General features: G+C 36.4%; 5 protein-coding genes across 14 annotated transcripts; 2 read left to right on the top strand and 3 right to left on the bottom strand.

The window, feature by feature from the left end:
- Positions 1-3,560: 3,560 nt before the first annotated feature.
- Positions 3,561-60,724, bottom strand: LOC106062769 (uncharacterized). Of its 3 annotated transcripts, XR_008780113.1 has the most exons (11): positions 60,360-60,724; positions 53,686-53,740; positions 46,175-46,355; positions 42,836-43,041; positions 36,301-36,441; positions 29,239-29,364; positions 20,452-20,535; positions 15,272-15,360; positions 12,109-12,244; positions 11,205-11,318; positions 3,561-3,664 (listed from the first exon to the last, which is right to left on the bottom strand). XR_008780113.1 is itself a non-coding variant. In XM_056043724.1 (10 exons), the coding sequence occupies exons 1-10, from the start codon at positions 60,381-60,383 to the stop codon at positions 3,567-3,569; spliced, it is 1,140 nt and encodes a 379-aa protein (XP_055899699.1). In that variant the 5' UTR covers positions 60,384-60,715; the 3' UTR covers positions 3,561-3,566. The 3 variants fall into 3 exon arrangements, 2 of the variants coding, with proteins under 2 accessions (XP_055899699.1, XP_055899700.1); XM_056043724.1 differs by lacking the exon at positions 11,205-11,318 and having other exon boundaries at positions 60,360-60,715; XM_056043725.1 differs by lacking the exons at positions 3,561-3,664; positions 11,205-11,318 and adding an exon at positions 11,678-11,859.
- Positions 60,725-79,171: 18,447 nt separating this feature from the next.
- On the top strand, positions 79,172-129,969 carry LOC106062621 (uncharacterized). 3 transcript variants are annotated; one of them, XM_056043728.1, is made up of 4 exons: positions 79,172-79,513; positions 116,766-116,863; positions 120,827-120,970; positions 127,883-129,969. In XM_056043728.1, exons 2-4 carry the CDS (start codon positions 116,812-116,814, stop codon positions 128,152-128,154), a joined length of 468 nt encoding a protein of 155 aa, XP_055899703.1. In that variant the 5' UTR covers positions 79,172-79,513; positions 116,766-116,811; the 3' UTR covers positions 128,155-129,969. The 3 variants fall into 3 exon arrangements, with proteins under 3 accessions (XP_055899703.1, XP_055899702.1, XP_055899701.1); XM_056043727.1 differs by having other exon boundaries at positions 79,172-79,518; XM_056043726.1 differs by having other exon boundaries at positions 79,172-79,604.
- A 14,192-nt stretch (positions 129,970-144,161) lies between these two features.
- Positions 144,162-183,735, top strand: LOC106063714 (leucine-rich repeat protein SHOC-2-like). Of its 5 annotated transcripts, none has more exons than XM_056044699.1 (17): positions 144,163-144,329; positions 155,076-155,315; positions 158,761-158,892; positions 159,188-159,256; positions 159,492-159,707; positions 160,579-160,674; positions 160,959-161,079; positions 162,244-162,352; positions 166,170-166,263; positions 167,508-167,612; positions 167,698-167,812; positions 167,930-168,054; positions 168,999-169,086; positions 170,845-170,914; positions 175,887-175,954; positions 176,081-176,250; positions 176,337-183,735. In XM_056044699.1, the coding sequence occupies exons 2-17, from the start codon at positions 155,109-155,111 to the stop codon at positions 176,367-176,369; spliced, it is 1,818 nt and encodes a 605-aa protein (XP_055900674.1). In that variant the 5' UTR covers positions 144,163-144,329; positions 155,076-155,108; the 3' UTR covers positions 176,370-183,735. The 5 variants fall into 5 exon arrangements, with proteins under 5 accessions (XP_055900675.1, XP_055900674.1, XP_055900670.1 ...); XM_056044695.1 differs by having other exon boundaries at positions 158,755-158,892; XM_056044698.1 differs by lacking the exon at positions 144,163-144,329 and adding an exon at positions 144,476-144,575 and having other exon boundaries at positions 158,755-158,892.
- A 338-nt stretch (positions 183,736-184,073) lies between these two features.
- Positions 184,074-203,207, bottom strand: LOC106063712 (uncharacterized). The gene is made up of 6 exons (XM_013222152.2): positions 202,918-203,207; positions 193,967-194,124; positions 189,351-189,503; positions 188,840-188,958; positions 187,022-187,200; positions 184,074-186,566 (listed from the first exon to the last, which is right to left on the bottom strand). The coding sequence occupies exons 1-6, from the start codon at positions 203,043-203,045 to the stop codon at positions 186,440-186,442; spliced, it is 864 nt and encodes a 287-aa protein (XP_013077606.2). The 5' UTR covers positions 203,046-203,207; the 3' UTR covers positions 184,074-186,439.
- A 4,645-nt stretch (positions 203,208-207,852) lies between these two features.
- Positions 207,853-211,686, bottom strand: LOC106063716 (uncharacterized). 2 transcript variants are annotated; one of them, XM_056045037.1, is made up of 2 exons: positions 210,123-211,686; positions 207,853-209,727 (listed from the first exon to the last, which is right to left on the bottom strand). In XM_056045037.1, the coding sequence occupies exon 2, from the start codon at positions 208,984-208,986 to the stop codon at positions 208,078-208,080; it is 909 nt and encodes a 302-aa protein (XP_055901012.1). In that variant the 5' UTR covers positions 208,987-209,727; positions 210,123-211,686; the 3' UTR covers positions 207,853-208,077. The 2 variants fall into 2 exon arrangements, with proteins under 2 accessions (XP_055901012.1, XP_013077611.2); XM_013222157.2 differs by having other exon boundaries at positions 210,132-211,686.
- Positions 211,687-216,386: the final 4,700 nt, after the last annotated feature.

Here is a 216,386-nt window from a genome sequence, read left to right as displayed (position 1 = left end):
CCACTGTGCCAGAGATGTACACACACAACATACTAACCACTGTACCAGAGATGTACACACACAACATACTAACCACTCTACCAGAGATGTACACACACAACATACTAACCACTGTACCATAGATGTACACACACAACATACTAACCACTGTACCAGAGATGTACACACACAACATACTAACCACTGTACCAGAGATGTACACACACAACATACTAACCACTGTAACAGAGATGTACACACACAACATACTAACCACTCTACCAGAGATGTACACACACAACATACTAACCACTGTACCAGCGATGTACACACACAACATACTAACCACTCTACCAGAGATGTACACACACAACATACTAACCACTCTACCAGAGATGTACACACACAACATACTAACCACTGTACCAGCGATGTACACACACAACATACTAACCACTGTACCAGAGAAGTACACACACAACATACTAACCACTGTACCAGAGAAGTACACACACAACATACTAACCACTGTACCAGAGATGTACACACACAACATACTAACCACTGTACCAGAGATGTACACACACACACAAAATAGGTTTTACAATTATCTATTTTTAGTTTCAAACTTAAAAAGCTAAGTATAAAGAGGACTAATTCAACTGATACTACCACACCAAAGTACAGTTCGATACCAAATAAAATAATGTTTGTTTAAAACTTTAAATCTATCATTCATTAGATTTTGGAAAATAATCGCGGAGATCATAAAGGAGGAATAGTGTTTAAAAACAACACTTTGTGCATGAGTGTGTGTGCTTCTATGGTAACGGTAGGAAGAAGTTGGCGTGTGGTTCTAAATGTTGCACGATAGGTGGCCAGCGGTCTTAGCCACTCCAGAACGTGAGAAGTGTTATTCTAGAGAGTTAGAGTTTCTATAGAATACCATTTTATATTAGTACTGAAGTCAACTCTATTTATTGCATTTCATCCCATTTTGATTTAGTCTCTATTATAATCAAAGTTCTATTTAATACTGTTCACAAAAGAAAGTATTTCAAGTTGTACAAGTGAAGATCTATTACGTCTACAGCGCGGTGTTAGTTGTCTACCAACAGTTTGGTGCTACTAAGATCTATTACGTCTACAGCGCGGTGTTAGTTGTCTACCAACAGTTTGGTGCTACTAAGATCTATTACGTCTACAGCGCGGTGTTAGTTGTCTACCAACAGTTTGGTGCTACTAAGATGTATTACGTCTACAGCGTGGTGTTAGTTGTCTACCAACAGTTTGGTGCTACTAAGATCTATTACGTCTACAGCGCGGTGTTAGTTGTCTACCAACAGTTTGGTGCTACTAAGATCTATTACGTCTACAGCGCGGTGTTAGTTGTCTACCAACAGTTTGGTGCTACTAAGATGTATTACGTCTACAGCGCGGTGTTAGTTGTCTACCAACAGTTTGGTGCTACTAAGATGTATTACGTCTACAGCGCGGTGTTAGTTGTCTACCAACAGTCTACAGCGTGGTGTTAGTTGTCTACCAACAGTCTACAGCGTGGTGTTAGTTGTCTACCAACAGTCTACAGCGTGGTGTTAGTTGTCTACCAACAGTCTACAGCGTGGTGTTAGTTGTCTACCAACAGTCTACAGCGTGGTGTTAGTTGTCTACCAACAGTCTACAGCGTGGTGTTAGTTGTCTACCAACAGTCTACAGCGCGGTGTTAGTTGTCTACCAACAGTCTACAGCGTGGTGTTAGTTGTCTACCAACAGTTTGGTGCTACTAAGATGTATTACGTCTACAGCGCGGTGTTAGTTGTCTACCAACAGTTTGGTGCTACTAAGATGTATTACGTCTACAGCGCGGTGTTAGTTGTCTACCAACAGTTTGGTGCTACTAAGATCTATTACGTCTACAGCGCGGTGTTAGTTGTCTACCAACAGTTTGGTGCTACTAAGATCTATTACGTCTACAGCGCGGTGTTAGTTGTCTACCAACAGTTTGGTGCTCCAAATTAACCCCATTCAATAACACACTTGGGTATGCATTGACTTTGCCGGTGGGGGTGGAGGGTTCGGAATTTAGTGACTGATTTTTTGCTTTGATTTTGTTTATTTTAGGTGAGATTTTAATACTAAACCATAACTTGCCCCAGCACAGTCAAGGGGTTTTGAGTTTAAAATCCCCTACCAGGGTTTTTTTGCAGTTATTTCCACCTCTTCTATAATACAAAAAATGCAAACGACAATCCCCAAATTCCAAGAGCACAGTTAAGGAAGATTTTGATTTAAAGACCCCTGCAAAAATTACAATAAACCCCCTCTTCAATATAAAAAATGCAAATTACACACTCAAAATTATATGAGCGTAGCCAAAGGGGGTTTTAAGTTTAACCCCTTCCCCTTTCAGTAATCGCACAGATTTATTATTGTTAGTCAAGTTCTATTACAAATCTATTTATATGACTGATCCAAAGTAATTGATAAACTAGCGTTTTTTAAAATATATTTTCTTGTTTTTTTAAATTGTAAACTTTCGTTAAACTTGCTAGTCTAGTTCTCGCCTATTTCAGTGTGAACAGATCTCATTGCAGCTTTCACATTTTACTGGGTTTTTTTCAACATAAAAATTACCGTAGGTTTTTTCATTATTTTTTCTTTATTAATTTGAATTTGTTAAACTTGTAGATAAAGTTTTACTTACGAACTAGGAGTCGACCCCTTAGTAAGATTGTGACAGAGCGTCGCATGAGGTTTGCGGGACATGTTCTCCGACAAAATGAATTACACATAAGAAGAGTTGCGATGACATCCTAGTACAACTTGACGCCACACTTTCATTGAGGTCTTTAGAGCAGGTGGGAAGAGGCTTCAGACATAACCAGTGACAGATTTATGTGGAAACAGCCTGACGGCCAATGCGCCGAACAGCGCGGGAGGGTCTAAGTCAGTAAGAATAACACATTAGGTTTTTGAAATAAAACATTTTAATAGCAGGAAAATGCACTGTAGATACCTCAGAATATGCATTTTGTTGGCATTCAATACCAGAAATAGTGCTAGGGGGCGGGGCTGAGCCCCCGCGCTGGGGGAACTCTTAGCGCTCTTACTGGCAATGGCGGGGAGTCTACATTTTTTCCCACTAACTCCAGGAAGAACCTATTCTAGGGCACAATAAACGTCTTCCGAAAGAATGAAGAATCCCTAATAAAGATTATGTACACACACACACACATACATCTAAATATATATTTTTTCGCGAGGGGTGGGGTGGGGGCGGAAAAAAATTCCCCCCACCCCGAAAAAAAAATCCTGGCTACGCCCATGTGGGTATGTACTTGTTTTTAGTATATTTAGTCACTGCATGAAACATTAAAATAGTTATATTAATAGTAGGCCGTATCTAGGCTGGGAAAAAGCTATCTTTTGATGCCTATTTCATTCGAATGTACTTGAATACAATGTGAATGTGGAAGTACAATTACACGTACTCCTCTCTCTCTCTCTCTCTCTCTCTTGCAGTGTTTAGACTCAAACAAACCAAAAAGAACCAAAAAAAAAGCGAGGAAGTAAGAGGAGCGTTTGATTCATTTTTTATTAGAGTTGCTGTCCTTTGATGTACCAATCAGTGCTGAAATATGCGAGACCAAGACGTTCAGATCCAACAGTACAATGCCTCCAAATACTGTTAAAAAAAAAGGCATAATACAGTTACTATGTAAACATTGATGCTCTCCCTTCTGGCTCAAATTTAGTTTTTATTGAACAATGCTTAAAAAAACAATTCTTCTCGAATTGATATAAATAGCAGCCCTAAAATCTACACAATGACCTCAAATTCTTCAATTATGGTCTCCTTCAGTCGCGAAAAGGTAATGAATCATAACATAGATTTATGAGATCACTTGCGTAATGAATCATAACATAGATTTATGAGATCACTTGCGTACCGTCCCCCCCCCCCCCCCTTCTGAAGAAATCACACAATTTGTAGGTGAATTCTTTACTTACGTTAATAAAATGTACTAATTATTTATATTATAAAAATTTTTAGATAATGTCGCCTCCCCCCCCCCCTCTCTCTAATATGTTGGCCAATTCAGTGAAGAGGGGGGAAATTACATCCATCACCCTCCCCACCTAAACCCTTGGAGTGGGAGGTGCATTTTTTATGCAGAAATGATAGTTTGTGAACAAAATAAGTTGAATATCTATATGCCATTTTTAGCGGCCCCCGTAAGGGGAAAAAGCCGCTATTAGGTTTGTGCAAAATGTCCGTCTGTCCGTCTGTCCGTCTGTCACACTCAGATCTCGAAAACTAGAAGAGATATGAAAAATATTATTTCATCATTAAATCCGGCTTGAAAAGTTTAGGTGCAACGGCTACTTTTGGTTTTCTAAAAGCAAACCGTTTAATTTATAAAATTAATTATGCAAGCGATTTTTTCATAACAATACACCAATTCTAAAACAATTACGTAAATGTAAGGGAGGCAATGTTACTATATGCTAACAAAGATGGACAATTTTTGTGTATTTTCAGTATCACTAAGTCAAATATATTTTTAAAATGTACAGGAAATGTTTACAACAAATACAAATAATAGTTAAAGACGTTTTTTCTGGTCAACTAGCTGCTAAAATTAAAAGAAAACATTTCTGTTTGTTTATAAAGGCTAATAATGCACTTTGTATGTAAATATCACGCACATTTTTTTAAATGGACTTTTTATGCAGCGATTTTCGTGCAGTAGCGTAACGTCGCAACATGATCAGGTGCTAAACCAATTCCTTAAACTTTTTTTAAAAATCAGATTTTATTTATTTTTTGTTTAGTGCCCCCATCCGAATAAAAGAAGCTTTTTTTTGTGCGTTTTGTCTGTTGGTCGGTCTGTCCGTCACGATTAGATTTAAAAAACTAGAACTCTAAAAGCTATTGAAAATCTGATTTACCCTTTAATGTTCCTCCCATAACATCTCAATAGTTTTAAGTATCTAAAATTGATTGTTCCGGATTTTTGTGTGCAAAACTAATCAACGCCAACAAATGTTTGTTTGCTCTTCTAACTTATATTACATTCAATTTCCATGCTTAAACGTTGCAAAAACACATTATCAATAATATGTTGTTCCGTTTTTTATGTAAATAGCATATTAATGCTAAATCATAATCTCTATACTGACTTATATTTCATTAATTGTAAAAATGTTCCGGATATTGTTTTATAAAACATGAATTATGCCTAATGATTGTTTGAAATCGCATAAGGTTTTTAAAAAAAGTAATTTACTAGAATTGATTACTGAAAATTACTTTTTAGACATTTAATTTTCTTGTAAAACATAACATAGAAGTTTTGTAATCGATAAAGAAAGTTCCGGATTTTGTTTCTTACAAATCGTCGCCAGAAATTTCCGAATTTATTTAAAAATCTACTAACGCCAAATAATTGTTTGAACTCCCTCTTCTAATTAATAAACAAATAATCTTCTCATTTACGAAATAATGTTTTTACGGATTTTTATAAAAAAATATTTTAACTCACTACTCTCTTACAGTACATTTAACTTTCTACCTAAAACATTAAAAAATCTAATTATCGTTAATATTATGTTTCGATTTTTAAGGAAAACAGAATCCAAACACCAAAGTAAGGTATGAAAATCTCTCCACGTGGCTGTAGTACATCTAATTTTTATACGAGACCATCCAAAAAATTTAATTAACGGTATTAGATTTATCTGAAATTCTCTTTTTCTTTTACTATTTATACAAACATCCGGAACAATCTATTATATAAACCAGTGGTTCCCAAACTTTTTTGTCTCGTAGACCCCCTGCCATGTTTTCTGGTTTTCGGTAGACCCCCTACTCAACTTGCAAATTTTTGCAAATTCATCAACATTATTTTTAAACAAATTTCTAACTGTAGTGCGTTGAAGAGTGAAATAGTAATTTAAAACTACACAACTACGGATATAATGTTTTATATACAAATCTGTTTTTCTATGAATTAGTCTTTCTAACATTAAATATTAATTAATTAATTACTGAATATGCCTTAAGTATCATTGTAAAAGGTTTCGCAAAGAGCAGTTTCTCGTGTATTTCTTGATCTCTCACGTGTGGCTCAAATATTAAATCTGCGGAACTGTTTTATTAACAGGAGAGGGGCAAAGGCGAGTAACTGGAGCCTAAACCAGGTCTCGTCGGTCAACCTTAAAGAAATATAAGGAGACGGTGACCATTACCGCCATGTATCCCTGGGCCGTCCCCTCTTCTTCTTTCCTTGTGGGTTCCAGGCTAGGGCTTGCCATGTTATGCTGGATGCAGGCTGGCAAAGGGTGTGACCTATCCATTTCCCGCGTCTCTGAAGGATATCTACTTCAATGGGCTGCTGCTTTGTTTTTTGCCACTGTTCCTCATTCGAGATCTTGTCTGGCCAGCTGACTATAAGAATCTTTCTCAGGCAGCTATTGATGAATACCTGGATTTTTTTCATGGTGGTGATGGTGGTTCTCCAGGTCTCTTCTCCATAAAGTAGAATCGGCTTAACAATGGTGTTAAAAAGCTTAATCTTGGTGGTGGTGCCTTTTTCCCTAGATCCCCAGGTGTTCTTCAGCTGATGGAAGGCTGCTTAAGCTTTACCATGGCACCGCGATTTGGAAGCAGATGGGCAAGACGTGGAGACAGTTGGAGTGTCTCGCCCACAACCGATATGCTTGGAGAAAGCTGGTTGGTGGGCGGTGGTCTATGCCCAGAAAGGACCACAGGCATAGATGAGATGAGATGAGATAAGATGGTGACCATTAGAAAGTTTGTAGCACACAGCGCTACACCTTGTCTGGCCAAACTGTATTTATATCTTTTGCAAAGATTTACATAAGAAGGTTTTAATTTTATAACTCATGCCACCGAAGCGACCTTAAACTGTATTGTCGCTTAAAGAAATTCTTTTAATAGTAACAGATGTAGGATTTTGTAAAAAAGTAATAACAATGTTTGACCTTTGCTGTTTTCCGTATTTTGCTATAAGTAAAGAAATCTTGAAAGACGCTCACAAACCATCATCTTCTCTATATGATGTCGAACAGAGATTTTGTGAGTCTATTCTGAACTTTAAGTGTTCGAAAGTTTTTCAAATCTTAATTTTTGTCAGGGTGGCATTGTCTCAGATGATCATCCAGCGTAACTGGTCTCATATCGTCATAAAAGAGTCACTTAGGCAACTGCGTGTTTGACAAGGAAGGATTGAATCCCAATTTTAAATAATTAACGCTGTACAGTCTACATTTCTTTTTTTTTTTAAATATTAGTTACATGTAGACAAAATTAAGATATTTAAATAAGTATTGAAATTGAATACAAGAATGTTTCGTTTCAATAGCAGGATAAATATTGAAAGGATTAACTCTGGTACAAATCATATATTAGTGTATGAAATAATTACATTAATGGAATGTGAAAATTAAGTTACGACCTGCTTAAATGAAATCTATTACCGTAGACCCCCGTGGACATCTCATAGACCCCCAATTTATTTTTTTACTTTCGTAGACCCCTTGGAGGTCTTCGTAGACCCCTGGGGGTCTATATGGACCACTTTGGGAATCACTGATATAAACTTTTCAATTGTGTTCATACCTAAAAATTATTGCGATGTTTTGAAACGTAAAATAAAGGTTAATCAATTTTTAATAACTTTTAGTTGTTTTTTTTATATCAAGATAACGGACAGACCGACTGACAGACAAAACGCAAAAACAATGTGGCTTTGATCCTTTTTAAATAATATCTATTAGAACTCAGTGCACCAATGTCTATGAACCCTCGTTAAATATCTCGTGTAAATAAAGACATTTTTTTTTTATGGTACCGGTACTAGCCTATTGTGAGGTAATGGAATTTTTTTTCTTTGACGTCATATGAATGGACTCTTTAAATGTAATGTTAAAAGAACGCACTCGGTGCACAAATGTCTATTAACCCTCGAAAAAATTGCTTGTATTAATGAAAACATATTTTAGTCTAACTAAGCCTTGTGACGTAGTGTTTTTTTTCCTTTGACGTCACATGGAATGAATTCTTTAAATGAAATGCTAAAAGAACGCACTCGGTGCACCAATGTCTATGAACACTCGAGAAATGGCTCGTGTTGATAAAGGTGATTTTTAGTCTAGCTAGGCCTTGTGACGTAGTTTTTTTTTTTCCTTTGACGTCATATGGAATGAATTCTTTAAATGAAATGCTAAAAGAACGCACTCGGTGCACCAATGTCTATGAACACTCGATAAAAGGCTCGTAATGATGAAGGCGATTTTTATTCTAGCTAGGCCGTGTGACGTAGTGTTTTTTTTTCCTTTGACGTCATATGGAATGAATTCTTTAAATGAAATGCTTAAAGAACGCACTCGGTGCACCAAAGTCTATGAACACTCGATAAATGGCTCTTATAGATGAAGGCGATTTTTAGTCTAGCTAGGCCGTGTGACGTAGTGTTTTTTTTTCCCTCTGACGTTATATGGAATTAATTCTTCAAATGAAATGAAAAAAGAACTCGGTATAGTAATGTTTATTAAGCCTCGTTATGTGACTCGCGTTTAAAAAAAGAATGATATCTTGATTTAGATCTAATCTAGATTTTTTAAACTAGATCTAGATTTTTATTACAGTATATCTAGACCTGGATTTATATTCTAATTAAAATTATTTTAGAGACTAGATTAAGATGTAGAATTTCAATTTCTAAACTTAAAGTGTAAAAAAAAAGTGTAGATTTTCATTTCCAAACGTTTTGATCAATATTGTAATGTTTTAATATACTAAAACTAATCTACTATTTTTTATTAAATTTAAATTTACGGCAAATGAATCTTTGAAACATTATTACTTTTGACCATCGGATGGCTGCCTGGTCGTGCGGTTTGCGCGCTGGACTGTCGTTTAGATTTATGGATGGCCCAGGGTTCAAACCCTGCCCGCTCACATCCCCCGTCGTCCTGCGGGAGGTTTGGACTAGGAAGTAATTATCTTCAACTCTGAAGGAACATCCGAAACGTGTAAAACATTTTACATCAAAATTAAATCACCTCTTGAATATTATTTGCGAATATGCAGATCCGACAGGGATCCGACTTCGACGGGGGCCGCCTCTGAGTTTGTGTAACACAAACTCTCTTTGTAATCTTGTTTTATATTATGTCGCTTCCCTTCTAGTATATCATATTTTGTGAACAAAAATAGTTTTATATCGATATACTATAAGCTACTTATATATATATATACCGGTATATATTATTTTGAAAACGGCTCAAACGATTTTCTTTAAAATTTCAACGTATATGTGTATAAATGAGAAAAAACATTCTCAACTCAGTGGCCACATCGGGAAAACTCGAGGTCGACCGTTATATCGCTTTGAAAATGTTCATAATCGAAAAATTAATTTTGGCTAGAACAGGGGTGGGCAACCTTTTTGGATCGAGGGCCGCATTTCTTTAAATTTGGGAATGGCGGGCCGCATATGTATATACAACTTAGAAAGATACTCTAGCTAACTTTTAATTCATAGTTACACTGTATTATATTCATGTTTCTTTTTTCCACACTCCACGTTAAGGAATTACAAGAAGAGTTAGCAATTTCTGAAATCAATTAATAATTTTTTTTAAGATTGCTGTTGTCTTTTTATATTACAATAACTACACTAATATACAGTTGTACTTAATGTGCAGTATTTTACCTTTTACACTCGTGCATAATGTTCCGGAACTATGGAACTAGCTTACTAGTTGTTACCCTTGTGACTGCTGTCAAATTACAGTCAGTCGAAATCGACCAGTTTAGTTTCCCCCCCACCCAAAATAAAATGCTTGTTCACTGAATGAGACAATATATGTTCCGAAAGTTAAATGTCGGGACGAGCGAAACCCGCCCTTGTGGAGCATCATCAGAGAATGCTGAGCATGTCCTTCAATGGTGCATACTAAATCAGAGACCCGAACAGGACTCTGGCCCCAAAGCCCTCCTATAGAAACAAAACTATTTGGAGAACTGCCTGTATCTGGAAAACATTGCGCGGTTCATCTTAGATATAGAATTACTGATCTGAACCTTCCAACATGTGAAATGAGAACAAAGTGTTGACATACAGATTCTGCCACCCAAAAGAGTCCTGTGGAAGTACTGACTGGAAATTCTCTTTGCTCGGAGTTATGTCCTCTGGAGCTGAATCAGCTTCTGTGCTAAATGGTCAGCTGATGATTTTGAAAACCGGTTATTGACGTCTTAAAATTTGCTTATATAAATTGCAAAATTAAAGAATCTAATTAAGTGTTGTACTTTTAATCATTTCAGTAGAAATAATTTCACCTTTCAGCAAAGAAAAATGAAAAAGCCTGTTTTCTTTTGCTTGCTTGTAGAAATGGGAAAGCCTTGTTTGAAAAGATTTAACATCCATTTACATTTCATATGCAAAAAACTCATTGCAATGGCAATTATGAAATCTGAAATCTGTCTTCCACTCTTCATTAGAAATATTGGTAACAAAGTCACAGTCAGTGTCTTTCAAGTAACAAAACAATGTCTTCCTTCAGATTTTATAGTGTTCTCGTTTACCTTGCCCATGCTCTGATATAGGAAATAATGGTTTATTTTGTTCATAATCGGAACTACCTGTGGTTTATACGCCCTAGCCCTAATAAGTAAGATTACTATTCGTATTACACTATCATGAAAGTGAAATTTTATGCAGCTTTGTGCAAACTTTCCTGTTTAAAGTTTATGGTTGAGGTATTAAAAAAAAAACACCATTTTACTCAGTCAAATATCGAGCTCCACCAGTTGTCACCCTTGCCATCTTCTTCCAAGCCTACCCAACATTCAACATAGTTCTTCATAGCATTGAATAAATACTGATCAGAGATTGTGTTTTGAATTGAGTGTATTAATGTATAGCCAATTAGCAGAGTCTTCGTTTGCTTGAAACTTTTTATAATGACAGTTTCAATAATTTATATTTATATTATTTTTAATATATTTGTATTTTTATAAGTATATACTATGGGCACACCTGACTTCTGTAGGTGTCGGCGGGCCGCATAAAACAGTCCGGCGGGCCGCATGTGGCCCGCGGGCCGTAATTTGCCCACCCCTGGGCTAGAATGTTTTGTGAATGAAAATTTTCCATGACGTCAAAATGAAAAAAAAACTTGACACCGCTTACGTCACTAGGCTCCCAGTAGTACACTAAGACATTTCTTAGCAAACAAGAACATGTTTGAATGAATCTATTGGCCTAATGAAACATTTGCGCACCATCTTATTGTAGATTGATTTACTATGAAAGAGAAAAATTGAAATTAAATTTGCCAATGTATGATTAATTATTGTTTAAAGTGCTTTTGAAATTGTTTACACTTTAATTGCGTAGAGACGTGTAGGTAGCGTATACGGGCTATTATAATATGAAGACATTAGTGAACTCGAAGTTGTCATGGTATAACTGTGCATGACATGAAATACAAGTTATCATTATAATCTTGTTTAAAAAAAAATGATTTATATATATATATATATATATATATATATATATATATATATATATATATATATATATATATATATATATATATATATATATATATATATATATATATATGTATGTATGCATATAATATGCTTACTTAATTTTTCAAAGCAAAAAGGTATACTTGCAGAAGATCAAAATTTGTCACTACATATTGTGCCTTTTCCTTTTGACAGTTAAATAATATTCTTAGCACCCTTCCGCATTGAGGGTCAGTGTAACAATTCATATATTGTTAGATAGGGGTCTACACTTATGGCTAATGTTGGACTAGACCACAAATACAAAGTGCCTGTAGGTTTATCATCAGTGAGACATTTCTTAAATAGGAATTTAATCATCGTGACAAGAAGAACATTTTGACTACAATTTATGAAATATTGAATTCATTATGCCAATGTTTATTGTTTGTTATCATGTAAAAAGGACAATAGTGAGTTACCTAAGCATATTAATATGAACACTAGTGAGTTACCTAAGCATATTAATATGAACACTAGTGAGTTACCTAAGCATATTAATATGAACACTAGTGAGTTACCTAAGCATATTAATATTATTCCCAGGGAGCCAATACTTCGTGCACTTGGTCTCTTGTCATCTATACTATTCAGTTTTCTAAAAGATGCTGATGTATTGGAGGCATCCACAAGTAGTTCACTGATGATCTTTTCAATCTAATCAGGAACAAAATATTTTGTAATAATGCTCTAAAATAGTGTCTTTTCTAAAAGTAATAACTTGATTCTATTTAAAAAAGTAATAACTTGATTCTATTTAAAAAGTGATAACTTGATTCTATTTAAAAAATAATAACTTGATTCTATTTAAAAAGTAATAACTTGATTCTATTTAAAAAGTGATAATTTGATTCTATTTAAAAAGTGATAACTTGATTCTATTTAAAAAATAATAACTTGATTCTATTTAAAAAATAATAACTTGATTCTATTTAAAAAGTGATAATTTGATTCTATTTAAAAAGTGATAACTTGATTCTATTTAAAAAATAATAACTTGATTCTATTTAAAAAGTAATAACTTGATTCTATTTAAAAAGTGATAATTTGATTCTATTTAAAAAATAATAATTTGATTCTATTTAAAAAGTGATAACTTGATTCTATTTAAAAAGTGATAACTTGATTCTATTTAAAAAGTGATAATTTGATTCTACCTTACATTCTTCCTTACACATTCTTCATGAATGACTTACTTCCTTACACACCTTCATGAATGACTTACCTTCTTCCTTACACACCTTCATGAATGACTTACTTCCTTGCACACCTTCATGAATGACTTACTTTCTTACACACCTTCATGAATGACTTACCTTCTTCCTTACACATTCTTCATGAATGACTTACCTTTTTCCTTACACATTCTTCGTAAATGAATGAATTTCTTCCTTACACACTTTCCTGAATGACTTACTTTCTTACACACCTTCATGAATGACTTACCTTTTTCTTCCTTACACACTTTCATGAATGACTTACTTTCTTCCTTACACATATTCATGAATGACTTACCTTCTTCTTCCTTACACACTTTCATGAATGACTTACTTTTTTCCTTACATAGCTTCATGAATGACTTACCTTCTTCTTCCTTACACATTTTCATGAATGACTTACTTTTTTCCTTACACATCTTCATGAATGACTTACCTTCTTCTTCCTTACAAACTTTCATGAATGACTTACTTTTTTCCTTACCTTACACATCTTCATGAATGACTTACCTTCTTTTTCCTTACACACTTTCATGAATTACTTACTTTTTTCCTTACACAGCTTCATAAATGACTTACCTTCTTCCTTACACACCATAATGAATGAATGAATTTCTTCCTTACACACCTTCATGAATGACTTACCTTCTTCCTTACACACCTTCATGAATGATTTTTTTTTCCTTACACACCTTCATGAATGACTTACTTTTTTCCTTACACACCTTCATGAATGACTTACCTTCTTCCTTACACACCTTCATGAATGGATGTATTTCTTCCTTACACACCTTCATGAATGACTTACTTTCTTCCTTACACATCTTCATGAATGAATGAATTTCTTCCTTACACACCTTCATGAATGACTTACCTTCTTCCTTACACATTCTTCATGAATGAATGAATTTCTTCCTTACACACCTTCATGAATAAATGAATTTCTTCCTTACACACCTTCATGAATGAATGAATTTCTTTCTTACACACCTTCATGAATGACTTACCTTCTTCCTTACACATTCTTCATGAATGAATGAATTTCTTCCTTACACACCTTCATGAATGACTTACTTTCTTCCTTACACACCTTCATGAATGAATGAATTTCTTCCTTACACACCTTCATGAATGACTTACTTTCTTCCTTACACATCTTCATGAATGAATGAATTTCTTCCTTACACACCTTCATGAATAAATGAATTTCTTCCTTACACACCTTCATGAATGAAGGAATTTCTTTCTTACACACCTTCATGAATGAATGAATTTCTTCCTTACACACCTTCATGAATGAATGAATTTCTTTCTTACACACCTTCATGAATGACTTACCTTCTTCCTTACACACCTTCATGAATGACTTACTTTCTTCCTTACACATCTTCATGAATGAATGAATTTCTTCCTTACACACCTTCATGAATGACTTACCTTCTTCCTTACACATTCTTCATGAATGAATGAATTTCTTCCTTACACACCTTCATGAATAAATGAATTTCTTCCTTACACACCTTCATGAATGAATGAATTTCTTTCTTACACACCTTCATGAATGACTTACCTTCTTCCTTACACATTCTTCATGAATGAATGAATTTCTTCCTTACACACCTTCATGAATGACTTACTTTCTTCCTTACACACCTTCATGAATGAATGAATTTCTTCCTTACACACCTTCATGAATGACTTACTTTCTTCCTTACACATCTTCATGAATGAATGAATTTCTTCCTTACACACCTTCATGAATAAATGAATTTCTTCCTTACACACCTTCATGAATGAAGGAATTTCTTTCTTACACACCTTCATGAATGAATGAATTTCTTCCTTACACACCTTCAGGAATGAATTAATTTCTTCCTTACACACCTTCATGAATGGATGAATTTCTTCCTTACACACCTTCATGAATGACTTAATTTCTTCCTTACACACCTTCATGAATGAATGAATTTCTTCCTTACACACCTTCATGAATGAATGAATTTCTTCCTTACACACCTTCAGGAATGAATGAATTTCTTCCTTACACACCTTCATGAATGACTTACTTTCTTCATTACACATCTTCATGAATGACTTACTTTCTTCCTTACACACCTTCATGAATAAATGCATTTCTTTTTTACACACCTTCATGAATGAATGAATTTCTTTCTTACACACCTTCATGAATGAATGAATTTCTTCCTTACACACCTTCATGAATGAATGAATTTCTTCCTTACACACCTTCATGAATGAATGAATTTCTTCCTTACACACCTTCATGAATGAATGAATTTCTTCCTTACACACCTTCAGGAATGAATGAATTTCTTCCTTACACACCTTCATGGATGAATGAATTTCTTTCTTACACATCCTGCTTGACTATTTTTTACACAATAAACCTTTCCATGCCTGATATTTAAAGTCAATCTAAGTTTAACAGTAGTAATTAGTCACCTACCTTTTCCTCAGGTGTTAGTACAAGGTATTCAGGTGAGAGTATGATAGGGGGTTGGTCACAATCGCAGTAGCAAACAGCCTCCAGCCAACCTGACATAAAATATTTTTCTTGTTTATTGGAAATTTACTAATAAGTTACCACTGTAGATACTCTGTTAATACATTATATATATATATATATATATATATATATATATATATATATATATATATATATATATATATATATATATATATATATATATATATATATATATATACTTATCTACCAATACATGTGTATATTATATTTTTAAAAATATAGATGGCATTGTCTCTGATTCTGATTGAGAGATGTAGTGACGTGACCACTCAAACCCAGTTGCGATCTCTATATTTTGCTACATCAGATGCATACCAATTCGTTGTCCTCAAGGAGTCTATTTCAAAAGCTCTTCTTTTAGTCTCAAATGTATGTCCCACGACTTTCGTGAAAGTTGCCCAGTTAGATCAAATACGTCTGCACATTTTGTCTACAAACACTTCCGTATGTTATACATGCAAATAACTATTTCTATTAGATTTGCATTATAAAGAGACTTTACTCAAAAGCCGACTACAAAATGCATTTATATATATATAAACACTTCTACAAATACAACTCTACATGATGTCTACGTGTAAATCCTGTCTACATACATTACAACTCTACATGATGTCTACGTGTAAATCCTGTCTACATACATTACAACTCTACATGATGTCTACGTGTAAATCATGTCTACAGAAGTGGTAGAGGCGACAAGCCGCGGCCCCTCAGGCGTATTTACACTTTCTCCTAGAGCTTGCAAACTCTTTAGGATTAAAAATGGAAACTGAACGGGTATTTCGAAAATGGCTGTAATGATTTTCCTAGAAATGTGTATGTCCCTAGGAAAAAAATAACTTCCTTATTCGCCAGTGAAGACTCTGGATTGATCATTAAAATTTTTCAAAATATATAAACATATTAAAGTAAATTTGACAGAGGCATAATATGGAAGCTGATGAATCATTACAGAGTTCCAACAAAGTTGGCCACTATCATTAAACAGTTATACAAATGGCTCATCATGCCAAGTACTACACAACGGAAAGTTGACCATGATTTTTCAAAGTTGAAACAGGAGTAAGACAGGGATGTTTGCTTTTTGGTGGTGATTGATTGGGTCATGAGACAGAGATGTTTGCTTTTTGGTGGTGATTGATTGGGTCATGAGACAGTCTTAGAAACAAAATCGAGATACAATGGACCCTAACAAAACATCTGGAGGACCTGGATTTCGCCGACATCTGCCTCCTCTCCCATACGCAACCAATTGCTCAGAAAAAGCTGCCCAAACTCTCAGAAGTAGCAAAAAAGACTGGACTTCTAATCAACAAAAAGAAGAGAATCAGTAACAGACAAGAGAGCCAGGCCAATCATACTCTATCCATACAATATGGGAAGAACAGCCATGGCAAGAAGCACTTCACTTATATGGGAAATAAAGACGGTAGAGCTGATGTCGATATACAAAATGGATGAGTCCGTTTGCCCTTTCCACTCTTCGATCAATCTGGCGCTCCAAGGCACTGTCTTTACAAATTAAGATACGAATCTATAGCACAAACGTTAAGTCTGTCCTTCTGTACGGTTCAGAGACAAAAAATGTCACAAAAACAAAATGTGAAAAACTTTGCTAACAGATGCCTACACCGGTTATCGGGAATTAATTGGCCCAAAAATAAATAACTAGTCTACTTGTGGAAGAGAGCCAGACAAAACCCATAGCTATCGAAAAGTGAAAGTGAAGCTGGATAGGAGACACTCTGCGAAAACCAGCTCCCAATGTTACGGGCACGACATGGCCTGAATTGTGCCAAAAACTCAAAAACTCAAACTTCCAATGTTGCAAGGCAGGCACTTGATTGGACTCCGCAAGGAAAGGAAGTGGGCAGGCCCAAGCAAACCTGGAAGAACCAAGTTCGGTGGAGAGGTGCGGCCCTTTGCTCAGCAGGGCGTTCACATGATTTAGTGTGTAAGTCAAGTCAAAGTCAAGTCAGTAAGTTAAGTCAAAGTCAATTTGGCTTACGTCTTTACACGGCTTCATTGGATTCAGAACAAAAAGTTGACTGAATAAAAGATGTACAGGAACTATTGGCGCACCGTCCTAGGTAGAAATTCTGAGCTGGGCTGTAGAACAACTTGATTGAGCCAAACTCAAGGGAAAGACTTCTTGCAACTATAAGTATAAAGCTTGTCTTCGAGTCCGAAGATTAATGAAGAATGCAGTTCCAGCTGTGACCTACATATTTTGCAAAATTCAGGGCAAGCAAAACCATTGTCCGCCGTTGGTCGATTAAGATTTTCATTTCTCCGTCTACACTACCAATCAAGCATGACTAGAAACAAGAAACATTTAGAGACGTTTTTAAAAATACAAGTTTTCCTTTTATGGAGCTTATTGCTTTGCTCTTAATAACTAATGAAAGATATTTGTATCCCACTCGCATAATTTTAGTTTTATCCAAGTGTATGCGGAGACCAATTTTGGGTGCAACTCTGTCTAGGCTCTCCGTCATTTCTTGAATGAGTAGTGCAACATCATCAGCAAAGTCCAAGTCCGTCAATCGGAGTTGTTCATGCCATGGAATACCAAAGGCAGTCTGGTTCATAGCTCTCCTCATTATATAGTCGATGGCTAGTAGGAAAAGGAAGGGAGATAAGATGCACCCCTGTCTGACGCCTGTCTCGATTGTAAAAAAATCTGTTGTTCCCTCTTCTGTTTTAATGCAGCAACTAGACAGACTGTAAAGGTGTCGTAGAATCTGGACGAATTTTTCATAGTGATTCTCCGTGGACACTATCGAGCGTTTTTTTTAAGTCTACGAAACTGATCGTTAGCCGTTGTTGGTAGTCAAGACTTTGTTCTTTGATATTTCGTAAAACGAAAATCTTCTCTGTACATGGTCTGCCTCTTCGGAAATCTGCTTGTTCTTCTCTGAGCCTTTCATCTACAGACAGAGATAGATCACTCATTCTGTTAACAATGCACTGTCCCCCATATTTTAGCATTTCAGCTGATATCATGTCTAGCCCTGGTGCTTTGTTATTCTTTAGCACTGCAATATATATATATATATATATATATATATATATATGTATATTCTACATCGACAAACAAGTTACACAGATTAGCAATTCCTGATAGTAAATGCCGATTAACTAATTAATTCATTCACGAGTGATAGAGTTTAAAACAAAAAGGTGAAAAAAAAATCAAGTGAAAATATAACATAGGAATGCTATTAAGAAGTTTTACAAAATTTTCAATTTATAGCTATTTGTTGTAAAATGTTTGACATGTTTCGAATAATCCTTTAGAGTTGAAGAGAATCTACTTCCTAGTCCAAACCTCCCGCAGGACGACGTGGGAACAACAGAAGGAAGGGACCATCGAGACCACCAAACGACAGTCCAGCGCGCTTACGCACGACTCGGTCGGATATCTTATTTTACTATCCGGTTCCGGCCATATATAAAAAATGCTATTCTGTGCACCCATAGTAATAACAAAACAAATTAAATCCAAAACCTAATGGACAAAAACAACTATTTTTCTTCACATTAAAAATACATCTGGACACAAATGACGCCTATAAAACCTAGATATTTAACATTCCTTAGACATAAGACATTAAAAATACATCTGGACACAAATGACGCCTATAAAACCTAGATATTTAGCATTCCTTAGACATAAGACATAAAAAAACAAACAAAAAAAAAAGGTTACAAAGAAAGTATGTGTGGAAACACAAATATTCTATCAAAAGCAAATTTCAGAGAAGAATGGAGAAAGAAAGTTGATAGATCCTGTGTGGTGCCCCAACGGTCCAGCAGACCAAGGGATAGGTGAAAGTGAATGTGAAGTTAAATGTGAACCTGGCCTAACTGATGTCTTTCAATGAGTATCTAATTGATCTAATTATTCAAAGCCTTAAGAAAAATATGATAATATGAAAAACTACTTATATGCATAGTAAATAGATTTTTTTCGCTTTTTAAAAAAAGTAAGTTTTTTTTGTAAATGTAGTAGTTAGTATAACAGAACTTACATATCTTAGCAATACAATTGTAAAAAAAAAAAATCTAAAACCATTTGCATAAATGTGTTCAAAAAATGGTAATTGCTATCCTCTCTGACTAAATAGCCTCCCGTGTTTATTAATAGTGAATAGTTCTAAACATGGGGTATTTGTATGAAACAAACTGCTGGCATAATTGATTTTAAAAATGAGATTTTTCGCTTTAAGAAAAGAAAAAAATAGCCGTTGCATCAGAAATATGAATGGTTTAATATATTATGATGTCGGATTTTCACTATCTTTTCTAGTTTACAAGATCTAAACAGGACGGGCGGACGGACGGACAGACATTCCACACAAAACTAATAGCGTCTTTTCCCCTTTCGGAGGGGCGCAAAAAAACATGTACAACGTGTTTCATATATTAAGAACCAAAACGTCCTGCTTTACCCCTTCTAAGAAACACTAGAGTAACACTAGAGTAACACTAGAGTAACACTAATGAATCAAGCGCTCGCCCCTCAACCAACTCGTGCGGGGGAGGGGGGGAGGGGAAAGAGTTAAATTTTGAGAAGAAATTCCATCATGTGAGTAAAACCTTTAAATATGTAAGTCATATGTACTCATCTCTGATCCTTAGGGTACTCAAATAGTGTGTCGCACCCTCCCCTCTACTACTATGCTTGACCCCTAAGTGGACAGATCCTATACGTTTTTCTTCCAATTGTTGGTACAAGTTATTTTTAACATCTGTTAAATAACAAAACAAAAAGTTTGTTGCCATAGTTTATAATATTCTATTCCTATTCAGGTAAACATAGGCAGCCGTGAAGTGGAAACGTTTAATGCAGGTAGCTGCCCTTCTTCATCTTTCCAGAGATGATCTAGTTAGTACTCTAGTCAAATACATCAACTTACTGTCTTCATCTTTCCAGAGTTGATCTAGTTAGTACTCTAGTCAAATACATCAACTTACTGTCTTCATCTTTCCAGAGTTGATCTAGTTAGTACTCTAGTCAAATACATCAACTTACTGTCTTCATCTTTCCAGAGTATATCTAGTTAGTACTCTAGTCAAATACATCAACTTACTGTCTTCATCTTTGTAATGAGTACAGTTTGCTAGAGCAGGATAACTTGCTGCACTGGATAGAGCCTTCATGCTAGATGTATCTCCTACAAATAGAGCGAAATGTGAACATGTACACATTTTTTGTTTCATTTTAATGTACTAGGTACACAAACGATGGCGTCACTAGGATTGGTGTACAAACAGTGGCGTCAATAGGATTGGTGTACAAACAGTGGTAACACTAGGATTGGTGTACAAACAGTGGCGTCACTAGGATTGGTGTACAAATAGTGGTGTCACTAGGATTGGTGTACAAACAGTGGTGTGACTAGGATTGGTGTACAAACAGTGGTGTAACAAGAATTGACGTACAAACAGTGGTGTCACTAAGATTGGTGTACAAACAGTGGTGTCATTAAGAATGGTGTACAAACAGTGGTGTCACTAAGATTGGTGTACAAACAGTGGTGTCACTAGGATTGGTGTACAAACAGTGGTGTCACTAGGATTGGTGTACAAACGGTGGTGTCACTAAGATTGGTGTACAAACAGTGGTGTCACTATGATTGGTGTACAGACCATGGCGACACTAGGATTGATGTACAAACAGTGGTGTCACTAAGATTGGTGTACAAACAGTAGTGTCACTAAGATTGGTGTACAAACAGTGGTGTCACTAAGATTGGTGTACAAACAGTGGTGTCACTAAGATTGGTGTACAAACGGTGGTGTCACTCGGATTGATGTACAAACAGTGGTGTCACTAGGATTGATGTACAAACAGTGGTGTCACTAAGATTGATGTACAAACAGTGGTGTCACTATGATTGGTGTACAGACCATGGCGACACTAGGATTGATGTACAAACAGTGGTGTCACTAAGATTGGTGTACAAACAGTGGTGTCACTAAGATTGGTGTACAAACAGTGGTGTCACTAAGATTGGTGTACAAACGGTGGTGTCACTAGGATTGGTGTACAAACGGTGGTGTTACTAGGATTGGTGTACAAACGGTGGTGTCGCTAAGATTGGTGTACAGACGTTGGCGTCACTAGGATTGGTGTACAAACAGTGGTGTCACTAAGATTGGTGTACAGACGTTGGCGTCACTAGGATTTGGTGTACAAAAAGTGGTGTCACTAAGATTGGTGTACAGACTGTGGCGTCACTAGGATTGGTGTACAGGCGGTGGCGTCACTAGGATTTGGTGTACAAAAAGTGGCGTCACTAGGATTGGTGTACAAACAGTGGTGTCGCGTCACTAGGATTGGTGTACAGACGGTGGCGTCACTAGGATTTGGTGTACAAAAAGTGGTGTCACTAAGATTGGTGTACAGACTGTGGCGTCACTAGGATTGGTGTACAAACAGTGGTGTCGCGTCACTAGGATTGGTGTACAGACGGTGGCGTCACTAGGATTTGGTGTACAAAAAGTGGTGTCACTAAGATTGGTGTACAGACGGTGGCGTCACTAGGATTGGTGTACAGACGGTGGCGTCACTAGGATTTGGTGTACAAAAAGTGGTGTCACTAAGATTGGTGTACAGACGGTGGCGTCACTAGGATTGGTGTACAGACGGTGGCGTCACTAAGATTGGTGTACAGACGGTGGCGTCACTAGGATTGGTGTACAAACTAAGACTAAGACTGCTTTATTGATCCTTACGGAAATTTGTTGTGATTACAAGGACTCTTTTCTCATATAAAGACAACACAACGGGAAAATTAAACATAAATAAACATAAAACTAAACATAAATAAAAACAGTGGCGTCACTAAATTAATGTTCAAATATTTTTTAGAGAGGGGGGCTAATTTTTTTAAAAATTTTAAATAAGCCTTGACACCTCAAAAATACGCTCTTCGTCCCAATAGTCCTGTAGGGGAACCTGGGGTGGGGGAGGAGAGGGCTGCATTTCTAAACTTCAGAAACTCATTCTCCTGGCGACTTCAGCCCTAGTATTTCTCTTTATAAAAACATTTAAGGGGTGAGATGGTTCGATACTGTTACTTGAGAGACCTTCGAGTCAGTAGAGGATAAGCTCTCATCCAAATCACAAGAAATATGATGCCTATTATAAGCTATCTCGACAAGATCAATGTCCAATCTTTCGACTCAGGACCGGACTACAACAGAATGAGACAACATATGTACCGGAAGTTCAAAATTGAAACCAGTGAAATCTGCCCATGTGGAGTATCACCAGAGAATGCCGATCACGTCCTCCAAAACTGCTCTCTTTACCAAGAGGCCCGTATAAGACATTGGCCCCAAATCACCCCAAAAGAAAGAAAACTATATGGAGAGCTCCCTGATTTGGAAACCACTGCGCAGTTAATCTCATATATTGGTCTAGTTATCTGAACGCTCCAACATAACAATGAGAAGGAAGAAGAAGAAGAAGTAGAGGATATACGTTTGTAATGGTCTTGATCGTCGTAAGTTTATCTTCGTCTTCACTGGCTCTGTTCTCTTCAAGCACAAAGACGTGAACAGACAGTTAGTGAGTTACTCCGAAGAAAGTAGTCCGTTCCGAGATGGTAGTTAGACTCTAGAATCGCGTTGAATCAATCTTGTTAGCAACATGCTATGTGACCCAATAGAACGGGTTCTAGAGCAGCAATCGGATGACATCTTGGTCCCCCAGCATATGAAGTCTACATGCGATCGCATAGTGTTAAAGTCATCAATTTAGACTGCATGGTCAGCAGGCGTCACCTAGCAATGCCACTGGATTTAGCAGACGAGGAGCAAGTGATGCTGATTCAGCGCTAATCTTCCTCAATTGAAAACAATTTTCATTGCGCAAGATTCATTCTTATAACCCATGTTCATAAAAAAAAAGCCCTGTGGCAATATGCTATTGGTGAATTGGCTGGTATAGATACAGCTATAGCTACAAACCTTCACGTTGGCCGCCCAGGCCTTATGGTTGCTTTTCACTGACCGAGACAGCAATGGAACTCTGCGTAAGCGTTTGAGCAACCCCTTAAAGAAATGCACTACTTACCTCCTAAGTACCATGAAGGCGCTAGAAAAGATGTATCTCTCCCCTGGCCGGTCTCCTGCGGCTGTAGGGGATCCCATTAATGCGGTTAAAGTAAAAATAAACTAAATCCCAAGATACAAATCAAACAAGAACATGAGCTCACGGCGTCTGGACTATCTCCACGACCAGAGAACAAACGTGCCTAAACATCTCTGGGTCTAAACATCTCTGGGCCTAAACATCTCTGGGCCTAAACATCTCTGGGTCTAAACATCTCTGGGCCTAAACATCTCTGGGTCTAAACATCTCTGGGCCTAAACATCTCTGGGTATTTGCTACTGCGACTTTTTTTTGTCGTCTCTCGTAATAATGGCTCATACCCACTGAAATGACTCTGGGCCAGAAGAATGTTTTTTTTTTGACATTCCGATGGTCTTAGAGGTTAAGTTCGCTTAGTGCGTTATCGCTAGGCGTTGTTGTCGTTTACAGGGACACTGTTTCGAGCTTTGGTCGGCGCAGTCCCTTATTTTCGTAGCATTTTAATTCACTACTTTCTCTCTTAAAAACTTGGTCCCTGATGCTGCTATTCATTTATGTTTAATATATGTATGTATCGTAAAAATGGACATTTGTTTGGTCAATCGGTTCGGCTCACACCCTTCTATTGACGCCTTGATAATATATAGTATCATTTGACCTTTTTTTTCTTTGAAGTTCTACACAGGGAATTGAATTTGCCATTCGAACAGTCTACATGTAAACTGTAAGCTATTATTAAAATGTATTTAAGTTGTGCATCTGATACTTCACATGAAACAGAATACATTTTGATCTTTATGAACACAAAGTTATGGAAATATTTTAGCTGCATAATAAGGTACATCTTTGTTTCATTTGTCTATTATATTTATTTTTCTTTACTACTGCCTGATGCTATTTAATAAGGCTTTAAATCCCTTTAAGGCTAAAAACTATAAAGAAGTTGCAAAGAGTCCTAACAAATTCTATAAATCTTAAGTATCTTAAAGTGACTGCAGCTATGAGACTACAGCCTTAAGGATATTAAAGTGATAACAGCTATGAGACTACAGCCTTAAGGATCTTAAAGTGATAGCAGCTATGAGACTACAGCCTTAAGGATCTTAAAGTGATAGCAGCTATGAGATACATCCTTAAGGATCTTAAAGTGATAGCAGCTATGAGACTAATGCCTTAAGGATCTTAAAGTGATAGCAGCTATGAGACTAATGCCTTAAGGATCTTAAAGTGATAGCAGCTATGAGACTAATGCCTTAAGGATCTTAAAGTGATAGCAGCTATGAGATACAGCCTTAAGGATCTTAAAGTGATAGCAGCTATGAGACTAGAGCCTTAATGATCTAAAGTGATAGCAGCTATGAGACTACAGCCTTAAGGATCTTAAAGTGATAGCAGCTATGAGACTACAGCCTTAAGGATCTTAAAGTGATAGCAGCTATGAGACTACAGCCTTAAGGATCTTAAAGTGATAGCAGCTATGAGACTACAGCCTTAATGATCTAAAGTGATAGCAGCTATGAGACTACAGCCTTAAGGATCTTAAAGTGATAGCAGCTATGAGACTAATGCCTTAATGATTTAAAGTGATAGCAGCTTTGAGACTAATGCTTTAGGGATCTTAAAGTGATAGCAGCTATGAGACTAATGCCTTAAGGATCTTAAAGTGATAGAAGCTATGAGACTACATCCTTAAGGATCTTAAAGTGATAGCAGCTATGAGACTACAGCCTTAAGGATCTAAAGTGATAACAGCTATGAGACTACAGCCTTAAGGATCTTAAAGTGATAGCAGCTATGAGACTACAGCCTTAAGGATCTTAAAGTGATAGACGCTATGAGACTACAGCCTTAATGATCTAAAGTGATAGCAGCTATGAGACTACAGCCTTAAGGATCTTAAAGTGATAGCAGCTATGAGACTACAGCCTTAAGGATCTTAAAGTGATAGAAGCTATGAGACTACAGACTTAATGATCTAAAGTGATAGCAGCTATGAGACTACAGCCTTAAGGAAAGTGATAGCAGCTATGAGACTACAGCCTTAATGATCGAAAGTGATAGCAGCTATGAGACTACAGCCTTAAGGATCTTAAAGTGATTGCAGCTATGAGACTACAGCCTTAAGGATCTTAAAGTGATAGCAGCTATGAGACTACAGCCTTAAGGATCTTAAAGTGATAGAAGCTATGAGACTACAGACTTAATGATCTAAAGTGATAGCAGCTATGAGACTACAGCCTTAAGGAAAGTGATAGCAGCTATGAGACTACAGCCTTAATGATCGAAAGTGATAGCAGCTATGAGACTACAGCCTTAAGGATCTTAAAGTGATAGCAGCTATGAGACTACAGCCTTAAGGATCTTAAAGTGATAGCAGCTATGAGACTACAGCCTTAATGATCTAAAGTGATAGCAGCTATGAGACTACAGCCTTAAGGATCTTAAAGTGATAGCAGCTATGAGACTACAGCCTTAAGGATCTTAAAGTGATAGCAGCTATGAGACTAATGCCTTAATGATCTAAAGTGATAGCAGCTATGAGACTACAGCCTTAAGGATCTTAAAGTGATAGCAGCTATGAGACTACAGCCTTAAGGATCTTAAAGTGATAGCAGCTATGAGACTACAGCCTTAAGGATCTAAAGTGATAGCAGCTATGAGACTACATGCTTAATGATCTAAAGTGATAGCAGCTATGAGACTAATGCCTTAATGATCTAAAGTGATAACAGCTATGAGACTACAGCCTTAATGATCTAAAGTAATAGCAGCTATGAGACTACATGCTTAATGATCTAAAGTGATAGCAGCTATGAGACTAATGCCTTAATGATCTAAAGTGATAGCAGCTATGAGACTACAGCCTTAAGGATCTTAAAGTGATAGCAGCTATGAGACTACAGCCTTAAGGATCTTAAAGTGATAGAAGCTATGAGACTACAGCCTTAATGATCTAAAGTGATAGCAGCTATGAGACTACAGCCTTAAGGATCTTAAAGTGATAGCAGCTATGAGACTACAGCCTTAAGGATCTTAAAGTGATAGCAGCTATGAGACTACAGCCTTAATGATCTAAAGTGATAGCAGCTATGAGACTACAGCCTTAAGGATCTTAAAGTGATAGCAGCTATGAGACTAATGCCTTAATGATTTAAAGTGATAGCAGCTTTGAGACTAATGCTTTAGGGATCTTAAAGTGATAGCAGCTATGAGACTAATGCCTTAAGGATCTTAAAGTGATAGAAGCTATGAGACTACATCCTTAAGGATCTTAAAGTGATAGCAGCTATGAGACTACAGCCTTAAGGATCTAAAGTGATAACAGCTATGAGACTACAGCCTTAAGGATCTTAAAGTGATAGCAGCTATGAGACTACAGCCTTAAGGATCTTAAAGTGATAGACGCTATGAGACTACAGCCTTAATGATCTAAAGTGATAGCAGCTATGAGACTACAGCCTTAAGGATCTTAAAGTGATAGCAGCTATGAGACTACAGCCTTAAGGATCTTAAAGTGATAGAAGCTATGAGACTACAGACTTAATGATCTAAAGTGATAGCAGCTATGAGACTACAGCCTTAAGGAAAGTGATAGCAGCTATGAGACTACAGCCTTAATGATCGAAAGTGATAGCAGCTATGAGACTACAGCCTTAAGGATCTTAAAGTGATTGCAGCTATGAGACTACAGCCTTAAGGATCTTAAAGTGATAGCAGCTATGAGACTACAGCCTTAAGGATCTTAAATTGATAGAAGCTATGAGACTACAGACTTAATGATCTAAAGTGATAGCAGCTATGAGACTACAGCCTTAAGGAAAGTGATAGCAGCTATGAGACTACAGCCTTAATGATCGAAAGTGATAGCAGCTATGAGACTACAGCCTTAAGGATCTTAAAGTGATAGCAGCTATGAGACTACAGCCTTAAGGATCTTAAAGTGATAGCAGCTATGAGACTACAGCCTTAATGATCTAAAGTGATAGCAGCTATGAGACTACAGCCTTAAGGATCTTAAAGTGATAGCAGCTATGAGACTACAGCCTTAAGGATCTTAAAGTGATAGCAGCTATGAGACTAATGCCTTAATGATCTAAAGTGATAGCAGCTATGAGACTACAGCCTTAAGGATCTTAAAGTGATAGCAGCTATGAGACTACAGCCTTAAGGATCTTAAAGTGATAGCAGCTATGAGACTACAGCCTTAAGGATCTAAAGTGATAGCAGCTATGAGACTACATGCTTAATGATCTAAAGTGATAGCAGCTATGAGACTAATGCCTTAATGATCTAAAGTGATAACAGCTATGAGACTACAGCCTTAATGATCTAAAGTAATAGCAGCTATGAGACTACATGCTTAATGATCTAAAGTGATAGCAGCTATGAGACTAATGCCTTAATGATCTAAAGTGATAGCAGCTATGAGACTACAGCCTTAAGGATCTTAAAGTGATAGCAGCTATGAGACTACAGCCTTAAGGATCTTAAAGTGATAGAAGCTATGAGACTACAGCCTTAATGATCTAAAGTGATAGCAGCTATGAGACTACAGCCTTAAGGATCTTAAAGTGATAGCAGCTATGAGACTACAGCCTTAAGGATCTTAAAGTGATAGAAGCTATGAGACTACAGCCTTAATGATCTAAAGTGATAGCAGCTATGAGACTACAGCCTTAAGGATCTTAAAGTGATAGCAGCTATGAGACTACAGCCTTAAGGATCTTAAAGTGATAGAAGCTATGAGACTACAGACTTAATGATCTAAAGTGATAGCAGCTATGAGACTACAGCCTTAAGGAAAGTGATAGCAGCTATGAGACTACAGCCTTAAGGATATTAAAGTGATAGCAGCTATGAGACTACAGCTTTAAGGATCTTAAAGTGATAGCAGCTATGAGACTACAGCCTTAATGATCTAAAGTGATAGCAGCTATGAGACTACAGCCTTAATGATCTAAAGTGATAGCAGCTATGAGACCACAGCCTTAATGATCTAAAGTGATAGCAGTAATGAGACTACAGCCTTAAGGATATTAAAGTGATAGCAGCTATGAGACTACAGCCTTAAGGATATTAAAGTGATAGCAGCTATGAGACTACAGCCTTAAATTGTGTGTGTGTGTGTGTGTGTTGACGACGTAAAAAAAAACATTCTACAAAAAGCAAAATGAAAAAAATCTCTAAAAGAAAAGGTTTATCTAATTGAAAGAAAAATCACAGCCATATATCTCAATACTGTAGTAAGAAGCTCCCTTTTCTCCATAAAACAAAATTAATTAATTACCATTAAATGATTAACTAATTAGTTTTTTTAAATTGATTCATGTATTGTAATCAACTAAGCAAAATATACAAAGTTTCAACTTGATCCGTGAATGGGAAGTGGGAGAAAAAAAAGTTTACAAAACATAAAAGGGGTATAACTCCACATATACAGCCACAAATCTCGATAAGAAGCATATATTTCCCTTTTTAATTAATTACCAATAATTAATTAACGAGATGGTCAATTTGTAAAATTAATTAATATCTTGTTAGGAACCAGAAATACTTGTGTAAAGATTCAAACATCATCTTCACTGGGAAGGGAGAGAAATATCGTGGACAAACAATTGGTATCAGACAGACAGAATGAGCTGATAAATACGATTTGTAAAAAATAGCTTTACATTCCTGTAGTCATGATTGATGAAGAGAGAGAGCGTTTAACTCAACTACTTTGAGAATGTATGTTTTGTCTGATCTATGAAATAAGTGAACTAAAGTGGCTCACCTCCGACACAAACTTTCAGATAAACAGTTGTATCAACTGAGGCCGTCAAGTAGGAACCACTATTTAATAGATAGGTATGTCTCTCTGAAGTCAGATATAAGTGACACGTGGCATTGGAGGAGTCAACTGAAACAAACAAACAAACAAAATAAGTGCATGATTGGTTTGCAACAACATCTCTCAAATCTCTCAACTGAGTAGTTCTAGCAGTCAGGGGCCATTTAGGTCAGGTGATATATTTATAGATCTTCTTACATATCTGATACTTATTGACTAAGAAGACATAATTAGCTAGTTTGACGAACAAGAGCCTATTTACTATTTAGACAAACAAGAGCCTATTTACTATTTAGACAAACAAGAGCCTATTTACTATTTAGACAAACTAGAGCCTATTTACTATTTAGACAAACTAGAGCCTATTTACTATTTAGACAAACTAGAGCCTATTTACTATTTAGACAAACAAGAGCCTATTTACTATTTAGACAAACTATTATTCTCTAATTCTGTTACACGCCGGCTACTCCAGTTGATTAGTTCTCATTGTAGGAACATCCCATTCTTTTTTTGTTTTGACCCTATCTGAATTGAACGTTTTCCTAAACCGACTTTTGACCAGTGGATCTGTTACAATGAAATCAAATTACCCGTTCTCTATATCCTCCTCTCTCTCTCTATCCTCCTCTCTCTCTATCCTCCTCTCTCTCTATCCTCCTTCCTCTCTCTATCCTCCTCTCTCTCTCTCTATCCTCCTCTCTCTCTCTATCCTCCGCCCTCTCTCTATCCTCCTTTCTCTCTCTATCCTCCTCTCTCTCTCTATCCTCCTCCCTCTCTCTATCCTCCTCCCTCTCTCTATCCTCCTCTCTCTCTCTATCCTCCTCTCTCTCTCTATCCTCCTCTCTCTCTCTATCCTCCTCCCTCTCTCTATCATCCTCTCTCTATCCTCCTCTCTCTCTCTCTATCCTCCTCTCTCTCTATATCCTCCTCTCTCTCTATCCTCCTCCCTCTCTAGAACCACCTTTTTTTTTCACTCCGATTTTTTATTTTTTTTCTGACAAACTTTTGAATTAATTTGGAACGACCTGCGTTATAACATCCCCCCTCGAGACACACACACACACACACACACACACACATGCTTTTGGAACGACTTGCTTTATAACATCCCCCCTCGAGACACACACACACACACACACACACACATGCTTTTGGAACGACCTGCTTTATAACATCCCCCCTTGAGACACACACACACACACACACACACACACATGCTTTTGGAACGACTTGCTTTATAACATCCCCCCTCGAGACACACACACACACACACACACACACATGCTTTTGGAACGACCTGCTTTATAACATCCCCCCTTGAGACACACACACACACACACACACACATACATGCTTTTGGAACGACTTGCTTTATAACATCCCCCCTTGAGACACACACACACACACACACATGCTTTTGGAACGACTTGCTTTATAACATCCCCCCTCGAGACACACACACACACACACACACACACACACATGCTTTTGGAACGACCTGCTTTATAACATCCCCCCTTGAGACACACACACACACACACACACATACATGCTTTTGGAACGACTTGCTTTATAACATCCCCCCTTGAGACACACACACACACACACATGCTTTTGGAACGACTTGCTTTATAACATCCCCCCTTGAGACACACACACACACACACACATACATGCTTTTGGAACGACCTGCTTTATAACATCCCCCCTTGAGACACACACACACACACACACACATGCTTTTGGAACGACCTGCTTTATAACATCCCCCCTTGAGACACACACACACACACACACACACACACATGCTTTTGGAACGACCTGCTTTATAACATCCCCCCTTGAGACACACACACACACACACACACATGCTTTTGGAACGACCTGCTTTATAACATCCCCCCTTGAGACACACACACACACACACACACACACATGCTTTTGGAACGACCTGCTTTATAACATCCCCCCTTGAGACACACACACACACACACACACACACACATGCTTTTGGAACGACCTGATTTATAACATCCCCCCTTGAGACACACACACACACACACACATGCTTTTGGAACGACCTGCTTTATAACATCCCCCCTTGAGACACACACACACACACACACACACATGCTTTTGGAACGACCTGCTTTATAACATCCCCCCCTTGAGACACACACACACACACATGCTTTTGGAACGACCTGCTTTATAACATCCCCCCTTGAGACACACACACACACATGCTTTTGGAACGACCTGCTTTATAACATCCCCCCCTTGAGACACACACACACACACACACACATGCTTTTGGAACGACCTGCTTAATAACATCCCCCCTTGAGACACACACACACACACACACATGCTTTTGGAACGACCTGCTTTATAACATCCCCCCTTGAGACACACACACACACACACACACATGCTTTTGGAACGACCTGCTTTATAACATCCCCCCTTGAGACACACACACACACATGCTTTTGGAACGACCTGCTTTATAACATCCCCCCCTTGAGACACACACACACACACACACATGCTTTTGGAACGACCTGCTTTATAACATCCCCCCTTGAGACACACACACACACACACATGCTTTTGGAACGACCTGCTTTATAACATCCCCCCTTGAGACACACACACACACACACACACACATGCTTTTGGAACGACCTGCTTTATAACATCCCCCCTTGAGACACACACACACACACACACATGCTTTTGGAACGACCTGCTTTATAACATCCCCCCTTGAGACACACACACACACACACACACACATGCTTTTGGAACGACCTGCTTTATAACATCCCCCCTTGAGACACACACACACACACACATGCTTTTGGAACGACCTGCTTTATAACATCCCCCCTTGAGACACACACACACACATGCTTTTGGAACGACCTGCTTTATAACATCCCCCCTTGAGACACACACACACACACACATGCTTTTGGAACGACCTGCTTTATAACATCCCCCCTTGAGACACACACACACACACACATGCTTTTGGAACGACCTGCTTTATAACATCCCCCCTTGAGACACACACACACACATGCTTTTGGAACGACCTGCTTTATAACATCCCCCCCTTGAGACACACACACACACACACACACATGCTTTTGGAACGACCTGCTTTATAACATCCCCCCTTGAGACACACACACACACACACACATGCTTTTGGAACGACCTGCTTTATAACATCTCCCTTGAGACACACACACACACACACACACATGCTTTTGGAACGACCTGCTTTATAACATCCCCCCTTGAGACACACACACACACACACACACATGCTTTTGGAACGACCTGCTTTATAACATCCCCCCTTGAGACACACACACACACACACACATGCTTTTGGAACGACCTGCTTTATAACATCCCCCCTTGAGACACACACACACACATGCTTTTGGAACGACCTGCTTTATAACATCCCCCTCTCGAGACACACACACACACACTTACACATGCTTTTGGAACGACCTGCTTTATAACATCCCCCCTTGAGACACACACACACACACACATGCTTTTGGAACGACCTGCTTTATAACATCCCCCCTCGAGACACACACACACACACACATGCTTTTGGAACGACCTGCTTTATAACATCCCCCCTCGAGACACACACACACACACACATGCTTTTGGAACGACCTGCTTTATAACATCCCCCTCGAGACACACACACACACACATGCTTTTGGAACGACCTGCTTTATAACATCCCCCTCGAGACACACACACACACACATGCTTTTGGAACGACCTGCTTTATAACATCCCCCTCGAGACACACACACACACACACATGCTTTTGGAACGACCTGCTTTATAACATCCCCCTCGAGACACACACACACACACACACATGCTTTTGGAACGACCTGCTTTATAACATCCCCCTCGAGACACACACACACACACACACACACACATGCTTTTGGAACGACCTGCTTTATAACATCCCCCTCGAGACACACACACACACACACATGCTTTTGGAACGACCTGCTTTATAACATCCCCCTCGAGACACACACACACACACACATGCTTTTGGAACGACCTGCTTTATAACATCCCCCTCGAGACACACACACACACACATGCTTTTGGAACGACCTGCTTTATAACATCCCCCTCGAGACACACACACACACACACACACACACACACATGCTTTTGGAACGACCTACTTTATAACATCCCCCCTCGAGACACACACACACACACACACACACACACACACACACACATGCTTTTGGAACGACCTGCTTTATAACATCCCCCCCTCGAGACACACACACACACACATGCTTTTGGAACGACCTGCTTTATAACATCCCCCTCGAGACACACACACACACACACACACACATGCTTTTGGAACGACCTGCTTTATAACATCCCCCCTCGAGACACACACACACACACACACACACACATGCTTTTGGAACGACCTGCTTTATAACATCCCCCCTCGAGACACACACACACACACACACATGCTTTTGGAACGACCTGCTTTATAACATCCCCCCTCGAGACACACACACACACATGCTTTTGGAACGACCTGCTTTATAACATCCCCCTCGACACACACACACACACACACACACACATGCTTTTGGAACGACCTGCTTTATAACATCCCCCCTCGAGACACACACACACACACACACACACACACACATGCTTTTGGAACGACCTGCTTTATAACATCCCCCTCGAGACACACACACACACACATGCTTTTGGAACGACCTGCTTTATAACATCCCCCCTCGAGACACACACACACACACACACACATGCTTTTGGAACGACCTGCTTTATAACATCCCCCCTCGAGACACACACACACACACACACATGCTTTTGGAACGACCTGCTTTATAACATCCCCCCTCGAGACACACACACACACATGCTTTTGGAACGACCTGCTTTATAACATCCCCCTCGAGACACACACACACACATGCTTTTGGAACGACCTGCTTTATAACATCCCTCCCTCGAGACACACACATGCTTTTGGAACGACTTGCTTTATAACATCCCCCCCTCGAGACACACACATGCTTTTGGAACGACCTGCTTTATAACATCCCCCCTCGAGACATACACATGCTTTTGGAACGACCTGCTTTATAACATCCCCCCTCGAGACACACACATGCTTTTGGAACGACCTGCTTTATAACATCCCCCCTCGACACACACATGCTTTTGGAACGACCTGCTTTATAACATCCCCCCTCGAGACACACACATGCTTTTGGAACGACCTGCTTTATAACATCCCCCCTCGACACACACATGCTTTTGGAACGACCTGCTTTATAACATCCCCCCTCGACACACACACACACACACACATGCTTTTGGAACGACCTGCTTTATAACATCCCCCCTCGAGACACACACATGCTTTTGGAACGACCTGCTTTATAACATCCCCCCTCGAGACACACACATGCTTTTGGAACGACCTGCTTTATAACATCCCCCCTCGAGACACACACATGCTTTTGGAACGACCTGCTTTATAACATCCCCCCTCGAGACACACACATGCTTTTGGAACGACCTGCTTTATAACATCCCCCCTCGAGACACACACATGCTTTTGGAACGACCTGCTTTATAACATCCCCCCTCGAGACACACACACACACATGCTTTTGGAACGACCTGCTTTATAACATCCCCCCCTCGAGACACACACATGCTTTTGGAACGACCTGCTTTATAACATCCCCCCCTCGAGACACACACATGCTTTTGGAACGACCTGCTTTATAACATCCCCCCCTCGAGACACACACATGCTTTTGGAACGACCTGCTTTATAACATCCCCCGACACACACAAAACTGATTTCACAAATTCCGGCCCTTACCATAAACCCTAACTTTTTTTTAGCAACACCAGACACTTTTCAGCTTTTGAATATTAGATCTAGCACTTTTGGTTAGTTTTACCTTTTTTTGTCTTGTTGAATCATTAGGCAATCAATTGAAGGAACTAGATATCGCAACCATTTCTTTGGACTTTCAGTTTCAGAGACGTGCACCACAGTGGGTTACATTGGCCAAAAACGATTTTTTATTCGCGATTCTGACTCAATATAGTTTTTAAAGCCCGACCTATCCAAAAGTACAAGATGAAACTTTCTACGGTATATAAACTCTTTTTGTGCGTAGATTTCAATGCTGTTTAGGAATTAGAAGCTTACGAGAAATATGCATACAAGCATCCTAGACAATTATTGTCATCACTAATATCAGTGTCAGGGCCCAAGGCAAAATAAACAATACAGAGCCTGGAACCAAATCAACGTTGGGTAATGCTATAATAAACATATAAAATTAATAAAAGAAAACATAGAAAAAAGTTGGCAAACTATTCGACCGAAAAGATGTGTACAAGTTAAAAAAATAATTCTGTATAATTAAGTGAAACTAATTCTGATACATTCATAGCAACAACAACAACAACAAAATCTGAAATCTGGAAAATTAAACATTTGAAGATCTAGATGCTTATGTGAAATTTATATGAGGTGTTATTAAACAGTAACAGTTATACTTATATTTTGCCACCGCTGAGTGCGGACACCGTACAATATTACGGTATAAGTTCAGACTGCTTGTTTGATAGTAACAGTTACCATAGATGTTTAAAAAAAAAACTACACCAAATGAATGGTTCAACAAAAGTTTTGTTCTACTCACAGCCAAGGTTTGTCTCTCTCTACTCACAACCACAGTTTTTCTCTCTCTCTCTCTACTCACAACCAAAGTTTCTCTCTCTCTCTACTCACAACCACAGTTTTTCTCTCTCTCTCTCTCTACTCACAACCAAAGTTTCTCTCTCTCTCTACTCACAACCAAAGTTTCTCTCTCTCTCTACTCACAACCACAGGTTGTCTCTACTCACCGTAAAATGCCCAACATTCAATGCTGTTGTTCCGATCACGATTTCTGCATTTTTTTGCACATTCATTTAAACCATCTGTTGACGTTTCATTGGATGCCATTTTAAATTGTTTATTTTCAACTGGAAGAAACCAGCACTGACCTAAGTAAGAAATTGTAACAACCCAAGAAGTTAAGACCCAGTCAAAAGAATCAATATATACAAAACCATTTTTACGCAGCGAAGGGCGGAGTTCTAGCCAAAGTACCGCTTTATGAGATTACTTCTAGAGTTCCGAATAAAGTCTTCTTACTTTCCTATAGAAAAACTTGTTCAGAAGAAGTAGGCTTTGAAACGTCAATAAAAGTAGGTTTATTTTATCATATCAGAATAGTTAGTTTCTAGAAACAATTTTTCAAGTAATCAGTTGAGTTGTCTTCTAGTGTTTGTCAGTTGTTGTCTTCTAGTGCTTGTCAGTTGTTGTCTTCTAGTTCTTGTCAGTTGTTGTCTTCTAGTTCTTGTCAGTTGTTGTCTTCTAGTGCTTGTCAGTTGTTGTCTTCTAGTGCTTGTCAGTTGTTGTCTTCTAGTGTTTGTCAGTTGTTGTCTTCTAGTTCTTGTCAGTTGTTGTCTTCTAGTGTTTGTCAGTTGTTGTCTTCTAGTGCTTGTCAGTTGTTGTCTTCTAGTGCTTGTCAGTTGTTGTCTTCTAGTGTTTGTCAGTTGTTGTCTTCTAGTGCTTGTCAGTTGTTGTCTTCTAGTGCTTGTCAGTTGTTGTCTTCTAGTTCTTGTCAGTTGTTGTCTTCTAGTTCTTGTCAGTTGTTGTCTTCTAGTGCTTGTCAGTTGTTGTCTTCTAGTTCTTGTCAGTTGTTGTCTTCTAGTGCTTGTCAGTTGTTGTCTTCTAGTGCTTGTCAGTTGTTGTCTTCTAGTGCTTGTCAGTTGTTGTCTTCTAGTTCTTGTCAGTTGAGTTGTCTTCTAGTTCTTGTCAGTTGTTGTCTTCTAGTTCTTGTCAGTTGTTGTCTTCTAGTGCTTGTCAGTTGTTGTCTTCTAGTGCTTGTCAGTTGTTGTCTTCTAGTTCTTGTCAGTTGTTGTCTTCTAGTTCTTGTCAGTTGTTGTCTTCTAGTGCTTTTCAGTTGTTGTCTTCTAGTGCTTGTCAGTTGTTGTCTTCTAGTTCTTGTCAGTTGTTGTCTTCTAGTGCTTGTCAGTTGTTGTCTTCTAGTTCTTGTCAGTTGTTGTCTTCTAGTTCTTGTCAGTTGTTGTCTTCTAGTTCTTGTCAGTTGTTGTCTTCTAGTGTTTGTCAGTTGTTGTCTTCTAGTGCTTGTCAGTTGTTGTCTTCTAGTGCTTGTCAGTTGTTGTCTTCTAGTTCTTGTCAGTTGTTGTCTTCTAGTTCTTGTCAGTTGTTGTCTTCTAGTGCTTTTCAGTTGTTGTCTTCTAGTTCTTGTCAGTTGTTGTCTTCTAGTTCTTGTCAGTTGTTGTCTTCTAGTGCTTGTCAGTTGAGATGTCTTCCAGTGCTTGTCAGTTGTTGTCTTCTAGTTCTTGTCAGTTGTTGTCTTCTAGTTCTTGTCAGTTGTTGTCTTCTAGTTCTTGTCAGTTGTTGTCTTCTAGTGCTTGTCAGTTGAGATGTCTTCAATTGCTTGTCAGTTGTTGTCTTCTAGTTCTTGTCAGTTGTTGTCTTCTAGTTCTTGTCAGTTGTTGTCTTCTAGTGCTTGTCAGTTGAGATGTTTTCCAGCGCTTGTCAGTTGTTGTCTTCTAGTGCTTGTCAGTTGTTGTCTTCTAGTGCTTGTCAGTTGTTGTCTTCTAGTTCTTGTCAGTTGTTGTCTTCTAGTTCTTTTCAGTTGTTGTCTTCTAGTTCTTGTCATTTGTTGTCTTCTAGTTCTTGTCAGTTGTTGTCTTCTAGTTCTTGTCAGTTGTTGTCTTCTAGTGCTTGTCAGTTGAGATGTCTTCCAGTGCTTGTCAGTTGTTGTCTTCTAGTGCTTGTCAGTTGAGATGTCTTCCAGTGCTTGTCAGTTGTTGTCTTCTAGTTCTTGTCAGTTGTTGTCTTCTAGTGCTTGTCAGTTGTTGTCTTCCAGTGCTTGTCAGTTGAGTTGTCTTCTAGTGCTTGACAGTTGTTGTCTTCTAGTGCTTGTCAGTTGTTGTCTTCTAGTGCTTGTCAGTTGAGTTGTCTTCCAGTGCTTGACAGTTGAGTTGTCTTCTAGTGCTTGTCAGTTGAGTTGTCTTCTAGTGCTTGTCAGTTGAGTTGTCTTCTAGTGCTTGTCAGTTGTTGTCTTCTAGTGCTTGTCAGTTGAGATGTCTTCTAGTGCTTGACAGTTTAGTTGTCTTCTAGTGCTTGTCAGTTGAGTTGTCTTCTAGTGCTTGTCAGTTGAGTTGTCTTCTAGTGCTTGTCAGTTGAGTTGTCTTCTAGTGCTTGACAGTTGTTTTCTTCTAGTGCTTGTCAGTTGAGATGTCTTCTAGTGCTTGACAGTTTAATTGTCTTCTAGTGCTTGTCAGTTGAGTTGTCTTCTAGTGCTTGTCAGTTGAGTTGTCTTCCAGTGCTTGACAGTTGAGTTGTCTTCTAGTGCTTGTCAGTTGAGATGTCTTCTAGTGCTTGACAGTTTAGTTGTCTTCTAGTGCTTGTCAGTTGAGTTGTCTTCTAGTGCTTGTCAGTTGAGTTGTCTTCTAGTGCTTGTCAGTTGAGTTGTCTTCTAGTGCTTGTCAGTTGAGTTGTCTTCTAGTGCTTGACAGTTGAGTTTTCTTCTAGTGCTTGACAGTTGAGTTGTCTTCTAGTGCTTGTCAGTTGTTGTCTTCTAGTGCTTGTCAGTTGTTGTCTTCTAGTGCTTGACAGTTGAGTTTTCTTCTAGTGCTTGACAGTTGAGTTGTCTTCTAGTGCTTGTCAGTTGAGTTGTTTTCTAGTGCTTGTCAGTTGTTGTCTTCTAGTTCTTGTCAGTTGTTGTCTTCTAGTGCTTGTCAGTTGTTGTCTTCTAGTGCTTGTCAGTTGTTGTCTTCTAGTTCTTGTCAGTTGTTGTCTTCTAGTTCTTGTCAGTTGTTGTCTTCTAGTGCTTGTCAGTTGTTGTCTTCTAGTTCTTGTCAGTTGTTGTCTTCTAGTTCTTGTCAGTTGTTGTCTTCTAGTTCTTGTCAGTTGTTGTCTTCTAGTTCTTGTCAGTTGTTGTCTTCTAGTGCTTGTCAGTTGTTGTCTTCTAGTACTTGTCAGTTGTTGTCTACCAGTGCTTGACAGTTGAGTTGTCTTCTAGTGCTTGTCAGTTGTTGTCTTCTAGTGCTTGTCAGTTGTTGCCTTCTAGTGCTTGTCAGTTGTTGTCTTCCAGTGCTTGTCAGTTGAGTTGTCTTCTAGTGCTTGACAGTTGTTGTCTTCTAGTGCTTGTCAGTTGTTGTCTTCTAGTGCTTGTCAGTTGAGTTGTCTTCTAGTGCTTGTCAGTTGTTGTCTTCTAGTGCTTGTCAGTTGTTGCCTTCTAGTGCTTGTCAGTTGTTGTCTTCCAGTGCTTGTCAGTTGAGTTGTCTTCTAGTGCTTGACAGTTGTTGTCTTCTAGTGCTTGTCAGTTGTTGTCTTCTAGTGCTTGTCAGTTGAGTTGTCTTCCAGTGCTTGACAGTTGAGTTGTCTTCTAGTGCTTGTCAGTTGAGTTGTCTTCTAGTGCTTGTCAGTTGAGTTGTCTTCTAGTGCTTGACAGTTGAGTTGTCTTCTAGTGCTTGTCAGTTGTTGTCTTCTAGTGCTTGTCAGTTGTTGCCTTCTAGTGCTTGTCAGTTGTTGTCTTCCAGTGCTTGTCAGTTGAGTTGTCTTCTAGTGCTTGACAGTTGTTGTCTTCTAGTGCTTGTCAGTTGTTGTCTTCTAGTGCTTGTCAGTTGAGTTGTCTTCCAGTGCTTGACAGTTGAGTTGTCTTCTAGTGCTTGTCAGTTGAGTTGTCTTCTAGTGCTTGTCAGTTGAGTTGTCTTCTAGTGCTTGTCAGTTGAGTTGTCTTCTAGTGCTTGTCAGTTGAGATGTCTTCTAGTGCTTGACAGTTTAGTTGTCTTCTAGTGCTTGTCAGTTGAGTTGTCTTCTAGTGCTTGTCAGTTGAGTTGTCTTCTAGTGCTTGTCAGTTGAGTTGTCTTCTAGTGCTTGTCAGTTGAGTTGTCTTCTAGTGCTTGACAGTTGAGTTTTCTTCTAGTGCTTGACAGTTGAGTTGTCTACTAGTGCTTGTCAGTTGAGTTGTCTTCTAGTGCTTGGGAATTTGTTGATACAGACGATTTTCCATAATGTGTTGTAAAAAAAAAGATTAGGATGTGACAAGGATATGACAAGGATGTGACAAGGATATGACAAAGATCTGACTAGGATGTGACAAGGATGTGACAAAGATGTGTCAAGGATGTGACAAGGATATGAATAGGATGTGACAAGGATGTGACAAGGATGTGACAAGGATGTGACTAGGATGTGACAAGGATGTGACTAGGATGTGACAAGCGTGTTACAAGGATGTGACAAGGGTGTGACAAGGATGTGACAAGGATGTGACAAGAATATATATGTATGTTCACCCTTCTTTCTACTACTGTTGTGTATGCCATCTTCAGTCCTTGACCATTCCATTATGCTCGCTTTCCATGTGGATGTATCCAGTTCCATTTTTTTTCAAACTGTGAATGTCAATTTCGAAGTGCTTCATGCCGCCTTTGCATACATCAGTACACCTTAGAAGTGGACGACCAGCGGCTCTCCTGCCTTCTGTTAGATCACCATATAGAATGTCTTGCGGAAGTCCACCAAGCCAGACAATGCGTCTGCTCCTGATAACACAGCGGATGTCCTGGCACCCTGCACCTCCTCATTGGTTATATTATCTTTTTTTAAAAAATTCGCATTAAAGCATCGGAGGTGGAAGATAATCAGCTTTTTTTCCTGCCATGAGTAGGTGACCATGTTTCCCTACCCTATAGCTGAGTGCACATCACACAGGGCCAGTAGATTTGAACTTTGGTTAGGTTGTCAGCAAGGTATTTGTCTCACACTACAGCCATGACATGGTGGCCATCACCTTGTGTCACCATGGGTTTGTGTTGATCAGACAATTCGTTTGTATAATTATTTAATTTTATTATTATTGTTAATTTTATGATGTTTCCCAATGACGCATTTGTTTCAAACTAACTAGTAAACAACTTTCATCGGCGACCTTACTAAGTAATTATTCTGTTCAAATATAAACCAGTGTAATAATAAGCTTATTTTCCAAATATGACCTTGAAGTGCTTTACTTCACAAGTGACAACCTTGACTATCCCAATATCCATCGGTTGGTCACTAATGGTCACGTGACGAGATGCAGTAGTTGTCTTCAAAAAACTAGTATTTTAGTTTTGCTGTGACTAATGTTTAAGTTAAACTTCTGGCATACAGCGGCAGAGTAGCAGTCAGCTACAATTTCTGCATCATCAGCATAGAAAAGTTCCTTGATTAGTAACGACCTAAGTTTGCCCTCAATCTGGATACATTGAAGAGTTTTCCGGAGGTTCTTGTATTGTGAAATAGACACCCTTCGTTGATGTCGCTGTAAGCGTAATGCAGGAGAAGAATATGCCAAACAGAGTTAAGTGCAAGCACGAATTTCTACTGGACACCACTGCTAACCTCAAAATGGGCTGTTTGGGCTCCTTTAAATTTCACTTTATATTTTGTTTCCTTATGAAAGCAATCAATGAACTTCAGTAGTATCGGAGGACATCCTATTTTTCTTAGGAGTTTGAAAAGGCCACTTCTGCTGTAGAGAAGATATCATGTCTATAGGTAAGAACTTTTTCCCCCCCCCCCTCGAGCCTTTTTGTGGGAAATTAGCAACGAATGCTTACTCTTGATTTCTTCCCCTCCCCCCCCCCCCGATAATGGTGTTTTTCTACCTTTACCTATCCCTTAGTCTGCTGGACCGTTGGGGCACCACGCAAGATTCGTCGACCGTCCTTCTCCATTCCTTTCTGTCCTTATAGCCTTAGTTAGAACCTCATTAAATGGCATGCCCGTCAATTCTTTTATGTTCATCGCTATCTCTGTCTGCCTCTTCTTCTTTTTCCTGGTACTGTTCCCTGAAGGAAGTTCTTAGCGAGCCCCGAATTAAAATTTATAAATCCAAAAACCAATTTAGTTTAATGGGAGTCAAATCAACGTTGGCATCGTCAATTAGAAGAGAAAGTTAATCCGAAAATGGGAAGTAAGATAAAAAAAACGCGTAAAAGAATCCTGCCAGACAGACAAACAGACAGACAATTAGACAGACAAACAGACAGACAAACAGACGGGGTGAGTAAATAGAAAAGCTGTGTAGAAATATTAGAATATGCAAAATAGAGCAATTACATTTATAACAAAGGCATTAGAAAGGCCAAATAAAGACTAAAATGTAAAACACACACACACAAACTGAATTGTAATTCAGGAAGACACACAGATAAAGGCACATTTCTTATTCCATATTCTAGAACAAATTTGTGCAAATGCTCCTTCTTCCCTAGTGACATTACAAGATGGAGTGGGTTGTTAATGTAACGGTGATAATAATGTACACACCAATGTATGAAGTATGTGTTCAAGAGGATGGAATACCTTCATCAACTTGACAGATGTAAGGCAGCTCCTCAGTACATTTGGTTGGACTAAGTTGGTAGTTTGTATCCATGCTGACACAAGATTCACTGCTGGACGACAGTTGACCATAGATATTGTCGACATTTGTCACATTGTGACATTTATGCCACATTAGTTCCTTACCTCCAGCTTTATACAGGCCAACCCAAACTTTGCTTGTTAAACTAAAAAAGGAGAAGGAAATATTTCATTGGTCTGATAGAATAGTAAAGTGGGAAGATCGAAATAATAGATCGCTTTTGTAAAATGTATTAGGTACAGTCATAGTCAGAAAATAAACTTTAGAATTACTCTCTATCATGGGCGTAGCCAGGAATTTTTTAATTAATCTTAATTTTGACCCTTCATTCTTTTGGAGTATGTTTATTGTACACCAGAATAGTTCTTCCTAAAGTTAGTGGAAAAATCATAGTCAAGGGGTCTGGGGGAGCACTGCGAGCTCCCGCAGCGCGGGACGAAGCCCCGCTTGCCAAGCACTATTGCCGGTATATGCATTATCCTGCTATCAAAAAGTTTTATTTCAAAAACCTGATGTGCTATTCTTACTGACTTAGATCCTCCCGCGTCGTTCGGTGCATTGGGCGGCAAGCTGTTTCCACAAAAAATCTGTCACTGGCAATGTCTGAAGTCTCTTCCCACCTGCTCTGAGGACGTCCATGAAAGTGTGGCGTGAAGTTGTACTAGGATGTCCCTGTTTGTGCTTTCCTCATAATTGCTTCCATCATCTCCATATCATCGCAACTCTTTGTATGCGTCATTCATTTTGTCGGAGAACATGTCCCGCAAACCTCATTTTATACGCTCTGTCACAAACTTACCAAGGAGTTGACTCCTAGTTCGCATAGGATTTCCTTGATTGAGACCCGATCTCTGTAACTGACTCCGAAAATCCGTCTTAGCCATCTTTGTTGAGCCCCATTTAGTCTTTTTCAATTTTGGCAGACTATTCACTGCACTTTATTAGAAGAGCCCAGTCACAGGTAGAAATTTGTAACATCTGTTGGCTACGCTCTTGGAATTAGGTGACTGTAGTTTGTTTTAGATTTTATAAAATAAAAGGAAAGTTTTATCGTCAAAATCATCTGTTGAGGGGTTTTAAACTAAAAAATTTCTGGAGTATTTTTTTTAACAAATTCAAAATCCCATTTAGCTACGCTCATAGAATTTGGTGAGAGTAGTTTGCTTTAGAATAATATTGAAGAGGGGGTTTTCAACCCCAAAACCCTCTGTAGCGGTATTTTAAATCTGGTGGGGTTTTAAACTCACAAACCCTCTTGGCTCAGCTACGCTCAAAGAAATGTGTAATTTACTTTATTTTTATATTGAAGAGGTATTTTTTAGCATCAAACCCCGCTGAAGGGGGGTTTAAACTCAAAACCCTCTTTGACTACGCTAATAGCATTTGGAGTGCGTAATTTGCTTTTTTTATATATATTAAAGAGGTATTTTTTAGCTTCAAACCCCGTTGAAAAAAGGGGGGGGGGTTAAACTCAAAACCCCTTTGGCTACTTTCATAGAATTTTGAATGTGTACTTTGCTTTTTTATATAGAAGAGATGGGTTTATCGTCAATTTTGGAGGGGGGTTTAAAATCTAAATCTTCATTAACTATGCTCTTGGAATTTGGGGATTGTCGTTTGTATAATATTTTTTTTTGTTCTATAGAAGAGGGGGTTTAATTGCGAAACCCCCTGGTAGGGGGTTTTAAACTTAAAACCCCCTTGGCCGCGCTGGGGCAAGTGATGGTTTAGTATTAAAATCTCACCTAAAATAAACAAAATCAAAGCAAAAAATCTGTCACTAAATTCCGGGGTGGGGGTGGGGGGTCCGGTTACGTCCATGCTCTATCTTTCTATATATATAAGCAAATAAAAAATCTTGACACAGCGACAACAATTGACCAGGCTTTTGTATTTTCTTATGATAGGGAGTTTTCTTTTCTGACCAACGAAACCGTTTACACATTGTCCAATACACGGATCTTTTCACACTTTTATTTAGTGACATTTTGTAACACAATCTGATTTAACTCTGATCAAATTTCAATCCGCTGTAACTCTCTGATCAACTTACAATCTGCTGTAACCCTCTGATCAACTTTCAATCCGCTGTAACTCTTTGATCAACTTTCAATCCGCCGTAACTCTCAGATCAACTTTCAATCCGCTGTAACTCTCAGATCAACTTTCAATCCGCTGTAACTCTCTGATCAACTTTCAAACCGACTTGCCATAATGTATTCAGATGTTTATTGTCCATGCTTGCATCACGGTATTATTGTCTTTGTTTTTTTATATGGTTAGCAGGAGGCTGACCTACACATCATAATGGTTCGAAAGTTTTCAAATCAAGAAAAATGCTGACTTGAAAACTAATAAATAAGCAATAAAAAGTAAGAAAGAGTCTTTTTTATAGGAAAGGAAAACTTCAAATTTTTTGGTACACAATTTCAATTCCCACTGCTATCTAATGTGTACATGATTCTATGTCCCACTGGTATCTAATGTTGTGTACATGATTCTATTTCCCACTGCTATCTAATGTTGTGTACATGATTCTATGTCCCACTGCTATCTAATGTGTACATGATTCTATGTCCCACTGCTATCTAATGTTGTGTACATGATTCTATTTCCCACAGCTATCTAATGTTGTGTACATGATTCTATTTCCCACAGCTATCTAATGTTGTGTACATGATTCTATTTCCCACAGCTATCTAATGTTGTGTACATGATTCTATTTCCCACAGCTATCTAATGTTGTGTACATGATTCTATTTCCCACAGCTATCTAATGTTGTGTACATGATTCTATTTCCCACAGCTATCTAATGTTGTGTACATGATTCTATTTCCCACAGCTATCTAATGTTGTGTACATGATTCTATTTCCCACAGCTATCTAATGTTGTGTACATGATTCTATTTCCCACAGCTATCTAATGTTGTGTACATGATTCTATTTCCCACAGCTATCTAATGTTGTGTACATGATTCTATTTCCCACAGCTATCTAATGTTGTGTACATGATTCTATTTCCCACAGCTATCTAATGTTGTGTACATGATTCTATTTCCCACAGCTATCTAATGTTGTGTACATGATTCTATTTCCCACAGCTATCTAATGTTGTGTACATGATTCTATTTCCCACAGCTATCTAATGTTGTGTACATGATTCTATTTCCCACTGCTATCTAATGTTGTGTACATGATTCTATTTCCCACTGCTATCTAATGTTGTGTACATGATTCTATGTCCCACTGCTATCTAATGTTACTAGAACGATCTTACTTTGAGAATTTATATTTCCTATTCAGCTGAATATCCAAAGTTTGAAAATCAGCTCTCAATGAAGTGACATTGTCAGCTTTGACCAAATGACCATCGTAACGTTCGCATGTTTCACTGGCTCCCATCCATGTAGTGGGTGAAGTGTGGAGATAGTACACAGTCCTAGTAGACGGGTACGAGCCTAATCAAACAAAGTAAACAAATGACTAGATTAACATTCAAACCAAATACAATTACAGACTAGAATACACTGGAGGGGGGGGGGAGTTCGAAATATGAAATAAAATCTAGATCTGTGTTCCGTTTAGATTGACTTCACGTGTAGTGTTTAGGTCCAAACAACACGATGCAAGAGTAATCCCTTGAAAGAACTTGCAACTAAAGTGAATGTTGTGTCCATTTTTTTATTTGAAAGTGTATTTTATTATTATGTCGTCCGCCTTCTGGTATATTGGCCGATTCATGTGTGTGTGTGTGGGGGGGGGGTAATTGCATCTATAACCCTCCAGACCTTAACTTGAGTTGAGGAGATGCAATTTTATGTAGAACTCATAGTTTTTGAACAAAATTAGTTGAATATCTTTATAATATAAGCTACGTATTGATATTTGAACCCATTCGTGTGGTGTCGTGACTTATCAAGATTCTATTACATACACTATCAGACATAGAAGGCTAGATGAAGACGTTTGGTTTACATTTTCCCTTTAATGACCCGGAAGTGATATTTATTAGTGACATGAATAAACATAAATTTATACATTCGCATAATAAAATAATAATAATAATATACCACAGCACCTCCCTCCTCCAAAAAAAAAAGATGACAACATTTAAATTGAACAACAAGATCGAGAAGAAAAAAAAACTGAACATATGACCGGACAGATAGTCAGCATATATCTAAATATAAAATAAGATAGAAGTCAGTTTATGTGATTGTTCTATTCGTTGTATCTGTGTGGTTTTCGAACTTCTCTGCCACTTCTGGTGATGTAACCATCTTGAGAGGTTGGGTTAGTGGGCTCAGAATGTATCACTCTGGGTGTAGGAAAAGTATGTGTTGCCATTCTAGTAGGTGAGCATGGGTACTCAACCTGAGGTTGGGAGAATTCTTCATTGTTTCCTACTGGGTCCGGTATTGTAGCTTGGTCACTAAGACTGTCTTGAGAAGGCATGAGAACAGCATCTGGTGTTGGAGTAGCACTAGCGAAATGTTCATTTCTTTCTGACACGGTAGGAATCATTTCTCTGGTAGATGTACCATTCTCTTGTCTTGGAGTGCTGACCAACTGATCGATGTGTCTTCTCCATATCATGCCTGGGTATAGTTCTACTGTATACATTAGAGGTCCTGTTTTGGACTTTATTACACCATAGTGCCATTTTTCTTGATTCGCTCTGTAATCACGTGCAAGAACACTGTTCCCAACTTGGAATTCTCTCAGTCTCACATTGGAGTAATTTTTCGTTAGTCTATTCTGAATCTATTCTGAATGTCCATGTTTGGCCTAAGTAAATCCAGACGAGATTGTAGTCTTCTTCCGAACATAAGAAATGCTGGACTCTCATGAGTTGTGGATTGTGGAGCATTTCTGTAAGCCAAAAGAAATCTAGAGATTATCTGACTTAATGTACCTTTATCATTTTTTTGCATGATTTTTTAAATGATTTCACAAATCTTTCTGCAAGTCCATTGGTAGCCGGGTGAAAAGGTGCAGTTGTGATGTGCTTGATTCCATTTCTTTTGGTAAAGTCTTTAAATTTATTTGAAGTGAACGTAGAGCCATTGTCACTTGCAATGATGTTGGGTATTCCCAATCTTGAGAACGTTTCTGTGAGACAGTCAATTGTTGAAGATAATTTTGTAGAACTGACAGGGAATACTTCTGCCCATTTTGTATGAGCATCTATCATTATTAAGAACATATTATTCATAAAAGGTCCAGCAAAGTCTATATGTACTCGTTCCCATGGCCGCTCTGGCCACTGCCATGGATGTAGTGGTGCTTTTTGAGGATCGGGCTGATGATAAGAACAACCCTCACATGACTTTGTGATCGATTCTATGTCCTTATCTAATCCTGGCCACCAAAAATACATTCGTGCGACATTTTATCTTGACAATGCCCAGATGGCCTATGTGTAAAGTGTCCAACAGTTGTGAGCGTAGCTTTTTAGGAATTATTATACGATAACCCCACAGTAAGCATCCTTGTTGGACCATTAGTTCATGGCGTCTTGAGAAAAATGGTTCGATGCCAGGTGATGTGAATCTGGGCCAATTGCCTTGTGAAATGAAACTTATTACTTGTGCTATTTGTGGATCATGGCGAGATTCTTTAGCAATGATTGTCGCATTTAGCGGTATTGTTTCCATTAGTTCACTGTAGAAGAGATTATCTGCTATGAAGTTGTCTCCATTTACTGGGGTTGTAATGGGTAGTGGTAATCTAGAGAGTCCATCAGCATTGGCATGTGACTTGGACTTTCTAAATTCAATTGAGTAGTTAAATCCAGATAAGAATACAGCATACCTTAGTTGTCTAGCAGCTGACATAGCTGGAATACCTTTGGTTGGATTGAAAATGTGTTTCAGTGGCTCATGATCGGTAATAAGAGTGAAGTGTCTCCCACACAAATAGATGAAGAATTTCTTTACAGCCCAAACTATTGCTAGAGCTTCTTTATCCAGTTGTGAATAATTTTCTTCTGCTTTATTTAATGTTCTAGATGCATAAGCAATTGGTCTTTCGTCACCTGATTTGGTCACATGAGACAAAACTGCCCCTATACTATATGGTGATGCATCACAAGCCAATTGAACTGGTAGATTTTGGTCATATCTTATGAGAACATTATCTGATGCGATCATTGTTTTTGTTGTTTCGAAGGCCTTGGTACAGCTTTCATCCCAAACGAATTTAACTTTGTCTTGTAGTAGATTGTAGAGTGGTTTAGCTATTTGTGCAATATTTTTGAGCCACTTATGGTAATAGTTAACCATACCTAGAAAAGACCTCACTTGTGACTTATTGTTTGGAGTAGGTGCGTTCATTACTGCTAATACTTTGTCATTGGTTTTATGTAATCCTTCTTTAGAAATTTTCATTCCACAGAAAATAATTTCATCTTTGAAGAAAGCACATTTTTCAAGATTTGCCTTGAGACCATATTCCTTCAGTCTGCTGAGTACACTTCTTAAATTTGCAAGATGTTCTGTGTTATCTTTCCCTGTGATGATCATGTCATCTTGATTGCATTGTACACCTGGCAGTCCATTTAAGATAATATCCATAGTTCTTTGCCATATCATAGGAGCTGATGTGATCCCAAAAACGAGTCTGTTGTACACATATAGGCCTTTGTGTGTATTGATGGTTGTTAAGTGTTTTGAAGCTTCATCTAGTTGAAGTGTAAGATATGCTTGTCGTATATCTATTTTTGAGAATTTATCTCCTTTTTCTAAGTTTGCAAGGATATCTTCAATTCTTGGTAGAGAATATTGTTCGACTTTTAACACTGGGTTGATGGTTATTTTGAAGTCACCACATATTCGAACGTCTCCAGATGGTTTCATTATTGGTACAATTGGTGTTGCCCAATTGCTGTAATTCACTTTAGACAGAATTCCTTCATTCTCTAGTTTGTTCAACTCCTTTTCTACTTTTGCCTTGATAGCATAAGGGATGGGCCTTACATTGCAGAATTTAGGTTTAGCATCATCTTTTATTGCTATGGTTGCCTGCATGTTTCTGACGGTGCCTATTCCTTCTGAGAAGACCTCCTCAAATTCCTTGATTAGACTATTGATATTTTCTTGTATACCAGATTCAGAGGATATTAACTGTTTGATGTCACTCCAGTTGATCTTCAAAGATCTTATCCATTCACGTCCTAGTATAGGATTGCTACCTTTACTCAATATGTACAGAGGAAGTTTCTTGGTTTCATGCTGATTGTATACTATTACAATTGCTTTTCCCAGAGGGAGTATTTCTTCTCCCGTATAGGTTCTCAAGCGGACATTAGTGCATTCGAGTTTTGGGTTTCTTTTAAAGATTTTCTTGTAATCTTCTATTGTCATTATTGATAGCCCAGAACCTGTGTCTATTTCCATTTCTGTGTCTATTCTGTCAATATTAATTTTTATGCACATTTTGTTTGTGTTTGTTAACAAGCTGAATATTTCTTCTTCTGTATCTTCTTGTACATTGTGTACCTTTCCTTCTCTTTTGCATGCTTTTTCTATATGACCTTGTTTGCCACACTTGAAACAAGTAGCACTGCGAAAGAAGCATCTTGCTCTTGTATGATTCGACTTGCCACAAGAGAGACACATAGTTCTGGTGTCCCCTTTATCTTCTTGTTTCGATGGGAATGCGTTGTAAGGTTTCTTTTGATCTCTCGTATAGAGATTATCGTTCATTCGTAGTTCAGCTTTTGCTGTGCTCTTTTTGGTTTGTATCCTGTGTAGAGATTGGGCTTGATTAGACTGAATCTGTTCTGCATCTCTTTTGGCCGTTCCATGGCTGTAGCTATGTTGATAGGTGTCGATAATGTTAGATTGGCCTCTTGAAGGAGTCTTTTCTGAATGTTTACATCTTTTAGACCACAAACAAATCTATCTCTAAGTGATTCTTGGAGAGCTGGGCCAAAATTACAGTATTCTGAGAGTGCTTTTATAGCAGTTATAAATTCGTTGATTGTTTCATTGTCTTCTTGAATTCTGTTGTGGAATTTAAATCTTTCCAAAATCTCCAATGGAGGAGGGCTGTAATGATTGCTAAGCAACTTGCAAAGCTCTACATATGATTTCGTGATGGGCAACTCTGGGGATGCCAATGACCTTAATGTAGCATAAGGTTTGGCCCCTATGGAGGCTAGTAGTATAGCGGCCTTTTTCTCCGATGGAGTACTGTTTGCAATAAAGTAGGCATCTAGCCTTTCTTTATAATTTATAAATGTTTCTGTACCTTCATTAAACGTGTCTGGCTTTCCCATTCTCGTCGCCAATTGTGGTGTCGTGACTTATCAAGATTCTATTACATACACTATCAGACATAGAAGGCTAGATGAAGACGTTTGGTTTACATTTTCCCTTTAATGACCCGGAAGTGATATTTATTAGTGACATGAATAAACATAAATTTATACATTCGCATAATAAAATAATAATAATAATATACCACAATTCGCATATTTTGTCGCCCCACAATCTAATCTCTGAAGCTGAAATCAAATAAAATGTAGAGAGCTTTTGAGAACATTTTCTAATATGAAAATAAATAATTAGTAAATGTAAATTGAAAGAGGTTGGTCGGTACCAGGTGAGTCCGTCTAAGGGGCGATAGATGCAATCCCCCCCACCCCACCCAACATCATTCAGACCAATAACTTTTCTTTTGTAATTATTGAATAAGTATGGCTTTAAAATATGACTTGCGACAGTGTCTATGTAATTGCGCATGAGAAACTTTTAAGTATAAGATTTACAATTGAGATGATTTTTGAGCCAAAATATTTTTTCCTGGTCGACCTTTCCCTTTTCTGAGATTTTTCTATTGTATAAATACTTTTGGACTAGAACTCACATTTTAGACTTGAAGACTATAACTCACAATTTAGACTTGAAGACTAGAACTCACAATTTAGACTTGAAGACTAGAACTCACAATTTAGACTTGAAGACTAGAACTCACATTTTAGACTTGAAGACTAGAACTCACAATTTAGACTTGAAGACTAGAACTCACAATTTAGACTTGAAGACTAGAACTCACAATTTAGACTTGAAGACTAGAACTCACAATTTAGACTTGAAGACTAGAACTCACAATTTAGACTTGAAGACTAGAACTCACAATTTAGACTTGAAGACTAAAAATACACAAAATTTGGAGGAAAATATATTTCGTCTGCTTCATTTCTGTGAATTTTGTTTCAGAGCTTTGAATTTTGTTTCAGAGCTTTGAATTTTGTTTCATTTCTGTGAATTTTGTTTCAGAGCTTTGAATTTTGTTTCAGAGCTTTGAATTTTGTTTCAGAGCTTTGAATTTTGTTTCAGAGCTTTGAATTGAAGTTCAGGACAAAACGAAGTACAAAACTACGTATTGAACAAAACTAAAATCTTGTTCAAATATTATTTCTCCCAGAACGCCTTACTTAATCTAAATCATTTTTATCACTATCTGGTGCATCTTTTCTTTTCAAGGAACAAAACGGTTGTATTGCAATGTAGTTAGAGCCTATACATTCCATTTAGAATATTGTTCAAGTCAATGTCATTAGAAATGCGCGCGCTTCAAAACGTTTGAATAGACAAAGTTGAACCATCGTTCTGTTGACGTCTTATTCTGATCAAAACAGGCCAACTACAAGAGGTCTGGCTTAGCATGAAGATAATAATAGGATAAATACGCCTACTAAAGATATACATATGCTACGGTTGCCTCGAATGTCGGTCAGTATTGGCTTTGCCTCCGCGTTACTTTATTTTACTTCATTTGACCTGAAACTGCTGAGCTGACTTGAATTGAGAGAACTGAGAGCTCCGTGAGGCAAGTGAGAACGAGGATATCTTACCAGCACGCGCCTCCGGGAAGATCTAGTGGAAGAAGAAGAGGATCCGGACACTTATCTGTTTGAAATCGAACCAGATATGGAAGAGCTCTTGTACGAGAAGAGATGTGTGCCACACGTACGACGTGGACCATGTCCAACGAACAGATCTGTTCCAGGCGAAGGTGAAGGAAGTGACGAGTCCCGTGCTGAAGTTGGAACGAGCTGATAGAAACCTCGTTTTGACAGAGTAACTTGAACATGTAGGAGCCGCACCTTCATTAAACATCGAGCTTCTACCCTTGCAAGGCTGTGATGAAATAAACAGCCGCAATGGCCATGCTGGTGACGCAGTTGAGAGACATTTGAAAATTGAGAGAAACCAGCAGGGTCTGCAACCAATAGACGCTTGTCCAGCTGCCAAGACTAGAAAGAGAAGTCCTGATGGTGGTCAGAGGAATCCAACAAAGCCTGATGACGCAGTTGATGGCCCCTTGCAAGTTGAAAATAATCGACCCAACAGACGAGTGGGTCCGCTGCCAAGACTAGAGAGAAAAGCCCTGATGGTGGTCAAGAAAGTCGAATAGAGCGATGTTTGAAAACAGAAACATTACTTCTAGAATCTAGATGAATTGCCTTACTAGTTGATTTGCCCCATATGCCCGAAGCTCCCAATTGTATCCTTCGTGCCTTTCACTAGAAGCCCCACGAGTTGTTTGACTGAACGTAAGCTCTTCTACCACAAATAAAGGGAGAGTATTTGATACACATGTCTCCCCACTGACAAGCATTGCTAGATATGCCATCCATCAAATCACATATAGGTTGCAAACCTACGTTCTATGCACTAGATCTATGGACTATGCATAGACTTATATACCGTATAGCACATCCACTTCAACTAATGATGATAAACGTGAATGACAGACGGGCTAAAGGCAAAGTCTTACCTGTACTACTAGGTACAAAACAATAGAGAATCACAAGCAACATTGTTAGGTGAAGCTGAAATCAAATAAAATGTTGAGAGCATTTGAGAGCATTTTCTAATCTGAAAATAAACAATCAAGTAATATCCACACACACAAAAAGTGAATTCCTACTTTGTGAAGCTGATAGTGGGCAATTAGTTCTCATTCTATCAATTTCTTGTCATGTTTCATCAGCACAAAATTATGTCACGTACTTGTCATGTTACATCAGTACAAAGTTATGTCACGTACTTGTCATGTTTAATCAGTACAAAGTTATGTCACGTACTTGTCATGTTTAATCAGTACAAAGTTATGTCACGTACTTGTCATGTTACATCAGTACAAAGTTATGTCACGTACTTGTCATGTTTAATCAGTACAAAGTTATGTCACGTGACTTTTGTCCCAATTTTTTTTTCTTTGACGTCATTTTGAACAATTTCATTCCAGACCAAATGAAGTGCACGCAAATAACAGGAACTGAAATATGCAGCCAAACTTAGTCTAGTCTTTAAAAAATGCAGCCAAACATATTATAGTCTAACAAGATTACAAAGACAGTTTGTGTGGGAACACAAACTCAAAATTGGCCCCCGAAGTGGTCCACCCAGGCAGGCTTCAATATTTTCAGAAAGAACATCCAAATCAAATTATATCAAAGACAAATGAGAGATAAGAATGGAGAAAGAAGGTTGACAGATCTTGTGTAGTGCCCCAACGGTACAGCAGATCAAAGGATAGGGGAAAGTGAATGCAAAGTTACATGTGAACCTGGCCTAACTAGTTCCCCTTTCAGACCTTGTGGTCTATAGGGCAGATGATGTTTTTGATCTGTTTTTGTGGCCTACGGTTATTGAGGGTGTCATGTAGCCAGCACAACGACCAACCGCCTTTACTTTTCCCCAACTAATATCAGGTACCCATTGGAGCTGGGTGGACTCGCCTAAGGATTCCGAAGTTGAAAATCTCAGTCTTCACCAGGATTCGAACCCGGGGCCCCCGGTTCGGAAGCCAAGCGCTTTACCGCTCAGCTACAGCGCCTCTCCTGGCCTAACTGAAGTCTTATAATTGATGCAATTGTTTTGAAAAGGCCCAATCTCTTATTCGAATGCTAAAAAAAAAAAAAAAAAAAAAAATTCGCAATAAAGAAAACAATTCACGAAAATGAAGTTTACAAGATTACTATTCGTTTTAATTTAGGTCTAACTTATAATGCATACTAATTAGCTTTTTCTCTTTAAAAAACTGTTTGCATAACTGATTTTAAAAATTAGATTTTTCGCTTTCAGAAAAAAAAAGTAGCCGTTGCATCAGAACTTTGAATGGTCTAAAATATTGTGATGTCGGAGTTTCATTATCTTTTCTACTTTACGAGATCTAAACGGGACGGACGGACAGACATTTCGCACATAACTAATAGCGTCTATTCCCCTTTCGGGGGCCGCTAAAAAATGCCGTGAAACATAAACTAATCTTTAAAAAGATTTCCACCAAACATAGACTAGTCTTTAAAAAAAAAAAAGCTCATAACAAAGTCTAGTCTTTCAAAATGAGGTCATAACAAAGTCTAGTCTTTCAAAATGAGGTCATAACAAAGTCTAGTCTTTCAAAATGAGGTCATAACAAAGTCTAGTCTTTCAAAATGAGGTCATAACAAAGTCTAGTCTTTCAAAATGTGGTCATAACAAAGTCTAGTCTTTCAAAATGAGGTCATAACAAAGTCTAGTCTTTCAAAATGAGGTCATAACAAAGTCTAGTCTTTCAAAATGAGGTCTTAACAAAGTCTAGTCTTTCAAAATGAGGTCATAACAAAGTCTAGTCTTTCAAAATGAGGTCATAACAAAGTCTAGTCTTTCAAAATGAGGTCATAACTTTAGAAAATGATTTTCTTGCCCAATGCAATTATTTTTACTTTCTAGTCATGAAAACGCCATATCATATATCACATATCATATATCACATATCATATATCACATATCATATATCATATCACATATCATATATCACATACCATATATCATATATCATATATCACATATCATGTATCATATATCACATATCATATATCACATATCATATATCACATATCATATATCACATATCATATATAACATACCATATATCACATATCATATATCACATTTCATATATCACATATCATATATCACATACCATAAATCACATATCATATATCACATATCATATATCACATATCATATATCACATTTCATATATCACATCACAAAGTGAAGAAAAAAAAGTTTTTTTTTTTTTTGTAGAATTTATCTTAATTAAGAATATTTTGAAAGATCAGCTTGTCGTATCACCAATCAAGCCCATTCTAGTTCAGAAAGTAAGCATTGAAATGTCAGTTCTACCAGTCAAAAAAAAGTGAAGCTAGAGCACGATGTCTCATCTTCTCATACAGTCATCGATTATGGTGGCATTGTTTCCTTCCTAGTCAGGTTTTGAATAATGTATAGGCAAGAGTTGAAGCAATGGAAAAGGCAGAACAGGTCAATGTGTGACGTGGAGAGCACGTACAGGTAAACTATATTGCTCTTCTTTTCTGCACTGCCTTCTTTTGGGAGCAACAAATGCAAACACAGTCATTCGCACATTAAGAACTTTTGATCATAAAATGTAAGTCTTCAATACCGAAGATTGAAGTTCTTAGCACCTATTTTCGGAAAGAGTTTTTCTTTGGATTTCAAATGTATGTACCGCCACCTTTGTGAGAACTCTACAGCTTCAGATGTCATCTGCTGCCAACTTTTCTCTATCCAATGGGAGCAAAATGACGCCTGAGTCGATCTTAATTGCGCTTCCATTAGAGACACCTCTGATACGCAGTCTTCCTTTCAGCTCGACACAATAGGTAGGTGTCTAGCCCGCACCCAATGATAAGTAGGGCCTCTGTCATCAACAACTATCACCAGTGCAATAGGTAGGTGTCTAGCCCGCACCCAATGATAAGTAGGGCCTCTGTCATCAACAACTATCACCAGTGCAATAGGTAGGTGTCTAGCCCGCACCCAATGATAAGTAGGGCCTCTGTCATCAACAACTATCACCAGTGCAATAGGTAGGTGTCTAGCCCGCACCCAATGATAAGTAGGGCCTCTGTCATCAACAACTATCACCAGTGCAATAGGTAGGTGTCTAGCCCGCACCCAATGATAAGTAGGGCCTCTGTCATCAACAACTATCACCAGTGCAATAGGTAGGTGTCTAGCCCGCACCCAATGATAAGTAGGGCCTCTGTCATCAACAACTATCACCAGTGCAATAGGTAGGTGTCTAGCCCGCACCCAATGATAAGTAGGGCCTCTGTCATCAACAACTATCACCAGTGCAAGGCTCTTTGTAGGCTAGTCTTGCCAACGTAATACAAACTCCCTTAGTTTATGTAATACAAACTCCCTTAGTTTATGTAATACAAACTCCCTTTGGCATCATTTTTTTGTGTTTTTTTTTTTCATAATAATTTTTCATTTTATTAAGAAATATTTTTTCTAACTAAAAACTTTTTTTTCCCAATTAACTCTGACATGAACAAGTTTTAAATACTTCAAAAAAACAAACAAACAAAGAAACTGCTGCTCTAGTGTTTTGTAACCTCTAACAATACTAGAAAGTTCTTCTAACAATACTAGAGATTTCTTCTAACAATACTAGAACTTTTTAGCTATGGACAGCAAAAAGACATTGGGCTCAGCTTTGAAAAAAAAAGACAGAATATCTCAACAGAATATCTCAACAGAATATCTCAACAGAATATCTCAACAGAATATCTCAACAGAATATCTCAACAGAATATCTCAACAGAATATCTCAACAGAATATCTCAACAGAATATCTCAGACAGAATATCTCAACAGAATATCTCAACAGAATATCTCAACAGAATATCTCAACAGAATATCTCAACAGAATATCTCAACAGAATATCTCAACAGAATATCTCAACAGAATATCTCAACAGAATATCTCAACAGAATATCTCAACAGAATATCTCAACAGAATATCTCAGACAGAATATCTCAGACAGAATATCTCAACAGAATATCTCAACAGAATATCTCAACAGAATATCTCAACAGAATATCTCAACAGAATATCTCAACAGAATATCTCAACAGAATATCTCAACAGAATATCTCAACAGAATATCTCAACAGAATATCTCAGACAGAATATCTCAACAGAATATCTCAACAGAATATCTCAACAGAATATCTCAACAGAATATCTCAACAGAATATCTCAACAGAATATCTCAACAGAATATCTCAACAGAATATCTCAACAGAATATCTCAACAGAATATCTCAACAGAATATCTCAACAGAATATCTCAACAGAATATCTCAACAGAATATCTCAACAGAATATCTCAACAGAATATCTCAACAGAATATCTCAACAGAATATCTCAACAGAATATCTCAACAGAATATCGCCCATTACTTGCATGTGGCTCTACAAACAAGGGGAAACAAATGATGAACTCTAGTCGTTGTACGACCGAAGGAGACCAACTAACAATACAATGTAGTAGAGTAAGTATAGAGCAGGGGTTCTCAACCTGTGGGTCGCGACCCCTTTGGGGGTCGAATGACAATTTGTCAGGGGTCGCCTAAGACCATCAGAAATTTGGGTTTTAAAATCTTTATCTATTTATCATCTGATTTGTTTTTTAATTTAATTTTTATTTTGTAACTAGCATAGTTGGTACCATAGGTGGTATACATTTTCATTTGATATAACAAAACAAAGGGACATTACCCGGATAGCTTATATATCTTCACAAATAAAACCATCGTCAAACAAAAATTTCATAAAAAATTAGGGTGACATTTTTAAAAGGATATTTTGCTAGAGGATAAAGATGGCAATTAAAGTTGGTGAGTGTAACATCACTGTTTGAGGGTAGACGTCTTTTGTCATTGATAGCTACTTCACTACACTGAGCTTGATGGCTTCAATGTGTCCTGCTATTTATCACTGATGTGACGTGGTTGTCAAAAGCAAAGGTTCTAAATGTGTTTTTTTTAATCTTCTTGAAGAAGATTTTTTTTTAGAAAGAAAACACAGAAATAGCCGACATGGTAGACATCTTTATCACCTTGAATAATTAAATTTTTCAACGCAAGGATCACATGCATTATGGGGTTGTCTGAAAAGATCAGTTCGTTCAAGTGAAACTTCAACTTTGGCATAGAAAACTGGATGAAAATAAAACTTAGATCTTGCCATCTTTATCTGCTTTGTGTTGGGAAAAATGGGCATTGAATCTGACAGACCGACTACAATGGTAATTTCTGTCATAGAACATGAGCACTAGCGTGCGAGTGACATTTCACCAAACGTCCATATCTAGAAGACATCATGTTGACACTTTCTAGAGGTCAGAGTTGAAGATGTCGCGGAGACAGAAAGAGTTTATTGAGCTCATCAAAAACTAAAAATGATTGTCAGTCACACAATTCTGGATCACGTTTTTGCAGTCATTTCCCAATTTGGACATTGTCTTGCGCTTTCCATTTCTATCAATAGGCATTTTTTGTTTTCAGTGGCAGGGTGTTTCAGCCTGTTAGTTAGCAAGTCTAAATAAAGAAGTGGACTTGATGGTGAAGATGACATTGATTGTGCTCTTACAAAGACTCTCACAAGAATCCAACCAACGTTAGTGTATTTACAAATAGGCGACAATGTAGTTGACCTTATTTAAAATCATCCCCCCAAGTATCGCCATACGTTTCACATTGTCACACAAGTCTGTGCACATGAAGATGGTGAATACGCAATAGAAAAGTTAATAAATGTAAGTCATAAAATAAACTTTTTGTTAGCAATGTAATTCTAAAAGACATTTATTTGACACTCATGACAATGACATAAAGCTTTATCCGTGTTCCATTTCTACCACTGACACTACATCCAACAAATCAGATAGAGACATGACGAGAACGGTTTTAGAACATGAGCAAATGTTCATTGACCTAGGCCTAGGAACGAAAAAGAAAAAATACGGTTGGGGGTCGCTGTCTAGTGGGGAATCTTTTTAGGGGGGTCGCGACAACAAAAAGGTTGAGAACCGCTGATATAGAGGATGTGTGTGTCTGCTAGTATCCAGACGGTATCCCGATATATTCATAGAGAGGAATACCAAGAATTTGATGTACATGACATTCATTTTAAAATCAGTTTCAAAGAAATGGAAAAAACAAAAGCATGCGGTATTATTGTCCCTAATTAAATCGTGTGACATTCTAGACATTATGTTCAGACATCCATTGTAATTAGCTGAGACATTCATTGTAATTAGTTGAGACATCTATTGTAATTAGTTGAGACATCCATTGTAATTAGTTGAGACATTCATTGTAATGAGACATTCATTGTAATTAGTTGAGACATCCATTGTAATGAGACATTCATTGTAATTAGTTGAGACATCCATTGTAATGAGACATTCATTGTAATTAGTTGAGACATTCATTGTAATTAGTTAAGACATCCATTGTATCTACTTTTAAACGTTATTTTTTCAAGACATTTATAATTAATTTGTCAAGACATGATCTATAGTGTACCTTCATAGCTTATAATTAATTTGTTAAGTCATAAAAGAAAATACTTTTACCTTTTTCATTGTTCTATTGCACATCACATATATAGGCTGATACACAGCCAGACTTGATCGGGAGATCTCTAGGCCCCTGGCCCTGCCTATGACAACTTAGTGGAATGGTGCCAATGAACTCTCAAGTTTTGTCCGGCCAGTTGATTCCTAGGTCCAAGTTACCTTAGTTCTCTTCTAGTTCTCTTCTAATTCTCTTCTAGTTCTCTTCTAGTTCTCTTCTAGTTCTCTTCTAGTTCTCTTCTAGTTCTCTTCTAGTTCTCTTCTAGTTCTCTTCTAGTTCGCTCTGGTCAGGAGCTAAGCAACAACTCAGTTCTCTCCTTTCTTCTCACATCTTCGTGTATCGATTAGAAGTCTGTGTTGTCAGGGAGTGTTGGGGATCTGGGACAAAAAAAAACATACAAAATGGTTCCAATACAAATATCTGTAGATCGATCAATGAATTGTTTTGATGAGTTCTAGAGTAATGATTCGGCAATATCCAATCAGCATTTAGCTTGCAATGCGTTCTAAACAGAAAGACACTATAATGGCGTATTGAATGATCGATCATTCTATTAAGAAGAATTAGACCTTGATGAATGCAATACACGACAGTTGTACGAACTCACTGTAATGCTATTTAATATTAGTGAATAGAATAGCCTGAAGTCAATACAACAGACTTATACGAAAGTATTTAAAAAAAAAAAAAAAAACACATTTAATGGTCTATAAATAGAATTCTGTAACTGTGGAAAGGATTTTATGTTTTAAACGGTCTCCGAAAAGCTGGCATATGTGTTGTTTTGTATGTTCTGTAGGTTCGTCCGTCTGTCACACATACATTTCAAAACCTAGAAAAGCTATTCGAATTCTGATGACACCATATTATGTAGCTTCTTACATTCTAGTACAACGGCGACATTTTGTATTGTAAGAGCGAAACGTTTTTCTTGAGAAATGAAATATTCCAAAGTTTGTTCAAACATTATTTAAAACAATAAGACATACAATGTGGACTAATAATAGTATACCAGCACACATTGTAATGTACAGTAAAGAAAAAACAAGATAGATAAACTTTAAAAAAATATTTTTAAAAAAATTTTATACGAAGTGTAATTGTATCAATGATTGGGCTCATTCTACACCGGGTATGTCCGTTGATTTTCTCCCATGCCATCGAGTGTTTCTGTTAGCCGGAACCTCCTTTGCACTTCTAATGAGACAACTAGTATTTCAACGCTCTCTCTTCTAGCGCTTTTTTGTTAGTATGTGAATTCTAGTATCTGTTACCTTGAATTCAAACGGCTCCCTCTCTCTCTCTCTCTCTTAATCTCATTCTCTCTTACCCTATTCTTCTCTCTCTCTCTCTCTCTCTCTCTCTCTTAATCTCATTCTCTCTTACCCTATTCTTCTCTCTCTCTCTCTTTCTCTTTCTCTCTCTCTCTCTTTCTCTCTCTCTCTCTCTCTCTCTCTGGACCCCATGCCTCCACTTTTTTCTTTTTTTTTTTCGCACCCTGCACATCGTACTCTCCCACATAGACTTTTAAACTGAAACGGAATGACCTACTTTATAATGCACCCACCCCCCATACACACATAATTTTAGCACGCGAATTCTACTTTCGCTCTCTCACACTCTCTCTCTCTCTCTCAATTTTTATTCATGGATTCTTTCTATTTTGATCAAAACTTTAACGTTGGATTTTTATCCAGAGACGCACAAAATATTGTTATAAACCTGGTGGTGGCACAGATGGGGGTGGTGTGTGTGTGTGTAGTCAGCCAACGCCAATCGCCCCAGGCCAGCGCTAGATGAGCGGTCGAGCGTGACGAGTTACGACGGTCAGCCGAGACGAGTTTCAACATGACGGTTCGGGAAGGATCGGAGTCGTAAACACAGCTCAGGAGCGTCACGAGAATTGTAGTCATCTGACCACCCAGAAACGTCGAGCGGCGTTCTGTCCGGTTCGAGAAGGCCAGCAGGGACCCTATATAAAGAGCGAAGGTATCAGAGACAGTGAGACACAACTTCTCGATCTACGGTTCGTTACGACGGCTCAGTACAAGTCCGAGAAGAGACAGAGAGACCAGTGCAAGAGTTGATACGGCGGAGAGATATTTGTACAGTCTTGTGTTACGTGCTGCCAATTGTACAATATTGGCTGTTATTTATTGACATTAAACTATTACGTTATATTCGAGCCCTGAGTTGTCAAGTTCTTTCAGTTGGTGGTGTATGGTGCAGTTTGCAGAGAGCCTAGATAGTGAGATTCGTAACAATATTATTATTATTATTATTATAGCTTTTATACAGCGCTACTTTCATGCTTATAGCATATATACACACTAAAACGTATTTTTTCACATTATTTATAGCTCCTGGAGATCAAATAGCACCACCCAGACAAACAGCATTAAACAAAATTTCTTCACAAAAAACATATAAGCTATTTTCAATAAGCCTTCAAATTCGTTGTGGCAATTCTTTGGATTTTCAATTCTAGATATAGTTGTTTTTGTTATCAAATTCTACAGAATTTACATTTTATATTGTAGCAATTTTATACACACACACACACACACGTGAATTCGTAGAGATATTCAGTTTTTTTTTTTTGAAAAAAATCAATTTGTTTTCTTAGTTAACTTTTCAAAGTGTCAACACTGGCGAGTTACGCACCAAAGAATTATTGAGTGTATTTTATTGAGTAAACACATCACACGCGTTCATGCAGCCATTTTCTAATGTAGGGGAAAGAAATAAAATATGCTTTTTAAAAATAAGACAGACTTAGAAAGTCTATATTAAATATTTGTATTTAACTTTTACATTTAGACTGCGGCTATTATGGGAGAAAAAATTAAATGCAAATTTTATTAGAAAGATATTTGGCGAATTGCAACGTTCATACTGCGAATCTATCAAAACCGTTTCATAGCGGGCACCTATTGAGACTACAAAATTTCAGGCAAACCCATTCAGCGGTTCTTGAGATCTCTTGATAGAGGAATGAGTGAATGAATCAGTCAGTGGTATGTTGCGTACAATAGTTAGGATCGGAACACTATCCAAAGGAGTGGCAAGTACCGATACAATTTAAGACCAGTGGCATCGCAGATGCGGCTTTTGTAGTTCGCGGGGCCCTGGGCGATTGTCATATCAGGGCCAAGAATGTTTGTACGATGGGTTTATGGTGACCAAAAGATTGTCTATCTCGGGACGCCCCTAAAACGCGGACCCTGGGAAGGTTGCCTCACTCGCCACAACTAAGGCGCCTCTGAGCACTGTGTGCTGCAAACTGTCTAAGGGTGACTTCCGAAGCCTTTCCCATGTTTGAGTATAGCTGCAAGACAACAGAGGTTTGAATGAAATGAATAGATGTATTACCCTACTTGTCCTAAACGGGAAATGTATAGTACTGGATTTACCCATGGACAAATCAAGCTATAGCATAAGGCCCCCCATCCCAAAAAAACAAAACTTTCCCATATTTACACAAGGTAATAACAATGGAGTAACCAGTGTGTGTGTGTTACAAAGGGCCCCATGTCTCAAATAGCTTAGGGCCTTATCAATTATAAATCCTGTTCTGCTAACGCCTTCTATACCCCTGAAGGATTTCTTCTAGAGATATTGATGGACACTCATCAGCCGTCCAACGCCTTCATGAATTTATCAAGAAATTCATATGCCCAACCTTTCCTTGAATGTAAAAGGCTTTTCAAAGCGTAGATTGGATTACACAGCACGTGTTCAAATGAAACGAGATTATGCTTATCCCATGGAGGGGGAACTTCCCTAATAGACGACGTGTTACACTGCACTTTTTATTGTTTGACTAGCCTGGCATTACCCGCGGCCTGCGGGTCTAAGTTTGTGTTCACTAATGTAGTGGATTGGATTTAGATGTATGTTAAACTTAGCTAATGATCCTTTCACGTTATTTCTCTTTCGCTACGAAAATAAAATTAGGTTTGCGAAAATGGGTTTACCCGAAGTCGATACATTCATATCTATTAAAAACGAAAATGTTAAATGAATGGGATTATAAAGTGAACAATTAAACGAAATATTTTTTAGTACGGGATTCATGAATGAATATAGATCTAGGCCTATCTCAACTCGGCTTCGCAGCTTTCGTAAACGAATGTAGTCTCTTAAAAATGCTTTAGAAAACCAAATTTTAATCTTTATTTGATCAAAATATGAAATGAATGGACTATAATTAGTATGTTCATGTGTTAATGTATAAAACTATCTGTGCGAAGAGAAGTTTTATCATCTAAGAGTTGAATTAGAGTTTTAGATCTAGGGATGGGATTATAAAGTAAACAATTAAACGAATTAATTTTTAGTACGCGATTCATTACGGTATTGTCTAATGAAAGAATGTTCGTCAGGAAATCTGTAGTCACAGATATAAAGAACTAATTTATGTAAAAAATGCTTTTGAAACACAAAATTGAAGGTTACTTTTATTATATAATGAAATCAATGGATCTTCTTTTGTATTTTCATGTGTCAAAGTAAAAAACTATCTGCGCAAAGTGTATTTCTTAAAATTAGATCTAGGTCTAAATCCTTTCGATCTTTTCTCATGTCAACATTGTAGACATGGCCTAGATCCATAAAATACTATAGCTGTAATAGAGTCGGACAACTTTATTTTTTTTAGGGTCTTAAGTTTGTTTTAGGGCTACATACATACACTAAGGTCTAAGTTGGTGCCCAAGAAACATTCCTGTCAAGTTTTATCAAGATTGGTCAAGCGGTTTTGATGTCTATAAGTAACATACATACACCTCACATTCTACTTTATAGTATAGATTAACCAATTGTTTTATTCAAATAATTGTGTTTTAACTGGAGGAAGGTAACATCACACTATAATCACACATGACATGTCCAAAATTATGTATGTGTCTGTGTGCAGAGAGGGGCTGCAAGTGGTGCATCGTGACCCGGCCGACACTAACAGAAGGGAGCCACAAAAGTTCTCCAACAGAAAAGATTTTTCCAGAGTTTTGGAGAATACAGCTATAGATCTGTTTGTAATTATTTCGTTTTTCTTTTGGATCTGTCTTATAAACGATTGGTATTGTCTTTTAACACTATTAGAGACTTCTACTAGCGCTATTTCGGTGTCATCTCAGTTCTAGATATATTGTTGTATCAAGTTGTATGCTTATCACGATGTGTTAGTGTCAAAACATCTTTGATTCATCTGAAGCCTATTTGAAAGTACACGTTGGGAAGAATGAAAGTGATCCTATAGAACCTTGACTAGTTTTCGATTAGAATTGCATCAGTTATTTTGTGCGTTTTGTTCAAACACCTATGCGTTGCACACTCATCAGCCCGCCCCACGCCTTCTTAATTTATTGACTACGTTCTTCTTACTAGGAGTAAAAAAATGCGTTTCCAGAGCTATGCAGACGAAAGGACAATGAATTTCAGAAGACTACAATGCAGGAAACTCTTGGCCAGGGGGTCTATCCAGTGGGGAACTTACAGCACTCCCCATATTCCGTAGATGGCTAAAAAGGAGAGCGCACACGACATTAGGGCATCACGAAAAACTTTGAGAAACACTTTTCTTACTAGGAGAAACAAAACATTTCAAATATTTTTTTGAAAAGACAATACTTCCTTTATACAACTTTTAGATCGATTTTTTTTACCATACCTCTATTCAAGTCAAAACTTCAAGCAGGAACCTGGAACGCTGATCTTAAAAACGGCTCTAACGACTTTCCGCTAAATGTAACAGTTGATGTACATAGCTGAGAAACAACATTACTAGGTTGTTGGCCACACAGAGAAAACTCTACGACGTTATAATTTGTCAGAGTAACAAGGCTTGTCTTCGTGTCCAAAGATTAGTGAGGAATGCAGTATTTCCCTTGACTGCTCAACTTACATATTTTGCCACATCCAGGGCAAGCATAAACATTGTCCGCAGGTGGTCGATTTAGATTTTCTTTTCGCATCTGCTTTTGCCCTCGGCAGCGGATTTTCTTTTAGTCTCAAATGTGTATCCCGCGGCCTTCGTGAGTGACCTCCAACTGTCTCGTTCTGAGGCCGCATACAACCAGGTTCTATGTAAGCTAAGGAAAGTTGACGCCTAAGCTGGTCTTTGAAACATTTCCGTGGGGCGCCTTTGTTACGTCGACCACCTTTTAGCTCACCAAAAAGAGACTGCCTTTGACATACGTTCGTCTCCCATACGGGATACATGCCTTGCCCAGCGTAACTGTCGGACCATAAGAAGTCCCTCTATACTGTCCATACAGGCGTTCGCAAGGACATCGCTGTTTGTAGTGCGGTCTTGCCACCGTTTGTCCATGATGGAGCGCAAGCGTCTTTGGTGAAAGCGCTCAAGAAGTCTTAGTTGTTTTCTGTATAGTGTCCATGTCTTAGAGCCATATAGAAAGGTTGAGAGAACCACCGCCTGGTAGACATTGATTTTTGTAGGCAGGCCGAGCAATTTGTTCCGCCAAACTCTTAACTGAAAGCTCTACTGGCCCTGCCCACACGGTTATCAACTTCCCTTAAAAGTGAGGCAATAGTTACAGAAAGAAAACCAATTTCTTCCATTTAAGCACTTATTTACATTCTTTGTTACGTAACTTTCTTTAGTTCCAGTTTTACATCTGTATGAAAGTGTGTGTGTGTGTAGAGAAATTGTCAAATGACTAGATCATAGACTGGAATAGATCATAGACTGAACTAGATCATGGACTGGACTAGATCATAGACATGACTAGATCATGGACTAGATCATAGACTGGACTAGATCATAGACTGAACTAGATCATAGACAGGACTAGAACATAGACTGGACTAGATCATGGACTAGATCATAGACTGGACTAGATCAAAGACTGGATCATAGACTGGAATAGATCATAGACTGAACTAGATCATGGACTGGACTAGATCATAGACATGACTAGATCATGGACTAGATCATAGACTGGACTAGATCATAGACTGGACTAGATCATAGACAGGACTAGAACATAGACTGGACTAGATCATGGACTAGATCATAGACTGGACTAGATCAAAGACTGGATCATAGACTGGAGTAGATCATAGACTGGACTAGATCATAGACTGGATCGTAGACTGGACTAGATCATAGACTGGATCATAGACTGGAGTAGATCATAGACTGGAGTAGATCATAGACTGGACTAGATCATAGACTGGACTAGATCATGGACTGGATCATAGACTGGATCATAGACTGGACTAGATCATAGACTGGAGTAGATCATAGACTGGAGTAGATCATAGACTGGACTAGATCATAGACTGAACTAGATCATAGACTGGATCATAGACTGGAGTAGATCATAGACTGGAGTAGATCATAGACTGGACTAGATCATAGACTGGACTAGATCATAGACTGGACTAGATCATAGACTGGATCATAGACTGAAGTAGATCATAGACTGGACTAGATTATAGACTGGACTAGATCATAGACTGGACTAGATCATAGACTGGATCACAGACTGGAGTAGATCATAGACTGGACTAGATCATAGACTGGACTAGATCATAGACTGGATCATAGACTGGAGTAGATCATAGACTGGATCATAGACTGGACTAGATCATAGACTGGACTAGATCATAGACTGGACTAGATCATAGACTGGAGTAGATCATAGACTGGAGTAGATCATGGACTGGACTAGATCATAGACTGGATCATAGACTGGAGTAGATCATAGACTGGAGTAGATCATAGACTGGACTAGATCATAGACTGGAGTAGATCATAGACTGGACTAGATCATAGACTGGACTAAATCATAGATCATGGACTGGACTAGATCATGGACTGGACTAGATCATGACTGGACTAGATCATAGACTGGACTAAATCATAGATCATGGACTGGACTAGATCATGGACTGGACTAGATCATAGACTGGACTAAATCGTAGACTGGACTAGATCATGGACTGGACTAGATCATAGACTGGACTAAATCGTAGACTGGACTAGATCATGGACTGGACTAGATCATAGACTGGACTAGATCATGGACTGGACTAGATCATAGACTGGACTAGATCATGGACTGGACTAGATCATAGACTGGACTAGATCATAGACTGGAGTAGATCATAGACTGGACTAGATCATAGACTGGACTAAATCATAGATCATGGACTGGACTAGATCATGGACTGGACTAGATCATGACTGGACTAGATCATAGACTGGACTAAATCATAGATCATGGACTGGACTAGATCATGGACTGGACTAGATCATAGACTGGACTAAATCGTAGACTGGACTAGATCATGGACTGGACTAGATCATAGACTGGACTAGATCATGGACTGGACTAGATCATAGACTGGACTAGATCATGGACTGGACTAGATCATGGACTGGACTAGATCATAGACTGGACTAGATCATGGACTAGATCATAGACTGGACTAGATCATGGACTAGATCATACACTGGACTAGATCATGGACTAGATCATAGACTGGACTAGATCATGGACTAGATCATAGACTGGACTAGATCATAGACTAGATCATAAACTGGACTAGATCATGGACTAGATCATAGACTGGACTAGATTATAGACTGGACTAGATCATAGACTGGACTAGATCATAGACTGGATCACAGACTGGAGTAGATCATAGACTGGACTAGATCATAGACTGGACTAGATCATAGACTGGATCATAGACTGGAGTAGATCATAGACTGGATCATAGACTGGACTAGATCATAGACTGGACTAGATCATAGACTGGACTAGATCATAGACTGGAGTAGATCATAGACTGGAGTAGATCATGGACTGGACTAGATCATAGACTGGATCATAGACTGGAGTAGATCATAGACTGGAGTAGATCATAAACTGGACTAGATCATAGACTGGAGTAGATCATAGACTGGACTAGATCATAGACTGGACTAAATCATAGATCATGGACTGGACTAGATCATGGACTGGACTAGATCATGACTGGACTAGATCATAGACTGGACTAAGTCATAGATCATGGACTGGACTAGATCATGGACTGGACTAGATCATAGACTGGACTAAATCGTAGACTGGACTAGATCATGGACTGGACTAGATCATAGACTGGACTAGATCATGGACTGGACTAGATCATAGACTGGACTAGATCATGGACTGGACTAGATCATGGACTGGACTAGATCATAGACTGGACTAGATCATGGACTAGATCATAGACTGGACTAGATCATGGACTAGATCATAGACTGGACTAGATCATGGACTAGATCATAGACTGGACTAGATCATGGACTAGATCATAGACTGGACTAGATCATAGACTAGATCATAAACTGGACTAGATCATGGACTAGATCATAGACTGGACTAGATCATGGACTAGATCATAGACTGGACTAGATCATGGACTAGATCATAGACTGGACTAGATCATAGACTGGACTAGATCATGGACTGGACTAGATCATAGACTGGACTACATCATAGACTGGACTAGATCATAGACTGGACTAGATCATGGACTAGATCATAGACTGGACTAGATCATGGACTAGATCATAGACTGGACTAGATCATGGACTAGATCATAGACTGGACTAGATCATGGACTAGATCATAGACTGGACTAGATCATGGACTGGACTAGATCATAGACTGGACTAGATCATAGACTGGACTAGATCATGGACTGGACTAGATCATAGACTGGACTAGATCATGGACTAGATCATAGACTGGACTAGATCATGGACTAGATCATAGACTGGACTAGATCATAGACTGGACTAGATCATGGACTAGATCATAGACTGGACTAGATCATGGACTAGATCATAGACTGGACTAGATCATGGACTAGATCATAGACTAGATCATAGACTGGACTAGATCATAGACTGGACTAGATCATGGACTAGATCATAGACTGGACTAGATCATAGACTGGACTAGATCATGGACTAGATCATAGTCTGGACTAGATCATGGACTAGATCATAGACTGGACTAGATCATGGACTAGATCATAGACTAGATCATAGACTGGACTAGATCATGGACTAGATCATAGACTGGACTAGATCATGGACTAGATCATAGACTGGACTAGATCATCGCGGCGTTCCAGTACCACCTCATCGTGGTCGCCGCGTGAACACTCCGCTCTCTGGGAGTGGCCAAGGGTACTGGTTGCTTGCCGCTGATGAATGAGCAGCCGGCAAGTGTAAAAGGAACTCAAAGGGGAGACCTAGGCCCTGAGTCCTTGTCGTGGTGGTCTCGCTTAACCCCAGCCTGAATGAAGCGGGCTAGGAGGCCTGGGAAACCTCTTGGCTTTAGCGGACAGACTGAGGGGAGCTAATGAGCAGGGCGCGGGCTGTAGCCCTGGCTGGCATGGGCGGAATGTCCACTCGACAAACTGACTGCGTCGGCCGGGGCCGAGCCCTGTGTGGCGGTACCGCCCTGTCCGGCCAGACCGATCGGTTGGGTGCTGGAGCGGGTAGCCCTCTCCTAGGACTCCCAAGTCCACGGTGGGGAGGTGTCCAGCAACGGTAGAAGGGTGTCACCGATACCCCGGGGAGCACCTCGAAGGCGGGGAACTGCCACGGATGTGAGGTCGGGGTGAAAAAAGTCTCCAGGCCGTAAGCTCGAGGGCCACGGTGGCCCAACATTCAAGTCGTTGTTAGCGCGACTGGCACAGTCAAAGTCCACGACAATACTGCCTCCGGGCGGTCAACTAGCGTTTATGGGCAAAGGCAACGTGCATACATCCCCCTACCCACTCCCCCCCCACACACACACATGTACCTCAGCCTCGTACCTCTGGCAACAGAGCGTAGGTAGGAAGGAAAGCTGGCTAAACCCATTTTTGTAAAGTCCCATGGTGATCCTGGCCTCCTCGCGGCGGACTTTGGTAACGCTGTGAAAGTCTCTAACACAGCGGCTAACGGGGATCCCCTCCGTCTACGGTTTTCAAGGCCAAGTGGATGGAGCTTGTTAAATCCAGGAGGTCCAACCCAATGTGTGGGTGCCTGGTTAAAAGCTGGATTAGGGTGCGCCAGAATGCGAGGCGCGCCCCATAAACGCCGAAGGCTCTAGAAGGTACGTTTCCAGATGTACGACATTGCATCTAGTCGCCCCACTGATGGCGAACTTTCTGGCGGTGAAAGTAACGAGTCTAGACAACCACTCATTATACCACAAGGCAAGCGTGACATTGGAAGCTAGCTCAGCGAACACGAGTTCCTGAGTAGGTAGCATTGATCCTACTTGAGGAGATCGAATCCAACAGTCTAACATGAAAATCAGTTTCGCCCGCACTCGGGTAATTTCACTCACATGGCTTTACAAAATGTATCTATTAAACCCGAGTATGGGCATTACTCACTCGATAGGCCCCGTTCTATCAATCCTGGCGACGGGTTGATGTCCGATAAGTTAGCTACCGTCGTTGTTCTTCAAGATGTCCGCCCACTAAGCTCACCGATATTGGCAGCAAAAACTAACCAAGGGTTGCTTGACGCAAGTCGAGCCAAGCTACCCCTCAAAAACCACGGACGGGGAAGTCGTGACCCCCATACTAAATGTGACCAATAAAAGCTCGGAAAAGGAACGCAAGAGGGACGGTCCCTCTAGGCCCAAACATGTTAAAGGTACTGGGCAACTCAGAATCATATCATTTAATGCGAATAGGCAATTGCGACTCAAGAAGCCTGAAATTGAGAGACTGTTGTCGGAACTCGAGGTTGATGCGTTCTTGGTGCAGGAAGCTGGCAACGCTGGTAGGAAACGGAGCTGTGTGCCCTCGCTCTCGGGCTTCACGGCCTTTACCTGTTCCTGTGTAAAATGTCAGAAGTTAGTCACTTTTGTCAGGAACCCTTTGCTTGCTCGTGTGAAGGAGGCCGCCTCACGGGGATCTGGTGAGACCGACACGCTCTTGGTTGAAATATTTAAGGACGGACAGAGATCTGAATGCCTAAATGTCTATAACCCACCGCGAAGTGTCCTTACACTCGATAACAAAAGCCTCTCCAGCACCAGAACGATAGTGGCGGGTGATTTCAATGCCAAAATCCAGGTAATAGGTTGTACAACAACCGATCTCTCGGGACAGAAAGTACTCGACTTATGCGACGGAACAAATTTGGTTCTCCTCAACGACGTTGATTCTCCAAACACATTCATTCACTCCGGGCATGGAGGGGAATCGAAACCAGATTTGTGCCTGGTGTCTGCGGATATAGTTGCTAAGAGTCGACTAGACGTCCTGGGGGACTTGGGATCGGATCATCTGCCGCTAATGGTCTCAATTGATCTCGGAACGACAAAACAAACAGCCTGCCCTAGACGTGGGTGTACGCTAAGGCGGACTGGCAACTTTTCAGGAGTTGATCGGATGTGCTCCTGGAAAAACTTGATATTGATTTTGAAAACATTGTGAAGGCTCTTTTATCTGCGGCTCGTAGGGCCATTCCGCGAACCAGTGGTAAGCGCAAGTACCGGTCCTTTTGGTCTCGAAAGTTGGCACGTCTTGTCCGGCAACGAAAAGCAGCACGAAGAAGGCATGCTAGACAAAAAACAGAAGAGACGAGACGAGCCTACAATAAACTCACGGCATTGGTAAGGGATACGGTGTCAGAAGAATCGCTTAAAAAGTGGTCGGAGACTTGTGTGAACCTGAACCTCGCGGATGGACGGCAGGCATGGAAGTTATTAAACAACTTGGCTGGAGTGGGGGAACCGAGGGTAGCGGAACCCCTGCAAACGCCAAGTGGCCCTGTTATTACTGACAAGAAGAGAGCGGAGGCTTTGAACAAACATTTTGCTGGAGTCTCCAAATCACACAATAAATCTTCCGTGTCGATGGCCCTTGACCGTGTTAAAAGAGCCAATGAAAAACGCAAATGGGTCGACGGCAAGGCTGGGACGGAAACATTCTCAGAGCCCTTTACCATGATGGAGGTGGCTTTCGCGATCAAAAAGGCTAGACTACACAAGGCAGTGGGGCCAGATGGCATCAGCGCTGAGATGCTAAAAAATCTTGGAACGATTGGCCTCCTAAAACTTCACGGCTTACTAAATCAACACGGTGCCCTAGTGCGATGAGACTTAGGCTACACGGACTAGATCATAGACTGGACTAGATCATGGACTAGATCATAGACTGGACTAGATCATGGACTAGATCTTGACTGGACTAGATCATGGACTGGACTAGATCATAGACTGGACTAGATCATAGACTGGACTAGATCATGGACTAGATCATAGACTGGACTAGATCATTGACTAGATCATAGACTGGACTAGATCATAGACTGGACTAGATCATAGACTGGACTAGATCATGGACTGGACTAGATCATGGACTGAACTAGATCATAGACTGGACTAGATCATGGACTGGACTAGATCATGGACTGGACTAGATCATAGACTGGACTAGATCATGGACTGGACTAGATCATAGACTGGACTAGATCATGGACTGGACTAGATCATGGACTGAACTAGATCATAGACTGGACTAGATCATGGACTGGACTAGATCATGGACTGGACTAGATCATGGACTGAACTAGATCATGGACTGGACTAGATCATAGACTGGACTAGATCATGGACTGGACTAGATAATAGACTGGACTAGATCATAGACTGGACTAGATCATGGACTAGATCATAGACTGGACTAGATCATAGACTGGACTAGATCATGGACTAGATCATAGACTGTACTAGATCATGGACTAGATCATGGACTAGATCATAGACTGTACTAGATCATGGACTAGATCATAGACTGGACTAGATCATAGACTGGACTAGATCATAGACTGTACTAGATCATGGACTAGATCATAGACTGGACTAGATCATAGACTGGACTAGATCATAGACTGGACTAGATCATGGACTAGATCTAGTGGCAAAAGTGATTTTATTGTAATATTGGATCTTCCACTGAAAGGTCTAAAAGTGCATTTTTCGGAATTTCATTAAAAATAGTATTTGTGTGTTTGGGGGCATTCTAAAGCAGGTAGATAAGAAGAGTACAACTGATGGGCCTAAGAAATATTTGTACATACTCCATAATGTGGGTTTGTGGGCCGTTCGATTGAAGGCTGAATGATGAAAAAATAAAGGGGACTTATAGAACTTATAGAGTAGAAAATTGTGTTAGCTGTAAGTTAACGTTGTAATGTGGGCCGTTTTATTGATGGATTTAAAAGTGTTCAAGGCGATATAGACATATACCAACTATTTCAACAGTAGCGTAGCACGGGTATCGGGTATAGCTATGCGCTTTTAGAATTCAAGGACATGCGTAATATATAATGGCCAAACTGATGGACCTAAGAAGTGTTTGCGGGCCCTTCTTTTGTAGAAGGAAAAAGACATAACAAGAAAAAAAAATGTAAAGATATCCGCATAGTTGTATCAATTAGTTTGGATCAGTTATGTAATTAAATTTGTAACAGACCTAGACTAACAATAATAAATCTTTAAAATATTTAAATTGTTTTTGTTTAGAGCAATTTCATGCTTTTAGCTTTCTCACTACGCTATGAACCTATCACTTTCTCACTACGCTATGAACCTATCACTTTCTCACTACACTATGAACCTATCGGCTGTCTCATTACGCTATGAACCTATCGGTTGTCTCACTACGCTATGAACCTATCACTTTCTCACTACGCTATGAACCTATCGGTTGTCTCACTACGCTATGAACCTATCGGTTGTTTCCCTACGCTATGAACATATCGGTTGTCTCACTACGCTATGAACCTATCAGTTGTCTCACTACGCTATGAACCTACCACTTGTCTCACTACGCTATGAACCTATCGGTTGTCTCACTACGCTATGAACCTATCACTTTCTCACTGCGCTATGAACCTATCGGTTGTCTCACTACGCTATGAACCTATCCAGGGGCGTAACTAGGGATTTGGTGGCCCGGGGGGATTGACCTCTTTGGGGGCCCCTTGCATTTTGAAATTGGACATATGACATGGGATAATGTACGCAAAAATATATAAGCCCCAAATCAAATTGGGTCAGTATATCAGTGAACTTAACAAAAAGTAATCAAGACTCTTTTAATGAATAATACCTTTGTTTATTATTTAAATAATGCACAAGTGACAAATCTAAATTGATATCGCTTCACGTCGTGCATTTTGTGCAGCAAAGACATCTATAACATCAACTACATCGATAGGTACTTTCTAGTATTTGTGACTTCACTGACATTAAAGCCATGATAAGCCTTTCTTGTGTCATTGTGCTCCTGAGATAGCTTTTGATGAACTTGAGCTTTGAGAATGATCTCTCACATGACGTAATGGAAGTGGCCTGAGTTAGCAGTACTCGGAGGAGGTTGCAAAGTTTGAGCACATGTAATTACCATATGAAGCCTGTTTCCTCAATATGTCTATTGGTGATTGTATTACTGGTTTGTTGATGAAAAGTGCTCGTGCATCAATGACATCATTGAAAAAGCGATTTGCCATTTATTTCATCATACAAACAGGAAAAGTAGCACAGTTTGTCATAAGCAGGTCTTCATCTAACAGGTGTCTTGGTTCAAGAAGAAACCCAAAGGTATCCATTTTCTTTCCAGCCTTTGAAATCTGTCCAGCACTTCTGTCGCAACACGTTTAAATTGCAGTTCTATTGACAGTCCTACATTAGAACTAAAAAAAAAAACTTCTCATCAAGTCTTTTCTTTCTTCTGGTTGTTTTGATTACAGGGAATCCATAGTATTCACTACCTTCTTTTGCATTTTCGATGGATTGGGTTTTTGTCAGTTTCTCATCATTTTGCAGAAAGCATGAAAGGGTACTAATTTCTTTAGCAGCTTCCCGTATATGCAGTCCAGACTTTTATAGTTTCTTCTGATCTATAGTAATTGGGCGCAAGAGCTTTGACCAGAATTCAAGATAGGCAAAAAAAATCTTAATTTTCCACTGCATATAGAAGATTCTGTGCTAATATTATATGGTATTATGTCATTGTTGGTTGTTTATGTTTTCTGCGCAAACAAAAGGATTCAGAGCATACAAAAGTGGGAAAGATCCATATCTCGTTATGCTCGAGTATAGAAATACTCCGATAAGTGGACTGCCGTATTCACCATCACAACTGCTGACGAGTAGAAGACGCAGGGAATCATTCCAACTGATCCCAAACTATTGAAACCATCGGTAGCTAAAATGCAGAGACATTACTCAACGAACGACAGATGAAAAGCAAAGTGAAATACAATGCAAAAGCAAGACTACCTAAAGATTATTCTGTCGGAGAGTTCGTCTAGGTCAAACATGGCAGAAAGCAGTTGTCATAAAAAAACATTCAGCACCCAGATCTTTACATCATAAAGACAAACGGAAAAACATACAGAAGAAATCAACGCTTTTTGAATAAGAGTTTCGATGAAGACATCTCTGGGTACTATGATACCGATGGAGACAATGAACTGCAAACTGTTGGAACAAACGAAACTGACAGTTATAGACCAACGTCTAGAGAACTTGTGCCAGTCAAGACAACCAGAAGTGGACGAATTGTTAAAGTTCCTAGTAGACAGGGCCGGCCTTAGGCCACTGCAGCCTATGCGGTCGCAGTGGGCCCCGCGCTTTCATAGGACCCGCGCTAATTCTAAGTGTACATTATTAAATTAAACCATTAGAACGTATATAAAATAACAGGGTTTTCGCCACCTCCTGATTTTTCAGGGCCTCCAGGAAATGTCATGAAAAGGCAAAATATACGATAAAGTCCTGAACTTTTTAAAAATGTATTCAAATCTCCCGAAGAATAGACGAAATTGACATTTTGGGGTGCCTATAAATAAAAAGTGGCATTGCGAGCTTTCATTTGATAAAAATTTATCGCAAAGACGAAAGTAGGCCTATTTTCTAATTTAAAAAAAATGATATTGACATTATGCTCATCCCTACCCAGACTAGGCACCGTGCGATCCGTTTCGCATAGGGCCCCGCAAATGCTAGGGCCGGCCCTGCTAGTAGATATCACTCTTAAGAACTTTAAATAGAAGGGTGTGATAATAAACTTCAAAAGGAAGGATGTGCTAATATTATATGATATTACGTTATTGTTTGTTGTTTATGTTTTGTGCGAAAGCAAACGGATTAGATGGATTGGATTGAGGAAAGATGAATATAGGGGTAATAACTCGAGTGTGAAGTTTAATTCTGAAATTATAGACGCCAAACCCGAATAATGGACTATTCTAGCATTATTAAGAATAACTTTTGGATCTGTTATACTCGATTCTGTAAATTTTGCTTCAAGGTTAATTAGTGTAGCCATAAAATACTCGCCATTTAGATCTATTATTAGTAAAGGTAACAATATACCTGGAATTCGCTGTATATCATGCAGTTTTATTCGTGGCAACAAAGTTTAAAATGTAAAACTAACTTTAAAAAAACGTTGATTTCTATGGGAAAAAATATTTTTAAAATGTCAACAAAGTCAAATTCTCCCCCCTCCCCCCCTTAGTTACGCCACTGAACCTATCACTTTCTCACTATCGGTTGTTTCCCTACGCTATAAACCTATCGGTTGACTCCCTACGCTATGAACCTATCGGTTGTCTTACTACACTATGAACCTATCACTTTCTCACTAAGCTATGAACCTATCACTTGTCTCATTACGCTATGAACCTATCGGGTGTCAAGACCAGTTGGAACAGAGGTGGGGGAGAAAGAAGGGCTATCTGGGTGATCGCTTTTTTAAATGCATTAAAAAAAGTTATGACCTGAATTTGAACTCGGGGGCTAAACCTTCTCAAGCCAACACACTAAACAGGGAAATGCTTTTGAAAAATAGTTTTATAGTTATCTATTTTTAGTTTCAAACTCTTCTTTCTACAAAGTATAAACGTATAAAATTCAAATTATACCACGACATTTGTCAAGTACGATTCCTTTCCCTTGTTTATGCTTAACTAAATAATTATTTGCCAATAGTTAATTAACTAATCGGTTAATTTTTTAAAGAAATAATTGTGCAAATTTAAGTTTGATTCGAGATTGTGTGTGAGAGAAACAATCCTTTTACCAGACACAGACAGACAGAGAGACAGACAGAAAGAGTTGATATAAGCTTTGTAAAAAGGATTTGAGGGATATACAATTGTGTTGGGGTGGAGGAGCGGGCTGTTTTATTGAAGAATATTTCAACCATAGTCTGATAGTGTAAGTAAGACTTTTGTTAAGGCGGAGGGGGGGGGGAGAAAAAGATAGCCTACTTGAATTTATGGGCCGGTCTAAGTAATATAAAGGAAAAAATGGGAAGGGGTTTCCATGGGAAAATAAACAACATATAGCCTGGGATCAAATCAACTGATGTAGCCCATGGGTAGTGCTAGTAAATAGTTTGAATGATTTTAGATTGTTCTCCTCGCTTTTCAATTCATTCAGTAAAACTCCTCAAAGTGAATCTGAAACACAGCGTCGGAGCCCAAACGTAACTGTCCAAACAAATGTGCAACTGATCAGTTCTTAGATCCATTTGGATCACGAGAAAACTAGTTATTTTCAAGAAGCCACATTAGGTCAAGAGTAATGCTATTTGTATCATTTATTATTTATTGAGTAGCCTACATTGTACTTATTATATTACAGTGTTTTTGGAAAAAAATGAGTGTGTGTGTGTTGGGGGGACCAATAAACTCCGTGCACCGGGCGCCATTGATTCTCGCTACGCCTCTGTGTGTGTGTGTGTTTACAGCTATAGTGTCATTTCGATGTAAAAGTTATTTTGGTGTGCTATATTGAACTTATTTGAAGCCTACTATTACTGACACTCAATTGTATGGTTCATAGGCTGCGATAGTTGGGCCGCGCTATCCTCTTGTTTTGTTTTCTTTGCCCGGGCGTTAAGAGCCAAACAAAGTTTGCCCTGTTGGTCCAGTCCAATGTTTCAACTGTGTGGCCTCTCCCCCGAACACACTAGTTAATGCGCGAGTTATTTAAGGAAGACAGCCAGACAGTGGAAGAGACAGTGAAACAGTGAAAGATTTATATAAAAGTAGTTCATTAAAAAAATGATCAGATGTGAGATGTGACTGATTCACTGCAAGGTCGGGTAAGAGAAAACAAAAGTTGTACTTGGTCTAGACTAATTGATAGATATGACTTCTAGGTATGCTGGCCATGAAGTGCTACCTACAGGTAAGTTATGAACATTGAAATCTTGCTCTATTAAATTTACAAGTTACAAAATGATTAGGCCTATATGAATTATAAAAAAAAATGAAATGCTTTTAAAACCTCTCTGTCTTGAAGATTCTAACGTCAACGATTTAATGATTAGTTTTCTGTTAACATCTACTTCAGTGTTCAATAGGAGTCATTTCCATTGGTTGAATTGAAACATAATAGGTTATCATAGTCAAACATTCGACTGAATTTTTGAAGAAAAATCACACAAATTGTGTAGAGAAGTATTTACTTTTTTTTAAACTATATATTCCAATTATTTCTATTTTAACCAATTTTTACATTATGTCGCCGCCTCGTCCCCTCTGGTATGTTGACCGATTCCGGGGGCGGGGGGGGGGGGGGGGGCGATTGCATCTACCATTCCCTTCCTTAATCCCTAAAAAGGGGGGGGGTAATTTGTGCGCAAAAGTCACAATTTGGGAACAATAAAATCTACACAATTATAATCGTATCAATTTTTTAAAGAAATTTTATATTATCTGGTAATGTGGCCGATTATGTAGCGTGGAAGGGAACATGAGCCGACCCTTCGGGTGGGAGACGGTTTAAAATGTGTGCATATATTATAAGATAGGTCTAGATCTAATTAGATTAAAGTAGTCTAGATCTATAGATCTAATTGCAATGTCTTCGATTCCGAAGATTAAGGATGAGTGCAGTGTTCACATGACTATTCAGACCCTGTTGCGATCTGCATATTTTCCCGTATCTCATGTGGACAAAGCCGTTGTCCGCTGGCGGTCTATTTAAGTTTTCTTTCCGTCTTCTGCGACTGTCTTCAATAATGGCTTTTCTTTGAGTCTCAAATGTTTGTCCCGTACTCTTTGTGAGAGCTCTCCAACTGTCTCTTTCAGAGGCCATCTGCTGCCAGCTACTTACTCTGTCCAGTGAGGGCTACATGGCAACTGAGTTGATCTTTATCGCGCTAACGGGGGACACCACTGTTACGCCATCCTCTTTTAAGGTCGCTAAAGAAGATCGCCTTTGGCATGCGGTCGTCTCCCATGCGGGATGTTTCCAACCCAGCGCAGCGGTCGAATGGTAATTAGTGCTTCTATAGTGTCCACACCGGCCTCCAGCAGAACATAGTTTTTGAAATGTAGCTTAGATTTAGATCTAATTAGATGTATAGGTTAGGTCTAAATCTAAATCAATACATGTATAGGCTAGATGCAGAGTTCTTCCACCACCCATAGTCTCGTGGCTCTGGGTTTTTCAACAATTCGTATCTCCTTCATTGCGTCTTAATCCATGGGAGTAGCTTGGGGGAAGTTATGGACTCGGCGTTCACTCCAAAATAAGACATCCTCTCCGCATCATGGGCTCCATGAAAGTTTGTCTTTCATTTTGTATTGAGGCTGAGGCTGGGGGGTGGGGGGGGTTCAACCGCAATCTTCCCTCACCCATATTGGTAACTGGCTTCCTTTAGTTTGTTTGTTTGTCAAATGGTTGACATGTTTCGGATGTTCCTTCAGAGTTGAAGATAAAAAATCCTTGTCCAAATCTTCCGCAGGACGACGGGGGATGGGAGCGGACAGGGTTGAACCCGGGACCATGTTAGGCCTTCCCTTAACCAAATAAAAGTCGCTGGGTTCCATTAATAAATTAAATGTACGAACAGGGAAAATACTTCAGAAAACTATAAACTACCTAAGTCCATGACGAAGTGTGTCATAAAATGCAGTAAATAGACAATTTGATATGGACCTGCTCTTTTTTTAAGCAAGATATTGTAGACACCTCAGAATACATATTTTTGTTTATTCATTGTTTCAAACTTACATTCATAAAATAGATCTAGGTCATTCATTGTTTCAAACTTACATTCATAAAATAGATCTAGGTCATTCATTGTTTCAAACTTACATTCATAAAGTAGATCTAGCTCATTCATTGTTTCAAACTTACATTCATAAAATAGATCTAGCTCATTCATTGTTTCAAACTTACATTCATAAAATAGATCTAGGTCATTCATTGTTTCAAACTTACATTCATAAAATAGATCTAGCTCATTCATTGTTTCAAACTTACATTCATAAAATAGATCTAGGTCATTCATTGTTTCAAACTTACATTCATAAAATAGATCTAGGTCATTCATTGTTTCTAACTTACATTCATAAAATAGATCTAGGTCATTCATTGTTTCAAACTTACTTTCATAAAATAGATCTAGGTCATTCATTGTTTCTAACTTACATTCATAAAATAGATCTAGCCCATTCATTGTTTCAAACTTACATTCATAAAATAGATCTAGCTCATTCATTGTTTCTAGCTTACATTCATAAAATAGATCTAGCTCATTCATTGTTTCAAACTTACATTCATAAAATAGATCTAGGTCATTCATTGTTTCAAACTTACATTCATAAAATAGATCTAGCTCATTCATTGTTTCAAACTTACATTCATAAAATAGATCTAGGTCATTCATTGTTTCAAACTTACATTCATAAAATAGATCTAGGTCATTCATTGTTTCTAACTTACATTCATAAAATAGATCTAGGTCATTCATTGTTTCAAACTTACATTCATAAAATAGATCTAGGTCATTCATTGTTTCAAACTTACATTCATAAAATAGATCTAGCCCATTCATTGTTTCAAACTTACATTCATAAAATAGATCTAGCTCATTCATTGTTTCTAGCTTACATTCATAAAATAGATCTAGCTCATTCATTGTTTCAAACTTACATTCATAAAATAGATCTAGCTCATTCATTGTTTCTAACTTACATTCATAAAATAGATCTAGCTCATTCATTGTTTCAAACTTACATTCATAAAATAGATCTAGGTCATTCATTGTTTCTAACTTACATTCATAAAATAGATCTAGGTCATTCATTGTTTCTAACTTACATTCATAAAATAGATCTAGGTCATTCATTGTTTCAAACTTACATTCATAAAATAGATCTAGTCTAGGTCATTCATTGTTTCTAACTTACATTCATAAAATAGATCTAGGTCATTCATTGTTTCAAACCTACATTCATAAAATAGATCTAGGTCATTCATTGTTTCAAACTTACATTCATAAAATAGATCTAGCTCATTCATTGTTTCAAACTTACTTTCATAAAATAGATCTAGGTCATTCATTGTTTCAAACTTATTTTTACTTTTTCCAGTATTTGCTCATCTTTACGCTTTATTTGTGCAGGGCACAGTTGATTTAGTAACGACAGGTTATGTCAATACCATCGCGTTTCTTCCCTTTAAGTAAATAGTAGCAGCAGTTTTTTCTATTCTTAGGACTGGTCTTTTCAACTGTGGAGTTGATGACACAGCCAGCTAGGACTGGGCGCACTGCAGAGGCGTAGCGAGGGGAAGGCAAGGGAACCCAGAGCGCCACACGGAGAGGGGTGCCAAATTTGAGACAAATACGATTCTATGGACACCATCAATTTAAAAAAAAATATTTTTAACTAACAAACTATTTCACTTTGATTTAATTTCGTTACTTGAACTTTTTAAAAACATTTAGAGAGTAATGTCTTACGTCAGAACGGTCTAATTTCTCCCGAGTGACATCCCTTCGTTTAATGACACTTTTTACGCCAACAAGTAGGCACGCTACAGCATATCTTACTGAACACATAGGTAGAATGCAAAATGAAGCCCATTGCGAATATAGATGCTCAGTTGCCAAGAATGCATCTCAATAATAAGTATCTATTTGTCTCAAATTTTCTACATTAAACTTTGGTTTGAGATTTTCTTACTATGAATAAATAGACCAAAATAAAACGAATATTGGAAGCTTAAAATAAAGGAAAACGCTTGGTTCCGTAGCGTACAGACCCTCTAGGGCTAGGGGGAAGGTAGACGCGAATTTTTTTGGTGATTTGGGGGAAAGCCACTATTAAGAGTTTGAGAAACATAGTTTTTTAAGTCTACTGAAAAAGCTATCAATCTTGATGTTCAATTCAAGAAAAAGAAATATGGGCTATGTTTTCAAATGTTTAAAAACTCTTTTAAATAATTTGCATCTTAGTTAGCTACATTAACTCCTCCTTGATTGAGACATTCATTGTACACACATTACAAACAATGCTTTATTTTTTAGTTATTTCTTTGTTGAATGTCAAATATATCTGTCGACATCAGGAAGTATCATATCACTAGTGTGAGATACAGTTTAGTAATGAAATATGATCATATAACTAGTGTGAGATACAGTTTAGTAATGAAATATGATCATATAACTAGTGTGAGATACAGTTTAGTAATGAAATATGATCATATCACTAGTGTGAGATACAGTTTAGTAATGAAATATGATCATATCACTAGTGTGAGATACAGTTTAGTAATGAAATATGATCATATAACTAGTGTGAGATACAGTTTAGTAATGAAATATGATCATATAACTAGTGTGAGATACAGTCTAGTAATGAAATATGATCATATAACTAGTGTGAGATACAGTTTAGTAATGAAATCTGATCATATAACTAGTGTGAGATACAGTTTAGTAATGAAATATGATCATATAACTAGTGTGAGATACAGTTTAGTAATGAAATATGATCATATAACTAGTGTGAGATACAGTCTAGTAATGAAATATGATCATATAACTAGTGTGAGATACAGTTTAGTAATGAAATCTGATCATATAACTAGTGTGAGATACAGTTTAGTAATGAAATCTGATCATATAACTAGTGTGAGATACAGTTTAGTAATGAAATATGATCATATAACTAGTGTGAGATACAGTTTAGTAATGAAATATGATCATATCACTAGTGTGAGATACAGTTTAGTAATGAAATATGATCATATAACTAGTGTGAGATACAGTTTAGTAATGAAATATGATCATATAACTAGTGTGAGATACAGTTTAGTAATGAAATATGATCATATAACTAGTGTGAGATACAGTTTAGTAATGAAATATGATCATATCACTAGTGTGAGATACAGTTTAGTAATGAAATATGATCATATAACTAGTGTGAGATACAGTTTAGTAATGAAATATGATCATATAACTAGTGTGAGATACAGTTTAGTAATGAAATATGATCATATAACTAGTGTGAGATACAGTTTAGTAATGAAATATGATCATATCACTAGTGTGAGATACAGTCTAGTAATGAAATATGATCATATAACTAGTGTGAGATACAGTTTAGTAATGAAATCTGATCATATCACTAGTGTGAGATACAGTTTAGTAATGAAATATGATCATATAACTAGTGTGAGATACAGTTTAGTAATGAAATATGATCATATCACTAGTGTGACATACAGTTTAGTAATGAAATATGATCATATAACTAGTGTGAGATACAGTTTAGTAATGAAATATGATCATATAACTAGTGTGAGATACAGTTTAGTAATGAAATATGATCATATAACTAGTGTGAGATACAGTTTAGTAATGAAATATGATCATATAACTAGTGTGAGATACAGTTTAGTAATGAAATATGATCATATAACTAGTGTGAGATACAGTTTAGTAATGAAATATGATCATATAACTAGTGTGAGATACAGTTTAGTAATGAAATATGATCATATAACTAGTGTGAGATACAGTTTAGTAATGAAATATGATCATATAACTAGTGTGAGATACAGTTTAGTAATGAAATATGATCATATCACTAGTGTGAGATACAGTTTAGTAATGAAATATGATCATATAACTAGTGTGAGATACAGTTTAGTAATGAAATATGATCATATCACTAGTGTGAGATACAGTTTAGTAATGAAATATGATCATATAACTAGTGTGAGATACAGTCTAGTAATGAAATATGATCATATCACTAGTGTGAGATACAGTTTAGTAATGAAATATGATCATATAACTAGTGTGAGATACAGTCTAGTAATGAAATATGATCATATAACTAGTGTGAGATACAGTCTAGTAATGAAATATGATCATATAACTAGTGTGAGATACAGTTTAGTAATGAAATCTGATCATATAACTAGTGTGAGATACAGTCTAGTAATGAAATATGATCATATCACTAGTGTGAGATACAGTTTAGTAATGAAATATGATCATATAACTAGTGTGAGATACAGTCTAGTAATGAAATATGATCATATAACTAGTGTGAGATACAGTCTAGTAATGAAATATGATCATATAACTAGTGTGAGATACATTTTAGTAATGAAATCTGATCATATAACTAGTGTGAGATACAGTTTAGTAATGAAATATGATCATATAACTAGTGTGAGATACAGTTTAGTAATGAAATATGATCATATCACGTGTGAGATACAGTCTAGTAATGAAATATGATCATATAACTAGTGTGAGATACAGTTTAGTAATGAAATCTGATCATATAACTAGTGTGAGATACAGTTTAGTAATGAAATATGATCATATAACTAGTGTGAGATACAGTTTAGTAATGAAATATGATCATATCACTAGTGTGAGATACAGTTTAGTAATGAAATATGATCATATCACTAGTGTGAGATACAGTTTAGTAATGAAATCTGATCATATCACTAGTGTGAGATACAGTTTAGTAATGAAATATGATCATATAACTAGTGTGAGATACAGTTTAGTAATGAAATATGATCATATCACGTGTGAGATACAAATTAGTAATGAAATATGATCATATCACTAGTGTGAGATACAGTTTAGTAATGAAATATGATCATATCACGTGTGAGATACAGTTTAGTAATGAAATATGATCATATCACTAGTGTGAGATACAGTTTAGTAATGAAATCTGATCATATAACTAGTGTGAGATACAGTCTAGTAATGAAATATGATCATATCACTAGTGTGAGATACAGTTTAGTAATGAAATATGATCATATAACTAGTGTGAGATACAGTCTAGTAATGAAATATGATCATATAACTAGTGTGAGATACAGTCTAGTAATGAAATATGATCATATAACTAGTGTGAGATACAGTTTAGTAATGAAATCTGATCATATAACTAGTGTGAGATACAGTTTAGTAATGAAATATGATCATATAACTAGTGTGAGATACAGTTTAGTAATGAAATATGATCATATAACTAGTGTGAGATACAGTCTAGTAATGAAATATGATCATATCACTAGTGTGAGATACAGTTTAGTAATGAAATATGATCATATCACTAGTGTGAGATACAGTTTAGTAATGAAATATGATCATATAACTAGTGTGAGATACAGTCTAGTAATGAAATATGATCATATAACTAGTGTGAGATACAGTTTAGTAATGAAATATGATCATATAACTAGTGTGAGATACAGTTTAGTAATGAAATATGATCATATAACTAGTGTGAGATACAGTTTAGTAATGAAATATGATCATATAACTAGTGTGAGATACAGTCTAGTAATGAAATATGATCATATCACTAGTGTGAGATACAGTTTAGTAATAAAATCTGATCATATAACTAGTGTGAGATACAGTCTAGTAATGAAATATGATCATATAACTAGTGTGAGATACAGTTTAGTAATGAAATCTGATCATATAACTAGTGTGAGATACAGTTTAGTAATGAAATATGATCATATCACGTGTGAGATACAGTTTAGTAATGAAATATGATCATATAACTAGTGTGAGATACAGTCTAGTAATGAAATATGATCATATCACTAGTGTGAGATACAGTTTAGTAATGAAATATGATCATATCACTAGTGTGAGATACAGTTTAGTAATGAAATCTGATCATATAACTAGTGTGAGATACAGTTTAGTAATGAAATATGATCATATAACTAGTGTGAGATACAGTTTAGTAATGAAATATGATCATATCACTAGTGTGAGATACAGTTTAGTAATGAAATATGATCATATCACTAGTGTGAGATACAGTTTAGTAATGAAATATGATCATATAACTAGTGTGAGATACAGTCTAGTAATGAAATATGATCATATCACGTGTGAGATACAGTTTAGTAATGAAATATGATCATATAACTAGTGTGAGATACAGTTTAGTAATGAAATATGATCATATAACTAGTGTGAGATACAGTTTAGTAATGAAATATGATCATATCACTAGTGTGAGATACAGTTTAGTAATGAAATATGATCATATCACGTGTGAGATACAGTTTAGTAATGAAATATGATCATATCACTAGTGTGAGATACAGTTTAGTAATGAAATATGATCATATCACTAGTGTGAGATACAGTTTAGTAATGAAATATGATCATATCACTAGTGTGAGATACATTTTAGTAATGAAATATGATCATATCACGTGTGAGATACAGTTTAGTAATGAAATATGATCATATAACTAGTGTGAGATACAGTTTAGTAATGAAATATGATCATATAACTAGTGTGAGATACAGTTTAGTAATGAAATATGATCATATCACTAGTGTGAGATACAGTTTAGTAATGAAATATGATCATATCACGTGTGAGATACAGTTTAGTAATGAAATATGATCATATCACTAGTGTGAGATACAGTTTAGTAATGAAATATGATCATATCACTAGTGTGAGATACAGTTTAGTAATGAAATATGATCATATCACTAGTGTGAGATACATTTTAGTAATGAAATATGATCATATCACGTGTGAGATACAGTTTAGTAATGAAATATGATCATATAACTAGTGTGAGATACAGTTTAGTAATGAAATATGATCATATAACTAGTGTGAGATACAGTTTAGTAATGAAATCTGATCATATAACTAGTGTGAGATACAGTTTAGTAATGAAATCTGATCATATCACTAGTGTGAGATACAGTTTAGTAATAAAATATGATCATATCACTAGTGTGAGATACAGTTTAGTAATGAAATCTGATCATATCACTAGTGTTAGATACAGTTTAGTAATGAAATATGATCATATAACTAGTGTGAGATACAGTTTAGTAATGAAATATGATCATATCACGTGTGAGATACAGTTTAGTAATGAAATATGATCATATCACTAGTGTGAGATACAGTTTAGTAATGAAATATGATCATATCACGTGTGAGATACAGTTTAGTAATGAAATATGATCATATAACTAGTGTGAGATACAGTTTAGTAATGAAATATGATCATATAACTAGTGTGAGATACAGTCTAGTAATGAAATATGATCATATCACTAGTGTGAGATACAGTTTAGTAATGAAATATGATCATATAACTAGTGTGAGATACAGTCTAGTAATGAAATATGATCATATAACTAGTGTGAGATACAGTCTAGTAATGAAATATGATCATATAACTAGTGTGAGATACAGTTTAGTAATGAAATCTGATCATATAACTAGTGTGAAATACAGTCTAGTAATGAAATATGATCATATCACTAGTGTGAGATACAGTTTAGTAATGAAATATGATCATATAACTAGTGTGAGATACAGTCTAGTAATGAAATATGATCATATAACTAGTGTGAGATACAGTCTAGTAATGAAATATGATCATATAACTAGTGTGAGATACAGTTTAGTAATGAAATCTGATCATATAACTAGTGTGAGATACAGTTTAGTAATGAAATATGATCATATAACTAGTGTGAGATACAGTTTAGTAATGAAATATGATCATATAACTAGTGTGAGATACAGTTTAGTAATGAAATATGATCATATCACTAGTGTGAGATACAGTTTAGTAATGAAATATGATCATATCACGTGTGAGATACAGTTTAGTAATGAAATATGATCATATCACTAGTGTGAGATACAGTTTAGTAATGAAATCTGATCATATAACTAGTGTGAGATACAGTTTAGTAATGAAATCTGATCATATAACTAGTGTGAGATACAGTTTAGTAATGAAATCTGATCATATCACTAGTGTGAGATACAGTTTAGTAATGAAATATGATCATATCACTAGTGTGAGATACAGTTTAGTAATGAAATCTGATCATATCACTAGTGTGAGATACAGTTTAGTAATGAAATATGATCATATAACTAGTGTGAGATACAGTTTAGTAATGAAATATGATCATATCACGTGTGAGATACAGTTTAGTAATGAAATATGATCATATCACTAGTGTGAGATACAGTTTAGTAATGAAATATGATCATATCACGTGTGAGATACAGTTTAGTAATGAAATATGATCATATAACTAGTGTGAGATACAGTTTAGTAATGAAATATGATCATATCACTAGTGTGAGATACAGTTTAGTAATGAAATATGATCATATCACTAGTGTGAGATACAGTTTAGTAATGAAATCTGATCATATAACTAGTGTGAGATACAGTTTAGTAATGAAATCTGATCATATAACTAGTGTGAGATACAGTTTAGTAATGAAATCTGATCGTATAACTAGTGTGAGATACAGTTTAGTAATGAAATCTGATCATATAACTAGTGTGAGATACAGTTTAGTAATGAAATATGATCATATAACTAGTGTGAGATACAGTTTAGTAATGAAATATGATCATATAACTAGTGTGAGATACAGTTTAGTAATGAAATCTGATCATATAACTAGTGTGAGATACAGTTTAGTAATGAAATATGATCATATAACTAGTGTGAGATACAGTCTAGTAATGAAATATGATCATATCACTAGTGTGAGATACAGTTTAGTAATGAAATATGATCATATCACTAGTGTGAGATACAGTTTAGTAATGAAATCTGATCATATAACTAGTGTGAGATACAGTCTAGTAATGAAATATGATCATATAACTAGTGTGAGATACAGTTTAGTAATGAAATATGATCATAAAACTAGTGTGAGATACAGTTTAGTAATGAAATATGATCATATAACTAGTGTGAGATACAGTTTAGTAATGAAATATGATCATATAACTAGTGTGAGATACAGTTTAGTAATGAAATATGATCATATAACTAGTGTGAGATACAGTTTAGTAATGAAATATGATCATATCACTAGTGTGAGATACAGTTTAGTAATGAAATATGATCATATCACGTGTGAGATACAGTTTAGTAATGAAATATGATCATATCACTAGTGTGAGATACAGTTTAGTAATGAAATATGATCATATCACTAGTGTGAGATACAGTTTAGTAATGAAATATGATCATATCACTAGTGTGAGATACAGTTTAGTAATGAAATATGATCATATCACTAGTGTGAGATACATTTTAGTAATGAAATATGATCATATCACGTGTGAGATACAGTTTAGTAATGAAATATGATCATATAACTAGTGTGAGATACAGTTTAGTAATGAAATATGATCATATAACTAGTGTGAGATACAGTTTAGTAATGAAATCTGATCATATAACTAGTGTGAGATACAGTTTAGTAATGAAATCTGATCATATCACTAGTGTGAGATACAGTTTAGTAATGAAATATGATCATATCACTAGTGTGAGATACAGTTTAGTAATGAAATCTGATCATATCACTAGTGTGAGATACAGTTTAGTAATGAAATATGATCATATAACTAGTGTGAGATACAGTTTAGTAATGAAATATGATCATATCACTAGTGTGAGATACAGTTTAGTAATGAAATATGATCATATCACTAGTGTGAGATACAGTTTAGTAATGAAATATGATCATATCACGTGTGAGATACAGTTTAGTAATGAAATATGATCATATAACTAGTGTGAGATACAGTCTAGTAATGAAATATGATCATATCACTAGTGTGAGATACAGTTTAGTAATGAAATATGATCATATAACTAGTGTGAGATACAGTCTAGTAATGAAATATGATCATATAGCTAGTGTGAGATACAGTCTAGTAATGAAATATGATCATATAACTAGTGTGAGATACAGTTTAGTAATGAAATCTGATCATATAACTAGTGTGAGATACAGTCTAGTAATGAAATATGATCATATCACTAGTGTGAGATACAGTTTAGTAATGAAATATGATCATATAACTAGTGTGAGATACAGTCTAGTAATGAAATATGATCATATAACTAGTGTGAGATACAGTCTAGTAATGAAATATGATCATATAACTAGTGTGAGATACAGTTTAGTAATGAAATATGATCATATCACTAGTGTGAGATACAGTTTAGTAATGAAATATGATCATATCACTAGTGTGAGATACAGTTTAGTAATGAAATCTGATCCTATCACTAGTGTGAGATACAGTTTAGTAATGAAATATGATCATATAACTAGTGTGAGATACAGTTTAGTAATGAAATATGATCATATCACGTGTGAGATACAGTTTAGTAATGAAATATGATCATATCACTAGTGTGAGATACAGTTTAGTAATGAAATATGATCATATCACGTGTGAGATACAGTTTAGTAATGAAATATGATCATATCACTAGTGTGAGATACAGTTTAGTAATGAAATCTGATCATATAACTAGTGTGAGATACAGTTTAGTAATGAAATCTGATCATATAACTAGTGTGAGATACAGTTTAGTAATGAAATCTGATCATATCACTAGTGTGAGATACAGTTTAGTAATGAAATATGATCATATCACTAGTGTGAGATACAGTTTAGTAATGAAATCTGATCATATCACTAGTGTGAGATACAGTTTAGTAATGAAATATGATCATATAACTAGTGTGAGATACAGTTTAGTAATGAAATATGATCATATCACGTGTGAGATACAGTTTAGTAATGAAATATGATCATGTCACTAGTGTGAGATACAGTTTAGTAATGAAATATGATCATATCACGTGTGAGATACAGTTTAGTAATGAAATATGATCATATAACTAGTGTGAGATACAGTTTAGTAATGAAATATGATCATATCACTAGTGTGAGATACAGTTTAGTAATGAAATATGATCATATCACTAGTGTGAGATACAGTTTAGTAATGAAATCTGATCATATAACTAGTGTGAGATACAGTTTAGTAATGAAATCTGATCGTATAACTAGTGTGAGATACAGTCTAGTAATGAAATATGATCATATAACTAGTGTGAGATACAGTTTAGTAATGAAATCTGATCGTATAACTAGTGTGAGATACAGTTTAGTAATGAAATCTGATCATATAACTAGTGTGAGATACAGTTTAGTAATGAAATATGATCATATAACTAGTGTGAGATACAGTTTAGTAATGAAATCTGATCATATAACTAGTGTGAGATACAGTTTAGTAATGAAATCTGATCATATAACTAGTGTGAGATACAGTTTAGTAATGAAATATGATCATATAACTAGTGTGAGATACAGTCTAGTAAGGAAATATGATCATATCACTAGTGTGAGATACAGTTTAGTAATGAAATATGATCATATCACTAGTGTGAGATACAGTTTAGTAATGAAATCTGATCATATAACTAGTGTGAGATACAGTCTAGTAATGAAATATGATCATATAACTAGTGTGAGATACAGTTTAGTAATGAAATATGATCATATAACTAGTGTGAGATACAGTTTAGTAATGAAATATGATCATATAACTAGTGTGAGATACAGTTTAGTAATGAAATATGATCATATAACTAGTGTGAGATACAGTCTAGTAATGAAATATGATCATATCACTAGTGTGAGATACAGTTTAGTAATGAAATCTGATCATATAACTAGTGTGAGATACAGTCTAGTAATGAAATATGATCATATAACTAGTGTGAGATACAGTTTAGTAATGAAATCTGATCATATAACTAGTGTGAGATACAGTTTAGTAATGAAATATGATCATATAACTAGTGTGAGATACAGTTTAGTAATGAAATATGATCATATAACTAGTGTGAGATACAGTCTAGTAATGAAATATGATCATATCACTAGTGTGAGATACAGTTTAGTAATGAAATATGATCATATCACTAGTGTGAGATACAGTTTAGTAATGAAATATGATCATATAACTAGTGTGAGATACAGTTTAGTAATGAAATATGATCATATAACTAGTGTGAGATACAGTTTAGTAATGAAATATGATCATATCACTAGTGTGAGATACAGTTTAGTAATGAAATATGATCATATCACTAGTGTGAGATACAGTTTAGTAATGAAATATGATCATATAACTAGTGTGAGATACAGTCTAGTAATGAAATATGATCATATCACGTGTGAGATACAGTTTAGTAATGAAATATGATCATATAACTAGTGTGAGATACAGTTTAGTAATGAAATATGATCATATAACTAGTGTGAGATACAGTTTAGTAATGAAATATGATCATATCACTAGTGTGAGATACAGTTTAGTAATGAAATATGATCATATCACGTGTGAGATACAGTTTAGTAATGAAATATGATCATATCACTAGTGTGAGATACAGTTTAGTAATGAAATATGATCATATCACTAGTGTGAGATACAGTTTAGTAATGAAATATGATCATATCACGTGTGAGATACAGTTTAGTAATGAAATATGATCATATAACTAGTGTGAGATACAGTTTAGTAATGAAATATGATCATATAACTAGTGTGAGATACAGTTTAGTAATGAAATATGATCATATCACTAGTGTGAGATACAGTTTAATAATGAAATATGATCGTAAATTTTTTTTTCTAAAATTGGGGATGCATCTTTGTCATTTAAATCCTTCCTTGATTGAAACATTTAGCTAAAAGCAATATCTACATAACTAAAGGCTTTCAACATTTGCTCTCCATAAAAGATAACATAAGTCGAATCAAAGTTTCTAATATTTATTTGTTTTATTCCACTTGGTAGTTGATTTTTTATTGTGAATTTCAGAAGATCAAGAAACTCGTTTTGAAATCTTTTTGATAGATATGAATTTCCATTACTTTAAAAAACGAATTAACAGTAGTGGATCAAACTAAAATACAAGTTTAAATAATGCTATCCTGAAATTATACATTTATGACATCCATGTAGTAGAAAATTGTGTATAATCATATACTTTATGCAGGTTAATATTAGTTGATAGATTCTGCTACCGATTCATGATTCATTTTTTTAAATCTTTAAAATATGTTAAATGTGAATAACAAAAGAGCGTCAGTGATCTTTTTTTGTTTGAGCACGACCAATAGTATACTGTTTTGTAGAAGCAGAATGAGTGTAGAGATTGTAAGGATATTTGTAGTAGAGTCCTAGTATTAAATACATTCTAGTTATGACCCGACTCCACCAAATCAGCCAACATACTAGAGGGGGGGGGAGAAATAATCTAAAAATAGGTTGAAATATAAATAATTAGTATATATTATTAACATAAGTAATAAATTCGTATACAAATTGTGTGAATTCTATGCTAAAATTAGTCCGCCCCCCCCCTCTTCGGGGGTCGGCCGAATGGGGGGGAAGGCGATCGCCCCTACCCCCCCCCCCTGATCCGCCAGTGTTCCAGGCAGAGGGTGTATAAAAAAGGGGAAAGGGGACACCATTGCCTGACCGATCTTTTAATGGGGATCCGATCACTAAGAGATTGGTTGATAATTAGCGTCCGTGTAGACCAAATTTTTATATTTTGTCAGGGACTTGTCTATGTTTGTCTTGTCTAGTATCCTAAAGAGGTAGTCTTGGTCCACTCTGTCAAAGGCTTTTTCTTAGTCTATGGTCGTGAGGGCTGCCTTCAAGTCTTTGTTTTTGCAGTAGTAAATTACGTCTCGTATAAAGTGGTTAAGTTCGTCAACATTTCTGTCGGGGTTGCTTCAGTGTTGGTCATTTCCTATCAGAAGGGGAATTAGGGGTTTTATTCTAAGGAAAATCCTTTTGTCAGCAGCTTGTAGTCTGTGTTTAACAGGGAGATCGGTCTGAAGTCACTGGGTGTGGTCTTGTCTTCGGGGGTTTTTTTGGTAGTAAAATAATGTATGCGAGATTAAAGTCTTTGGGCGTCTGTCATGTTTCTAGCATGTCTTTATAAAGTGTTAGTAGTAGTGGCCCTATCTGGGGGAAAAAGGTTTTGTAAAATTCGTACGTCAAACCGTCATGACCTGGGGCTTTATCGTTTTGTGTAGTATCAAGGGCAGCCCTCAATTCTTCTAAGGTAAAAGAGTGTGTCTGTAATTGTTTTTTCTGTCGTCGTTATTGTCTTACAGTTTTCTATGAATTTTGTTTTTGTATGTCTATGTCAGTCAGTTCTTTGTTATACAATTTTTTAAAGTGTTCCGTCATTATTTCCAAAAATTTTAAACCATTTTGCGATTCCGTTCCGTCTTTGTTTTTTATGGTTTTTATTGTCCTGTCCTTTTGTATGTTCTGTTCTATCGCTAAGAACACTTTAATAGGCTCTCGTCATTCTAGGTTTCTTACACGGTAGCTCGGCCCCTTTATATGTGTACATATTTATTGCCTTTATCTATTTCATACTGTGAAACTTGTAATAAATCTTTTAGTCTTTCCTCTTCATTGGCGTCTTTTTTAGCGGCTCCCGTAAGGGGAAAAAGCCGCTATTAGGTTTGTGCAAAATGTCCGTCTGTCACACTCAGATCTTGAAAACTAGAAAAGAAATGAAAAATATTATTTCACCGTTAAATGCAGCTTGAAAAGTTTATGTGTAACCGCTACTTTTGGTTTTCCAAAAGCAAACCGTTTAATTTATAAAATTAATTATGCAAGCGATTTTTTCATAAAAATACACCAATTCTAAAACAATAACGTAAATGTAAGGGAGGCAAAGTTACAATATGCTAACAAAGACGGACAATCAATATGTATTTTCAGTATCAATAAGTCAAATATAAAATGTACTAGAAATGTTTACAACAAATATAAATATTAATTAAAGGTGTTTTTTCTGGTCATCTAGCTGCTAAAATTAAAAGAAAACATTTCTGTTTGTTTATAAAGGCTAAGAATGCACTTTGTATGTAAATGTCACGCACATTTTTTAAAATGGACTTTTTATGCAGCGACTTTCATGTAGTAGCGTAAAGCCCGGCCTTGACATGGTACTAAACTAATTTCTTAAACTTTTTTTAAAAATCAGATTTTATTTATTTTTTTTAGTGCCCCCCCCCCCCCCAATCAGAATAAAAAAGGTTTATTTTTGTGCGTTTTGTCTGTCGCTAGGTCTGTCCGTCACGTTTAGATAAATAAAACAGCTCTAAAAGCTATTGAAAATCTGATTTACCCTTTAATGTTCCTCCCCTAACATCTCAATAATTTTAAGTATCTAAAATTGATTGTTCCGAATTTTTGTGTGCAAAACTAATCAACGCCAACGAATGTTTGTTTGCTCTTCTAACCTATATTACATTCAATTTCCATGCTTAAACGTTGCAAAAACACATTATCAATAGTATGTTGTTCCGTTTTTTATTTAAATAGCATATTAATGCTAAATCAAAATATCTATACTGACTTATATTTCATTAAGTGTAAAAATGTTCCGGATATTGTTTTATAAAAAAATGAATTATGTCTAATGATTGTTTGAAATCGCATAATTGACTAATAGTACACTTATATTATTTGACAATGCGTCACTATAATTTGATTATAGACATCAAATTGTTCCGTATTTTCATCTTTAAACAAATTTTAAAAATATCGACAATAGGTTGTTCAGGGCTTTAAAAAAAGTAATTTACTAGAATTGATTACTGAAAATCACTTTTGAGACATTTAATTTCTTGATGAAACATAACATAAAAGTTTTGTAATCGATAAAGAATGTTTCGGATTTTGTTTTGAAAAGAAATCGACTTACATTACTTGCATTTTCTTACAAATCGTCGCCAAATTTTCCGAATTTATTAAAAAATCTAACACCAAATAACTTTTTGAACTCCCTCTTCTAATTAATAAACAAACAATCTTCTCATTTACGAAAAAATGTTGTTCCGAATTTTTATGACAAATATTTTAACTCACTTCTCTCTTACATTACATTTAATTTTCTAGCTAAAACATTACAAAATCTAATTATCGTTAATATTATGTTCCGATTTGTAAGGAAAACAGAATCCAAACACCAAAGTAAGGTATGAAAATCTCTCCACATGGCTGTAGTACATCTAATTTTTATACGAGACCATCCAAAAAATTTAAATAACGGTATTACATTTATATGGAATTCTCTTTTTCTTTTACTACTTATACAAACATCCGGAACAATCTATTATATAAACTTAAATCAATTGTGTTCATATCTAAAATTATTTCTATGTTTTGAAACGTAAAATAAAGGTTAATCAATTTTTAATAGCTTTTAGTTGTTGTTTTTTATATTAAGATGACGGACAGACCGACTGACAGACAAAACGCAAAAACAATGCGGCTTTGACCCTCTTTAAATAAATTCTATTAGAATTCAGTGCACCAATGTCTATGAACCCTCGTTAAATATCTCGTGTAAATAAAGACATCTTTTATGGTACCGGTACTAGCCTATTGTGAGGTAATGGAATTTTTTTTCTTTGACGTCATATGAATGAACTCTTTAAATGTAATGCTAAAAGAACGCACTCGGTGCACCAATGTCTATTAACCCTCGAAAAATTGCTTGTATTGATGAAGGCATTTTTTAGTCTAACTAAGCCGTGTGACGTAGTGTTTTTTTTTTTCATTTTACGTCACATGGAATGAATTCTTTAAATGAAATGCTAAAAGAACGCACTCGGTGCACCAATGTCTATGAACACTCGATAAATGGCTCGTATTGATGAAGGCGAGTTCTAGTCTAGCTAGGCCGTGTGACGTAGTGTTGTTTTTTTTCCTTTGACGTCATATGGAATGGATTCTTTAAATGAAATGCAAAAAGAACGCACTCGGTGCACCAATGTCTATGAACACTCGATAACTGGCTCGTTTTGATGAAGGCGTTTTTTAGTCTAACTAGGCCGTGTGGTGTTTTGTTTTCCTTTGACGTCATATGTTTGTTTGTTTGTTTTACATGTTTCGGATGTTCCTTCAGAGTTGAAGATAGTTTACTTCAGTCCAAACCTCCCGCAGGACGACGGGGAATGGGAGCGGGCAGGATTTGAACCCTCGACCATCGATAAATCCGAACGACAGTCCAGCGCGCAAACCTCACGACCAGGCAGCCATCCTGTTAGATCTCGGACATATGGAATGAATTCTTCAAATGAAATGCTAAAACAACTCGGTATAGTAATGTTAATTAAGTCTTGTTATGTGACTCGCGTTTAAAAAAGGAATGATATCTTGATTTAGATCTAATCTAGATATTTTAAACTAGATCTAGATTTTTATTACAGTATATCTAGATCTGGATTTATATTCTAATTTAAAATATTTTAGAGTCTAGATCTAGAATTTCTAGATCTAGTTTAGATTAATATAGACTAGATAAAGATGTAGAATTTCCATTTCTAAACTTAAAGTGTACAAAAAAGTGTAGATTTTGATTTCCAAACGTTTAGATCAATATTACAATGTTATATTATACTAAAACTAATCTACTATTTTTAAATTTAATATTGCATTTAGTCTATTGATAGATTATCTGGGATATTTTTTTTACATAAATCTTATCTAAATTACAGCTACATTATTCGAGTTCATATTTTAGTTCTAGATCTAGTAGATATAGATCTTAAGAGAGCTAAATCAGAAGTTTAATTTAGGTACATCTACATCCTCATTCTAGTTCCATTTAAATAAAAATGCCCATATCTCTGTTGATAGGCCTAACCATGCTGAGACTTCCCTAGTGCTATTAGAGCATGGAATGGGTTGCCTGAGCTAGCCAGGAAAACCAGTGACTTGGCAGAATTTAAGTCATTGGTTAATATGCACGACTAAATGCATGACGCGTAGGACGTAATCATCTTCTTTTTTGAAGTAACGTCTGTATTATATAAGATAAGATAAGAGACATCGAAGTACAAGCAAGATATATCTGTTCTTTTCTTTTTTTGTTTTTTAATTACAAATCAATGCTGAAAGATTATCTAAAATCATGCCTTAATGTGTAATATTTATATATATCTTTATCAATAATTTATTTTATTTATAGTTCGTCCATCGTGGTTCGATGATGACCACTTTGTCATCCAGGGGGCTGAGGGCTTTGCACTGGGGTTTTATGCCTCCTCATGGGGCTGGTGAGACCTATGTGAGCCCGGAATGTTCGGCCGCACACTGGGCAGGTTATTCCAGCTGGAGCTAGTGTCGTTTGTCTTGCTTTTCTTTTCTGGCGTTTTTCTTCTGCCTGCGTTGTTCTTTTTTCCTCAGCAACCTGTGCGCCAGTTTTCACAGCGCGACGCCATGATGCTCTGTCATGTGCCTCTGTCTCCCAGGTGTCAGGGTCTATGCTGAACGCCTTCAGAGAAGCTTTGAGGGTGTCTCTGAAGCGCTTTCTTTGCCCACCTTGCGAGCGCTTTCCTTCGCTTAGTTGGCCATACAAGAGTCGTTTTGGGATGCGGTGGTCTTCCATTCTGTAGACATGACCTGCCCATCGCAGCTGGGACTGCATCAGGATTGTGTGGATGCTTTGCAGACACGCTCTTCGAAGGACTTCTGTATCTGTTTTTTTTTGTCTTGCCATTTGACATTTAGTATTTTTCTCAGACATGTCATGTGGAAGTGGTTTAGTTTCTTTGCATGTTTACTGTACACTGTCCATATTTCTGAGGCATAGAGCAATGTAGGGAGGATGACGGCTCTATAGACCCCTAGCTTGGTGTTTGTGGTGATACCACGTCTGTTCCAGACATTTGTAGACAGTCTGTCATAGGATGCACTGGCCTGGCGATACGCAGGTCGATTTCACTATCGATTTTTCCATTTCTGGAGAGTGTGCTGCCAAGATATGTGAATTTGTCCACTGCATTTATATCCTGTCTATTTATAGTAATGCTTGGATCCGAGTAGGCTTTCCCAGGAGCAGGTAGATGTAAGACTTCAGTCTTGTTCGTATTGATGGTATGGCCAAAGTCTGAGCATGCTCTTGAGAAGTCACTGACGATACTCTGCAAATAGTTTTCAGAGCAGGCATTTAGGGCACAGTCATCAGCAAATTGCAAGTCTCTGATTACTGCTGCATTTGTTTTTGATTTTGCTTTAAGCCGCCTCGGGTTGAATAGGCCACCATCAAATCTGTATGATATATTTATCCCTTTGTTTTCTCTATTTGTGAATGCATCTGTCAGCATAGCGGAGAACATGATACTGAACAGTGTAGGTGCTAGGACACAGCCTTATTTTACCCCGTTTGATACTTCGAAGGGCTCTGATGGTTCTCCACTTTCTTGGACGCGATGCCATCATGAAATAGTCTCACCATGGTTATGAATTTTTGTGGACAGCCATACTTTGACATGATCTTCCAGAGTCCTTCTCTGCTAACAGTGTCGAATGCCTTTGTTAAGTCGACATATATTGAGAACAGGTCAGCATTTTGTTCTTGGCATTTTTCCTGGAGCTGCCTTGCTGCAAAGATCATGTCAATGGTTCCACGCTCTTTTCTGAAGCCGCACTGGCTTTCTGGTAGTAGACCATATTCTATGTGTTGCATGAGCCGATTTAGTAGGATGCGTGCAAGGATTTTCCCAGCAATAGAGAGAAGAGATATTCCTCTGTGGTTGTCGCAGATCTGGCGGTTTCCTTTTCGCTTGTATAAATGAACAATTTTGGCATCTTTAAAGTCTTGTGGTATTGACTCTTTTTCACACATAATTAAGGAGAGCTTATGAAGTCTTTCAATCAGGGCTAATCCACCTTTTTTATAGACCTCTGCGGGAATGGAGTCAGCTCCTGGGGCTTTTCCGCTTGCGAGCTGTTGAATGGCAAGATCTGTTTCCTTTAGCGTAGGGGGGTCATCCATTTTTTCATTTATTGGTACTTGCTGTAGCCTGTCTATGGCCGCTTCATTTATGATGGAAGGTGTATTGAGAACCTTTTCGAAGTGCTCTGCCTAGCGTTTTAGGATTTCTTCCTTATCTGTCAATAGGATTGTCCCATCAGCATTTAATATAGGGGATGAGCCTGACTTTGTGGGTCCATAGATTTCGTTTATGGCATGGTAGAAGTTCTTCATATCGTGCTTGTCAGCAAATTCCTGTATTGTTTCCACTTTCTTGCTAAGCCAGGTATCTTGCATTTGGCGTAGCTGTTTTTGCACATTTTTGCGGATGTTAGTAAATGCATCTTTTGTGGACTGGGAGTTTGGGTTGTTCAGACACAATGTGTGGAGCTTGTGCTTTTTGTCTAATAGTTTTCTGATCTCAGTACTGTTTTCATCAAACCAGTCCTGATGCTTTCTCTCCATAGGACCGAGTATGTTTAATGCTGTGCTATAGATAACTTCTTTGAAGCATTCCCAGCTTTTATCTACATTTGATTCATTTGGAACGGTGGACTTGAGGCAGTTCTCTATTGCATCTGCAAGCGACTTTTCAGTTTTGTCATCTGCTAAGCTGGCCGTGTTTAGCCTTTTTAGGGGTTTTGATTTTTGCGGACGTCTCTTTGGTTGAATACGAATGTTTAGTTTTGTAATGATGAGGCGGTGGTCTGTTCCGCACTCTGCACCACAGCAAGATTTGGTGACACGAATGTCCTGACGGTCAGATTGTCTGGTGATGATGTAATCTATGAGGTGCCAGTGTCTTGAACGGGGATGCATCTAGGAAGATCGCTTTCTCATTGGAAGACTGAATATTGTGTTCGATATGAGCAGCTTGTGTTCAGCACAGGTCTGGAGTAGTAATAATCCGTTGCTGTTGCATTGACCTATCCCAAAATTGCCTAAGACTCCTTTCCAGATGTGATGGTCAGAGCCGACTCTTGCGTTGAAGTCACCGAGAATGAGTAGCTTTTCTGTTTTTGGAATATCAAGCAGGGTGGAGTTTAGTTCTTCGTAAAACTTTGCTATGACATCATTTGGGTTGGTCATGGTGGGTGCGTAACAGCTAACAATGGAAATATGTTTCTTTCCGTTTTGTAAAGGCAGCTTTAGGGTCATGAGCCTATCACTAATTCCTTTGGGAGGCCCGACTAGTTTGGATACTATTGATGTTTTTATGGCAAAGCCGACTCCAGATTCACGTCGTACTTCAGTGCTTCTACCGCTCCAGAAGAAAGTATATCCAGCTCCTCTTTCGCAGAATTCACCTTCATCTGCAAGCCGAGTCTCACTTAGTGCTGCTATGTCTATGTTGTATCTGTGGAGCTCCCTGGCTACTAGTGCAGTTCGTCTTTCTGGTCTATCAGATGTGTCGTTGTCAAGTAGTGTGCGCACATTCCATGCGCCTATGGTAAGAGGAACTATCCTCGTCTTTTTCTTTGAATTTCGACCGCTTGAGTAGGGTTCCCGCCAACTGCGGTAGGCTGGCTAGGGTAGTTTTGAGCAGGCAATTTTTGGGGCACCTTTTCTAGCCCAGTCCTCATGCTATGGAGGTGAGCAGTGCACTCCTAAATAGGGCTGCTCAGTCGCTTAGGTGGCTGCCGGACTCCACTGCTGCTCTGTGTCAGTGGTGAACGACCATATGGCCTGAGCCGCCTGTGTGCAGGGTTGCAGCTACGGCATCCAGTGTGCCCACACCTACCGCTTCACTGCTTGCCTGTCGCCACAGGACTTTGGTTTGGTTGTGTTGGGGGGGGGGGGATGACAAGTGACTTGCGCTGGAATTTGGATTAAAGTGAGGAGGATTCGCGCAACACGTCGACCTCACTCTCTCGCCCTAAAGCCCGTCCTTTTCCGGAAGCAAGATTTGGTCAAGACGTCCGGGGACAAGTTTGGGTGCAGTGGATGACCAGAGACTTTCTGTTTGTCTTGTCCTGCTCTTGAGTACTCCACAGCACTGTGCTGGTATTTGCCATTCTGTCCGATTAGTCTAGTTTTGTGACGTTACGCACAGACCGCCAAGTCCAGACTTCACATGCTACGTTTGACAGAACCTCAGTGTACTGAGTGCCATGAACACGTCAGATACTCTCTACCTGGTTTAGCCGGCCAGTCAAAGCCGTTTCCGGGGTGTGGCCGCTGCGCATGCTACAGCTTCTGGGAGCCACAGGTGAGAGTTGGGTACCGAGTGGGGACCAAGAGTGAGCCAAGCTACCTTCAAAAAGAGGGTACGACTGCCTGTCCACTAGAGGTGCTACCCCTCCTAGATACCCCATACACCCCAATAATAGGCTATTAGTGTATTATTAAGTTAAGAGCAATGCCTGGTCGTGCTGTTAGCGTGCAGAACTAATTATCTCTACGGTCCCGGGTTGTTTGTTTGTTTGTTTTACATGTTTCGGATGTTCCTTCAGAGTTGAAGATAGTTTACTTCCTAGTCCAAACCTCCCGTAGGACGACTGGGGTGGGAGCATGCAGGGTTTGAACCAGGGTCCATCGATAAATCCGAACAACATTCCAACACGCAAACTGAACTACCAGGCAGTGTTTATACCCTGCTTTTGTCATCCTCCATCGTCCAGTGAGAAGTTATTTTTTTTTTTTCAACTTAGAAGGAACACCCGAAACATGGAAAACAAAAAAAACAAAACATTTTTTACAACGGCAAATGAATCTTTTAAACATTATTACTTTTGACCATCAAAATTAAATCACTTCTTTGTGAATAGGCAGATCCAACAGGGATCCGACTCCGACGGGGGCCACCTCTGAGTTTGTGTGATAACACAAACTCTCTTTGTAATCTTGTTTTACTTTTGGTTGCAGCCAGGATTTTAATTTGTTGCTTTAGTGAGTTTTTCATTATAGGCCATATTTGGATCAAGTTACATTCTCTTTGGTTTTCTCCTCCTATAGACTCTACCGTTTTTTTAATTGATTCCACTATTAATGGATCCTGTAGAAGGCTATTATTCATCTTCCAATCTTTCCTCCTAGCCTTAATAGCATTCCTCTGTGTTTTTCGAAATAAATAAATAAGTTACTGGTGTGTAGAATCTGTCCATTCTTGTCTCCTCCACCGGGTATGAGCTGTTTTTAAGGTAGTTTCCCTTCCATCTGGCTCTATAAGCGTCCACCAAGTGAAAGGTTCCTTTGATTTCTCTTAGATCATTAGTTTCACCCGTTGACAGAGGGAGTGGACCCTGTGTGTTTGTGTATTGCTTGTCTAAATGTGTTTCTATGTAGTTAAAGTCTCACCCCAATATTATTTTTCCCCCTATGTGTCTGCTTCGCTCAGAGTTTCGAAAAAGTGTGGTCTCTCTCTATAAGTGTGTATGCTTGTTTTTGTGCTTCTACCTTGACTATAACCACCCTCCCACTGTTATCGCTATGTGAGTATATGTATCTGATGTCTGTAAGATTGCTACTACCCTGCATTCCTCCCCTACACTAAAGTAGCCCTCCTTCACGCCCATGTTTGATGTAATCTGCTTACTTCTGAAACTTGAATGAACATTTGTCTCCTGTGAGAGAATGAAGTCCCGCCGGGTGTTGCGTGGTTTGGAATTGAACTACGTAGTTGTGTTTAGTTGTTAGATCTCGGATGTTAAGTGAAATGTCTGTCATGTCTGCCATGATGGTGTGTTGGTGGGTTGTTTAGTTGTTAGATCTCGGATGTTAAGTGAAATGTCTGTCATGTCTGCCATGATTGTGTGTTGGTGGGTTGTTTAGTTGTTAGATCTCGGATGTTAAGTGAAATGTCTGTCATGTCTGCCATGATTGTGTGTTGGTGGGTTGTTTAGTTGTTAGATCTCGGATGTTAAGTGAAATGTCTGTCATGTCTGCCATGATTGTGTGTTGGTGGGTTGTTTAGTTGTTAGATCTCGGATGTTAAGTGAAATGTCTGTCATGTCTGCCATGATTGTGTGTTGGTGGGTTGTTTAGTTGTTAGATCTCGGATGTTAAGTGAAAGGACTGTCATGTCTGCCATGATTGTGTGTTGGTGGGTTGTTTAGTTGTTAGATCTCGGATGTTAAGTGAAATGTCTGTCATGTCTGCCATGATTGTGTGTTGGTGGGTTGTTTAGTTGTTAGATCTCGGATGTTAAGTGAAAGGACTGTCATGTCTGCCATGATTGTGTGTTGGTGGGTTGTTTAGTTGTTAGATCTCGGATGTTAAGTGAAAGGACTGTCATGATGGTGTGTTGGTGGGTTGTTTAGTTGTTTGTGTGTGTGTGTCTACTGTGTTTTTTATTAATTGTTCATATGTTTGACGGTGTGTCAGGCTCCTCCCCCTCTTCAATGACTAGAGGTGTAGGAGAGTTTGGGAGCTTCTTCAACTCCTCTCTTTTCCTCTCCCTTTCTCCCCTTTTCTTTTCCTACTTTAGGATCTTCTCCCTGGTCACCAGAGGCGGAGGACAGAGAAAGAGTCCTTTTTCGGTTTGCTTTATTTGGAGAGCTAGGCTCCGATCTAACATGTACGATGTTTTTTTTTATGCGTATTGAACCCCGTGTTACTTTCCTTTTCGCCTGTTCTTTGGGTGGGGGAGAGGGGGTGGTTCTCCCAATGTCTACACGTGTTTCGGGTGTTGTTCTTTTTTTTTTTTTTTTTTTTTGCTTATTACTAGTTCGAACCCGTCTTCATCTAACCCAGGTATATCCTTGGTCTGTCCCTTTGCACTATCCCTTTTCAGGGCCATCGCATATGTGTTTTTGTTGGCCTCCAGGGGTTTCTCAACGTCTTTTGGGGGGCGCCTAGGGGTGGCCCTGATGGGGCACTGGTTTGACCAGTGGTCTTCTTTCTGACAATACCAGCATTGTTGTCTTCTTCCCGGCGCTGTGATTAGGAATTTGTAGGTCCTGGGGTCCTCTTCGTATTTTAGCTGTATGTAGTGGGGTAGCTCGGTGCCTTTGCGGGGTTTAATCCACGCTACCCACTTGCCACTAACCCCCAGCCTCAAAGCTTCGATTTGGAGCTTTCTTCAGCGAGGGTTCCGAAGATCTCAATTTTGTTTTTGGATATGGTGGGTGACACCCAGTGAAGCGTCGACTTTATTTTGTCCTCCTCCAGGGTGGTAACTTCCACCCTGAAGGTCTCTTCACTTCCGAAGACCCTTCCTAAGATCCTATTCCTCACCACGGTAAGGAAACACCCAAGAACCATAGGAAGGTATTCTCAAACCGGTACAGGGAACCCTCCTCCTCCGGCACAAGCCTCAAGGCGACGTTGATGGACGCCATCTGACTGCTCCCTGTCCGGACAATTTTAGTAGCAAAGTGCCTGGTGGGTGGACCAAACCACCCTCCAGATCCTTGCGTTCAATCAAGAATGTCTTTATAGACATGGTAGAAAAGAAAAAAATGCAAACAAAAAAACACACTCCTTAAAAAAGGAAACGGAGACAACACACTCCTCGCGGAAACACAAGTAACCCAAGAAAAGTTACACAAAACACAAGCAACCCAAGGAAAGCTACACAAAACACAAACAACCCAAGGAAAGTTACACAAAACACAAGCAACCCAAGGAAAGTTACACAAAACACAAGCAACCCAAGGAAAGTTACACAAAACACAAGCAACCCAAGGAAAGTTACACAAAACACAAGCAACCCAAGGAAAGTTACACAAAACACAAGCAACCCAAGGATAGCTACACAAAACACAAGCAACCCAAGGATAGTTACACAAAACACAAGCAACCCAAGGATAGTTACACAAAACACAAGCAACCCAAGGAAAGTTACACAAAACACAAGCAACCCAAGGAAAGTTACACAAAACACAAGTGACCCAAGGAAAGTTACACAAAACACAAGAAACCCAAGGAAAGTTACACAAAACACAGTACATTAGAAGAAATCTAAAAAACAAATACCTTGTGCGTTAATATAGTCGTAAAGGAAATTACAGACGTTCCTTGTCTGATCATGGTACCTCCTGTGCCAGGTAAGTGTTTCCTACTTACGCAAGTGAGAAATACAAATAATGCACATATTAAGTATGTATGAAATAAGCCAAGTCCAAATTACAAAAGTCCAGCAATGAACATAATCTTACCACAAGGTCCATGTGTAAGGGAGCACAATGAATGGAGTCTAAATAAAATGTGGCGACTGCTCGCGATTGGAGAAGTTTGAGCCTTATATGCCGCCTGGCCGGAAATATGGATTGGGATGGACTGCATGCGATAGACCGCATTGTAATTCAAGATAGTGTGACATCCGGTCAAGATTAGCTCTTGCCACTCATTTGCCAATGAGGTATTAAGAACACCTGGATAGAGGTCAAGCGTGACGTGCGCTCAGGATCTAGACTCTAGACAAAAGGGGAAGGGACAGTCTGACTACCTCGTAAGATGATAGGAACCCAGATTGTCCGGCGCTAGTGATCAAGTCAACAAGGTTGATAGACTAGACACTAGAATAATGGAGGCTTGCCCAGATGGGCAAACTGATAAGTCGCAAATGTGATTTGACATGTGTGCTAAAATAAGGGGACAGATAGGAGAAAATAGTCTGGATACACACGGCACTTAATGTGGCAAAAATAGAATAAATAATTTCTGCGTAATTTGATGAGGTCGATTGTTTTTGCTCAGCGGACGGACCGCCAGTTACGACTGTAGGCATTTTATTTATTTATTATCTTATGAGTAGGCTGTTACTAAACATTGATAGATGGATAGATAAATTGATATACAGATAGATAGAGATAAACAAATTAATGCTGATCTACAAGTTGTTGGCCTACACGTTTGTAAATAATTTTTTTTTCTCTGACTCATTCTCTTCCAAAACTACTCTACATCAAATCTCTAGTGTTGGCCTCATTCTAAATAGAACTAAATCTCTCCCTCTCTCTGTTTTTCTTCTTGTCTGTACACAATGATTATTTCTTTCAGCTTTTCTTACAACGACACTCTGATGTTAACGACATAGTTCAGATCATTGCTTGAGGTATTCAAAAGATTCATGCCACATCCACACCTGGAAATCTTATTTGAATAAAACAGGGATTCACATTAGTGACATTTAGATGTATGTATGCTTAGTGATACTGTGCTACGCTACGGTTGTAATAGTCAGTGTATGTTTATTTACCTACGGTTGAAATAGTTAGCCTATGTTTATTTACCTACGGTTGAAATAGTTAGCCTATGTTTATTTGCCTATGGTTGAAATAGTTAGCCTATGTTTATTTACCTACGTTTGAAATAGTTAGCCTATGTTTATTTGCCTACGTTTGAAATAGTTAGCCTATGTTTATTTGCCTACGTTTGAAATAGTTAGCCTATGTTTATTTGCCTATGGTTGAATTAGTTAGCCTATGTTTATTTGCCTATGGTTGAAATAGTTAGCCTATGTTTATTTGCCTACGTTTGAAATAGTTAGCCTATGTTTATTTGCCTACGTTTGAAATAGTTAGCCTATGTTTATTTGCCTACGTTTGAAATAGTTAGCCTATGTTTATTTGCCTATGGTTGAATTAGTTAGCCTATGTTTATTTGCCTACGTTTGAAATAGTTAGCCTATGTTTATTTACCTACGGTTGAAATAGTTAGCCTATGTTTATTTGCCTATGGTTGAAATAGTTAGCCTATGTTTATTTGCCTATGGTTGAATTAGTTAGCCTATGTTTATTTGCCTACGTTTGAAATAGTTAGCCTATGTTTATTTGCCTACGTTTGAAATAGTTAGCCTATGTTTATTTGCCTACGTTTGAAATAGTTAGCCTATGTTTATTAGCCTATGGTTGAATTAGTTAGCCTATGTTTATTTGCCTATGGTTGAAATAGTTAGCCTATGTTTATTTGCCTACGTTTGAAATAGTTAGCCTATGTTTATTTGCCTACGTTTGAAATAGTTAGCCTATGTTTATTTGCCTACGTTTGAAATAGTTAGCATATGTTTATTTGCCTACGGTTGAATTAGTTAGCCTATGTTTATTTGCCTACGTTTGAAATAGTTAGCCTATGTTTATTTACCTACGGTTGAAATAGTTAGCCTATGTTTATTTGCCTATGGTTGAAATAGTTAGCCTATGTTTATTTACCTACGTTTGAAATAGTTAGCATATGTTTATTTGCCTACGTTTGAAATAGTTAGCCTATGTTTATTTGCCTATGGTTGAATTAGTTAGCCTATGTTTATTTGCCTATGGTTGAAATAGTTAGCCTATGTTTATTTGCCTACGTTTGAAATAGTTAGCCTATGTTTATTTGCCTACGTTTGAAATAGTTAGCCTATGTTTATTTGCCTATGGTTGAATTAGTCAGTATATGTTACACCCCTACTCGCACCCCCCAAGTGGTTTACAATAGTAATTGGACCATAGCGCACTGGCTACGCTATTACAACAAACGTAACTTCAACACCCATTTTGCGTGCCGTTTTTGTTTGTGTTTGGGTTATCCATCACTGCCATACAGAGTGTTAGTTGTGTTGTGCTGCATTTGTAGTGATTGTAAAGCATTCTAAAAAGGACAACTCGGCAGATTACCCTCCTCTCTGTCCCGGGCAAAGTTTTCAGCATTGTTCTGTTGAGAAGGTTTCAGACTCAAAGAAGAGCAACCAGGCTTCCTAAGAAGTAGATGTAGATCATGTGCAGAGCAGATCTTTGTTCTGCAAAATATCATAGAACAAAGTCTCGAATACCAACAATGGCTAACTATGTTTCGTGGACTTTAAGAAAACATTTGATAGTGTCCATCGAGAATCACTATGGAAAATAGTTAGATAACATGGCATCCATGAAAAATTCGTCTAGATCCTACGACACCTATACAGTCAGTCTAGTTGCTGCATTAAAATAGAAGAAGGAACAACCGAGTTTTTTAGAATCGAGACAGGTGTGAGACAGGGGGGTGCATGTTGTCTCTCTTCCTTTTCCTCCTAGCCATCGACTACATAATGTGGAGAGCAATGAATCAGACTGCCTTTGTTATTCCATGGTGTGAACTGAATTGAATGAAGGACTTGGACTTCGCCGATGACATTGCACTACTTGGGGCTACAAATAAATACTGTTATGACTTTGCCATGCGCACCGCCATCCAAGATAGTGCAGAAAGAAGGTGCGCACTATCAGTGACCAGACAAGTCGGATGTTGACATAAGAGACTAACAATTTCCGCCCAAGTCTAGAGCCAATATGGAGATGTTGTACTCAAGGCAGACGTTACTAAGTGTTTGTGATGTCCTCGTGTAAATAAACATCTATGTCCTCGTTGAGTTGCCTCACTTCAGTTATTACAATTGGTTGTCAGAAGTGGGATTATAGGCAACTCAACGAGAGGAGGTAGGATTTACAATGGCAGCTTTGAAACGATTAGACCAACTCTCAGTTAGAGAGCTTAGGAAGGAACTTCGTAACCGATATGAGATAATTGGTGGTACCAAGGAGGTGCTTACAGCTCGTCTCCGGCAAGCCTTGATAGATGAAGACGAAGATCCAGATACCTACTTATTTGAAATTGAACCGGAGATTTATGAGCTTATTGGCAAGATAAATGAAGCAATGTGTGAACAAATTAACAGTATGGGGAACATGGTAGATAAAATGGTGTCTCGAATGAAAGAAGGGGTAGACTCGTTGGTAAAGGAGCAGTTGCATGTAGACTCGTTGGTCAAGAAGTTGCGTGGTCAAGACTGTGGTTGCACAAACAGTGGTGACGGAGACGCTGGGGATTTGAGCGCCGTCTGTGTCTGTGTTGTGGGCAAGTCTTGTGGTTGTGACTTTCAAGACGAGAAACGTGATGGCGATTGCTGTGATGATCTCAACGGGATGTACCGAGTCGAACGGAAGGAGACAAATGAAGTATTTGTTCCTGATGTACCCGTTACCAGTACCTTAACTGAAGTCTGTTATGTGCCTGAAGCGTTTGTTCCTGTTGTACCTGTTACCAATACCTCAATGAGCCGGACAGATCAAGACAACGTTGGGTCTGCGTTCGAGCCTGTTGCTGTGGACTTTAAAGACCTCTGCCTATCTGCCGGTGCTCACGAGGGAAAGTCGAAGCTTGACAACAGCATCCAGAAGTTTACCATGAACTGTACGTGCGGCGCATCACACATAGAATTTAGATGCCAAGAAAACCACCAACAGCGCATATGTACTTCTACCATCATCATCGACATTGGCATAGATGAATGTCAATCAAATCACTCTAAATCTGAGCTGTCAAGAGAAAGACATTTTCCACTTGAACCTGAAGAGACCTATCTTCTGGACGTAAGACTGTTGTCTGAGGATGACTTCGGTGCATTGGACTTTGCTTGCAACGTGGCTGCAAGCGAACCTGAAGCTCCCTTGAGAGGCGTCTGTCGGGAAGGTCTGCTGAGACAGCGTGTCCGATCAACGGCTGTGCTGAAGAAAACAGTGCTCGACCCTATCTCTTTGTGTGGCAAACGGCCACGTCATTATCGCAACAACAGCCTGGTCAACTGGAGAAAGAGAAAGCGGCACTGGAAGAAAACAATGCGGATGGCCTCGTGGGGAACACGCTCCCTGCCGCCTGTGGCTCCCACTGATCGACCTCCACCTGAACTGTCAAACCTCAGCTGCAGTGTTTCTTTTCGGGACGAAAAGTGCTAAGACGGTGGCAGTGTTATGACTTTGCCATGCGCACCGCCATCCAAGATAGTGCAGAAAGAAGGTGCGCACTATCAGTGACCAGACAAGTCGGATGTTGACATAAGAGACTAACGATTTCCGCCCAAGTAGAGAGCCAATATGGAGATGCTGTGCTCAATGCAGTTGCCCTTTGTGTTTGTCATGTCTCTATGTAAATAAACGTCTATGTCCTGGTTGAGTTGCCTCACTTAAGTTATTACAATACATTCAAGAAATGACGGAGAGCCTAGATAGAAAGGCACCCAATTAGACCCAAGGCGTGCCCCCATCAGACTTGGCAAGTCAGAGCTTGAAGAGTTGAACAAGTTCACATACCTAGACAGCATCATGGCAAACGATGGGGATGCCTACCATGATGTAGCGTGCCGAATAGGAAAGGCAGGGAGCATTTTCCAAAGGCTGCGGTCTATTTGGACAAGACAAGATATTGGAGTTAAGACAAAACTAGACACACAGCAACATATGCATGCGAGATACGGAAGTCATCTGCCAAAATTGGGAAAAGACTAAATGCGGTTCAACAAAAATGGCTAATACGGATTTTTTGGAGTCAGTTACAGAAATCTCAAGAACACGAAACCTCCGTTTGAAACGAATGGGTGTGTGTGGAGAACATTACTACAATGTCAAGACTGTAGGTAATAATAATGTGTAGCACAATTTTAAGACTAGATCTAGATCTCTAGTCTAAATTAAAAATTTAAAAAATCCAAACAATTGTCACAGTGAGTACAAAGGCAATGATTTTGATTCAAAAGATTAAGGATCAGTGCAGTGTTTTATTAGACTACGGAAATCCAGTTGCGACCTGCATATTTTTCCACTTATCGTGCAGACAAAACTATTTTTCGCCGCGGTCGAAATAGTTTTCTTTCCGTCTTATGCGCCTATCTTCAATAAGGGATTTCTTTTGGGTCTCAAATGTGTGTCCCGTTGGCTTACTGAGAGCTCTTCAACTGTCTCTCTTTCGGAGACCATCTGCTGCCTGCTAAGCTATTGAGGGCGAAATGGCGTTGAGTTTATCTTTAAAAGGCTCTGTTACGCCATCCTTCTTTAAGCTTGCCAAAGAAGATCACCTTTGCCTTGGCATGCGGTCGTCTTCCATGCGGGATGTGTCCGACCCAGCGCAGCTGTCGAATAGTTATTAGTGCTTCTATACTGTCCACACTGGCCTCCAGCAGAACATAAGTTATTTGTAATGTACTTGTAGTGTAACTTAGTTGATTTTCAGCGGGCGTCCAGCGTGTCAGAAGGTCATGCCCAGTGTGTGTGTTTCATGTCCAGTGTGTGTGTGTGTATAGACTGCATCAGTGTTATGCGAGACGTGCTGGTTTCATTCACTGTTTACTGAGGTCTAATTTTGTCGAATAAAGCCATGTTATTGGTATACTAGTATTTGTTGTTTCATTACAGTATTCTTGCCAGTGTATGCCCTTTTTGAAGTGAAGGCACCTTTGATGGAAGCGTTCAAGGAGCCTACAATGCCTTCGATAGAGCACTCAGGTCATAGAACCATACAAAAGTGTCATGAGAATCACAGCCTTAAAAACATTGTTTTCGTTGTTAGGTGAAGAGACCTATTCCACCCTACTCTGTTTCATGCGACCAAATGTGCTAGTGCGAGACGATTGTTTATTTCTAAAGTAAAGTTGGTAACAACATTCAGGAGATGGCCATTCACATTGATTTGTGGAACTGGGTTAGTTCCGATCGGGGACTTCCAAAGCATGACCTCCGTTTGTATTTTTCGGTTGATGGACAGACCATACGAGGTAGAAGCCTCAAAAAGTTGAAGCTCCTGTTGGGTGTGTGCAAGAAGGGCTCTGTATAGAGCAGCTCAGTAAATCATCTCTATACGTTGTGTAAGGGAAAGCAAGCGTCGTAGGACAAATATGCTGCCACCGGTGCAGAACTTGATGTAGATGCCTTCACGCATGCGTCGCCTCATTTTAGTTTAGCACTGCTTCAAATACTATTGCAAAGTGTGCTGGAGAAAGCACACAGCCTGTCACAAGACGCTAGCAGTGTGCTGGCGCCTGCTTGAACTGGTCGTAGTCTAGGGTGATTCAGGAGGCCCGACTGTTGACGCTGGAACTTTGGTGGCTTTAGCCTTGTCGCGATTTTGGTGTTATAACTAACATATATATAACTGAGATATGCAACTCAACACCGGAATGTAGTTAGAGACTATAACTCTAAACTGTACTTTATTTTACACACAACACATAAACTTCCAAATGAAACGTTATATACAGGTACATCAGCTACTAAAACTAAACTCAGATCTCTAATGACTATGTCTCTAATCATGAAGTCATTCTGCTATAGTTTTCTCGTACCAGATTAGGAAACGAGCAGGAGCGGGAAATACAACCGTGCGCTCTACCAGACCCACGCCAACTAACTCTCTCTTTTTTAGAGCAAAAAGAACCCTCCCACGTGGACTACACCCAACACAGTCGTTACGTCCCCTTGCGTCATCAGTGACGCATCCTCAGTGGTTACGTCTACATGCATCATCAGTATCTGACCAGTGATGACCACTGCCCCTTTCCCCAGATTTCCCAGATCACCCCGCCCTCGTTGTAGCCTAGGTACTCTGGTCCCGTGACAACAAAATAAACATTAAAGCACACAAAAAAAATACTTATTTCCCCCTTCCAATAATAAACAAATCTAACTAAATATATTAAAACATAAATAATGACATTAGATCTAAAATATAAATAACAGAAATCAACTTAAGACTTTACACCATAACTAAGGCCATGGTAGTGGACTGCGGTTGTTCTGCTACACACACACACAAACGGTTGTGGGCTCACAGCGGTTTGTGACACAGCCCTGCTTCACACTATTCTCTATAGAGAATTGAGCTGATAGGGCACGTTGTAACCCTCATGCAATTGCTTTAGAATGGCCATGAATCTTGGAAAGCATCCGAGCCGAGACAGAATCCTCCACAAGCCATGGCGACTTACTGTGTCAACTGCTTTAGTAAGATCGGTGAATGTAAACACATTAAAAGTGTGTGTGTGTGTGTGTGTGTGTTTCTTGTGCTTATCTCTATATGTGTGTCTTTAGATCTATGACTAAAAAGTTGTCAATGTGTAAAGAGTGGACTCAATTGCGAATAATGATGTTTTTTCTTTCAAACTGTTCGATTCAAATATTTATTTATCTGAACTTATTCTATGCTAGGATTCAACGAGATGATTCACAAAATGGCGTGTTTCCTTTAGAACTGTGCATTTGCCTTTCAATTGAGAGATGCAAAAAAAAAAAAAAATGGGGCGGCCTAAACATTCGTGGTTGGGGAATGAGGGCTTTCTATTGGAGGCTGCCAAAAAACTATGCGATGTCATCGTAATGCTGTTCAACTGAATGATAAAAATAAAAGAAAAATATACAAAAAATACCTTTAAAAAAACAAAGCTTATCTTAAGCATAGTTATATCAATTAGTTTGGATCAATCAATATAATTAAATTTGTAATAGATCTAAACTAGCAATAATAAATCTTTGCGATTAGGAATATTTTTATCATTAGTTTTTGTTTAGCGCAATTTCATGCTTTTAGCTTCTTAATACGCTTTCACTTGTCTGGACCAGTTGGTAAAAGGTTGATGGGAGAAAGAAGGGGGGGGGGCATCTGTGTGAACGTTACCGTGATCGCTTTTAAAATACATTTATAAAAATTATATTTTTAAAAGTTTAACGACCTGAATTCGAGCTCGAAGGCTCAAACCTCAAGCTAACACACTAACCACTGTGCCAGGGAAGTGCTTATGAAAAATAAGGTTTTATATGCATCTATTGTTAGTTTCAAACTTACAATCGGAGATCTTTTTTATCTCTCCAAAGCATATAAGGGACATACTCAACTTATACTACCACATCAGTCAAATACATTTTCCCTTGTTCGACACCAAACAAAATAATTGTTTAATCAGTTAATATATGTTATTCTTGTTTAGTCAGGTGAAATAAATAATTGTGCAAAATTTCAGATTGATCCGAGATTGGGTGTGGGAGAAATAACGTGTACAAACTGTTGTGGGCTAATATTATCTGACTTCACTTCTATCTCAATTATTACTCCATATTAGCCACAGAACATTTCAAGTTAAAAATATACTTGATAACAACTTTCACTGTTATAAAATGACACCTTTATTTATCACTGGGAAGTCCGTCTAGTCTTCATAAACGTCGCTATTTCTAACCAACATCCAAAACAAAGCTACTTCTATACTATCACCATGTTGCTCTCCTGTTCGTCAATTCTACTACGTCATTCGTTTGTCTTACTACGTCACTACTTTTACCGTCGCTAAAACAATACACAATATATTTGTCTAACAAAACGAACATACTCTCTAAACTAGTACATTATACAACTTTGTACCAGACAGACAAGGTGAGTTGATATAAGCTTTGTAAAAAGAATGATCCAAGTCAAACTAACCAGAAATGCGTTATGGTTATGCGCTTTTAGAATTCAAGAGCCTAAGCAGTGGTTTGTTTGTGTCTGTATATGGTTAGCCGTTCCACTAGAGGAAACAAAAAAGTGTATTGTTGGTGTAGAGGCGTTTCAATTAAAAATTGTGTGTATCCTTATTATGTGATTGAATGTAATCTTTAATATATTGTTGTTTGTTTTCAGTGCAGTCTGTTAGTTCTGATTGAAGTCAAGGGACAGCGATATCAACATGAATAGTGTCAATCAGTTCTTTTTGTTAGCAATGATATTCCTCCCTATTGGTAAGTACGTTTGAGCAGTCACTGTAATATATGGCTACCAAATTGCCTTTGATCTAGACCATTTTCCTTCAACTTTTAACAGTGGCCCCGCCCCCCCCCCTTTAGCTAACTGTGGAGCTGGAGGAACGCTGTAGGCTCTCGCGAGGGCGCTCACTCTTAGAAACAATTTTCGGTTTTATATAATTAAAAAAAAGAACATTTTTTAAAGTTTTTGTTTCTATACTAGGACATTTCTGGAGTGTTCTATTTGCAAGTTTTACATAAGAGGGAGATAAGAAATTTAGGCAATTTATTTTTCTTTAGATACAGATATATAAATTTAAAAGTAAATGCTGGCAACTTGTCTGATATCAAGTGGAGGAATTGGTGTCAAAATCGGCTATGACACTACCATACGAATCGGCCCATTAGTATCGCGTCATAGATGCTCATCTATTGGTCACCCGTCCTCAAAACTTAAAGCATAACTACAAACTTGGTCTTCCGTCACGTTTCGTATTTCTCGGTTGAGTTAGAGGCAAAGATGCTATATCAAATTTAAAAAGAAATACCCATATTGCCAGTCAGCCCCTGGTGATATTTCAATGTGACCTGTTGACGTTCTGTCACAGTCTTAACTTGACATTTTTCCACACTATTTTTTAAAACCCAAAAAGAAATCCTCTTGACACTGGAAAGCCGAAATTAAAACAAAACATTTTCTTTTTTTACCATTCATCAAGAAAGATAGACAAAACAAAGATAGCTTATAGTTGAATTTGAAACATAGTTTACCGTTATTAAAACTAACATACGCTGAGAGGTGAACATTGGAAGAGAATACTATGAGAAGTGTGACAGGAGTACAAATTGAACAAAAGAGCTGCATGAGAGATGTGAAGCTAGAAAAAATGGGTTGACTATTAATGACATGTAGCATAAATGGCAGGTCTAGGGTGTCTAGATCTAGTATGCACTGCTCAAGGAAGTGGTTTGAAATGTTCTATCCAAAGTGTTTGTAAAGGTATTATAATGTTTTCATCAGAAATCTTTTTCTCGCTTTAGCCATAATATTATAAATACCATTCTTCTGCCATGAACAGTATTTGATGCAGATAAAAATATAATTGAAGCTAAAATGTATTGACAGCACTGTTCATTGTACCTCAGAAATGACTAACTATAACTGGTTCATGGCATTATTTGAATGATCTTTTATTTAATTACTTCATACGTTTGTGATTCTCTTAAATACTTTTAAAAAGTGACGAGAGATGAGAATCTGAAAATTTATTGTTTTTAGCGGCCCCCGAAAGGGGAAAAGACGCTATTAGTTTTGTGTGGCACATCTGTCGGTCCGTCCCGTTTAGATCTCAGAAACTAGAAGAGAAAATGAAAATTGGACATCGTGATATTTTAGATCATTCAAAGTTCTGATGCAACGGCTACTTTTTTCATTTTCGAAAGCGAACCATCTAATTAAAAAAAAATTATATATGCAAGCAGATTTTTCAAGAAATTACACCACTTTTAAATGAAAAACTTCAGGGGAAGTAAGTCTTATTGAAAAGTTCACAGGCTTCTTCATTAATAAATCAAGCTTCATTCATAGATTCGCGCATTGGCACAAAAAAATGTATCTAAGGTCACAATTAAAAAAGTATCAATGGATCATTATAAAATATATTTAACTATCTCATGGAATAGAATATTGATTCAAATGTTGTTTTTAAAAAGAATTTTAATACGAACTTCATTTCAATTGTAAGTTTAAATAAAAAAAAAACTACATTTATAGGCCTACCGGGCAGTTTTCACACATCGTACACTTGACAACAATCTAAATTATAATAAATAGAGGCCAGCCTAGACATAGATCTAAATTTAGATTTAATTGTATTAAACAATTTGAACAAAATGTACATGTATAATCCATTAAGGAAATAGTTCATCTTCTTACAGTTTAGGGGTGCAGATTTATTTATTATGTAAGCAGTAGTATCACATCAAGAAGTGAATCTGATGCGAACAGCACATTTAACCCAGTAGTAGGCCTACTAATAGGCCTAACTAATCCTGATCATAATATTGAACTAGGACCTAGATCTAGCTCTAATAGATCTACATTCTATTTCTAGATTTCTAGATCTAGTCTAGACTCTAGATTCTTATCTAGATTAGTGATTAGGCTTTAGATTTAGTTCTGGATCTTGAGTCTATTTAGTCTAAATCTACAACAAGTCTAAATCTAGATTCTAGTTATCTAGACCTAGTCTAGATTCTAAATCGAGATCTAAATCTAGATCAAGAGTCTAGGTTAGATCCAGATCAAGAGTCTAGATCCAGATCTAAACTAGATCTAGATCTAGAACTAGTCTAGAAATCTAGTTCTAGCCTAGATCACAATTCTAGCTTTAGTCTGAATTTTAGTTCTACAGTGACCGGGCGCGCTCTGCTAGTAGAGCGCGCGCGAGCAGGTGAGGTCACGTCAGTACGTCATCATACGTGTGGATAGACAGCTGCCAAAAAAAACTAGAGATCTAGATCTAGCCTAGATGTAGACTAGATCTAGAATATCTAGAAATAGTCTAGAAATCTAGATCTTGTCGATATATTCTATATTCTGGATCTAGTCTAGACCTATTAAGTAAATAGAGCGATTATTATCAGGATTAGTAGGCCTACTGGTGGGTATATTTGGTGTATTAGGCCTATGCTGTTCGTATGGGAAACCTGTTTAGTTGTGCGGGCTCATTTTGTTTTTTATTTCCTACGTCTACCCCAATATATTAATCGAAATTGTTGGGAAGAAGTAGGTTTCTAGGAGCAGTGGCGTCATTGAATGGGGGGGGGGGGGGCGGGTCGAGGGTGCGGTCCGCACCGGTCGACACCATTTTAGAGGTGGCAACCGTTACTCCGTGTGGAAGGTGCCATGGCAACCAACTTGGAAAAATTATAACTTGGCAAAAGCAGACGCATTGGAAAAGATAATAATAAAATCTCGAGATATATCTTGGAGCAGTGGCGTCACTAGGGGGAGGGGGTGCGGTCCGCACCGGCCGAAACCATTTTGGGGGTGACAACCAAGTTGGCAAAATTATAACTTGGCAAAAGCAGACACATTGAAAAAGATAATAATAAAATCTCGAGATATATCTTGGAGCAGTGGCGTCATTAAGGGGAGGAGGTGTAAGGGTTGACAACCAAGTTGAAAAAATTATAACTTGGTAAAAGCAGACACAAGGAAAACGATAATAATAAAATCTCTAGATATATGCCCAAATATGCCTAGACACAACTAGATGGTAGTTTAAGTGTAAATGACACAACACAACGCTATACCATTTCTGTCTTAAAGTATAACAAAGGAAACCTGTTCATGTGATGTTAAATCCGTTTGTAATTTAATTAAATATTATTTTGAAATTTGCAATAACATTTGAATAAATGTAATAAACATTGGGATTTTACATTTGAGTAAAAGTCAATAAAAGTAGGTAATCAGCTCACTGTATTGGTTCAATAAGAACTAGCTAACAAAAGTGTTTATTGTCACATTTCAAGAAAGTTGATGGGGAGGGTCACACCCTGAGCTACCGTACTAGGTGCGATAGTGTATCGGGAGGTTTCCATGCTGATCTTAGGTGATCACTTAACACTACTCTACTTGTTCCTGAAGAGTTAGAAGAGTCTTATTAAAGACGACGTGTTGCACTGTTTACTTTCATGTGAAAAATAAAGCCAAATTTTTAAAAATTTCTTTAAACGATCAAAACAAGACTATGGCTTGAATATATTAATCGTTCATTGGTGAATTTGATTGGGGTCGCCTCTGAGTTTGTATGATAACACAAACTCTCATTGTAATCTTGTTTTTTTTTCTGGCATTCTAATGTTCTTGAAAATATTTTTGGCTTTATTCATTGATAAATTTTATTGAATGAATAATTGAATAGAATGTTTTGGTATAATATGGTGTTTAAGATTGTCGTCAGATGTGTTGGACATGCCAGTACTTAAGACCTGGTCGAGGCCTAGAGTGCACTACAGTTCCAGCCAATTGGACAGGTGGAGAAAGCCGAATGAGGTGCCCTACTAAGTGTATCATAACAGCAGATTATGACTCAAGTAAGTTCATAGCTTTCACGCTAACTGACATTTTTTATCTATTTAAATTTGTATCTTAGTGACAACTGAAAATGTTTCATTCACTTAAAATTGCATTATTAAGACCATTGAAATGTTTCAGTCATTTAATTTCTTACACTTCGATCTATCAAGACGTTTGGCCCTTTAGGTATGCGGGAAGCAACGGTGGCGGAGAGAAATTGAGCGATGTAGAAGAGAAGCAGCTAAGGGTGCACGAGAATCGATTTTAGGTGTAGACCTATGTACTTATATTCAACTGGTACTTGCCGATGTAGATATTCCTTTCTCCAGCCATAGGTTAGAGAAGCTCCCTCACGCTCCAGGCGTCCCGAGACATGACGTTAAACTGCGCTCCTCTTTCCTTAGCACTTATGAAGCTCAAAAGTGCCCTACTTCTTTTCTATCATCGTGTCTGCCTCCTCTTTCTCAGTCTGCCTTCATTACCCATCACTCTGTCTCCTTATCTTTAAAACCTCCCTATGTCTTAGACCAGTCCGTTTGCCGTGGACTGCTACGGGTAAGGGGGGATAAAGAGATCCTGGTATTTGGTAAATGTCTATCCGAGGATAAAACACCACTACACAGTACTTTGGCTCCAAGTTCCTCTAGACCCGAGGCCCAGATGGCCCGCTCTAGGTCAACCGGCTGGTCACGCTGAGCTGGAGGGCAGTGGCTAGAGGGTCAATCATGGAGGGAGCTGCAGTATAGCACCTGTGTATCCCTGGCGGGCTCATTCTGGACATCTGAATGGCTCGTCCCCTTGTTGGACTCGATGGCGGGTGGAGGAGCACAGATGCCGAACTACAACAAATGTCCATGGACAATAAAAAAAAACAAAACAACTACTTGCCCCAGATTTATGTCAGATTTAAGTCTGGGCAAGAGACGCCGCATAGACGAAAAAAAAGGAGGATGCCACAAGAAGCTGTACTGCCTGGCCATCATTTCTGGTGGTCAAGTGCACAGAAGAGGGGAAAAGCCTAACAAAGATTAGCCCTTTTCTCATGTACAAGAGACTTAAGTCAGTAGTGGGAGAGCCCAAGAGTGTATCCAAGCTGGACAAGTCATCAGAACGTCTCGTAGAAGTTGATAGTAAGATACACTGGATGCCTGGTCGTGCGGTTTGCACGCTGGACTGTCGTTCAGATTTATCGATGGTCCCGGGTTGAAACCCTGCCGCTCCCATCCCCCGTCGTCCTGCGGGAGGTTTAGACTAGGAAGTAATTATCTTCAACTCTGAAGGAACATCCGAAACATTTAAAACATTTTACAAACACTCTGATGGGCTTCTACGATGCAGAAGAATCTATGATCTCCAAGTGGAAGTCATGCCACACAAGAGTCTGAAACCAGCAGAGGTGTAATCAACTCTAGAGACCTACTGGAATAATCCGAGAAGGGAATTGAAGGAGTCACCCATGCCCGGCGCATTATCAGGCAAAGGGATGGTGAGGAGGTCAAAACCGCCACTAGTATCTTCACATTCGGAACTAGGACACCCCTAGAGTATATGAAGGCAGGATACCTACGAGTTCAAGTGAGACCTTACATACCTAACCCCATGAGGTGCTTCAAGTGCCAGGGTTATGGACACGGCGCGGCAGTCTGCAAGAGGAACACTGTGTGTGCCAGATGTGCTGGAGAGGGTCACGAGGACAAGGACTGCATTGCCCAGTTCAAATGCCCAAACTGTCAAGCTGGCCACTCAGCCTACGTCAAGGACTGCCCTGTGTGGAAACAGGAGGTTGCCGTGCAGGAGTACAAGGCAAGAAATGGATGTACCTTCAGCCAGGCGAAATCGGCTGTACTGGCCCTACCCAAGGGCCAATTCAGCTTGACAAAGACCTCACCCAGGCTATGGTTAAGATAGGAAAGTCAATTGCCACACAGACAGACACATTGACCCCACCACCCCCTCCTCCTCCTCCAACTCAGAAGAAAACACCGCCAAAGAAGACACCTCTGAAGAGACAAGAAAGCCCTGTTGTCATGCTAAAGAACAGGTTCTCTGTGCTATCTGATGAGAGCATGGAGACTGAGCAGCATGTCAAAACCAACACTCCGGAAGAATCCGGATACATTATGTCTGACACAGGTTCTCCTCAGAGAAGCCAGCCAGATATCCCAACCTCTACTGAGTTAGAGGTTGACCAACTCCCTAAGGGGAGAAATGAAATTAAAGATACTCGAAGTGTGGGAGGAAGAAATAGCCAAAGCTCTAACCAGAGGTATCTCCCCTTTCCAGTGAGAAAGACTTCCACAAAAGGGGGTTGTTCTCCTCTCCATCCAAACCCAAGACTTAAAATACCAAGGTCACTGGAATAAAGGGAAACCCCCCTCGAGGGGACCTCCCAAGGCCTAATAGCTCCAAGTAGGTCATTTAGAATAAGCCAAGGTTTTCAGGATTGTGCAGTGGAATTGTAGAAGCATCAAGGCCAACTATGACAAAATTCAGCTACTGATTGACTCGGAGACTCCTGTAGCTGTCTGCTTACAGGAAACATTCCTGAAAGATAGTATCAGTTTCCAAAGCTACAGCACTTACAGCAGGACTGTTAAGGATGCGGGGAGAGCATCAGTTGGAGTCTGTATCCTTGTGAAGGACAGCGTCTCTCGTGAGAGGGTAGAGCTACAGACCACATAGCAGCTAGGATAACCCTACACAAGGTATATAATCCCTTGGGAATTTCAATGCCCATAACACTATGTGGGGATTCAGCAATACTGACACAAGAGGTCGTATGCTGGAAGATATCTTGCTCCAACATGATTTATACATACTTAATGATGCATCACCGACCTCCTTGCATCCAGGAACTGGATCTCTCACGTACATTGACCTCACCGTATGCGTCCCCGGACTTCTGGACGATTTTAAATGGTCAGTAAGCAATGACCTACGAGGAAGTGATCACTTCCCAATCATCATTGCTAATAATCTCCCCTTATTGGGACGATCTCTGCGATGGAAGCTGAATAAAGCCGATTGAGAACAATTCCAAAAAAAAAAGATGCTCCGAGGATATCACAGAAAATATCTTTAATGAACAGAGTCCAGCTGATATCTTTGCTAGCAAGCTACTTGATATTGCCAGGGAAGTTGTACTCCTAACCTCCGCAAATCCAAAACGACCTAGCAAACCATGGTTTGATACAGCTTGATAAGTGCTATTGGCGATCGGAAAAAACAACTGTTGCATTTATAAAGAAACCTTCCCAGGAAAACCTAAAGCTATTCAGGATAGATAGAGCAAAGGCTAGACAAACCATACGGTCAGCCAAAAGGAATTCCTTGAGAAAATTTGTGGGCAGTTTGGATGCCAAAACTTCTGCGAGAGCGGTTTGGAAGGCAGTAAGGCGAATCAAAGGGAAAGAATCAAATGCAATAGGGCTTTTGAAAAACCATGGACGAACTGTTAAGTCCCCCAGAAATATAGATGACTGCCTTGCATCCTCATTAGCAGATAAATCATCCACTGCATACTACACGACAAAATTCCAAAAAGTCAAAATCAGGGAGGAAAGACACCCCATTGACTTCGGATCAGAGAACAATGAAGACTATAATAAACCGTTCTCTCTTGAAGAACTGAGGGACTCGCTGTAAAAAACACATGACACAGCGCCAGGAGAAGATGAAATCCATTATCAGTTCCTCAAGCATCTTCCCGAACCCTCATTGGCAGTCCTGCTAATAATCTATAACTGTGTATGGCAAACAGGTGCTTTCCTCAGTTATACCGATACCTAAACCGGGAAGAGATGGTACTGACCTAGCTAACTATCGACCAATAGCACTAACATGTTGCATCTGCAAAACCATGGGAAGGATGGTAAACAATAGGTTGGTCTGGTTCCTTGAGAGAAATAAAATAATCTCCAACTACCAGGGGCGGACTACAAGTGACCACCTGGTAAGGTTGGAAGCTTTCATCAGAAATGCATTTCTTAGACAAGAACATCTAGTAGCTGTATTTTTTTATATAGAAAAGGCCTATGATACAACCTGGAAACATGGCATTCTGCGTGACCTGGAGCTTATGGGGCTTAAGGGACACCTTTCCTGCTTTGTGAGGGAATTCCTAAAGAACTGGAAATTTCAGGTTCTAGTGGGCAATTCGCTTCTGACACTTATGACCAGGAAATGGGTGTACCCCAGGGCAGCATTCTCTCAATAACCCTGTTTAACATTAAAATAAACAGCATTATAAAGAGTCTGTCCCCTGGCATAGAGTGCTCTCTGTATGTTGATGATTTTGTCATTTTTACACATGGATAAAAACATGAATACTGTTACGACTTTGGGGTAGATTAAAGAAAGTTAACTCACCGATCGTCAGGTCGCCGATATCCTTCTGATTGCAGAAGCACAATCCACTATGAACAGTCAATACTCCAAGTAATAGAAATAATTTCACAGTTCTCCCAATAAAATGTACAATCCCTATTGATGCCTGTTGTGAAAACTACCAAATTTTTAGGCCTCACCCTAGATTCTAAATTTAATTTTCTCCCCCACATTCAGGAACTTAAGAAGAAATGCCAAAAGTCATTAAACATACTCAGAGTACTCAGCCATACGGACTGGGGAGCTGACAGAGATACCTTGCTGCTGCTATATCGGAGTCAAATCCGATCCAAGCTAGACTATGGATCCATAATATATGGAGCAGCTAGGAAATCTTATCTAAAAATACTGGAGCCGATACAAAATGCTGCCCTGAGTCTCTGTCTCGGCGCGTTTCGTACATCACAAATCCCAAGTCTCCACCTGGAGGCTACTGCATACTACACGCCGAAATTCCAAAAATTAAAAATTAGGGAGGAAAGAAACCCCATTGACTTCGGATTAGAGAACAATGAAGACTATAACAAACCGTTCTCGCTTGAAGAACTAAGGGACTCGCTGAACATAAGAATGAAAAAGCTCGCAATGCAGTATATAGTAAAGCTAAAATCCAACCCCACGAATCCTGCTTTCGACTCCATATTTAACCCTACAGATGTAGAACTATACAATCGAAGGCCTAACGTCATACAGCCGTTGGGCCTTCGAATGAGACAATCCATCCAAAATTTAACCCCACCCATTGACCAAATTTCTAAAATAGAAACCCCACAGTACCTTCCTTGGTTGATGAATAAACCCAAATTAAATTAGTCCTATCTGTTTATAAATACTGTTAAGCTTAGATAAATCAGTCAGTTACCGAGTTTAAAACAATAAGGTATATAAAAGGAAACAAAATAATAATACCAACCAATAGAGGTACATGTTATTTAACAGTTTCGTCAAATGCTCATCAACACAAGACACTTAGGTAATCGGCTGGATATCATTTGTTACTATTCGGCAATATCCGGCTCCGTCCGAATATCAAAAAGTACCGGTGCACTTCTACAACAAACTCAGACAGATTGTGGCGGATGTCAGGTGGCGGCCCACATCTAAGGGTCTGACAAGGCGTGGTAGCACGACCATGTCCAGACTTAGGATTGGCCACACCTACATCACGCATTCCTTTGTGCTGAAAAGAGAGGAGCCCCAACTTTGTGAGTACTGTGACTCTCGTCTCACCGTGGAACATATCCTCATTGATTGCCCCAGATACCAGGATATTGGGGGAATTTTTTAGAGGGCACAACTTAAAAACACTATTCGACAGTGTTGACCCTGGGAGGGTACTGGGCTTTGTCCAGGAGGTGGGGCTGTCTACGAAGATTTGATTTGTGAAATTGTGAACATATAATATTTACAAAAACTTTTTACTAAATCAATAAATTTTCACTACCTTTACTATTTTAACTGTGAATAGACCTTGTTTTTAATGACTTAACTAAATAAAATTTAGCTCTTGTGGTATGAAGGGAGAGTAACCTTTTAAGAATTACGGGGACGAGATGGCCTAAAGTGTGCCGATGTGCCAAAAAAATCAAACTCAAACCCCCACGCTCTAGTTATCGGACTATGTTGATTTAGTTTTAGTTTTATTATCGATGATAGGCTTTTCCGGACGTTTTATACAAACCAAATGAACGCCAAATCAATATGGAACATAAAAGTATTGTATGAAATATATGTTCTGAATTATGTTACATTTAAATTTTATTCAAAAATTCGCAAAAATTCTCATTTTCTGTATTTTTTTCAAGTTAAGAACAATTTAACACCAAAAGATTCATTCCATTCTCTATTCTGAATTCTCTAATTGGCTATCTTGTCAGAAAGTATAGAAGTCTAATAATTGATTCTTTGCTCGATTAAATAATGTGTTTGGGATGATGTCTCGGTAGCTCTAATTGGAAACATCGAAACACAAGCTATACAACTATTGCGTCCATGTTTAGTAGCCCTCGTTATTTTCTTGTGTTTAAAAATAAAGTTACCCTTTCTGACCTAGCGATCTATTCCATTATCGATTTTCCTGAATAAAGTAATAGAGGAAATTAAATTACATGTACATATCACACACACTTTTTAAGAATCTAAATGTGGTTCACATTATTAAAGATCTAGGATTAGGTCTGTTGCCATTTCGTTGCGATATTACATTTTTCAAGAGAAAGAAGAGCATGGCTTGAATATTTCTATCAATAGGGGCCGCCTCTGAGTTTGTGTAATCTTGTAATCTTGTTAGAACACGATTTTATATATACTGTGTAGATCTATCCAGCTATAAGTTGCATAAACATAAACACACACTTTCATGCATCTATTTCATATGTTGTTGTTAATAAAACAGTGCCTTTTTAATTAGGTATTTTTATTTTACTACGATTTTTTAGTACTTTAAATGAAGTGTGGCATAATAGTTCATTTTATTTACTAGCTAACTTTGCTGAATGCATACAATACATAGTGAAGAATGTTACTGGTTTTATCCTTTTCAGCAAGTGGTGAAGCCAAGTTTTTCCACAGAGGCTGTGGTGAATCGAGTCAAAAAGATGGCTGCTTAGATTTAGGAGCAAGTCATAACTGTTTCTTCGCATGTGAGGGCAATGATTACTGTAATGGTCAAAGCTTACCTAGATCTCCTCTATTGGAAGGGCATGGCGTTAACCGATCTAGTCAAGATTCCATGCCAAAAGATGTCATCATATTGACTTTGACCTTAGCTATGCTCATTAAATGTCAAACCTTGGCCATTGTCTCTATGTATTGAATGAATGGTTGACTCTAGCTCACATTGTCTCTATGTATTGAACGAATGGTTGACTCTAGCTAACATTGTCTCTATGTATTGAACGAATGGTTGACTCTAGCTCACATTGTCTCTATGTATTGAACGAATGGTTGACTCTAGCTAACATTGTCTCTATGTATTGAATGAATGGTTGACTCTAGCTTACATTGTCTCTATGTATTGAACGAATGGTTGACTCTAGCTTACATTGTCTCTATGTATTGAACGAATGGTTGACTCTAGCTTACATTGTCTCTATGTATTGAACGAATGGTTGACTCTAGCTCACATTGTCTCTATGTATTGAACGAATGGTTGACTCTAGCTAACATTGTCTCTATGTATTGAACGAATGGTTGACTCTAGCTCACATTGTCTCTATGTATTGAACGAATGGTTGACTCTAGCTAACATTGTCTCTATGTATTGAACGAATGGTTGACTCTAGCTCACATTGTCTCTATGTATTGAACGAATGGTTGACTCTAGCTCACATTGTCTCTATGTATTGAACGAATGGTTGACTCTAGCTCACATTGTCTCTATGTATTGAACGAATGGTTGACTCTAGCTCACATTGTCTCTATGTATTGAATGAATGGTTGACTCTAGCTAACATTGTCTCTATGTATTGAACGAATGGTTGACTCTAGCTCACATTGTCTCTATGTATTGAACGAATGGTTGACTCTAGCTCACATTGTCTCTATGTATTAGGCGAATGGTTGACTCAAGCTCACATTGAACGAATGGTTGACTCTAGCTTACATTGTCTCTATGTATTGAACGAATGGTTGACTCTAGCTTACATTGTCTCTATGTATTGAACGAATGGTTGACTCTAGCTCACATTGTCTCTATGTATTGAACGAATGGTTGACTCTAGCTAACATTGTCTCTATGTATTGAACGAATGGTTGACTCTAGCTCACATTGTCTCTATGTATTGAACGAATGGTTGACTCTAGCTAACATTGTCTCTATGTATTGAACGAATGGTTGACTCTAGCTCACATTGTCTCTATGTATTGAACGAATGGTTGACTCTAGCTCACATTGTCTCTATGTATTGAACGAATGGTTGACTCTAGCTCACATTGTCTCTATGTATTGAACGAATGGTTGACTCTAGCTCACATTGTCTCTATGTATTGAATGAATGGTTGACTCTAGCTAACATTGTCTCTATGTATTGAACGAATGGTTGACTCTAGCTCACATTGTCTCTATGTATTGAACGAATGGTTGACTCTAGCTCACATTGTCTCTATGTATTGAACGAATGGTTGACTCTAGCTAACATTGTCTCTATGTATTGAATGAATGGTTGACTCTAGCTTACATTGTCTCTATGTATTGAACGAATGGTTGACTCTAGCTTACATTGTCTCTATGTATTGAACGAATGGTTGACTCTAGCTTACATTGTCTCTATGTATTGAACGAATGGTTGACTCTAGCTCACATTGTCTCTATGTATTGAACGAATGGTTGACTCTAGCTAACATTGTCTCTATGTATTGAACGAATGGTTGACTCTAGCTCACATTGTCTCTATGTATTGAACGAATGGTTGACTCTAGCTAACATTGTCTCTATGTATTGAACGAATGGTTGACTCTAGCTCACATTGTCTCTATGTATTGAACGAATGGTTGACTCTAGCTCACATTGTCTCTATGTATTGAACGAATGGTTGACTCTAGCTCACATTGTCTCTATGTATTGAACGAATGGTTGACTCTAGCTCACATTGTCTCTATGTATTGAATGAATGGTTGACTCAAGCTCACATTGTCTCTATGTATTGAACGAATGGTTGACTCTAGCTCACATTGTCTCTATGTATTGAATGAATGGTTGACTCTAGCTAACATTGTCTCTATGTATTGAACGAATGGTTGACTCTAGCTAACATTGTCTCTATGTATTGAACGAATGGTTGACTCTAGCTCACATTGTCTCTATGTATTGAATGAATGGTTGACTCAAGCTAACATTGTCTCTATGTATTGAATGAATGGTTGACTCTAGCTAACATTGTCTCTATGTATTGAACGAATGGTTGACTCTAGCTCACATTGTCTCTATGTATTGAATGAATGGTTGACTCTAGCTCACATTGTCTCTATGTATTGAATGAATGGTTGACTCTAGCTAACATTGTCTCTATGTATTGAATGAATGGTTGACTCTAGCTCACATTGTCTCTATGTATTGAACGAATGGTTGACTCTAGCTAACATTGTCTCTATGTATTGAACGAATGGTTGACTCTAGCTCACATTGTCTCTATGTATTGAACGAATGGTTGACTCTAGCTCACATTGTCTCTATGTATTGAACGAATGGTTGACTCTAGCTAACATTGTCTCTATGTATTGAACGAATGGTTGACTCAAGCTTTCATTGTCTCTATGTATTGAATGAATGGTTGACTCTAGCTCACATTGTCTCTATGTATTGAATGAATGGTTGACTCTAGCTAACATTGTCTCTATGTATTGAATGAATGGTTGACTCTAGCTTACATTGTCTCTATGTATTGAACGAATGGTTGACTCTAGCTTACATTGTCTCTATGTATTGAACGAATGGTTGACTCTAGCTTACATTGTCTCTATGTATTGAATGAATGGTTGACTCTAGCTTACATTGTCTCTATGTATTGAACGAATGGTTGACTCTAGCTTACATTGTCTCTATGTATCAAGCGAATGGTTGACTCAAGCTCACATTGTCTCTATGTATTAAGCGAATGGTTGACTAAAGCTCACATTGTCTCTATGTATTAAGCGAATGGTTGACTCAAGCTCACATTGTCTCTATGTATTGAACGAATGGTTGACTCTAGCTCACATTGTCTCTATGTATTGAATGAATGGTTGACTCAAGCTCACATTGTCTCTATGTATTGAACGAATGGTTGACTCAAGCTCACATTGTCTCTATGTATTGAACGAATGGTTGACTCTAGCTCACATTGTCTCTATGTATTGAACGAATGGTTGACTCAAGCTCACATTGTCTCTATGTATTGAACGAATGGTTGACTCTAGCTCACATTGTCTCTATGTATTAGGCGAATGGTTGACTCTAGCTCACATTGTCTCTATGTATTGAATGAATGGTTGACTCTAGCTTACATTGTCTCTATGTATTAAACGAATGGTTGACTCTAGCTTACATTGTCTCTATGTATTGAATGAATGGTTGACTCTAGCTCACATTGTCTCTATGTATTGAACGAATGGTTGACTCTAGCTCACATTGTCTCTATGTATTGAATGAATGGTTGACTCTAGCTCACATTGTCTCTATGTATTGAATGAATGGTTGACTCTAGCTCACATTGTCTCTATGTATTGAACGAATGGTTGACTCTAGCTTACATTGTCTCTATGTATTGAACGAATGGTTGACTCTAGCTCACATTGTCTCTATGTATTGAATGAATGGTTGACTCTAGCTAACATTGTCTCTATGTATTGAATGAATGGTTGACTCTAGCTAACATTGTCTCTATGTATTGAATGAATGGTTGACTCTAGCTAACATTGTCTCTATGTATTGAATGAATGGTTGACTCAAGCTTTCATTGTCTCTATGTATTGAACGAATGGTTGACTCAAGCTTTCATTGTCTCTATGTATTAAGCGAATGGTTGACTCAAGCTCACATTGTCTCTATGTATTGAACGAATGGTTGACTCTAGCTAACATTGTCTCTATGTATTGAATGAATGGTTGACTCTAGCTAACATTGTCTCTATGTATTGAATGAATGGTTGACTCAAGCTTTCATTGTCTCTATGTATTGAACGAATGGTTGACTCAAGCTTTCATTGTCTCTATGTATTAAGCGAATGGTTGACTCAAGCTCACATTGTCTCTATGTATTGAACGAATGGTTGACTCTAGCTCACATTGTCTCTATGTATTGAATGAATGGTTGACTCAAGCTTTCATTGTCTCTATGTATTGAACGAATGGTTGACTCAAGCTCACATTGTCTCTATGTATTGAACGAATGGTTGACTCTAGCTCACATTGTCTCTATGTATTGAACGAATGGTTGACTCTAGCTTACATTGTCTCTATGTATTGAACGAATGGTTGACTCTAGCTCACATTGTCTCTATGTATTGAACGAATGGTTGACTCTAGCTCACATTGTCTCTATGTATTGAACGAATGGTTGACTCTAGCTTACATTGTCTCTATGTATTGAACGAATGGTTGACTCTAGCTTACATTGTCTCTATGTATTGAACGAATGGTTGACTCTAGCTCACATTGTCTCTATGTATTGAACGAATGGTTGACTCTAGCTCACATTGTCTCTATGTATTGAACGAATGGTTGACTCTAGCTCACATTGTCTCTATGTATTGAACGAATGGTTGACTCTAGCTCACATTGTCTCTATGTATTGAACGAATGGTTGACTCTAGCTCACATTGTCTCTATGTATTGAACGAATGGTTGACTCTAGCTCACATTGTCTCTATGTATTGAACGAATGGTTGACTCAAGCTCACATTGTCTCTATGTATTGAACGAATGGTTGACTCTAGCTCTCTCCCTCACTCTTTTTTTTTTTAACTCAAATATTATTACAGCTTTTCTTATCTTCATGTTGACTAGAAACATTATTGTATTGAAGTCTTTTAAGATATTTAGTATTAGCTCTTGGTGTCACACTATCAAGTTCCCTTCAACTCTTCCCTAATGAAACCTTTGCTTGGTTCTCTTTGTTTAACCTATAGATACATCTATATATACCTATATGCAATGATTGTTCCACAACGGTATGAGAGTAATTATCACTGATGGAGCCAGAGGGGGGGGGGCGAATTGTTTTCGTGATTTTACTATGTTTACCTTCATTTCCACAACTTATCAAACTAACAAACAAAAATACGTTTTGGGATTTAGTAAGTGGTCTATATCCTCCATGATTGGAGCATTTTTCCTCATTAGTCATAATTGTATACAACTATTCTTAGATAAATAACACACCTTCTCTTTTGATAATTAACTTTGCTCTTGAATCTTTCTTATGTCACTTTTTAAGTTGTCTGCTTTTGCAGAAGTGAAATTTGTTTCCACTTGTGTGTCTGCCCCTGGTGGGTGTCACCCAATGCGAAACGCACCCCCCCCCTAGTGACCCACTGTATAATATTGACCTCACTTCACACCTTCATCTATGCCTTAGTCTGTTGAATCATCGGGGCACCACACATGATTTGTCGATGATTTTATAACACGGTTATTTAATTTATATAAATATTCTAGTAATCCTGTTTACCAAATTTATTCTGGCTCTCAACCTGATGACTGCTTAACTTGTCGACATTTAGTCTAGTTTTAAGTTAGGTCATTGATGACCTTCAAAACTGTGATAATATGCAAATGTATCAGTTAGATATTGATTTATAAAACGGTCAAGCTGGTGATAAAACATAAAATCAATAAAAATATATTAATACAATTGAAGCAGTAATTGTTGATTTTTGTTGAATTTATTTAATCAATGTTTACGTAACAGTAATCTAGGTCTATTTTTCAAGGGACAAATAATCTCTTCGAGTTTGTCCACTCTTATACGATGAAGACCAGTTGACCACTTTGTCACCAAGGAGGTTTAGCACTGAGGTTTTATGCCTTTGAGAGCCCGGAATGTTCTGCTCTTCTCTTGCGCTTTTCTTCTGTCAGCGATGTTTTCTAATCCTCTGCAATTTATTTTTTGCGCCATTTTTCATAGCGCATCGCCACGATGTTCTGACATGTACTTCCGTCTCCCGGGTGGCAGGGTCTATGTTTGTAGACATTTAAATATACGCATCCATTAATGCTATTATAGAAAAATTGTACAGGTCAAAACTGTCCAAGTACTTCCATGTGTCGTACATCATTCAGTTGACCCGCTACAAGACGTCTTGCTTAACAAAAGATGATCTTACGAGCATCACAACAAATACAGTCATTCGTGTTCTATATGTACTATGAATGTCTCTAGCATTTTAGTATCTGCCGGTGCCGCATCCTTCTTAGAATGAATAGTGCGGTCTAAACACCAGTACGCTGGAAAACGTTTGCCCAAAAGCGAAGCCTCCAAAAAGACACCTCTATTTGGCGCTTCCAACATCTCTAGCTGGCTATAGGAGAGCTCCCTTTATAGCTGGCTATGGGAGGGGGGTGCTAACGTTACGTTGTTTTTTTTTGTGTGTATGATTGTGTGGGTGCGTCAAAGTTCACAAGTCAAAATGTGCGAAACACTGGTCTAAACAATATAAATATTATCATATATATCATGTAATACTGTTGATATATGTATTACTAGAATTATATCTTCAGTTTATGTTAGAAATGTCACTTTTGTCAACTGGGGAGTTAACCAAGATGGCGCCTTAATAAACATCATGACTGTTACATGCCAAACTTAGCTTTAATAAACAAGGTGGCAGAAAGATCAAAGATAGATTTGAAACGCCTGTAATTTATATGATATGAATATAATTTCTACGACTCAACCTGCAATTGAAAGCCCTAGTAGACACTGGGAGCTCTGAAAGCTATTTTTCAACACATATTGCTAATAAGCAAAAAATGGCCGACATGTTCGTCTGGCAACAGAAGCTTCCACCCACCTATCTCGAATCACGCAAGGACGTATCTACGCAAATCTACGAGTCAAAGATGTAAGGTGTGAAGGTGTTAGACTCTCCCTAATAGACAATATGTGCATCTACGTTACTTTTGGACTTGACTTTATAAGTTTGCACCAAAATCTGTTTATTCCTTTTGATGGTCAGAAACCATCGTTGTGCCTGAGTAGGCCTACTTTCCAGCCAGCTAGGGTGAAAGCTCCAAGCCTATTTTAGTATTCTGTTATCAAAGAGTACCCTAGTGGCAATAAAATTACGCAGACACTATATTCCAGATAGACATTTTATAGAGCATGAAATGTGAAAACTGATAGAAGTGTTTCCCAAACTGTGTTCCACGGAACACTAGGGTTCCGCGAGGCTTGAATTGGTGTACCAGGAACTTTTGAAACAATTAACCTTCATTGTTAGGATGCTTATGCTGTACATTTTATTATACAATAGTTTTCTTCATGAAAATTAAAAACTATATATGAATTTAGAATATGGTTCAATTATTATTTTGAAACAAATCGGAAATAATCCAACCCCTAAAACCAGCACAGGGTCCTGGTACATTCTCAGAAAATAGGAAACGTTCCATTGTACTGAAGGAGGAGATTATTAAACCATGTCACAACGAATGACAGACATAAGAGAAGAATGATTATAAACTACAATCAAACCATAAACTTTTCAATCCTAATAGACACCTTTCCCATGCCCAGGATTGATGAACTAGCTGAAAAGATTTCCCTGCCCAGGATTGATGAACTAGCTGAAAAGATTTCCCTGCACTTAAGATTTGAAAAGTGCTTATCATCAGATTCAAAAAAAAAAAGTCCGTTACAGCCTTTAAGGCATGTGGGAAATTATATCAACTCCGTCGGATTCCATCCGGTGTTACGAATAGAATCGTCTGTTTTCGGTTTACAGTTTACAAAATCATCGAAGACGAACGAATCGCTGTTACTGCAGCGTATAATGTTACAATCTGCGGTCAGGAAACTGAATCACACGACTTAAACCGTACCTGCAAATGTGCGCGAACAGAAACTCTATAACACTCCTTTTTTCTTTGTCAGGACGTTGCACCCCCCCCCCCCCCCGCTCAGGGGACCCAAAGTCTGAGGAACGCTGCTTTAAAAATAATTCAAAACTAGATTCGCGCATTGGTACAAATAAAAATTTGTATCTAAGTTCACAATGGAAAAAGTATCAATGGATCATTATAAAGTATATTTTCCATTTATTAACTAACTCATGAAATGAAATTCTGATTGAAATGTTGTTGTTTTTTTAATTGATACAAACATATATTATGAATAACATAAAATAATAACATAAATGTTTAAGTATTTTTAAAAATGTTTTTCTTGTTATTTATTAGAAAAAAGGGGAGGGGTACTGAACATCGAATAACTTCATTCGCTACGAAAAGGAAATTTGGTGACCATAGTTTTGCTCTTGGTTTTATTGGAAGAAAATTTCAACCTTAAAACCTCATTAGTTTTCGCTCATAGATGATGAGATGAAGCTCATGAAATTCGGCGACTGTAGTTTTCCTATAGTTTTGTTTTGTTTTTTAATGGAAGGGGTTTGAACATCACAATCTTTTTTGCCTACGCTATGGAATTCGATAACTGTAATTTTTCTATATATTTTTTTATTGCTGAAAGACACAGTTGTCCAAATGGAGTGGTTGGTTGGGCGAGGTAGAGAATTATATATACAGAGAATATTAGTTGTTCCCCCCCCCCCTTATTTTTTTTTTTGAGCCTTGCTCTCTGTCGCTGCGAAAGTTACGTGGGGTAACTCTAGTCCGACTTGCAGAAATAAAAGAGTTATCTTTCCATGACTTTTTCATCGAGGGTTAGAGAGTCGCCCCCCTTCTCCAAAGTTCTGGATCCGCCGATGAGTAAAGTACTATTTCTTTCTTTTGTACGAGATACTAAGCACAATAATTAATTACCAATGGTTAATTAACTAATTGATTAATTTTTTGGAGGCCCCCGAAAGGGGAATAGACGCTATTTGTGTTGTGTGCACTGTCTGTCCGTCCGTACCGTTTAGATCTCGTAAACTAGAAAAGATAGTGAAAATCCGACATCTTAATATTTTAGACCATTCAACGTTCTGATGCAATGGCTACTTTTTTCTTTTCTGAAAGTGAAAATTTTAATTTTTTAGATCAACTATGCAAGCAGTTTTTTGCTAAAAAATACACCATTTTTACAACTTTTCACAATTAATAGTAGGCCTAACAAACATGGGAGGCTATTTAGTGAGAGAGATGACTAGCATATTTTAATTCATTTATGCAAACGGTTTTGGATTTTGTCAAAAATTTTTTTTTTTTACAATTTTGTTGCTAAGTTAAGTAAGTTATGTCATACAAAAATATGTTTACTTTTATTTTAAAAAGAAAGAATCTATTTAGTATGCATATAAGTGGAACATAATTTAAAACAACAATTAATAGGCCTAAGTCAGGGGGTCTCAAACTCATTTCAGCGTGAAGAATATAGAATAAAGAAACAACCATTCAGCGGGCCGCACGATAAACAGAGAATGTTTTTTCATTAAATTTTACGAACACTACTGTCACTGCAGTTAAATGCTAAAATAAAGTTTTTATAATTATTAATTACATTTAGTGTAGTTTATTACATGCACAGGCAGTTTAGTTTACTAAAATAAGTTGACGTTGTCTCTGTCACTTATTAAAAAGCAGAAACTGTACTTCCCATAAAACAACTATATAATTTCTAGGCCTACTGCAGATGGCTCGTCACTCATGTTTCTGTCCACTCAGCTGAGAGCGTTTGGCAGAGACCAGACCATCGACGTTAGGCCTGAAGTCGCGTGTAGTGGCAAGCCGCGAGGTTGCTTTCAGACGCTTATCAGTCAGTCTTGATCGTAATGCTGTTTTGTTGATCATTCTGGAAAAAAAAACTGTTCGCAAACGTACATCCTCCCTAACATCGCTAGAATTCTAGCAGCTGCGCAGAATAAGTTTGGAAACTTCTCTCTGGGAAGAAACTGGTAGAAATCTGGAACACCAACATAAGCGTATTTTTGCTTCAGAACAGTGTCACACTGCAGGTTCAGTAGTTCCATCTGGACTTCCTCTGGAACGTTTTTGACTTCAACTGCGATCGGAGTGGCAACAATGAAAAACTGTGATTCGAGAGCAGTGAATTGCTGAAAGCGGTATTCAAAATCTTCCAGTAGTCTGGCGCTGTGGTTCAACAGTAATGCTCTGTAGAAAAGACAAATGAGCCAGGTTTCCATCTGCCAGCTGAGTGGCCCACAAAGTCAGCTTGTATCTGAATGATTTGATGTGGTCAAACATCACGGTAATCAGCTGCTTTGTGCCCTGTAGTTGTGAATTGAATGCATATAGATGTTGCGTGATGTCAGTAAGAAAAGCAAGATCCGACAAAACATTGGGTCACTGAGCTGAGGTATGTTTCCGTCTTTCATTGCCATGAACAATGCTATTTCCCGTCTCAGTTAAAAAAATCTCTGCAGCACTTTTCCACGACTCAACCATCTGACTTCCGTATGATACAGCAACTCTCCGTATTCCGTTTATAAATCAGCTAGAAATGACACAAACTCTCTGTGGTTGAGACCCCGTGCACGTATGAAGTTCACTGTCTTCACGACAACATCCATCACGTTCTTTATTTGTAGACTTTTGCCACAGAGTGCTTCTTGGTGCAGAATGCAGTGTATGGCTGCAAAAGGTCCCGCCAAGCTGAGCTGATACCGTTTCTCTACCATTAATTCAACACCAATCTTCTCTGAACACATTGCTGGTGCACCTTCGTAGCCACTGAAACATGTTTTTTCCCACGGTAGCCCACTCCTGTCAATACAAGCTTCCAGTTCTTGAAACACGTCGCGTTCATTCGTCGTTCCTTTCATGGGAATAGCTCTTCAACAATGTTCAAGTTTTCGTCGACCCCACAAATGAATACAGCACAGTATGCGGTGTCTGTTACACCAGTAGATTCGTCCAGTGCAATGCAATATGCTACAAAGTCTTTTGCAGCGGCAATCAGTTGCTGTTGAACATTTGTCGCTGACTCGGTGATCCTGCTTGCAACTGTGTTCGCATACAAAATTATGCCTTGGAAGAGTTTCTTTTTCTTGGGGCAGATAATTTCACACGCCTGTAACATACACTCTTTTACAAACTGGCCTTCAGTGAATGGTCGTGATGCCTTTGCTATCATCTCGCTAACAACAAAGCTTGCCTTCACAGAATCTTCGCTTGCGGTGGGCGGACACCTCATTTACTGATTTATGCAGTTGTAAATCATTTCACGGCTTATATGTAATCATTGTAAATTTTATCTATTTTTTTTTATTCGCGGACGTGGCCGCGGGCCACACAACATTGTTTCGCGGGCCACATGATGTGGCCCGCGGGACACGTGTTTAAGACCCCTGGCCTAAGTAGTTTTTCATAATATAGCGTGAACTCCCAGTTACAGAACTTGTGAGACTATACTAAAGGAAGGGAAGAATATTTTTTTAACGAAAATGCTCGGTTTTTTACTTGAGGCTTTAACTTTGAATAAGCGATTGACCCTTTACAGAACAATTAGATCAGGGGTGGGCAAATTACGGACCGCGGGCCACATGCGGCCCGCCTACGACTTTTATGCCTAAAGAAATTAGGTGTGCCCACAGAGATGGCTCAACAGAGATGGCTGAGACGGATTTTGGGAGTCAGTTACACAGACCGGATCTCAAACAAGGAAATCCTTTGCCGAACTGGGAGTCGAACACTTAGTGAGGTTGTGACTGAGCGTCGCATGAGGTTTGCGGGACATGTTCTACGTCAAAATGAATTACGCACACCAAGAGTTGCGATAACATGGAAGCCAAAACGAGGAAAGCGCAAACAGGGACGTCCTCGTATTACCTGGCGACACACCTTCATGGAGGACCTCAGAACAGTGGACACCAGATGGGAAGAGGCTTCAGACATTGCCAGTGACAGATCATTATGGAGACAGCTTGCCGCCCAATGCGCCGAACGGCGCGGGAGGACCTAAGTGACTAAGTGACAGGTTATACATATAAAGAATGCAAATATATTTAAAAATAAATAATTATAAACTCTATATAAATTATTGAAAATTCTGATTCTTATCACTTATGATGAAGAGGCTAAAGACACATTGTCTCTACATGTCGTTCTACAAATTTTAAAGTAAACAAAAATCGTTCTTATTGGCAATCAAAACACTCAGTCAAAGATACAACTCAGGTCAGCATTTATTCAATGTTATGAAGAACTGTGTTGTCAGTATAGGGTTGGCTTGGAACAAGATGGCATGTGTAACAACTGATAAAGCATGTGCTTTGGCTGAGAAAAATAGAACAATATCCAAACCATAAACTCTAAACTGGAAAGTTTGCACAAGGCTGCATTGGATATGAAACATATTATTGGCCCAAAGCTCAAAGCTGTCAGCGCTAATGGACTTCATCACAGGTAGTTTGTAGAAGTACTTTAAGGGTTGGAAACAAAACATTCCGATGTTCGGAACCACAATAGTATCCGTTGACCTAGCATGGACAAGAAGGTATAGTGAAGAATATGGTATCTTAAGGAAGAAATTATGTTCATTGAAAGACAATATGACTAATAATTCTAATGAAGAGTGGAAGACAGACTTCACTTTTACATCGGGGATATTGCAGTGGGTTGTTTCCACATGCAATGAATGTGCATGTTAAATCTTTTCAAACAAAGTTTTACCATTTCTCAAGGCAAGCCATTGAAAACAGGTTGTGTCATTTTCCTTTCTTGAAAGGTGAAACTATTTCAAGTGAAATGGTTGACAAGTACAAGACTTATTTGGGTTCCTTGATTTTGAATTCGCAAATTTTAAGACTGCAAGAGCTTTAAATCAGTTTTCATTACCCTCAGCTCCCTATTTAGTGCAGAAACTGATTCAGCTCCAGAGGAAAAATTTCAAGCAAATTACGACCTTAAAGAGAAATTCCAGTCAGTTCTTCCGCAGGAGTTTAATGGGTGCCAGAAGCTGCATTTCCACACTTTAAAACAGAGTTTGCAGCTAAACTTTTACATTAATAGGGTCCACATACATCTGTGGACAAGTATTTTCTGTTTGTTTGAAAATAAACAAGTGGAAGAACAGGTTGATGCTGAATGACAGTAATTTGAAAGCAGTCACAAGGAGAACAACTAGTAAGCTAGTTCCACAGTTCCGGAACATGAGGTACGAGTGTAAATAGTTAAATAGCTGACATAAAGTACAACTTTACATTTGTGGTGAAATGTTGTGATGTAAAAAGACTATATGAAAATTTAAAAAGAATATTCGTAAAATTATTTTCAATATGGCTCTATAGTTGTAATTCCGCAATTGGGAGTGTAAAACAAAATCAAACGTAAATGTATAATACAGTATACATGTGAGTTAAAAGATACTATACACAGTTAGCTAGTATATTTTTCTAATTTGTAATTACATGATATTTCATATAGGCCTACATATATGCGCCCCCCATTCCTAAATTTTTGTAAATGCGGCCCTCGATGGAAAAAAGTTGCCCATCCCTGAATTAGATAACCATTATATGTCGTCAATCAGGCCAGGTTCACATTGAACTTTCTCCTTCACTTTCACCTATCCCTTGGTCTGGTGGACCGTTGGGGAACCACACAAGATATGTCAACATTCTTTCTCCATTCTTCTCTGTCATTTGCCTTTGATAGAATTTCATTCTGATATTCTTTCTGAAAATATTGAAACCTGCCTTTTTGCCTGCCTGGGTGGACCACTTCGGGGGCCTATTTTGAGTTTGTTTTTCCACACAAACTGTCTTTGTAACCTTGTTTTTTTTTTATTGATTTTTTGTGTCGTCAGGTAAAAGAATTAATTTGCAAAAAGTTCAGCTTGATCCGAGATTGGGTGAGGGAGAAATAACGTGTTCAAACTTTTTACCAGACAGACAGAGTGAGTTGATATAAGCTTTGTAAAAAGTGTGCAGCTTGTTTGTGTGTGTGTGTGAGGGGGTTGCAATATGATTGTATTGGGGAACGTTATAAAGAAGTGGGTATGCAGAGTCTTAATTGCTTGGTAGTGAGCCGTTGGATTAAAGGATGAAAGAGCCGAAAAATTGGGAGCGGCTTTTAAATTTCAATTACCAGATAAGTGTGGTTGAAAAAAATGTCACAGTCAAAATAAACATATAGTAAACACAGAGCCGGATTTAAGTGCGAGCAGACGGGGCTACATACCGGGGTATCCACAAGAAAAGGGGCTCCACAAAAGAAATAAAAATATATCCAAATTTCGACGGGTCATAAACTTTTAAGGTGTTGTTTTTTTTGCATTTTAACGGCTGGCAAAAATGTCGTGATTTATATAGAAGTTTACGCTTGTATCATGCTCAGAATAAGTAAATACATCCCCTGATTTAAGACATTGTGTCTACCAAGGGCTTTACCCTCCAAAAAAAAAAAAAACTATTTAAAAAAGCATACACTTTATTTATAGGCCTATTTAACTAAAATATGGTTATTTTTTTTTTAATTTTAAAAGGAAAGTGAGATTCAATTTACAAGCACTCTTTTTCTTCTAAAATAGAGCATGCTTTTAGATTTCAGTATTTTCATTCACAAGTGAATCGTTATTAAAGCTTTCGAAAACCTTTAGGGGTCTCCACACAAATCCTGCCCGGTGCCTCCACATATTTAAATCCGACCCTGAGAATATAACTATCATGGGGTAGCCAGGATTTTTTTTCGGGGAGGGGGGGTTTGGGGGGATTTTTTTTCTCCTCCCCCGGCCACACACACACACGGCGCATTGGGCGGCAAGCTGTTTCCACAAAAATATGTCACTGGCAATGTTTGAAGCCTGCTCTGAGAACCTTTATGAAAGTGTGGCATGAAGTTGTACTAGGTTAATAGGGGATATCCCAATTTGCGCTTTCCTCGTAATAGCCTCCATGTAATCGCATCTCTTATTATGCGTAATTCATTTGTCGGAGAACATGTTCTGCAAACCTCATGCGACGCTCTGTAACAACCTTAATAAGTGTTCGACTCCCATTTCGGCATAGGATTTCCTTGTTTGAGACCCGATCTGTGTAACTGACTCCTAAAATCCGTCTTAGCCATCTTTGTTGAGCCAAATTTAGTCTTTTTCAATTTTGACAGATGAATATTCACTGCACTTTATTAATGGAGCCCAGCCACTGGGAGAAATTTGTAACCTCTCTTGGCTACGCTCTTGGAAATAGGTGACTATAGTTTGCTTTAGATTTTATATCGAAAAGGGAAGTTTCATCGTCAAAATCATCTGTTGGGGGGTTTTAAACTAAAAAAATCTCTGGAGTTTTTTAAAACAAATTTAAAACCCCATTTAGCTACGCTCATAGAGTTTGGTGAGTGTAGTTTGATTTAGACTAATATTGAAGAGGGGTTTTTCAACCTTAAAACTCTCTGTAGGGGGATTTTAAACACACCAAAACCACCTGGAGGGGTTTAAACTAAAAAAAAAGCCATCTGGAGAATGGGGGTTTAAACTCAGCCCCCCCCCTTTGGCTTGGCTATATATATATATATATATATATATATATATATATATATATATATATATAATAGGCTCAACGAATTTTAATGTGTAATTTACTTTTTTTTTAATTGAAGAGGTATTTTTTAGCATCAAACCCCAAATGAAGGGGGGTTTAAACTCAAAACCCTCTTTGGCTACTAGCATTTTGAATGTGTAATTTGCTTTTTTTTTTATAGAATAGGTATTTTCTAGCCTCAAACCCGGTTGAAGGTTTTTTTTTTTAACTCAAAACCAATTTGGCTACTCTCTTAGAATTTTGAGAGTGTAATTTTTTTTTTTTTATATTAAAGAGGGATTTTTATCTTAAATTTCGGAGGAGTTTTAAAACCAAATCTTCCTTTGGGGATTGTCGTCTGCATTATTTTTTTTTTGTTTTGTTTTATAGAAGACGGGGATTTAACTGCAAAACTCTCAAAATCCCCTTGGCTACGCTTGGGCAAGTGGTGGTTTATTTAAAATCTCACCTAAAAAAACAAAACAAAAGCAAAGCAAAAAATCAGTCATTAAATTCCGCCCCCCCCCCTTGCGGAGGTATTTCATTTCGGGGGGGGGGGGTCCTGGCTACGCCCATGATAACATAGGCCTACTATTTCAACCGTAACGAAGTGATAAATAGTAAAAGATTCAACAAGCCTATTTATTTTAGTGATGCTTCCAAAATCCAATCCACTTAAAATGTTGATCCATTGACGTTATTTCCGTTTTACGATGTAATGCGCATTTTTACTGCGCAACTATTGTCTGTGGAACAACACAGGATTAAAAGAATACTAAATGATGTGAAAAAAAAAATTAATACGATTTATTAGTGCTTTTAATCGTGCCCCAAATGCAATACTGAATCATATGAATAGCATGGGATATTCGCTCAGGTAAATGCAGATAGATCAACTTGATCTAGACCTACCAATGACTCGATTATCTCCACTTTGGGAACGAGATGTTGTGACTAGACCTAGGCTCAGCCAAAATCTGTGTCAGTGCCTCGATTTCGCGTAGACAACCTTGTTGTAGCATATATCTATATATATATAATATAGACTCTATAGACTTTATTAACTCTAATACTATTAGTATAGAGATCAAGATCTTGACTCTAGATTCTGTTTCTAGATCTAGTAACTAGTATTGCATTGTATAGTATAATGAATAATTATATAGATCTAGGTCTAGTATAATGATTAAATATAAAGGGTTAAGTGATTGTATTTGTATTATATTAATTATAACAAAATGATTATAATAAAAACAAGGTTTCAAAGAAGTTTGTGTGGAAACACAAACTAAAAAAATCGCCCCCTCCCCCTTCCGAAGTGGTCCACCCAGGCAGGTATCAATATTTTCAGAAAAAGCATCAGAATTAAATTCTGTCAAACTTAATCAAAGACAAATGACAGAGAATGGAGAAAGAAGGGTGACAGATCTTGTGTGGTGCCCCAGCGGTCCAGCAGACCAAAGTCACCAAAGGATACTAGGATAGGTGAATGTGAACTTAAATGCGAACCTGGCGTAACTGATACTACTTATAATGAATATCTAATCTAATTGAACTAATTGTTTTGTAAAGGGTCAAACTCTTATTCAAATCCTCAAAAAAAAGACAAAAAAAACATTTCCGTAAAAAACAAAACACAACTCTATTAGTAATTAGTTTTTTTAAGTGTTCTATGGCTGTAGTCAGTGTAGTGTAGCACTGCAGTTCACCTGATAATATGAAAACCTACTTATTAATTGTTTTTTAAAATTATGTCCAACTTATAATATGCATTCTTAATAGATATTTTTCTCTAAAAAAAAAGTAAATAAATATAATATTTAATTATTTTGGGTAAATGTAGTTAGTAGGACAGAACGTAGCAGTACAAATGTAAAAAAATTATTTTACAAAAAGTCTTAAACCATTGTGTTTGTTACTATTAATAGTGAATAGTTGTGAAAGTGGTGTATTTTTATGAAAAAACTGCTTGCATAAGTGATTTTAAAAATTAGATTTTTCACTTTTAGAAAAGAAAAAAGTAGCTGTTGCATCAGAACTTTGAATGGACTAAAATATTATGATGTCGGATTTTCACTATCTTTTCTAGTTTACGAGATCTAAATGGGACGGACGGACGACAGACATTTCACACAAAACTAATAGCGTCTTTTCCCCTTTCGGGGGCTGTAAAAATAAATCTACATGATAGATGATAGATCTCTAAATTCTCTTCTACTCTAGTCTAGTCTCTAGACTCTAGACAATCTACTATCAAGTCTAGATTTAGATCTAAATTCTAAGTCTAGAGACTAGTTCATTAATTAGACCAATAAACAATAAATATTAGATTTATTTAAGGCTTTTTTAAGGGCTTACCTGTGCTACACCATGTTTTTTTTTTTGTATCTCTTTCATCCTTCAAAGGAAGGGCCCACAACCCCCTATTATAGAAAATGCAAACACTTCTTAGGCCCATCAGTAATTGTAGTCTACCATCTCCCTGCACTATAATGCCCCCCCCCCCCCCAATATTTTGAAATGAAACGCCCCTTTCAGAGGGACAGAAGTTTGAAAGAAGAAACAACACTATTTACAACTTATTATAGTGCACTCTTTATTTACATTGTTGTTTTTTTAAATTTTGTCAGTCTAGATCTAGATGGACGCCTGTGAGAGTACCTAAATTCTAGAGAGGCACCTTATTTAGAATAACCCAATTTATACTTCTATTGAAATGGCTGTCCTTGAATTGTAAGAGCACATATCTATACCTGATGATACCTGTGCTACGCTACTGTTGAAATAATTGGTATATGTGTATATTGCCTTGAACACTTTTGAATCCAACAATAAAAGGCCCACAAACTCCTATTAAGGCTATTATGGAGTATGCACAAACACTTCTAATCCATCTCCCTGCACTATAATGTCACCACATACAATATTTTCAAATGAAAAGCCCCCTTCCCATGGAACAGGTTAAAAGAAGAATCATCACTATTAGCATTTAACCTTCTTAAGACAACGCTGCCGATTTATTGACCCAAGGCTATTTGGCAAAAAAGATGAAGTGGTCAATCTATCGGTCGTGGTGTTTCCAACCACAGGATTGGCTAGCCAGTTTTGTATCAGCCAACTAGATTAGTTCTTACTATTTTTACACATTAGTAGACTGTAATGGCGGCTTCTTCGCTGTTTTTATATGATAATTTGTATTAATTTGTTTGTATTGATTTTTTGAATTTAGCAAGTGACAGGTGAAAATTTTAACATGTTAGCTGGCGATATTGATGAAAGTTTCTCGCAGCTATGGCCAAATTTTGATTCACGGTGCTCCCGCTGCGGGGAAGAAGAGGAAACCGTACCTCATATTCTGTTTGACTGCCCCAGACTTGCTGATCTCCGTCTCGACAGGTCTGGGAAACCCAAAATTCTCGACCTGTATGGCGACATTTATGCACTACGCAAGACAGCAGGGTTTCTGTCCAGGGCTTTTGCAAGAGAGGATTTGAGCCTCTCAAGCCCTCACTCTAATGGAGTTTGATGATGATGATGATTGATGAAAGTAAACTCACTGACTCTGATTTTATTTAAACTATGATAGCCCTAATAAAAATCATTGAGGAATTTTTTAGGAAAGCTTTAGATTTAAGTTTACACTAGTACTAAATCTAGATCTAGTACGTATTGACTATGTCTTTTCATGGGAACAGGGTTTAGAGCTAAGGGCGAGGAGCTGGATAGAAAAGACCCATTTGAGCACCAAGGGATTAGCACCCCATAGACTGTTTTATGCTCTTTTTTTTACTATCAATTTAGTTCAAATGTTTGTCAGGGAGATTAATAAATATGATGCCAACATTCTGACAAACAAACAGCTCCCTGGGTCAAAAATGGGTGGCTGTTGCAAAAATGAAGGTGTTTGTTTCTATGGTACCTGGGGAGGGGTGGGGAGAAAAGTACTACAATAATGTGATAGAAGTGTCTGAAGGGTCTCCATGTGCCTTGTTTCCTTAAACACATGTAGTAGGGCTTATTTAGGCCTAAAACTTCTTAAAAACTCTTATCTTTTTAATTCTGTTTTGAAAAAACATTTTTGGAAATTATGTGGATAAATTATGCAAATTATCTCAGCTTATTTTAGTAAATGTTAATATTTTAAAAAAATTCCATTATAAAAGATTGTATTCATTTCTCTTCAATAATATATATATAGTTTTGTGTATGTAAAGTAGTTAGTTTATTTGTTAGGATTTTTTTTTTTTGTAAGTGAAGTGTTTAGACTGGAAATAGTGCTCCATCTTTTTGGCTCAAGACATGCTAAAATGCTCCATCTTAAGAGGGTTAATAATATTTTTTTTTATTACTATTTAATGCACACACCCACATGATATTAAGTTTGTATGTGGAAGGAATTATATATAATATATATTTAATTTAGACATTAAAATGTCTGCTTCATTTTTGGTAAATTTAACCGTTACGGTTTCGATCTTGAAATGGTTGAAAAAGCTGTCCCATGCTTCAGTTAGGTAAGAAGAGGTTAAATTTGTGTATTATTGTCCATGTCAAGTTTGAGAATTATCTTCTTCTTACTCTTATCTTATGAAATACAGACGTTACTTCAAAATAGAAGATGATTATGTCCTGCGCATATTCCTAGGTAAATCTAGTCATGCATGTTAACCAATTCTGCCAAGTCATTGGTTTTCCTGGCTGGCTCAGGCAACCCATTCCATGCTCTAATAGCACTAGGGAAGAAGAAGCATTTGTACAAATTTGTCCTCCCAGCATATGATAAGTAACAAGAAATGTGCTTTTTTCTTTGTGTCTTTGAGTATTTTATTAGGCTTTGTTTTAGTATTTGATGGTTCAGTGTATAATTGCTACTGTACTTTTTTTTTAAAGTCTTCTCTCACTAAATTTAGTAATTTTACTAAAGGTGTTATAAAATTCTAATCAAATGTGAATATTCGTTTGTTATAAATCTCACTGCTCCACTCTATTTTGTGTCTGTTCCAGTTTCTTAATGTTTTCTTGAGTTGAGTGATGCATATATATATATTAGCCTAACCAAGGTTAAATAACATTTAAGTTTTATGTTCTTATTTGATTTGTGGAAATTTCTTTTAATAAACCCTAATGCTTTGTTGGATTTTTTAATACTTTTATATTTATACATTTGGGATTCTGTGATAGTTTTTCATTTTTGTTAAAAAACCTAAGTATTTTGCATTTTTAGTCTGTCTTACTGGTTTACCATAGATAAGTAGGGGGTATTTACTTGTCTTTAGTTTTTTTTTGTTACTCTTAATAACAGACATTTTTCTGGGTGGAAAGACAATTTGATTCCCATTTCTGTAATTCATCTAATTTCTTTGCAAAATTTCCGTATTTTGTGTTGTTTTTATTGTTCTATATATATTATGCAATCGTTTGTGAATAATCTTTACTAACTTTAGTTCCTGAACTATTGCATTTTGGTAAATCATGTATGTAAATTAAAAATAGTAGTGGATCTAAGGCTGTTCTTTGAGTTTACTGCTTGTAGTGTGATTTGGAGCCATTTATTAGTATAATTTGTTCTCTCCCTTTAAAAAAATCCTGAATCCATTGATGTAATGAATCATCAATGCCTAATATATTAACATTTTTAAGCAAGCTATGATGGTCAATTTTGTCAAGTCTTAGAAAAATCTACTCTTTAGAACCTTTTGAAAAATCAATTCTGTCCTTATGTGTTTCACATGATTTATATTTCCTAAAGCCATGTTGGTATGGATTAAGGACATTATGTTTGTCTAAGTGGTTTATGATGTTGCTACATATTATGTGTTCTAGGATTTTACATGTGGTGATGGTAAGTGATACTGGTCTTTAGTTTCTTGGGTCAGATTTTTCTCCATTTTTGAGTATATTATTTCCATTCCTACTTATATCTAGATCTTTTGAGATTTTCTGGTATGATTCAACATGCAATGTTTCAGGTGCTACAATGAAAAAATGTCGGACATCATGTCTATTAATGTCTCCTGTTAATTACTATGTAGCCTTTTCCCAAGAAAATGGCACTTCTTGTGTACTAAGCAGTATCAGAGATACCATTAAGTCCTTTTTTGTAAAGCACGTTCAAGGTGCTTGATCTGGAACACCAAGACCTATTTTACTAAAATTATATATACAGTACTAGGTGGCTGAGCCTCGCTCGGTTAAATAATTTCTAAAGGAAGGTTATATAGGCCTACCCGAAGTCATTTTGGAAATATTTTTGTAATTACGAAAAAGACAACTAATCTGAAGAATTGCTTTAGTGTTCTGTTTGATCTAAATGTAATTGTACATGACAATTAAATATAAAGTCTCTTACGTTCTTCTACAGTCTAGACAGACCACAGCTCAAGTCATGTAGTTTTACATTGCATCTTTTGCGTAAAACTATGGGACTATTATTGGCTGGGAAGAAAGTTTTTGCAGTATAACTTCACAGATGGTTACGTTCAGAATTAAATAATGTAATTAGTTACGTTAGTATATATTCATTAATGCTTTAGTATGAAACATGAAGTGACGCAAATCTCTACGTTTTAGGGTAAAACATGCACTTTGTGACAAAGTAAAATGGCGCATTTTTTCTTAATAGACTTAAATCATTGTATTAGTTTTCTAAAGAAAGGTTGGGTGGGCATAGCGTCTCCATTCCCTAACCCAAAGCTTTTTTACCAAGGATTATAGTTAATCAAAAGAGGCTGCAGCGTACGCAAACTCATTGACCGCGAGTTAGATATCATGTTCAGTGTGAGCAAGTAAGGCGCAGAGAAGCTTTGTTATGACCATTTCCTTTGTTTTGGTATGGGACAGTAGACATCAAAGCATGAAAACATTGTAATAATTCACCAGCAAAATAATAATAATAAGGCTTGTCTTCGAGTCTGAAGATTAATGAGGAATGGAATATTTCCCGTGGCTATGCAACCCCATCTGTAACCTACATATTTTGCCACATCTAGGGCAAGCATAACCATTGTCTTTTGTCTCAAATGTGTATCCCGCGGCCTTAGTATAGAGGGACTTCTTATAGTACGATAGTTTCGCTGGGCAGGGTACGTATGGGAGACTAACGGATGCCAAAGGCAGTCTTTTTTGGTGAGCTAAAAAGCACCGGCGATTTTCCCATTTGACATCTTGGAAAATTTTTATTCATAAAACATTCTAGCCAAAATTTATTTTTCGATGATGAAACATTTTTAAACCCATATAATGGTCGACAATGAATTTTCTCCATATGGCCAATGAGTTGAGAATTTTTTTCGCATTTATATACATATACCTTGAAATTATAAAGAAAATCGTTAGAGCCGTTTTTTAAATAAAATTTATATTGCAATTGCAATATATATATATATAAGAATTGCTCGCTTAAAAATATACGATTGTTACAGTTTTAAAGAAATGTTACACTGTGTAAATTAATTATTGATGTTTTTAGTAACAAAAACACAGTAGGGAGCAGAATGTTTTTACTTTGTTTACAATTGATAGAGGCTTAAAATTTTAATTTTAGTGGAACACCATGTGATGCACCTGTGACACATTTTTATGGCAACATCTACCTAATACCAAAGTAAATATAGAAAAAAGATATAGATAATGCATTAACATTATATTGTTGACCCATTTCAACAAAAATGTCTGTTTATTACTTCTCGGTTTTAGTAGAATATTACTTCAATTAACCCAGGTGTTCTGTGTTACATCAAAAGATGCCATTTTGTTCACATTTTTTTAATTTTAAAATTCCACTATGCACCTTTCAAGCTCACACTATTACAATTAATATATTAACCATTTCTGAGTGCAATGAAATGAAAATTGTGACATTTTAATTAGAATTTTTTGAGTTATTGACTTTTTAGTGAATCAATACCTATTTGTCACTGTACTGGAGAAACACTCATATATTTCACATTAAAATTTTATTTATAAACTTCATTAAAGCCAATCAATTTAGTTTTTTTTCCGAGTTAGTTTTTAGAGGCAGAAGGTTCCCCCTTTATCCATAAAGGGGTCTTGCGAGTGCTGTAAGCTCCCTAAGCTAACATCCAAGCGTTTTCCTGCATTCTGAGCTTCAGAACTCACTTTTTCTCATAGTGAGAAGAGTAAAAGGTTAAAGAGAAAAAGGATGAAGCAGGCTGTTATTGAATTGTTTTCTTACAATAGAGCACACTACTAAATCTAGCCAAAAAAAAAGTTGCACCTCAAATTACATGTAGTCACTTTAGTGTGTACATCCTTAATGTGCATTATTCTTGTCCTTAATGTGCATAATTCTCAATGTGCATAATTCTCGTAAGATCATCTATGTGTTGACTACTGCAGACATTTTGCCTTGGTCCTTTTTTATTATTTTTTTTTTCACACAAAAGTTGTCAACTTAGTGCACTAGCGGATCCAGAACTTTGAAAGGGGGGGGGCAATTGTTTTCCTAACCCTAACCCAATGTATAAAAAGCAGTTTTTCTCAACCTTCTGCAAAAAAAACAACCCCCAGTAATGTTGAGGCCTTTCTCTTGATAGCTTGGGGGTCTGAGGGAGCTGTAAGCTTCCCCAGTGGGGTTCGGGACGAAGCCCCGACGCCAAACACGTTTTCTTGCATTCTTCACTGCAGAAACGCATTCTCCTGACATCTACAGCTCATTATTCACCCTATTAAAAAAGGACCTTTTGAATTTAATGTTTACTTGAAAAATATTCTAAATATGAAATTATAGGCCCTTACTACATGCAATAAAAACGGTTTGAAGATATCCCACATATTTAGTATTAAGGCTTTGAGGATCGCGAGCTTTAGTCCCAAATTTATTTAACTAGAAAAATATCCAATTGAGTAAAGGTTACAAAAAGGCGACTAGCAAAAGAATATTTGGGTTCAGAACTCATCTCAATCGTTACTCTTATACTGAAAAATTTCGTATGAATTCTAAATTTTCCAAAGCAAAGTCTTTTTTTTTTTTTAAATATGATAAATTCATGTGAAATTACAAACTCTGTCGCCTTATTTGACTATTCTGTTTTAAAACGTCATGTTTTCATCTGAGAAGGGGTGGGATGTTAGAGTGCAAATTATTAATCTTGGCTCCTTTTTATAATTTCTGCTATAAGGATTGCGTTTGGCATTAAAGAATAGGGGTGGGGCGACTCGATATAAGAATTATATTTATAGCATATATATAAATTATATTAGTGACATTTTTTTTTTTTATTTTGTAATTTCTTAACTATAATAATAATATGGCTAAATTAGTGAGGAATGCAGTATTTCCCTTGGCTGCCTTTGGCATACGTTCGTCTCCCATACGGGATACGTTCCCTACCCAGCGTAACAGTCAGACCAAAAGAAGTTCCTCTATACTGTCCATACCGGCGTCGCTGTTTGTAGTGCGGTCTTGCCACCGTATGTCCATGATGGAGCGCAAGCATCTTTGGTCCCAAGAAGTCTTAGATGTTTCCTGTATAGTGTCCATGTCTCAGAGCCATACAGAAGGGTTGAGAGAACCACCGCCTGGTAGACACTGATTTTTGTAGGCATCTGTTCCGCCAAACTCTCGCCTGAAGGCGTCCAAAAGCGCTACTGGCGATTGCACCTCCCACTGGGTGCAACCCATTTTCATTTTATATTTACTAATGATAAACTTTGAGATTAGAGTGTGGTGCGATATAATATACAAATGGGTTTACATATCAATACATAGCTTATATTATATAGATATTCAACTAATTTTGTTCACAATCTATGATTTCTCCATAAAAATAGGACTGCCCCCCCTCACTCAAAGGACTAGAGTGAGGAGGGCAGTAGATGCAATCGCCGCAAACCCTCTTTACCCCACAGAATCGACCAAGATACCAGAAAGGGAGCAACATAATATAAAAATTATATTTTAATTCAACTAATTTTGTTCATAAACAATAATTTCCCTGTAAAAGTAGGAAAGCCCCCCCAACCCCCCACTCAAAGTGTTTTGGTGGGAAGGGCAGCAGTGTTATTTGCCCCCCCCCCCCCCCCCCCCCCCCCAATCGGCCAACAGAGGAACGACATAATATAAAGATCGGTTAAAACATCAATAACAAGTTTTAATCATATAGATATTTAATTTAATAGGTTGAAATATTAATAATTTAATAGGTTGAAATATTAATAATTCGTTTATATTATTAATATAAGCAATAAATTTGTATACTAATTGTGTGAATTCTATTCTAAAATTTGTCCGCCGCTACCCCTACAGTCAGGATAGTTTCCGTCATATTGATATAAAAAGTCAAGAAAAATCAAGTAAAAACAATTGTAATAGTAGATATTGTTACAGATGCCAGTTGCGAAAACAGCTTATCAGAAGATGAAAGAAGATTTAAAATATTTTAATTTGTCAAACATTGGTAATAATGTCAATAGTCAACCATATATTGATAACTTGGGACTCGAAGACAAACCTTTTTATTATTATTATTGTTGATAACTGCAATAAAACTACACTTGTTTTGCTCCACCCCCATTTATCAGTATGTTGCACCTCCCTAAAGAGAAGATAGGGGGCATGCCCCACAATTTGAAAAACGCTGCTCTAGACCCTCTATTTCTATATCTTTATTTATCTATTAAATGAAGATCGATATTAAAATTACTAGATTAATACATTTTTAAAATTAGATCTACAACTATATTTAAACTGGAAAAAAAAGGCTTAAAACTAAAAGTTTATCAGCAATTTACAAAATAGTTAAAACTAAACTAAATTTAACTTTCATTCAGTTTGTTTCATTTAAATTTTGTTTTCAGAAAAACATTCAGTTAGTGTTCATTAGCACAATATACATTTTAGTCTATTTAAATACATTACATTTTTTTTTCACAAGACATTAACAACAGAATGAAAATTGTATTATAAATATTTTTGCACATTTTACAACAAAACGTTCTTTACTAAATGATTTTAGCTGGCATCAAGTTTGTTTCTAGAATGTATTAAACCTGGGCTACCATTACAGTTAGTTCCCTTTATGAGTCAGTCTCATCTTGGAAAGAACAAATTATTCAATTGTGTAATAATTGAGTGTTCCTAATCTGATGATTTTTTGTATGTTTAGTATCATCAACAAGGATTTTAAATTGTATTTTAAAGCCCAATTGAGAACATGTGTTTCTAAATTATAAAATTGAAATCTATATTTAGCAGTTTTTGTGGATACTAGAAATAAAATACAATGTCTCAATTTTACACCCAGTCCCACATGATTCTAGGGTGACTGATTACTTACCATACTGTTTAGAAATGGTATCAATGTCAATGTGAAAAGACTATAGTTCATACTCTGTAAATTTGTTTTAATCCTTACATAACCTTAAGATCTTTTAATGCAAAATGCTAGAGCTAGGCTAAAAATAAATGGAGATAAAGTTATTTAAATTTTTTTTTATTGTTGCAGTTAGTTGGAAACAAAGTAAGGTATTGTGAATAAATGTTGTATAGTGTAGAAGGCTTTAAAAACATTCTAATGGTTCAAAGATTTATTTATATAGTTTTGTTTCATTACTTTTTTTTTTTTTTTTTTTACATTTTTTTTTCTTTTTTTTTTTTTTTCAGAATGTTTTAAAGTTCTAAATTTAAGTCAGCAATATGTCAAAAAAAACAAATAAAACATTAGAAAATTCAGCTGCTGCTGAACGTCTAGCGGATTGGAGAGGTGGAGACAGTTATACAGGACAAGGGCCATTGTCTGTTGTAGATTCTGATTCCCCAGAATATGACACACATACAGCTTTTGGTCAGGAGCTAGATGATGATATGGAAACCATGTCATTAAGAGATGGAGACAGAGATAAGGTACAAATAAGATTATTAAAATATGAACTGGAAATACACATTTGTGGCACTTCACTTTTTCAGAGCTTTTCTCCTAACTGTACCTTAAAGTAGCTAAAGATACAATACTTGCCAGGGTAAATTGTAACTTTTGCATTCCTAGGCTTTCTAGGTGACCAGATCTCCCTTTTACTTAGCAAGTGGAATTCAAAGGGACAACTTGAAGCTCAGATAGCTGCAGAAATATGCAAGAACTCATACCACTGTTGTTTTCATCTTTTATTTGTATTTGTAAGCACTTATAGTCATAATAAATAATTATGACAACTGAAAATACACCAGAAAATATAAATAAAATATTTATATATACAAAAAATAGTTTAACATTGCAAAAGACAAAGTAATTTTTTTTTATATTTTACTAATAAATGCTTAATACAACAAGGTTACAAAGACAATTAGTGTGCAAACACAACTCAAAAACTGCCCGGAAGTGGTCCGCTATGGCAGGTAAAAATAGGCAGGTTTCAATATTTTCAGAAACAATATCAGAAACTATGAACTACAAAATATCAACAACTACAACCCTATCTCTGTCGATACAAAGAGAAGAGGCGTGCTTGTGTTGAAAGTGTTACTGATAATGTTGTATTGTTAGTTTGACTAATGACTTGACACAACAGGATACAGAAATTTATTAATGTTATTATTATTACATTGTTAATATTCATATGAACTGGTATTTAAATAAATCCTCATATTGATAAAACTATTAAAAAATCAAAGCATTAGGGTTTATTAAAAGAAATTTCTACAAATCAAATAAGAACATGAAACTAAAATGTTATTTAACCTTGGTTAGACTATTAATAGAGTATGTATCCCTCAACTCAAGAAAACACAGAGCAGTCAGATTTATAACAAACAAAGATTCACTTTTGATTAGAATAACACCTTCAGTAAAATCCACTAAATTTAGAAACCTTTCAGGAGAGAAGACTTAAAAGTAAAGTAGCAATTATACATATAACACTGAACCATTATCTTTAAACACAAAAACAAAACCTAATAGAATACTCAAAGACACAAAGAAAAATGCACATTTCTTGTTACTTATCATATGCTGGGAGGACAAATTTGTACAACTGCTCTTTCTTCCCTAGTGCTATTAGAGTATGGAATGGGTTGCCTGAGCCAGCCAGGAAAACCAATGACTTGGCAGAAGTGATTGGTTAACATGCATGACTAAATTGACTTAGGAACATGTGTAGAACGTAATCATCTTCTTTTTTGAAGTAAAGTCTGTATTTTATAAAATAAGATAACTAATAGTTATAAAGATATAGTTAAATCCTAGGTGTCACTTACTAAGAACGTATCACAAATGAAGAGATTAGAAACAGGATTAATACAGCAATTGGACCCCATGATGACATGCTAACCACTGTCAAAAAAAGTAAACTCAAACTCTATGGCCTCATCACAAGGTCCTTGGGGCTCAAAAATACCTGCCTTCAGGAAACAGTACCAGAAAGAAGATGAAGACAGAAAAAGTGAAGGGAAAATAAATCAAAGGATGGACAGGCCTGACAGTTTACAAAATTACATCATAGGCAAAGGACAGAGAGGAATGGAGAAAGACGTTTGATAGGTCTTTTGTGGTGCCCCAACAGTCCAACAAAGTAAGGGATAGGTGAAGGGAAAGGAACCTGGCCTAAGTGATATTATTGAATGATTATCTAATTGTTTTGTAAAGGGCCAATCTCTCATTCAAAACCTCAAATATAACTCCTTCCCTTTAAAAAAAACCCACCTTTTCCTTTAGTTAAGTGTTATAATTGGACAATTTCACACTACAGTTCAAGTGTATAATATGAAAACACTTCTTAATAATTGTTGTTTTAAATTATATTCCACTTATATGCATACTTAATAGATTTTTTGTTCTCTTTTTTTGCAAATGTAGGTAGTTAGTATGGCAGAAATTACTTAATTTAGTAATACAATTTTGAAAAAAAAAAAATTAACAAAAATCTAAAACAGTTTGCATAAATTTGTAAAAAATATGTTATTTGCTATTTCCCTTACTAAATAGTTTCCTGTGTTTTTTACTATTAATAGTGACTAGTTGTAAAAATGGTTAATTTTTATGAAAAAAATTATACTTGTATATAGAGTCAACTTATCAACACCATTAGGTTAGTGGATATTTAGTTGTTTAAACAAAAATGAAACAAAATATCTTCATCTAGCTTTTTTTATATGTCTTTATTCTAAACACTTGACTCTCAAAAAACTTTATGGTTAGGATTTGATGTAAAAATTTGATCAAAAATTAGTCTTGCAAAAAATCTGTCCATTCTTTTTTTTTTTTTTTTTAAATTCCCATGATGTTTCCTTTGCTTACTATTAAAGAGTGATCCCTCGTTTATTGTGGGAAATCATTCCAGAACCGTCCATGATAACAGAGAGTCTGTGAAATAGAAACCAAATTTATTTAAGTATTTTATACACTATATTGTGGCTTTCTATCCCCCACCTCTATTTTTCACCTTTATGCTGCATGAACCTAGATACTGTTTTTATGTATATATATATGTCATCGAGTTCAAAGATTAATAAAGAGTGCATTATTTCATGCGGCCTCAGAATGAGACAGCTGGAGGTCACTCACAAAGGAAGCGGGATACACATTTGAGACCAAAAGAATATCGATTGCCGAGGACAAATGCAGACGGCGAAAAGAAAATCTAAATCGGCCACCTGCGGACAATGGTTATGCTTGCCATGGATGTGGCAAAATATTTAGGTTGCAGCCACGGGAAATACTGCATTCCTCTCTAATCTTCAGACTCGAAGACAAGCCTTATTATTATTATTTCACCTGATTAGGCAGCCCTAGCTGTGACTTACATGTTTGTTAGTGCAGACATAGCCAGTGTCCTCTGGTGGTTCATTTAGATTCTCTTATCACTATCTATATCTGTCCTTATTGTGTGTACCACTGCCTTTGTAAGAGATTTCTAGCTGTCTTGTTCCAAAGCTGCCCGTAACCAGGCCAGGTGTTCTCTTCTATGTCACTTAAAACAAGTTGATGCTTTAGCAGGTCTTTAAAGCAATGCAGTGGAGCAGCTTCGGCTTAACATAGTTGTATAAGAGCTGTATATACATACATCTGCCAAAATATCACCACAGTGGTCTGGTTAGTAAATGATAAAAGCACAGCTATTAATAACTCTATACACAGTAAATAAAAGAAATGAAGACCAAATACATAAGTCTGTAGACTAACAATAGAACAATACAAAAATGACTAAAGATTGAATCCCCAAAATCTTAAGCACAAAGTGAGGAGGGATCATTGTACATTTTTACCATTTAATAAGAGCATACTAGAGTTTTTTTAATATATTTGTTTTCTTAATTGCTCGCATTTTAATAAATTCTGACCATGTGGAAGCAACAGGATAAGAAGAGTAGCATGTCTTCACTGACTATTGATCCAAGTACTGGGAAAAAGCAAGTTTCTGTTACTATGCCAGGACAAAGCAAGGCCAAGCCTGTTAATATAGGTAGACCATCAATTAAAGCAGATTTGGTGAGCTATTGTTATCTTCTCAAATTCTTTTTGAAAATGTCAACTTATCCTATATCCATCATATAAGTAGATATGAGTTGATCTTGAGTAATAAAAAAAAAATAAGGTGTCATTTTAAAATGTAATTAATTTAAAAATATAATTAACATGAATAGGTGAATATGTCACTTTTTTATCACACTGATTTTGATATTGCACTGGAGCTGGATCTAATAAGTTTGACTTTAACTGTGATTATTATTTTTTAAAAATAAATTCAAAGGAAAATGAGTTAAAACTGCTTTTTTTTTCTAAGGATGTTGTTAAAGAGTTAAAAAAATGTAAAGAGGAAAATGCCTTAATATTGGATTTAAGCAAATCACAAGTAAGCTATTTCTAATAATGACTTCTAATTTCATATATATATAAAAGCTTTATTTTGCAACACGGGAATAACTCTTTTTTTTCCTTGCATGTCATGTGCTATATAAAACTGGTGAACTCATTTTTGAAACTTAAGCTTACATAGTTAATAGCTATATTAAGTAACTTTCAACAAAAGTATTATTTTAAATGTATCTCTATAGTTTTGTAAAAATATTAGTCCATTTGTTTTTCAGATTTCATTATTGCCAGCAAGTATAAAAGAGTTGACCAAGTTAACAGAGGTGTATCTTTACAGTAATCGACTAACACATCTACCTGCAGAAATGGGTTCACTCACTGGTTTAGTTACATTAGCATTGAGTGAAAATTCTATCTCCAGTTTACCTGAAACATTTGCTGCATTAACCAATTTACGTGTCTTGGATCTTAGACATAATAAATTTCAAGAGGTCAGGCATTACATGACTTTTTACAAAGCTTATTTATATCAACTCTTGTCTGTATGTATGTTTGAAAGTTTGTACACTTTTTTTCTCCCACAATCAATCACGGATCAAGTTGAAATTTTATAAAAATTATTTCTAATACCTGACAAAACAAAAATTAAAAAAATTTACCAATAAGTTAACTATTTGTAATTAATTATGTGTTTAATATCAAACAAGGGAAAGAAATAGTATTTGGTATTTGACTGATGTGGTTGTAAAAGTTAAAGTAGTCCCCTTGAGGAGGCTTAAGCTCAGAGTTCAAATTCAAGTAGTACAGTTGTTTTTTTTACACATTGAAAACAAAACGTGATCATGGTAACATTCACTCAGATAACCCCTTCTCCACAAGTCCCCCCCTTCCCTTCCAAATTTGTGTTCTCAACTGGTCCAGACAAGGGATAGCATCATAGCGCTTTGAGAAAGCTAAAAGCATACAATTGCGCGAAAGAAAAACAATTGATAAAAGTGTTTCTAATTGCAGATTTATTGTTGTTAGTCTGTCTGGTAAAAAGTTTGTACACATACAGAAATTATTTTCTATCTAAAACAAAATGAGATACCCGTATTATATATATAATATACATGCATTTTATTTGTCTAAAGATGACAGAAAAGCTTTTGAAAATGTACTGTCCTCTGTAAATTTCAAATGTCAGAAATGACTTTATTTCTGAATTTATTCAATTATTATTAGCTTTGTTTCATGTATATTTTTTTTACTGGAAATCTACACAAGGAATGAATGTATTACAGTCAACTGACTGACTATTCTGTGACTTAGAACCATGTTCTATATGATCATTTAGGTTGTTATATATTTTTTTTCTTACAGATTCCCAAGGTTGTGTATCAACTTCGTTCTTTGACAACATTATTTCTTAGGTTCAATAGAATAAAAGTAGTGGATGATGAGATTAGTAATCTAATTGTGAGTATACCAATATTTCAAATCTATAGAATAAAATAGTACAAGTTACTAAAACAACATTTATTATTGTCTGTAAACTATATTTTGTTTGTCCACTTTGTTGTCCCATTTTTGTGAAACATTTCTTTTTGTTTTTCATTGGATTGTTTTCTAATGAATTGGATAGACATGAGTCTTTGGTACTGTTTGCTTCCAATGGAAGAGCTGCTAAAGAACTAAATGAATCATAATTTTAATTGAAGTTGTTTTTTTTTCATAGAAAACCAATTCAATATTCTTTTCAGAATTTAACTCGTTGTAGTTTACGTGATAATAAAATCAAAGAATTACCTAGTGGAATTGGGAAATTAGAGAAACTTGTCATCTTTGATATCTCACACAATCACTTGGAGCATTTACCAAATGGTATGTAGAGTATGTCCTACTTGTTCCATAATTAATGCTAGAACTGAAATAAATATTATATTGATATGTAGGTAGATAGTAATATCTCATCTCTGCCTGTGGTCCCTTCTGGAGCATATATGCCACCAACCAGCTTCCTCTAGGCGTCTCGGTTCTGGGCGAGTCTCTCCAACTGTTCCCATGTCTTGCCCATCTTCCAAATTGCGGCGCCATGTATTCCTGGACCGTCTTTTCTTCCTCTTTCTTTGGGGGTTCCAGGTTAAGGCTTTCCTTGTTATTTTGGATGCAGTCTTGCGAAGGGTGTGATCTATCCATCTCCAGCGTCTCTGAAGGATATTTACTTAAATGGGCTACTGCTTTGTTCTTTGCCACATTTCCTTATTCGAAATCTTGTCTGGCCAGCGGATCATAATTTTCTGTCCCAGGCAGGTATGATGAATACCTGGATTTTTTTTCATGGTGGTGATGGTGGTTCTCCAGGTCTCTGCTCCATAAAGTAGAATTGCCTTAACAATGGTGTTAAAGAGCCTGATCTTGGTAGTAGTGCTTATTTCCCTAGATCCCCAGGTGTTTTTCAGCTCATGGAAGGCTGCTTGACTTTACCAATGCAGGTTCTGACATCTGCATCTGTTCCTCCAAGGCTGTCTAGGATACTTCCAAGATAGTTGAAGCTTTCTGCCTCCTCTGGTGCCTCTCCTTGGACTGTAATTGGTATGTTGTAGGATGCCTTCTCTTGAACACCTTGCTCTTCCCTCTGTTTATGGTAAGACCCATGCTAGTTGAATTGTCTGCAATTTTCATCTACTGTTGTCTGTGAGAAGAAGAGCCAGGTCATCTGCAAAGTCGAGGTCATCTAGCTGTTTCCAGTGTCCACTGTATACAGTTCCGCTTCTGGTCAGTTACTGTCTTCATGACTCAATCTATGGCTATCAGAAACAAGAACAGAGATTAAACAGCCTTGTCTTACTCCTGTTTGGACTTTAAATGCGTCTGTCAGCTAGTTTGTTTTCTTTCTACAGGGTAGCTAGCTCTATGCCCAACCTCCCTCCTTTCTCAGCCAGGCTTGGGACCGTCCTATGGTGGAGTTAGTAATATAGGTTCTGGTAATCTTTTTTGTTTTTATTAAACTAAAACTAACAGTGTTGCGTTGACATGTTGTTTCAGATATTGGCAAATGTGTCATGTTGAATTCTTTAGATCTACAACACAATGAACTTGTTGATATCCCTGAATCTATTGGTAATCTTAAAGACCTGAATCGATTAGGACTTAGGTAAATTATTTAGCTCCATGTTTTTTTAGGGAACTGTCTCAGAATCAGAACTAATGGCATTTTTAAATTCACCTACACCATTGTTCTTATTTACCTGTTCAAAACATCTCATTGTCAAATTGAAATGGTCTGTGTCAGAAAAATGTTAATGCTTACAATTTTGTTTAATAAAATTTCTTCCCTAAATATTTGTAATTGCTTGAATTTGAATCTTGCCTAGTTTCCTTTGTTAAGCATTATAGAGAAAGTGTTTTGTTTTCTCTTTGACTTAGTGACTTTTCAAAGGTAGTGATATGGAATAATGAGCTATTATGTTATAGTGTGCTGACTTATTTTCAATGTACTGTTTTAAAATATATACTGCATTCTTTAAAAAAAAAAACACACTACATTTTGACTGTATAATATATCGACTAAAGAAAAATTGTCTTGTCCTAAAGGTAGGTCTCCAGGCTTTTGTAATAATTAAAAGAAAGTTATTAGACATTATTAAATTGTGAACTTCTTTACTGGTTTGCTCACTAACAAAAAAAAATGTTCTTGATGGGTTAATGTCTGTGGTTTAGGCCCTTCATTTTCATTTATTAATATAGAATTAAATTTTTGAATTCCTACAAGTATTTCCATGTTTTTAAAACAACTTAATAATTCTTCATGGTAAATGGTTTTAAACTGGAAGCACTTAAAGTAACTTGATAATGGACATAAATCCATATAGATCTAATTATTAGAAATTTCGATATAAAAATTTCTAGTCTGTATTTTTTTTTTTTAAATGATATTTTATATAGAATTGTGAATGTAGGCCAGTGTGTCTATAGGCCAGAATTTAATTTTATGCAAAATTATTTTTTAAAAAAATGGCATCTGTACCCCCAGGGTAACAACTAATCTCCAGTATCCTACAGGTTTGTTTAATAAGCCTGCCCATTTTCCCTGCAGATTCCAGTCAAGTGCCTACCTTGCAACATTGTAAATACAAAAGTGGGGTGTATCTTAGTGCGTCATGTGACTGTTGACCTCAGAATAGCAAGTGCAGTCCCTTATTTCGCTATATATAATTTACCATTTTTTCTCATTCAAAGTTTGGTATCTAGTGCTGCATTTATATATAATGCAGAGATGCCTACATGCCAAAATGGAAATGCGTATTCCCAGACCTGGAAATGCGTATTTTGAGGGGCAAATGCGTATTTTCCTAAATATCAAGAAATATACCCAGGAAAGACTAAAATTAAATCATTCAGGCACATAACATACATGAAAGGCAGCTATCCTAAAGTTAACACAGCATAAAGTTATAGAAGACATTTTGTACATTTGTCAAAATATTTACACTTTTAGTCTTTGTCTTAGACTTTTCTAGAATATGTTAGAATGATAACATTTAATGATAACACGTTCTTGTCACTTGGCAATGATCTTATGATCATAATGCCTCTAGTGTACTTCACATTCCATAATAGCAGCAACAGAACATTTAGCTGAATCAGCGACTAGATCTAGTTTTATAAAAGTAATTTTGTTTATAGGCAATTTCTTTACAAGGTATCCAGCCACTGGAAATATTTTATATCATTTTCTTCTTCCAGACCTTTTTTGCAGAGTTAGCTATGAAAGCTTTGGCATCCTCTACAATCACTAATAACAAACATTTTAAATATTTGTTTTTCAGGCAGATAATCCTAATTAGTCATTGAACTTGTTTCTAATATAAAAAAAGCTTGAGTCTGCCTTAAATGCCTCTGATTTCATTCTTTGAACTTAGCCCTTCATATGTAATGGAACCTAGCTAGTCGCTAGTGACTATAACAGTAGCTACCACAGAAAATACATTCTGCAAGTTATGGAACATCAGTTTGATTCCCTTTATCTTTATCATGCTAAAAGAGAGATTAAGCACAACCAATGTTTCTTCTATGAAAACCTCTGCCCTTCTCACTTTCATCTAAAAAAAAATAAAATCAAATCCATATCTAGAATAGATCTAGATCTGTAAGCAGCTTCATTAACAGTTGTTTATTTTTTAATGTGCATATTTTAGATTCCATAATTGATACGAAATTGCTTCTTTTGGGTAGATTTAATTCTAGATCTAGTTACAGATATCTAGAGCCTTGAGTTTTTGAGGTACCTCTTCTACTAGAGTGGAATCCAAAATCTAAACCTACAGCCTACATCTTCTTATCTTATCTTAAATAATACAGACGTTACTTCAAAAAAGAAAATGATTATGTCCTACGCGTCATGCATTCAGTCATGCATATTAACCAATGACTTAAATTCTTCCAAGTCACTGTGTAACTGGTTTTCCTGGGAAGCATGGTAGAGAGGCCAAGTGCACTTGGCTTGGCTACCTAGAAGGGGGCTCGAGGTTCGACACCCGACTCATGCCGAGTTGTGTTTACTGAGCGCCTAAAGGCAGCACGGAAAAACAAATCCTAGATACCCCCTCCCCTCCACTGGTCCACAAATGAGATTGGACCAAAAGCGCTCTGAGCATGCTATAAGCATGAAAGTAGCGCTATATAAAAGCCATAATAATAAAATAATAATAATCCATTCCATGCTCAAATAGCACTAGGGAAGGAGTATTTGTACAATTTTGTCCTAGCATATGGGATGAGGAATGTGCCTTTATATGTCTTTCTGAGTATTTTATTAAATTTTGTTTTTGCATTTGAAGGTTATGGTTCAGTGTTTTATGTATAATTGCTACTTTACTTTTGAGTCTTCTGTCCTGAAGGTTCTCTAAATTTAGTGATTGCTACATCTAGCCAGTAGTCTAAATCTAAGTCTATTACACACCTGGTCAAATCTAGAGCTAGATTGTTGACTAGAATTAGATCTAGAATCTAGATTTATATCTAAATCTAGAAAAATCTAGATCTATATTTAGATTACACAATTAGATCTAGATCTAGATTTCAATTCCAAATCTAGATTTACGTACATTCTATTATAGGTTCCTGACATATCTCTGGTTCTAGATCCAATCATTTAATTAATTCCCAATTAGTATGAAGACTTCATATAAACTGACACATTGACAAAATGCGCAAGATGCATACTTGTAGGCAACTCTGTATAATGTAATATGCTTGCAACATTGGTAGTTGGTTTTCATAAGGTGTGTCCTATTAGTTCCACTTTTGCTTTTTAATGTCTTGGGCTATGGATTTCTTTTTGGTTCTCTACCACAAGTTCACACTAGATATATTTTCAGGCCACCTGTCATATGCCATTGGGGCTTTTGACACAGTTATTCACATTAGATTTTGGTGTCCATGGTAAAGCCCTGTTTGCTCTTGGTCATTATGTATTTTTTTCTGCATTTATTGGATTCCATAGGCTTCAGAACGCTTGTCATTGTTCCTGCTAGACCAATTTTTTTTGTAAGCTAAGCACTAGCTAGTAATTTTTCTGCCCCCCATGCATATGTAACACTTGTAACCTTTAGGAGAAATATATAAATATCAAAGGTAAATTTAGGATTATTATAGGTGTGAATGTGCATACAACGTCTGCTGCTTATCCTTACTCCTAGATGTATATGCTTAGATTCAGCACTAGTGAGTTACTAGTGTAGGGGTTAGAGTTATGTCTAATCTCCAGATAGCTTTGTGTACATGTTATCTGATCACACCATGGCAAAACCACTAACACCAGTTTTTTAGTCTCTCTCCTCTTTACTCTTAATTTCCTTTGATCTTGAAAGTACACCTCAGCATTCTTTTTGTTGAACTTTGTTTTTCTTAAATGTTTTAGTTTTCTTTGTTGTTATATCTTATTGTTATGTATTATCTATTATTGACAGGTATAACAAATTAAGTGTAATTCCAAGTACATTGGCCAACTGTATAAATATGGATGAATTTAATGTTGAAGGGAATAACATATCATCTCTACCGGTTTGTTATTTTTTTTAAATTTACACATAATCTATTCCATTTTTAGCATCCTAACTAGGAAAGATATTTAAAATCTGATATCATTATATTTTAGATCTTGCAAAGTTCTAGTGCAACTGCTACTTTTTTGTTTTCTGCTAGTGAACCTTTTAATTTTTAAATTAACTATGCAAGCACTTTTTTTCATAAAAATGCACCATTTTTACAACTATTCACTATTAATAGCAAAAAACAAGGGATACTATATTAATAAGGGGGACTATTTTTCTGTGTCAAACAAGCATAGATACAGTGTGTATTGGCCAATTTCAAAACTTCCCTCTAGGAAATGCACATTATGCAGCTCAAGTGAAAACTGTTAAATCCTCTATGGCAACCTTGAAGAGGGAGTCAGACCCAAGAGAGGCCAAAGACAAACTTCATAGATGTCTGCAAGCGAGGTCGGAAGATACAGGCCTCAATGAAATGTGGAAGGAAAGATAGGACAGCTTGGATGCAGACTGTTTGTACTGGTACAAACCACACAGTGGGCAAAAGGAATGAAATGGCTATAGACCAAAGAATGCTGCCCTATCATATAAACATTAAAAAAACAGCTGCATTAACATGCATGAACTGTGGAAAACTCTGCTGCTCAAGAAGCAGCTAGTTTAGCCACACCAGATTCCCCCCCAGATTCAAGAAAAATCAAAACCAGTGATTCATCTGGGCGCATTCATTTTCAGACAGAGCAGCCAATTTTATATAAAGGTTATATTTTTTTTAAGTCATTTAAACAAAATGAAGGCTTTAGAGTTTAGACAATGCATTGTTACTGTACAAAACCATCTGATAGATAGTCATTAACAACATCAGTTAGGCCAAGTGTACCATATCAGCCTAACAACACAATATGGCCTACACTTCCAATATGTACACATCTCTTCTTTTGATAGTATTGGAGATAGGATTGTGGTAGTTGATAGTGTGCACTTCATAGCTTCTGATATTCAAGATGAAAATATTTAAACTTCACTTTTACCCGCCTGAGTGGACTCCTTTGGGGGCTGATTCTGAGTTTGTTTTCACACAAACTATCTTTGTACCTTGTTTATATATATTTTTTTTAGCATTTCTTATCTGATTGTAATTGGGTCTTCGATGGTTTTTAGTTACCATTTACAAAATATTTTGAGTTTTTAGTTAGTAAAAAATTGTTTGGTTTCTCATTTAACTTTGAACTATTATTCTTCTGTTCTATTTAGGAGGGCCTCCTGTCAAGTTTAACAAAACTGACCAGTATAACTCTGTCTAGAAACAAATTGGAAAAATATCCCACTGGTGGTCCATCTCAGTTCTGCTCTGTCTATGTAAGTAATTTGTATAATGCTTGTTATACTTATGTCATGTTTTATAGTTTTCAAATTAAATCAACATTTTTGTTTTATCTTCTAGTCTTTAAACATGGAACACAATCGGGTGAACAACATTCCTTTAGGAATTTTTTCTCGGGCTAAGCATCTTACAAAACTGAACATGAAGGACAATTTATTATCTGCACTTCCTCTAGGTAAATTAGGGCCTTTTAGTTTATAATGATACACAACTTATGTTTGACTTCTATACTTAAGTTTTGAATTATGTATACAAAGCTGGCATATTTCATAACTTTTGTATCTTTCTTTAGATATGGGCAGCTGGGAGAATATGGTAGAGCTGAATTTAGGCACCAATCAGCTGACCAAAATTCCAGATGACATTCACAACCTCAACAAACTGGAAGTTCTTATTCTTAGCAATAATTCATTAAGAGTAAGTACATTTAAAATAACACTATATATGGATTGGAAAGTAGATAGGGTAGTTGTTTTTTTTTACCAACAAATATGGATTAGAAAGATAGCCCTATCCTACCTAACCTTCTGGGGTATTCTAGAACAAATCTGTTAAATTAAACCATATGGATACCGGTACATAAAACATTATTATTTTGACCTATGAATTCTAGAAAATGGGTGAAACCTGTTCAAAAGAGAAGCACTTATTCACAATTTGGCACACACGAATTTAAATTTGTCAGATTTATATTTTACATCCAGCCTTTCTCTAAAAATGTGCATTATAAGCACACACAAAAATTATTTTTCCTGCTACTTATAGCCCAGATAGTTCTTCAAATTCTTCAGACTTAATATTTCATTATGTAATCAATTAGTCTACACATGTGCCTTCATACACATATTCTGTGTTCTCTATTAAAAAGGAGATATCAATTTGGTTATATTAATTTTGTCTAGAATGTAAAACAAAGTGTAGAAATAAACATTTTTTAAAAAGTTTTAATGAGTGTTTAAAGTGGAAGTAAATTTTTTAATAATAAACATGTGTATGTCAGTTTTATCAAAATGTATTGGTACAAAAATGTGAGAAAAAAAATCTTTTTCTGTAAATTTAACCTCTGCCATTTAGATTGTGAAAAGGTGGTAGTTGTGCTAGATTTTCTGTCATTACATGTGGGAGAATTAGTCATGAGTCAGTCGGCTTTTATGTATAAAGACGAGTAGTTGCAATCATGAAAAACAAAATGTGAACATGGTGTGGAATGGTATATCTATTTTTCTTAAAACTTTATCTAATAGGTGGTAAAAAATGTTCTCAATAAGTCCCATCCCTGAAGCATATTTGTAAGATGAATAATATACTGTTAATAATAATATTTCCTATTTCCACCTTTGAATTTGTATTCTTTCTCACAGCGATTGCCAGCCAATATTGGAAATTTAAAGAAATTAAGAGTTTTAGATTTAGAAGAAAATAAGTTGGAATCATTGCCACCTGAGATAGGTAAGTCATTATAATTACACTATACATTTAGTCCAAATTTAAGGGATGACTTTCTAGTCATTAAATTAGTCTGTTTACTACTACATTTTGTATGGTGCACCAAACACTAACCTGCTTTATAAACTACATTTTGTATGGTGCACCAAACATGTTTCACTAACCTGCTTTATAAACTACATTTTGTATGGTGCACCAAACACTAACCTGCTTTATAAACTACATTTTGTATGGTGCACCAAACACTAACCTGCTTCTATTGTATCCCTCTTTATATATATATATATATATATATAAACACACACACATCAAGAGAATATTTCAATGTTGTGGAGGAAAAACATGTTTCTGATTTCATTAATTCTCTACCATCACCATACTAAGTCCAACTTTCAGCTGTTTGTAGAAAGTCAATTACTAGTTTCTAAATGCACAAAGTTTTACTTTAAATGGTTTTGTTATTAGGAAAATTTAAAATTATCAAATAATTGTTAAGTTTTTCTCTTGCAAAAGTGCAGAATGAATAGAACAGAAGAAATTCTTTTGGCCTCACAAGCATATTCTTACCCATTCCATTAGCTATTTGCCACCTTCTAGTCTAGAAGTGCTGATTTAGTTAAATTTCTACAAGGTTAGCTCAATAACTACTAGTCCCATACCTAAGCTAAGGGAGGTAACTCCAAAACACAAATATATTGACTTTACAAAATACATTTAAAAAAACAGTAAACAACATCTAATAATTACAAAAAGTACTTCTAAAAAAAGAGAAACGGATGGCCTTTAAAATGATGTATAATTTGAATAGGTTTTACAAGATTAAAACAATAAAAACAGGTAAAGACGAAAATTTGAGTGCCTGATTTTTTGAAGACTGGTGGATCCCCCCCTCCCCCCATCAGATCAGTTATTTTTTGGTACCCTCTAACATTTACCCAAAAGACCAGTAATGTTTATAAGTAGGAATTTAGTAGGCCTAGACAATAAACATGAGGCTTATAGATCAAATCTGTAGATGTCTTGAGCTGACTTTCAGGCCCTTAGTTGCCTGAACATGGCATCATGCTGATGTGGTTCTGCATGTGTCTCAGTTTTCATTACTTCTAGCATGACAAAGTCATCTAACCACTGTCCAAACCAAGGTTGTGTACACCCCCAATTAGATCTATTTCATCAAAAGTTTTCATGTGTTAAAAAAAAAACTGGTCAAAATATCAGTCCAAGAAGTTGAAGATTCATTGACGCTAGGTCCAGAATAGTCTAGATCTAGATCCAATGTTTATTTCACACTCTCTCTCTCTCTCTCTCAGAATCGGACTAGATCTAAGTCTAAATGTAGTGCTAAATTCTCATGATCAATGTCTTTATTAATTTCAAGTTCATTATTAGCTGTACTTAGTGTATTATTTGCGATAATGGGTCTAAAAATTGAAAGGTCATTGAGAAAATGGCCTGCGCAGGTATGGAAACAAAAAATCACTGAACTTTGAAGGCCCATAGAAACTGAAGTGAAAGTCATAAAAATATTCATTGTTTTTTATGAAACAAACTATATTTCTACTTTTTAAAAAACCCAGCCAGCTCAAAATAACACCACACGTCACGCAGAAAGTCATGCTATATATGTGTGCTGTGGCAGGCGCATTTGGTCGCATTAGTAGCTATTGGAGTAACCCTCTTTGCTTTTGTCATGGTCTGTGACAATAAATCATCTCTATCTTGTGTGATATGATTTTCTGATTTCTTTTCTTTTTACCTTAGGTCACCTCCAAGAATTGCAAAAATTAATAGTCCAGACTAACCAGCTGACATCATTGCCAAGAACAATTGGGTAAACTAGAAGATAGTTTTTATTGATAATAAATATGATTTTATCATACAAATCTGGTCACATTTTAAAAAACATGATCGGGTGAAACACCAAAGTAGTAGCTATTTTTTTTTTAAATACTTGATTTTGATTTAATATATAGTCTCTCATGTTTAGTCTTGCCTTTTATCAGACGTGCCTACAGTCCCACATTATGCGGAACCGTCCCGCAAAATCATCAAAAAAGCTCACATGTTCCGCCGTTCCACATTCACGATTTTTTATTCTGTCAAGTCTGAATTCCGACACACACAAAAAATCGACGTTTTTTCATTATTTATTAATAGTGCAAAATGAAAATTCTGAATGCAAAATAAAATATATATAGGTCTGTGTTTACTGTTTACATTTCATCTCCTCCCGGACCCGGTGTGTCCTAAATTTACAGAGAAATGGTTGAGCTACTTCTAGAGATAGCTCTACTGATCTAGTAGTCTAGGTCTAGATACTAGATCTATTCTTAGAATCTAGTAAGTGCTAATAAGCCAAATGTTCCATTCAAATCCCTTTCTTTTCCCAACAATGGCTCTACTATAGGGAGGGGAAATAAAAAATTGATCTTTGAAAAAACAATTTTTCGTTAGTACATCATTAAAATACTTATATCGAACTTTCCAATGGTGTTTAAATTATGACTGTATGTCTAATAGTTAGAAAGTTATGAATTTTTTTTTGTCGTTTTGGCCTAACATTGTTGCCATGGAACAAAAGAGATGAGTCATCATGAGAGCGTCTCTCTCGCTAAGCCAGCGAGACACACCCCCCGCTCAAAAAGTTAAAAAGTTGGAATTGAGTTTCGTAGAGGATAAATCTACTTATTAAATAAGAAATTTAATAGTAGATTTAGTATTCATAGTGAATTTCTAGCTCACAAATCTAATTTCATTTATATTTATGAACTTTACTTGTTTAAAATGTAAATATTGATGTAATAAACAAATTATCGGGTCTAGATCTACAAGAATTGTCAGAGAGGCGGGGACAAAATGGCGGCGTTCTGATGGCAGAAAATAACAAAATATTTAAAAAGTGGGATCAAAATCGTCTGAAACAATTATTTTTCAAATGCGCTTTATAATTCATGCGACGACGATTAATACATAAAATCTATTTGAATATATCCAGAATATTAGGCCTTACATGGCCTCCAGTGGTTTTACATTGATGACGAAATTTTCTTATCAAAATTCAGTAAATTCTGAAAAACCCATAGCCCCCAATGGTAAACCGTATTTTCAAGTTTGTGAGCGATGCGACGGAGATATCGAGATAAAACTTGGCAGAATTATAGCCAGGCATGATATCTACCATAGGAAAAAAAATGAATCATTGATCATTTTCCTGGACCATGCATTGCTAAAAACAAAAAATGAGTATTTTTTATAATAAAAGTAAAAATGACAAATAACTTTTAAAAAAAAGCCGTAATTAAGCTTTATATAGGCCATGGTCTAAAGTAATCGATAACACAAGTTTAAAACTTCTCTTATTTCATTCAAAAGTGTACTAAATTTGCAAGTGTGGTTTATGTGAAAAAAAGTCAAAAACGCAATCTCAAGTTTATCGATCATTTTTTACTTTCACACTTCCGCGTTTTTTCGCCTAACTATCTACTAGTCTAGATCTAGTCAATTCTAGTCTAGTACTCTAGACTAGATCTATTCTAACACTAACTCAACTGGTTTCTAAGTATAAAATTATAAAGTAATCTAAGACAATTATTTTTTAAAAAATATTTTATTAAAGATCTAGACCTAAATGTAATTAATTAACTTAGACACAGTAAGGCTAAGGCCTAAATAAGGCTATAGATCTACCTATAGGCTATTACATAGTCTATATTAGTTTTTAGATCTAGTAGTAGGACTGGCACTACATAGTAGATAACTAGAAGTAGAATCTAGATCTATCTATAGCTAGGCGAAAAAACCCGGAAGTGCAGAAGTAAAAAATGACCAAAAAAATTGAGATTGCGTTTTTGACTTTTTTTTTTACATAGGGTTCACTTGCAAATTTATTACACTTTTGAATGAATTGTGAGAAGTTTTAAACTTGTGTTATCGATTACTTTAGACAATGGCCTAATTAAAGCTTAGTTTTTTTGTTTTTTTTTTAAAGTTATTTATCATTTTTAAATTTATTATCAAAAATACTCCTTTTTTGTTTTTAGCAATACAGTGTCCAGGAAAATGCCCCATGATTAATTTTTTTTTTAGGCTAGATATCATGCCTGGCTATAATTCTACTTAGTTTTATCACGATATCTCCGTCGCATCGCTCATAAACTTGAAAATATGGTTAGCATTGTGGGCTATGGGATTTACAGTTTTTTGTGAGTTTTTGATAAGGAAATTTCATCCTCGACATAAAACCACTTGAGGCCATGTAAGGCCTAATATTCAGGATATATTCATTTGAAAAAAAATTGTTTTCAGACGATTTTGATCCCACTTTTTAAATATTTTGTAATTTTCTGCCATCACAATGCCGCCGTTTTGTTCACACTCCTCTGATATTTCTTGTAGCTCTAGACCCGATAATTTGTTTATTTCATCAATATTTATATTCTAAACAAGTGAAGTTCATAAATATAAATGAAATCAGATTAGTGAGCTAGAAATTTACTACTAATACTAGATCTACTATTAATTTTCATTTTTTATAAGCAGATCTATCGTCTAGGAAACTCAATTCCAACTTTTTAACTTTTTGAGCCGGGGGATGTGGTCTCGCCGGCTGAGCCAGCAAGACGCTCTCATCTCACTTGCTCCATGTCAACAATGTTGGGTCAAAACGACATTAAAAAAATCATAACTTTCTAACTGTTAAACATACAGTCATAATTTATACACCATTGGAAAGTTCTTTTAAAGTATTTTAATGATGTACTAACGAAAAATTGTTTTTTCAAAGATAAATTTTTTTTTCACCTCCCTACTAGAAATAGACTTAGAAGGTGATAGATCTCTAGATTTTTATGTATCATTATGTAATAAATTTAGTTCTTAATAATTCTATGGATCTAGACAAAAATATTTAGTACTATAATATAATTATTATAATCTGTGTTCTTAGACTTTGAGGACTTATTAGATATAGATCTAGACTAGTACACTCTTAAATTATTTTAGATCTAGAACTAGAGACAACATCTAGAGTAACTAGAGTAGAGCCCTAGAAAAGGATAGATAATCAAGTAGATCTAGAATAATCTAGATCTAGTCAATAGATTTAGATCTAGTAGTAACAAATAAAAATAGATAGTAACATTTGAGTATAGGTCATTAGAATACATTTTGGTTAGAATTCCTCATATAGGAGTTAGAACAATTGATTTCAACCAAAGGACATAATTATGAATTAAAGGTTTTCTTACTGTTAATTATACTATTTACATCTAATTTATAAGAAGCAAACTAGTATTGTTATTAAAGTAATATCATTGAAGTTTTATTTATATTGCGTACAGTATGGCTGACAAACATAAACACGTTCATGTTCCACATTGGGGCCCAAAATTCCACATTTTCAACCTGAGTGTTCCACATTCTGGGTCTTGGGGGTAGGCATGTCTGCTTTTATTAACAGATTATTTTTTACAAAGCTTATATCAACTCACTCTGTCTGTTGGTCTGTTCCAAAGTTTGTACATGTTCTTTCTCCAACACCCAACCTTTGATCAAGCTGAAATTTTGGACAATTTTTTCTTTTATCTGACAACACAAGAATTAAAAAAAAAAAATTAAACAATCAGTTAATTAACTATTGGTAATAAATTATTTTTGTTAGTATCTCCAACAAATATTAGTACTTGGCTAAAGTGGTGGTTTAAGCCGAATTAGTCCCCTTTAAATTAGACTTAGTGAACACCAACAGGATATAGAAACCATAGATAACTCTACAATCTTCCACGTTCATAACACATAAAATTGGAATTTTGAGCTAATTATCAAAGTCACTACTATTGAAAAAATTGAAAACTGACGGCCGTGGACAAGTCAACAGCTCTGGGTCTATAGGAACTATATTGTGATCCAAAGTAGAATAAATATGTTATTTATGATATTTATTCATATTTCCACATAACTTTATATGAAAACCATTTAAAAACATATAGAATGAATGTTCTGAGCTCATTATCCCCTATCACTATCATCCAGAACATAAATCCTAAGAAAATAGAGACCTCACTCTTTCAAAAAAAATCTTTCATTGTAAAAACACATTGAAAGCAGAGGGAAATTCCGATGTTTAGAAAAGGGAAATTATTCAAGATAATTTTTTAAGCAATTAAAAACGTATATGGGAGAAAAGAAAAAAAAGAAATTTTAAAACACTGACGTTTCCAGTTAAAATCAACAATGGGAACGTCATTATGGAGTCAAAGAGAAAATTAAAGTTTTGCATAATTACTTAAGAGTATTTAATAGCAATCATCCCCACCAAACATTGGTACTTTTATCTTTTGAATACAAGTACAAAATATATAAGCATTGTATTAGCAGATCAGTACCATTGTTTTAGTAGGGGAAGTGATGTGAAATGTATTTTATGGATGCTAATCTTGATTCTGTTAGGTTTGTACAGAGCAGTTTGAAGGTTCGGTTTGCTTGTAAGTGCTATTAGAGCATGGAATGGGTTGTTTGAATCAGCCAGGAAAACCAAGGACTTAGCAGAGTTTTAGTCACTAACTAACATACATAACTAGTTTTTTGACCTAGAGACTTGCATAAGCCGTTATCAACTTTTGAAGTCAAGTCTGTATTTTATATGATAAGTGAGGTTCTATTTCAGTTGGGTTCAATTCCCACCTATTGCAGGGTCATAATCTTGGTAATTGCAGTGTAACTTACAAAAATGATTCTAGGAGCTATTGTAGTTCATGTAACTCACAAATAGAATGATCAAAGACTGGCTTCACTTTCTCTTTTAGATATTTAAAAAATTTGCAGTACCTTGGTGCAGGGGAAAATAACCTCAACTCTCTACCTGTTGAAATAGGTATGTCTTAAATTAGTTGTATACCAGTACCTGCAATGTTTCTTTAGTTAATGCCAACATTTAAAGTCTGAGCTTGTCATTTAATGTTGTTGGATTCAGTATTGAGCATGTATTATATCTTTCCAGGTGCACTTTCATCACTGGAGTCATTATATATAAATGATAATCAAGAACTGCACAGCTTACCTACTGAGCTAGCCTTCTGTAGTAATTTGCAGATTATGTCCATTGAAAATTGTCCACTTAGTCAAATTCCTGCAGATATTGTAGCCCGTGGACCATCTCTAGTAATACAGGTAGCAAATTGTACCTTTTTGTTCCGATTTAAAAACAAAGCTTTTTGTTACATAAATAGTGCTTTATTTTCAACTTTTATTTTCAGTACTTGAAGCTTCAAAATCAATATACACCTTAAAGAGCTGACATACTGGTACACAGCATGTTGACTGGCTGGTAGACAATGAGCTTGGTTGTGGATAACACACAAAACCTGCCAAGACCCTGCTCGGTGTCAGTTTGTATTCTGATCGTTTATGTCCTACCAGTGAGCTACACCAGTCAAATCTGTTTGCCATAGAGGCATTCTTTTGTTTTGTGCATTAAGTTTCTCTAATCCACATCATCTTGTGCTATTTGAACTAATGGCTGTGATGGGAATGATGCATTTTTTTGTATTGTTTCTCGATATTGACTCTGTCCCAGAAGCACTCTGGATTAATTGATGAGTTGTGTACAAGGAATACATATAATTGTGCCTGATACAGTTTGATCTAAATCATTGATTTATTAGTGTATAGATATCACATCTTTGAAAAATATTCTTGATACAAATCAGAAATGGATTCATTCTCTGTAAGCTTAATTTAATTATTTTTTTTTTACTTTACAATTGGACATTTCCTATTAGTCTCTAGTTGTCTTAGTATAGCTTGACTCTATGGCTGAGAAAGTGAATAATTGTACTGGGCAAATATTTTATACTCTAAACCCCATCATCTTAATAATGTAGCCTAGACATTGTAGGAGCAATGTGACCAACAGATTATTACCTTTTCTCTGTTTTTGGAGTGTGGCAATGTGATCAGTCATCATTGCAAACTTCTATTTGAGAAATGTGGTATTTGGCAGTGTGAGAATGGGGACATTGCATACCAGTGATCTAGACATGGACATTGAACAGACCTTTTTTTTCCCCTTTGATTTTAGTCTTTCATCATTGGACAATTGTCCATTCAACTAGAAATGCTACTAGATCAGATTTTTGGACTGCAACCTAAGGTGTTTCACTATCCTAGTGATTGTGTTCAAATGTTGGTTTTATTGGATGGATTTCTGTTGGTATACAATCATACCCTCATTTTGATCAGCTAAATGACATGCTGGAATCTAATCCTAGTGATCAAAGTGGTCATCTTTTTTTGGAAGGCATTGATTGATCAATCCTTTACAATTGTGGTTTGTTCTTATACATCTTTTCTAATTAATGGCTGTTGTTTGAATGTAGCCACAATTTTTATGTCCAATTTTGCTCAAACATGTCTTTGTTTAAGAGAACATTATTAGTGAAGAACAAATGAAAATGAGTAAGTGAATGAATAAAGCAGTTTATGTGTATAAGGAAAACTTAGATGTGTACTAAATCTCTTTGAAGTAGCAAGGGCTGCAGAAGGTCAATGATAATTTTGGGTTTCATAAGTATTATGGATAACACAACATTTTTGGCTAATTGGTTATTTTTCAAAAAGTGGACTTACACAGTAATAGAAATCATATCATATTGTTAAAATAATTTTAATATAGGCTCCCCTTTATGATTTTAAACAAAAATCTATTCCCAAATGTAGTGTTATTGTTGACTTTTGGCCTAAAGAGTGGTCTTAGTTTGTGCTATTTGAAAAAATCCCAAGTGCAAGTTGGATGCCTTACAGTGTTTCACAAAATCTATGTGATATCCAATCACCAACTAGCAAAAAAAAAAATCAGCTAATTTGTAAATTTGGTAGTCTAAATAGTAAGGACTAGTTCATTTCAGTTTCTGCATAGATTGAAATTGTAGATCATAAAAGTAAATACCAAGAAAAATATAAAAAATAATTCTTTTTAAAAAGACAATACTTTCTTTGTACAACGTATAGATCCAATGTTTTTCTCTTAATAATTAATGAATGTCAGATTTGTTAAAAAAAAATTTCCGTGAACATTAATTTATTAAATTTTGTAATGCATAGGGCCTATGTGCGGAAATACCTAAAGACATATATTCTGTTCAAAATAAATACTTTCTAGTTCTTTAGCCAAATTTAAATAAATATCTTTTTATACTTTGAAAAATAATAACGGTCAAACTAGATTTTTCCCAGTCAACCAACAAGTTATTTTCCAAGCGATTATACATAAACTGTCAAATTTCTAGGAAAATCGTTATTTGCAAATTTTGAGAAAACCATGTCCACCCAGGTTCTAGGATTTGCCCATTCTGAATGTGTGACTTGAGTAGAGGTATTGTAAAAGCTATAAGATAGGTCTTATATTGGCAGATAGCTAGAGTTGTCAATTTTATCTTTTTTTTGAGATGATCCAGTATAATTCCATTGTAAAATTTGTAGCAGTAAAAATGTTCAACATAAGTGTTTCACTGACATAGTCCTAAAATCCAAACATGAATACATCTAGGCCTAAAAATATTTACCTAAATCTACATACCTTTTTCTAAAATATAAATGAAAAAAAGTAAGGGGTATTGTATGTATCTCCTGAATAAAAATCAAAACTGTTTCACCAATCTTGATAAAATTTGTCATAAATGTTTCTTAGATCATTGCGGAAACTGTAGTGTATGTTTAGTGTATGTTTAATGTCAGCCCTCAACTGGAGGGCCCTAAAAATAGACAAAAGTACTTAATTGTATCTCTTTTAATAAACTAATTTTTAAACAAATCAGATCTCTCAGTATTTTATATTTGATATGAATATCTCAGCTCAATTGGTAAGCCCTTTCACACTCTACTTTAATTTTGGTAGCAAAATAATGGAACATTCTCCATGTTTAACATAGATCTAAATTCAATCCAGTAGATTAGTAATACCCAAACTAAGTCTAGAATATAAATGAAAAAAAGATTTCAATAGGTACTGGTATATAAACATAGTAAAATGGTTCAAAATTTTTGTCTTGAATATTTCACTAGTTCAAAATAGCTTCACAGATAAGCAGATATAGAATGAAACATTTTGAAACAATGATGTCTAGTGAAAACAGAGGGTCTGTATTGCCCATATTACAAACATTATATCATGCCACTCTGTCTGGTAAAAAGTTGTGCCTGTTATTTTATCGCACACTTATTTCTTGATGATATATGATTCAGTAAAAAGATTAACCAATTAGTCAATTAATTACTGGTACTGGTAATTAATTATTTTGTTTGATACCAACAAAGTAAATTCATCTTTCATTATTCACATATATCGCTAAATATTTAGGGTTTGTCCCCTTAGATATTTTATTAGTTATTTCTCCCACACCCATTTTCAGATCAATTTGAAACTAACAATTATTTATTGTATCTAACAAAACATGAATCATTTTTTTAAAATTAACCAATTAGTCAATTATTGGTAATTAATTATTTTGTTTGATATTGAACAAGGGAAAAGTCTTCTACATTATAGAGAGATAAATAGTTGTAAGTGCAGAGCTCCTCCCCCTCAGATAAGCTTTGTTTTTTTAAAAAAAAAAAAAGGATTTTTATGTTTTGCTTGTTAAGGAATACATTTGTTGTTGCTTTGCTGTATTTAAAGGAAAACTCCTATGGTTTTGACCACTTTTGATATGATGTCTTTTTATTTACATATATTGAATATATTGTGCTTTTCATTTAATTTACATTAGTAACTTAGTAATTGATGTTTTTCTGATGTAATTTTTCTGTGCATCCAAAAAAGTCAAATTTTGTGCTTCTATGTGACGTTAGACATCCCTAAATGTTTACATATATCTGACCAGGTTGTTAACATCAGTTAGACTTGCAGGCCTATTTACTTTTTGAACAGGGATGGAAATGCTAGTTTTTCCCTTGAGTTGGTTAGCTTAATGCACTGAGTAGGTTTATTTAATTGTACATCTAACTCAGTAATACTCAGTATAGAATAATCTATGGAAGATGTGTCTAACAAATGTTCTTGTACAAAAAGGATGCATATATATATATATATATATATATATATATATATATATATATATACTGGTATATATCGTTATTTATATACAGGTATATAATTTTAAACAATTCTAATGACTTATTGTATAATGGAAAACCTTACTGTAAATTTTAAAATCTGGTAAAAGAAATAGAACTAAGCAAAGACAAAAAAAAGTGTTGAGAAACATTTGATCTTGTGTAACCAGTGTAAAGATAGACTTGCTTGATTAACCATGTCATTGTGCTAGTTTCTCGCCTAACCCCTCAACATACAACAAACACTATTGCTTATAGTGCAAGAAAAAATTATGTGGTGATCTTTTTATGACTGAGTACTTGAATCCTACTAAAGTTCTAGGGTAGGCCTACACAGAACAGTTTGTTAAAATCAGTTGGACACACTGTTTTTTACTTTTTAAAAACTATTTTTCTAAGCATCTAAATTGAAAATGGTATATATATATATATATATATATATATATATATATATATATATATATATATATATATATATATATATATATATATATATTTTGTTTACTGTTACTTTTTATCCAGAATTTAAATATGTCAATAACTCAATTTTGAAAAACAATTGGTGTTTCCCTTTAAGTTTTAAAGCAGCATAAAATCTGAAAGATTTTTTTCATCAGACTTTTCCTTTTCAAACTATTTTACATAGATGTGAATTAGACATTTATGAAAACTTAATGTGAAACCTTCAAGAGCATCCTCCATTACAATGTAAGCATTGGTGTAAGAACTACTAACTTGCACTTAGTGAATGACTAGATGGTGTGTCAGGGACAGAGGAAGAGCTAGCTAACTTAGTGATGCACACGAAAAGATTTCCGCCGCATATAAGTTGAAAAGCTGGCAAGTGTCAGAGCTGTTGTTTCAGGCGAAGAATTGGCTAGAATTGCACAGTCCACTACAGCACTTGCATAGGTTAAGACAATCTGGATAGACAATAACATAGTCCTTGGCAATAATGTCAAACTGATGGGTTCTCTGGTCATGGGGACATTCTTGTATGGTTGCGTATCTTAGACTGCAGAATTATAGAGGAGGAATTTAGCCATGGAATTGAGAATATATGGATCCTAGGTATCACCTACTAATACTGCAACTCAAATGAGGAAATTTAAAACAGGATCAATAGGGCCCCATGATGACCTGTTGACCACTCATAAAAAAAACAACTTAAAATGTATGTAGATATTATGGGGTCAGATATTGGGTTGCAAAGATGTACCTTGAGAGAACAGTACCATATAAAAGAAAAACAGACAGAGAAAGTGATGGGAAGACAAAGAATGGGTGGGCCTGTCATTGAAAGTGATTCTAGTCAAGGCAAAAGAGAGTGTCCACAGATCATGTGTGATGCCTCAACTGTCCAACAGACTAAGGGTGGGGGTGAATGTGTAATACATGTTGAACAAAACTATTAATGGAATAGTACATTTTGTTTGAGACATTGTTGACATATTTCAAAATTTCATTATTTTTTACTAAAACATTAAAGTACGGTAATCTGTGAAAAAGATAAAAATTTACTGGGGTAATTTACTCATAGTCTTTTGAGTTCTTAACTAATTCACTTCAATTAACCTTCCACCGCCTTGACAGTTTAATATTTGTTGAATTTTTAACAAGAGCATAGCATAACTGATTACCAAGCGTAGTTAGTAAATTGATTTCTTTATCTTTCAGTTTTGCTTTGTACAAAATTGAATTCTCAAGTCACTTAGCTATAGATCACAACATACAAGAAATTCTTCCCAAGCTAACATCATCTTTCCCTTTTTACCTAAATGCGAGACACTTTTCTACTTGTATATACCGGTACTGGTACTATGTATATATATTTATGTCCTTTTAAGCATGACATGCAGGATTAGTGTCCAACCCAGCACATCTGTCAAATAGTGTAATGCTTCTCTACTGTCCACACCAGCCTCTAGCAGAACATGGTTATTTTTAAAGTAGTCCTGCCAGCAAATGCCCATTATGGAGTGGAGGCACCTTAGATGCCTTCTATAGAGCACTGAGGTCTCAGAGACCATTTTGCACTCACAGGCATAGAGGAAAGTAGCTGGCAGCTGAAAAAGACATTTGAAAAGCTCGCAGAAGGCTGTTTGACACCACATTAAAAGCCCTTGCACAAGACATAAACCTTCAATAGACCCCCAGGGGGACAATGGCTTTGTCTGCATCAGATGCGGAAAAATACACAGGTTGCAGCTGGATTTGCACTGCACTCATTTTTTATCTTCCGAATCTAAGACATTGCCATGACCCAGTATACTGTATGTATATATATTCACACACACACACACTCCACCATAAATAGCCTTTTTTTGAATTAAAGAAAGCATTTTAAATGATTGGTTTATGCTTTTAGATGTGTATGGCACATAAGAGTACTGGTAATCTATGAAAATGTGTTTTTCTTTTTAACTTTTGCATAATGAATTTTGCTGGGCAATTAGAAAGAGAATCATTTTAAGAAATCAAGTAATCCTATTGAATGATTTCTGGCATTCAGTGTGACTATAAAACTTGCTGCTTGTAATATTGCCCTTGTACCAGTACCTTTGACTTACAAACCTATCAACCCAAAGCACATTAGAATGTAGTTTCAGGTTATAATGTTGACATATTCTACAACAATGGGCTACATACCAGTACCTTAAATTAAATGGCTGGCCAGTCTTAGAAGTTATTTACAGACATATCAAGTCTGTTATAGAATATAATACTATTTGAACACAGCTTTTTGCCAATACATACCTGTACAGCAGTATTTTTTTCTTCTGAAAACAAATGCTTGACTAATTGAGCATATGTTACTATTTAGGCTAGCTAAGCTTTTTAAATAGTGCTTGTTGTCCTCCCCCTTGTAAATCCTAGGAGGTTGCACAAATCCATGCTATGTACTAGTTTGTACTACAGTTACAAAGAAAACTGAATTCTCTTATTGAACTCAAATCCTTTCAAGAACATTATAGCTAGATAGTGAATTAGGCTGTGTACATGAGTTGACAAATGTAAATAAAGCTAAATGGTGTAACTATGTGTTGTTTCATTGTAGGTATACAAATCTGCTTTAAATAAATTATTGAGTGCAAATGTTTTGCTTAATTTTCTATTTTTTATAATGCAGGAATTACTAGTTGGTTTTTTATTTTAAGAACTGTGATCTAGAGTACATATTAGGCTTATGTTATCAAACAACGTTTTTCTTTTTGGCTTAAGCATACATTAGTCATTAACATGAATTTCTCAATTTCTAGAGCAAGTACTTTGAAAACTTCTATTTAATGAGTTGTATTTAAAAATACTCAAGCTTTCGCCCTGAAGTTTGAGATCAAGCAGTTTCTAAACAGCATGCTTCAAGCTAAATTTGTTTTAGAAAACTATTGAATGTTGTTGCTTTGTCCTTCTGTTTGATGAACTCTATTGTGTTCAGTAGGTGACTAACTACTTAACTCGGCATTGAGGTCACTTCCTGTGTGGAGTGGAGTGAAAGAATTCTCTTGTTCACATACTTGTCCAATAAAATAATTGTTTTGATTCCTTCAGTCTTTGTTTCTTATTGACTGGGTTACAGCTTTGCAGTTGGGTACTCATAACACTTGAAAGAAATCAAACATACAACTTTTTAAAAACTGTACTGGAGATACCCAGCACATCATTGAGTACCCTAAGGATGAGGAAGATGGTGTCTACTGGGTACTTTTCTTTTGCTCATGATTTCTTGTCTAATCAAATGACTCACAGATTAATGTGCTACCCCAAAAAAGCATGACACTACACAAAATACATTTTTAAATGGTGAAACACTTGAATAAACATTTATCAGTTTTATTGAAGTTTTATTGCTTATGCAAGTGAAAAAAAAAAAAGACGTAATAAAATGTATTACATAAAACCTTTATTCTCAGTTTGTACTGGTACCTTCTTCACATACCCGTACAAATGTAATATAACTACTTTGACCTTCACATTACTAAAGGGGCCAAAGCAAAGTAGGATTATGTCTAGTTACTAATAAATCTTAAAGCACACTCTAGTTGGAAATCAAGTGCCATTCTATTCACAGTACATCTCAAAAACAAATCCTAATTAATGAACACATCTATACTACACCCAAGTACATCCTCTGGACTGGTATACACAAGTTCAGAGTACCGGTATTTACTATTCAGGCACTAATTGCTACTTCTGGGGCAATGAATTGGAAGATGCCAAATGAAAGTAAGACAAACACATTAAAACACATTAAACTATGAAAATGACCTGAATCCACAAATTTAATATATTAAGGAAAATAAAAATGACCAATGTTCTTATCACACTGGTTAGTGCAATGTTACATTCAGGCAATACTAAATATACTTTCACATAAGATTCATAAAATACTTCTGCCACACATTACATTCGTACCAAGTGAAAATTTTACAATGTTTTGCTTTACAGCTACCATACAACTAATGAGTATTTGAAAAATTTAGAAATAGTTCACAGTCAAAGTTGTCAACGAAATAATCTGATTCAGTGATTTACATTAGGCAGAGAATTCAATTAACATTTGAATACAATAGACTTCCAGTTTTGTAGATGTGCAGAGTCCCTTTGTCATATTTCTTATTGAGTTTGCCAAAAGCAGCACTGGCACATGCAACACACAGAAGTTTACCTTGTCATCTAGTCCATATGCCAGAAAATTACCTCCTCAAACAACTTCTTGATGGGGAGCTGTGTGCAAGACAAGGAGGTCAAAACAACCCTTACAAACACACCCTTCCGAGCTCCCTCAAGGAGTGTGATATTGATATTTAGACTGAGGCTATATAGCCATCTTAGAGTTCATAGGAAATGAGAAATGTGCTCATCTTCCACCATGAAAGAGGAGATATTTATGTCTATGGCCTCCTTCAGTCGCTATCTAATATATATATAGCAGAATGTAAGGAGTATGTATGTCTAGAATAGAAATCAAAACCATTTGACCAATATTGATAAAATTTGGCATGAGTGTTTCTTAGATCATGGCAGAGACTGTAGCGTATGTTAGATGTGTCTCCCACAACAAGAAAGCCATAAAAAAAAAATTTTTTAAATGCCTAAGTTTATCTCTATTGAAGAAGTAAACCGTAAACTTTTTAACAAATCTAGATGAGTGAAACACAAACTAAGTCAAGAGGGTCGCTGGTCATATCCGGCTAGTGTATACAATAACACAGTTTATACCGGTACCAAACTAAAAATCCAGAGGAATTTATGCAAGATTTAATCATTTTGAATGGAATGTTAGTAAAATGATAAGACATTAGATAAAATACATCAAATATATGAGTACAAGAAGATAGTATCACATGTACAGAGGCTACTACTGAAACAAATGTAGTTCAAGTGTCAGCATCTAGTGCCTAATGAAATAAACAGAAGTCTGTTGCGTGTATAGGAAGAAATACCATAACCAACTTGGTCAGCAAAAAGGGTATTTTTAAACAACTAGAAAAAAAAGTTCAAAATTCATGAAATTAGAGGAAAGGGGAGATCATAATTCCTAATAATTTATTTTTAAGAACATCATTTTTTGAGACTAAGTTGTGGCAGAAAAATATTTTAAACCAATGTGTATTTAAAGTACGAACCACTAATTGTAACGAAAGCAATAAGTTGGTTCTAAAGTTGCATTTTCTGTACTGGTACCGGTAATAGAAAGTTTTCAAAAAGAAAAAAAATTGCATTTATGTTTCATTTGAATTTACATTTCTTGTACAATGTTTAACCTCCCCAAATCCATAATTCATATCAGGTACCAATAGAAGTAGGGGTGGCAATCAATCATTTTCAAAAAAAAAGATTCAGACAATTTAATTGGTTTAATAAGCAAATGCATATTTTCAAATAGCCTGTAGATACATGTTTTTGTAATAAGAAAGGAATGAATATATTACTATTTACGCATCTGTAGACTTAAATTTTAAAGGAGTACAGAATAAAATGGTTGGTGCTATAATATATAATAATATGGCAATATCTTCAATTCCAAAGATTAAGGATGAATGTAGTGTTTCACAGGACTATGCAACACCCAGTGGCAACATGCATCTGATGCAGAAAATGAAAGAAGTTAAGAAGATTATATTGCACTTTTTCTTTTAGAGAATGTCTCCCATTTAGTGTTAAAAAATTCAAGTTGAATTGTTCAGTTCTTTACAATAGGAATCTTAACAAAATGTATCCATCCTTTCCACTACTATTGTAAGCATCAAGAAATGTTGAGCGACCAGTTGTAGTCTAAGTATTTTACAGCTACTGATCCTACCATCTCCAGTTTCATAATCAGCATGTTGTAACGATCATGTTCTGTCTGGCTTAAAAATGGGAGGATCCATCTGAAATAAATCAATTTAATCTATATTACTTGCACTATGATTCAATAGTGGTTCTAGATAACAGGCTTCAAACATTACTCCTAAGTCATAGCACAATTCAATCTTTTCAAATACCTGTATCAAAGTTTCTAAAAATAGTTTTTCAGTAAATTATGGTCTACAATTTTTGAATTGTGAAAATAAATGTCTTAAGAAAGTGAAAATAAACAAACATTAAAACAAAACAAAAAACTAAAACCTTATATCTAGACTAAACTAACTAAAATCTTATATCTATACTAAACTAACTAAAATCTTATATCTATACTACTAAACTATTTTATTTATATACAACTATAAACTACCAGTATTTTATTTATATTCTTCATTACTTTGAAGTAAATTTAAAAGACAACTTTTTATAGTTATTAACACAATATGCTACTACTGAAGTCAATAAAACATGTATATAGTACTTTAAGACATCTATATCTGTAACTCCGAAATCACTTCTGTACCACTGGAAAAGTTTAGATATAAAAATCTCATTCTTTTCATTGCTGATAACAACTTCTTGGCTGCAAAAATTTCTTGTTGCTTTATCTAGTGCTGCATCCAAATTATCAACACTGTAAACACTGATTGCTGGACATGACTAGGAATACAGACAAATAAGTACACTGATTATACAGGATGATTTGTAATACAGACAAATAAGTACACTGATTATACAGGATGATTTGTAATACAGACAAATAAGTACACTGATTATACAGGATGATTTGTAATACAGACAAATATTATGTACATGCTGGATGATTTCTATGCAATAACAGGATAGGCAATGTTCATCTTCTCACAACAACAGTTAAGTCTGCTATAACTACCATACCAGTACTAAAGACCTAGTCTGTGTATTAATCATTCTGCTATATGGCAGCAGTGAAAAATAGATCACCTACTCCTGGAAGGAAAAGAAACTCAACACCTTCCAGCTCCATCTAAAAAAAAAAAGGTACAGTACCGGTAGTAAGAAAAAACACCAATGAATTCTTTGCAAGGTGCCAGGACATTCTATCTGATATCAGTAGTACCGTATACATTTTAGCTTGCTTATGTGTATTGCATACCACAAGGATGACTCAGTCTTTGGTGTGTAGCTCCAAACAGCTAGTACAAACTGATGTAGGCATATTACATAACGTTGATCTTGAAATAAACATAAACAAGCTTCTTGAAAAAAAAACTGAATATAACTTTCATTTATAAATTGATTCAATTTGAAAGTAGATCTATATATAAACACAAATGAAATGATAATTTGAACAAAATAGATCCCACAACAAATACACTTGGGTCTCACGCTAGTCTCCTCCTTCTCAACTTTCTCACACGTCTTGACAAAAGGCTACCATGTGGTTTCACCTGAAACTCTTCAGCCTACACAAACAAAACATTCACCCAACTTCCTTCAGGTTACATCAGAAACATGTTCATAGCCTCTATATGTATGGAGGAAAGCTGCAGATTATATCAGATACCGGTACAGGTATTTGGTATATGTAGATGAGGAAAAGAGAATCTATATGAACATAAGTATAATAGGAAATGCTTCCAGAAATTAAAAGATGGGATCCTGGATTGCAGATAGTGAACAAATTAGAAACATTAAGAAAACATTAAACACTGGTGATTTTAAATGTTACCACACAAGCATCTCAAGGAATGGCACGTTATCTTCTTATCTTATCTATTACAAATGTTACCTCAAAAAAGAAGATAATTATGTCATGTGTCAATCGAGTCATGACTTAAACGCTGCTATAAAGAGTACATGAGATACCGGTATTGTAAAGGGAAAAGACTGAGACGAAATGACACAGATTGATTTTTAACTTGACTTGGCAAAGATTTGCTTCTTGCATGAAATCAACTATGTGATTGTTAGATCACGAGGACAAGTGTCTCCTTCTGCCCTGTCTGTTGCAAATGGTGCGCCCACATGAATAAATGATGTTGATTGCTTCTTGCATATTTCATTAAAAGTAATGAGAAAACAAAAAAGTGTCAATGATTTTGTTTTATTAATAATAATAATATTTCAAAACAAGATCAAATCTAGTGTGGGTTTAATGACCTAGCAATTATAGTATGTCCTGAATTGATATTGTTTACATAGGAAACATTGATTGATTCTTGGAAAAGATGAGTTTAAAATATTTCCATCATTAAATAATAATTGTATACCGGTAATGATAACTTGAAAAATAAATAATTGCTGATTACTTTCTTACCTTGGCTCCACAAACAAGAGCAAAATGTATCCGGGGATCAAATGTTTTGCAGATGAATTTTAGTTTGGGATCATCAGGTGAAAATGTAGGTTTTGTTGAAGATGGGTGAGGTCTATTGCCTGGATAATGAATTGTTAGTAATGTGAGATTAACTTAGAGAGTTAAAGATAAATAAAGAAATAAAAGAAACTATGCCAAGTCATGACATTAATCCAATTACCGGTATCTCAATAGTTTCTGGCATCCAACCATTCAAATAGATCATTCTTACAATTAAGTTTAAGTGTTAGAATTTCAGTAGTCCTTCTTCCATTCATTTGATCTTGCCTAAACCAAAATGATCATATGGTTTGAAGAGTTTTGAAATATCAATAATGTTTTTGTATCAAAATGAAATAAAGAATAAATTATTTACTATTTCAACATACCCGGTATTATTCTAGCATTCAAAAATTGCCTTTTTTTTTTTCACAAGCACAAATGAATGTGAGGTTTCTCAATGCCAACTTACATCTCAAAATTCCATGTTCTATGTCATCTAATGAAAACACAAGTCCAGCAATAGTGTAGGAAGTTGTTTTAAAAAACTGTTGAACTTGAAGCACTGACTCTGGTAGTTTGGGTTGCTCTATCAATCCATGGAGAGTTAAACAATTGTAGATATCTTGATGTAAGTTAAGTCTTCACTTCAAATGAAACACAAGTAGCACTGACTTGTTCCAAATAAAGCATACAAAATATTTTTGTTTCTGTCTTCTTTGACTAAAATTGGAGTGAAACATAGGTCTAAATAGTTTTCAATGTTGGAGTGAAACATAGGTCTAAATAGTTTTCAATGTTGGAGTGAAACATATGTCTAAATAGTTTTCAATGTTGGAGTGAAACATAGGTCTAAAAAGTTTTCAATGTTGGAGTGAAACATAGGTCTAAATAGTTTTCAATGTTGGAGTGAAACATAGGTCTAAATAGTTTTAAATGTTGGAGTGAAACATAGGTCTAAATAGTTTTCAATGTTGGAGTGAAACATAGGTCTAAATAGTTTTCAATGTTGGAGTGAAACATAGGTCTAAATAGTTTTAAATGTTGGAGTGAAGCATAGGTCTAAATAGCTTTAAATGTTGGAGTGAAACATAGGTCTAAATAGCTTTAAATGTTGGAGTGAAACATAGGTCTAAATAGCTTTAAATGTCTATAATTTGTTAATTTTTGACATTTTAATTTCTACCAAAAAAAAAAAAATAGAAAAAAAAAAAGAAAATCACACAAATACATTTATACTTAATGTTAAAACTATGTATGTGGCTTATAGAGAAAGATCTATAACAATGCTTAATAAAGTATGACCTTTTTACCAAAATGTTAAGTAAAAAGTTCCCCTTTCAGACCATGTGGTCAATAGGGCAAATGATGTTAAGGTCATCTGTTTTTTTTACCAATGGTTAACAAGCAGGGTGCCATTTGGCCAGCACAATGACCAACTGCCTTTAGTTTCCCTATAAACCACTTAACCACTCTGCCACTGCGCCCCCCCCCCCCCGGTTAAAATGATGCCTGATAATAATTTTTTCCTAGGAAGAATGCAGAATGAAAACTTGTGTCACATAAGGTGATATAAATGAAATGATTAGATCTGACTACCAGGGGACAACATTTCTCTCTATGAAGTTCAATGTCTTCTTAATCATTAGCAAGATAGATGGTTCAGATAATTAGACTGAGATGAACTACATCATGGTTTTCAGATCAGTATTTCATACATAGTTTAGTCTTTATAAGGAATGTTCTGAGGCCTCAGAGATCTTCTCTAGTGACACTCTATAAGAGCATGACTTGCTGGTTCTGATTTTCATTTTCTCTTGCTGTGCCTCATATGGAGGTGCAAAATTAAATGTTGGTCATGTGGGATAGCTTATAATTAACACCTTTGTCCTAAAAGTTAGGTGAGAACTGGTCCAATTTTGCATTATTAAAAAGCTTATATCAACTCAGTACACCTTATTTCTCCCACACCCAATCTTGGATCAAGTTTTACACAATTATTTCTTTTACAAACAAGATTCAATAAAAAAAAAAAAAAATTAACCCCTTAATTATTGATAATTAGTTCTTTTGTTTGGTATCGAACAACTGAAAGAAATTGTACTCAACAGATGTGGCGGTATAAGTTGGTCCCCTTTATACTTTGTCTAGGCCGTCATTTAAAATTCTGAAATTAACAATAGATAACTAAAAAACTTTTATTTACACTTAATATAGTAGGCTTTGTTTTTTAAAAAGTAATTCTATTTTTTGTTCTTGTTTTATTCTATATATTCTTCTTGTATGTGTGCTGGGATATGTTGGAGAAAATGTGTTTGCTTTTATTGTTGTTGTTGCTGACTTGTTTGATAAAGGAGCTCTCAGTTTGAAGGAAAGTTTGGGTATCAGGAAGAGGACAGAGTTGTCTCCTGCCAGTGGTCATCAACTTTTCTAGTCTGCTCCACTGAGCCATTCTATTGGAATGCCAGCTTATCAATATAGATGGATTCTTCAGATGATCCAACTGTATACACCCTGGCCCATTGCTTATTGAAGTAAGGAATTGGTGGAAAACAAAATTCACTATAGTCTGTTAGAAGGAAGAGAGCTAGATGCTCTTGGAGAAAAAACTAAATGTACTATTTCACTGTTTCAAACATTTGAAATATTTTATAATTAGTATTTCATTTTAAGGTTTAGTGCTTTTTTAATACAAAAAAAAAAACCACCCAGAAGGTTTTAGTTTCCATGAAGGTACCGGTACGAGTTGAATAGAAGTATTATAAATATGAGTTCTTTTAATTCAAATTTCCTTTTAAAAGGTACCTAATATCTGGGTAAAGATTTTTACTTTTATTCTTTGACCCAGTGTGGTTAAGGCTTGTGATGCTCTGATGGGTGTGTTTTAAAGTTTTTTTAAATGTTCCTGTCATTATCCTTTATCCAGGCAAAGTTTTCAGAACTGTTCTGCTACGATGACTACAACAGGCCACAGACAAAAGGCTCAGAAAAGAGCAGGCAGACTTCCAAAAGGGAGATCATGCACTAACAGATTTTCATACTACGAACCATCATCGAGCAAAGTCTGGAATAGCAACAAAGACTGAAGATCAGATAGATTTTTAAAAAGTATTTAATAGTTTCCTTTAAAAATTACTTTGGAAAATAGAAGGCAATATGGCTTACCACAACTATTTCTCAATAGTGATTCAGATTCAAGCTGTTGTGTTAGAACAGATGATGGAATAACAGAGTTCTTCAAAATTGAGAGTGTGTGAGACAAGGATGTATTTTATCCCCTTTCTCTTTCTGCTAGCCATCAACTTTGTCATTAAAAAAAACTTCATAAATCAGTCTGCATTTGGTTTCCCATGGCCTGAACCAAACTGACTGAAACTTGCAGACAATATAGCGTTTTCAGGAGTACAATTAAATTAGATTACAATTAAATGTATACAAAAGATGACGCAGAGCCCCATAGAGATGCACTCAAAATAGGCTTCTTGATAAAGCCTAAATTAAAGGTATGTGTTTTTTTTACAGGTCAACAAGCTCCCCATCAACATTGGGCATACAGAGCCTGAAGAAATAGAACAATGAACCTTTTTAGGCAGTGTTATTACTTGTTAGGAAAAAGTGGCACTGGATAGATCCACATAGAGAACAAGCATAAAGGAAGGATCCCAGATTGCTGATGCCATACACAACAGTATTAGAAAGAAGGGTGGCAATGCAATGGCCTCTTTAATCACACAAGAAGTTGCAAAGGGAAAAGATCATCTCTCAAGACGTAAAATGCCATAGATCACAAGCAAAGGAGATGTAGGCCTATATCAAGATGTTGCATGTTGAAAGCATAGGGAAATAAGGAAAGCAAGAGCAGTCTTCCGAAAACTACAGCCTACCTTGGCAAACAAATCTTATATCATTGTCCTAAGGCCACCTATGCTTGTGAGATGTGGTAGTGATCCATAATGGTTGAAAAGAGACTAAATGTGGCTTACGTTGTGGATTGAATCCTTAGACAAGATAAAACACATGTACCAAAGTCAGCCATAACATAGACGCTGAAAAGGAGGAAGCGAATACAAGATCATCCATGTATAACATACGTGTTGCACTTTCCTAGGCGACCTAAAATCTGTGGGCACCAGCCCCTATGACCAAACTATAGCAAGAGAGTTAGCTGTCCTTTGCATTAAACACAGTGGGAGGACATAAGTCTAAGTCATTGTCCTTGGTACAATATTTTGTGTCTCTAATGAGTCTGTAACAGTTCTTCAGCTCTTCTGTATCAGAATCCAATTTATGTTCAAAGAGCTGTAGAGAAGTGGTTTTATTAAGTAGTCCTCCTCTTGTCAAAGAAAATGTTTTTGCCATGCAGTCATCCCCTGAAATGGGCATAATGGAGGTCAGGCAACTTAAGTGGAATCCTTCTAGTGGCTTTGGATGCATTATAGAAAGTGCCCAGAACTCAGAGCATTTTAGAAGGGTTGAAAGTTACCTGCCATGTAGATATGAATTTTTGACAAGAGACATGACACCAAACCCGTATTTGAAGGAGGTTAAAATTAATGCTAGTTTTAGCCTATGTATGTTCTCTTTCACACTAGGTTGCACAGATGCAAAGTGATGCACCGCTTGAAGACAATAGTGCTTTACAATAATTTGTGACACCAATCAGTGCTACTGAACTACATGACACCCTTCAGAGGCTGGCAATAATGTGAAATATCAGAAACGAGGACACAAAAAAAAAAAAAGAATCTGTGCACATTTTACAGTGGTGTATACCATTAATGAAAGGAGGTAATAATCTTTTATGTTACGGTATGTTTTAATAAAAAGAAAAAAAGATTTATTGGGAAACTTTATGTTTAGAAGAGAGTGCTGGGGATAACACCACATGCTTATCACACTGGTACCACATTGGGTGACATCAACCTTAGTGATAGATCTAGGATTAAGTATACCCGGTATTTCATGAGGGATTTCTGGAAGATGAATTTTGTTTTTCAGGTTAATAGTATGAATTATATACACCATCTAAAACTTGTGTGCCTAATAAAGTATTCTTTATACACCACAAATTGAAACAATTAAGGATACTAATAAAAAATGCTTTTTTCTCGATGTCAGACATTTTGATGACATCAACTATTTGTAAGTCCACAGCATCTTTTTTGTAGTCTTGAAATTCACGACTTTGTTTCAATTTTTCATAATCAACTATCTTTCCATTTGCACTTATAAATTTACTCTTAAGGCTGAAATAGATTGTGAATTAAATTAATGTAATGCCAGCCACTTAAGAAAATAAACATTAAATAGATCATTGTTCAATTTATCTAACTTAAACATGTATCATGTGCAATTGTCACAGTTATGTGATTGTTTTTGAGGAACAATAAATTTGCAAACAATAGAGCACGAATTACAACTACCATGGATACGCCACAGATCTTTAGATTTATGTAGGGAAAATGTGGTACAAGCAGAGTCTGGGTGACAAGACAATAATTTTAGAATAAATTAGACATAGTTTTAAGGACTATAAAGACAGAAACAGTTCGAGCTAAGGGGAAGATGACTATAACATGCCTAGGTGTTGGACAGTGGACAGACTGATTTTGTAGAAGTCATCGTTGTATTGTGGTATACAAATAGTGTTGTGGCTGAGTTAGCTACAAGAATAGTCTCAGTGAACGGGGGTAAGATGAAACTATTTATCTTTTCTTTTAATGTACGTTAGGAAGTTGATTTGTAGATTAAGTACTCTACTCTTTGTAAGTGTTCTGTTAACTGATATTTAGGTGACAGTCAGAGACAGTAGATCTATACGGTGTAAACATTATTTGCTATACCATACATATCACCTCAGTACTGTACAGAGTGTGACGGACTCCAGGATCCGTGCAAAGGAAAGAGAGAGAGAGAGAAGAGAGAGAAAGAGTCCAGTGTGACCTACTATTTGTAGTCAAGTATCAATACCTCTGTAACTACGTTATTTTAGCTCTATGATCACATAGGTTAGAACATTTCCTACTAGTATTATTTCTTATAGAACATTTCATACTATTATTATTTCTTATATGTTTGTACACAATATGTTGCCCCATTTACTTTAACAACCAAAAATGTGATCATTTATTTAAGTGTTATAATTAACATCACATTATTATTATAATGTTGGTGGTTAACACCTGGATATATATTTTACTGGCAAAGTGTGAACTGCAGGCCTGGTGTTTTTAGGTAAAGTATGAAATAATTTCTTTGATAGGCATTCTAGACCCATGTTTTTATACCCTATGAAAAGTGCAATTTTTTTTAATCAAATAATTTCCTAAATCTACAAATCATATTTTAAAATAGTAATATAAATTAGTAAATGTAAAATTCTTTAGTTTCTTCTAAAAATACTAAAATGATAAATTAAAGATGCTGAAATATTTATAATTTATATATATATCTAAATAAATGTAATTTAATATATGTAAATCTTTACAACATCAAAGGAGAATCAAAGTAATTCATAAAACTACTTCATTAAAAGCTTAAGTGCTCTTATTATGAAATATTTTTTGTTAGCTTTTTCTTAAATACAAAATAAATATAATAATGTTCTAATCAAAAAACTTAATTTATATGATGAAAGTATAATTTTTAGAAATCTGCAGATAATTAAAAAATTGTCATTTAAATGCGTTTTTATTGCATTTTCTACTTTTCCTTAATTCTTATAGAGTATCTGATGTTGAGAAAAAAGACCCACTGAGGCTTACCAGACAAGTTCAAGCCCATAGGAAGACAATAGAAGAGATAAAAGATCAACAAGGAGGGCAGAAAATAAAAACAAAACAAAGGGAATGTTAAGAACTAGGATTACAAAGTATTTAATGTAAAATGTTAGTGAGATAGAGAGTGGGAAAGAAAGAGTAATTGTTTGTTTGTTTACTTTGTGATCGGTGAGTACCAGATTAGATCATCTAGGATTCGATATCTAGATTCTAGATCTAGTATATTTCTAGACTTGACCCTAGATAAATTAGTCCCGCAAGGTTGTTATCGCTGGAGTGTTAAAATGCTTCCTATGGCATATGTGGTTCAAATATTGAGCCTTGCAAAACTTCTACCTATGACAGGGGAAGGGTCAAAGGTGAGCAAGGGTGCCTAAGCCAGTAAGCTACGGGCAAGAGGGTGTCACAGAGCTTACTTACAGTGTCACTCAAGTTTATCACAGCATTAATTATTATTTATTAGTTCTTAGATTACATCCCCTTCCTATAACCAATTTTACCACCAAACCCCACCTTTTCCTCTTCTTGCTCGAATGAATAGACTACATTGGCTACCACGTTGTCGCACTCACTCACTTATCTCCCCTGACGCCAGAAAGACATACATTGTCCTACTATGGGTGCTTGTCATGGGTGCCATGTGTGTGGCAGTCATCAATGATCCCACCTGGACATTATCAGGCAAACTTACTCCACCCCGCATTTTGGGAATGCTTCACTCTTTGCTGTACTGTTTTCTCCACCCCTACCCCTATCTCTCTTTTGATCAATATTATAATGTTTCAACAAGCCACTTTCTATTAAGTCGATCTATCCACATGATAGAGAACCTTTAATATCTCCCCCCCCCCGCCCTTTGCCTATCTCTTTCTGCTTCTTTATAAACTTGCCTAATTTAGAAATCTACACACTTTGTCATTTCTTCAGCTCGCTGACAGATGAGCCATACATTCTATTCATATTCATTTTTCTCTGTTCTATCGGAATGCCTGCTGTTAAGCTGAACTTAATCACAGTTCCTTTTCAATTAGTTGTGTCTTTTTAATATATGTACATATTTATTTCAGAACCGGACACAACAGAATGAGACAACATATGTTCTGAAGTTGGATCTATCTACTTTATTTTATTCACTATCTTGAATACTTCACTTTATTGGTTAAACCATTATGTTTGAACCACATGTTAGCATAATGCCATTGTATTTATTAATGACAGAATCATGTAACAATTCTACCAAACACATTCTAGATCTAGGCCTAAGCTGCTTGAGACGTGCTTCAGTGCCAATAATTGTAAAAAATAATTGTAAAAAAATTCAAAAAAACAGTACAAGAATGGGCTCATGACAACATTCTTCCGACTGAAATTTGTTTAAAGAGACCACTTCAAATCTGGAAGAATGGGTCAAAGCAGTGACGAATTACATTAAATTCTGTGAAAACATGTGTATTAGTACTAAGAGTATTAAGATATACCCCAACAATAAACCATGGGTCACTGCAAAAATAAAATGAGAAATTATCAAAAAGAAAAGAGCATATATCAGTGGCGACAGACAGGAAAAGAGCACAACGATATCTCAACGTCATTCTTGAAAAAGAGAGGAGAAACTACCGCACTGTAATGAAACAACAAATACTAGTATACCAATAACGGCTTTATTCGACAAAATTAGACCACAGTAAACAGTGAATGAAACCAGCAAGTCTCGCATAACACTGATGCAGTCTATACACACACTGGACATTAAACACGCACTGGGCATGACCTTCTAACACGCTGGACGCACGCAGAAAATCAACTCAGTTACACTACACGCACCAAGCTGGAAGACTCAATTAAGACAAATGACATGAGACAGGCATGTGGTATCAAGAACAAAAAGTCAGGAGCACAAGTCCTAACCCTAAAATAATCTTGCTACAGGAGACAACAAAACATTATCCGAGTTTTAAATGATTTCTATTGTCATTTCGACACTAACGATTTTAATTATCTACGACTTTGAAGATGTCAAAGTTGACAAATGTTTAGAATTAGGGATTACTTAAGAGCAAGTCTGCAACATTTTCAAAAACGTCAACCCAATGAAAGCTGGTGGACCTGATGGAATAAAAGGGTGAATTTTAAAAGAATGTGCTACACAACTAGCTGAAACTAGAGATTTTTTCCACTTCATTACTAAACCAAGAGATACCATCTGTGTGGAAGTCATCCATAATTGTACCTGTGCCAAAAATTTCCAAACCAAAGGAAATGAATGACTTCAGATCTGTTTCACTTACTTCCATTGTGTCTAAATGTTTAGAAAAAGTGGTTAAAATGTTTCTTTTGAATGATATTTGTAATAAGTTGGACCCTTTACAATTTGCTTACCAAAAGGGTAAAGGTGTTGGCGATGCCATCCTAAATATTAAAAATTGTGTCTACAAACATTTGGACTTACCTAACACTTATGTAAGATTGTTCTTTATTGATTTCTCATCAGCTTTTAATACCATACAACTTCATTTACTTATTGAAAAAATGAAAGCGTTGAATATTAGTCCATATATAATACTATGGGCTAATGAATTTTTGACCCAGAGACCACAGAGGGTTTGGTAAACAATGTAATATCAAATGCAAGCATAGTTAACACAGGGGGGCCTCAAGGGGTGGTGATATCACCATTGTCGTTCATTTCGTACACCAATGATTTTCAATCTGATAGTCCTTTTTGCTCCTTCACAAAATTTGCTGATGATGTGGCTCTTCTTGCCCTGCTCTCAGAGAGCTCAGACGTAAATATGAGTATTTCAGAGAAATAGAACACATTGAAAAATAATGTAAAGATAAATTTTTTAGTATTAAATGTCAAAAAAACAAAGAAATGATAAATCGATTTTCGTAGGAAAAAAGAAGAAAAATTACATTGTTTCTGTAGCTGGAGACCCTGTACACCAAACAGCCAAATTGTCTTACTGATCGATGCCAAAACAGTCCTTTAAAGCCTGAAAAATTCTGATACTTCCTATATAAAGCAACTCAGGACATCCCTTGTAAACCTTAACACAAACAGGAAGGAAACTGTTCTTCAATGGATTCCGGCACATATTGAACTAGAAGGCAATGAAAAAGCAGATATACTGGCCAAAGATGGAAGAATGAACAAACAAATGAAAATCCCTCTCTACCCAGAAGAAATTATGAAAATAATAGAGAGTAGAATAAATGAGAATTGGACCAGCTCACATCCCAATCACAAGAAAAAGGACGCCTATTATAAGCTATCTGGACATGACCAACGCATAATTTTTTGACTCAGAACCGGACACAACAGAATGAGACAATATATGTTCCAAAGCTTAAAGTCGGGACGAGCAAAAGCTACCCTTGTGGAACATCACCACAGAATGCTGACCAAGTCCTTCAAAGCTGCATACAAGGCCCGAACAAGACTCTAGCCCCAAAACCTTCCTATAGAACAAAAAGTATACATACGGAAAACTGCCTGCTCTGGAAACCACTGTGCAGTTCATCTCAGATATAGGCAGTGCTTTTTTTGTGACAGTACGCACCGGTACAACGTACCGACACCTTTTTCAATGTGTGGAAAAAATTATTACTTTTCTTGTATTTTAACGTTTATTATTAATTTATTAGTAGTTAAAAGTTAGGCAATACATCACTGAGTACCAGCACCTATTTTTTTTTTTTTACAAAAAAAAAGCACTTTATAGGATTACTGACCTGAATCCTCCGACATGTAAAATGAGAACGAAGAAGAAAAATGTAGGGATTAAGAGACCATTGAAATAGTGCAAACTTTTAAATACCTTGGTACCGGTACTATCTAAAGACAATAAATTAAATTTTACTGCAAATACTAATTATATCGGCCAAAAAAAGGGCAGCAAAAATGACGATTACTTTAAAAAAATGTCCTCATTTAATGGCCTTGACTATGTTTTATCACGCAGATAGGCCTACAATGTAGATGTGGTGTTAGACACCTTATTTATATAGGTTAGTTATTTTAGCGACGCACCATAGAAGACGCATATTGAACGGGACAAGTGACGTTTGGGATATGTTGGGTTAGAGACCGGAAAATCAGTTAGCGATATAATACTCCAGGGTAACAACGTGTTTAGTGACAGAGACTTCTACTGTGGCCTTTTATCAGAATAAATCCATGTGAACTTGTTCATCAGAGTTGACTACATCTCTTCACTCGTTAAAACAGATGTTGTTTTATTCTATATGTATTGTTGTTCAACTACACGGAATACACCCGAACAATTATACACAAACGCTTGCAGAGTAATTGGTTGACTTCAAGACAGCCTGAATAAGCAACATCACAGTGGTCAAGGGGGTGTAATCAAATTAATTAGTAAACATTCGATATGAGGCTGAACCTCATCTAGATAATCATTATCTGTACAATAAATAAAATATATATAAGGCAATAAGGAAAAGCTAGACTACTAGATATAGGCTAGATCTAGAATAATCTAGATCTATCATCTATTTAGTATCATGATCATCTAAATCAGTGGTCTTCAATGGGGGGCCTTTTCGAGATTTTGGGGTGTGCTGGGAGCCAAAGGGGCAGTAGGGGGGCGCTGGGCAAAATAGGAGGCGGTAAGGGGGTGCTTGGCATAAAGGGGGAAAGAAGAAACTAAAGATGCACTGAAACAAAAACAAAAATTTAACATTTTCAAAATTAATGCTGGAAAACTAAATATATATCTATTTATTAATTTTTATGCTGTCAATAACATTTAAATCCTGCATGGGAGACGACCTCATGCCAAAGGCCATCTTCTTTGGCGAGCTTAGAGTGGGACGGCGTTACAGAGGTGCCCCTGTAAGCGCTATAAAGATCCAATCAGGCACCGTTTTGCCCTCACTGGCTTAGAGGGAAGTATTCTCTGGCAGTTGGTGAGTTGGAAATCTCTCACAAAAGCTGTGGGACAAACATTTGAGACTCAAAGAAAAGCCATTATTGAAGACAGGTGCAAAAGACGGAAAGAAAACTTGAATAGACGGCCAGCAGACAACGGCTTTGTCTGCAAAAAATTTGGGAAAATATGGAGGTCGCAACTGGGTTTGTGTAGTTATGTGAAACACTGCACTCAGCCTTAATCTTCGGAATTGAAGGCATTGCCAATATTATCATTATACAAAAATTATGTCAAATAATTTGCAGTAATTACACACAAAAAATAATCTCATTGTCATGACTTTCTTTCAAATCCTAAGAATAATCCCCTTATAATTTTTGAATATTAGGGCCTTCTGTTTTTAGGTTTAATTGTAAATTTAGTTTTATTTTTAATATAAACATTATTATTGCTGAATTCTCTACAAAATGAAATAAAGCTAATGAAAAACTTGTGCCTCCTGCAGTCTGACAATATTAGAAATTTCAAGCTTTAAAATAGCCAAAGCAAGGCAAAGGTCTCCTCGAGTGGCTACATCCAGTCTATTTCTTTGCTTATTCATTAAGTTTGTTACGCACTAAATTTAGGTTAACCATGTATGTTGATGAAACATAATTCCATTTTGACCACAGTTTTGGAATTTTACTGAAACATTCAAATGCAGCCACATATCTGTTGTGCCTCTTATGTTAACTTTCTTTTTACTGAAGACATTTTATAATTTTGTTAATATTTTTTTTCCTGCAAAAAACTCAATTTGAACATCAGTAACAGATGTTTAATAATTGTCATTTATCTTTATTTTTTTTTATTAACTTACATCATAGAAGCGAATCTTAATTTCTTCTTAGAGAGCATTGTTATTTAAATGGCATAGATATCAGTGTCTTTAGGCAGTAATTCATTTGTCAACAAACAAGTTATATGAGATTGTTAAACTCTCTAAAATAGATTTAATATCTCGATAAAAGAAAAAATTAAATTTTTTTATTTTATAAATAATCAGTGAAAGTCCATTTCTTTCCTAGCATTTGAAGGTTGGTTTCATTCATTTGCGTTAGTTGCCTACCATGTAAAACAATTTTTCTTAGCCTGCTTTAAGTCATCGCCAACCGTTGAATCTGTTTCTCAAAAAAAAAAAATGAAAATTGTATTTAAGAGCTTAAAACAAAACTAGCAATAACAAACCCCTTTCGAAATCCAGCGAACTTCATTAATAGTATATTTTTATAATTGTTCATGAATATTATTAAATTATTTTTGGATACTGCTATATGTTCGTGAAGCAGACTTGGTTTCATAACCTCATCTGAAAATGCTGTCATTCAAAGTAGAACATTGGAATACTTTTTATCTAGTGGCATTTCACTAAAAATTTTATTGATATTACATTACATACCTGCGAGTTTTCATAGCAACACTTTGTCAATGTTTTTTTGTTTAAAAAAATGTTAAATTATTCTATTTGAATGTTAGTTTTAAAGTTTTTTTCAATTAACATATTTATATATCTGTATTAACATGTTATTCAAATTATAGTCAGCTTGCTTCTAATTTAAGAACAGAAACAATGTTAGAAATTGAGTTTGGGAATCCCATTTTCTATTTTAAAATTCTTAATATTGTGTTGTAAGAGGAGGATATCTGTTCATGAAACATTCATGATTTGATAAACAAACTAGGTAATAGATTAAGCCTTTTAGATTATAGTTTATTTTATCTACATATGACATTTTGTTCAAATTTGACTTATAATTATCATGCTTTTTTATTTCTTAGAGGGGCGGCGTGGCGGATTTTTTAAAAGAAAAAACACGAATAGGGGGGCGGTAGGCCAAAAAAAGTTGAAGACCACTGATCTAAATTAGATTCTAGATAGTCAAAGATAGTATATATAACTAACTTTAACTAAGATACACTTTGAGATTCTAATTCTAATTCTAGATCTAGAATAATCTAGATTATAGTAAGTATAGTAACTATAGTATAGTTAATTTTAATATTAATAGTCAATAAATAGAATGCTGCTTGCTAGTATAAGTTATAAGTATTATTTATAATTAAATTTTATTTTATTATTATATAATATAATTATAAAATTAAAAATAAATATAGATCTAATAGACTTAAGTCTAAGTGGTCTTGTTTAGTTTTTACTATTACTACTATTACACTATTTCTGAGTATTAGTCTTACTTAACTAAGTGTAGTAAGTAAGTCTTACTCTTAAGTTTTTAACTCTTAACTTTTAAGACTAGATTTACTAGTCTTACTAATATTAACCCATATTCAATCATATTGATATTTAATTATTAGTAGTAAGTACTTAAGCAAGGATTTTCTGAGCCTTTCAGCCAGTTCTACTCCCGGTATTGACTTTTTAGTACTTAAAAATGTAGTGTTTAAAGTCCTTCTAGATCTAATTAGATCTATGCCTTCCATTTTTGCTGCCATGTCGAAATTTTCATAATATTGATCTAGAATAGTTTATATAGGTATGTGTTTTTTTATATTATTATCTAATATATATAATAGACTAAAGAGAGTCACTATTGCGGAACAGTTTGCTGCTACTTTTAGTAAAGTCACTATTGCGGAACAGGCATGTTTGCGGAACAGCTCGTCGAAATTAGTTAAAATCTACTTAATTTCGAAATTTTCTGCTGTAACGGTACTGCGCATGGCCCATTTCTGTACATTTTCAATATACGGGTTTTCCTTTCACAGCAGAAAATTAATTTTGACTCCAGGTTAAATTTGACAGGTGTGGAATCGTCCATAAAGCCATTGGCTACTGTGTGTCTAAGTTTTCTTTTTGTCATCTGCGTGTTTTTTTTTTTTTTTTTTTGGGGGGGGGGGGGGGTCTCAAATGTGTGTTCAGCTTTCCAGGAACTCTTTCAGAGGCCATCTGCTACAAAGACTTTGCTTTACAAATCATTTACCGGTGCTGTTAAAGATTAGCATTTTTAAAAACTCATGATTGATAATGAAAAGATCTTAGTCATGCAGAGACTACTAAATTTCCATTTGTTTTAACTAATAACTAATTTGATTATGAAAAAACAAATATAATACTCAATCTCCTTTATTTGGAGGTGGATTAAATAATGACATATATATTATTACTACTACTACTGTTCTCATCCAGTTTTTATCAACAAGTGTAGGAGAGCAAAAAAATGATACATCCATTTTGGTTGAAATTTGAAAGGAACCTTGGAAATTGCACTTTAAGGCACACAAAACAATATTAATAGCATTGTCTTCAAATCAGAAGATTAAGCATGAGTGCAGTACTGGTATTTCACATGACCTTGCAAACCTAGTTGCGACCTGCATATTCTGCCTCAATGGTAAATGTGCATGTATTATGAAAAAGAAAGTCAATTTTTTTTTAAATTTGAATTGGGTAATATCCAGGCTAAAAAAAAAAAAAATAAAACTGTCTAAAACCATTTTGTTCCCCAACATACTAAATAGCTGTAGGATCACTTGACAAAGATCTATGTAGAGAAATGACATATATAGCAATGAAAAGATTTTTTGTTCTTTTTCTTATATCTACTGGTACTAGAATTCACTGGCTAAATAAAAAGTTGGAGTGTTTGTATTTATAAAGCAGATTGTTCCTTTGAGCAGTGGCGTAGCATCCATGGCGCGAAGGGGTTCAATGAACCCGGGCCCACGATCATTAGGGGCCCACAGCCTAAAGAGTAGCAACAATGGCGCAAAGGGGTTCATCGCACTTGGGCCCATGACTCTTGACTAGTTGTGGCTCACGTGAGAACTTACGAATGACACTAAAGCCCTAATGTTCACGAATTAAAATTTCGACACAGCTGCAAATTATTCAATTTTCTCATAGCTGAATTTGTTTCTTTTTTTTTTTTTTTTCTGTATTTAAAATGTGAGGTCTGGATTCTCAAATGTCTATATAATCTTTAAACAAAGTAGCAAAACTACTAAATACCTAGGTGTTATAATAAATGAAAAACTGTCATGGAATCCACATATTGATGAAACTACAAAAAAATCAAACAAAGCATTAGGATTTATTAAAAGAAATTTCTATAAATCAAATAAGAACATAAAACTAAAATGTTATTTAACCTTGGTTAGGCCAATAATAGAATATGCATCCTCTGTTTGGGACCCCTCAACTCAAGAAAACATTAAGAAACTAGAACAGACACAAAATAGAGCAGTGCGATTCATAACAAACGAATATTCACATTTGACTAGAGTAACACCTTTAGTAAAATCACTAAATTTAGAAAGCCTTCAGGACAGAAGGCTCAAAAGTAAAGTAGCAATAATACATAAAACACTGAACCATAATCTTCAAATACAAAAACAAAATTTAATAAAATACTCTGAAAGACACAAAGATAAAGGCACATTCCTCGTCCCATATGCTAGGACAAATTTGTACAAGTGCTCCTTCTTCCCTAGTGCTATTAGAGCATGGAATGGGTTGCCTGAGCTAGCCAGGAAAACCAGTGACTTGGCAGAATTTAAGTCATTGGTTAATATGCATGACTAAATGCATGACGCGTAGGACGTAATCATCTTCTTTTTTGAAGTAACGTCTGTATTATATAAGATAAGATAAGAAAACTGTCAGAACAGTTGTGATTCTAAAACTTTTGTATCCGAGCCAAAGAAGTACATACTTTGAGAAACACTCATTTAGGACGACAGAGTCCTCGATAGTCTTCATCATATTGTTTTGTTGTCTTTGTATTTTGTTAAAACAATGATAACATTACAACAGAATAAAAAAAAATTATAATAATATTAAATATTTAGCAAGAAAACTAAACACCAGAATAAGTTACATATTGAAATGTTTGTTATGTTACAATGAATGGCGAAACCAAATTGAGGATAAGATTTATAACAAAGATGTAGAAGATAGAAAGATGTCAAAATTAATCATGGAATAGTGTCTTTCTCTGACCAATGCTTAGTATTTGGTTCATAGTTCTTAAAGAAAGTTAACACCACTATATTTTTACAAACACATGATCATGGAATATTGTCTTTTGGAGGTGAATGTGTATTATTACCTGTTGTCAAAACGATGTCGCCCACACATCAGTTCCCCCCCCCCCTCTCCACATAGCTGATCTATCTAAAGGTATATGGAATGACCAATGCTCAATATCTTGGTTCATAGTTCTTAAAGAAGGCCATCACCATTATATTTATACAAAAATCTCTAACCAGGTATTATTTAAAATTGTTATGAATATTGAAATTCGACATGAAAGCAAAGCCCCCAGATTCAAAACAAGATAACAGACCTGTTGGGCAAAGCATGTCTTGGCAAATATTATATAGTTCGTCCATCGTGGTTCGATGATGACCACTTTGTCATCCAGGGGGCTGAGGGCTTTGCACTGGGGTTTTATGCCTCCTCATGTGGCTGGTGAAACCTATGTGAGCCCGGAATGTTCGGCTGCACACTGGGCAGGTTATTCCAGCTGGAGCTAGTGTCGTTTGTCTTGCTTTTCTTTTCTGGCGTTTTTCTTCTGCCTGCGTTGTTTTTTTTTCCTCAGCAACCTGTGCGCCAGTTTTCACAGCGTGACGCCATGATGCTCTGTCGTGTGCCTCTGTCTCCCAGGTGCCTGAGTCTATGCTGAACGCCTTCAGAGAAGCTTTGAGGGTGTCCCTGAAGCGCTTTCTTTGCCCACCTTGCGAGCGCTTTCCTTCGCTTAGTTGGCCATACAAGAGTCGTTTTGGGATGCGGTGGTCTTCCATTCTGTAGACGTGACCTGCCCATCGCAGCTGGGACTGCATCAGGATTGTGTGGATGCTTTGCAGACACGCTCTTCGAAGGACTTCTGTATCTGGTATTTTGTCTTGCCATTTGACATTTAGTATTTTTCTCAGACATGTCATGTGGAAGCGGTTTAGTCTCTTTGCATGTTTACTGTACACTGTCCATGTTTCTGAGGCATAGAGCAATGTAGGGAGGATGACGGCTCTGTAGACCCCTAGCTTGGTGTTTGTGGTGATACCACGTCTGTTCCAGACATTTGTAGACAGTCTGCCATAGGATGCACTGGCCTTGGCGATACGCAGGTCGATTTCACTATCGATTTTTCCATTTCTGGAGAGTGTGCTGCCAAGATATGTGAATTTGTCCACTCCCTTTTTATCCTGTCCATTTATAATATTTGCTATAAATGGCAAATATACAGAGGTCCAATCCGCACAATTTTTCCGAGAGCACTCAAGACATAGGCCCTATTAAAAGTTTATTAATTAGCACTATTTTTATTTTTAAACTGTTTGCAATCTCCGATGATGCAATACACCAAAAAAAAAAAAAAAAAGCAATTAGAGAGTCATTTCTAGGTTTTCGTTTTGGTAGAACCAGACGTCTGCAGAATTGACTGAACAAATGCTGCAAGTAATGAATAATCCCCATTTATCCTTAAATGGCTAAGGCTATGACGGTACCTTTACTAAAAGTGGATAGTAGGGCCACAATGATCTTCGAGTATTGCTTCATCAAAAGCAGCCGCTTGCACATTAGGGTAACGTGGGGCAAAAAGCCCCCCCCCCCTCCAAGTTTCTATGGCCTGTACAAGCTAGCTTATTAATATAATTTTATCTTAAATTTGGTTTTCAATTAGTGTTATATGTCTAATTTACAAATTAGTTTTTAAAATAATTTTATTTCAATGTATCTAAAAATTATTGCATGAAATTTTAAAATTTGTTTAAGGGATATTTTACCCCACACTTGGGGCAAAAAGCCCTTCCAAGAGGCCACTTACCCCTAAAGCAAAAATTGTGGTAAATAAAGAATTTGTTTTTTTAAATCCCTTAGGTATATATATTTGTATGTGTAATTTTGTTTTCAAATATTTTTTTTTATCCTTGCACACAAAAATAATAATGATAATTGATTAAAAATTATGTTCAAGCAAATTAAGATTTTCTTCTCTTCGGAGATGTTTGTTTTTGTGTATAAATTTATGCTGGTAATTTTGTTTTCAATTTTAATTTGTAAACAAGATAGAAAAATAAAATTGATTAAAAAATTATGCAGAAGCAAAATTAATGAAAAACTAAGAACTTTAAAAATTATTTTTATGTTTTTCAGCTCTTAGTTGTATATATGTATTAAATTAGTGTACCAGTATGTAATTATATAAACACATGAATTTTGTTTTTAAATAATTTTAGCTTGAGCTATTTGGTTTACACAAACATAAATTTTGACAAACAAATTTAAAAAGTATAAGTGAAGTATTTAATAATTATAAATTTATTTTGAGTGATTTATTCATTGTCACAGACAATACAAAAAAATGATCCAACAAAATTTTCCTCTAAGCCTTAGCAGCTATTGTGGTACCAAAGTTGGCAATTTTGGCATTGTATCCAAGTTTGCCCACTAGTATCACCATAGAAGTTCTCAAAGCACTGAAGCAGCTACTACAAGGAGTAACAGCTGGGACTGTTTGCTTTGCTACCTTTCCTTTCCCTTTTTTTTTGTTGTTTGGGAAGCAGCACCACCAACCTTATTTGAAACACGACGTACAGATATCTTTTTTTCTTCAAGTCTCTTTTTGAAAGGCGAGACAGTTAATAATGTCGCCTTTTCTGCAGCTCTTTTTCTGACCCTTGGCGTAGCTGCCCGAAATGGTCCAATAATTTCATTTAAAATGGTTTGGGAACTAGACGCACTGGGACCTTCAGAGTATTTGCCTGAATAAGAAGTGAGTTGTGTAGGAGGATATGCACAGTTAGATGCTGCATCAGGCTGGCAATTTTCATTACCTAAATTAAGTTCACAGAGTGGTTCATCGGGCTGGCAATTTTGATTACCTATGAGTTCACATGGTGGTTCATCAGGCTGGCTAATAATTTCCGCTGAAATGGGCAGTGGTTCATCTGTTAAACTAGATGGGGCAAAATCTCTGTCTGTAAAAATGTCTGCATCTACTGGCCACAAACCTGTGCAAGAGAACCCCAACATGGCCTTTTCTATTGTTGCTACCTTTACATAGGCTTTTGAAAAAATTGACACCACCTCGTAGCTCGTAATCCTGCGCCCTTTGTGGCAACTCATCCACGAATCAGAAGAGGCGTTGTAGGCAGATTTTAAACTTATAAAAAATGTTCTATCCAATGGTTGTAGTTTGTGTGTGCAGTGGGGTGGAAATGTAAGCAGTTCTATACCATTTTCTCTGGCGAAATTGACAGCTTCCAAAGTTTTGTGGCTTTGATGGCCATCTAACAAAATTAAGTGCTTGTCATTGGGTTTTGGTTTTACAAATGCAGCGAAATGTTTCAGCCAGTTTATAAAACACTCACTGTCAGTCCAACCACTTGGGGTGCACAATCCTTTAGAGTTTAGATGCAGGAACAGAGCCATTCATCAAGGAATCCACCATTCCTTGGAAATATGAATATTGGAGGAATATATGTTCCAGCAGCATTCATGGAACATAAAACTCTAACAGTCTGACCACGCTCTGCACTTGTCACCCTGCCGACTTGTCGAGTTCCTTTGCTGCCAATAATTTTGACTGGTTTCTGTACTGTTGAAATTCTTTTTACATCCATATTCCAGATTTTGTCTGGAGTAAAATTGTGGCAGTTTAAAAGATTCATATATATATAGTAAAGAAAGCACTGACTTGCGGTCTGTTAAATCCAACAAGTCTTGAAATAGAGAAAGACTGAGGTTTGCGTATTGACAGTCGTGGGTGTCTAGTTAAAAACCCATAAAGCCAATCTCTTCCAGCCATTCTGGCCTCAGTGTTGAATCTGTGCTTAATGCCTAATTTTGTAGCGAATTCGTAGGCTAATTTATGCACATCAAGAGTGCTTAGTCCGAAGAGGGATTGCTCCTTTTAGTAATGAGTTCAACTAAGTCCAACTCTGATCTTTACTAAAGTCACTTCTATAACGGCCAAGTACAAGAGCTACAGGAATTTTGAACTTTGGTGTCTCTGTGTCACCTTAATGTTTTCGCTGGGATTTTGAATGTTTCGGAGACAGTATTAAGTGGCATCCCATCAGCGATAGCTTTTAAAGCTTCAGTCAAGTTTTGTTGTCCATACGAGCCCCTATGAGTTTTTTTCTCTGGTAATTTCTTACCATTTTCTGAAGTCTGAAATGAAAAAAAATTAAATTGTGCACAATTTAAACTTTAAAACGTATGGATCTCAAAAGATAAATATATATATAATTCCAAACATAGCAGCCAAAAAATGAATAAAGATCTAGAAAATATATATCTATAGTTAAACTTAATAATATATTATATGGTAAATGGTATGATTTATTATAGACTAGATCTACACGACTACAGCCCTACTAGTACTAGATCTTACTATTACTTTCTAGACTCTAGACTATATTATATATTCTTATTGATTTATTTATAAATAGATCTAGAATCTAGATATATATATACAATTATATTTAATTATATAATATATATATATATATATATTGTATTTTTTTTTTTGACATTTTTGTATTTAAATATATTTTCTAATTTACATTTTAGACCTATTGAACTTGTATTAATAAAATTATAATTTATTCTTAGATTCTAGTCTAGATTTAGATCTAAAATAGTGAAGATGTGTATATAAAAAAAAAAAAAAAAAAAAAAAAAAAAAAGGTAATTCTGCAGGATTTCAAGGGGCAGCCATCTTTGTTATTGTTTAGACTGTAATCTTGTATCTTGGGTTTTCTCTCCGATTTGGGTTTTTGTTTGTTTTTATTTTTGAAGCTAAATAATATGCTAGATCTAGCTATACTGGTATCATCTAGTCCTAATAAGTCTATTAATTAGACGCATTATCTAACTGCTAGAACTAGACTAATTACTATATTAATATGACAAGGTTCTTAAAGGCAATAAAGGTCAATTAAATATTGGTAATAAACTGTGCTGATACTTATTGTAGGCCTAGTTAAATTTAGATTCTCTTTATCAGAATAATTCAGAATAGATATAGACAATATTTAGATTTTAACAATTAAAAAGAAGACAGAACAATAAGAAACGTATTGTATTGAAACCAAGTCAAAATTAAAAGAAACAAGGTTACAAAAGACAGTTTGTGTGGAAACACAAACTCAAAATCGGCCCCCGAAGAGGTCCACCCAGGCAGGCTTCAATATTTTCAGAAAGAACATCCAAATATGAAATTATATCAAAGACAAATGAGAGATAAGAATGGAGAAAGAAGGTTAACAGATCTTGTGTAGTGCCCCAACGGTCCCGCAGATCAAAGGATAGGTGAAAGTGAATGTAAAGTTAGATGTGAACCTGGCCTAACTAGTTCCCCTTTTAGACCTTGTGGTCTATAGGGCAGATGATGTAAAGTTCATCTGTTTTTGTGGCCTACGGTTAACGAGGGTGTCATGTAGCAAGTACAACGACCAACCGCCTATAGTTTTCCCCAACTAATGTCAGGTACCCATTAGAGCTGAGTGGACTCAGAGGCGCCCAAAGATTCTGAAGTTTAAAATCCCAGTCTTCACCAGGAATCGAACCCGGGAACCCCTGTTTGGAAGCCAAGTGCTTTACCGCTCAGCCACCTGGCCTCCCCAGGCCTAACTGATGTCTTATAATTGATCTAATTGTTTTGAAAAAGGCTCACTCTCTTATTCGAATCCGCAAAAAAAAAAAAAAAAATTTCCGTAATAAAAAAAAATGTTCAGAAAAATGACGTTTATAAGATTACTATTCATTTTGAATTAGGTCTAACTTATAATGCATACTAATTAGCTTTTTCTCTTTAAAAAACTGCTTGCATAACTGATTTTAAAAATTAGATTTTTTGCTTTCAGAAAAAAAAAGTAGCCGTTGCATCAGAACTTTGAATGGTCTAAATTATTGTGATGTCGGATTTTCAATATCTTTTCTAGTTTACGAGATCTAAACGGGACGGACGGACAGACATTTCGCACAAAACTAATAGCGTCTTTTTCCCTTTTCGGGGGCCGCTAAAAATAGCATTGGTAAATTTGAAAACACAGAAGTAATGTTAATTCTTGGTATTTTTTAAGACACTATCTTGGGATTTCTTTACAATAACAAAATAGTACAAAGATGGCTGCCCAAAAAAATATTTATATATAGTCTAGATCAGTGATTCCCAAAGTGGTCTATATAGACCCCCAGGGGTCTACGAAGACCTCCAAGGGGTCTACGAAAGTAAAAAACTAAATTGGAGGTCCATGAGATGCCCACGGGGGTCTACGATAATAGATTTCATTTAAGCACATTTAATGTTCACATTCCACTAATGTAATTATTGCATACACTAATATATGATTTGTACTTTCGTTAATCCTTTAAATATTTATCCTGCTATTCAAATGAAAAATTGTTGTAATCAATTTCAATACTTATTTAAATAGCTTAATTTTGTCTACATCTACATGTAACTAATATTTAGAACAAAAAAAAAAAAAAAAGAAAAGAACTGTAGACAGTACAGCATTAATAATTTAAAATTGGGATTCATTCCATCCTTGTCGAACAAGCCTAAGTGACTTTTTTATGACGATATGAACCAGGTTCGCTGGAAGATCATCTGAGACAATGCTACCGTGACAAAAATAAAGATTTTAAACACTTTCGAACACTCAAAGTTCAAAATAGACCCGCAAAATCATAGTTCGACATCATATAGAGAAGATGATGTTCTTACAAGATTTCTTTTCTTATAGCAAAATACGGAAAACAGCAAAGGTCAAACATTGATTCTATCAGCCGTTTTGCACAAACCTACATCTGTTATTATTAAAAGAATTTCTTTAAGCAACAATACAGGTCAAGGTCGCTTCGGTGGCATGAGTTATAAAATTAAAAGCTTCTTATGCAAATCTTTGCAAAATACATAAATACAGTTTGGTCTGACAAGGTGTAGCGCTGTGTGCTACAAACTGTCTAATGGTCACCATCTCATCTCATCTATGCCTGTAGTCCCTTCTGGGCATAGGTTACCAACCAGCTTCCTCCAGGCATCTCGATTCTGGGCGAATCTCTCCAACTGTCGCCACGTCTTGCCCATCTGCTTCCAGATCGCGGAGACCTGGAGAACCACCATCACCTCCATGAAAAAAATCCAGCTATTCATCAATACCTGCCTGATGAAAATTCTTATGATCCGCTGGCCAGACAAGATCTTGAATGAGGAACTGTGGCAAAGAACAGCCCACTGAAGTAGATATCCTTCAGAGACGCTGGAGATGGATAGTTCACAGCCTTCGCAAGCCTGCATCCAACATAACAAGGCAAGCCCTAACCTGGAACCCCCAAGGAAAGAGAAAGAGGGGACGGCCCAGAAATACATGGCGCTAATGGTCACCATCTCCTTATATTTCCTTAGGGACCTTTCCCATGTTTGGGTATAGTAGCAAGGCAGCAGAGGTTTGAATTCAGTTTTCCTTCTGCTAGGTGGGTAGCAAGCCAAGGCTAATGAGCCCTTCCTGCTCGAAGTTTACTGGTTTAGGCTCCAGTTACTCGCCTTTGACCCATCTCCTGTTAATGAAAACAGTTCAGCAGATTCAACATTTAAGCCACGCGTGAAAGATCAAGAAATACACGAGAAACTGCTCTATGCGAAACCTTTTACAATGATACTTAAGGCATATTAATTAATTAATTTATTAATATTTAATGTTGGAAAGACTACTTCATAGAACGACAAATTGGTATATTAAACATAATATCCTAAGTTGTGTAGTTTTAAATTACTTTTTTACTCCTCAACTCACTACAGTTAGAAATTTGTTTAAAAAATGTTAATGAATTTGCAAAAATGTGCAAGTTGAGCAGGGGGTCTACCGAAAACCAGAAAACATGGCAAGGGGTCTACGAGACAAAAAAGTTTGGGAACCACTGGTCTAGATCTAGGTCTAGACTCTGGTTAATATAGTCTAGATCTAGAATAATCTTAAATCTAGCGACAATGCAGACACGTCTTTCCAGATTTTATAGATCTAGATTCTTTTATGACCAGATTTCGATAAGAAAGGCTTCCTGCCCCCAACTCAAATGGGCATTTTACCCCAACATAGTCATAGTCATAAGTCACCTAGTGATGTTAACCGTGACCACCAGGCCGATGGTTCGTGACGTAGTAAGTCAGCGACCATTGTTTCTGATCGTAACCAGAGCCTGACTCCGTGTTAGCATTAGCACTTAGGCGAAGTGTTGTAAACTGTAACACAGCCAAAGTGTAGTTGTTGTCCTGATGACTATAAACAGACGTATTATTAAAGTAGACTAATTACTAGATCTAGACTTTATGTATTTACTTAAATATACACACTAAGTGATTGAAGACTGCCTTGCGTGTGTTGTAAACTGAACTGTAGCACACCTGGCTGAATGTTTACATTAGTGCTTAAAATGTTTGTAAAATGTTTTACATGTTTCGGATGTTCCTTCAGAGTTGAAGATAATTACTTCCTAGTCCAAACCTCCCGCAGGACGACGGGGGATGGGAGCGGGCAGGGTTTGAACCCGGGACCATCGATAAATCTGAACGACAGTCCAGCGTGCAAACCACACGACCAGGCAGCTAAGTGGTATAGCCTGTAACAGCAACATGTAGTCATGTATGTTATTACTATAAACCATGGGCGTAGCCAGGGAGGGGGGGGGGTCCCACCGGGGCACCATGTTAACACGATTAATATATAATATATTCACTTTCACCATGTGACCATGTCGCTTTTAGAGTATAGCAACATGATACATCTATAAGGATTTAAATTGAAAATCCTTTGCTAAGAATATTTACAATTAAGGATAAAATAACACATAATAAAAATACAGACAAATAAAATGACCCCTTATAGTGACATGGGTAGAAAAATTCAAAGTGATCTATGACGATAAATTGACAAGCTACCACACCGCCCTCAACGTGCATTAAAAGAACGGAAGTGAGCTATCTCAGGAAGTCATGTTTACTGTGCTAACCACGATTTAAATTTGGTCTTAAATGATTCCGTCAGATGTGTTCAAGACGTTGCAGATTTCTATGACTTGGTATGTGTTTTTGGCTCATACCACTCAAGATGGGCGCGTTTTGAATCCAATATATATAGGAAGAGCATAGCTTATAGTACACTCAAGTACTTTTGCCTACAAAGTGGTCATCAAGGAATGATTCGGGATGTACTAAAGCTGTAAATGCAAATTACTTTGTGTTTCTCAAAGGAAAAAGAACATCTGGAAGCTGCAGCACTAAAAGGGAAATAAGAACTGCTTATTGTCGAGTACCGGTACTTAGGCCTAATTGTAAGCGCAGTCAGCGTTGCGTTGGAAATGTTGAAAAAATGAGGAGCAAGATCTACATAAAGCAGAAAGTAATGGAATGTCTTTTGGTTAATATATCCATACATTCAGATTCCTCAATTGTTTTGTCACATTCGTCTTATTTGAGGGAGAGGGGGCCCACCAAGATATTCTTGAACCCGGCCCACGGATACCTATTGCTACGCCACTGCCTTTGAGGAAACACATGTTTGTTGGCAAGAGGTATTATAAGTCAAGCCTTTACATAAGGGGTGGAAAAGTTCCAGATAAAATAACATATACAACTATTTTAATTTAGTGCAGCACAGGTATCAACTGCAACTAGCTGGATTTTTTTTTACAAATGGATATGTGAAAAGGGGCATCCATAGTGGACAATATGGAGAAAACACGAGGGCGTCCGGAGTGAACAAGAACTTTTGAAGGGAGGGGCAATTTTTTTCCCAAACCCTAACCCTATGTATAAACGCAAATACACAGCATATATATATATATATATATATATATATATATATATATATATATATATATATATATATATATATATATATATATATATATATATATATATATACATATATATATATATATCTATATTATAAAGAAGAATGTAAGGTGTATGTATGTATGTGACTTATAGACATCAAAACCGCTTGACCAATCTTGATAAAACTTGGCAGAATACCAACTTAGACCGTAGTGTATGTATTGTAGCCCTAAAACAAAATTAAGACCATAAAAAAAAATAAAGTTGTCTGACTCTATTAAAGCTATAGTATTTATGGATCTAGGCCATGGTTAACAATGTTGACATGAGAAAAGATCAAAAGGATTTAGACCTAGATCTAATTTTAAGAAATACACTTTGCGCAGATAGTTTTTTTCTTTGACACATGAAAATACAAAAGAAGATCCATTGATTTCATCTTCTTCTTTCTATATTATAAAGTAGAATGTGAGGTGTATGTATGTTACTTATAGACATCAAAACCGCTTGACCAATCTTGATAAAACTTGGCAGGAATGTTTCTTGGGTACCAACTTAGACCTTAGTGTATGTATCGTAGCCCTAAAACAAACTTAAGACCCTAAAAAAAATAAAGTTGTCCGACTCTATTATAGCTTTAGTATTTTATGGATCTAGGCCATATGTCTACAATGTTGACATGAGAAAAGATCGAAAGGATTTAGACCTAGATCTAATTTTAAGAAATACACTTTGCGCACAAAGTTTTTTTCTTTGACACATGAAAATACAAAAGAAGATCCATTGTTTTCATTATGTAATAAAATTAACCTTCAATTTTGTGTTTCAAAAGCATTTTTTACATAAATTAGTTACTGATATCTGTGACTACAGATTTCCTGGCGAACATTCTTTCATTAGACTTTAGACATTACCAATTGGTTATACCATGGAACTATACTAATGGAACAACAGCTCCTAGTTTTTACTAGGGGAGTGCCGTCGCGCA

Source organism: Biomphalaria glabrata, chromosome 10, assembly GCF_947242115.1.
Source record: "Biomphalaria glabrata chromosome 10, xgBioGlab47.1, whole genome shotgun sequence".
Lineage (NCBI taxonomy): Eukaryota > Metazoa > Mollusca > Gastropoda > Planorbidae > Biomphalaria > Biomphalaria glabrata.
This window is presented reverse-complemented; position numbering and strand designations above follow the sequence as displayed.

Excerpts from the sequence above, each read along its gene's own strand:
- LOC106062769 (XM_056043724.1), bottom strand. The coding sequence starts at position 60,383 with ATGTGCAATAGAACAATGAAAAAG. Across the intron at positions 53,741-60,359 it reads GCAATAGAACAATGAAAAAG|CTTCACCTAACAATGTTGCT; the intron begins GTAAAAGTATTT and ends ATTTGATTTCAG. Across the intron at positions 12,245-15,271 it reads TACTAACACCTGAGGAAAAG|ATTGAAAAGATCATCAGTGA; the intron begins GTAGGTGACTAA and ends GTTCCTGATTAG.
- LOC106062621 (XM_056043728.1), top strand. The coding sequence starts at position 116,812 with ATGAATAGTGTCAATCAGTTCTTTTTGTTAGCAATGATATTCCTCCCT. Across the intron at positions 116,864-120,826 it reads AATGATATTCCTCCCTATTG|ATTGTCGTCAGATGTGTTGG; the intron begins GTAAGTACGTTT and ends ATGGTGTTTAAG. Across the intron at positions 120,971-127,882 it reads AACAGCAGATTATGACTCAA|CAAGTGGTGAAGCCAAGTTT; the intron begins GTAAGTTCATAG and ends TATCCTTTTCAG.
- LOC106063714 (XM_056044695.1), top strand. The coding sequence starts at position 155,109 with ATGTCAAAAAAAACAAATAAAACATTAGAAAATTCAGCTGCTGCTGAA. Across the intron at positions 158,893-159,187 it reads CATCAATTAAAGCAGATTTG|GATGTTGTTAAAGAGTTAAA; the intron begins GTGAGCTATTGT and ends TTTTTTTCTAAG. Across the intron at positions 176,251-176,336 it reads GACCATCTCTAGTAATACAG|TACTTGAAGCTTCAAAATCA; the intron begins GTAGCAAATTGT and ends TTTTATTTTCAG.
- LOC106063712 (XM_013222152.2), bottom strand. The coding sequence starts at position 203,045 with ATGGCAGCAAAAATGGAAGGCATAGATCTAATTAGATCTAGAAGGACT. Across the intron at positions 187,201-188,839 it reads CTCTTGTTTGTGGAGCCAAG|TCATGTCCAGCAATCAGTGT; the intron begins GTAAGAAAGTAA and ends CTGTATTCCTAG. Across the intron at positions 186,567-187,021 it reads ACAGATATAGATGTCTTAAA|ATGGATCCTCCCATTTTTAA; the intron begins GTACTATATACA and ends GATTTATTTCAG.
- LOC106063716 (XM_056045037.1), bottom strand. The coding sequence starts at position 208,986 with ATGGCTCTGTTCCTGCATCTAAACTCTAAAGGATTGTGCACCCCAAGT.